The sequence below is a fragment of the Gambusia affinis genome, linkage group LG18 (assembly GCF_019740435.1).
Source record: "Gambusia affinis linkage group LG18, SWU_Gaff_1.0, whole genome shotgun sequence".
In the NCBI taxonomy this organism is placed as follows: Eukaryota; Metazoa; Chordata; class Actinopteri; order Cyprinodontiformes; family Poeciliidae; genus Gambusia; species Gambusia affinis.
Window position 1 is genome coordinate 19,302,192 of NC_057885.1, and position 209,758 is coordinate 19,511,949.

The 209,758-nt window shown below is 40.6% G+C and overlaps 1 protein-coding gene and 2 long non-coding RNA genes across 3 annotated transcripts; 1 reads left to right on the plus strand and 2 right to left on the minus strand.

The window, feature by feature from the left end:
• Positions 1-664: 664 nt before the first annotated feature.
• Positions 665-34,328, minus strand: LOC122820209. Its single transcript, XR_006368742.1, has 3 exons — positions 34,241-34,328; positions 18,366-18,503; positions 665-1,071 (listed from the first exon to the last, which is right to left on the minus strand). It is a non-coding gene; the product is annotated as an uncharacterized LOC122820209 (long non-coding RNA).
• A 52,604-nt stretch (positions 34,329-86,932) lies between these two features.
• On the minus strand, positions 86,933-196,724 carry efnb3b (ephrin-B3b). Its single transcript, XM_044097445.1, has 5 exons — positions 195,219-196,724; positions 146,025-146,314; positions 103,134-103,226; positions 99,676-99,738; positions 86,933-92,669 (listed from the first exon to the last, which is right to left on the minus strand). Exons 1-5 carry the CDS (start codon positions 195,365-195,367, stop codon positions 92,248-92,250), a joined length of 1,017 nt encoding a protein of 338 aa, XP_043953380.1. The 5' UTR covers positions 195,368-196,724; the 3' UTR covers positions 86,933-92,247.
• LOC122820211 lies at positions 146,072-148,653 on the plus strand. Its single transcript, XR_006368743.1, has 3 exons — positions 146,072-146,196; positions 147,570-147,671; positions 148,582-148,653. It is a non-coding gene; the product is annotated as an uncharacterized LOC122820211 (long non-coding RNA).
• Positions 196,725-209,758: the final 13,034 nt, after the last annotated feature.

Below are 209,758 nucleotides of genomic sequence, written 5' to 3' on the forward strand. Positions count from 1 at the left end.
AATCACTTCTGAATGCCTCAAAAAACAATGAACGTCTACGAGTGGCCTGGTCACAGTGCAGATTTAGAGCGGATTGAGAGGCTATGGCGTGACCTTAAACAGTCTGTTTTTGTTAAGAAAACCTTCAGTGTGGCTGAATTACAAAACAATTACAGGGAAAAATGGGCCAAAGTTCCTCCACAGTGATGGAAAACTCTGCAGCGATCATAAACACTCGGCTGCAGAGGTTTCCACCTGTTGCACAACCAGTTTGGAGGTTTAGGGAACAACTCCTCATAGTACCACGCTGGCTTGTATCACTTTTTTTTTTTCCTCTTTAAAAAAATAAATCATTTTTTGACAACAGCATTTGTCTGATATGAAAGATCGAAATATTAAAACAAAACCAGAGATCTTTGGGAAGGCAGGGGAATTTTTAATCCCTCTCTAAATTCTGAATCTCCAGAAATCTTTTTTCATTGTGAGAGAAAAAAAAAATAGTTTCCTGGAAAAGAAAGGTGTTCACTCCTCAGATTGATTTTAATTAGGTTGTAATTTGGATTGATTCATGAACCCTGATGTGGCTTAATGTAGCTTTAACTTCCCCGCAGTTTGCCTGGCTGGCACGATTTATCATCGACGAGATGAAGAGGCAGCAGAGCCACAGGTAAATAACAACCTCCATCTTGTTTTCCTTTTTTCCTTTATTGCCACCTACTCTACCTCTTCTCACTTCCCCTTGTGTTGTCGTGGCAACGCTTTGGCCACCCCATTATGACGATGCCCGTGCCTCTGTCTATGGCGCTGCCGCTGTTGGTTTCTTCTTTTATTCTTTCGGGAAAAAAAGGGAATAAAAAACCCAAAAGGAGGAGGAGGAGAAGGAGAGGTTTGAAGAGCAATCATTTAGTACTTCCTTTGGCTGCTTTTATCCAATCTGTAGAGCTGCTTTCTCTGTTTCCTTTTGTCTTGGAGGTTGGACGCTGCTCGTAAAAAGAGGCAGTGTGAGAGAGCAGCTGTGAAGTTTATTAAGTTCACTGTGCGCACATGTGCACGCTCTTCTTCTGCCTATTGTACATCTCCTCCAGTTTCTCCCTGAAACAGAGAGACAGAAAGAAAGAGAGCCAGACTGTACGTGGAGCTATTAGATGCATTGATGAGGATGCTCGTATCAAAGAGAATCCACAATGAGAACAAACATACAGAGCAGATGAAACATCTCCTTTGTGCTTGGCTCCAGGAGCACAACACGATCTAATGAGGAGCCGCTCGCAAAGGTGTGTGTACACATCCTCGATACGTGTGATCAGGACGTTTCCCGTCTTGTGTTTGCTTTTTGTACGCCACGAGCTCGAATCACGCAGAGTGTCTGCAGACTGACAGGAGTGTGTGTGCGCGTGTGCGTGGGTAATCTGCTAGATAAAGTAGGCAGATAGCAGGAGCAGATAGACAGGGGCGTTGGGGATGAGATTGCAGGAGGGGCTTAAAGCCGAAGCTGTAAATCACTTAACCTGGGGCTAATGGGCTTATTGGGTACAGTACACACACACCCACTCACACGCACGCCCCCACGCGCACACAGAGAAAGATACACACTGATACAAGCACTTGTATGCACGTACGAGTTCATTTCTGGAAAGTTTGAGCTTCCAAGGCCTCAGGAAGTCTGAAATGTCAACTAATAAATGTAAAATGTCATTGAAAACCCCCACCACTATTTTAGGTATTACATAATGAGTATTTGTGGGCAGAAGCGCTGGTTTACTCATGCTTCCCTGCTCGGCTATTTTAGGTTTGATGCCTCACAATTTGTGCCAATGCACGGGTGGGAGTTTTGCAGTATTAATAATCAGCATCAACTTTGATCCGGTGGACAGAAATAAAATCTGGTGAATAAATTAGTCAGTGGAGTTATTTAAAGACAGTATGTGAAGTGGGCTTCTGTTGGGCTCCTATCGGCGGTCGGTATCTTACTAGCAGAAGGCAGCACAAAGAGTCGTCTCAGTTTGGTGAAGAAACTTAAGGTGGCTTTATTAGTTCTGATCGGAAGATGTGAACCCTTGTCATTGCTTTGTAGCAATGATTTAAGCCAGTGGTGATTTTCTAAGGACACTTTAAGACCAGAGGGTGAAATCTTCTGATGGCTACTTCCACAAATATCATGTCACAAAGCTCAAATAAATCCCTGATTGGTTTGCTGAACATAAAAATGAGTCTCTTCATTTCAGTGGCCTTCACAATGAAATAGGAGGCTGTGAGATGTAGAGAAAATTGATTTTATAAATGTGTAGCTGACTGGACACAAATGCAAGCAAGACGTAGGAATTACCATGTTGGTGAGTTTAAAGATCCAGTTAAACAAACTTACAGATAAAGCATGAGAAAAATGAGAAGATCTGACTAGCCAAGCGTTAAACTGCATAAATACTTGAAACACTCATAACTGCATGTTGTAATAGTTCAAACACCAAATATAGCGTGTTATGCATTAGTATGCACAAAGAAAACCCTCTTAGTACTTTTTTATCAACAAAAGACTTACACAGTATAAATAGCATATATTAGAGAAGGATAAAGTACTTCCAGTGACAATATCTACTGTTTACTATATTGTTTTGATCTCTACATGGCACAAAAGGTTTAGATAGAAAATAGCACAAAAACAACAAAGCTTGTGTACAGACTGTGGGTGTTTTTCTCTTCCTTTTTGGTTAAAATATGTTTTATTCAGTGACATTACTCAGTAAGTATCCAGAAATTGTACCCTAGTAATAGTATTGCTGCTCAAGTAACAATAAAAAGTATGGTGCAGTAAAAAAAATTTCTAAAAGTTCATATTTTACAAAGTCTTACTCAAGTAAATGTAAGAAGTTGCCATCTTCCTCTCAGGTCACATTGCACCTCGGTATTTCAGATCTCCAAGTTGCATTTTCCTTTTAATATTTCAGCTATGTGCTACAAAACAAATCAGCGAAAAGGTGACATTTCCATAAATAATTGGGAGTTAAGTTCAACAGAAAAATCCACGAATGGGTGATGTTACGAATGCTGAACCACAAATAGCCTGGAGTCGACTTTAATAGACAATTCTGTGATAAACCAATCTCATGCTAATATGCATCTTTATGGTAGATGCATGAAACCAGTCGTATTAAAGACTCCGGGCTGGACTTTTATCTGTTTATGTAAACTGAAAACCACTGAGCACCTGCTGCTGCATTTAAGATACTGACAGCTGATAGGAACCCCATAGAACTCCACTTCAAGTACACTTTAAAGCTCTCTAAATGATCTGATTGTGGGTCCTTTTAAGATTTTGAGCAGGCTTAATGAGTGCTAAGTAGCCCTGGGCTACTTTTATGGACCCCACTTGGGTTTCATAAATAAACCCATATCAGCAAAACCAGTTAGGCACCTTATGGAAGTTTTACCTGGTCTCTAATGGGCATTTAAATTCAGTTCAAATTGCTCGACACATTCATGCTTCCCTCTTCCACTCAGTTTTCCTACATTAAGCCTGTAAAGGCCTTCAAAATGGGGCCATTATCTAACTTGTGGACAATCCCATATGGAGCCCATTTTATAGCCCATGTGGGCTCCATATGTAAATGCGGACTGGTTGGGAGATCATATCCAACTGGAATGAAGCTATAGAAGGAAAAGTTGAGGTGTGCACAAAAAGGGCAAGCTAGCTCTTGCCTTTCATTTAAACCCTCTCACACAAACATGTCATACATAAAAACATGTCCACCCTGCGTGGCGGACTAGTCTCCTGTTCGGTCGCTCGATACATTTCTCATCATGTCCCTGCACACATTTGGGCCGATCGGCTGCACCTGTTGAGGTGTGATCTGCTCGGTTTACACCTGCCCCCTCCTCCTCTCCCTCCGTCGCTCCATCTCACACTTCTCTCCATATCACTCCATCTGTCCACCTGCCTCTCCAGCCCCGTCTCGCCACATCCGACGGAGACCAAGCTGTTGCCAAGGCTACGGCAGCCATTGTGTACCCGGTTGCCAGGTGACCGGTCGCTGTGGCGATGATGGAGAATTTTGAAGCGCCGTCGCCGCTCTTTCTCCCCTGGACAGATAAATCTCCAACCATGTTTTGTTTCCCTCCGCCTCCCGCTCTGTTGCCGCCGTTCCTTTACCTCCCGACAACACCCGAGGAAGAAAAACATGCCGACCTTTAAGTGGAGCCGAGCAATGACGGAAGGGCAGGATGGATGATGGCTTGTTTGTTTTAATCTCCCAGATCTCTCACTTGCTCTCTCCCTGCTTTTCCCCCCTCTTGCCTCTAACTCAATTTTTCTTTGCCTCCTTCATTCATTTAGTCTGTCCAGTTTTCCAGAGTTTAATTATACCGCCTTTCCATCTCTGGCTGCCTCCTTATTTCTCGTTTCTATTCGCCAAAGCAGACCATCAGTGCCCACAGCAAGGTCTCTCTCCTAATTTCCTTTGTTCATGATAAAAAGCACACACACATATAATTTTTTCACCTTTTTACACCGCCTCTGCTCCCTCTACCCTTCTCTTTCCTCATCACAGGATAATTCAGTCGGGCTTGTACTGATGCTCTTATCCTTTTAATATGCTTACTCTAATGCAATCCTTAATTCCCTGCTTCCCATCACAAAGAAATATGATGGCAGATAAAATTGGTGTGCGGCAAAGTTGGACCTTTTTTTTTCTTTTCAAAGACTGATGAGTATTTTTTCTTTTATCATTTCCATTTCCATTAGACTATCTGGGCTGAAAATGACTTCCGATTTGACATTTTTTCAGGTCCAAATAGATAAAAGTATCCACTTTCTGCTCTCAGAATTTGATTTGCTGCTGGTGGATGACGCTAACCTCGTTCTCCAAGCAGGAATGACGGTGAAGGGAAAGAGAAAAATGTATCAACACCTGTGGAAAGCAATTAAAGTCTGAATCATATCGAGTTTTTAATCAGAGGCCTGGATTAATTTTTAGCGACTTGATGTGCTTATTCAAACCAGTCGGAAAATCAGAAACAGATGAGGGAGCATAAAGAACAATAGCTATATATATATAACAATATCAGGTGGATTTTTTCAATCAATTGGGATATTTACTTGACAGTTTGACAAAGGCTTAAAACCCACCAATTGTATATTTAATGATAAACAGACTGACTTTACAGTTCAATAAATTAGTTTTTCTCACTTTCTGAAAGAAATGTTTAATCCAAACTGTGTTTGGATTAAAGCAACATAAAACTTATTCATACAATAACTTACTTATAAGTTACAGAATTGTGCCACCCCTCCCATCGGCTTTCTGATGCAGCCCTGGGCCGCTGCCCATTTGGCTCATATCAAAAATCATAAAATGCTTCACACTACAAAAGGCCTGAGTACCGGGTGCACATGCAGCAGACAGCTGTCCCTGAGGAGCATATTTTCAGCATGAAACAGCAATTTTATTCCTAAACATCTATGTTTACAGCTCTCTCTCCGGTAACTCGAATTGAGCTGTGTTAAATAACAACCTTGTTTAGCTCAAACCTGTCAGAAAACAAAGAGGCCACTCATGAGCGTTCTCGTTTGAAAGCATAGAACTCTGTCAATAAGGTGTGCAACGCCGCAGTTTATGACAAAATCACTTCATTAATTTCAAGTTATGAGTTAAATATTAATGAGAAATGCTTCATGCTGGGAAATATGAGATTTTTAGTCCTCATTGCTGCAGATTGTGTAGTGAAAGTAACCTTGTCTGTTCACTCAGGCTCTGAATGCAGCTTCATCAACCAGCTGGCTGCGCTTGAGTGTGTGTGTGTGTGTGTGTGTGTATGTGGGTAGAAAGAAGGTGATTGCAGTTTCCTGTGCCTGCATGTTGTGATGAGATGAGTGTATGTGTGTATGTGTGCGGGGGCGCTCGTGTGTGTGTGTGTGACCGGACCTGTCCCCTGATGTGTCCCTGAGCTTAGTCTGACACTCCATTGATTTGTATGGAAATACTGCCTGTTCACGCAGCAGGCCCAGCGCCCTCGCCCTCTTGCTCATCAGCACCCAGCAGCGGGACGCGCCGCATGTTCTTCCACTTGATTGTGTGTGAGATTCGTGTGATTTTATTTTATTTTTTTTTACCAGTTAATGTGTACAGCTAAAAAAAGATGGAGGCAAGACTGTGCAACTGCCACATGAGAACATCAGGTAAAGGCGTGTGCGTGTGTGTGTGTGTGTGTCTGGGGGTGCAGATTTAATGTGTTGGAGTTTTAATATAACTGTGTGAACTCACATCTGTCTCTTGGTATCTGGGCTGATCAATTTCTGAACCTTTAATTCACACACACCAGTGAACTTGTCCTCACAGAACCCATTGGGTGGAACATTAAGCCCAGAGGCTCTATCTGATTTTCTTCTTCACTTTATATCGATTCGTTCTCCCTAAAACCCCCTGAACTTTGACACATTTTGTCTTGACCTGCCATTCATTTTATTTAGCTTGCATGTCATAAAGTGGTATAAAGACCTGCATTGTTAGGAAATGGAGGAATAATTATACCTGGTTAGTTAAAAGTCTGGACTATGACTGGGTTATTATGACATAAATTACGTATCCTTGGATCAACAAAGTGATGAAACTCCAGTCTTGAGGGTTAGTTTTAGTTTTTCTGGATTTAAACACCTGATTCATATTGTTAAATTACTTCCACTGTGAAGAGTCGAGTTCTAGAAAACCCTGTTAATTACCTGTTTTAATGAGACAGGTGTGTAGTGAAGCAGAGAGCCGTTCAAAGGTTGCAGGACATCAGGACATCGCTCCACCCACTTTTTCATCATACCTGACAGGTTTCTCTATTTTCTGAATAAGAGCATCCCCACAGCATGATGCTGCCACCACCACAGTGGCATTTAGAGTTAGTTTTAGTCTTTTTCTCACAATTTAAAGGACAGCTCAGATACATCTGCCAAGGTTCATCATTTTTACATAAAATTTGTTTTGGAAAAAAAAAAATCAATTAATGTGTAAATACTAAATGAGTAAGTAATAAGTAATAAAAAAGCTAAACAAAATTTTGAGCTAAACAAGATTTTGAGCTAGATTTTTTTTTCTTGTTTGTATTTGTTGCTAGGCAGCAGAACAGAAGTAAGGGCAAGACTAAATCTGAAGGCTCAATCATACAAGTTCACAGCCACTGACTTCTGGTCTTCATAGTTGACAAAGACTGTAAGGTTACGTCGACTCGGAGGATGGGGCTCCTGAATTTTGACAAACCTTACGTGAAGTTACTCAGGTATTTATTAATAACCCTTGTATCAATTTCCTTTCAATGCAACATCGTTCACTAGTTGGAGTTGGTATAATAGAGCCCCATTGAAATGCACTCAGTTTTCTGGTTGAAATGTGATTAACTGTGAAAACACCCAAAACAGCGCAAACACCTTTGCATAACACTCATCTCTGGTGTTTTCTTCTACTCTAACACTTCTTTCGTCCTTTCACCGCCTCTTCCAGAATCCTGTCAAAGTCGTGACCCGATTCTGGTCACGTGTTCCTCACTAAATGACATACCAGAGACAGCTTCCAGCCTCTTAAAGGCCAAAGCGAGATGTGTGCGAATCCATCTCTCTCCCCCTTCCTCTCTCCTCTGCCTCTCTCAGCCCTTTTACCGCTCAAACAATATGCTTTTCTCCCCCCCCCCCCCCTTCCAGTCACCCCCTCTGCTTCACTCTGTCTAAAAACAACAAGTAATGGCGCCATTCATTTGGAGAAAAAGACCACACAGAGAAAGCAAAGGTCTCAGTGTTGCACCTTGTTTCTCCTCCTCCATCTTTATTCCGTGTGTTCAAACAGAGACGCTGCGCCGTCGTTTCATTTTGATGCATCGGTTCGGAGGACACAAAGAAAGTTATCATATCTCAGGATGGCCCTTATTCTGCTGCTTTATGGTGTTTACACACCTCTAAAGGTTGGCATAAATATGTATGAGTTGAATTTGTGGAAAAAAAAAAAATAATGCTATCAAATGATGAAAAGTTTTATGAAGACGGGATGATTTAACAGGAAATTGAATTCTGTTTACACTGCTTCCTGGTAATCTCAGGGTGCAAAGAATTTATTTCTTTATTTTAAGATTTGTTTTATGTATTTTGTTATTCATTTCTGCACAGACCATATTTCTCACAAAGTGCCCATTGATGTCATTCTGTGGGCAATAAAATATGTTCATGAGGATTTTTTTTCAAGCTAAATCTCTGTATTTTCCAGCCCATAAGTCACTTTTTTTCATAGTTTGGCTGATTGGAACTTATAGTCAGATGCAACATACATGTGTTTTATTTCCTCTTCATTTTTCACTTTTGGACTGATGACTGAAGTTTTCATCCATCCATCCATCCATTTTCTAACACCCTTTGTCCCTAATGGGGTCGGGAGGGTTGCTGGTTCCAATCTCCATCTACGTTCCGGGTGAGAGGCGGGGTTCACCCTGGACAGGTCGCCAGTCTGTCGCAGGACTGAAGTTTTAACTGATGTTTATTCATACTGATGGATGTAAACCAAGGACACAAAGAAAGCAAGATGTCCAGATCTGGAGAAACGACTCCACAGTTGGGCGCTATAGGTGCTTTCAGAAGAAGCTTGTTAATGGTGTAGTTATGTCGCCACTTCCTGGTGGTTGCCAAGGAGATGAATGTAAATGACATTGCATTCGAACATGGTTGGTGTTATGGCTTCATGCGACGTGAACGGCGTTCCTGACCACCGTAATGTGGAACACTAACATCTGTGTTTCAGAAGCTGCTACCCAACTTCCAATTCAAACTTTCACTTATTGTTGAAAACCAACTGAACACACAAATCCGACTTATACTCCATAGCTACTTACATGTTTTTTTCCACTTCCTTTTTTATTTTAATTGATGTGACTTATTGCAACAGAATATCTTAAATTTGCCATTTTTAGGGGTTAGCATTTTTGCCTCTGCACATCGAAATAGTCAAAACAAAAATGTGAGCAAACTTACAAGCTAAAGAGATGATCAGACACATCCATCCTGCTCTGTAAAAGTGAAAATGAAAGTTGAGCACAATTAAGATGAATAAAGATTCTCCTTCAAAGTTCAGTTAATGTGAGGACTTCTTCATCAGCAAACCAACCTGCCAAATCACACGCAGTTCAGTTAATTAGCTGAATCCATCGTATTTCTTATTAATCTGGGGTTCTAGCCTCCAGCCTTTCTGATGTGGATTTCACTGCTATTGTTCCAAGGCGGCCTGGTTTGCTTATTTAGAGCATTTAGAGACATTAACCCTCTGGCTCAACTGATGCTAATGTTTACCTGATCTCGTTTCTCCAGAGGTTCTGCTCTGTGGAAATATAATTGATGGGAATCAACTCTTTAATACCACCTAATCTTTCCTCCTGCAACGGTTGTTTTGAAGGGAGCTGTAGGGCTGGGGTTGGTTTGAAAGTCGACTACAATGTATGTAATGTTTCTGCAGCTCGTGACCATGAACCATATTTGACTATGTTTGGACATCTAAAATGGCTCCTAACAGGTTATATGTGCATTGAAAACAAAATAATGAGGCTCAAAACTGAAAGGTTTGTTCCTAATTACAATCAAAGCCGAGGTGCTTGCCATGGGTTAGCAATGTCTTCAGCACCCAAAATAATAAGAAAGCTGAATTTAACAACATTTCTCAACTTATTTTGTTTGTCTATATTTCAAAACGAGGCCTCCTGAATCAGAGTCATGTTTTTAAAAATCTGGTATTAGCATTAAATAATATAGTGCAGGTTTAACCAATCTACTCATGTGGTTTTAAGACAGAGGTGATGCCAAAAACTCATTAAAAATGCTCGTCAGAAGCAGATATTATGCCATCAATATAGTCAGCTATAGTGATGGTAGGCATTAAGATTAGTTAAGGCGTTGATCCTCTCAATACCGTCAGCCTACTGTAAAGGTATAGCAAAGTTAAGGTTTCTGACTCCTGATTATCTTTTAATATTTTTAAATAATTAAAAGCAAATCTCCAATAAGGTCTTTATTAGCCACTCTGTGAAGTTCTAAAACATAACAAAATACTTCTACAAATTAAAATAAAAAATCTTTGTTCACATCCAAATGAAGTGAAAGAGGGAAAAAATATGTCTCGATCGAAGCTCACAGAGACTTTAAAACAGAGCTGTGCACTCAATCAGGATGTTAGTTTTACTGGGTGTTTAATTCCACGTGTTAGCATTATTCTGACTGTATCGATCAATATCTATCTATGTTAGATATTTTTACAACTGTAGGAATCATTGTTTCTTTTCTGATTCATATCAAAGTGACTAAATGTAACTAACCAAAGTACACAGTTGTTCATATGTAGCCTGTATTTGCACAAATTTCTAAAAAGTTTGATACAACTACATGTATTAGAAGCACCATCCTCTATTTGTGTATAACTGTGTGATATTTTTACCCTGTATCTATACACATTATTGTAAACTATTCAACTGTTTGGATTTTATAATGGCTCTTTTTAATGGTTATGTCTCTGTGCTTCTCTTTGTCGCTGATGCAGAGCAACCTACACACTGAGGGGCAAATAAAGGACTATTCCTTTCTTCTCTATTCTATATCATGTTATGCAATGCCATAAAGAATGGGGTGGTTTTACTCAAGGTTACCGTGCTGTTAGAATCATGCCGGCCCTTTCAGCAGAAATAAGGCACAAAATGCTTTGCAATAATGTAAAAAGGCTCAGGTCATTTCCTAATGCCAGAGCGAGTTTGTTGCTTTCAGTGAGTCTCTAAAAGCAAAGCTTTGAGGACCTTTTCAGATCTTTTGGAGCCATAATTTGCCCTTCGCCGCTGCAGCAGTTTGATCTGTGTATGAAAGCAGCCCTGCACGTATTAAACAGGAGGCGGTTATCTCACTGCGACCTCTCACCGTGATCCATATTTATGCGTCCTGGCCTAGTGCGGGTTTAAAAAAAAATAAAAAAAATATAAGCTTTGATTGATTAGAATGTGAACGAGGTCATAATTGGCTCCCGCTGCAGCCATCAGCCTGCAAAGCCATCACACCGGCGTAACAGAATTATGTCCTTTAAATCCACCCCTGCTTTCATTGCCGAAACCAAAAACAATGTTTCTGTTTTCATTCGAAACAAAATGCATCACCAGCTGACCATCCTGTGCATCGCAGAGAAATTCAACACATATTTCATTTTCATACAGCACCAGCTCCCAGAATCAGGCGGCGGCTGGGAGGGATGCAGCGTTGAGACAAATATGACCCAATGTGGGGAGCTGTGCGCCACTGTGCATGGAAGTACAGCATAAATCGAAGCGTCATAAATTTGGTTTATGGCTCTGTGTCTCCATATGTTTGTGTAAGTGTGAGTAGACTCGGTTTTTACTACTTCACTGACACCAAAAAAAATTCCCCTAGAGAGGGCAGACAACCCTAAAAAATACGGGCCTCCGGTGAGTTCTTTATCACACAGTTTATTAGAAACACGTCTATTTTTAGGAATGTGGCAGCAGAGAGTCCCCAGCAGTAGGTTTCAACATGTATGTATGTTTTAGTGAGAGACACACATGTGAATGTGAACAGGTTGGACCAGAATCAAGCAGTAAAACCCAAAATGTCTCTTTCACCATGACATCTGTTGGTAATGTCGTAACTTACTAAAGTTTTCAAATTCCTTTTTGGGGGAACAAACAGCTTCATGGAGAGTGAGGAGCACAGAGGGGGAAGGTTATGAAACAATATCCAAATGTTTTAATATCTCACAGCTCTGTTCACTCCATCATCTGACCTGAACTGACGGGCCGAGCGGGGAGAGAAGCCATGGTAACTCTGACGGAGCTGCATAGATCAGCGGCTCGGTGGGAGAATCTGTCAATAGGTCAACTATTAGATTTTGACACTAAAATGAGACCAAGCCTTTAGGGGTTGCCCAATGGCTGCCAGGGGAGATTAAAGGATTTCTAAAACAACTTGATGAGGGAATAACATTATAACGTGATATAAAGCTCAAAAAGAAAAGTCAATTTTGCGTAACACTGTCCCTTTATTGGAAGAGCAGCAGGAGTAGAGTTTAGCAAAAGCAAACACACATGGACGAAGGTGCTCTGGTCAGATGAAACGAAACAACATTTTTGTTCCTGAGTGCAAAACAAAAATTGCACATCACACTGTGAAATGGTGGTGGCAGTAACATCCTGTGGGAACGTGCCTTCCCAGCGGTGGCAAAGAAGCTTGTAATGGGAGGACGAATGAAGCTAAACATGAAGAAGAGAACCACAGGAAGTGGTTGTAGGACGATGGCACAGCATGTTTTTAATGACTTATCGCATAAACAAACTTATTCATTTATGATTTAAATTACATTTCTTATTTAATGGAAATTGCAAAACTGTGTTTTTTTCGACATTGGTGGAATACTGACAACGTTTTGCTCACATTTATAATGGAAACTAGTAAGTGTAAGAAAGTTCAAGGGGTTTGAATACTTTTGCCGCCGTGAAAGCTGCTGATGGAGTCTTTAAGGTGATGTTGAATATTTGATGGACGGTAACACGTTATACCACTTCACTGTCACGGACGACTGATTGCTTATGGCAAACATCACTTTATGCAAACACTCGAGCCTGCGCTCTGTGAAGCACACACAAAGTCGGATGATAACGCGCTCGCAGACACACTTTGCTGTGACATTTGCGTCTCCAAATAATCGACAAAAGGAGGAGGCCGCTCGAGGAGATGTGTTTTCAGGAGGATTTGAAGAAGCAACGCTCGTACTGCACATTAAGCGCGTTCTCCCTCTTATTCAAGCCCCGTTAAGGTCTTTTATGTCATTTTAGATAATTTCTCGCTCGTACAAGCTGCCGCTACACCATATTTCTCCCCTTTTTATCAGCTTTTTTATCACCCCTTCCTCTTTACAAGCTTTTTCTGTGGTGCTTTTGCTAAGTACTCTTTTTTTTTTAGCAGCCTTTTTCTGTTTGATCAACTTGCCCGTTTTTCCAACTTGTTTGAACAGTTGCCTCACACTCTGTGTTTTTTTCTTTTATTGCAAGCCCAAGCCAATCTCAGCATTTATATTCTTGTGTTTTTCATTGCTGACATGAAACAGTCGTGCAGGTGCACGCTACCTCAAATCGTTTCTGACCTTTGGAGTGAGTAATATAATCTTTGTGATGCTTTTATGGGTTTTTAATGCGTTCTTGTCATTATTGCTGCCTGGGGATGAATAATGTTGATTGAATTGTAATGTTTGAAATTGAATATCCTCTTTGTTTGTCTCCTCATCTTCTTCCTAGGCTTTCCAATAAGTCTCCAGAGTCTCATCTCTCCTGTTTTGCCTCCGTTCTTTTTCTGTGCTGTCATTCACCTTGCTACAGGGTTGAGCTCTACAGACTGCAGATTTATACCCGCTCCAGTTCCAAGGCAAACAGAAGCTTACTTTGTATTTTATTACATGCCAAGAAATATGCATGCATTTCATTTTGAGCAAACATTGGTCATCATTTATAATATTTCAATAAGAAACACAGGTGAGAGATTAAGATTTAAGACAAGGAAGCTGTTTGTTTGTGTAGCATCACTCATGCAGAGGCTTTATTTAGTGTTTTGGAGGGGGGGAAAAAAAATATCAAACACAGGGAAAAAAACACCAGCAAAGCATCAAAAACAATAAGACATTGTCATAGAAAACATCAAGGTGACTTGACAACTTCTAAGCAAATAGAAAGCAATCATTTGAATTCCTTTAACATGTTTCTTCTCAATGGAAGCGATGTCAATGTTTTGGAGTGACACAGCCAGAGTCCAGACTTCAATAGTGAATCACTGGAGAGAACTAAAGACACTTAGAGCTCGTCACCAAAGACAAATTAGCAACATACCAGTGGAAACAAGAAAAAAGCTGGTAAGTAATTAAGATAAGGCTCTTACTTCTCTAACAGCAAGAACGATTATTCTACTGGCTACTGAGATGGATCAAAATCAATTCAGATATGGCATTCTTTATTAAAATTTAAATAGTTTTTTTGTCATAATCAATACTCCTGTTACTTTGTTGTTCTTCTCTATCGATAGATGTCTGTCTAATTTCCTTGATTGAATGAAAATTGCTCAAATCACAAAGCCCTGGTGACACCTCACTGGAGGAAAGGTGATGAATATTTTCAACGTGTACTAGAGGGATTTTGATGCACCGCCTGTTTAACAGCAGGTTGTAATGTTTTCCTGCCGGAGCCAAGTTATTTACAGGGTTAATTTTACACACCAGGCAGATCACCAAAGCAGTCTGAGTTTCTAATCTGCATGTGGTGCACTGAAAAACAAATGTTGGCCTAATGTGGCCACATAAATTAAAAAGTTGGTAGAGCAGAATTTGGATCCACATTTCCAATGGCAAAATGGTAAAACAAAGTTAGATTTGACATAAAAACACATTGAAATCCAGGTCAACGAGTCACCCCATCATTCCAGCCAGGGATAATTTTCTTCTAAGAGATAAATCAATATAAGAGTCGTCTTTTTTAGCAGCATTTTTATTTTATTTTCAAATAGGGAAGTTCTTTTTCAAAGAGAAAAACTAAACTAGCAAGTTGTTCTCATTACTTTGTTAGCAACAATTATAAGAACTGGCGAGTCTTTTTCTTGTCTATGGAGTTATCACATTCTCTTGTTTGCATAATGTTCAGATTTAAGTCTTCACTTTGACTAGGCCACTCCAAAACCCTCAATTTCCTTTCCTAGACATTCACAGGAGAAGTTGTGGGTGTGTTTTGAATCATTGTAATAACTATGGCATATTTTCAGGTTTCAAAGCAGCCCCAACCCGTCATACCAGCGCCACCATGCTTGACAGAAATCAAAATCTTTCAGGGCAAATGTGAGAATAGACTGTGTGATGCATTAAGTCAGAAGCGATTTTCAAAACATCTCTATGTTAGTTGGGATTGCTTTTCCCCCACAACCTTCAAAATAATTGAAAACTGATTTTTGCGTAACATTAAAATTTGGTGCAAAGCTAAAACATGCAAGATGAAAATATTTTTTCCACAGCACTATAACTATGCTTTACTGCACAATCATGCATCACGTTGTGGGTTTTACCTCCTTAATATTTAGTCATTGCCTTTATTTTTTTCTGGGTCTTCCCTCCTTGATAAGTAATACGCTGACCTTCTTTCCAGACCCGGATGTGTTGGGGGACTCGCCTCCCCTCTGCTCCCCCTCCTCCCCTTCCTATCACATCTAAAGCAAGAGGAAGAAATGGGGCAGACGCTGCATACATTTATGTCGCTGGCATACACCCATAAATACACACAGGAAGTGACAGACAAGGGAGTCATGGCCACAAGGGATGGGAGGAGATGTGTGCCGATGAATTTCAGAGTGTGTGTATGTGTGTGTATAGCTGACACCAATATGCTGCTCTATTTGTCTGTTCAAGCCAGTAAACATCACCTCATCTGACTTAACACTGTTTTTTTGCCTCAACACCCAGAGCATAATTATGACACGTTGTCCTGCGTGTTGCTTGCTGCCTTCAGCAGCCGCCGCGTGCGTTCCTCATGCCGAGCGTGCGCGTGGACGCCGAGTCACACGGTGTCGAAGAGAACAAAGTGCAAACATAAACACAAACGTCGTGCACATGCAGACGCATGTCGAGCTCGTCTTTTCCATTGTGTTTGCTCACTGGCTTTGTTCCATCCATCACGCCATGACAGCCAGTCACTGCGGATTAGAGCCACGTCAACCTCAACAGAAAAATCTATGGTGAAATATATAAATAAGAATACAATTAAACCAATCGGGTGGAGGGGAAGGCAACAAGTGGTCTGCGGAGGTGATGCGTCCAGCCAGCAGAGGGTGCTGATGAGCTGCTCAGCATTAGCTCTAAAAGGGGGCTTTGGTGGAGTAAGATTTCCTTTGTTGGTTCCCCATCAGTCTCCCCATTCTTTCAGCTACAATGTGTGCACGATTGCAGAGAAATGTGCTTGTTCACTTTTTTTTTTATTTTTACCCGAGCATAATGACCTCATCCTCCCTAACTGTTTTGTTTTATCTCGTCTCGAAACATTCAGTAGCTTAAAACAAAAACACAGTCCCGTTTCTCACCATCGATCATCATGCAGAAGTCAAATGCACAGTTGGACCCTTCGGGCCTCCAGCAGCAATGATTCAGAAGCCCTGCCTGATCATGAATAAAAATGATTCATGTGTTCTGGAGCGGCTGAAAAGCAAAGCCGTTCCGGCCTTGGATCTCAGACGGACTGGGTTTCAAACCCAGAAAAAAAAAGAAGGAAGAAATACAGGAAAGAAATGAGGAAAGTCAGAGATCGAGCATGAGACAGTTAGACAAACCAAGAAATGCACAAATGAGCACAGGAGACTAAGAATAGAGGTAGCGACTGTTGTAGAGGCAACTAGAGTGGCTTGAAAAGACGAGAAGTGGAAGAGCGGAAAAAAAGAGAAAAATTTCACCAGCTGCTCCTGATTCCTCGGTGAAGGAGTTGAGTGGCATTTTTATGAAGAAAAGACACGCAAGCCAGGACGCTGAACTGCACCCACTTCACGTCACCACACACACGCACACACACACGGCTCTTTGAATGTGTGGAAGTGAAGAACTGAGTAGTCACTCCCAAATGCTAATTCAAACCACATCTCCATTGCCTCCATTTGTCTGTGTTCTTGTTTATGGCTCTTGACAAGTCTCCTTTTTAAACCGAATCTCAAACGACCAAATGCGCGTGTTCGTTAAGTAACACCACGCCACAGTGTTACTAATAGTGCTAATTAACAGGGTAAATTCTGCTAATTGAACTCGCTTATGCCCAAGCTCTCTCCTAGTCCTACTCCTCCACTTCTCTTCCATTCTCCCTGGATTCCCCCGGACTTACATTTGCACGCCGATTATATTACTGTTCAACAGACTCATTCGATCTTAGTTCTTTTCATTGTTTCTGTAAATTATTCCTCAATACATCCTAACCGGGTTTATTCACCTATTTTCAACTCGCTCTTTTTAAGGCTTTCTACCTCAGTATCATCCCCAGCTACTGATCCCACACATGCTTGAACACACACCTGCTTCTGTTTGAAGCCTGAAGGAGAGGGGGAGAAAAAAAAGAAGAGCAAGAGCAACAGCAGCATCGGCGGTCGCAGAAGAAGAGGAGGAAGAGGAAGAGGCACTGTTCAGATGAATGAGCAGAGTGTGCTGGGAAGGATTGGAACTGGGAGGGACAGCCATTAGCCACGCCAGCTGTTTCCCTTGCATATTAATACAAAGCGGGTGCGCAAACACACACGCATGCCAGCAAACACGCAGTCACATGCTGTGTAGGCAAAATCTGCCAGGACACAACATACTGACGGCAAATTCATGCAGCAGATTGAGGCCAAATCCCATTTCCTACTGTTACACCTACAACTTGGCTATTCATCCAGCATCACAAGGGGCAGTGCTTAAAATATCCATGTCTGAAATAGGACACAATTTCAAGACGTCAGTGCACTGTAAATTGTCAAAGAACGTTTTAATGTAATGTTGCAAAAAATCTTCAGGATGAAGCAATATTTTTTGTTGCTTGTTAGAGATTACGTATATTAGCGTGTCCCCTTTAGCTAGACTTCATTTTTTGTGTTAGAATGAATTTTTATTCAGACAAATACAATTTTTACTGAGTCAAGGTTATAATGTAAACCGTGTGTTTTAACAAAGTAATACTATGGTTTATACTCCAAAACTTAATTTTATAAGTGAAGGAGTCCCACAAGGTACCAGTTTAAGCCGCATGCTTTTTTGCATTGGTATACGCCTCTCTCCACACTAACGTTTTTTTGCTGCATTTGCAATTTCCATGCAAATGTAAAAATAGCACCTGAGCTTTGGTGACAAATTGCACAAATATTTTTTAAACACAGTTTGTGATATAGTTGTGTGGAAGGTAAATAGACAAAGCAAAAGTCCCTGGAATCCTTGCTGTACTAGCCAGCCTTACATGCTCGACCCATAAAACGCTGCCACAACCTGAACACACGTTGAAAACAAAGCCTCAACGAGTTAATGAACGTCACTGCGTTTTTATCATGTGTTCCCCAAGACAAAAACAGCTAAAACAATACCAAACAGTTTATGTAATAAATACCATTCAAAATACGAAGTACGGTAAGGTCCTCAAGGAGCTAAAAGTGCTAAAAGTTTGCAGCTCAGCTCTTTGCTATGTCCATTGTTAGGCAGAAGGAATTGACCCCTCAATCAAGCAAAGTCTTTCAGTGAGTCTATCTTAAAAATGGTGAAGGATGCTGAAGCACTTATTCTTGAAGTGCTTCTCACAAACAATGAGGACCTTCCATACTGATGTGGGAACATTTCCAAGAAATATAAAATTTAGCTAACCAGTCACTTGGAAGAGGCTGATGCTGGGGGACGGCATTCAGGACACTTTGACTCATCCACTTGTAGCCTCAGCTTCCTTGAACGTTGTTGGCTGGAACTCCATGTCCTTGCTTAGCAGTTCCACAGCAAATACTGACACTGTTGGAAGAAATGTAATAGGGAATAGAGAAAACTGAAAGGATTGAAAATTATACCCAAACAGAATGCACTAAGAGAGACTGAATTGAAATTTTCTGCTCTCCTGGAGACTCCAAATGCACAACAAAATATATATAAGGGCTAAAAAAAGTGGATTTTGCAGTATATGTCACCTTTGACCTCAATCGCAGTAACATGAACATATAGGTGAGTAAAGGAAAACAAACTCTTCACATGGAGATATAAAGATACAACATGTGACTGTCTACAGACATTCACACAGATCATCCCAGCAGCCTCCTGCATGAAAACCAGATGTGTTAGATTTGCAATGCTGAGACACCCCGCTTAGATTCAGAACAGATACAGTGGGGCACACACACACAGCCGAGCAATGAAGACAAGCGTGGAAATCAGACATCTGAGACATCAGACACACATACATATATATATATATATATATATGTATGTAAACAGAAACCTCGAGAACACACAAATGAGACATGCTGAGCAGATACATGCCAAGATGCAGAAGCGCACACACAAACTCACTACTGGAGTCAAAGAGGAGGAAGAAAGGAAACAGTGTGTGGTGTGACGGGAAGAGAGGGAGGATGAGAGACAAAGGAGGAGAAGGAAAGAGGCGCTGATTGAGGCTGTGGCTCCAACGATTCCCCGAGTGAGCACTATGTGCTAAAAAGTGGATAAAGTGCAGAATTGGCTCTCCTGTCCCCCCCCCCTTCCCGCTATTGTGTTTTTTGTTTCACTAGAAAGGACAAACATCGTCACATCACCCGAAAACTTTTCATTAGTGCTCCGAACTATCTGCTGCAGTCTAATGCTGTCTCCAACAGAACATCTGTGGGCACTCATGGATCAGATTGCTTTATACAGCGAGATATTTCTGATTCTCTTTTGTCGTCGCTTTTATTCTTGGGAGTTTAGAAATGACTTTTGTACAGCTGTCTAAAATAAGCCTTACTGCATCCTTCATCACAGCCACAAAGTTGATTTAGCACTGCTCTAACATGATTTGATCAGAAACTAAACAGGACGACCTTGAGGGAAAGAAAAAATTACTATCTAGTTTTAGACCAGATTAGTTCAACAAATCTCTTAGTCTTCAAAATAGCAGGCATTGAAATATTTTTTTTTAATTTATTATTAGCTTACGTAAGACCTAGAAAATTGATTATACTGCAGAAATGCTGACTTGGCAGTTGAAATATAGAGGCACTGCACAATGAGTTTATACCAAAATAAAAGTACAACATTCCTTCATATAAAGGAAAACTTAAATGGCAGAAAACGGTATAGTAAAGGTGCAACTTGCAACATACATCATATAGCCTTGAGACACTCATTTAAGACTTTATGGAAATTCACAAGATGATGCCTCAGTAATGATCTGGAGAAAACAAATTACAGTAGATCACCATCTTTTTGTGGTGCAGAATGTACAAATTCACCTTTGCAGATTCTTCTGTGGTACATAGCTACAAATAATTTGTGTAAAATCTGCCTATTCACAGACCGAAAGAAAATACTGCTCGGGAAGCAGAAATATTGTCATGAAATGCTGTAGTAGAGTGGTGAGGCAGACACAGTGGACCCAGGTTGATGTGAAGGAAATTATGGTTTTAATGATGAAAGTACAAAATCCAAAGTCCAGGCAGCACAGAATGAGCAGAAGGGTAAGAGCTCATAACTGGTAGCAACTGGCAGCGCAATAGACATCTGACGACAGCTTTGACAGTAGACAAGAGGAGGAATTAAATACAGGTGGATTTAAATACACAGGGAGACAATCAGGGCAAACAAGAAACAGGTGTAACTAATCAAGGGGTAGTTGGGACAACACAGACTCCACAGAACACAGAAAACCTAAATAAACACACAGAAACCCAAATCCCTACCAATACTGTATATCAGTATACTCCAACTTGGCATGCAATTGGGTGGCATTTGCTAAGCAGCCAATCCAGGAGCGTCATTCATTTTTCTTGGCACTGACTGGCTGCACCCCCAAGAGTAGTGATGGGGAAGAGTGTATACATTAGACAGATTCCCACTGTGCGTATAAATGTATATTAAGGTATATTTGGTGTCTGAGCTAATAAAAAAGGCAGTTATACATGTTTTCAGAGTGGCTTTAAAGTACTAACGAATTTCAGATGTTTATTGATGTTTTTCTAAGGTTAGTTGGACTAAAAGGTGAACATAAATGAGTGTAGATAATGCAAGACAGATATAAAAGCTACGGAAATGCTTTTGAATCTTTCGAATGAATGCATAAAAATCAAGCATGCAAATCATTCCCATGATTCACAAATCTGATAAATCAACAGCTGAAACCTTGTTTTTGTGCAATAAGGAAATAGAGATGGAAAAAAAATTGCCATTAGACTAGGCATCACATAAATCAAGTCTACAGAGACTGGGCACCCTAATGGCATCAACAACGTACAAGAAAAACACCCAGATAAAAGGCAAAAATTGGTAGACAGATAAATACAGGGGATAACACAATGTCATCCTACCTCAGACAAAAGCAGATAGGTTTATGAAACAAGGGACAAAAAAAAGATGAGATGGAGAAAATCCTTCTAGGAGCACGGTTTCAGAAACTGAAAGTTTGTTCAGTGACAGATGCTTGCAATACACACACATCCTGGAGAATGTAATAAGTGTTGTGACACAAACACTGAAAGACTGAGACAGGGAAAGGGACAATCGTTATGTTGACAACACACACACACAAACTCACCCACACACACATTTCTAGTGTTAGCTTGACTTATGAAATCCTAACTGTGGCTCAACACCGCAATATTGTCTGAAAATGTCAAGGCTTAGATGGGAGCCCCGCTGGGACAAAATGTACTGTCAACACACACGGGGGCTCAATCTGTTCTCAGAGAGACATATGGCTTTCATTTTTCACATTATATACTGAGAGCAATTGTTTTCCACAAACCCTTGATGTGCAACACAACATAAATGATAAACAAAAATAGAAAAAAAAAGTTCATGATTTGTGACCGCAACAAATCTATTTTCATAAATATTTAATGTTAGAAACTGTATTGTACCTTTTCGTTGGAAAAGGGATTAGGTCATTGTTATACTTGTATAAAGAGTTGTTTACGTACAAGATTTGTATAGTTTTTATTAGCAGCCAGAAACTGTTTGCAAGTAGAAAGTTCCAAGAGTTATTCTAGGTTTTTGATTCTCCTTTCTTTTCTTTAACAAGCAAAAGTTATCTTATACACTAGTAGTGTTACTGTTCCATATAGCCTAGGCATAATATCCAGTCCATCTCCAACTAAGCCAAAAATGTCACAAGATCAGGGTTCTATGTTTTGCCAGCAATTACAGGAAGTGATTGAAAAATTGAAGATCAAAATCCATGCAAGGATGGACATGATCAGAATATGTGAAATATCTGAATTACCTCTTCAGTGCAGTCAAGCTCTCCAGGGTCTTGCTAATGACCTGATTATTTGATTTAGGTGCGTTGAAGCAGAGGGGATCTAAAAGCTGCAGTACAATGGCTCTTGAAGCCTGGATTTGGAGATTTCACATTAGGATATTGTTGAGATGATTAGAATAATACCCGACCTGATATTTTTAAGTTGCTAAAGATGTACAGAGTGTTTCACAGTATTGTCAATAAAATTTTGGTGTGGTAAGTTATTCTGTAACTTATGACTTTTGTGACTCTTGTTAGGAGATAGTGAATCAAACTAATGGCTTACACACAGCTCCTGGTTATCCATAAATAGATAACAACATTTAGTTAAAATCCAGATCTCTTGTGGTGCTTCAAAGTGAGTTAAATGTTATATCTGTCAAAAGATGTGCTGCAGCACTGTATCTGCCTTAAAGTCAAGCTAGCAGCTACCTTAAGTAGCTGCTAGCTTGACTCAGCTACTCTGAGTCAAGCTAACAGCTACCTAAAGTAAAGCTATTGGCTTCTCTGACTCTTACTAAGTGATAGCCAGAGTGAATCTAATAGCTCCTGACAGTCAAGCTATCAACTGGTCAGAAGTTAAGCTAACAGCTTGTCACAGCAGGTACAGTTCCAGATGTAATTTCTTCAATTACTTGACAACTTCAACATTTTCATGGATGTTTGTAAGGATTACTTATAAGTCTATACACTATTGTCATGTGTGAACATGCTATAGGTGTCTGTAATAATTTACTGTGAAGACTGTTAATCTGTTGTGTAAAAGTGATCCAGGTAAAGCGTTTGTTAGCTAAATATTAAGGTTTTCTATTCATAGAATTTGCAAACCCAGTTCTTGGTTGGACCTTTTTTAAAATCATTGGATGAAATAAATGGTTAATAATCAGGTTTTTGCTGAACTTTCTGACATGATAGTGAGGTAATTCAGACTGTGCGTTTGAGCAGGAGTTTCAGATCCCTGTACTGAGTGCACACATCTCACACAGAACCACACATAAAAAATCTAAACACTATCCCTTTAAAACTTTTTAGGTGCAAAATATTTAATGATAGGTTCACCAAGGAACTATAAATAAGGAAGTAAATATACAATTTATTTGACTTTGGGTATTTCCCATTGGTTTGTATATTTTCCCTTGGAGAAAAAGTCAACTCTGATGCCGTACTTTAAATTTTGCTTCTATATAATGACTTTGCACTCTTGTAATTAACCCTCCCTGCTATAAGAAACAGTTAAAGGGTACACATAAAAATAGTCCAAGAATCTCTGCAGTTAGCTTCAGGTTATTTTCTTCTCTGTTATGTTTTCCAAGCATCAGTGAGTTGGCTTTAAGACGTTATAATCTGTCCTCGTATGCCCATAAAACCTCACGTTCCAGAGCAATTTCCTGCTGAGATTATGTTCTAGCTGCTGACACAACACGCTGTAGCTGACTGAGACAGAGAAAGCTGTATTCCTGAGAAGTTAATACCTTCACCTGAACATATATAAAAGTTCAAAATCTTATGTATTGTTTTTTTCTCTCCTTACATTCTTGATGTGAGAAACTCATCATCATGGTGTTCTGCTTCCAACTCAACCGACCATGTGAATTTTGTCCTTCATCCAAGAGAAATCCTAATTCTCGTGCTTTAGTTCAAAGACGTCAGGTGTGGAGAAAACAGCATGCTGGATCTGACAGTAGTGATTGCTGATAGCTGAAACTCTGCAGGAGGTCGGGGGGAGTTTCAGGTAACAGGCCTTACAGTCAGCAAACAGACAGCATACAAATCTTGATTCTGCACTTTAATTAGAGTTGCCTATATTTCTCTGCTGTGCTTCACACTAATTAGACAGAAGTGGTCTGTCGCGAGATAAACGTTCCCATGTGGCCCGCTCATTTTGACTTTTATCAAAACAACCCACACAAACACACAATGAGGGAAAAAAAAACAGCAGCTGGTGTGTGGATCCATGAGTGTGAACATGTGTGAGCAGAACAGACAGCTGCGTACAAGTATGAACGCAGGAGTAGATGTTAATTATGACGTGCTGTTTTTATAAAAAGAGAAATAAAATCCACAAGCAGACCTCAATTTCCTGCAGAAGAGGGGATAGTAAAGTGACTTTACAGGTCCTTACAGCAGGGAGGTGTGACACGCCGGGCGCATGACGCCAGGCTCGTAAGTCTCACCGCGGCGCTGCCACAGCCGCCAGCCTCAAACCTGTACCTTCCTGCCCACTCCAGCAGCAGCCACAGGACCGCGCCCTGTGCTGCGCCACTGGTTATAGACAGGGAGGTGAGTGGAAAATGTTTCCCTTCTCTCCCCCAATTGTGACTCTCAGCTCATAAAGCCGTGCGGTGTGGCAAGCGCAACACTGCTCACAGAAATGGAACTGGCACTAAGATTTTATTTGGGCTCAAATTGATGCAAGATGCAAATTCCTCCTTGGTGACAATGCAGATGTGGACTACTGTGGTTCATTAAGAGGGAGTATTAGTTGAGCCCAGAGTGAAGGCACAAAGGATATTAACTTTGGTTTCCTTTTCCATGGGGTTCTAATCCCCCACCTTCACCCCGTCTGCGCCATTCCATGCAATCCCTTCTCTCCTCTCCTGACCTCTCCGTCTGCCAGCTTCACTTCACTCAACCTCTGCCCCGTCAGGTTTACCAAACTGACCGCAGGGTCCTTGGTGTCAAACGCCGTCTGTGAAAACACTGTTGTTCAGATAAGGTGAGGCCATCACTGGGCCAACACTGAAGACAGGATTCATATGTAGCAAACCGCAACAGAACTCTAGCAGGGTGCTAATGTGGACGGAGAAAATGAGATAAGCCCAGTCAAGTGGCAACACTGTGGCTCAACTGATTTAATGTTGGGAAAACACTGCAGGGAGATAAGACGAAGTACCACACATTACCACTGTGCTTATGTCCGAGCCACGGATAACAAGATGCTGCTGGTTGGGAGATAAGACGGAGCTTGTTATTGGGTAAACAGGGCTCAAGTCTGTAAATGTAGAACAGCGTTCAGAGCAATCGGTGCAACTGTGGGTGGGCCACTTAGGAATCGACATCTTCAGGTTGCGGTTTTAAGATAAGTTTTGACAAATCAACCAATGGGAACATACCAAACAGGTATAACATTATGACCACTGATAGGTAAAGAGTGTAACATGGATCATTTCTACCTAATGCCATTTGCTAGTGGGTGGGATATATGAGACAAGATGTTTACATTTTGTGATCAAAGTTTATATTTTTTGAAATAGGAAAACGTAGCAAATATTAAGTAAATTTAAAGTGACTCAAGATGACTGCACATTTCTAAAGCTCCTAAACTGGAATAGTTTAGGAGCTTTAGAAATAGTTTCATCTTCACTGAGCTGATTTGCTCAGTGAAGATGAAAAACCTGTTACTGACCTTATAATGTGTCCAATGAATGTTCTGCACATTTCTGCTCCAAACAAACAAGTGGACATCCATAATGCAGCAGATGTGGCCTCTTCAGGTACAGTAATAGTTGTTGTCTTCTTGTCAAATGGAGTGAATTAAGTGAAAGCTTTACCAGTCACATCCTGGGGTTTTGGATTACTCTGTTTTTGCTGTGTATTAATTTATTCTTTTCTTTTTTTTATGTGCAGCCGTACAGCTGCCGGCGCTGCTGCCCTCCGATAATATCCCGCAGGCGCAGTTCTGAACTTTAACCATAAAAATGAGTTTTATGCATAAAGCAATGTATTTTAAACATTTTTTGTAATTTACTTTTTTTTTATCTAAATATAAACAAATGTTATTGATTCAATGTAAAAACATTAAATTAAATAATTTCTTTGGCAGATCTCCATAATGACAATGGCTATTTTTAGAACTTGCTCCCCGGGCCCCGTGTTGGTGACCCCTGCCATAGATCAATCAGAGCAGTCATGCTGCAAATTTTAGATGTGTCCCTTTTCCTACACATTTAAATTACATATTGAAACTGCCTCACTAGCATGCAGTCAAGCTCTACAAAGCTATGCTAATGAGCTAATAATGCAACCAGGTGGTCTGAAATAGAGAGGAATGCACTTTAGGAACACTGACCTAAACATTGTTCCACACCTTCTACATCCTTTCGTTGAAATCCCATTTCCTCCATTGGGATAATGCACTCTATCAAAACCCAGAAACAGTTTACAAATTTAGAACCATAATAGCAAACACAACAGAATTGAAGTGTTGGCATCAAACTCATCTGTGGAACAGCTGTAGGACAAACGAGTGCTTTCTATGGAAGCCACCCACACAGCTTACTTAATTGTATTTTTTATTTTTTTTTACCAGCGTTCATGAAACAAGACTGCTCTCCTTATAAAAATAAGCCAATGTGTTGGTAATTCATCTGATGTGGCTTTGCAGGAGTTTCTACTGTTCATAAATATCCATGTTTTCTCTTTGCCTAAATGATCTATTGTGATCTCTCCCTTCTTGACAGGTTGATTATGCTGCAGGACTCTGACAAGCTGCAACAAAATGACAGATATGGAGGCTGAGTGGATAAATATGGAGCATCAAGGGTTGATGGGAGGAAATCCATAAGTCATTTCAAGTTTTGCCCAAAATTATTCCTACCCCTGGCAGATTAAGGTGCAATTTAATCTTCCAATTTACCAAAACATGAATCTTCTGACTGAGAGGAAAGTAAACATTTTGGAGCAACCCAGAGAGAATCTTCATTTAAATCTAATAGAGAATTTATAAAGGAAGCTAGAGATTAGAGTGATGGCAAAAAGGCCTGAGATGATTGATTTCTTGATTTTAAGACAGAAACAGGTTGAATGAAAATTATTTGAAATTTAAATTTTCCAACAGGTAGCTTGGAAATGATGTCAGGAAACTTGCTTCCACACTTTGTCCCAATAATCATGGCAAAGGCATATACATCTTGGTGCCTAGGTGGAGGCTAAAAGAAAAATGTAATGTTGCAGCCATTCCTCTGGTATTAAGAAATAAAAATAAGTAGCAGAAGGTGGCCTTAACATGGCAGAATAAAAATTCAGAGCCTTGGCTGACATCAAGGTGGATGTAAAGAAAGTTGCTGCACAATGATGGAGTGTTTCAGCCACAGGTGGAGGGTTGCCAGAGCTGACTCCACATGAAGAATGAGTTGCTGCTGTAATCAAGGAGACAATGTTCTCTGGCATCCTGCAAGCACAAAGGTGTATTTGACATGCTTGGTATTTAAGAAGATATAGACGTTTCAATTAAAATGCTTTTATTGCACTATACCTAGACAATTAATTATATTGTGACAGCAGATTGGACAGAGTTATTTAAGTTGACATTTATTGGCAGAGCAAGTGGAAACTAGGGATTGCAGCGCCAGAGACACCAATCCTGGTTCTGCACCCAGAAGCCACAGCAGCTGACTATGAGGAACAGGAAGTGCTTGGATCACAGTGACAGAAGCATATCAGTCCAGCCAAGTTCTCACCAATCCTTCCTGCAATCACAGGACAGCAACAAAGATCCATGTTGTGCTAGCTTATGGGCACACCACGAATATTTACCTCATTGTTCAGTCAGTAACATGCTAACACAATGCAACATGCCTTCTATGGCGTGTGAAGCAGGGTACCATCATTGCTGCTCAGGCAGCGCCATCGGCCTATGAGCTGCCCCATGGCGCGTTCAACGTACATCCATATGTAGCAAAACGGAACCCTTAATCCTTGATCAACTGAGGATGATTACATCAAAAGGACTGTAATGACACAAATATGCTTCCCATATTTCTAGTGGTGCTATTTCACAAATGAGTTGCACATTTATTGAATAAAATTGTTTTCCATTCACATAAGCAAATTCATTTACAGACGATACCCACATAGTAATACAAGAGTAATTGAAAAGGTTTGATTACCTTTGGAAATCGGCTCCTTGCTGCAACTTATAATTTGGCATTTGGAATGAGATCATCCCAAATGGCTGGCAAGGCATGACGCGAGGATGATTGGGAAATACCAGACCTGTTAACCAGTTCCTTCTGAAAAGCTCCAGTTGCAAGAAACTCCATTATAAGAAGAACTTGAACTGGCAGCGACAACGCGCAGTTCCTCCTACTCTTCCTCCAACGCTGGGGCCAGTTCCATGCAGAGCTCCAAAAGAACTGCCCTGGGCAGTCTAAACCAGCTGATATGCCACTTATCATCATATATCAGCAGGTCAACGTGATCTATGAACACACACTCCCTCTAAATTCTTCCAACAGTGCCAAAACTTTTATTGTTCTGCAAATTTATGCAGCTATTCATGTACATGTGGTTGTCTAAACCTTGTCCACTTTAGAAATCACCAAACCCGACTTGTTTGGAAATCTGCAGATCTATTGATTTGTCCACGCAGACTCACATTAAGTCAGAAGTTTGCGCATAGTAAACATTTTTGTATATGCTGAACCACCTTGTGTGTGAAACATTGCACCACACAGCGTTTTTCGTGCATATGCCTGGTTTATACAAATGTATGGTACCACGACCTCTTTGAAACACCAAAAGTTTTAAGACAAAATTCTAATGACCTCTGACAGACTAATAAAAATCAAGCATAAGTGGTTCTTTTTTTTCTCCATCAGAATAATAATCCAAAACATATGGCCAAATAATGGAGACCTAAATCCTATAGAAAACTTGTGGAAAGAGACAACATAAAGATTGTGCAAAGAGGAATGCCCCTTTGTCTGTATACTCCAAACTTATGAAAGACTGCAGAATAATTGCTGTCCAGTTGACAAAAGGGGATTCAACAAAGTATTGACAGCAGGGGTGCCAATAATTAGGGCTCCCTTGAATTTGCAAAAAAAAATTCTGAAGGTGAGAATTTTTTTTTCTTCCCAGTTGAACAAATGTACTCAAGTGATTTTTTTTCCCCTTTGAGTTTAAGCTACTCTAACAAAAGAGGAATTTGAAAGGCTTTTAGCACATCTATGTATGGAGTAGGTCATTAAATGTGGAGTACGGCATAAATTAATCCTCTTTTTTTCACTTATCCAGCAATTTTAATTCCTTTTAGGTAAGCGTTGCCATATTTTACGCCAAAATCAAAGCTGAAGTAGAAATAAATCTTAAAGCTCTGCATGTATCGACACCATCCACCCCCTCATCCTACCTCCACATGAAGATTTCATTCTAACTAAGTGGCAGTTATCGTATGAATGCTGCTCTAGAATAGGTTATCCTTCAAACTCCCATTACACCAAAAGAAAGAAAAAAAAAAAGAAAGAAATGCAGGAAATGATCTGAGATTCTGGAATGGGCTGAAATGTATTTCTGTATTTATCTACCAAAACTAGCCTCTCTAGTCTCAGCAGCAAGACAGGGATTGTCCTGGTTATGGTCTCTGGTTATTTCATTAATTTAGTCCTGGTGTGTTGTCTCATTTACCTTTAACTCTTTTTAAACTGATTTATTTAATATTGAAGGCACTCTTTATGAGTTAACAAAATTTAGGTTATCTGTCACCATATTAGGCTTCTTTGTGAAAGAAGCCTAATATGGTGACAGATCATGTTATATCTTTCTAACATGATCCTGAATTATTACTCTGTTCCTTTTCTTCTGAAATACCAGCCAAGCTCCTACGTCAACTTCTCTTGAAATTGAAATAAAAATATTCTTCAGAGCTTCCTCTGGGGAAAAGAAATAATATCACTGCAAAGAGGAACAAACAGAACAAATCCTGTGTCGTTTTCTCCAGGTTTACAAGCCCATCATGGCTCCATGCGATCCGCTTTAAAAAGCACAAAAAGAAAAAAAAAAAGATGTCCCACTCTTTCATTCTGAATAAGGAGGCTCCAACAAGTTTCTGTCACTGGGATGAAAAACCAAAGCCCAGACACTCTGTGCTCTCAAATAGAGAGCCCTTTTAAATCCCCTGACAATGAGCGGGACAGATAAGGGGAGACACGCACAAACAGGAGGAGAGAAGGATAGAAAGGTACAAAATTTAGAGGATAACGAACGAGTGCGCCACCGAGAGAGAGGGCCTTAATGATGTCGGTGTGATAAGTCTGAAATGAGGGGGAAATTGAAATGAGTGCCGCAACGATGGTGGTCGGCCAGGAGAGCCAATAGGAGCTGCAGCTTTCATTCGCTTGGCTAGAGGAGATGAGAACGAAATGAGGAAGAGAAGAAGTGTGGGAACTCGTAAACAGACCAAATTACTATTAAAAACCCACACAGGTGGCCAAGAGGGTGAGGAAGTTTGGAAGTCAATTTCCACCACTTTAGAGACAGTAACTGGCTTAAAATTGTGACTTGAAATGATGAGAATCAAAATAGTTTTTATGAGATCTAAAGACTCCTAATTATGAGATCTGATGTCTAAGGCTGCATTCACACAGCAGGCAAACGCCACCCACATCCAGCTTTTTCACCGCAGTCTGAACAGCCCAATAATGAACTTTTCACCCACCAAAAAAATCTGATCCACGCCACTTCTGTATTCAGATGCATATCAGAATGTTTTCAAATCGTCTGCAGTCTGAACGGTCATGCTGCATTTGATCCAACTTTTATGTCACTGATGTGAGACAGGCATCATAAATCTGCACCAGAAAAAGCCAGAAGCGGTAAATCGGGACGTAAACAATGGCTGAAAATGATGATGATGAACTTATGAAGAAATCTGTGTCTCTGGAGCGCATCACATCACAAGCCCACATCCAAAAAAACTTCTCTACAGAAGTAAACGCTCCACAAAAGGCCATTGCTATTCAGTTATGATTTCTTTTTACTAGCGTTCATCTATGCTATGATCTTTTGACAATACTGTCAGCTGCAATTGCTGAATATATTTTAAAATCAATACCATGGATATGTGGGCTGCTTTGGAGACGTTCACACAGAAGTCCCCTGGGTTTGGGTTTAATCATTAACTGCAATTTTTATTTCTAGGAATGTTGTCAGTTGGTTTTGAATCAACCTGTATGGTTGGTCTGAATTGTCTACATAAATTTAACTGTAAATTTAAGACAGTTGTTGATAAATAAATCGAGAAGAATTTAGTTCAAAATTTTAGGTTTTAAAACTGTATTCAAAAACATGAATATGAATTGTTTTTCAATATTAAAAAAAAATATTCATATTTTTATTAGTTTAATTCTAGTCACATGTCATAAATAGACTTTCAAAGTCATCATTTTGAGAAGTATCAAATGTGTTTCTAACAGAAGAACATGATTTTCTCATAATTATTAATTTGGAAGAGCTCAACTTAATCAATCTGAAACTCATGTATGACTTTAAATCTCATTCATCTAAATTTGAAAGTCACCATTTTAATGTTGAAAGTAAAAATTAAGATTAAAAGTTATAATTATGAGATTTGAAGTCAAACTCATCTTACATTTATAATCTCTTATTTATGAGATCCAATAAAAATTTTGACTTATTGTCAAAATTAGGGTTGAAATTCTGATTGAGTTTCAAAGCCATAGTTTTTCATATTCATGATTATTTGAATACATAATTAGGAGATCTATTGTCATAAGTGAGTTTTAGATTATATTAATTAGCTTCAAAGTGATGACTAAAACAGCTAAATTCAAACTTTTGACTTTCAGAATTCTAAATATGAGATTTTAAATCCACCAAACAAGATTTTAATTGATAACAATGAGATCCAAAGTATTTTTCATTAGTTTCAATCATAAATCTACATTTTAGATTCAGAATTTTGACTTTCCAAGTTATAAATTTTACATAAGTGAAAATGATGACTTTGAAACTCATAATTATGTGTCAGGAGAACATAATTAGAATTTAAAACTCAAAATTATGGCATTGTGACTTTGTTAAAGACAAAATTAGGACTATTTATCTGATAATAAGAATATTATAACGTCGAGTCATGACTTACAAAGTAAAACTAATGACATACCAAGTGCCATTTTTAAAGTGGGAAATGGGGCTCTGTATAAAGGAGAGGGAAAAAAGGGGAACGGAAAGAAAAACGGAGACCTTCGGGGCGAGACAAAGGGAGAGCAGAAGCCAAGTTCGAGCCAAAGTCAATTGAACAACTAATGTGAATCGATTTGTTGCCTCTGCTTTTGCTCTTTTGGGAGCGAGTGACATTTTAAAGGCATATTTCACTATTGGGAGGGGGCGGAGCTGTTTGCCTGGCAACCGAGCAAGCTGACAGCCTGCTGACAGCCGGACAGAGCCCGCTGAATAGGAGAAATACTACAAATGCCCTGGATGTGCTCGGGAATCCATTGTGTGTCCGGGAGGGCGAAGCGTGTGCATATGTGCGTCGGGTCACACAAACACAGTGGAAATTTGGAGGAGTGGACATTTAAGGTCTTGGATAAAGTTCTATGCTCTAAATGCTGCAGATGACCTTTTGGCTCCCTGCACATGCACATGTACATTAGAATCAGGATTGGTTTCCAGATGTTTGCTCATTGTGTGTTTGTGCACAGACACGTACACGAGGGCGAGTAGCGGGAATAATTCATGGCAGCAAGCAAGTGAAATGTTGTGGCCGTCAGCGGGCAGCCTGGCGTTCTGCCAGCGCTGGGCCGGCATTAATAATTAAAAACTTTTTTACCGGGGAGGATCTTTGCACCGTCTCCTGCTGGCTGTTCCCCCTAAAGGAGACACTCGGAACAACACGCACTGAAGATGGTTGTGCTATGGAAAGGTCATCACCGAGCAAGACTGGAAAACATCTATAAAAGTTGTCTTTACGACTTTGTTTCCCCATCCTCGTTTGGTTTATTGAGTAATTTAACTCCTTAATTCTGTCTGTGCAACAGATCTAAAGTGTTTAGTCTGCTTTCTCCTCTGCCAATCATTGTTTCTTTTGGTTTTGGATGATAAAAGGAGAGAAAGCGACATCTAAAGTATTTAGACTTACTGTAGGTCTGAAAGCGGGGTGCCAGGATAAATAATTGAATCAGAGAAGTCTTAAAGGACCTCATCTCTCAGCAGCCTTTGGTCCAAATCCAGAGAGTCTAGTAATCTACTTTTCATGGTATATGTAATCCTCGGGAAAGTCTTTCAAGCGGCGTACTGTGCAAAGGAGAGGATCAAAACAAACAAAACCAACATAGCTGCTGAGCTGCGTGGCTGTGCTCCAACCCAAAGGAGTCGTCCTTAAGCCCAAATGGCTGGCCAAGTATCTCCAGCGGGCCAATCCTTGGTTTATTGGAAACACGGATGACTAGCAAGGGAAATCAGGCCTTAATTGCATCTTACCAGATCTCATCCTCACACATAATCGTTATGGCGCATAATGGGTTTGGCATGTTTGGTTTTTGATATGAAGCTAATAAAACTGGGCAAAAAAAACATATTCATCTTAAAGACATAAATAAACAGCTTTTTTTTATTGTTGCCTTGCTTCTCTGGTTTAGCAAGCTTCCAGACATAAATAAGACGATGGAGTCTGACATAATTCTATCTGGAAATAATGTCTGAGCAGTTTTATGTCTTGGTTTTATTGGTTTGTGCTCACACTTCAATCTCTGCTGTTTAGAAAATGTTCTCTAGTTAGCCTTCCTGAAAAATTCATTGAATTATTCATTTATTATAAGCCTAGTGAGCAGGTGCATTTCAGCAAATTGGAATATCATTTAAAAGTTAATTTATTTCAGTAATTCAATTTGAAAAGTATGCTCATATATTATATTAGATTATAACTCTCTGTGATATATTTCAAGTGTTTATTTCTGTCTGATGATTATGGCTTACAGCTAATGAAAATCAAAAGTCAAGTTTCTAAGAAAATTAGAAAAATACAAATATTTTTGAAAGGGATCCACCTTTAGTTGAACATGTTGACCAAAATAAGCATGCTATTGACCTAAACGTTATTGTTTGGGATATGTAAAAACTCATAAATACTTCAAAAATTGTATATATCTTTATTGTATTTTTTACATTTTTTTCACCTCCGCAACACATGTTGGGCCATGACACAGGTAAGCTATGATGGACTGGAGCATTTAAAAACATATATGAAACATATCAAGGTTGTGGAGGCTGACGAAAGCAGTCCACAAAACATGTATTTTGGGGAAACTGCCTCAAGGTTTTTACGTGCCGCTGAAACGAACAAATGTAATCGGCTGTTTTACCAGATTAGCTATAGCTAATACTATTAACAGGAGCTAACGCGAGATAAAAACAAATAGGAAGATAATGAAAGGATGTTTAAACTGGCTGTGAGTGAAGCAACTTTTAAGTCTTTGTAACACACCATTCTAATCTGAGAAATTGTTTTGATAACGATGCTTACCGTAAACAGTTTGAGTTAGAAACCGTAGCTCTTTGCAGCATACAATGTACTTTCAGATTGGTGATGAGAAGTTGGGGCTGCACAGTGGGGCAGTTGGTAGAGCTGTTGCCTTGCAGCAAGAAGGTCCTGGGTTCGATTCCCGGCCCAGGGTCTTTTTGTATGGAAAATGGATGGATGAATGGATAAGAAGCTGAAGTTGGCTTCCGGTTGTAACTCCCATTAAGAGAACTGGCTGTATAATGATTCCATTACATTTTTCACTATCTTGAATATCTTTAATGCTCTCTACAATAAAAACTGAAATACTTAGTTACTTAAAGCTTGTTCTAGATCATTCTGAAGTAATTACACCTAGATGTAGTGTGTCGTTCTGTTTAATCATTCAGAAGCCAACTTCAGATTTTAGTTAGCATTTCCAAGCAGCCGCTACAGTAAACATTAGCTTTGTTGGGTGATTCATTCAGTAGTCACTGAACTTCAATACAAAAAAAGTAATTCTCAATTGTGGCTAAATATTAACCCAGTTTTCTTGGTGTTTTACCAGTGATTTTTGATAGGGGGAATCGAAGTGGATACGTGGATTAAGGCTTTTTCTGCAACAACTACAGTCCAACTCTCACGTTTTACCACAGGATATATTCGTCCATATGTGGTTCCAAACAAAAAATTAGCTGGCAATTCCAGCTAAAAATGGCTGAATTAAACTTTGCCTTGGTGATGAGTTCTACCACATAGGGATTTGTGGTGAGTCTTTTGGCCCTGTAGAGTAAAATACATAGTCCAGGTGAACTAGAAATCTGATGATGATGCTTCAAGTGGTTTTCAACACATCTTTCTGGAAGGAAATCCGGGGTCAGGATTGCTTTTCCTTACTGGTCTTGGAATGTGTTAAGATCCCTTGGGATGTCCTGGAGAGTGTCCTTGGAGAAAACTGCCTTGGTTTCTCTTTTTGACCTGCTGCTTCTCTGACCCGACCTCAGATAAGAGCTTAAAATCAGATCGATGAATCAAATTCCAGCTCTGTTCTTCACCAAGTGGTTGTTTGTATTTTAAATCTGTCTGCCTACATCGTTAATAGATTTTTGAGCTTTTATGTAAATTAAGAGAAACATCAATTAGTCGCTGAAGCTTTAGCCAGTTTGTGAAGCGAAACAATGTCTGGGAAATTCAGTGGTCAATCCACTATAAAAGCATATCAATTTATCAGACTTTATTAATGTACATGAGATTTTTTTGTAAGACATTATGATTTCAAAATGTGGAGTTCAGTTTGCTGCCAGCAGTGCATGCTTTACCACTTGAAGAGACAGAAACATGATTCCCTTAAGATTTTCTTTTAATATGATCCAACTGTTTGTCCAAGGAATACAAATAGTAAATGGAAAAAGAAAGTTTCTATAAATGTCAATGATGTCTGAGAAATAACTAAGTAGACTTCATAATTCTAGAATTTGTAGAAGCAAATCTTTAGAGATCATAGCTTAGTTTCTGTTTGACTTCATGAGCCCTTCTGACATTTGTTGCCCAATTTGCTTATAGAGATGTTTGCAGACAGTTGTGCTTATGCACAGCATTTTAATCAAGGTGAAATCAGGACTTTGACTGGGCCACTGAATAATTTTCATTCTTTTCTCTTTCAGCTGTTCCATTGTAGGTTCACTGTGGTCTCTGGGAACATCGCCATGTTGATGACCAACTTTAGCCAAAATTCAGCTGTTCAGACAGATGACCTCACATTTGATGCTACAATAATTTGGTTTATAGAGGATTTTAAGATTGACTCAATGGATGCAAGACTCCTAAGTGCTGTGGCTGCAAAGAAAGCCCAGATCACCTGACTATCACTTTGCAGAAAGGTTGGTAGGTTTTCTTTTGCTTCGTTTCCTCCAAACATGACACTATACCTTATGGCCAAATACATATATATTTTATTTGGTTTCATGAATTTCAATTTTATTGTTCTAGGTGTTTTGTTGACCAGAACTTTGTTGGGTTTTCCACTGGATAGCCTTTTAACCTTCTATACTTTTGTGTTGTCATGACCCCTTAGCATGCTATCTTAAAGAGTCTGAGTTGGAACTCTCAGGATTTTTGCAATTTCTCAGCCCTGATAAACATTTGAGTAAAGTTTCTGGGACGTGGACTCCTGGGAAGACTGGCAATTGTCATGAATGTTTTCCATCTGTCTTACTATGGACTATGAACTCCAAAATATTTGTATAATAATAGTATTAATCTATTCCAATTGTGCTGACGCAACAAATCATCTTAAAATGTCCCAACTTAGATTAATGTGTGCTTATAAATGCATGATAATTATTGGCTTAAAAACCCTGAGATAGTATAAAATTCATTGACCGCTCATTCTTTCAGCAATCACGTCCAATTATTGGCTCTATGCTTTATGCTATCTGTCTTGCTTTGGCAGGTGGCTAATGCAAACTATGCCAAAAATGACTCAGAGCTTAAGCTGCATGAAACTGATTACTGATTTATTTGTTATATAGCAGCATTTAATACGGCAGGTCATTTCAACAAACCAGTCATAAGTCAGAAAGAATATTAATCCTTTTTAGATCATATGGTAAAATCTCAACTTTGAGTGTTCAAATAATTATATTTTAAGGGAACTGCAATTTTGAGAGTTATTTTTATTTACATTTTATACAACAAAAATACTAACAACACAATTATATTGTGGTACAAACCACCAGGTGTTTCAGATTTAAGTTATTATTAACTTAAAATTGATCAAATTAAAAATGATAAAGTTATCAAAATAAATAGTAAAGCTGGATTGATAACAGTATATAATTGTTTTAGCAAGTTGTACCTTTCATTTGTGTTTAGTCTTGTTGTAACACAATAGTTTTATTCATATTTACTGAATGTAAATAAAATAAAAGTCAAAGGAAAGCTGAGTAGAAGGCAGCTAAAATAAAACAACTCAAAAGTTGGTGTTAGATTTTTAACATCAAACTATGGCATAACCAACGCTCACCTAAGGCAACATTAGTAGTCACTGAACTCCACATCTTTTAGTTCATAATGTGAAGGTTTATATGGTAATTTGTTCAGTAAGGAGGATGAAAAAGACACGAGAAATATTGAGACATGAGAGCAGTGACCTAAGGCCTTAAAAACAGGAACCGTACCCAAGGATTTAAGAGGGTTCTTTTGTGAGCAGAGTCTGTTTGTAATTCACCACAGCGGTAAAGGATAGCTTTCAATAAAAACTTCAACTCAAAACTTTGGCAGGATTCAGCAGAAATGTTTCTACTGCTCCAGCTCTGACCAGCCTCGTTACTCTGATGTGCACAGACATGTATTACCAGCCAACATCTGTATCACCAGAATACTCTGCTTTATATCAGCGAGCCATTGAGTTGTTGTGCAAGTCTCACTTTGTTCCACCGAACCAGTCCATAGCTTACTCAGAAGGTCGTTAATTGTCCAAAAGTCACACTTCATACGCCATTAAATCTGTTGACAGTTTTCTCACTACAGCATGTGTCTTGGCCTTAATTATAACTTCAAGCACTTCATGTGCCAGATTTAGGCTAAATTAAAATACTGGTATATTGTAAAAACATATTGCGGTTAAACATGTATGATGGGCATTTGAACAGTTAACTCAATCAGCAGAGATCAGCCAACATTTTATACTGGCAGAGGAAACAAAAACTAAAAACAGCTCAAGACAACAAAGCATTTGACACATTTCAGTTAGAAAAAGTATTTTATTAACAATTAAACAGTCCTATTTGCAACAATACTTAATCAGATGCTAGTCATTGTTCCTTATATGGTCCTCATTTACCACTTTTAAAGTGATGCTTTCAAATGCTTTTTTGTTGCCATCAAGTACTTTCAAAGTGATTTATCTACTATGGAAAACTACAGAAAGGCAGAGTACAGTTTGTTCCTGCTTTATATTTTTAGTATTTTATGCCTCTAAGGTTTGACGATATTTTTCCCTTCAATTCTCTTGAGATATAAGTTCTTTTATTTGATCTTTACACAGATGTAAAACTGTAGATCAACTTCTTATTTGGCTGCAGATTCTAAAGCTATTTGACTTTTTGTTTAAATCTATTAAGGCAGCAAAGAGCCTCTGTGTCAGTACCAGGAAGGAACACATGATGAAACAGTGAGCAGAAGTTCTGTACTGAGGTTCAGGAAAATATCTCTCAAACATGACCTCAGGGGGTTCAGCAGAAAAAGTCAGAAATAATGTTGGATGTCGCAGTTTTCTTACCAATCAGCCTCATTTGCACAAATATGCTTCTGTGTCTGGAAGATAAAATATAAAAAAAGACTTAGATGGAGAGCAGAAATTTAGCTTAATTTTCACTGTTTTTATGCAGTCAACAGAAGGCCTCATTAAGCTGTTAAAGCTTTATAGTCAGTAACAGTTACGGACGCTACAAACTAAGTGAGGTGGACAGTTTTAAGGTTGAGTCATTAAAATTATTTGATCCTTGCTGGGTTTTCATTTCAGGCTTGGCACGGAACCATCACCGCTGTCACAGAGAAGACATGTTTCCGCTCTCGGCTCAGCAGGTTACAACCCTTCAACTGAGCAGATATGTTTACATTTCTATGTAGCCCGCGTCGATTGTTTTAAAGAGAATGCTTGTGTTTTTCTTTCCCATGCTACCCACACTGTTCTTGGCTATTTTGATCTGAAAATTGCTGAGGACCACCTCTGTTTTTGTTTCGTACATTGACAGTTGAAAGTGTATTGTGCAAATGAAGGAATATCTTCTTTCACCTCACTCAGTATTGTTCAAATCTTCTGCAAGCATCAGAGCCAAATTATCATCAGGGTGAAAGAACTTGCAGGCCACAAAAAGTTGTATTACAGTAATCCCTCGTTTATCGCGGGGGTTACGTTCCGAAAATGACCCGCGATAAGTGAAATCCGCGAAATAGAAAACTTTTTTTTTTTTACAATTAGCAACTATTACATGTACTGTATACAAATACAGTGACTCACGTGTAGGCCGTTTCACTGCTCTTCAGACTGCTGCATCCTGACTGCGCTCTGCAGTGTTCTCTTCTTCGAAATTACAAGATAATTTGGCCAATTTAATGTTAATTTGCCAAGCTGTTTTATGTACGTACACATAACTGCACGAGACGACAAAATGATAGCACAATTCGTAGCATGTTTTGATACAAGAAGCGGGAGTGAGTTTTTAGCGAATCAGAATGCAGAGCACAATGCACCAAAAAAAAAAAAAAAAGCATTATGAAAATCCGCGAAATAGCGAATCCGCGATAAGTGAACCGCGAAGTGGCGAGGGATCACTGTAAATCCAATATATTTAATACAATACTTTCTGTTGTCCAGAAAGATATAAAAGAAAAGAAGTATCCATTAGATTGATGTGCATCCTTCCTGAAATTGTGAACTAGGGCTGCACAAAAACATTTAGAGGGCTGCAAAAGTTCCCCAAGCCACACTTTGACACATTAACCGGCCTACTTTGACACCAGAGCTAAAAGAAATTGTTTAGTCGAGGTGAATTGATTTTAATTATGTACAGTGTATAAATGCAATTTATTATAAATAAGCATCCCAGACAGGTTACTTTCTGTCCAGTTGTGTAGAATCTGAGTTGGTTCATTTTCTTTCAGTTCAGTCCAGTTTATTCCCATGCTATGACATTTGATTAGACATGACAAATTAGCAAAAACTCATCAGTGCAATCAAAACCCTAGATATAATTTAAAAATAAAAACATGGCTCTTGTACTGCTTCATTCTGATCAGATCTTAGACCACTTTGGAGTGAGATGTGTTGACTCAACGGCTCATTTAAGGCTCATTAAACTTACTTGACTCAGTAAATGGAGTGTTCCTACAGGTTTAAATTACAGTGAATCACCAAAAAATAGAGTTCCCTTTACCTTCCATGTTACCTTGTTAGCTGCTCCACTTGACATGCTGTTAAGGTCTTTGAGGTGAAATGTAGGACATGTATAGAGGATCAAGTTGACTGGCAGTAATCGATGCATCAATAAACTATACTAACATTGTACTGACACCAACATCAGGGCTCCATTGACATTCCAGTCAATGTTTCTGGAATGTATCTGTTCAATAAAAGGCTCAGATGTTTGTCAAATGTGGATCTCAGGAAAAGAAAAAGAACTCTTAACAAATATGCAAACATGTCAGTGTTCAGGTGAATGTGATTAGAAAAATAAGTAAAAAAGAAAGCTGAAAATGAATCCCTACCGTTTGCAAACACACACACACATGTAAAACTAAAACCCCACCCACATCCATTACCCGCCGCCCAAGCCTCCCTCCCCCTGTTCTCGTGGGTGTCGGAGTGAGAAATTAAATTTTTCTGATGAGAAACTTTTTTCCTACCCCCACTCCTCTCCTCCCATTTTCTCCTCCCATCAGTTTTTTATTTATTTATTTGCTTATTTATGAACTATTAATATATTCAGTCTGAGAGAAACAGCTGTGCAGTGAAGTGTTCAGGTTGCTGCCGAGCTCACAATAGATGATCATCACGGACAGACTGATATGAGTAGCAGAAAGGCAAGAGAGGTGATGCATATCAATTGGCACTGAAATAACTGTCCATCAGGTCTGTGACAGAGACAATAAACTTCAATTTGGCGTTAATTGTTACTTCCAGTTGTGAGCGCGATCTGAGAACAAGAGCTGTGAGGAGTATTTAGTGTGAGGAATATTAAGTAAATTAACTGCTTCTTCTTCATGGATCTGTTCAATTCTGCTGACGGTTCTGTCACTAACGCCACTCATAGCAGAGGAGTGAAACGGAAACCAGTCTGCCAACATTTGGGGATTTAGAAAACATTGAGAGTTGAGTTTACTGGGGTTTTAAATTCAAGCTTTCAGACTTTGTTGTTATTTTTCAAAGCAGTCTTGTCATGTTTTCTGAAGCTTTTTATGAGGACTTAGAGAGCTTTGCTGCTTATTGTCTATCAAGTCCCTGCATCTACCCAGGAAGGCATCACGGAAAATGAGGAAATGTGAGAACAAATAAAAGACAAAAGAATGAATCAGAACTATTTAAACTGAGATTCTGAAAGTAAAATCTTTAAACAAATATGGGTACAATCCATTGAATACTTGAAAGCTGCAACAACCTTAGGTTTTTCAACAACTTTAGCACAACGCTGTTTGATTCCTTTTGAATCATTGAGGTCTTATAGGGCGGAGATAAGTAGTTTAACAAACAACTGTCCTGAAAATGAGTGAGAAAACAGTCAAAGTCCAAAGAAAATGTAAAGATAATATACTATTAAAACAGTGATCCTCTAATTGTCATCAATTTGTTACTTACCCCTGCTACTCTCTGGTTATGCATTATCTTCAGTTTTTTGTGCAATTAACTTTATGCTCTCTCCGTTTCTTTCTCTTCATTGAAGTAACATCTGGCCTGGTGTAGGGGCAGGAATATCTTAATACATCTCTAACCTCTGTGTGAGAGAATAACTCTGCCTCTAGACAATTTTTTGAAACATTCCACCAAAGTGGGGGGAGCCAAAAGACACTGAGGTTTGTGGGCTGTTTGGAAGGAGTTAAATGGGCTGTAGTCAGGATGAGAAAAGGACTGTTTGCAGTAACTGTCCTGACTGAGAGCCCCTTCTGCATCCTAATCACCGCAGGCCGTCTCACACACTCGGAGACCCATTCCACTCTGTGTCCACATTGTAGACGAATCGTACAGCGAAAGCTGAGAAACGCCATTGACCATTACTCGCCATGGTCTCTGTTCCACCTCCTGATTTGCCTCGGGGTCGTGTGTCTGAGTGATATGCTTTTATACCCAAATGCACGACTGTGGTGTAGACGTCAACCAAGGTGTATTGTTTTAACCAATAGGAAAATTTGACTGCAGTATCCACCTTTCAGCCCACGGAGGGCAGCACTTAGATTGTTTTACACCAAATATTGCAGAATTTAAAAAAAAATTCAATGTGAGCTATATAAACAAACTGAACTGAAGTTGAATTAGAAACACAAGGTTTAATTTTATGCACCTTTAGGTAATAATTGCTGATGAGATCAAGTTGTTTTCGTGCTGTGATGGCGTGGTGGATAGCGTGACCCAAGTTTGGAAGCTGTCGCGGGTTCAATTCCTGGACCTGGCGTCATTTGCTGCATGTCTTCCCCCCTTTCCTGTCAGCCTACTTTATTATAAGGGACACTAGAGCTCACAAAAAGACCCTCTGGAGGGGAAAAAAAAGATTAAGTTGTTTTCAATGATTATACATTTTCACTACTAAACTAACAAGAGTAAAAAAAAAATTTGCATTTTGCATTTAACAGTTACATACTGGCAGTTATTAAAAAAAATACACATATACTGTTAATATACATAGCAGTGCATTTTGCTTTGACTGCTGCCAGATTTTTTGCCTGTTGCAGGAATCTCAGGAACACATGAATAGGTGTCTAAATTCATCACAATGTTCCGTACAATAGAGAGACCTATAAACACATTCAAATATTTTTGTTTTTACATTCTCCGGCCAAGTCTTTCACACCTATAACAACGTCCGTTCCTTCACAGCCTGTAATCACATTTCACTTAAAGATCCCACGCAGTCCCAGCAGGCGACATGTTCATCCAGTCAATCATCTGGTCTGTAACGCAGTCAGTCAGTCTCTTAGGTGGTGCAGTCCATCAGGCTGTCTGCGTGGGCAGCAAGAACCAACACATGAACCAATTGGCCCTTTTTTTCTGAAAGAGAGCAGGGAACAAGAGAGCAGAACCTGATTTAACCCCCGGCAGCTTTATTAGCAGGTTAACTGGCATGAGTAGGCGGGCAATTATTGTGTTTCTGTGTGCGTGGGAGGGAAGAGCTGATGGGCGGAGCTCTGGGAGAGTGACAGCGGCGTGGGCGGCGGGCTGTGTCCCTGAGCGCCCCAAGGGAAGGTGACAATGCTGGTGTAGGCACGTGTTACTGGTGTAAAGTGGAGTGTGGGGGGGTCACTGCAGCTGTCGAGGTGTCTACAAGGTTGTTGGCGAAAACAAAATCTGCTGGTGGGTGGACAGGCTGTTTGTCGAACACTCTGTTTCTATTTGGCTCATACAAGTAAACGAGGCAGGGAGTGGAAATGGCTGTTAGGAATGACTGACCCCTCTGTGACACACTCCAGCCCGAGGTCAGCTTCTGATTTGACGAACCACCATCTTTCACTCGGCTTTTAGAGGCTGTGGACTTGACATAGCTGGGATTGACTTAGTTGAAATAATCTGGAAAATAACACCGTACTAGTTTCTAGATTTCTTAATAGTTATGTCTAAAGACCTTCCATTAGATTTAGTCAAACGTGTTTTTCCTCTACAGACTTTGATTATTTCATCTGACAGACCAACATAAAGCATCACAGTTGTTAAGTGCAAGTAAATTGACAAAGACACATTTTTTAAAGATGAAAATGCTAAAATATGAGGCATGCATTTGCAGTTCATCGGGGTCAACCATTTTTCATTGCAATTCCAGCTGCAAGTCTCCTGTGGTGTGCCTTTACCAGCTTTGCACATCTAAACATCATCTGTTTTGTCCATCCATCTTTGAAGAAAACCTCAAGCTGAATTAGACTAGAATTAGAAAAACATCTGAAAAAGAGTCATCATCACTTTCTGAATTGAATCTGATTTGGGTTTGTTTGGGCTTTACTTGGACCATTTAAACTGAAAAATGTGCTTTGATCAAATCCATTCCATTCCAACTCTGGGTGTGAGTTTACTGTTGCCCTTCTGGTATTTCAACATTGTCTTTTCCTTCCAGAGTCCAGAGCATGGCTGTTAGGTTAACTGTTTCCCCAAGTTGTTCTTAGGTGTGCGTGTGTGGTTGTTTCTACTGTGTGTCTCTGTGTTGCCCTGTGATGAACTGGCAACCTGTCCAGGGCAGAACCCACCACTCATCCAATGATAGCTGGAGATAGGGACCAGATCCCCAATAGCTGGATGGAAAAACATTGTATCTCAACCTAAAATGTAAATTGTTGGTGTTGTCTACTCAGGGCAACTTCTTCCACATGTTTGCTATATCCTCTGTAAGCTAATGGCAAACTGCAAACATGACTTTTTCTGTCCATTATAGGCTCTCCCATACTTTAAACTGAAGCCAAATAGATTATGTGCAATCACATGGTTGCACATACCATGTGGACAATATGCACAATGACTTTCTGTTCAAGCAATGCAGCAAACTTCTGACCAACCACACAGCACTTTGCACAGAGCTTTGTGTGACCCAGGCCAGATGTAGAAAAAGGGAGGTCAAAACTTTACTGCGATGTCATGTGACCACATCAATCAGAGCCAATTCCAGCTTTGGATGGGATGAGAGCCTTAAGGCTTTCTGTTCCTGAAAGAAAAACATAAAGAGCACACTATTAACAGATTTTTGAAGGCAATTTATTGCTTAGGGTTTTATTAAAACAATTTTTGAGATTACTTTAAATGAAAGAAACAAGTAATGACTCAAAACTTTTGCACACCTACATCACAAACTTAGCTTTGAATAGCTGTTATCACTGTATTTTGTTAGAGTAACTTTTAACCCCACATATAACTTGTGAGGCTGTTAAAGCACCAGCCTTCGTTGTATTTATTTAAACATGCGCTGCATAAAAAGCTTGTCCTTTCTGCACATTATAAAGCTGCAGGTGGTTGCACTAATGGTTCTTTTGTTCCAGCCGCTCCAATTACTGGACCACATGGGAAAATTTGGATGATAAAATGCTTCCCTTCCTCGCTAATGTCAGCATGCCCTTCAGCACGGCGGTTAACCTAATATTCAGCAGTACGGGTTTATGGTTGTATGAGTAGTGACATTGTCCAACATGAGAGTATTTGCAGTGATTGACCTACAAGTAAAATATGCTTGTTTCCTTGTGGTCAGTGCCAAAAAGTCTGATTTAGGGGTTATTGATGGTGATACGGCAGCCCTTATTGGAGTTATTGGCAGGGATAATGGGGAACATGAACTAATTGATCCTCGTACACATCACAGATGGACAGGGCAGACAAGCAATACCTCATCCTCACAAAAATAACGCAGAAGCTTAACCCCCCTTTTGCATCTCGGAGACGTTAGCCCAGGCTGGAGCCGTCTGTGGTGTGATGATTGACGGCTTGGTCTAAATGAACTACAGCACTGAGCTTGGAGCATGCTGGAGGTTTTTTTCTTGGCGTGTGGAGAGCTGAACGGTTGGGGGAGCTCCCAACATCAGCTATTGATCTACAGAGTCCCCTTAAGGCAACTAATCAAATGAGGAGGACACTGAGGGGACACATGAGGCACTTGAAAGTTTCTCAAGTTTCACAGGCAGACGCACACACACAATCTGTCAATCTGTTGTTCAGTTTGCCTCTTTGTGTGTGTGTGTGTGTGTGCGTGTGGGCGTGGGCGTGTGTGTGTGTGTGTGTGCGTGCATGTCTCCCAAGAATCCCTCACTCTGTCTGGAGCGATCCATCACCCGCAAAGAGACTGCTGGAGTTCACTTCTGCAGGTCCAGATCCACAGATGGACTTTTCTCTGCCACTGAAGCCCAGAGGGAGTGTTGGTCAGTGGGCACGGCCCCTCAAAGAGGCTGGGAGTCTGGACAGATGCCCTGGAGCTCAAGGGACGATGAAGGGAATAAATTATAAACTAATCCTTTCTAGGCAAGCAGAAATGTTTATTTTAAATTTGTTTTCAATATTAGTTTGTCTGTGTGTGTCCATCTGTCAGATCTGTCTATTCACCCATCCATTGACCTTGAGATCCATCATTCCATTGATCAGTTGATCCATCCCTTCATCAACCCATCCATTTACCAATAGTAGCATTTGCAGCAACTTAAGAGAAACAATCAATGTTTTCCAGAGGAGCACCATTACAATCAGTGAACTAGATTTATGCAAGTTCTGAAAATTAGCCAAGTTTCTAAATATTGCTAATTACGATAATGCATGGCAGTTTAGTCAGGGTGTATGTACAGAAGAATGACTGGATTGGGAGTAAAAGAGCCAAACAAAGAGCCAGAATGAGCCGGAGGGGGAAAAAAAACTGAGGGAGGGAACTATGGACTCTGGGGGTCATGACATTCTCCAGACAATTTCTGCTTTCAAAAGCATCAGTCCCTGATTACTAATGGATGAAAAAATGAGCCACAACATCAGCTAAAAGACAGCTCTAGTAAATTCAAAGTAATGACTCAGTTTCATTTTATTTCTCCAAACTTCTCAGCTAAAGAATAAAAAAATAGAGATTTGCAATAATCTCCAGATAGAATAGCAAATTGCACCCATTTAGAAAAGACTACCCAGTGTGTTGCAAGATGCCAAAGTGCAGGTCTTACAATACGGCCCAATCACTGCTCCCCCATCTGTTGCCCGGGTTAATCAATGACTATACAGTGGTGGCGAATAGGCTGCTGATTCCATATGCCCGGAAAAGAATCGACAATCATTGACTAATCAGAATTTTTTACGGGAGGCACATAGGATGACGACCAGCTGCTGTGCCCAGTGAGCTAAACTGTAATTACATTATATTATTGATCCTCTAAATCGAGGATTAGAGGTTCTTGTTTTTCCACCGAGAGTGAGAACAGTGATAATTTTAACGTCACTGGTTTCAGATAATTACAGTCTTTGGCCTGTGTAGCTACCTTTTAGAAGAAGTGCTTTATGTCCATAAACATCATGTAACAATCACAAACTTTAAATGTATTTTATTGGGATTTTACGTGGACCAAACACAAAGGTGGTTATAACTCTGAAGTTGAAGGAAAGTCATACATGGATCGTCTTCGTATGTACAAAAAAAAATCAATAATGTGAGATTAATTTGTTTTCTGAGCCACTGAGTACATAGAAACGCCTACTGAAATTACGTGTGCAAGTCTTTTGAGTGACACCTGTATTTTTTTTTAAACTAATTTCAAGAAAATTGGTAAGAGATAATCTGTGAACATGCATTTTCAAGTATTTCCGCAGATTTACAATTACGTTTATACCATTCTAATATAGAGATTTTTTTAAACCATTTGACAGTCTTATGATTAGGGTTGCTGTTCTGCTAAATGGTGAAGCTCTTCTTCAGGCTCAAATGTTGTGCAACCTCTAACAGGTTGTCTTCCAGAATTGTCTGAGTCCAGATTTATACTCCTCCAGAGTGATGGATGCGTCAGGAAGAGAGGCAGATCAGGTGACTACAGTACAGGATTGTTGGGGCAGCACTATGATCTGGGCTCTCTGCAAATGGTCAGGGCCAGATTCAGCAACATTATGAAGCCAGCTGACTTCCTGAATACGCAGAATGACCAGGTTCATTGGTCTCATATAGTGAACGAGAGGTTCAAGGAGCACGAGGCTTCATTTTCACGAATGGATCGGCCTCCAAAGAGTCCAGATCCCATTGAGAATCTTTATGATGTGATGGAGAACGCTTCGCTCAATGGATGGAAAATAGTCTTGTGACACCAGAGAAGATTGTCAAACTCTTGACACACTATAATTTATGTTTGTGAAAAAATGTAAAAATCAAGTAGCATTTTCATTCCAGTTTCCAATTACACAACACTTTGTGTTATGTTGAGTAAATCCGTACTTTTATTGGAAGAAAAAAAGATCAACAACTCTTAAAGTTGGTGTCGAACACACGCAAAGTTTACTCTCGGATTTTCGTGCTGCTGCTTCAGGCAGTGGGAGTACGGTTGCAAACTGTCCGCGCTGCACTGCGGAGATATTGATGTCTTAATACAATAAAAAGCAAAATAAACATTATTATCCTGATCGTTATAATTATCTTCAGCCCAGAGGCTCAAACTGAATTATTCATAGAGCGCCTAATTAAATGGGTAGACCAGGCTGTGTGCAGATACGTGCGCTTGGCAGTATGTGAATCTGCCGCCTGTCGTCTTTTGGACAGTAGCATTAAATGAGAGTAAATATTCAATCAGTGCGAGACTCAAAGAGGAAGAGATGATGCTATGACAGAAACAGACGGGGAGAGGGAGAGCGGATTACGCATGCTTCTCCGTTTGCCCTTCACTGTGGGTCCCTGTCAAAGAGAAGAAAGACAGGCAGCTGTTTAGTGTTGCAGAACCACCACTTTTTTTTTACTGCATGGTTCTTACACTTAACAGCTGGCATAATGGGCAACTAGTCACTGCACTTCACAGAGCACCTCATAAGAACCTACAGCAAGATACACACACACACACTATCACACAGAAGACACAAGTGCTTATTACGAAGCAGAGCATAATAAATCTTAACAAAGTCGGCAGCGAAGTCAAGGCTGCTGTAGTTAAGCGATGCCAAGGCTGACAGATATTACTTCTCGCTCACTGTGATCACTGCATCAATGACTGAACTGAATGGTAGCACTCCTTTTGCTTTTTGCCACTGATAAGAGAATAAACTGTGGATAAACTTGCAGTAAAAATACCCACATTCATTGGTAAACAGGAGTCAGTTGCGTTTTGAATCCTGTCATGACAAGCTTGTTGATGTAACTGCTAGCCTAACATAGCTAACGCAGCATGATATCCAGTATTGGAAGAACCAGGAAAGGCCTCTGAATGGGCTTTGAATGTTCTCTCTCTGAATGTGAGGATTCTTTATCCTACTTATAAAATTATGCATTTTAGGTTTTTCTAAATTGCCCCTGTGATGGACCTGCGACCTGACTGTCCGACGGACCTGGTTGTTTCATTGAACTGGAGATAATGTTAACATTTTGTAGCATCTCAGCCAGACCCCTGATTTGAATCTGTGGTTAGAGCTGCATAATACCAGTGGAAATATTATGTCTCTTATCTTTTTATAGATACTCATCTCATTTTCTATCAGATACAAACTACTTGGTTGAATAAAAGTAAATTTCACATCTAAATCTGTCAGGGTTATGAATAATTTTTTATTTAATTTATTTAAATCATATCCCTTTAATCACACCGAAGGGGTAATAATATCTGATTAGATAGCATTTGTATTATCTCATGTTTTTAATCAACTCGGGTAAAAAAATAAAATATTCTAGCTCAATGTCAGGACAGCAGGGATGATAGTTCACAATAACATGTTTTGGATGACACCATCAGTTGTTAGCAACACTGCTAATCCACCTCGTTTGCTTTTGCCACCGCTCTTTAAATCTACGTCTTGTCATACGGTTAGAAAGCCGAGCAGAGAGAGACGTTGGAGTCGAGGATATGAATCTTGTCCATTATGATTGACGGAAGCGATGGTATTTGCTCTATTTTGTAGTCATTTGTGGTTTCAGTTATGATTGTATAATTTACAGAAGGATAAATTAAAGGTTTCATTATTGCTAACAATGTACAAACAAGGATTGAGCCGGAGAAGCACATGTACATTCTTATTCCGGTCACACACACAGTAACATAACTACAACCACCGGGGTCTGTCTGTACCTATTTTCAACATCCGCCTCAGTGTTTCCTTTCTTTCTCCCTTAATGTTGGCAAACTGTCCACTCTGCGTCTGCTCCAGTCATCTATTTACCCCCAACATTTGATGAAGAGCCACATATGTTCTCTGACCAGCGAAGTGCCGACGTGCCAACAGGCGTAGTCTGCATACTGTGGTCATGTAACGGCCTATTTGCTTTATTATGCATTAGTAGCAGGACTGCTTTTTCATTATGTTCTAATGACATTTGGTAGGGTCCACTAATCAGCCTCATGGGACCCCTGCTGACTCACCGAACCTATTACACAGACACAAACACACACTGCTCATTCTGGTATATTTATGTATTGCTTCCCAGACAAATATGGATTTCAATGTGGGCTGCTGGAATAAAAACACATTTTTATGCAAATATATACAAAGCAGAATGAAGTATATTTAATGTGAAATGTAAATATTCTCTAAAGAAAAGTTTAGAGTTCCTATAGAGGCTGTGGTTACATTGGACTTGAATCAAATTTAGCACCTTCTATTTAATAACTTTTCCTTATGAGAAATATGATTCAAATGCCACTAAAGGTTCAACGTAAGCAGAGCGTCTGAGCAGACCTCAGCAGCCAGACAGAAGAATGTAAAACAGCCAGCGATGAACAGAGAGGAAGAGATTACATAAGACTGACTCTTATGTAGCACATAACAACAATGCACATGATTAATTGATCCCTCTGCAGAGTCTGACAAACTCACACAGCATCTGACAGTAAACAGCAGTCCTTCAAGCACGCCAGCTCGCAGATGAAAAGACAAAGCAACGGAGCAAAGAGTGTGTGGAATCAGAATAATAAACTCCTCAGAAGATGATCCCAAGTCTCCTGACTGCCACGGTATATGAAGGCAGCATAACATGGCCCAGATATGCGATAATTCAGATTACGTTGAAAAAGGAAAGGCAGTCCTTGTTGATTTATGCCGTTGATGTGGTGAGAATTGCTTTTATCTGTCATATCCCTTGTATATCTTTCTTATTCTCAGCTTTTTACTCCTATAATACTACCTGCATTCTGCTGTAATGTTTCCTTTCATCCCCAATGATGATGGCTGCCAGTTACATCATTCAGTGACACCTGTAACACTGATCTTCATGCTCAATTTTCCTCTCCGCTTGTTTTTAGATCGCACTGGGAACCTGCATGAGGTTCATTGACTGGAAAGGGATTTTACAAACTCCATCGCCTTGAATAATATTTTACTTCAGTCTTTGAAGAATTATACTAATTTTGGTTTTTAATGCGCTGCATTACAAATTGATTTAAGAAAATGTCAGTACTTTGCACCACTATTTCTCTTGCTGTCTTCAAGTTCACACAGTTTCTTGTTCATTTAATCGAAAGGCAGTTGTGCCGTAATAGGAAATCTATTTTTCAGAAACAATCAAGCCTATTTTCTTAAATTAGACTTTGATACATGGCACAGCGAGCTGTACTGTAGTTAGTTGGTTGGTTGGTAGGAATGTTGCAGGAACAGTGTCCTGAGCTCAAATCCTGACCTGGGGTCTCTCTGCACAGTGTAATCATGAATGCACTAGGCATGTGGGATCTCTACGATGCTAGAAATAGATAGATATGTTTACTCTGAGGGCACCTCTCCTTTCACCCAATGATTGGTGCAGATGAATGTATGGATGGATGTTTCTGGGATGGGCAGGCTGGATCAAAGGTTCTAGAACAAAAGAAAAAAGCCTCACAAATAATTTAAGACAACTAAGAACAAAAAATAAAAGAGAAAACTAAATACAAAGGAATGATTACATGTGGCAAGACTTTTAAAGCAATACTAATAAAATTAAGTGTAGCAAGAGCCATTAAACAATAAAAAGGAACTCAAGCTTAAATAACAATGAAGTGATCAAAGCACAAATACAAATGAAACTCGAAACTAAAACACTGGGTCACGACACATTGTTTTACTTCAGCATAGAAATAGACCAACTATTCTTAGTGTAATATAATAATGTTAGACTAAAACTAAATGCAGTTTTAATTTTGAATTATATTGAAAATAAAGTTATTTAAATGAAAAAAAAAACTACTTTATCATTCTTTTTTGCCATTTTACATGACAAAAAATACCCAGTTCTGAATACAGCTTACTTTATAGAAATACATATATAGGGCAGAAGAACCTGTCTGACTACATGAAATAGGCAGAAAGATCTCAAAAAGCAACACACCTATCAGTGTTGAAAGTGCTACTAAACATTTTCCAGGATTTTAACAAACCAAATGGAGAAAACTTTGGAGAACCTTACAAAGAGCGGCCGACCAAAACCATTCCAAGAGCGCAGTGACGACAAACGTATCCACAGCAACATCTAATTCAATAATAGTAGTGTTTTGATCTGGAGCGGCATCGCTGCTTCAGGATCTGGTCAGCTGCCTGTAATGAATCAAACAATGGATTCTGCTCTCTACTGGACAGTGCTGAAGGAGAATATCAATGATGCGGAACAATGAGCCAAAACTCACCAGCTATTACGCCTCTGAATGGCTAAAATTCAACAAATTACAGCCATTCAGAGTCAAAGTCTGGCTCTAGATCAATTAACGATCACTATAAACAGATCATTTGTACTAAATTAAATCAAGTTTGCAAATTTGAGTGGTTGACATGAAAGATTCAATCGGGCCGGTTTACATGTCTGTATTAAAGTTTTAACATATCCAAGACTTATTTCCGTTTTTAACTTTTACACCATTTCAGAATTCCTTTTCATAATTTCCGTATATTACAAGAAATATCAGGTCAGAAACTTGAGTCAGTGGCTTGTAAAATGGAATAAAAGCACTCAGAATGAAGACAAAAAGAAGAACGTCAAACTAAATTACTAAGGCAAAAACTGTTGGGGGCCTTATAACACAAAAAGCATGAAAAGGCCTTTTATTTTTAGGTCACTGTGGAAGGGCTTTGAAAAATGAGCTGCATTAAGATAAATTTTTCTGACTTATTATCATTATTATCCTGATCAAATTCAAACTTCAGCCTATTATGTGATCCACTCATTCGGAATATGTTTTTTCTTTGTATCATAATGGGTGAGAATGACCAAAGAGTAATTATTTTTACATTTGAATATATTCCATCCTCGTTTCTGCTGCATCCTGCAGCAGCTTTTATCAAAAGAAGAGGCACGTTCATTATTTTAACACTCGCTTTAGCAGTTTACTTTGTGGCTGCTGCACAAATCTTCACAAAAGAGTGGGAGACTGGAAAAAAACAAAAGCCAAAAAAAAAAAAAAACACATGCACAGCCACAGCACATGCAGAGACAGAAGGAAAAGAGAGAATCTGCTTGTATACAAACATCCCCACAAACACCCCCGAGGTAGAACGGTGTGGAGAAATTAGGCTGCCTGAATGCAGAAGCGTTGGATCCACAGAGACCCTGTGATTAGGTTTACAGTTTCAACCTTGGGGCGAAGGAAGGTGTGGAGCGGAGCGGTGAAAGTTTGTGTGGGGCGCCCGAGGCCACCGGCTTTATTGTTCCAGGGCCGGGTGTATTGTTTCGACCTCTGAGTGTTCCCGAACACAGCGATCCGGTGACCCCTATGTGAATGCTCGAGAAAATTGTTTCCATAGTAGAAGCTTTGGTGCGTCGTTCTGTTTTCACTTAGAGAGAAAATGTCATTGTGAGGACAGTTTCAGAAACACCAAGCAGCAAGGACAAGGCATTTATTCAACTTTATTTAACAAGTTTCATTTGTTCTATAGTTATCAAGTTTATTCCTAAAACTCATCGGAAGTGTGATACTGGAATTTGGTCTGCTTTTGACAATGTGTTATGCATTTGTTAATCTAATATTAATATGAATTATACCTATTATTGATTTGTGAAATGGGTAGATGTTTTATAAAATTACTATACCGTGTCAGAATCCTCCTCATCAGGCTCCAAGATGAAAATCTAAAGTTTAATATTACAGTCATGAGTAAGTTTATTGTTTCTGCTTGGAGTGCATTATTATGCTCAGCAGATGAAGTTCCCTCTTTTATATGCCCAGCATAGACCAACATATAGAAGAATTTCAATATTGTTTTTATTTTTCAACATTCAGCTGTTGCCTCCCTCAAGCCATAAGTGAATATTTGTCAGAATATACAAACTTTACCTTTTTCTGTTCTGTTATTTACAACCAGCTGATTCTTTGTATAGTGTGTGATGGTGTTCTTCATTCCAAATTAGGCACAATCAACTGAATTTATCATAACCAGACTCTAAGCAAGTTGAAGAAACGTCTTCAGGATTATGAACTGAAATCAGCATTGAAGGTTTTCTCTTTTTCTTAGAAAAGGGCCAAAGGGCAGTTGCCCAGGGCGGCATCAGAAGGATGCACCGACTAGCACAAGGTAAAAAACATTTTAAATGTCAGTTTTCTATTGCTTTAATCCATGACCAATCAATGGGGAGTTGGTAAAATTGCTTTTTGATGAGAACAGGAGACTATTTTTGCATTCTCTGTGCACTGCATTTTGTTAAACCCTAAAAATGTGATTGTCTCATTGATTACATGTTGCCGTATTTACTTAAAGAAAACTCTCTAAAATTTACTTCTTAACATGCATGTATAATGTAGAAAAAATGGAGGAACGTGAGAACTTTCTGCTGTTTTTATTCAAGTTAATACCTGTTCAGTCAGTGAGGGTTTACTGGTGTAGTTTTAGATTGGATTTTAAACTTCTTTGAAACATTATCCTTACACATTATAAGGAACTTCTGTGTTTCATACTGCAGATTAGAGTCCTTGTTTCACATCTGGAGCATTGTGTGGACATTAAAAGCGCAGCTCTGGGCTGGTTTCAATCGTATCTGCAAGACATCTGGTATAGGTGATTTCATGCCTTATTCACTACCATTTTTTTATGACATGGCCTCTTTTATTTTCATCCTTTGAGCTTAACTCATAGGAAACATTGGATTTCCATTAAGGCCTATGCAGATGACTGATGGTATTTCTCTTTAATGGGGAATACATCTTATAAATGTTGTATGTTATGGAACTTCTGAAGCATTTGCAGAAGGAAAACTGTGAGTATCCCGTTGGTATGACAGGAATGACTTTCATTCTTGCAAAAACAAGCTGGAAATGGTTGTTGGAAGTCGCTACACCCAAACCATGAAACAAGCTGCTGCTAGATATTGTAGAGTCTACGTTTTGTACTTTTGTTGTATATTTATTGTAAAATCTTTTTGTTTTCAGCCACTGTGGGATCCTTGGTGTTACTTATATGCAAGTAACCATAATTCAATTCAATCCAGATTTATTTATATAGCGTCAATTCACAACAAATGTTGTCTAGAGGGACTTTTACAAAAAAAAAAAAAACACACAAAGAACAGTGCATCATTCAGTAAACCACCTAAGCCCCTCTAATTTCATTTTTCTTAAACCAGAGCATTTCCTGATCACTTCACAGATCGTTGGTGGTCTAAGTCATGATTTAAATTTTTCATCTCAGCATGTACATTGAGTAGGATGGTAGGTATGATGAAAAAGAAGCAAATAAATGTACATTATAACAGCTGCAGTAAATTATCAGGGTGAGTTTACGGCTAAAGATGTTTTGCCCAAAAGCATCAGAGGTATTGTAGGTCCAGTGTGATTTTATGATCATAAACTTTAATTTTTTTGCACAGAAATTCACCTTATTTTTCAGTAAATTCATTTCAGAACAAAATATAAACCTGGGCTTTGGATCCAAATAGTAGTCTGGAAAGTCCAGAAAATCTCCTTTATCCACTCCAAAATGCCCCTTTTTTTGCTCACAAAGTCATACAGAGCTAATCTAATATTAGTTCTGCTCAATGGAGGTAGATGACCTTTGAGTCAAGGTACTTTTAAATGTGCCATGGCCTGAACAATTAATCGTGTGTGTGAGGTCTAAGCAGTGGGTTCAGAGAGCCTCATTGGCTACTTAATGGGGGCTGTTTTATCGAATTTGCTCCCCACTCACTTAATTCCTTTTTGTCAAGAAGAAGAATCTCCACATTCGCACTAGATATCATGGAGTCAGAGCACATGTGGGATGTCATGCACAGGTTCTAAAGAGAGGTGAAAAAACAATGGTGTTTGCTCCTGGCTTGCTCACAAACACAGACATGCTGTATGCACCACGAGGGGCGAGAGAAAAGACTCCCCAGCTGGGACCCGGTGACAGGACTCGCCAATGCCCAGGTGGTGCAGGAAACCCTGGAGCTGCGCCCAGACTGGCACTGCAGAGAAGGTGCGCCTGCACGACTTAAAAAAAAAACAAAAAACGTTTAGACCAGCACGTATAGAAACGCATTCATCGGCGGAGATTTGCACACACCTTTCAGAGTTCATGTTCCCACAGACCGACACGCTCGCACAAAAGGCACGCTCGCTCTCACTCCCCACCTTCTCACAATTAACACTGCTCCCATTGCTGCAGGCGCATAGGAAATGAGGTTTTTTGGGGGGGAGTTTTTTGTAACCATGTGAATGTGTGAGGGAGGCAAAGAGAGTTGTAAGAGGGATTAAGAATGAGGTGGGTGGAAGGTTATGGTTGGTGGAAGAAATATAATGTGTGGCATGGAGCTGTGTACTCAGGGCAACGGTGTAATGGCTGCACATAGATATGTGTGCATCCCATCCCTTTTCCCTCTCCGAGTATCATGTTTGGAGGCTGTAGTTCATTCCTGTCTGTCTGATTGTGTTGTTGTGCAGTCATGGCTAATTACCCTGATAGTCTGTTGACAGCACTGAGACAATTAAACAGCCAAATGGAAAACAGGAGGGGGAACTTGTCTGAAATGTCCTCTCCGAGAGTCGAACGAAGGGAACGATTCATCTCCAACATGTGTTTGTAATAGGAAATCATTTGCAGGCGAAAGGGATGGAGTTTGTTTAGCTAATTGTAAGATGCCTGCTCTGATGTTGGCCATGGAGTTTGAAGCAATTAGGAGGTTCTGTTTGTTTTTTGCCATTAAGACATCTCCATGTATACACATTAGGAGGGGAAGGGAGACAATAATGGCAACATAATGGTGAACCTCTGGAAGGTCTACTGCTGGAGACTGCAGCCAAGATTCATCGACTCCAACCTTTTAAACACAACAATAGTCAGAAAATATAATAACAGAATAATTGATTCTGTGGATGTAAAAAAAACAACAAAAAAACAACAGGAGGAGTTTCAACAAACAAATTTGATTATTTGGCTGCGTTCGTGCTGAACATCATAGAAAAAATGTGTAATAAATTGAGAAATATATTGTTTTACTGCATCAGCATCATTTCACACCAACTTGTCCTGCCACACATTTCACAAGGTTAGAACGGACTGAGAATTGGATTGAAATATTTCTATGTGAACATGGCCAGATGTTTGGGTCATTATCGTGCAGACACAGTGACATCCAATTCTACCAGACTTGGATGTTTTCCCCACTCTAGCAAGATTTCTCCAGCTCTCAGAAGAAAAACAACCCCACAAGATCAGTTTCGTTGCCATTTTTAAAACTTGAAAGAGCTGGTAGAGTCATTTATGTGATTTTTTAAATATTTTTTTTTTATACAAAAAGCCACCAGCAAGGTTTTTAGGATCTTTGGGAAACAAGCAGACTCACATCATCACAATGCTCAACAGTGGGCATGAGGTCCCTGTCCACATACTCAGTATTCGTATTCACCCATTCTTACCATCAGTGTACATATCAATCTGTACGTTAAGGCTCAGTGCCTTTCCATTAACATGTGACAAGACAAGAGATGTAATCAAACGTGAAAACTTTTCAGTTGCAGGACAACTACTCTGACATTGTGCCACAGTCACAGCTGCTGCTATCTAAGACTGATAATAATGTCATTTAAACTCAGTGGTCTTAGAACTGGGGCTATGATTCTGGAACTCGATTTCACTTTAGTTACATTTTTGAAAAGCAGACCAGTTTTTGAGTTTGGATGCTAATAATTTGTTTTTGAAATATTGCATTTTTTTAAGGAGACATGTGTTACTGTGACTAATTTACTTCACAACCAAATATTCATTTTCATCAACCTCATTTATATTTTATGCTTACAGCTAATTGGTAAATCCTGCTACGCTAGCATGCCGTCACATACAGAACATTAGCATTTGAAGGTCTTAAATTAGCTTCAATAAAACCAAAACAAGGTCCTATGGGTATAAGCAGAGCACTAGAATTATAATAGAAACACATTTTCCTATATTTCCAAAATTATTTTTAAAAATGCCCAAAATAAACGTTGTTTTTAATAGCTATAGGTCAATGGTGTAACAGACCAACTTCAAACCAAGTCACTGAGCAAGACTCCCAAACCCCAAGTTCCCAAAATGTGATTTGTATTTGACTGCAGAGAAACAAAAGTGCTGCACTTTGTGGAAAGAGTGAATGAGAAACAGATGAAAGTAGATTGTAGATCCTTAACAAGATTTATGTATACTATATATGTATGGATAATAAGCTGTATATCTTTTCTGTAGTATTTTTTTATTTCCAAGATGCTTTCTAAATATAAATAACCCCCCAGGTTACAGAGAATCTCCTGCCTAATCACATTTAGAAGCCTAATATTTCTGAAATAACACAAGAACTAAAATCACATTTCTTACATCTGCAGCTTGCATATATAATCTTTCTAAGCCTGTTCTGCTCTAGAGAATCCTGCATAAATATAAGGCCTGTCCCACAGATGATAGCATCATCCATTATGTACACATGCTACATACAAATGAAATTAGCATAAACATGATTAGGGCATTAAAAGGGTTGGGGGGTTACTGTTATTTGTGGGCGGTGAGGTTAAGCTGGGAAGAAGTAGGCTTTTGCTGATGAATTATGGGATTCTAAACAAGGAAATTTTAAAGTATGATTATAACAGATACACAACACAAAAAAACTGAAGATGGCAGGCAGCAGCTGTAAGCAGTGTGTACTGTCTGCCTAAACATTATTTCACCCTTGAGAGTGAATAAATTGCTAGTATTCACACAAAAGAGCTTATGCTTTCTCATGAAAAACAATCTCTTCACAGCCCACTCCTCCAAGCAGTACACAGAACCCAGACTGATTTAGCGCCAGTGTTTCAGATGAATACAAATATTCTCAAATAACTCAACAGTTTCGAAATGTATTAAACCCTCCCTGTGATGTGCTCTCGGTCGATCCTTCAGGGTTGGAGCTGTGGACGGATTACAGAGCAGGACTTTAGGGGGGTTTGGTAGAGGGTTGGGTTGTGAGATGGTGGATGTAAAGTTGGCAGAGTGGTTCGGTACCTCAAGGCCAGGCTGGAGGGTGGATGCTGGCAGAACCCCCGTCTGACACCACCAGCAGGTCTCCTCTGGATATCCTTCACAACACCATCCTTGTTTCTTCCCTGAAGACAGCTGCTCTTCCGACCCAACGTCCTTTCCTTCTCTTTCTAACCCAGCATTTCTCAAATTATGCATCAGCTCTTTTTGTATTACAACACTCGCCATGCACTCCTGGTGGACAATATTGCAATTACACATACTCTATTACAGTCACATTCATGAAAATCCAACCTTTTCTTAGAATTATCTGTGCCATTATTACTTATCTACCTCCAGTTAATGTTGTGTAAAACCTCGTTGCTAATAAGACGTCTGTAACATTTCAAAAGTTTGAAGTGAAGAAAATCTTTGAGTGTTCCTCTTTGTGTAGCTTTTCTGATCATCCAATATAATTTTTTTTGTTGATTTGACAAGATGTTTAGGATTGCAGTGGGCCCCAGAGGTATGTGAGTGTTTTGTGGCCCCCAGATATTTATTTGAAATGATCTGATATGTAACCTTGCAATGTTCTTTCTGCCTTTGGAAGAGAAATAGGCCCACAGCATAACAGATCCTCCACTGTACCTCAACATGATTGTTTTTCACTTTTCATTGATTGTTTAATTCCAAATCCACCTGGAGCATCAGATGATAAAAATCTTGAGTTTGCACCTCTTTAATATCACTTCTGTCTGCACACCCTCATGATGCTGCTTAAGCCAATTGTGAAAATCCCCCTTTTTTATCCTCCATGTGTTGTGAAAGAGATGCTCACAAGAAGAACAGCAGAAGAAAAGAAATTATGTTACAAAAACTAAAAATAAAACCTATAAGTAAGACTCTCTTCTGTTTATTAGCTTTATGTGTTTTTCTGCTACTATCCCCTGTTGAATATAGGAAGGTTTTCTCTGCAGCAATGTCTACTGTTTAAAATGATTTGTGCAATAAGTGACATGTGCCCTGAGAGAAGGGAGAGACTTCAAAGGGGACATTTTGATGTCAGATTTCTCTCAACTCATCTTTCAAGCTGAGGTATACTCAGCCCTTTAATCCCATCTGACCAAAGTACAGAGCTTAGAAGATAACTTGGTTCTCCATCAGACTGGTTTGTCACAGTTCCAGCTGTTTTAAACTTTTCAGTATTTGCTCTAACTTCTGCTTTGGGCAAGTTCAGGAAAGCTGCAGTTTTTTAAATACCATTTCTTAACTATGAAAAATGCAATTGCATTTCCCTTTATTTATTTTAAAAGAAAATTAAATGTTTTAACTCATATCTACGTAACTTCAAAGAGTCATTCATTGTGGATAGTGATGCTGTGGGTAGGAAGGATCTCCAATAGCAGTCAGTCTTGCAAAGAATCTGTAGAGGCCTCTGACTGAAGACTGTTGATACAATACAGTATAATGACTGTCATGAAAAGTTAACAGCTCCGCATCCAGACAGCAGAGACGATATTCCACAGTAACATGTCCTGGATGACAGCATCAGTTGAAGGCAAGCACTGCTAATCCACCTCATTTGCTTTTGCCTCTTTAAATCTCTGTCTGGCTGTACTGAAAGCATTCATTGTCATTGCACTGAAACAGTACAACAAGATTTGGAGTGCAACTCACTGGTACGAGGTTAGACATTAAAATGAATTGAAAGCTAAATAATTAAAACTCACACCAGATAAAATACATCTACTCAAGATAAAGTGACCAAGTAAATCAATGGTTATTTACTACAGATATGGGAAATGGAAAAAAGCTCAGAGAATCAAGAAGTCCTAGATTTGATGACGCCTGCCAGAATGTGACAATACAGTCAGGAAATATTACCCATGCCAGGATGGGTAATATTCTTGATGATGTTTGAGGCACTTCTTTGCAATATTGTGCAGGAAAGGGAGGGGACACCAATGATCTTTTCTGCTGTCTTGTTTGCAGCCATGCATCCAGCAGACCCCAAAAATACAGTATGCCCTAACACTCTCAACTGTCAAACTATAAATGGAAATCAGCAGTCTTTGACTTAGTTGATTTTTCCTCAGGATTTTTAAAAGGTGGATCGGGAGCAGGTCAGAGAGACATTGGAGCCATTGTGATCGATGGGAAAGAGGGTTTGAATTTCTTCTCTCTGCATCCATGAAGCCTCCGTTTCAACTCCTTTGAGATTTGGAATCGTACTTCAGGTATCATTTGAGCTTCGGGGACGTTAATGAGCTGCTCCCAGTTGTAAACGCAACACCTTGTTGCTATGACTAACCCAAACAAATATGAATAAAGTTAAGTGTGAGTTAGAAATGTTCTTCAGTTACATGAAATGCAGAGGAAATGTTTTCCGGACCGTAATAAATGCTGCACTGGTGATTTTTGTATGAGACAATTATTTTTCCTCCACTGAATAAATTGAATTAAGTTAGAGGTTGGACTGAGGTTCAGTGTGAGATTATGTTACTGTAATAAAAGTTGAAGTTATTTGAATTATTTCTACACATCTTTGCCATGGGCTGCCAATAGGTGTGAAGGGTGTTTATGTATGTATGAATTTTGAAAGCCCAGTTTTCATATCCAGAGCTCAGCGATGTCACTTGTCAATATCCTGTGTGGTTCTGGCTGGCATTTGAAACCACAACAATAATCCACAAATAAACTATAACTGAGCTGTAAAATTATGAAACACAGCCGGCGCATAAAATAAAACTTCACTGCAAAATTTACAGGCTGTTTTCATGCAGCTGTGGTTAGAGAGGAACAGCCAATATATTGGCAGCTTATGACAATATATAATAAAAAATGCAATAATGTCACCACAGATCAAATATGTTCCTAAATATAACCAGATATTGGCAACATGTGTATCTTGTTTGTGGTGGTTTCTGTTTGCCTGCATGCAATGTTTCTATGAAAGCTCAACTAATTTAATTACAACTGTAATAGTTTCTTAAATGGATCTGTAGGCATTCTCTCTTCATTCTCAGTTTCTTAAACTGTTTTGTCTTCATTTCGAAAGCATTGCAAATTTACAGCTACATTATAGTTTCTAGAAAACTGTGTGCAGTTGTTATATACATTTTATTACAACTGTGAATATGCACTGCAGTGGAAAAACATGTTTCAGATCATCAAGCAAATTGCAAGATCAGACAAAGATAACTTACAAAGGTGAATTATTAAATGATCATTTTTTTTATAAGGAAAAAATTACTTTCCACCTAGATTTTTTTTATTCTAATTGATTATTACTTTTATTTCCTTTGGCACCTTATGCTTTGCTTTTTGCTGTCTTTTGGTCTACTTTATGTTGTCACACAGGTTATTAGGTGACTTTTTATTTTCTTTTTTTATCTACAGATGTCACTCGGACAAGAGGAAATCTTTTACAAGGTGTCAAAGTAGATATCATCAGTAGATGAAGGTATGTTTCAGAGTGAAGATATTTTCTTCAAAGTGTCCACATATTTACTCGTCTTGAATAGAGTTCTTTGTTGTCTTTCTAATTCTGAATAGTGGCTTAGAGGAAAGTTTCATGTAATATTTATAAATCAAGGCAACAAAAGTTACAAAATTATATATAGAATAAACTGTTAACACATTTCTCAAGAATGTGTGTGAAGGTAAACCATTTTTTCCCTTTTGGAAATTGAAAACAGAAAGTTGAGAAGTAGAAAAACATTGTCTGTTGAGTTTCTCATGTCTTCCGTGTCCAGACAGCAGACAGTATGTCCTATATACGTCCAGCCCGCTCTAACTGAATGCTTTTTTTTTTTCTGTCTCTGGGAGGTGTGAGTTTCTGTTGTAATGCTAAAGGAAAAAAAAAAAACAGGCATTAGACAGAGGAAGAATAGAAGAGAGAGCTTTAAAAGCCACTAAAAGCTTCTCCAGCTCCACATCTGTGCAGAAGAGAAGTAAAAAATTTACCGTGAAGACACGTTCTTTTCTTTCGCTCTGTTTTCTCCCAGGTTGCTGCTGTGCGCTCCAACCCCTCCTCCCCCGTCTTTATTCACTCATGTATGAGCCCCTGAAAATCCAGCCTCTCCCTCTGCCCCGTCGCCTCCCTCTGCGCCTCTCTGTGGCAGATGGGCACTGTGTGTGACAGCAGGGTCATTGGGTCACATCCACATGGGGTAGGGGTCTCCTTTTGTCTGCTGGTGTGCTGAAGAGTGTAATTTGACCTCTTGCACACAGACACATTTATTTGAGCTGTTGTCTTACTGTTTGCAGAGTATTTGCATTTTGTGTACAGGTAAACATGCTTCTCGTGCGTCCGCTTGTTTACGCGTTCTGATAAAGAAGCGAATTGTCCTGCATGTCTGCGTCTCTGCATCGAGTGTGTTTATGCATTAAAAAATACTTGCACCACAATAAGTCAGGTGGAAAAAGAGGGAAATGGTTTGTAACCTTTAGCATCTCCGTTTAGCCTTTCCCACCCACACATATACACATATATGTGGGCACACACACTTCCCCCCTGCTGTGCCTCTAGTCCCAGACATGACATGCATGACTGTGTCTGTGAGGCGGTCACGCATGTTTCCAGGAGTGTCTGAGCTTGTGTACGTCTGAGAGTGTGGGTGGGTGTGTGTGTGTTGGGGGTCGGCGGTAAGAGAGAAACGATTGCATAGGATGAGAGTATTTATTTGCGTGATGGTGTGTGACGCAGATTCTGCATGTGTGCGTGTGTGTGTGTGTGTATGAAACAGAAGCCTCAGGCCATGCTCATCAGCAGAGAGACGGAGATTTGCATAATGAAATCCTCTCTATCGCACCGCCGCAGAGGACAAAATAAAACAAGACCCTTAACCAACTCTTCAGAATCACAGGTGAACAAAACAAAGAGCAGACCCTCTCTGTTATCCTGCAGTCTTCCATTGTTGGGCTTTTTCAGGGTTAGAAGAACTGGGTGGCTCTGATGTATGAATGTGTATATATATATATATATATATATATATATATATATATATATATATATATATATATATATATATATATATATATATATATATATATATAAAAATTCCCTTCTCACCCACCGCGGGTGGTGATTCTTCTTCCTCTTAGCTCGGGTCCTCTACCAGAGGCCTGGGAGCTTGAGGGTTCTGCGCAGTATCTTGGCTGTGCCTAGGACTGCACATTTCTGGACTGAGATGTCTGATGTTGTTCCTGGGATCTGTTGTAGCCACTGTTCCAGTTTGGGGGTGACTGCCCCGAGGGTCCCGATGACCACAGGCACCACTGTGGTCTTCACCTTCCAGGCCCTCTCCAGTTCCTCTCTTAGGCCCTGGTATTTCTCTAGTTTTTCATGCTCCTTTTTCCTGATGTTGCAGTCACTTGGTATTGCCACATCCACCACAACGGCTTTCCTCTGTTGTTTATCCACCACGACTATGTCTGGTTGGTTCGCCCTCACCATTTTGTCTGTCTGGATCTGGAAGTCCCACAGGACAAATAAAACAGCGTCAAATAAAACCTTAGTTTTAATGAACTGTTGTTCCATGTAGAATCATCCACTCTGAGTTTGACCAGCCTGAGTATTTTGGATTTTAAACTTCAAGTGTCAAATTCAGTCTGAGTTAAAAAAATAGTTTTTTTTACTTTAGCGCCTGATCACTAGGAGTTGTTCAAACTTTGCCAGGTCATATGGCAATGAATATCCTTTGTCAAATCCAGTCACAAATTCCCTGTGGGATTTAAGTCTGGGTTTTGACTAGGCCACTCCAGTCAAATTAATCGCAACAAGATGCACTTGTTGTCTTCAGACCATTTCTATGTAGCTTCGGCTGGATGCTGGATGAACCTCTGTTTTGTTTAAATCATTAGGTCATTATGCACTTATTCAGTGTTTTTATTTAAATCTCATTCTGTTGAAATTTGAGTCTGGGGAAAGTATGGAATAGAAACTGAAAATATTTAAGACCAGAGAGTCTCCTGTTGAGTAACCCAATCATAGCAGTTATCAATTTAGTTGCACGTTACTGAGAAGCCCAGTTTTGCATATCATAGTAGGATCCATGTACCTGTCAGATGAGGTGATAGGTGGCACATTCAGATTTGCATGACTGCCAGACAAGAAATCCACCACCTCTGCTGTTATCTGGCTGAGTAAAACGTGCTGCACATTTCAGCAGCAGAAGAGAGGAGTCAGCAGCAATGAGAGGGGAGGGAGGATGTTAACTGGCCGCTGTAGGAGGCTTGAAGAGCGGACAGAAGGCGACAAAGTGGTGAAATTCAGACAGAACTACAGAGAGGGAGAGATCAGTTGTTCTGGAAGTGCCTCATTTTTCTTTGGAAAGAGACCAGCAGCTGTTGTGCGTAATTAGGTTGTAGGGCAGGCGGATAAGGTGTACAGACCGAGATTTTATTGAAGTATTGGGGAAGAAAAACCTCCTGTAGGTGAGCTTGTGATGTGTGGATATAAGTGCATGTGTGTTTGGGTTGTGCACAGACACCACCTGTTTCATCACAGGAAAAAATAACCTAAGAAAAACATCCTGAGCATGTCGACAAACAAGGGCAGAAGCAGCGGAGGATTTCACAGGTCTTAAGGATGTTTCTCCTCTGTGTGCTTCTAGGACTCATGCTGACAGCAGGTCTGCTCAACGAAGCCTTCCATATGCACTCATTTGGCATTCTCCAGCTTCTAAAGCGGCTCTTCAGCAGCATAATCTCCACATGGGAATGGTTTACTGTGCCGTGTGGGTGATGGAAACAAAGCTTTTTTTCTGACACTGATTAGGTACTTCTGTGTAGCAGCTGTGTTAAGGTGTCTGTCGACTGCGATTGTCTCTGTGATTGCTGATTTTGTGTATCGAGGAAAGGCAATCACAAGGTTTCTGCGCAGGTACACGGAAACCACCGTCAGTACGTCTTCAAAACATACAAGCAAGAATCGTACAACCCACTTATTTATTTGAACAAGCGTGAGTGCAATCATCTGTAGGGAGGGGAAGAAAAGGAGAAAAACAAATGCTGCCTCGACGAGGAAATAGAAAGGAAACTTCTACAGTATCTTCCTACAGCTCAACTAGATGGCAGCTAAAGTTGTATTACAGATTTCAGTGGCTCACCAGGTAATTATATGCACAACAAGCAAGAATGAAACGTCTCAATTTGGAAACCGTGCCAGAAAAAATATGACAATTTCATTAACTTAATAAGAGGAAGTTTCAAAATCGGACAAATTTTAAAGCAAAAAAATAATTTAAATAAAAGAATTTAAAAAAGCTAAACCAAGCAGCTAACTAACTAGGTTTTGAGGGAAATATAGTATTAAAGCATACAAAAAGATCCAACAACATCATTAAAACCGCTGGTATATTTGCTGTCATTTGTCCAAGAGAATTGTTTGTTTATGGTGTTTTTTGGGTCTTCCTTTAAAAATAAAAAAGGTAAGTCAAGTTTATTTGTATAGCACATTTTTGCAGCAAACTATTCAAAGTGCTTTACATGATAAAAACACTTTAAAAATTTATAAAAAGCAGGAGGGCCTCCAAGGTTGAACTTTGGGGAACTCCACATGGGATGATTGTCAACTCAAATTAACAGCTAGTCAGAGGTAACCTCTGCTTTACCAAGCTGAAAATGTTGATAGATTTATTTCCTGCAGGTAATTTTTTGATGCCTTATATTCTCCTAACATAATCCCAGCTATAGAAAAATCAAATTTATCTGGTTAAATGACAGACTTCAGACTTTTTGCTTCAGATAAAGCTGAACAGTGATCTAAATCCAATTGAATGTTCTAATTTTAAGTTGAAAGAAGCCAGAAAGGTGCAGAAAACCTGGCCTTCCTCAGATGACCACCTCAGGCTATAATTAGTAATTGCTGATGAATTCCTTGAACATTGGAAAAGCAGAATGAAGCCAAATCTACATTCGAGTTAAGCTTTGGCCAGTTTTTATAGACATAAAAAAGGTTGATGAGCTAGAAGCTGAAAAGAAGATATAGCACTTCTAATAATAGATTTTAACACCACAGCAACACAGCAACATGTCCTCTTATAGAGGTAAAAGGTAAAAGTACCATGTGCTGAAATATTTTTATTCAAATATGAACCCACACTTGTAGAGATGAACAGTTTATTTCTTCTGCAGTCTTGCACAAGGCATGCCATGTTGGACTGTGAGATTGGTGTGTTGGTGAGAAATCAGACTTGCAAAGTAAAGTAAAGTTGCTTGACAGCAGTTTCTTTACACCAAAAATCTACTTATAATTGACATTTTAAAATGACATTTTAAAAGGCGCTCTATAGACTCATGGGTGACGGGAAAACCTGTGATTTATATTCACTTAAAAGCATATGTAGATATCTTGGTAAGTGTTTTTTTTATATATATAGTTTTTTCCCCCCAGGCCTGGTGCTGGATTATTACTTGATGCCTTCTGAGCATATCTGTTCACTTCAGACTAAGTCTTTCTCCATCAAGTCTTCAGTTTAAGTACACAGAACTGTCTACATGCAGCATTTACAGACAAATTTGCATAATTCTGTGAGCACTTAAGTAACTGTGTAATGTAATGTGTTCATGTTTCTGCATAATGTATTTTATAGCATAACAGCATAATGTTCCATTACTTCTGGGAAGCAGTTCATGTGTGGATTTTCACTTAAAAGTATCTGAATCATGAAATTGTACTTTTATGTGTTTCTCATGCTTCAGTGTAGGAACTGTGTGGAAGCTTGTGTGGCTAAATGACCACGTTTCTGCGTGTTGGTGCACAATATGGTCAGTAGCTCAAAAAGGTTGTGTCATACTTAAACCACAAACCTCAGCTACAGTAAGACCAGTTCAGTAAAAATATTTATAGTCACTGGAACGACGCTGCACAACTGAGACGTGTATAAATCTACTGCAAGTGTAGGTTTCAAAAGCTTCGTTGAGAAGAAGAGAGAATTGGGTTTTCTTCTGCCTGAATGCAGTAATTTTGCTTGCTTTTTATTTTTTTACTCTTTGTATTTTATTCCTTAAAATATTAGAATTTGAGCATAACTGGATTTTTATCTACATCACTTGCATTGAACGGTTGCAGCAAGAAGGTCCTGCGTTTATATTCCTCCTGTGTGGAGTTTGCATGTTCTACTCATGCTAGGCTTTCTCTGGTTACTCCAGCTTCCTCCCACAGTCCAAAAACAAAACTGTTAGGTTAAATGAATAATCTAAAGGTTTAAGTGAGTGTGTGGATCGGAGTTTGTCCTGTGACAGATTGGCGTCATGTCCAGGGCGTATCCCGACCCTCGACCGATGACTGCTGGAGACAGGGACCAGCCCCCTGTGAGGATAAGCAGGTAAAAACAATGTATGGATTACATGATTTTCACAGATTAAACCAAATATTTTCAAACAATTACTAGGCCTAGGTTATGTGTTTTGTATATTATTCCGTATCAGAATCTCAGATGATTCACTAAATTTCCATCCCACCTGACTGAGCAAGAGTGGTTTTGCACAAATCTGCTTCTGGATGTGCAAACATAGTAGCAACATTCCTCAAAAGGCTTGCAGCTGTGATTGCTAATTTCTATTAGTAAATTTAAATCCAAAACCTCCATCTATTTCATTATTATGTTGTTTTAATGCTGGTCTGTCACATAAAAATCCTTTCAAAATACATTTAAATTAGAGACATTTTGATGACCAAATGGGCTGTGGTGCTGCATTCCTCCCAAAATGTCAGGCATTTTATATTTTGAGTGCCACAAAAGTCACACAGAGAAGTAATTTGTTTGTTTGTGTAAGAAAATGGGCCTTTGTAGATGGTTTTTGTTACTGGTTTTAGTCATTTTCACACCTCTCTTTCCCATTAGAGCCACTGGAGTGTTTTTTGACCTCCATCCATCTCGTCCCATCAAACCTAACCCCAAACCAGAAATAAAAAGTCTATCCAGCAGCCAAACTTCTTAACCTGCACCACTTCACAACTCTCTCCTCCCGCTATTACCAACCACTTACCACACCTCACACACCAGTTAGAAAATCAATACGTTTACCATTCCTGAGTGTGTGTCCATGTGTGTGTGAGAGAGAGAGGCCCCAGCTCTTAGCTTGCAAAGCAAAACTCCCCACTCCCTGCTCACCACTCATGAACCCTGTGCCGTCCCGCAGCTTCTCAAGCCCGCATGTTTGAAACAAAGCCTGGGGCGCACCTTTGTCTGCAGCCAGCTGCAGCGTGAATGCATTCACGGTGACACAGTCACACAGATAAACCTAATGAAGGTTTGCTGAATGTGAAGCCCTAACCCTTTCTGATGGCAGTGGTAAAGTGTGGTGCACCCCCCCCCCCCCCCCCCCCGTTCTCCCTTTAGTATGCTGACCACACACACACACACGCACACATGTCCCGATTCTGGGCCTTGTTTTCTGTTTCCTTTAGCAACGGAAGTTCAGCATTTCAGAAAGCTGCTAGACAAAACAAATATCCGTCCGAACTCCTCTGCCTCCCTTAATTCGCTCTTTTACTCTCAAACCTTCTCTCCTGCATGTCTTTCTTTCCCATCACCCTCTTTAGTTCTCTCATCAAATTTCAATCTGAGTCATTTGTCTTTTGCTCTTTTCTTTTCTTCCTTTCTGTTGGCTACCTCTCCCCCCTTCGTATGCCCGCTCAGGGCCCGGTTCGCACACTAACACGGCTCAGTGCCTCCCTGAACACACACCATTCTCCATGCCTTATTGTTCACCCTGACAGCTTTTGTACTTAGGGAGAAAAAGCAACCTCTAGCCTCCTCACTCCTCCCTTCTCCCTCCCTCCATCCATCCCTCCAATCTCACTGACTCCCCCGTCCTCTTCTCCCTGCCTTCACACTTGTACTCCCCCTTACCATCAGCCCTCATGACCAGTGGTCCACACACACACACACACACACACACACGCACGCAGACAGACGCACACATTCCTCGTTCATAAAGGTCAAAGGGTGCAGCTGCCTCAATAAAGAGATTGGGGGTGTAAGAGAGAGAGGAGGCGGGTGACTCATTCACTTTCTTCTCTTTCTGCAGAATAAAAACTTGGAGCATTAAGGGGTCTGGGTTGGATATTTTGAAGGTTTAGTCGAGGTGCTGTTGGGAAGCCTGGGGGTTTACCTCTGTCTCCAACTCTGTTTACTCTCTTTTGGCTGCAGCCAATGTAAACAGGAACAGTTGGTTACCGCTGTTTACCAGAGAGGATCCTTGGCGTTGTTGCCGTCTTTGTGCCGATGATGACCAACAAGCCGGGTCTTCTGTTTGCTAACAAAGAAAGCTCTCCACTGCTGGTCTGATACGGTTTTATTGGCCAGTTGTCTGATACTAACAGGATGAAGATTTCTACCTGACTGCAACAGTTTAAAGTATAAAGTTCTGCTCTTTTATTCTTGAAGATTCTCAGAGAGTTCCCATCTTAGCCTAAAAATCTCTGCCAAGGTGAAGTGATTCAGTCAGCTGATGAGAGTGACTGAGCGAGGAGATGACAGAAATTCCCGTCTTAGTGAGGAGGTTTGGTTGACCGCGTTGCTAGGGGTGGTACTATTTTCTTGGGACTGTGATTGGCTCTTTTTTGTCTTCTACTTCTTGTTTAATTGCGGTTGCCAAACAGCTTAATGAGCATTAACGGAGCATTACAACCACCAACTGATACGTAGTGTAAACTGAATGCCACCAAGATAAAAAAAAACTAACTCTTATCCTGTCACAGAAAGTGCACAACCTGGTAGGTTTTACTTCACGATTCTTTTTGAAAAAAAAATCAATAAGGTTCAGTTTAGTCTGTGATTGTAGGTAAATTAAACAGAAGACGACACAAAAACAGAAAATGTGCCCACAGGAGTCAGTTGATAGATATTAACCAATAACTGAATCTAGACTGGATTAGGAAATTAAATTATTCGCCACACAGCATCAACATGTTTGATTGCACCTTACATACATCATCCTTATTTTGATTCGTCAGGGTTTTTCATCATGCTGGTCATTTTACTTCATCATCTATTTGATAGTTTGAATGTTCATCTGTCTGCAATTCACTTCATTAACTACTGGCATAAAGTTGTATACAAGTGGTTCTTCCTCCATCTTCCCTGCTTAAGAAACTCTTATTCTCAGTAAAGGTCTTCCTCACTACTAACATTTTGTCACATTACAAGCTCTTTTGAGATGCTATGTGAATAACTTTCATCTTATAAAGGAAAAATTCTAAGAAAAATGTTAAGAGTTCCAGAAATTCTAACAATTTTCCTAAATTGATATCACCAGGAGCTACTTTTAGTATTCTTTGAGAATAAGGACCCCGAAGCTTTCAGACACTGACGGTTCTTATCCTGATAAGATGGCAGCTCTCCACCTTCAGCGTGTGAATGTGTGTGTGTGTGTGTGAATGACTGAATGTAGTGTGAAACACTTTAGGGTCCAATGAACTTGATAAAGCACTATAAAAGGGCAGGCCATTTAAAATTCAAAGGCCAAAGTTATACATAAAAACTAAAATATATGCATACAAGGAGACAAAGCTTTAAAAAAAAAAAAAAAACTGGTGGTGGCGGTTAAAATTGTTTAACTTCACAAGACCAAGTCCTATTTACTTTTTTATGATTATGATTGATTAAAGTTTGTAGATTTTCTTTGGTTGCATAAACAGTATTTGTTTTGACAGTAATCATTTGAATGACCAATACGAGGAGCAACAGGAAAGTTCAACAAACTTGAATTACACAACTTGCAAAAGTATTTTGAACCTCTTTGTAAACAACTGTAGATTCCAAGTGTATCAAGTTATTCATAACTGTTCCCACTCTATGTCACATCTAAATGAAGGAAAGGACAGGATGTTCTCAATCAGCTGCAGTAATTACCCAAACTTGAGCTAAATGCCTTACCGCCAGACAATACAAACATCACGAGACGAGCACAAGGAGATAGACCCGTAACGACAGAGTGAGAAAAATTCAGATGGATATTTGATTATTGAACAATGAGCATGTGGTTGATTAGAAACCTGGTGCAGCTGTGAAGGAAGGCAAGATGTGCGTTAAACTGAAGAAATGGGCGAAAATGGATGACAGAACAGAGGAAACAGAAACAGAAGATGAATACCAAAACGAAGCAAAGAAAACCAAAAATCATGACAAATGAAACCATGGAGCGGATTTGAATATCATGGAACCACAATGGAATCATAATGGAGCTACAACAGAACCAAAATGGAACCCCAGAAGAAATACTATTCAATATTAGAACCATAGTGGAACCAGAATGGAGCCATGATGGAAATACAAATGAACTATGATTGAAGAACGATGTAAATTATGATGGATGATGGACGAAAACACAATAAAACCACAAGGAAGCATGTTGATCCTGAGATGAAAACATAATGGAGTCACATTAGAACATCAGTGCAACTGGATGTATGGAAAACATTCTATGTGAGGGAATCAAATGGAAACAGACTGAAATCTTATTGGAAGCACAATGAAACCAAGATGGAAAGATAATGAACGATAATGGAAACTTAATGGAACCACAAAAGCATGATGTACATAAAACGGATACTCATTTAGTGTGTATTGATTTGGGTTGCATGGTGGTACAGTTACATGGCTTTGCAGCCAGATGGTCCTTAGTTCTCCGTATGCATGTGTGAGTTCTCTCTGGGTACTCTGGCATCATCCCACAGTCCAAACACACAACTGGGTTAGGAAAACATCATAAATATATTAGAAATCTTTGGAAATTGGTTTACTTTATAAAAAAGATTTTTGCTTCACGGTGGCGACGTTTGAATAAACTTCATTGGACTTTCATCAGGTCTACTGCGCTCTCTGTTTCCCAGTTTCATCGCCTTTAAGCTTTTTTTGCAGTGAAACTCAGACTTGTTGTGTGGTTTCCTCTCGACAGCAGCAGCACTTTCTTTCACCTCCTTCAAATCCCCTGAATTTGTTTAGTGCACCTTTGATGAAACAAAAACAGGAGAGTGTTCTCTCTCGCTAATACCTCCGTCTGCTGAGTATCATTTAGAATCGTTTTAATTATTCCCAACATCTCGCAGGGATCATTTTTATTCACTTAAAAGTGCTGTATCATTTCTAAAAGGGACAGAGAGTGCCCTGGGTCATCTGAAAAGGATGCATTAACCTCTGTAAAAGTCCGACAAACTGTCACCCAATGATTTATCACTTTAATATCACAACACAGTGGGACGTTATAGAAGGTAAAAGATGTTAGATTTAATATCCTGCAATAACACCTGTCCTCTGGAAGGCCTAAAATCAGAGAACAAGCCAGAGGACTGCGAGATGTGGAGCTTTCACTCCCATCAGCTTCCACCTCCAATAGCTACTGGAGAGGGACCGGTGTGAAATCCTTCCTGATGGGCTGGAAAGTGTCTTTAAGGATGCCAAGGCTCTCCTTCTCAAGTATGTCAGAGGGTGTAGCGCTAACCAGGACGACTTTGGCATGATCACACTTAGACTCGGCTGAGGGAAATTTAAATCAGATTCCCCTTTGAACGGGATTTGCTTTGAACTCTGCCTGGGCATCGTTTATAAAAAAAAAAAAAAAGAAAAAAGGAGGGGTCTCATGACACAATTTGATTGTGGAAATATGTGCAGGTGGTAATCCACCTCTCTTTGGTATATCCTCAACTTTGAACTTGACATTAGAAACTTCCCAGCTTTTTTCATCCCTGCCTTTTTGTTATGAACACACTTCCTCCCGGTGGTGGTGATGCATTAAATGTTTGAAAAAGGTGTGACACGCACAAATTGGCATGATGAAAACCCTGCTGTGTCTTGCGTGTTGCGCTCTCTCCTCTTTGCAAAAACAGAACATGTCTTTCATTGTTAATTAGTGTGGCTGCGCGGCACAAAGAGATCCAGGACATTTCTATCACATTCCAGGGATGCTTGCGCTGAAATAAAGTTGAAGATACATCAGCCAAGAGGCAAAGCAAGGTTAGGAAACCGTGTTTGTTACAAACACGACAGTAAAGAGTTAGAAGCTAGTCTTGCTGTCTAAAAACAATCTTCAGCAGTGTGAGGTTTAGTGGTAGAGGCTTCTAGTCTGCGACACAACCGTCTGGGGTTCAATTCTCGACTCGGAGACTTTTGCTGCATGTCTCCCCCCTTCTCTCTCTGCCATTTTCCTGTTCCAAACACTCTAAATAAAGGCAACTGGTGCAAACTTTAAAAACCTTAAAAATGAATGCATTTGGTTGTAATAGAGCACAGTTGTGAAGAAGAGAAATTATATATTTTTGTTTTCTCAAATAAAAATCTGAAAATTGTGGCATGCATTTGTCTTCAGCCACCTGAAGACAACTGCAAAACCAAGACATGGCCGTCCATCTAAATATATTTTTGTTTTGAGCCAAATCAAGATCATGAAAGCTCTTAAAGAGCCGGTTGAGGGCCAGACACCTCACACATCTGGCATTTACGGAAAAATATCAGGAAAAAGTTCTATGTTTTCCAGACTGACTACAAATGCATGCAAAACTTGTGTTTTATTTGCTGGGAGTCACTTTATGTCGGTCTTAAACATCACTAAAAATCCCACCAAAATACGTTGAAGCTTGTGGTCAGGTGACAAAATGTGGAAAATTTGAAGAAAAACAAACAAGACAAACTCCGGTGATCCAGAAACCCCCAGCCCTCCTCGTCTCCATCGCTAACTGTAAAACCAAATTGCGTGCTTTAGCTGTTAAGATTAATCCTGCGAGTCTGGCACCCGTAGACACCCTAAAGCCTTTTTCGTAACTGCAGCTTTTTCCTGATCTGATTTGAGATTCTGCAATGAAAAAAAAGAAAAAACCTTTTTCCTCCTGCTACCCGGCTGTCGCTGATGGAGGTTTTAACGCCGATAAGAGCCGCTCTTTGTGATTACAGTTGCCATTTAGGGGAGAAATATATAAGCGGCATGAACCAAATAACTAAAATCTTATTTATCCTTCTCATATTGTTATGATTTAGCGTCGTATTTAATTGATTAGCTAATGCTTTCATAAATAAAACTAATAAGGGGCAGCTGAGAACAGTTGCAGCTGCATGTCAGTCAGATTAATGTTGCCTTTACAGGCATTTCTTTTTTTTTATTAGGCTGATTTTTTCATTAGCCTGTTTATGGTAATGAGCTCCTCGTAAAACAAATGTTTATTTTGATCCATTAAATCTTTTGCTGTGCTCATTCTACAGCGATTGTTTCATCATATCATGACTGACAGTGCCTGTGGGCAACACGTCCCTCCATATGAATTTCCTCCTCCTCTTAAGAGAGCGCGACTGGAGTGAAGCTGGAGAACCTCTCACACGTCCCTGCAATAGTCGTGCAACATTTTGAAAGAACCGAACCTTCAACTCTGACACTGATAACTCCGTATTCTCCGTTTAAGGCCCTTCAGGCTCCAGTGTCTTGCTCGAGGAACCTTCAACATTTGAAGGCGCTGGGGAACAAAGAGGCTGAAATCCTTCCCCAAACCACAAGACCACCCCGACCGCCATGAAAGCCTCTCCTTTTGTCGGGCCGAGGGCATTCTTTCGCTTTAACAATGAACTTGAAATTCAAGCACATAAACGAGCCTCCTGATGAACAGGCACATGAAAACAATGGATGGGGTGTTTTGGAAATAAACTTTTTAATCATGACAAACTGGTGCGCACTGGGGGAGATTTGTTTTTGTGGGTTGGGCTGGAATTTTCTCTGAGAGCGCGGTTTATTTAACGTCTGATCGGGTTTGTTTATGAGTCCCGAGTGTCTGTGTGTGTACTTTCTGTTGTCATGATGCAGCTGTTTATTGGTCTTGAGTGAGCCTGTGTGTGTATAGGAGCGTTTTAATGACACCTTAAGGAGAACATTCATATAACAGTGGTAAATCAAAAGGAAAGAAAAGCAGCGATGTGATTTTGATGAGATGAAACCACATCAGATGGTTATTGTTTTGAACTCTAGACTTATCATTCCACTTCAGGACGTTTCACATTTTGTCTCTTATTGGTAATTTTTGGTGATAGACCAACACAAAGTAGTGTGTCAGTGTGAGGTTTAAGGTAATTTAACATATAAACATTTGAAAAATGTGGTGCTTATTTGTAGTTACTCTTCTTAGTAAGCATTTTATAGAACTATGGCATCACATTTGTGCCAAAAAGTCTTGAGCAGCTTATTGAGCTATCACAACAACGCATTTATTAATCGAGTGGATGATGTGACATAGACTTAAAGCACAGAAGAAGACGGAGGAGTAATACGACAAGAGAAAGTAAAGTCTGTTGACTTTTCCTTGGTTTTTTCTTTCATTTCTACTCTTCTTCGTCCTCCTCAGCTCCTTTTTCTTCTTCTTCTGTTAAGCCAAGTGCAGTGCTGGATTTGGTCTCAAAATCTGGCCAATCAGATTAATCAAGAGTTTCTTTTCCTACCTGACCAGTGTGCCCACTGAGCATAGAGAGCGAGAACAGTTTTCTTCAGAGAGAGTCCACATCGAAGGCGTCCAAATTTAAAGACTCCTCCAAATTGTGTCCCACAATTGTGTCCTCGTTTTCTCCAGATTTTAAGATCTAGTTTGTCCTTTACAACCAGCCCCATCCCAAGATTCATTGCAGGCCAAAAGGGAGAGTTTTACTCTTGTAACAACGGCAGACAAAGCAGGAAACATTAATATTCATCTGTGAAAATAGCAGAAAATTAAACATAAGCCAATGTGGTACAAGTAAACTAAAAACTTAAAGCAGTAGTGTTGTTTGCCTTTTATGATACGGAGACTTGTTTTTAATATCATTTTTGTAAGAAAACTATTTATGTAATAGATTAAATGAATTGATTAAAAGGAATTAATAAAAAAGAATTCAAGTTCCATTTTTACCACTTTGTGGTAGTGCTGTCACGGTTGCTGGGCGACAAGACACATGATGCAAGGGTGGGAAAATATTTGAAGGCTAGTCAGTCCAATTTTATAGGTGCTCACTTCTGGTCTTTGTGGTCGGTTGACGTAGGCCGGGTCCTTTGAAGGATGCAGTCTCTGAATTTGGACACACCCATTCATCACTTCTCCACTTCATAATTAAGTTATACTTGTGTGGCCGATAATTGCATGAAACACAACAACAATACAGTCAACTTTGCGCTTGCCAAATGACAGGATGCAGAAAAGTTTATGGGGTATGACTGCTTTTGCAAGACACTGTACATCTCTAATCCTACCGCTGGTAAAAACTTAACGCTGCAGAAAAGATGCAACACAAGAAAAACCTCTTGAATGTGCAACGTAGTGATACGCTTGAGTCAGATGCTCATTGTTCTGAGCTGATGATTCACACCGAAGATGTGGAAATAATTAGCAGTCTCATTTTTTGTTATAACTGAGAAAGTCAGGAAAAATACCAGCCAGACTGGATATTCTGTTCTCACTTAATCCCGGTTTTTGTACGTTGAGCTCGTCATTGGGAAGGCATGCTCAAACACGATGAGCCGAGCGCACTCACAGGCTGGATTAAAGGTTTCTAGATATTGTCCTTTTTTCTTCTTCTTTCACAACAGAAAATTCCTCAGCGACGAGGCAAAACTCATATGGCTGCAGAATGTTAAAGGAATGGTTCTGATTGTTGTAAAAGTGTTTTTACTGATCCTTTTGTCTGATTTTAAAATTAGTTTGGTAGTTCTAAACATTTAAATGCAACATGTAATCAAAAAGGGAAGAAATCTCCAAGGTCACTGTACATGTAAAGGGGTTTAAAATAGCTCTGAAAAGAACATTAAGCCTTGAAAGTAGCAGTGATCCTGAATATTGAAAATATTTAGCGTGAAGTTTTGCAGCTTGATATAAGAGCTGCCATATAAACAGCAATCATTGTATTTCCATGAATGGAAAAGAATGCCGGAGCTCTTAATATTGTGAAACATTGTACAGTATGTGGTGAAGTTGTGCAAGTTATATCAAATCAAAATGCCATTATTTCCTCTGACATCTCGAAGACAGATGAATAAAAAGAAAAACCACAATTGATTTTTTTTTTTTTTTTTTTTGTGATTGAGTTTTCTCCGTACGCCTCCATGCACATCAGAGAAATCCGAAGCTTGACAAGCCTGCCATGCCTGGTTACTGTAAATTATGATTGGACAATTACTGCTCATGCAAGGAGTTTACCAAACTGTCAGTCCGATGCCAGTGCATTCTCCAGCCAAACATTGTGTCTGTCTCAACAGTTTGGGCTGTTTACCAGAACAGATAAGTTAAAAGTGGTCAGATATCTTATTTTAGCTGCTGGGGTTCAGAAGCCTCATTAACTGAACACAACCTGCTTCGTAGTTTTCCTGCAGGGCTCCAGTTGTTCCGATACATATGGTACATCGGTGCAGGTGGAGGTGGAGGTGTGTGAGTGGCGTCAGGGGAGCGTTTTGCGTGACAAAACTTTGGCTGCGGCGACTTGATCCACTCGAGAACATTTACAAGTTAATCATGTGAAATGAACGCTCCTGTATCCTCTGGCTAAACAAACAGAGCAGCTCCAACCTGCTGCCGCGTTCCCTCCAACCACACTCCCACTGCGCAGCAGAACCGGCTCCTAACCGTCCCTCTCGCTCCCCGCTCCGGCTCACTGTCAGCTCCGCTTTAGCAGATCACTGCAGCGCTTGTCATCGGCTCTTTTATTAACAGTTTCTCACTCGGGGTAAAGAAAATGAGGGATTTTGGCGGGGAGAGGAGGAGTGAAAAAGAACCCCCCAAAAAACAGGCGTAAAGAGTGAGGAGCACATTTTCCGTCGCTAAGCTCCAAACTTTTTCACGCTTAAAAAAAAAAAAAAAAAAATCCTGATGTTTGTTGTATGGTTTTCAGATTTCTAAGTGCGAGGAGAACCACTGGGTGCAGTGGTTAAATTGGGTGCTACGGTGGCTGTGAGTTGTGGGTTTGATTCCAGCTTCATTCTGCCAGATGTTGTTCCGCTCTGCAAACCAGTGAATTTATGACTTGTAGTGGCAAAAAAACCCAACTTATTTTAGACTGAGTGGTCAGCGAGTCAAAAACACCTCATGTAGGTACTACAAGTTTGCTCCTGGTTCAATATATAAAATAATAATAATCATGATGCCTTTCAAAATTCAGTTCTGGATGTTTTTCCACATTTTTCTTTGTGTTCAAAATGCACTCAATACTTAATGTGATGTTTTTTTTAAAATAAAAATAAAACTTTATTTTGTATTTCATATCCATCCATCCATCATTCCACCTATCATCCACCCACCAGTTCTAACCTTTATCATAAAATTATTGCTTTAACAGCTAATATTGTTTTGCGTCTCCATGACAACTAAGGGGTTAATAGTTTTCACGTTGCGGTAAAACCAAAGACAAAATGTCCTAATTTGTGTTTTTTTTTTTTTCTTCTCTCGGTCTCAAACAGTTTCTCCTACACAGAGCTGGGAATAGCAGAGAAAGGAATCTGGAGACTCACAGACATAGCTGCCAGCATCAATCTTGTGAAATCGTGGATTTTCGTCTGATAATTCCTGATCCACTGAGGTTTAATTACTCTCCCTCGGAGCTGTCTGTGCTCCTCCGCACAGATAAAGCTTTCTGCATACAATCAAGCAGCTTGACCTTTTAACCCTTCACTCTTCTTCCTCCGGTTGTGACGTGACATTTCAGGTATGTCAGGTGCAGGCCGTCCCTGAACCCTGCCAGGCCTCCCTCCTCAGGGTGTGAAGGCGGTGGGCAGTACGGTAATCACAGCTACGTTCGCCTGATTCAGCAGCTCATTCCTGGGGATTCTGCTTTGATTTCCAGCATCTCTCTCTCTCTCCCCCCAGTTCTTCCTCTCATCCTTGACCTTTGCTCGTACCCCCCTCGGATAAACGCGCCTTACTCGTCGGTGAGTCAAGTAGGCCTCTGCTTTGGTTTCAAGTTGTGCTTCGCCAGCAAAGCTTTTCAAAATCTAATTTAGGGGATTATCTCTATTGATTTAAGTTAAAACCGATTCTTTTCCCCATCCCTCCTTCAGCTGCCGTGATAAAGACGGCACGTGCTCTTCCCCGGCTCTGCCGTTTCACTTGGCGACACACGGGAAGCGTGTTCGCCTTTGCGCGTCCAACTTTTTCTCTCTGCTTCCATTTTTTTTCCTCGTCTATCTGCATCTGTCTGTGTGTGTTCTAGCGGCACACGTGCACGACTATCATCCTCTGTGGCATTAATATTCATCTGTATGAGCAGTGAGCAGAACAGATTAGCAGGAGTAATGATGAGCATGTAATGATAAGGGGACCGCGGCAGTCCCGACAGTCTGAACAGGCCTCCTTTAAACCCAACTGGAAAGAAGCAAGCGGACTCATTAATGCTTAACAGCCATTAGATGAGCATTAGTTCCTCTTTGAAGGGAATATTGCTGCTGGTTTCCATGAATCTGCAGCTGTGGTGAGCCGCTCACAGTACATTATCACCACTGGTTTGCTATTAGAGTTAGCGATCTGTTGTCAGTTTCCATCTTCTTTATTGTTAGACTTGTCTTAATAGAGCTAATCAACCGCTACAGCTGCTGGCATGTTTTTCGGGATTTGATATCACATGACAAAAACAGAGCGAATGCTGAGCTGCTCTGCGATGAGGCGCCAGACACCACAGGATATTAGCTGCTTCTTCTCCCTCTCTGAATATCATTTATTAAAGTGGAAAAGAGTTATTGGCTCCCCTAAGTGGATTCACTCCCAGTATACTCCAGCTTGCTCACACCTCCTCCACATGACGCGTTCACACTCGGTCAAAAATCCACTGAGTGGTTTTTTTTGGGGGGTGTTGGGGGTTTGGGATCGTAGGGATTGCAGTTAAAAGAAAGTGAATTCTATTTAAATTCAAAGATATCTAAGGTGTAGCCTGGCTTCTTCTTTTATTAATAGGAGCCAACGCTGTTAGAGGTTTGATTTTAATGACGTTAGGACTTGCGGGGAAGACCAAGTAGTGCCTCGAACAAGTTTTAAACTCCTTTATTTAAGGCATTTCATTGGCATTTTATGTAGTAGTTCATAAAAATGAGGAGGAAGAAAAAATAAATATTCACCTTACCTGAACTTATCTGTACTTTCACCGTTAAACATCACCCTGAGTTTGTATGCTTTTTTTGTTTATTTGATTTTTACCAAATATTGAAGTGATCACAGATTATTAGAGAGTTCTTCCACTGAACAGCTCTTAAGCCAATGTTAGTAGTTTCATCTCCTTAGATGTTTTCTTTGTGTGTAGTCAATGGTTTGATCCTTTTTGAACAGACTAACGGCTGTAGGATGTGTTTTTTTAACATGCTTGTTTAAGAAATGAGAAGCTACTCATTGCATCAGTTAACTTGTTGTCCACGCAGTAACACTAGGAGAATAGGAAGCTCAGACCTATTGGACTAGTTGAATTCAGATGTTGAATTTTTTGCCACCTAATACATAAATTATATCGTAGCATCTAACCCATATAAAACATATACGGCTGTGTTGCAGTCAACTTTTAAAAATGCTTGGCAAATTAGACTCAGAGTAAAGAAAGTCCAAATAAAAGAGCAAAAAAAAAAAAAGACTCCCACGGTTCTAACCAGGCGATCATTGCCCCCTCCTCTTTGACCTCTTTACAGGACTTTTGTTCCTTGTTTATGAAGAAGAGTTGAAGAATGACGCTTCCTGTCTGGAATTTACTGTTGGTGCAGAACAGTTGGCAGCAGTCTGCAGCTAAAGGTTGAAAAGCGACGGAGCTCGTCTTCAGGGCTTCCTGAACGTCCGAGCAAAACTGGAATGGTATGCAGTGGACCTCCGCCTGTCCACAGTTCTGCATCCGCACAATTTTCTATAAAATTTAAATCCAAATCATTTAGGGAAAATGTGTTTATTTACAGTTTTTTTGCAGTTAAAATATTAGGAAGAAAAATGCAGCTGAAACGTTATTTAATAATTGGCTGGCATATGCAAAGCAGCTAATCTAGAAGCGCCATTCACTTTCCTTGGTGCTGATTGGCTGAAATCCTGGAGTGGAAATGGGGAGTACACTGTGTGCTAGCTTGCTACTTGTAGATCAAAACAAAGCATATTAATGTTCTAGTACGGCCCAGTCAAAGTCCAGGCCCTAATCTGATTAAGAGTCTGCCTCACACACTTCCAGTCTGACTGAGCTTCAGCTGGTTTGGAAAGAATTATTTCTGTTTCCAGTCTAGACTGGAAGTGCAACATGAAGCGAGAGATTATAGGTGTAGTTGGAACAAACGGAGAGTAGAATACAAATGGACGCTACACTTTAGATTTTTATTTGGGCATTTTTGCGTCTACTTCAGTTATGTTCTCTGTTGTGTTGGTCAATCACATAAAATTTAAATGCTGAAAAAGTGGCTGTAGCGAGACAAAAGGTCATGGTGTATTGATGCTTTTGCTCCATGATGCATCTTATTCAACCCGAATAATCAGTCTGAAAACTAAATAAGAATGTGGAAAAAGTGTTAAAGGCCTCGGATGATCTGATTAATCAGATGTGTTCAAACTGAATTTGGTTGTAAATATGCTCAATATTTTTGCATAACCAGCATGAAATTCAATTTCACATAAAAGCAGCAATCCTCACCTTTTCCAGATGGAGATTATAATTCTCTTTAAGGTTATTGCTCCACCTGTTGTAACACTTTCACACTGAACACTGTGAACCTCTACAAAAGGTCTGTAAATGTTGATGTTTTGTGATTTCAAACAAAACAGGGGATACTAAATATTGGAACACATTTGTTTTACTACCTGCTGCATTATGTGAATATTTGCAGATCTTTGGATAACAATACGTCTGGAAATGATCCAACTGCAAAGGCAACAAAATTATACCACCTGAATTTACTGCTGGTATTTATGCAGATGGGATTATCAATGCAAAACACCAGACAGGTGAGGCATCCTCTTCTTCTTCTGTTGTAGAATTTGAGGTTTTAAAAAAAGTTGATAAATATGCATATTTATTTTATGTCTAAAATGCGAATATGTTGGAAATATTTAGCAAGTAAACAATTTCTGGATTACCCCCGGCGCTTGTTTAGTCACTGTCATGCTGAAATGGTTTTAATTTTAAAATGTCTGTTCTGAAAGAAAAAAAACGGTATTTGATATGAGAAATCACTTGAGATAAGAAGACTGCTGAGCCAGTTTTAATTAGAATCCAGTTCACAGTTCTTAGTCAACAGAGAAAAATAGGCTTTTTGCTTTACAAGCTGTTTGTGATTGTGGTTTATAAGATTAGAGCTGAATTCTTCCTCCCGGACTGAATGTACAAATGGAAGGAAAGCAGATGAAAATGGGAAAACTTCTCCACAGGGAAGGTGTTTGGTAGATTAGCAGCCTCAGCAGGTTGCTGGTGGAAAGATCCTCAGTGTTTTCCAACATTCATTGTGTTCGGCCCTCAGAGCAGCTTTCCTTTTTCCACCAGCACTAAATCTGGCCTGGAGCTGGAGCCAGTTTCTAACTGGTTTATGAGTAAAGGGTTTGGTTTCACACAGTCATTCTAGACGTCATCAAGTCTTGGCTTGTACAGTAGATCTTGTGGTTCTGTTTCATATTTTCACAAATGACTGTATTTGTGTCATTGTACCCATAAACAGATTGTTTTTACATCATTGCTCTGATTTATAAATGAAGTTTGAAACAACAGTCAGCATTTCTGATGTTGTTTCTCAGACCTAATAGCATTTCTGATCTTTGGTCTTTGATCAGAGATGAAATTTCAGACATCATTTCAAGAAAAATGTATAAATACCCACTAGTGATATAAAAATTCCCAAATGGAGCCAATAGGCATCATTATCTGGATCTGGAAACGTCTCAGTGATGTTGCTTTAGTTTTTGAACATAGGGTTATTGATTAACTGTTTATTTAAAATTTCTGGAATGTCTGAACTTTAAATGCAACACATTTAAAAATGTGCATCCGCCAAGAGCCTTTATATAATAAGATTATGATGAATTACAGTTTTGTTGCTCTTTTCTTTCCATATAAGGACTTTTGCTCAACAACGCTCACGTGCTCATCGGTAGTTTGCTTGTTGATTTGGGGTTTAGTGCCTTGCCCAAGGAAACAATGACATGAGGTGGGGAAAAAGCATTAGGTTTCTGACTCATCCACTGAACAGCCATCCCCGTGGCAAATCCTAACAAAAACTGTTTGGTTGTTATATATCCTGTCTTTATATATTCTGTGCAGTTGAGCTGAAGAACAAACAAATTCACAAAGTGCGGAAATGTAAAATATAGCAAAGGTGCAATTACCTGGTTGAAACTTGCGCTCACACCCTTCAGGTGTATTTTGTTGTAGCACCATTTAATTTCTATTCAATCTTGTTTTCTGGTTGGAGTCAGAATCTCACGTCTTGATAATACTTACCCACGCTACCTTTGAAAGGACGTCCAAATCGGTCCAATCGTGAGGACGTCTCCCCCTCTTTGGGCGTCGCCGCAGATTTTCTATCAAATTTCGTTCTGGAGTCTTTTTATAAAGTTGCTTGCTCTTGATGTCTTCTTGGTGGGAGAAAATGATACGCCTCCTCATCACTTTGTTTGCAAAGACAAATGGAAGATTTATGTAGAGAAAGTTTGAATTTTGAATTGTTCGGTTCATTTTAAAACACCATTGTTCTATTTGTTGCAACAGCATGTTGCACTGTTGACATGATTGTTGGTTTTTGTTCAGGACTTAACTTTTGCCGAGGAACAAAAGTTTCTAGTTTGGTGGGATTTTAGTCAGGCTTGGGTGTTTTCTTGGTTATTTGACTCCCCAACTTCTTAGTAGAGACACATTCATAATACAGGAGACTGTTGTCACATATAGAACATCACTGGTTTCTATAAGAAGTGCCTGCAGCTCCTTCAGAGATGCTCTTTGCAGCCTCCTTGAATTGTTTCCATCTTGTTTTCTCATCAGTTTTGAAGAAACATCCACTCTTTGTAATGCACATGTTGTCTCTACCTGTTGATGACTACAGAGAATGCTATTGATTTGCAAGTTAGGACTTTTAACTAAAGAATGCATTTGAGTGTCAACAAGTTCCTACAAGGATGGCTGAAATTATTTAATTTTCATCAGATTTATTATAACTGGTGGAAACCCAGGAAGACTGAGACCTGGACTTGAATCAAAGTTGCCTGAACAGATTTAGTTTCAAAGGTTTCTCTAAAGTACCAAAACCTTAGAAAAATGCTTTTGGAACTAGTGACTTTGATTCTCAACAGGTCTGTGTGTGTAGACCTAGTTTTTTGCTAAGTGCTTTTGGTCATTTTGAACATTTTTAGCACACTTAGCTTCTCCTAAATTTTTGTTTCTAAATAAATTCTAAAGCGAAAATTTACTTGGCCGCTTTTCAAACTTTCAGCTGAACAAAGTTCAGCATCTGTGTTGTAGTTTTGGTTATCGACTACTAAGATTCCTTCAAGGATTTAGACGTCTGCATTCATGTTCTTGTTATGAAGTGGGTGGAAATTGTTTATGCTGCAGTTCTGTTTCCTCTCCTCATATTCTCTCGCTTTTTCCCCTAATACTTTTATTTTTATACAAGACAAAAATAAAACAGACAGCAGAGACAAAGATATAAATATGAATACAAAATCTAAGGGCATTATAGAACATGTAAATTATTGATGTCCAAATTGAATTGGTTCTCAAGAGTGTTTTGAAGCAGATATAGTTCGAATTGAAGTTAGCACTTTAGCATTAGCTTCTACTGTGTACCATGTTAGTGCTTGGGCCTTAGTGAAACTCATGTTTATGATGAGTGCTTTAAGGATAGCACAGTTAACTCTTTAGCTAGTAATGCCCACTATTGGTTCTCATTTCTTTCTACCAGGGTTTGATGTGCTGTTTTCTAGATTTTTCAGCCTGCTTCATGTTGTCAGACAGGTTTTAATCCAGTGATTTCTTGATTCTACAAGTCCAGCAGTAGTTGGGCCAGAGTGTGGTGGTGGTAAAATCTATCTCAAATATACACATTAACAGATAATCTCAGTTTTTATCCTTGAAATTCTGTTTTTGTTTTTCCTAAGCTATAAGCAGACCAAAACAAACAGTCCACTTGAAGATCTCAACATGGCACTCGAAACATTTCGGTTGCCTGTGGGTCTCCTTGAGCCCGCCGCCCACAGCAGCTGATGAAAGTCGTTTTTAGCTCTGGCCCAGGAGGAAGTTTTGTATTAGTTTGATTTTCCCAGTGGCATTGCCGGGCTTTAGGAATGGAAACAGAAAACAACTGGTTTAGGAGTGGAACCAGTTTAGCAGAAAAAAAAAAAAAAAAAAAAAAGAGTGATTGGTTGTCATGGCGGAGGCAACGACGAGCATCCTCTGGGACCAACGGCAACGGTGGGGTATTCCAGAAGATTGTGTCGACACATGTGGTTGTGTTTGTGTGGGTGGGACCACCGTATGAGAGTGTGTGTGACAGCTAGTAATCTACTCTCATGCATCATAGATCAAAGGGTCAAGGCAGCTGCCTGGTCATTTTACCCTCGGCCACCCTGATGGCACGGCATGCTTCCAAAGGCACCCCATAAAACACCCACCAACATATAGATCTACAACCGGATGGAGCGCATTTTGGAATGGACGCCAACAGTTGCCATGGAAATGTGCCACAAAGCTGAAGGGGGAAACGGAGGAAGAAAAGGGGTGTCGCGACGGCGCTCTGACAATATGTCGCCAGGCAACGCTCAACACTAACGAAGGTGGGTTTGATAACTTGTTGATAACACTGGTGGGAGAGTTTGAAGGTGTGTGTATGTGGGTGCGTGTGCGTGTGTGTGTGTGTGTGTGTGTGTGTCTGACATGGACTTGTTATTAGCAGAGGCAGTGAAAGAGCCCCTGCTGAGACCAACCCAAAGGAGAGATAAGGGCAGAGACCTGCTATTAGAGGCAGGGGTAGTTGGGCCTCAGCAACCTTCTCTCTGCATCTACAGGCAGAACAATAGAGCTGGCTTCATAATGAAACACACAAAAGAACCCAAAGTGTGGTGCTTAAACATTTTTGTTTGTTTTTTTATTCAATCGTTTTTTTTCTCTTTTTTTTCCAAACCAGGAATGTACTAATTTTTCCTCTCGTTAGAGGTGTGTTGGAAGGGGAAAGGGCGGGTGGAGGAGTAAAGAAAGGGAGCTGGGGAAGGGGATGTGGTGATGAGTAGGGAAGGAGAGGAAGGAAGAGAGGAGAGGACAAACAGAGGAAGAAAAAAAAAAACAACCCTTTTCACACAAAGGTGTCCCCAAAATACAAAGTCGCAACACGTCACATAGGAGCGCCGCGTCGACCGGCGGCCTCCGCTCGCCGGCTATTGGCACAAAGAAGCTCACGCACGTTTTATGCACATACACACAGTTTTTACCAACGGGGATGTGAGGCAGCGGTTTTCTTTTTGTCTCTCTCTCTCTGTCTCCTCTGTACCACAGAAACAGCACTTTCTTTCTCTTTTTCCAAAAAAAAATGTGGGCTGGGTCTGAGGTTTTTCTTCTTTTCTTTTCTTCTTTTCTTAGAAAACTTGAGAAACAGTGAGAGCTAGAGACACAACTTTGAAATATAACATCTACATGAAGATAAAGGAAAAGAAGAAGTGAGTCCAAAAGTTACAGCTCTGCTCAAACGTTTGCATACAGTTGTCATCGGGGTTCAAGTTAAGCAAATTGCTCACTTTTAATGATGTAGTTGAACCTTCCTTTTTCAACTTGGAATGATTATTCAACATATGTTTCCCTTAAACAAGGAATGGGTGCCAAAATTTGGATTTGTTGTGGTTGTTCAGGCTTTAATATATACATTAAAATCCACTCAGATTTGGTTAAATTTCCCTTAGCAAATTCCACCTCAATCACAGCCTTTTGTAAGAGCCAGAAAGCCTCTTAGATAATCTTTGCTGGATTTTTGAGTTCCTTTTATATGGTTAATTTAAAAGGTGTGTCCTCCAGCCACATAGTGCCATTTTATAACATAATCAAGTGACTATTTTACATTCAGTTTTTATAACGTTGTCAGATATGAAATTGGGTTGTTAAAACCAACACCTCTAAGTTCAACTTAAAATTACAGCTGTTCATGAGGGACACACCAAAGTCTTCATTGAGAAATATAATTTGTCACAAAGGACAAAGATTGACAAGTGGATGATGTGAAGGTGAAGATTTCAAACCAGTGTATGTAAATGACCTTTGTGTCAGTTGTTTGAAGTTGCATGTCGTATCATCATTCCAGCCCAAAGAGGAATGGTTCAAACCGAAATCACTGATGATCACATGAAAACCGATGAAAGATGAATGTAAACTTTTGATTAGACTGCAGCTGACATTCTGCCGAGAGGAAAAAAGGAGGAAAATGGACCAGAAAGTGAACTTTTTGTTTCATTTGAGTTCAGACATTTTAACCATTCCCCCTTTCTTAGTCAAATTTTGGACTTTCAGAGAATAACAGACACTTCATTTGGCTTGGAGGATTTTTTTAAGTACTTAAATAAACATTATACATTAAAAAAGGAAACACAAATTATTGGTAATTGTACAAAAAAAAAGGAGAATTTGAGGTGCTTTTCCCTCCTCTCTCTGTCTTTTGTTTTTCCAAAATCAATTTTAATACAGTCAAAATACAATCCAAACTCCTCCGTGGTATAAAAAAAAAAAAAAAAAAGAAACATCGTCATGTGTGGAACAAAGTCATTTTAGACGAATGCGACACTTAAGTATGAAAGATTATATGATACTGATACAAAAACACGGCTGAGAAATGTGGAAAGGTTCAGATTTTTAACACTGGCTTCACACAGGAAACATGGCAATAACACTGGAGTCTTCGTGTGTCTGCACAAAGTTGAAAATAAAAAAGAAAAAGCATAAGCTCTCCGCGGTTTTACACATAAGCCAAAAAACATGTCTGAGCAACACAAAAACAGCTTTATTAGTATGCACAAGGTGAACATAAAGCACCTCCCCACACAGCGACGGGCTGCTGCTCTCTGAGGTTGAGGTGCAGGGCACTGGTGTGTGTTTATGTATGTGTGTGTGTGTATGTGAAGGAGGGAGGAAAACACAGCACAATCAATCTTTTTTTTTTTTTTTAAATCCCTTCCCCGTCCGTCAGGTGATTCACGGGAACACAGATCAGACGAAAGCAACATTTTTTATGTTGAGTGTGGGTGAGCGTGTTTGCAGGATGTTGCTCGGCAGTCGTTAAAAAACAGTGTGAGATCTGAAAGAGAGCGTGTGTGTGTGTGCGCGTTTCAACACAAAATTTTGGCGGGAGAAAGAGAGGAACGCATCCGAAACGTGCCGGAGTCACAGTGGATGTGTGCGTGGATGTTTTGCGTGCGCGTAGAGTTCAGCTCCTCCGAAAATCCGTTTGTTTGCGGGATTTTTCTTTTTTTTTTGGCTGACAGTCCAGCACCTCAGAGGTTTCTCCTCTTCGCCAGCCACTTTTTCATGTGCTCTCCGTCCGTCCGTCCATCCTTCCTTCCATCCACTGGATCCTTCATCTACTACTCCTGCTGCTCCTATTTTTTCCTGTTTGCTTCACAGTCTCGTCTTCCCTCATCTCCCTCCCGCTCGTTTTTTTTCTTTTCCGTAAAGTTCTGCATTCAAACGCTGCTTTATTCCTCCTCCCGAGACGGCGCTCTTTCTCTCTTCTTTGTTCTTCTTTTTTCATTTTGTCCTCTCTCTCTCTCTCTTTACCTTTCCCCTTCCCCATCCTCCATCGTCAACACCCCTACCACCACCCCAGCTTCTTTTATGTCTGCCTTTTAAAATGAAAGAAAAAAATAACAGAAAAACTTTCATTGATGGTTCTACCTCAACACTTCCACAAAAATGAGGTCTAGACCTCAAAACTACAGCATAGTACGATGAGCTATAAAAATATACACAGAGTTGACCTCGGGCGGGAGGAGGAGGGAGAGAATGAAAACAGAGAAACAACTTCCAAAAACAAGGGATTTAGTTAATGTACAGCGTCCTGCAAACCTTTCCATACCGCTTGAACTTTTTCACGTTTTGTCACAACACAACCCCAAACTTCAACACATTTTATTGGGATTTCAGTTGACCAGTACAAAGTACTGCATGATTGGGAACCCAATCACCTTCAAAGTCAAGCTGCGTAGTTTTCTCTTTAACTCTTTTACAGAATCGACAAGACAACTATTAGCCACGCACTCCTCAATTTGTTTGATCGATACTGATCGATAGCATAATTATTTTGGCTATTAAGCCAATAAGGCATTAACTTGCCAGTAGTGTATTGTAGTTTTTGAGCATCAATATAATGTTTTGCCAATAAGGTTATTATTGCCAAACACTGCTGCCTGCAAATAGTTAAAATTTCTGAAACCTCCTTCTGAAGATGCTTATAGCTGCCTATTTTAATAATTTTATGTGTGTGAGCTTCTTTGTGCACCAAATACACAGTAATGTGTGAATACTGAACCACAAGCGGACAGTAGTCTCCTCTATACAGTTTACGTAGATTTAAGAATTGTAAACTGTAATACCTGCAGCTGGAACATGCAATGATACGTAGATATGTAGGTGTGCCTTTCTTGAAAATGCTGTTTTTTTTGTGCAATTGTCTGGATTTGCAGGTTTTGTGCAGCTTGATAGTCGGAAATAGAAGGAGGCAATGGCACAGTCATATTTATAGTTTGCCTAAATATGTGAATACAATTGAATTAAATTGGTGCTTTTGGTAGATAGATCACATAATGGAACATGCTTAAATTTAGAAAGAGAAAATTGGTTATGTGACTAACGTTAGTGACAAAAGATTTATATCAATGATCTACAAAACTTTACTGCACTATTGATCCTTATTAAACTACTGGTTTCTTCGTCTGGTTTCTATGGAGGCGTGAAAACATAAGATGTCCCATTTTCACGCTGGGATGGGGATGCATTTTGTGGGAAGATGGATGCTGATGAACACAGAGCAATACTGGAAGAAAGTCTGTTTGGGGCTTAAAACAGGTTGTTCTGCATTTTATTTAATATGAGTAATTGAGGCTGAATACAGACAAATGCCAGAATCTTCATATTGCTACCTTTTTCTTCCTCTTCTCAATTATGCAGCCCTTTGTGTTTGTCTATTGTCATAAAAACATTGAAGTCTTTGGTTGTAACGTGACAAAATGTGAAAACATTTGGAAGGTATGAATACTTTTGCAAGGCACTGTAAAATATAAAGGCAAAAGGGCAGGAAATAAGCAAAAAATAAAAAGCAAATGAAAACATTTAGAAACAGAAGTGTAGTTTAACAGAGTGGGTAAAAATAATAAACCAATAAAAAACATCTAGAAATTATTTACTGGATATTCATATATATAATCTATAAGTGTTGATAGCCATAAAAAATCTCACTTTTTTGATATTCGCTCACTATTTTGTGTTTTGGTATTTAAGACAAGTCTAAAGAACACACACACTCACCCACACAGAAAAGCACACACACACTCACATGTATGCAAACTTGCTGAAGCACATTAACTGCACTCTAATGTGGAGCAGCAGCAGCATCGCCATAATTATTACCCAACTGTTTTGCACGCTCGCGCACAGTCACACAAACACACGCTTTATTAAAATATACACGATTCTGAGAGTCACCGATTGGTAAGACCTCGTCCGGGGATCCGGTGTCGGCTCAGGGTGTGAGTCCGAGGCCCACCCCCCAAGCCTGTTTTCTCGATTGAAACAAACACGAACAAACTAGGAGGCTATTGTCGAGTTAGCGGCAAGGGGCTCGTCTCTGATTGGATGATAGAGATCTAAAATGGGGGTGGGGTGGTGGGCAAGGCGGGTGTGGCTCTCTGAGAATCAGAGTTTGTTGGTGCCAAGTGGGTCCAGGAGAGTAGTCCTCTTTTCAAAGTCCTTTCAGTCTTTTTCTTTCTTTTAAAACATCCCAACACCATGTTCACACTCTTAAAAAAAGTGTGTGGCACGTTAAAGGGTGGGGGTCTCATTTAGCTCTGAGATAACAAGACGAGGGAATTCAGAGCCTCTTACCCAATCATGAGGGCCTTGTTAGGAAGGGTTATGTGCGGTTACAACATAACCCCTTACTCACACTTAATGGCCCAGTTGTGTGAAATAGGGTTATGGAAGGAAGGGGGGTTTATTCAGCTAGAAACACAACAGTGGCCAGGGCAAGTAGGGTGGGGGTTTCCAAAGGACAATACTGGTACTACTGGGGCGATCCAGTTTGGAGCTCTGATGGCAGATTCTGTAGTGGCTTCATTTGGGAGATGTTGGGTGTGATTGGCTGGTCGTGGTTGAAGGAAGGCGAGCGTGTCCAGACGGCTGTCTCATACTTTGTAGTAAATGTTGGCCGGGCTCTGAGGCGGCATCTCCTGGACGATGTAGACGGGGTGGCCGTAGTCCCCGCTCACCTTCTCGTAGTGCGGGCAGTAGGCCGAGTCCGACGTCCGCAGGGGGATGATGATGTCGCTGGGCTCTGAGCCGTTGTTGTTGGAGCTGGTGATGCCGCCGCCCCCACCGCGCTTGGGGCTGGTGAGGGACGAGAGCGACAGAGGAGGGTGGTGCGTGTCGGAGTGCTTGGCGTGCCTCCGGCGGTAGCACACGACGCAGATCACGGCAGTGACCAGCAGGAGGAAGGCGGAGCCTCCTGCGACACCAGCGATGAAGGCGATGTTGGTTGACTCGAGGGGTCCGTTTTCACCGTTGCCTCCTTCTCCAAAGGGCCCTCGAGGCTGGGTGGAGTTTCCACCTGAAATAAGGAAGACAACGTCATTTATTTGAGATTTTCAGCCCCCAGAGTTCAGCTGTATGAGACTACAATAGCAGCAACACCTCTTTCATCAAGCTGCTCACAACGCAAAGAAAAGAGAATATTTCAGAGGCAGATAAGGAATGGATTTATACCACTCATATGCTCACAGAGCTCCTCTAAGAATTTTTCCAAATGTTCTTTTATGGTTTTCTATTTCGACTAAAACAAATCAACGTGTATACTTCTACTAGACAACTAAAAATATACCCTAGCCTGGCTAAAGAAAGATTAAATAAAGAAGAATCATTTGTATTTTGTGGCTACAACCATTCTGTTACTAACAGAGTAATGTTGGGAGTGTAACAAGTTGAAATTAGCTGAATAGCTAAGCTAACTGCTAAAGCACTTTCCTTTACAGCAGCAGTTTCTAAAAAATGTAATCTTAAAAGAGAGTGTTGGGAAGCAGTGCATTCATTTCGGCTTAATATTTTTCCAACTTGATCTTTCTTGTAAGCAAGGAAAATGTGTTGCAGTATCCAGCAGTGTGCAGAAACAGGGAAGATGAGGGCTAGCATGGAGCACTGATGATACAACCCAAGAAAACTGGCAATATCAGCGAGGAACCCTGGATAGTTTGCCAGTATGCCAAAAGGTAGCTTGTAGGGTCACAGGTGAACTGTCACTAGGTAAGAGGCGGGGTACATCCAGAACACTTCTCCAGCCAGACATGGCACCAACAACCACACACACAATGACATCTAAATGTTTTTGAGAGGCCAATTAACTCAACATGTATGTGCTGGGACTGTTGGAGGAAGCCGAAGTACCCAGAGAGAACCCACACATGCACAGAAGAGTAAATGAAAACTCCACGCAGAAAGGCCTGCGATTCAAACTCAAACTTTCTTGCTGCAAAGCAATAATGCCAACAACTGCAACGCCATGCAAGCCACATTTCTGAATTCATGGCATAATTGCAAAATTCTTGAAGTGAAATTTAAAATTAATACAAGGAGATCAAAGCTTAATTGGTCACAGATGACATATGGATGAATTTCTAGTTCTAGTTTTTGTTGCACTGTCCAAAGACTCAGTAAACACCCTATCTGCCCAGCCCTTTGAAAACTTTCTGAAGGCACCACTGAAACCCAAAGAAGCTTCTACATTAAACCCACCAAAACAATAACACTGCATGCTTTCACAACTCCTACTTTCATGATGCTTTGGAGAAAACATGCAGTTCTTTATCACCCTGCACCACAATACCATGAGTAATGGTGATGGTTTAGCTCAATAAGCGGAGACTGCGTCGGCTCCAACCCAGCGGAATGCAGCAAGTATGCAGCAGATCTCACAGAAGCTTATTTGCGGTCTCTTTATTGATGTGATGAAGTGGACAGCAGCGCATATAAAACAGCGAGGAATGTCCGCAGTGAGCGAGAGGCGCTCCACACAGTATATGCTTTTGTGGAGAGGCAGGCTCAGCCGCAGTGTATATCAAGGTAAGAAACTGTATTTCCCTAACCCTAAAGATGGTATTTACTTAGTATTACAGGCGGCCACATGAAGAAAGCCTCCTGGGTCTGCTCCCACCGACGGACCACACACTGGCCCACTCGCCTCTCTTCCTGAACGTCTTACTCTTTATATGTCCTCACTCTGTTTTTCTGTTTTGTGAGTCTTCGTTTGCCTGAAAGTTGAGATTTTTACAGCCTCCGAGTTGGCGGCTGTCCCTGCAGGTGGTCGGGTCAGAACTCAGCAGGTGAATGATGTTCTTAGGGTGGGTTTGTGCTGTTTCTATATGTGTGTGTGTGCGTACAGAGCCAGGGAGCGTGTGAGCAGGAGTTTCGAACTGGTTAAGGCTGCGATAGAGTCGCTTGGATTGGTCCATCATTATTCTTGGCACACATCCCTTTCTGCCTCGCTCCTGCGTCTCCCTCTGTTTCCTTCTCCCCTCCCTTCTCGCTCCGTGGTCCTCGCTGTCTTTGGGTTATTGTAGCCGTAATGACCTACCTTGCTCTGAGCTCAGTGCCTGGCAACAAAGACACACTGGTACACTCAGATACTGACACGCACATACACACAATCATATGTGCGGATACACGCCGGCTCGCCTCACCAACCCCCTTCCCTCCGATCTCGGCTCCCCGTCGCGCTGGACCGACCGGGAGCAAAACCCTAATGCCGGACGTCGATTATGCTCCCTACTCCCGCTCTCTTCCTCCCTCCATTAACCCAACATCCCTCACTATCCGTCTCCATTATGGCCGCCGCTTTTCACCAAGACTCTTTATTATATCCTCTTCTCTTTTACCATTCTTCTCTCCCTCCCCCCTCCATTTTCCAACTCCCCTTCCTGTTTTTATCACCAGAGTTTAGACTCTGAGGCTTTATTCTCCATTTACTTCCATTAACCATTTTATATCAATAATGAATTCACCTTAGAGACAAACACGCAACAAGCAAGGAATAAAAAAAATAAGCAGCAGCACCAGCTGTCCGTACTCTTCCACTTCATATTTACAACCACGCCAAATTATTGGGATTGTTTCAAGAGTTTCTGAAGATTTCCTCAGAATATTTACATTTTAAGACTTTTATTAATTCAATAAAAAACCGTTATGATTTTCAATGCTGCCTCTAGCAGAGGAGTTGAAGTATCTTTGGTGCAGGACGGAGCCAGAGACTGGTGGACGGGCTGAGGCCTGGTTTTCAGGAATAGGGCCGCTGCAGTGGCTCAGAAAGATCTGAGCTATAAAATAAATCTCTCCATTTATCATTTGGTCTACAACAAGAGTGTCCAACTCCTGTCCAGGAAATCTACTGTCCTGCATCCCTTCTCTAACACACCAAAATCAAATGATTCCCTCAATACCAGGCCTCTGCAGAGCTGAAAGACATGGACTCATTGGATTCAGATGTGTTGGAGAAAAGAAGTTGTAGGATAGTAGCTCTTCAGAACTCTGATCTACAATCTGACCCTCAGCCAGGATTAATGAGATATGGACCATGACAGAGCACAATGCCGGAAACACCTTTGTCAACTCAGAAGTGTTTTTAAAGGTGTTCTTCTCAACTCTGTCATTTCATATGAGAATCTTTATACCTAGACTACTTTACTTCAACGCTTTAAAAACGTATCTCAATGCCACATTTTAGCCAGCTATTAAAATGATAGGGTATAAGATACTAACAACGCTTACATTTGAACTGCTTAAACCAGTGGATCGTCATGCTTTATGTTTTAGCTGTTTCTATGCCTAACACCTGATTCAGATTTCCTCCCAAGCATGTCATTAAACACTGCAGCTTTGTTAATCATGTAAGTCTGGTGTCTGGTAGCAGGAAAACACCTAAAACCTGCAGAACAGTAGAATCTGAGAACCAGGACGGTGAACTATTGGTCAAAACGTTCAATTATCTAAAGAAGTTAGAATTATAATTTGAGACCTGGGTGTATTTAAGACATCTTAAGAACTAAGATGTCTATGTCATAACTGCTGCAACAAGGTGAACGTTTAAGAGTGTCTGTGTTATAGCATGTAGCTAAAAGAATTACAGCTCGGCCTTATTAATGAGTCTCCGGGTCACGTTTTCACTGGTTGCACTGGTGCAACTGCTATAAAAACATTGCACTTAAACTTTTCCCAGCTATTTCTACTTCCACAAAAGCACATTTTTAAAGGTCACATTTTTATCATTTCCCTGACAGAATGACAGCTATGCGGATTAAATGTTCACACACAGACTAGCAAGTCTGTGCTGGTTATTATTATAAAAGAATGATAGGAAATGTAGAGAAAAAGTATTGCAGTACGAGTTGAAGTGATAGTCCTTTGTGCTGCACTCTTGGCTTTAATGTGGAACTACACATAAAACCTAAAACAACCATTTATAACATGATCTATTTTTTTTTTTTTTTTTTTTACTGAAAAACAACAATTACAGCTCCTGCTGCTAAAATAATTGAAGCTATCGGCCATTACAGTCATAATAATGTTTAATAACAGTTTCCAAGAGCCTATTGTGTAGATTATTAAACATTTTATCACTGTGCCTTTTATAGAGTAACACCACAAGTATTACAATGTAATATTATTTGGTTAATTAGAAAGGCAATCTGCTCAACAAACAGTTGGCTCCTTAATAGGCAACTTTGGTTGTAAACTTCCATAGTTTCCACAGCAAAAGTTTATATTTGGAAATAATTTCGACAGTCTAATTGCTTTTTCTTGTAAAAATGCTAGGTAGTATCCTTTTTTTAGGCAGCTGTCCACAGTAATAGGTGGGGACGTGGTGTGGTGTTACGTCATACAAGTAGATTCTCCAGCCATTTTTTTGCTATAACTCGAAAACCTTGGAATATTTTGATGCTTGAACTCAGGATAGTAGAACATGGACAGACTGTGGTGACACTATTAAAAGAAATTGAGAAATAAATAGATATATGGTTTGCTTATGTCTCAGTCAATGACCGTTGGAGTTGGGTACCAGCTTCCCCGCAACCCTCCAAACACAAGCAGCCATAAACAGATCCCACTATTAAAACCCTAAGCAGAACATGTGAGCTCTTGTGGCACACCATGTTCAACCAAAGAAAAACACATGCAGCATTTAAGTTCAGCCTGTTTAAATTTTGCAGATTTGGTGCATATGTGTGCTTAGATATGGGATTTCTGATCAGTTTTTTTTATAGGAGGCAGCCTGGTTTAGTGGTAATCAAAGAGTGTGCACTGTAGCATCAGGTGCACATAAAAGCTTTGTTGGAGGATTATTTAATTAAAGCTGATTGTGACAAAGCTATAACAATAACTCTAAAAAAAACAAAAAAAAAAAAAAAACAGTTTGAATATTAAATCATATTAAAACAGTCCAAAGCTTTGTGGTTAACGTCCATGACTCCATCTGCATAATGAAAGGCGTTGCAGCTCTTCCTCATACACAAGAGACAACAATCATCAGGAGCGCCTGATTCTCTGATATGAAGCAAACCCACGGATGTTCACTCTCAGTGGACTGTAAAGAGTGGGTTAGTGCTGAGTGAATAATTATCAGAGTGTTCTGATCCGGATGAGTGGAGGTTGGTATAAATTAGATGACACAGAAAGTAAATTCCTAAAATAAAAAGCTCCCAGCCCCACCCCCCACAACCCTCTGTCTATTTCGATATTGCACTGGGATTCGATGGCTGGAAATGATTTTAATCTGACAATCAAAAATGATAAGGAGCTAAAAATATACATATTTTAAAAAAAATAATATGTGTGGTTAAGAGTAAATCAAATCCTCATTTAAACATCCAAAAGGTGTGAGGTCTGTTGTTAAATGTGTGTGAGTCAGTGACGTGCAGTGAGGTTCATAGTTGGTGAAGAACTGACTTAATCATAATCAGATTTACAAATATATTCCCCCTGCATGTTATTGTTTACATAAGAAAATTTCGCGCATGCGGAGAACGCTGGAGGGCAATAAGACAATTCTCCTACATGGCCATAGCCTCGCTGCCGCCGTAGAATCAAACTTGGTCATGTAGATATTATTTTTCGTGCTGTGCTTCACAGTAAAGGGAAAAAACGTTAAAGTACCGTACAACTCTAAACCACGTCTTTCTCACTCTGTACCAGCGCAGCTACGCGCAGACTCGTTGCCATAGCAACTGACAACGCCGCAAAGAAAACACTTAAATATTTCCCACACAAAGAGCAGAACATTCAGTCTGTTGCAGCAGTATGGTTTTAGGCTTTGTGATTATTAATAATTGATTGCTGTGGTAAGAGGAGAAAACCATAAATATATCACTGCACTAGACTTTACTGAATAGATAAAGTCCATTAAAACCCTAAACACAACTCTTACTCTGCAGTTGTGGAGTCACAATATCTGGGATCATGAGCGCCCCCTGCCATGAGGCAAGAGAACTGCCTGCCTCACCTCTAATCTGTTCTCCGCCGTTTCTGATCGCTCCTCAGCACACGAAACATGTTGCACACAAAGTTGGTGACAAAAAGCAAAGCATCCCTTATGGAGAATCAGTTTATATCTTAAGTGTTTGTTTTTTAGTTATGTTATTGCCGACATGCAGACAGGAGCAGCATGTTCTCATAGAACGGCAGCCAGTGCAGTTAGCGAGAGGTTGATCAATCCCAGGTGAGGCTCAGCTTCCTGCAGCCTCTCCGGCTTCGCGTCCGAGCATTTGAATGGGAAAATGCGAAAATTCAGCGATTTTGAAGAAAAAAATAATCAAAATTTGTTAAGCTAAACAAAAAAATAAATACTTTGTAGCAGGGTGAAAATAGCAATCTAAATTATTGTATCATTATATATATTTTTTTTCCATGATCGCACGTCACTGGAGTGAGTGTGTGATTAAATCATTCATGCGGGCAGAGATACATACTATTGTTGCTTCTTTCACTCATCATATATAGGATTTAGTCAATTTACACATTCTCTACGGAAAAGAAATTTACAGTCAGAAAAAAGAAAAAGAAAAATGGGAGCGGACGCAGCTGAGTGTGAATCATGTCTTTTCCCCTTCAGTGAATGACTTTGACTTAGAGCGAGAATCTGCTTGTTGTTTCCCCTCTCCTCCACTCTGCCCCATCACTCCCTCCATGCATCTCTTCCTCTCATCTTTCCATCTTTTATGTCTCCCGACAGAACTACAGAATCCAGGCCACAATGACTCCTTGCCCTTTTCTTTCTTTCTCCTCCTGCTACTTTCTGCCCTCCCTCTATTTTTCTTGTCCTTCTCCCAGGGTAGCTATTAACCATCCCTCTCTCTCGCCTGCAGCACTTAGCTAGAAGGAGGAGAGGGATAGAAATATGGAATTAAACAGAGATCTGCAGATGTCACCACTGCACATTCTCCATCTGTCACCTTCCTCCCTTTTTTCTTTCCTCCCTCCCTCCCTCTCCCCTCTGTTGCTTTTCTTTATATCTTTTCTCCTTCCATCTGTCCATTTTGCGGACGGGTCTGCTAGTGGGATTATCTTCTGCTTACCTGGGATTCTGCTGGTCGTGCGTCCCGCTGGCTGGTCCTTCTTCGGGGGCAGTCCGTACTGGCCTGCATAAAGACAAATGAAGGGGTGGATAAGAGGTGGAATATTCTTTAAAAAAATGTTAATTTTCTTTCCAAAAATTCCAAACTTTTCCAAACTGAAATTTTAAAAGTTATAAGCTTGTTTCAGACCATGACTCTAGGCTTATATTTATAAAGTAAATCATTTATTTGATTCTTCTTTCTGTCTTTTTAGACACATGGGTTAGTGCATGGATGGATGGATGGATGGATGGATGGATGGATGGAAGGATGGATGGATGGATGGATGGATGGATGGATGGATGGATGGATGGATGGATGGATGGATGGATGGATGGATGGATGGATGGATGGATGGATGGTGGATGGGTCTACTGATGGATGGATGGACAAACGGACAGATGGGTCTGGAGATACAAACATTCTTCTGTCTCTCTTTATTTCTCTAATCCTTTCCATGCTGCATCCAGACTCTGTTCTCATCTATCAGAACCGACACCGGGCCCCTTCCAGCGTAGAAAACAATCTCTGCAGAGCTTTAATAAACACCTCCCTCCCTTCACCTCTTCTTATAACCGAGCACATATTGACAGAGCTCCGTGTGTTTGTTCAAATGGGAAACCAGAAAGAGGCCACTGGGTTGTTTTTGGAGCGAGTGATTTTTCACAAGACCATAACGGCTTGTAATCTGTAGTCTCTAAATCAGGCCATCTGTCTAGCAAGCCCTCTGTGATGCTGATGGCATTAAAGAGCATTTACATGTCAAACACACACACACACACACACACGCACACACGCACACGCCCTCATGTTGTGTTAAGGGCTTCTTATCAAAAGCTGAATTAGATGGTAAAGAAAATACGCATTTTTGTTCCCTTTCTTAGCCATTTGGCCAACAGTAAGATGGGTGTTATTCTACACTTCATGCAATGTTTTATGTAAAAAAAAGTTGGTTACAGGTTATTGTGGCAACAAGAGAGGCTGAAATCCTGATAATGATGCAGGACAAAAGCAGAGTGTATTCATCTGGCATTCAGACTTTCTTGAAGTGGTCGTACTCAACAGTTGTCAAGGGTTCCTGAAAATCTTCCATGGGTTTGGTAGCTTTGAACCGTGAGGCAGCAACGTGTCAGCTGGCATGGTGAAGCATATTTATCAGTCCAAATGTGTGATACTGAGTAACGTGTTAGCAGGTATGAAAGAATAAAACAGACACTTTCAGCAGCTAAACTGATTTATAATCTATATTTTTTAGATACATAATATTGTGGCACCATGCTGGCCACCTGAAAACTAACTGCCTATCGAAGCCCCTTGAACTTTTCCATATTTTATCATGTTAATGCAACTTGGTCCAGTATTTTGTTATGATTTAATGTTGCCCCTCAGTTGCCCCTCACCTATTAGTGGTTCAGTATTTACAGATTTTTCTATGGAACATGACTTCCAATTATTTGTGGGATTTTTGTAGTAGAGAAAATATATAGTACTTCTTTTTAAAAATTGCAGTTTGGGAGGCTGAAATACCCAGGTGCAATGTTACATGACAACCTACTGGCTGACAGCAGCCAACCCAGGAGTACCATTAACATTTCTTGGTGCTGATTGGCTAAACCAATGGGGATAAGGAATTAGCTTCTGTGGTAGAGCTAAGACAGTTTGCACTGTTCTTATTAATACATATGAATGTATATTTTGTGTTTTGATGTATTAAAATAGGTAGTTATATGCGTTTATAGAGGAGCTGTTGTCTCTGATTATTGTCGTAAGATTCCTTGCATATCCACAAAACACAAAAGAAATAGGCAAAAAGTCACCAAAGTCCAAAGAAGTTAAAAAAGGAGATTAAAAAAAGCTTTGGGAATGGTTAGGCAAGACTACTTTAAAGGTCTGGCTGCTTGGAGGTAAATTATAAAGAAACAAGGGGTGAGTTAAGGTTTCTGTGTGCATGTTCTGTGCACAGTGGTCCAAGTATATGTACTGACATTTAGAAAAGTGTAGGCCTATTGGCCAGCGGCTCCCTTTTGACAGTAAACCAAGCAGAAGTTGGAGGCGGTGATCAATAGGAACTGCTGTGTGGTCAGCAGGGGCAAGTGGAGGATGTGGGAGTGGGGGGTGGGGGGGTGCAGGAGAAAGTGCGTGCATGTATGTGGCAGATCCAGAGAGAGAGAGAGAAAAAATGAGAGCAGACAGGTCGATGTATGTGTGTGGATTCCGCGCTTCGCATCAGAGATCAACGCGAGGCGGCGTGCGGCTTATTTAGACGACAAACAACACAGACGTGACCTTTCAGCCACATGACAGATAAGATGGAGAGACAGAGGGTGGAAAAAGTGACAACAAAAAGAGGTGTGAGGAGAGGCGGACGCCAGGCAAAGCGAAACGGGGGGAGGGGAAAAAAAGGGGATCAGAGAGGGAAGAGAGCAACTTAGATGAAGAAGAAAAGGAGAGGATGAAGAAAAAGTGAGAGAAGGTTGCTTTTTCCATTGCCTATGTGAGCCAGGGGAAATAAAGTGTGTGGTATTTCTATTGAGCTGAGCTGACTGTGCTGATATTACAGGCTGATAGAGCCATAACAGCGCCACTTGGCTCTTTGCTGAAGAGAACCTCCAATACACTGGGTCCGATAACACAGCACAGATCAAAGAAATAGAAATAGGCAGCTTGTATTTGTGTACTGGTGAGTGTGTGTATGGGGGGTCATGTGAAGGACAGGTGCCTATTATGTGCCGGAACGTGCGGGTCAGTGAAAATGCTTAAATTGGCAGTTTTTTTTCCACTCCCCCACCTACTTTTCCTTTCTTTATGTGCTGCTTTCTTGAAAACCCAGCACGCGAGGGATCATTACCCGCGAATATTTTCCAAACAAATTAGAGGTGTGCACTGCCACGAGTCATTAAAAATCACTGACTGCGCGCTTTAACACCAAATGGAATCATTTTGTTATCGCGCTCTCGGCTGCGGGGGGAGACGTGTGTGTTCGGACGCCTGCCTGGACACCTCTGCGTCTGTGCGCGAGCGGGTCCAGAATGAGTCAGTAGCAGTTAAAAGGCAGAGTGAGAAGGGAGTCAACTGGGCTCATTAGAGCTGACTGATCCTACACTTCTGCGCTGTTCTCACCACTTAACGAGGCCTAATATGCTCGGCGAGGGCACACATGTAGCACGGGGAGAAAGAAAGACGGGTCGGCGCGCGCCGGGTTGTGCGTGCGGGTCGGCGACACCGCAAGATTAGAGGAATGTTTTAAAAAGTAGGAGAGATGAGGTGCACTAATGAACGCTGCTCTGATCTGTGACACTGTGTGCTGATCACGCTAAGTTGTTAAGTGATTTCATTATGTGCAATGGACAAAAATAAATAAATAAATAAATGAGCATTCAACCAGTTCATCAGATGTGATTCATGTGAGGAAGACTTACTCTGTCCCACTTTCAGGACCACCTTCATGCCTTTCGTAGCGCACACGCCTCCTCTCATGCTGTCCAGGCCTTGACGCGTCCCATCCGACGTGGCTGCAGCGAGAGAAACAAAAAGTTGAACAATTAGCATGGAGGGGAAAAAAAAAAACCCAAAAAACACACATGCACACACACAAGCCTGTTTTTCATTTAAACCCGCACTGTGGATCCACAGAAGAAGTAAACAACAGATTCCTTCTCATAGAGTCAGCACCACCGGAGTGACATTTGCACAGGAAGTGATTTAAAACTCCACCAGACACTCTGAAAATGCCAAACTACAAGGCAGCAGCACTTTAATAAGTCCTCATTTACCAGGCTGCTGGAATTAATTTGCACCCCATCCTCCCCCCTCCACACTGTATGGACTCGTCCGCTTGCAATCAACTACAATTGCTGCCTGGGCTGCAGGAATGGCTGGAGCAGGGCTGAGGAGGAGGTTTTTAATCCAGAGAAGCAAAGACCGGCTGACAGAGGGAGACAAAATGGAACCCCTAAGATGTAAATCACTGCTTGATTTGAGAGAAAAACCAGGCTTGATTTATTTGACTTTAGACTCTGATGGATGAGTGAAAGCAGCAATAGGTAACACTCTTTTACCTCCACTGCTCATGCTTTAATTAAGAGAATTGAAGGCTAATATTTTAAATTAAAGTTATTGTAGTTTCTAAAAGACTCATTTTGTAGTGAATCTTTTGGAACAAATTAAAATAAGACTCCCTGTTCTCTTTGGTTGTAGCTCATAGATAATGCGACAGTCCACATTATCGTCAGCATAAAAAACAGAGAATCATGTTTAATACTCCATGAAGAGCAGTCCAAGAACCGATCCCTGGACGACACCTTTGGGCCTCAAGCCTCAAAAAAATCATGACATCCTTTTATGGTTTCTGTAGTTATATACAATATTTATACTCAGAAAAATAACACTAAAATGTCTCTCCACCAATTTGTAATTTATATTGAAAAGACAACATAGATATAGAAGTGTAGTTGCAATCAAATTAGTTAAAGAATGATAATCTACCCGGCGGCCATGTTGGAAAACTTTGTTTTCTGTTGGGGCTTTTTGTTCCTTTTCCATTAAGTTTGTAACATAGTTACAGCTTGGTCAGAAGATGGATGGGTGGCATACATTTGTATCAGTGGACTTAGAATCTTAATCACAACATTTTGTGGTAGCATTGTGATAACAATGAAGATAACAATAAAAAAAACAACTCTTTGTTATTTCTTTTTTAAGGAGCAGTATGGCTGTAACACCAAAAACACAAACACAGCTCTTGAAAAACATTCATATAAAAAACAGGACACCACTTAACCAAAGTAGTGTAATTTAAATCACTAAACTGCACACATTTAACAGCATTTAATCATATTTTCTCATTCATTCATATTAATTGATGCTCACATGAAATGAACAGTGGAATAGTAAAAAATAACATTGTCCGATAGTGCAGTCAGTTTTGGCATTTTTTAACTGGAATTTATCGAGACATCGATAAATCAAAATTCCTACTGTGACAACAATTTTTTTACGATAAACAATACGACAAATACCTCCTCTCTTAGTTCAAATCAGTGGTTGGATGGATGGATTTTAATATTTAATGCTGGTGTTTCAACACACCTGAGTCAAATAATAATGAACAGGATTCTGGAGAAATTAACTGCATACTGAGGAGGTAGTTCAGCCATTTCCTTCAGGTGTGTTAGGACACAGATAAAACAGACATAACACATATAAGAAGTGCATATAAAACTTGCAGGACAACAGCCTGCGAGGCCTGCGGTTGAAGACCCCTCATTTAGTTTTACATACGTCAGTGGGTCCATAAAGGCTCAGCGACCTTCTGGAGGGGAAAAGAGGAGCCTCAGGATGGGAGGAAAGGAAGAAATGCTATTCTGAAGGACAAGTGTTTGATGATGCAGAGAAAGTGAGAGAATGCAAAAAGAGAGAAGAGTGAGAAGTAAGGAGACGAGAGGCACTTATCCCGATAATCACACCTCTTTCAGTTGACGCAGCTCCGCTTGCTTGTGCAGCTGGTTTCAATACTTGAGAAGCATCTTCTTGCTGTGCCCGGTTTTGGTTTCAATCACCAGTCCAAATACCGGGCAGAAACTTCTATAATTGTCTTTAAGGTCTGTGCTGACAGACAGTCTAATGCGAAGCCTCAGCGGCTCATAAACCGTACGGTAATCATACCCTTTCTCCCTCCAGTGTGGGTGCACGCGCCACCCTTATATCCTTGTTTTCTCTCTTAAATATAAATTAGCCTCTCTGAAGCCGAGGAGAAGGAGAGAAATGGCAAATGGAAGACGGCATTCGGGAGTGAGAGGAACGAAGGTGTGAAAAAGAGGCAGCTTTACTTCTGACACCTTTCTTCTCAATCCTTACAGGATGCAACGTGTGAAAACGAGCGCAGGAGAGAAGCGGGCGGAGGTCAAAGCAAACATCAGTCTGGTGGAAAAGCCAAAATAAAAAAAGAAACAGAGAAAATATATAGAATAATTTGTCTTGAAAAGTTTGCACATTCTCCAACTCTTAGCACTGTTTGTTGAAGCACAAAATCTGTGAAAGACCTGTGAAATGTCTTTCTTTACTACAAGGACACACTTCTTAATGCAAATGAAGTTCAGCTGAATAAAAAGAAGCAGAGAATGAAGGTTGTTAATCAGGAATGCTGCTGAGAATTAGACATTTTTACCTTCGCTCAGACGTCAGGTTTCTGTAGCAGCAGTAAAATCTAAAGATGATATAAAAAAAATACTGAAAAACTTAATGGGGAAACGATGCAGACTCATTCTGTGGAGGTTTTATTATCTAGTTTTCTGCTACTCTGAACCTTTTCACTGTCTAGTTCATTCGCAAGTTATTTACCAAAATGATCACTCGTTAATTTTTAGTACCTCTTTTTTAAATTATTGGTTTTGTGCACAGAGACGCGAGAGAAGTGAGGCCCTCTGCTTTCACACGGATTTCTGTGGGGATGTTTATTTTCAAGCTAACCAACTTGTTTGTGCTCCAATAAAATATAATTTATCCATCCCAGCATTTAATAGCCAAGGTACAGCCAGCAGTCCATCACAGCGCCAACAAACAATTCTTCACATTCACGACTGAGGGCAATTTCATGTCTCTAATTGGCCTGACATCCAATGTTTATGTGTTTTCGAGCAAGAGGAAACCCATTCAGCACATTCAGAAACGAAGCACATCAGAAGAAATAAATCTGAAGAATGGAGTTTGAATGGTTGACCCAAACTGTGCTTCTAATCAGATCCACCTTGAACCAACAATAAGCTGCCAAAGTCGAGGAACATTCAGTTTATTAGGAGACAGTTTCGAAAATCAATTTGTGGCGTGAAGAAATTTTAGAAACTATCCGTTTGATTTCGTCTGTTTTCAACAAAACAGAAAGAGACAAATCAACCTCAAGGTGAGCATTTGGGCTCAGGTCCAACTGTGCAGCTTTGATAATAAACTCAGCAGCGGGAAATTGTAAAAAAAAAAAAAAAGAAAAAAAAGAGTATTTAGTTGTGAGAAGTGAAGTGAAGAAAGAAATTTAAGAAGCTAATTGTTTTGTTGTAATTTTTTTATTATTCTATTTTGGAAAAAAAAATAAAAATCCCCAGCCCAGTTATGAGCTATTGTCTGGATGTCTGCAGGGCAAAATGTTAAAATCTGCAGCCAGGAGAACATTCAGTTTATTAAGAAGCATTTTTTAAAAACTGAAGACATGTTTGAAACTATTTGTCTGTTCTCACCCCCTCAACCTTAAAAAAAAAAAAACAGGCAAAAGGAAAGAACTGTGTTCATCACCAGAGATAGACGAGTCCTGACATTAAGAACAAATATCAAACATAGAAATTAACTTAAGCAATTTGACTGCAACCACAAATACTTGAATTGCCAAACATGTAATACTACAATAGATGCTAACATGCAAAAGTTGTAGGAAACTTTGTTCTTCAAAAGCCACCAATGCAGAAAAGATGAAGTCATTCAGGGTCACCAAGCAAGATAAAGTATGTTTGTTTGTTTCTTTTTTCTTTTCACTGTGGGAGGAAGGTACGGACCAACGGATCCACACTGCAGCGCAGACAAAATAAAGATGCATGACAGATTTTTAAAATATTGCCATTAACAAAGTAACAGCTCACTGTAAAACAAACATGTTTTATTTCTTTGTAATATTCTGATGTTTACATAATGACTGATGAAATGGGCGTTTTACTTAGACTATACACTGTCTCACTGTAAGAAAGTTAAATTTGAGGAACCAGATTTTGTGAAGGAAAAAATGTATTGTTTTGATTTTATTTACTTTTTTAGGTAGAGTGATCTATGAGGTATCTAGGAAAAAGATATAAAATAAGAATAAACTTTCAACGTAATAACTAAGGAAGCAAAAACTAAAATAAAACTATTAACACTAAGAATAAAATACAATGATAGAAATTTAAAGCAGTAAAGAAAAGTGCTGTAAAACTATAAATCAGCTACTTCAGAAACAGTAAAATGGAGGCTAATATGGATGAAAGTGATCTTGAAAATCACACAATCAACCAGCAAAGCCTCCATGAAGCTCAGACAAACAGCAGGTGCTTTAAAATACAGAAGGAGGATATGGATAGCACATAAAGAGTATATGGAAAAATACTGCTTATGCATTTAATTCAACGTCATCAGCGTAAAATGTCATTTTTGGAAACAAAGTACATTTTTAGCACTTCCCATGTTTTCCCTTCTTTTCATTTTCAAAACACCGAACTCAGCCTCCTCTTTGGACAACAGACCGAATCTGGAAACGTTCAATAAGGAGCCGTCGTGAGAGTGATTACAGGATCTCACCCTCTGGTTTAACCCAAGCACAGAAGTGCCACCGGGAGAAATAACAGGAGCCACAAAAAAAAAAAAAAAGGAGAAATAAGAGCGCTGAAGATTTCTGAGAGTAATAACCACTGACACATGAAGGAGGACAACAAGGTGACGGGAGACGAGGGAGGTGTGGGAGACAAGGGAGAAGAAAGGAGGAGGTGGAGGAGGTCGTGCAGCGAAGTGAGGCACAGAGACTGATTGCCTGCGACAAGCTGTTGGTGATATGATGGACACAGGAGACGATGTGGGACCACGGGGGGACGGAGAGCCGGGGGAGGAGGAGGAGGACAGAGAAAAAGTTGGAAAGTTAAAAAAAGAAAGGAAGGCAAGAGTTTAAATGACATGATAGAAAGTAGGGAGGTGAAATACTTTAATGTGTCCATTATGGAAAAGTGGGGTGGTAATGGATACAAAGGAGTGGGACGGAGACCAGAGAGGCAAATTGGACCAAAAGAGCCTCCACAAATTTTGCAAATGTAAGCTATTTTTTGTCTTTCAAACATCCTAATCAGGTTGAAAATATCACAAAGGTCATTTCTTTTGTTAAAAGGGTGACACATCCTCTCAGAGCCATTAGAGGTGTCACCATTTCCGCAAATCTCAGTTTCGCGGGGACAAAGCGAACATAGAGATCCCAGCTGCTTTGCCCTTGGATCAAGAGAGCGCTCCTCCCAAAAATCTGAGCTGATGAGCACAAATGTTTCAAATTTTCCCCCACTCGAGGGGGTGAAGATATCGCCGAATCAAGGCAGAAATAATCACTGCACATCTGTGAAATCCTGATGAGAGGCATGGATGGGAAGGAGGTGGAGGGGTTGCTTCCAATCTTTCCCACCTTATTCTGGGAGGACGGGATAAAAAAACAAAATGGAGTGGGGAAGGAGTGAATACAGCAAGCTGGGATTAGATAAGGAGGAGGAAGAAAAAAGCGAGGGAGAGGCAGGAAGGGAGAGCAGGGATGAGTAATTGAGACAATGATCAGCAGTGATGGGGGAGATGAGAAGCACCGGAGGACGGGGGAGAGGAAGGGCGTCGCTCCGCCGCCCTCGCCCGACAAGAAGACAGGCGGGAGAGCCGGGGAAAGTGGAAAAACTTAATTAATGAAATAATACTGCAGTCAACCCCAATCAGACGCGAGCACACGAGGAATCAGCAGCCAGGCAGGCAGAGGAGTGGCTGTGTGTACACTTCATCCACGGCGGAGGGGAATCTCTCTCATACTCTGTTGTTGTTACCAAGGTCAGTGTGGGCCAAGCTTCCTCCACGCCTCCACTGTCACAGCACCAGTTTGCCAAATCTTATAAGGAAAAAAAAAAACAAAAGAAGAAAACGGACATTTGATGTCCATTTTTCACTCATTCAGGGACGTAAATCCCAAATCTGACTTGTTCGCAGTCTTTTGATGATCTGCACTTGCTGCTGAGACAGTTGACAATTTACGTCGTTTGATTTAAGACGCGAGGGCTGCACAGTGGCACAGTTTGTAGTCTTGTTGCCTTGCAACAAGAAGGTCCTGGGTTCGATTCCCGGCCCGGGGTCTTTCTGCACATAGTTTGCATGTTCTCCCTGTGCATGCTTGGGTTCTCTCCGGGTTCTCCGGCTTCCTCCAAAAACTGTCAGGTTAATTGGTCTCTCTAAATTCTCCCTAGGTGTGAGTGTTTGTCCTGTCGGGTTCTGCGTTGCCCTGTGACAGACCTGTCCAGGATGAACCCCGCCTCTCGCCTGGAACGTTAGCTGGAGATGAAAACCAGCAGCACTTTGACCCCACCAGAGACAGGGTTGTTAGAAAATGGATGGATTTAAGACATGCTTCTGTACCGAATGTCTGGCAACGCTGGCTGTTCGGCTGACCTCCTCTCTGTCTGCACTGTATATTCTGAGTTGAGTTACAATCAGACAAAACATTTCTTTCCATATGATTTATAGATTTGCTGATGTTATCATTTCTGTCATGTACTTCTGAAGTTACTTGAAGTGCTCTTTTAATTGCTTGGATATTCTCCCACTTTGTAACCCTTACTGTGATTGATATTCAAAAAAAAATTATTTAAAAGCAAAATTAACGTGGATTTAAACACAAATTTCAAAGAACCTTTGATGTAATACACTGGTCACGCCGTTGTGCTGCAACATTGTGTTTCAATGATGTGTAAAGATACTGATAATGTAGCATTCATAATCTGATCACCATTCCACAGCGTGAGCATTCCAGCGTACAGACCTTTGACGCACGCTGCAGTGTCTGATTAGTGTAACATGACCTTATAGTGGTAACTGAAGTAATCCCTTGAGTGTTTAATGTTGTTAAAATAAGGATTTTTTTTTTTGCTCTGACAAGAACTTTTAAGCCTGTTAGTTGTAATCATGTTCATAAACCTTTAGGATGAAAAGCGAAACATCTTCAAGGAACAAGAGAAAACATCCAGTTGCCTTCTATAGAGTAAGCAATCTACAACTCATGTTATTGATTGATAAAATTCTTAAATATTCAATTCCTCCCAGTGAATATTTCCTGAATAAATTATTTTATCCTCGCCTAGCTAAATCACTGAAAACTCACTTCTCTTCCCCCAACTCTAAACGCATCAACAGATAACAGATCATTTTCTGCATTTTGATTTGACTTCAGGAAGAATCAGATCAAGGTTAGGGGCTTCGATGCATACATGGGGATAATTTTTTGATTCCTACATTTTACTTATGGATTCATAACATCAAACTCTTTCAAGGGACCCAAATATGTTGGTCTAGCGTGTTTCTTGTAGCAACAGGATTCAGCTTTGGGGTATTCTCTCACTTTGTAATCTTTACTGTGATTGATATTCTTAAAAAGAATATATTTAAAAGCAAAATTAACTCGGATATTCTCTCACTTTGTCTTCTGGGAAAAAACTGGAACGTCAAAGAAAATCAAAACATCAGTCTCACCTAGAAAAAAAAAAAAAACAGAAAACAGGTGCATCTCAAAGACTTTCGAACAGCATCTTTATTTTAATTCTTTTATTAAGAACCTGGGGGAAAAAAGAAGGAATAAAGGAATATCTGATAGCTGAATGCTGCAATAAAGTAATGACTGTTTAATCTGAATGATTGTTGCTTCATGCCACAATCCTTCCTGGCAAAGTGAAACATGAGGCTTTAAATGAAGGTAATGTGCCTCCCTTTACAGTGTCAGCTCTGGTTTTAGAACTGCTTACTGCACTGGAAATGTGTCCCTGCTAAATTAATGCCATCAGCGTCACTTTTTATATTTTTATTTTTCCTAATTGAAGGCACAAAGGAGGAGCTTTATATGATAGAGTTTAATTGCCAAATGTGTTCCCAAACAGACTGCCGTTCCTCCCTTTCACTTTCCACACATGCTTTGAGTTTAAAGGTTTCAGGGTGTTTTTTTCTTCTTTTTTTTAATTCTAATGGCAGCAAGATTAAAGCGAGCAAAATTGACCCGCATCAAATAGGCAGATTGCACAACAAACAGAATGAATAAATAGCCAAGCTGGAGCCAGGACACTCGTTTTGCTGCTCTGTGCCGCGTTCTGCCAGGAAGTGTGAGCACTGTGAGTCTCTGATTGGAAGAAATCTGCGTCACACATTTGTCAGGTTAGCAGAGGAACTAACAGGAAGAGATCAAATGTAAAAGCAGCTTTTTTATGAGCTGGGGGGCCACATGACTGTATCTTGAGGTCAGTTAGGCTGGCGTGTGTTTGTGCAAATCAACATAAAACCAAATGTATAGCTTTGTCTTTAAAATGCTGATCTTTTTTGGGTTCCAGCTGTTTAGCTCTTGTGACAATTTTTCCTAAACAACAACAACAACATTATGCCTCGCCACGTGGGTGGGCTGGAAAATTGGTGGGGACGGGTTTAATTTTTTGTGTGTGTGTGTGTCTGCAGTAGGTTCTCAAAGGTGGGCTTTGCAGAATCCTTGTCGTTAAAGGCTAGATGATGAAGAGCATAAAAAAACCTGATCTCCTCTCCCCTGAGGTGACGCTTAAGGACACAATCTCGCTCTCTGCTTCTCACTCTGTCCCCTTCTTACTCTATTAAAAAAAGAAAAGAAAAAAAAAACGAGCACGGATCTTGCCGTCGAAATTTCCTGTAACTAAAACCGTCTTCATAAATCTCCTATGACACTTTTATAACCTGGCTATGACGCACTAACGAAGCCATCGCAAGCCATTACCTCGCCACGGTGGCAAAAGACATTAAGTTGTGTGCTGGAACAAAACAGGCATTATTTTAGCTCCCCCTTATAAACCAACACACAGACTCACAAGCCCAGTATATTGTTGTTTTTTTTACTTGCATTCCACCTTCAATTATGCACCAAACACACCATTACTTCCAATATAGCATGACGTTTTTAAGTTTTTTTGTTCTTTTTGCTGCGAGCAGGGCAAGCTTTCCTCTCCTATTGTTGTAGACAAAGGCTCCCTGTCTGGCTGTGTTGTGGTGGTTTTGGTACACACAGATCGGACCAGCTACAAACAAGTACGTTCCTAAAACAAAGACGTCTGAGTGATTGGCGCCTCTGTTGCACGGTGAGGTAACGGTATGCGAGAGGTCTGAGAGCAGAATACGTTTATTATGTGCATGACCTAAGAGATTTGTGCAGATAAAAAACTTGAACCGCAGAAATATTTGCTCAGTAACAGCCAAGCAGCCTGATATAGCACCCAGAGATATTTTGGTGGAGTTTAAGAAAATACATTTCTGGGTCAGAAGTTTATATAAACTCGTCATGGACATCAAAGCCAGTTTAATTTGTAGCTTTTAAGGGTTTATTTGAGCTGCACTATTTCCAGAGTATTAAGATATTGACCATAAAACTTTTAGAAGTCTGAGTTTACTCTTTTTTTTTTTTGCTTGTTTGTTTTCAAATATGTACAGGATCAATATGACTTGACTGGTTAAATTAGTAAAATGCTCCTTGAACACAAATATTTTGAAGCCACCCAGAATCGTCTGGCACAACGCGGGCTGGATATTTGACTACTCCTGCTTACAGTGGTTGTTTAGTGGCACAGACATGCTTGTAACCAAATACTTAAAATAAAACTAAGCTCTGAGATTTAGGAAGACCATATTAGAAAGAAAATGGATGCCTTATGTCAGCCCACTGATGCTGGGACGACAGTCCTGTTAGAAAATCTGACTTAATATTTACACAACGTTCCTCCTTTTAAAATTTTCAGCAAAACAAAATAAATAATGTTTCCAACTATATGATCTGTAAAACAAAAATGGAGTGGGGAGCACTTTGGGAAATATCTTTTCTACTTAAAGAAAATACAGTCCAACATCATGATGCTGCCAACTCCGTGCCCAAACATTTGTTTCAGAATTTCTTAGGTTTGAAGCTTTGGGTACATTCACACCAGCCTTGTCTAGTCCATTTTAATCAAACTAAGTTCATTTGTCTAGAAAGTTCAGATGTGAATGTGGAATGAAATTTTGATTTGAACCAAAACAGACCAGCTCTGATCCGGGATTAAACCTCACAGAGTCTTGGTTTGGTTTAAGTGAACTCTTGAGCGGTTTGGATGCAAATGGGGACTGGAGACCGGTCCAAAAGCAGGAAGAGAACTATAGTGCAAGGCATTCTGGGTAAATACAACCTAAACAGATGTGCAAGGTTAGCGCTAGCGGGAGAAATGGTGAAAGTGATCCACACCAGCTGAAAATGTAACAAATGTTGCAATTTTGTTCTCCAATCGAACAGAGTCTACCGGACTATCAAGCGTGAAAACACCCTTGATCTCATCCAAATATTTAAAGTTTTGGGGGGTTTTTTTCTCCAGAGGAATGTATCCATGTGGAACTTGAAGATGTCCATTTGGAGCATGGGTCTCATTTTTTAATAATTGTTGACATAGTGTTGGTTTTACTGGCGGTCCAGCAGTTTCCCAGAGTGTATAATCTTCCTAATCTTTAATGAGCTTCTTGGACCTTCTCCATTGTTCCAGAGTATTTTTAAATCCAATGAGTTCTGTCAAACAAACCCTTTGTAAACTAAAACTACCAGCTGGAGCGTCGATTAAAACTTTCTTGAACTTCTTTCAAAAAATTTCAGTTGATTTTGGTATGTACTAAACATAAACATCAGGATTGGAAACTTTAAAATCATTTTTGTGATCTTTACACCATGGACAAAGATCTGTTAAGGCTGAATAAGTCGCTAAAATTAAACACAACATACTGACTGTAAAGGTAAAAACACAAAACAATAGAAATTAAAATATATTTTCTTGTCCTGATGGAATCAGTGGAGCAACAACAATTTGATGGACGTGATATATTGTAGCTCATCATTTCCAGTTCAGTCCTTTGGTTTTAAAGCTGCGTCTCTCAACCTCCTGCACATGAACGGAGCGCCAGAGGCGACGGGACCTGACAGGGCCAATGTTGAAGTCACAGGGTAAACTCACATGATCTGTCACATGCTGACCCAGGAGACGGACACACAACGATTCAGAGAAGAAAAAAGAAAAAAAAAACCTCACGCAACGCGCTGTATTTTTTTTTCTTTTCCTCCGATGGAGACGTAGTTCCCTCGAACCGTGGGTGGCGGGCCCTATATTCAGCCCCTTATACATGCTCATATGACCCCCTGCTCCACACACACACAGCTGGGGTAATGATCTCAATGTCTTTGCTTGCGTGCGGATGATCTTTCCCTCTCGATGACATTTTAATTCTCAGCCGTTATTCTCCTTCCGTCCATCCTGTTCTATTAGAATCATCCACCCACTGTCCACCTTTCCAAACCCACCCCCTGCTGTCTGCCCACTCCCTCCTTCTGCGTCTCCTGCGAGCCCGAGGAGCGGCCGACTCCCAATCACATCGTATCAATCTCCGGAAAACTTCTGCCTTCCCCTTCAAAGTAACAAACATGAATCACTGGCCTCCATATCAGTCAGTTAGGGCTACAGAAGTAAACTAAGGATTCAAAACTGCAAAACCTCCTGGGTCCTAAAGTCAATTTAATTATATGGGAAAGAAAGTGTTGAATATTCTCTGGATACAAGGACCACAAAAAGGCTTTAACTAGGCCCACGTTTTCCGTAATTGCTCTTAAATTGCATTTAGTTACATTTGAATGGTGGATGTTCATTCTTTGCTTCTTTCATCAACATTTTCAAATTATTTCGTGGCTTTGGTTTTCAGAAGGCAGCTATTTGCCTTCTTTTTATTGGCGACGTGTCAATCTGGCTCAGGAATGTGGGTGTTATTATACTGAGTCAAAACTATTAACTCTCCGGACGCAGGGCTGCAAACACCCCAGTTTGGAAGGAGTTTGTCCCGGGATACTCAGCTTTACTGCATCTTATATTTTTTAGGCAATTCAAGTAAAAACAAACCTGTTAAAACCAAAAAAATGCATTTTTTTTTTTACTGAGGTTTTGCTTTAAAAGAGGCACTTAAAGACCTTTTAGCAACCACTTTGAGGCTACTTTTACTCTGCAGGGAGGCGTTTAAATGAAAACACCTGACAAAGATATGTTATCCTGCTTAAGTTCTTAACATGGTAACACAAATAGCCTAGTTAACATGGTAATTGTTCTCTTTTATTTCAGTCACAGTGGTCTTGAAAAGGTCTGACTGAAACCTGCAGACACCCTGACAGAGGAAGCTGCAGGGTGCAGGTCCGTGTTTTTAGATTCAAGCTTCCAGAGTTCTCTGTCCTTTTCTTCTGAATGTATTTTTGGGATTGTTTCACATTACTGAGGCTTTTGGGTTTGGAAGCTAAAGAAAACTACAAACTATGAAGAAGAGGAAGGAAGGGAGGACAGAAAAGATGGATGGATGGAAAAATGGGTAAACAGATGGATGTGTAGTCATGCGGATGGATGGATGGATGGATAGATGATGACTTGATTAATAGACAGATGTAGTGATGGATGGAGGAATGGGCGGATGGGTGGGTTCAAATTGTCCTGAAATACAAACGTTTTATTTCAAATGTTATTTTCTTTTTCCATACTTACCCAGACCTGGAAAAACACTTAAATCAAATGGCATATTTTATACTGGAAAAAATTAAAAATAAAAAAAATCCAAGCTGGGATTTAATCCTGGGACCTTCTTGCTACAAAGCAACAGTGTTACCAACTGCGCCACTGTGATGTTCCAGGTTTTTATCTTTGTTTAGAGGTCTGTGTGGGAAACACTCCAGATCATCACATCTGACACACTTACACACATGGTGCTGGAAATGATAGCCTGGTTGCTTGTGACTTAGTTGCGACTAGCAAAGCATGTTGTTATGCTGCAGTATGCATAAGTGCACAGAACCCTGCATCTGCCATGCCCATAATCCATCTGGGAGTTATCCTGCTGCATATGTGGCTAACCTGTTCCATTGCGGGCAGAGGTCAGACATGTTTACGACTGTCATAGTGTATTTGTAGGAGCAACAAATCCACTGGTTCATAATCGGGTTTACAGCAGCACTGTGGCCTTATGTATCATGATGAATGTATGCGGGCCCCAACATTTACAAACAATCTTTGCGCTGCATCTTTAAATCCATTTACTGCCTTCAAAAGATAAATATGCATGCATGTGCATTTATATACACGGACTAAACAGGAAGACGGAGTGAAGAAGGTGATCAGCAGGCATGAGCACAGAGGCTGATTTACTTCAGCCTATTCTTGGCTTAATGAAATGACGAGAAAACAAATCGTGGCCACATCAATGCAATAAGTCTGACTGGCCGTTTTGGGAATTTAATGCATGCCAGCTTAATGTGGCTGCCAGAGCAAAGACGTGCATAATGGAGCAAAAAGAAAAGACCAGCAGGGACAAAGGCAGCAGAGAAAAAGAAAAAATAAAAGTGCTAATGCAAAAGAAAAGAGGGAGCCGGCTGTTAAAAGGAGGCCCTGTGACTGGGTGGATAAGCCTTGTGTAACGTTGGTAAAGTGCCGGCCATGTAGGACAGTCATGACCAATGTTCCTTACAACTGGGTCAATGCTCCCGTCCCGGGGCAGCGAGGGCGTTGTGTGTGTGTGTGTGTGAGTGTGTGTCTATGAGTGTATGTGCAGTGGCTATCTGTTAACATTCCCCCCAAAACCTACTAGAAACTCTCAGTCAAGTGCACTTCTGTGTGGACCTGCATGCATGCTGAATGAATACTTCAATGACTACTTATCAATACTTAATGAATACTTATCAGTGAATCCCAGAGTGACTTCTAGAGAAGTGATTTAAAAACATTTTTTTAAAGGCATAGAAGTCGTTATAGACACGGCGCGCTCCCGCCGTCGCCGCCAAGGGGAAGAGTAGCCAGAGTTGAGCTGGCGGAACCCGTGGAGTGGGCCAACGAGTTCACGGTCGAGGCTGAGCGTCTCAGTGGGATGTTTTCCGGCGCTGGCGGAGGTGATGCTAGATTTGCAGCAGTCACACAGAATAAGAAGGAAGTCTTGAAGCGCTCACATGGAATCTATCTGTCCGCAGACCTTCGCAGTGCATGTCTACATGCATCTTCATCTGCTGGTGTCTGCTGGCGGCACCTATTCGTCTTTGGCTCCGGCGCACGCGCGTGCAAGCGAGTTAGCCGTTCTCCATTATATCAGGAACAACACTTAAGGCCTGGAGAAATGGGTCAGCGCCGGCGTCATAGCTTCCTTCTCACTGTCTCTCCCTGCTCTTTGCTGGAGTTATTTTATTTTCACCGCCTCTTTTATTCCCAGGTCGGTCCCAGAATAAAAACGAAACACCTCTGGTTGTCTGCTCTCCTGCGGCCACCTGGATGTGGGTTAAACTCGGAAAGTCCATCACTGCTCCTGTCTTCCCGATATGCTGGGTTTTTTGTAACCCTACCATCTAAGCTGGTAGGTTTACGAGGGAGTGGGGCAGGAAGAGGACGGAGCGATACGACCTTGACATGTCACCGTTGGTTACAGCACAGGCAGAGGAAGAGACATACAGTGCTTTCACAGCACTCACTACTGGGAAAGTTACTCATCTATTTACTGAACATGGATGTTTTGTGTGACACCTGATGTACCTACAGGCAACATGAGCTGCATTGCCATTGACTATATAATTACGTAAATTGGAATTATTAAAATATATTTGCTTAATGGAAATACATCAATTTCCATTAATTTCCTTCTTTGGCTGTATTTAAACTGGCGTATTTTACGAAACTGCAACAGAAAAACTTTTTTCACATCACACAAGTCATGTTATCAACAACCTGCTGGCGTAAAAGACAAAGAAAACAACAGGAAGAGGTGGCAGAATCTTGGCACGCAATGTTTTTAAATGACTTGTTCACCTGTGATTTTGTTTGAGTTTCTTGTTTAACGGAAATATCACAATTGCAAAATAGCGTTTTCCCGACATTAGTGGAATAGAAACAAAGTTTTGCGCACATTGGCAATGGAAACACAGCTACAAGCTACCGTACACCACTGACGTGTTTATAACATAAAGTTCTTCTTGTGTGGTACAACTAATTCTACAACCCATCAACTTTATGGGCAAAAATGTGGAAAAGTCAACATTCTTGCTCATAAAATGAAAGTTTAGAGATACTTTTATGCCAAGTTCAGGATCAAGCAAGCCTCAAAGCTCAATAGAGCCATTCAGGGTTTTTATTATTACTTTTACATAGGCATTGTATGATTAGAGTTATTAGTGATAACCAAAGTAACATTTCCCCTGGTTATTATTAATGTTTGAAATTATCTGCACAAATATAAACTCAAAATAAGGCTTGATTTTCCAACAGGTGCTGCATCATTGACGTAAGACGACGTTGTGTATTTATCAGTTTCTACCAAACCTTTCAGGTCACTGCATTTTTTTTACTTTAAAACTAAGTACATCACCACTAAATTGAAGTACAATGGATTTCTGTTAAAATACAAGGTTTTTGTGAAGCAAAGACTAATGTATTGTTCAATTAAACAGAAAAATAAACTTATTAGGTGAAGAAATGTGCACAAAAAAGAAAAAACGAGCATCAACCTGTTGCTAAATACACACACCCTTAAACTGATACTTTGTTAAAGTACCTTTTGATTTAATTACAACTTCATACCTCGTTGAATTTGATTAATTGGAAATAATAAGCTGTCGTAGTGGGATTATCTTAAGATTGTTTATTTAGTTTAAGCAACAGTTTGTAAAGAGTCTGTAAAATGATACAACTGTATAAAAGTATCAATCAGGAGAAGAGTACAAACAATTCCAGAGCATAAAGCCATAGTGTGAGGAGAATCATCAGTACTTAGAGAAATTATGGGACTAAATCAAAATCAAATCAAACTTTATTTGTATAGGACATTTCAGCAGCAAGGCATTTCAATGTGCTTTACATCAAATCAAACACAAAAATACAACTAGTAACATAATGGAAGCTGGAAGTTTCTTCAAAAGGAGTGAAAAGCAAAGGAAACTGATCGGAGAAGCTTACAGCAAAATTCAGTCCACCGTCCACAGTGATCTCTTATCTTCTCTATATGGACGGACTACAAAACTAGAGTCTTTTGTTTCAAAGAACACATCTAGTTCTGGCTGAAATCTTTTACAACCCTGTTGGAGAATCAATTACAGCCTGACGAAACCAAATCAAGTTAATTTAATGTATTTTTAACTCAACTTTACAAATATGTGGTAATATTGATAACTGTCACTAATATGCACACAAATGTGATATAAAATGTGCAAACTGTTAACATCCCTGTTTTCACTCACACTCAAATGTGCTGGTAGATCTGTCCAACACAAACAACAGCAAATCACAGTCCTAAATAATGGAGTAGTGCGGCATCCATCTTCAATTAATACCTTCATTAGTCACCCTACTATGTTTTTTGGGCCACTCTGTCGTCCTCCAAACACTTCCACTAACTCTCCCTCCAAACGCCACATTCACAAATTCAGGGAAAGAAGGGAAACTTACACACCTGTGTGAGCACAAGATCGCTACATAAAAACTCCACGGTCTCACATTATTCTGATTTACTGGCTCAATTTAGGTGTGAATTCAGTGCAGCGAGGAGGAAAACAAGAGACATGCCTCCTGTCACCCCATCATCCTTTCATCACACCGTAAGAGAAGAAGGAAAAAAAAAACACAATAAGGCGTCTGCTGCAGCAATCACTTTATTCTCCAGAAGCTCCTCTCCTTTCAATTACAACCCTAATGTTTCCCACTCTTAGTGGGGGCTTCCTCACAAGCACAACCTGACTGTGACATTGTTTGTCATTGGAGGATTTTGTCGCTGGCGCCTCGCCGCGAAACATGTTTAATACACGAAGGAGGCGACCCTCGCGGCACGCGAGTTCTCTGCAAAACCAGCTGACGACGACAAACACAAACCATGGGACTCTGTGTGCATCTGAAGCCAAAACTTCTCTATAAGACACAGAGATTTTCTTATTGCGACTGACTTTGACTCAACTTTGCAGCCGATGTTGACTTTCACAAGGAGACTGGTGTGAAACCGATTAAGCAATGCTGGGAATGCAACTTGACTCGATGGTTGCTGAAGACCAGAAAAGGCCATTTAGGGTTCAGCAACTGGCAGACATTCGGTGACACTGTTTTGTGTCATGCGTTTTAAAATCAAAACAAAGCGCAACAGTTAGCATTCCTTTGGAGCAGCTTAGCTAACAACGGAGCAGAAATCCTATTTACAGTTCGGGGGAACATAGCAAACAATCCAATAAAGGAGTGCTGATCTAAATAGAACTGTTTTTGGCTGCATGCAAAACATTATGTGGAGCAGTGGCAGCAGTATCATGCTTAGCGGACAGCTGGTCAGAGCTAAAACCAGGACAATCCTGGTAAAAGTCGTGGGGTAGATGTTCAATTTCCAACAGGAAAACGACTATAAACATACAATGGTTTAGAGCAAAGCATTATAATTTATTAGGATGGACCAGTCAATGTCCAGACGTTAATTCCAACAAAGAATCTGTGCCAAAACTTGAAAATTTGCTGTTCACAGATTGCTCAAGGTCACATCTGACTGAATTGGAGAGATTTTGCAATGAAATTTGGGCAAAAATATCAGATCCCTGTTGAGCAAAACTGATAAGCATTTACCCAACACTTTCTTGACTCAGGGGGAAGGAACAGACTTTCATGCCACAATTTTCAGATTTTTTAAATCCTGTATTATGTTTTCCTTACAAGGAGAATCTTTTTTTTTTTCAGTCTGATAAAATGTTTAGTTGTAACATAACAAAGTCTTAATTAGTTTAAGGGGTGTAAAGACTTTTGCAATGAGCATAACATCTGAAGCAGCCTTTCGAATTTCCTAAACCCAACATTGTCAGAGATTCTTAGGACTTCTCAGGTAACAGAAATATGAAAAAGAGGGCACCGGGAGAAGGACAAGAGTTACATGGTTGAAGGACAATCGTCTGGCGAAACAGGAATCTGGAAACGATGCGGAAAAGGAGGGAAGTGGGTCAGTGGTCTGAAGGGAGGAACGTGACAGCGATCTGTAGCACGTAGCGGAGAAAGAAAGTGAGCCGGGGCGGGCGGGAAGATGGCGGCTTAAACAAGGGACAGGTTTCTAAATTAAGAGAAAGGAAAGCAGAAGCGAGCGTGTGGAGGAAAGAGGAAGAGCAAGACTGGGAAAAAAAAAACAAGAAGAGAGAGAAAAATCCAAGAGAGGCGAAGGCTGTAAGCAGTTCGGGCCTCATAAATGTCACTCCTTTCCGGGTGATATTAATGGCAAATGTCAAAGACGGAACTCACGGGAGGTTAATGTTTCTAAATACACACAAAGCTTTGTATGATTTCCCAAAGACTTCTGGAAGCAGGCAGTGAGGAAGTGGGCCTGCAGAGGAGCTCTACATCTTAAAGACTGTAATTACACACACCCATCAGTCTAATTAAAGCTTTTAATGAACATTGAGAGAGCTAAGACAGGACAAAAACCTGCCAGCCGCTGGAACACCAGCGTGTTTGTTTGCGCGTGTGATAAATGATGCGCTCAAGGAAGAACGGGCAGCACAATCAAACACTTTAATGAGGCTAAAAGCAGCTTTGAGGTCCACCATCTAATAAACATGTGTACCGTAGAGGGTCGCCCGTTCCCCGTTGCAGCAGACTTACATGAAAACACGCAGAAAACTAATTATTGCCCCGTCACTTTGCGCGGTGATAAAGTGTTCCAGTTCTGCCCACTGCAGAGGCGTGACCCGACCCGCGCTGAAGACTTTGGAGACGATTGGATTCGCCATTAAGGGAAAAGTTTATTTAAGATTTAGCTTAAATGCTCCACAACAGAGGTTTTATCTGCATAATTCATCATTAAGGTCAGCTGCTGAGACTCTTGGCTGCCTTCTCCTGGCGGCTGGGCTGGTAGTGAGAAAATGGGCCGAAAAAATTTTTTGGGTCTGGATCTGAGAGGAGATATGAAGTCAAATGTTTACTTGTGGGTGGGCAAATGCTGGACTGGCTGAAAGCTTTGCACAGTTTTTCGAGAAAGTTTAGAGTATTTCTGGATATGCAGCAGCTCCAATTCAACAAACTGATGCAAGTGGAGACGCACTGATCAGTTGTTTTACCGGCTCAGACAAATAACTGGTTTTCTCTGAGGTTTAACCAGCTGATAACATTTTATGAGCAAAATCTACAAAGTCTATGCAGAGATTTTAACTGTTCTTACTTGACTATCTTAAATTGTGTGGCTCATTATGACTCATCAGTTTATTTGAAAATAAAACCCTCAAAGACGGTACTGAATCTTCCTGGTTAAGATGTGCAAAATATAGTTATTATATATTATTTATTGAAAAAGTAATAGAATGCATTTTCCTACATTAAAGACTCCAAAGAGTCTGAGAGGTTTTATATTTATTTGCTTACAAAAATGTGCAAAATTTGCAAATAGTATCAAAGACAGAGTTTACAAACTAGAAATCTGTGTCTCAATTCTGATGAAATCAGAAATAAAGTACATAAAATATTTATAAATCTCGTAGAAAACGAGACACAGATTAAAGTTTGGAAAATTAAACTTTTTCCAGAATCATTTTCTTCTCTCCCACCACACACATGATTAAATCAAATTCTTTACCAGACTTTTCAAGACCCTCAACTCCGTTGTCATTAGTCGGAGATAAAATGCGACATTTGTGAAGCACGGCTGTTGCAGGAGGATTTTAGACGGGTATTAGATGGTGCACAGCGGATGCATGCAGGGGAAACGAGGTTAGATGAGGATAAAATAACAGGTTTCTGAGCCAGAACACGGGTTCTGTGGTTCATGATTGATGCATTAATCCCCGGCCATCGGGTCAACTGTGGCATCAGCGTGTTAAGCCACTTTCTTTTTTTTTTTCATTGTAGCAATCTCGATCAAAGCTTTTTCTGTAGCACAGCATTGTTGTAGTTGTATAACAGAGGAGTTACAACTTTTTGTGTGATTTTAGCGACATACTTGAGTCTTTGCTGCAGATTCTGATTGCTTTAGTTTTATTGTTGTCTGAGTCAGAGGCTGCAGTTTGTTTCAGGACATTAATGTGTGAAGGATCTGAAATAGACTCAATAAATCAGAATACCATTTAAAAGTTTATTCAAATTAATTTAACAAAATGTCAAAGTTATACAGCTTAATTTTTATGTTCATTTTGATGATTGTGAGTTAAAGATGATGAGAACTTCAAATTCTGTTTCTCGAAAAATGTTAATAACTTATGTATTCTTCCATGCATTGTTCTTGCAGGGTTTCAGGGAGCCAGTGCCTGTTTCCAGGGGTCAAAGGGCAAGAAGTTGGGTTGAATACAACATAAAATCAAAAAAGATATATTTTTGGGAGGGAAGGGTAACTTAGGGATAACCCCAGAAATAATTCCTGGGTCAACATTTCTACTTTTAAAATCCTGCTGTATTAGTTTTACGTAACCATTCAATTTTCATAAACCTTTAAAACTCTATCCCTGCTTGTAATCACTTTAAATAACACAGAGATTTTACTTTTGAATTTAAAAACAAAATAAACTTTTTCATGTCCTTCTGACTCACTGAGAAGCACTTTTAAGTGAATAAAGCAGCAGGGGGAACAAAGAGAAACGTCTCTTCTCATCCTCCCTTGAGGTTTCTTCTTTTGTTGAACGCCATTCTGTCAACCAGCTGTTATGTCATCCATCCACACACACACACACACGCACACGCACACCCACACAATTTTAAATGTTTAAATGTACCAGCCAAGACCGAGCTGCCGAGCACGGAGGTCCTTCTAATGGATCGCCACAGATTCAACACAACATGCCACTGTGTATATGTGACGTGTTTTCCTTAAATGTCCTTGATCCAACACAGTAATACCAGCAAACTGCATGTGTGTGTCCGTGCGTGTGGCCGCGCGTGTGTGTGGTGCTCTTTGTAATGTAATACAGGTTCTGAAATGTTTCACTAATCTTTACCAGCCCAGTCTCTCTTTCTCACCCTCCTCACCTACATCCCTGCTCCCCTCCGCAATATTATTCTTGCTTCCAAAAGAGGAAAGCAGGAGAAACACACACACACAAATATATACACAAAACATGGGAGCCAGCCAGCCGAAATAATACATCTTGACATCTGTGCCTGCATACCGCTCGAGGGAGAGATCAGGAAGAGAGTAAGTGGAAAGAAGAGAGGCTGAGTATGAAGGGGAAGATGATGGACAGGGGAAAGCATTGGGGGCAGTTATATACCGTTGGTGCATGTGTTGGAAATATACACTTCTTGTGTTGGCATGCGTGTGTGTGTGTGTGTGTGTGTGTGGAGATTGATGATAGTGGTGTTTGTTTAGCTCTCCTGTGATTAAAGCAACCTGCCTAAAACTACGTGCTCCGCTGTTTGCCGGTCTGTCTCTGCCTCGGTCGGGTGTGTGCAGACATGTGGGCGTGTTTGCACTCCGTACATCCCGCTCTACCTTTAGCATAAGCGTGTTTACAGTTGTGCCTCTTAATCTCATTTGCACCTCAGAAGCATATCTCGAGGTAAATGCATGGGAATAACATCTGCGTTTCAGTCTGTCTGTATCTCCTGTCTTAAATATGCGTGTGCGTGGGCGTGTGTGTGTGTGGGTGTGTGTGCGTGTGTGTTTGGGTGTTTAATCTCCCTCCAGTCCCGTTTGCTTAAGTTAAATCATCCACTGATGTCTGGTTTAACGCGGGACTGGAAAAACCTGCTCTCATTAGTGTTTGTTTGCATTCCCGCCTGTTTGATGTGAAGTTTATTTCGCCTGACTGCTGAAAGATAACTGCCTCTTTGTGTCACCTCGAGTTCAGCAAACTTTATCGGCCCGATAAGATCATTCTCACGGCGCGAAAAAAAACTAGAGCCGAGTCTGACGAGGTGGATGAAAAACGAGAGGCTTGGATAAACCGGTGTAGCCAGTATAACAAATACAAAACGGTGGAGCATTATTACATGCCACAACTGTGTTTAAAAGATAATAACTGATTATAAACTGTGGCCTAACTCCTTAAAGCCTGAAACAAGAGAAAATCATCAAGAAATCCTGTGCTTTACTTTCCACAGAGGTGGACTTTACAGGCATTAATCAGACAGGAAACGAGAGGGAAGGAGTGAAGGCATGCAGCAACAATCCTGAGGTCTGGAATCGAACCCGAACAGCTTCCATTATACAGGGCGCTCCAATCAGACTCTATACTTAAAACATGCAACTATTTTAATCAAAATAATGATATTAATACATTGCAATATTGTTAAATTCTAAATTATTCTTAAATATTCACCTTTACTAGTTCTTATTATCATTGCTGCTAGTTATGTATTCTGGTATTTAACAATAAAGATGTCAGAAAGTGAAAAAAAAGAGTTTTGTCTGCCTATTCAGTGGGTATTAACTTCAATTATATACATCCTGTGGTTTCATTTTGGTCCTTAAAACAGAAACAAATATTTTTTAAAACAACTGAAGTATCTTAACTGGCAGGAAGGATGAACTTTGATCTTTTTTAAGTCTCATTGTTCAAAGTTTCTGCTGGTTTTCATATTTTAACAGCTGCTTTGATGGCAGGTATGAGGAAGTTTAGCCATTTCCTTGAAGCCGTTTACTGATTTCTATCGATCGCACGTCTCCATTCCTCAAACGGCACGTTTTCTGGTGTTACGCATTTTTACAACTAGTCTAAAAGATATGGGCCCTCTGTGTCACATCATATTTATACACTACAGAAACAGAAAGCTGTGAATAGCAAGTTAGAAAATCATATTAAAATTTAAATTACAAAAATTGTTCAGGTGACTTTGCAAAAAGTTACCATGGGATGTTTTTTTTTTTACCCCCTTTTTGTTCCTCAACTCAAAGGCTGAACGTTTCATAATTCTTCAGAGTGAGATTAGGATGCTGTAAACAAATAATTAACTGGAATTAATAATTAAAACTGCACAATTTTTTTTATGAGTTTATTATCAACTGTTCAGCTTGAAGTTTCACTAGTAGGACTGTTTAGTAATCCTGATAAAGAATCAGACATTTAGATTATTTTAGATTATTTGGTAACATTATTGAGAAGGAGGAGGTCAAAAAGCCATTATATCATAATTTATGAAGTTCAACACATATTTAGTATACTTCAATGTTATAGTTTCTTGTTTTCTCCATTTATTTAGTTTCTACTAAATAAATGGCTAAATAAAAAGTTACTCGAAATTTAAAAAAAACCAAAGCAGAAATTAGACACTTGGAGAATTATGCTATAATTATATCCTTTATATGCTTTTCCTCCACTGAATAAATGTACCCTAAAGGTTATACTTTATTTCTACATTTTTCTGTGTAAAAAAAAAAAAAAAAACATCTAAATTGGTCAGAATGCTTTTCACTCATTGTTACCAGAAGGGCGCTGAAACATGAAAACCTTTAGAAAACTCTCCATTAACTGATTTTACTCCGGGTTGTGAACTCTGCCCGGCTGAAAGCCGTCGAGTTTCCTGTTTACCGGCAGCAAAAAGAGCAGATGTGTTCTTACCTTCTCATGCTCCTTTTGACAGTCGTCGAGGAACGAAAAGAGAAGGGGAAAGAGCAACGTAAAGAGCAAGGAGTGCAGACGTGGTAAAGCAAAGAAGAGCAAAGACATTTTCCCACCGTAAAAGTCAAACTTTTAATAGGGTCAAATGAGCAATTTTGTTGTAAAAAGCCATCTTCGTCAGGGACGGCGGAAATGTGTTGCTTTGTAGTTCCTGTAGGATCACTAGCCAACTAGTTTTACCTCTAAGGACTTCCAGAAGCTCTTTAAAGCCTTCCTTCTTATTTTGTTGCCAAAAAAACTAGCAGATGGCTGATATCTCCACTCACAAACTGACTGGGAAAATCTCACAAAACAAGATGTGCAGTGAAAAAAAACCACCCCTGAATAAGTTAGATGTACCGTTTACTCTCAGTGAGCAAACGTGAGTGTCCCTGTGTGTTTTCTCTGAGGTGTACTTGCTAAAAAATACCGTCTCCACAGGAGAACGCGGCAAAGAGCGAAAAAAAAATCCCTAAAAACCGGCCGAATTATCATGTCGCAGTGCACAGAAACACTTAAATAATCTGTGACTAAGGCGTCCCTGGGTGTCACCCTGGCGACCCCCTTTTTAAAAATGTCTTTCTTGGAGGCGTCGCCAAAACTTCTTCGATTACTTTTATTGGTAATCCCTTTAAACCCCGCTCGCTCCAAATACTGTAAATCTGTCCCGCTGCTCTAATCTTGGATTCATCACACGTTTCCTAATCACACTCCAGAAATAACAAACCTGGAACTGCTTAAGTCTCTTCCTTCTCTGAAAAAAAAAAAAAAAAAAAAGAGAAAACACACAAGACAAGCCAAATGCAATCAAAAGGTTTTACGGTGCAAGCATGAATCACGGAGGACTCATGAAACGGCGCTGTTTGTCTTGTTACACCGAAATAAAATAAAAATATGAACACTCCGGTTTTAATTAAATCTCCTTGTGATTTAGCATGGAGGTGCTGTAATGTAGAGAAGCTCTCCAGCCAAGGTCAGGAGTGTAAAAGCAGTTCTTAAATCTTCAAAAAGGACAAACCTGGATAAAAAAAAAAAAAAAAAAACAAAAAAAAAACTGAAAAAAGGTTAAGCCAATAAAAAAAGGGAGAGCGAGAACTCTCCATTAAACTTTCGTTTTCCTCCCAGACGGTTGGCCTCCGGAGCAGAACTGTTGCTACAGATGAGGTAAGAAGCCATTTGCCACAACGGGGCCCTCTTCTTTCACAGCGCCACCAAGAGAGCAGCGGAGCGAGTGAGCGAGGCTCCGAGGTGCCCATGAATTAGTTCACTGTTTGCGCTCATTATGCCGAAATGACTGCCTCACTTTTTTCTCTGTCTTTATTTATAACCTTTTCTTCATTTTCGACTTCTCTGGCACACACACACACACATAGAAAGTGCCAACAAAGAGTCCGCTCATAATGAGGGCATGGCGGTGTCTGAGTGTGTGTTATTCTTTGTGTGGCTGGTGTGTGTGAGCAGAGAGGGGAAGGATTATGGCAGCTCCAACGCTGTGAATAGGGGCCAGGCTGGGCCTCGGCCCCGGCTGAATTAATTACTCTAATTAGCTTCTTAATTGCATATATTAAACCAGTGGTTAGTGGGGCTGGAGCCGTGGTTGGGATCTGGATTTAAAGCTGGAGCTGGGGGGCCGCAGGAGGTGGCAGATACAGGCGGACAAAAGGCCATTACACACAAACATAAATCCATGCTCACATACACACACGCCATCTTCAGATGGTTTGAAGTGGAATAAGAAGACCAGAAGCCCTGATGAGGGTGTTCAATTATCCGAACCGCCTCCCTCATCAATATATAATCAGCACATGCTGCAGCAGCAGATGTGTGGTACCAATATGGACGACGGGCCCCTCTCCCCCTCCACACGAACTCCGGAGGGAGAGGAGAGGATTAATATTAAAGCTTCACGGACGACTTGAAGTCATCTTCATCTGAAACCCGGCACTGCATCAGTCGCTACGAGTTCTACTTCCTGCATCATTCAGGAAGCCCAGAGTCTGGTCCAATGAAACATCACAGACCTACATGGACCCAAACAACATCCAGACCAAGAGCTCCACTAACCCGCCAAAGCTTTGAGCTTTAGAAACTACTTTACAAAAATCACTAGGCATCAGTTTTGGTGAGGTTTTTCTGTATGATAGAGCCAGAGTGACCAGGATATTTTTCCAGGTATTTAAAGCACATAGTACTCAATGTTGCCCCTCCCCAACTTGTTGCCACACTCTCCCAGTCAGCTGGCTGAAAGCATGACATCATAAAACTTTGGCATTTCTACTTTAGGTTCTCAAGCTGTCCAGTGGTTACTGAGGAATGACCAATAGAGGGAGTGTGAATAAAATTAAAAGGTGTGAGAGCGGGGCAAAGAACGTTTTACAAAACTGCAGAAATAGCCTTGTTGTATTTGTGAAACGTACCTAAAGTATCTCCCTACAATGGCGATTAGTCGAGAACAAGCAAACAGCGAGGCCCGCTAATGAATCACTCTTCAATAAACAAGTGGAGCACACACACACTCACACACACAGAGCGCACACACACACACATGAGCGAAGAGCGATAATGACGTTCTTTGTGGCGTTTTTGGGGTAATTAGAGCTGCCTAAATGGTGGGTGAAAAGGATTTGCAGCTGATTGTTTGTCCTTGTGTCTTTGAGCCATGGGCCCTCTTGCTCTGCTGAGTGTCAACACTGTCTCCCATACTGTCTCCTTGCAGCAAGCGAGGGGAAAAAAAAGGAACTTTTCTTTTTCTTCCCATCCAACAACCGAGCCTTCCCCCTGCCTCGGTCGTTTCTTCTTGGGCTTCTTTTTCTTGCGTGTTCAAATTATTCGAGCTTGTCAGTTTCCCCTACGGTTTACACTCTCGGCTCACTATTCTTTCTCTTGCCGGTACTCTTCCTTCCCCATCTTCTGCTGCAGAACAGCTGCTGGCTTCAATTGTGTGGCAAGAACACCATAATCTGTCTCACACATGCCAAAGATCATGCCTGCTTCTGGGTTAAAAATAAAAAATTAAAAACTCAAAAACAGCAGAACTGTGTACCCTTTCTCCTCTTAAAGGAACAGTTCCGATTTGAGACATAAATAGAGATCTTAGCTTAGCTGCAGTTTGCCAAATTATGCACAACTTTAGTTTTAAATGAAGAAGATATTAGGGAATAATTTTCTGATGATCTTTTTCATCTTTTTTTTACTTGAGGTTTCTTGCAGCTTTAGCTCAGGATGAACTGCCCAGGGGATGATGGACATTTCACTTCTATTCTCTATTTGGATGTTCTGTACCAGCTTTGACAGCCACTAATTTAAAGTAATTTTCCATAATCCGCTCGTAGTTTCCTGTAAGGAAATGCGGTTCTATGATTCCAGTAAATAATATATACTTGTGGGAGGTTGCTTACTTGGAGCTATTTTGGTTTGATGGGCATAATCTGTCATTTCATCACAGTCAACTAAAGCACACGTGGCTCGGACCCACAATCAATTGAAAGAGTGTAGGCTAATATAAAATCCATCCATCTTCTTCCGCTTATCCGGGGTCGGGTCACAGGGGTAGCAGCTTCAGAAGGGAGGCCCTGACTTCCCTCTCCCCAGCCACTTCTTCCAGCTCCTCCGGAGGAATCCCAAGGCGTTCCCAGGCCAGCCGAGAGACATAGTCCCTCCAGCGTGACCTGGGTCTTCCCCGGGGCCTCCTCCCGGTGGGACGTACCCAGAACACCTCACCAAGGAGGCGTCCAGGAGGCATCCTGACCAGATGCCCGAGCCACCTCAACTGGCCCCTCTCGACGTGAAGGAGCAGCGGCTCTACTCCGAGTCCCTCCCGGATGACTGAGCTTCTCACCCTATCTCTAAGGGAGAGCCCAGACCACATCATCCGCAAAAAGCAGAGATGCAATCCTAAGGCCACCAAAACGGATCCCCTCAACACCCTGGCTGCGCCTAGAAATTCTGTACATAAAAGTAATGAACAGAATCGGTGACAAAGGGCAGCCCTGATGGAGTCCAACTCTCACCGGAAATGAGCCCGACTTATTGCCGCAATGGTTAAACCTCACAAACTAAACAACAGTTTCGTTGCTGGCTATGCCCAAAGTGTAAAAACCTTCTGCTGTATACTTTCAGAAAGGTAATGTGCCATGTCAAAAAGTTCAAATCAAATTTCGCGCTATGTTACTTACTATGTTTAATTTTCCCAATGGGCTGGGATGGTTTGGGTAGCTTTTCCTCTTAATTGAAATCATCATTACTTTAATAATTTACTCAGGTTTATGTTATTTTATGTAAAAAAAAATTGAGGATCTGAAAAATGTAACTATGAAAAAAGGAGTAAAAACAGAAGAAATAGGCTCAAATACACTTTCCTAGTGAGTGCTGCTGCTTTGACTACAAAGAGTCAAATGAAAAAAGGAGTTCTTCGTTGGTAGCACCCTGGGATCCAAATCTTTAAATAATTTTAATTTCAGAGAGAGCAATGCTAACTTCTGTTCCCAGTCTTTACGGTCGGCTAACTTCCCTTTACTCGAGGCATTTTTCCCCCCTCCATCTTACAAAGGCAGCATATGTATTTCCCAAAATGGCGAACAGATGGGTTACCAAGAAAACTTTCATCATTAAGTTCATCAGCGTGTGAAAGCAAACACACACCTCATGTCTGCGTGTATGTGTGCAGGATCCAAACATCTGTCTGTGTGAACATGCTCATTATGTTGATCAGGGGTCATGTTTGCATGAACCTTGAGCACTAAATCAAGGCTATATTAGCAGGGTAATGTGCTCCACTGATGGCAGAGGTCAGCCTAAAGGTGCGCTTGGTTTAAAGACCCCCTCTGCCTGATTATCGGCGCTCAGGCCGTCCTGAAGATGCGGGCGGCCGCAGGACAATGGCGACATTGTTTTTGTGGAGCCGTGACAGCCGAGCGAGAGCGGTTTGCGTAACCGTGCCAGTGTGGACGCATAGACAGTGCAGGAAGGTTAAATGAATCATACATTGTTAACCAGGCCCAATCCAATTAGGGAGGTATTCTTCTTGTCTGACCTTTAGCAGGAGAGAAGTATTCACACTCACTCATGCAATCAACCCCAACCCTGCTGCCACCCCAGCCAACTCTCACAAACAACATCGGCACAAACACGCCGCCGCGCAAACATGACAGTCACGCAAGCAGCACACAAACACCTACAAAACGCATCCGCACACACACGCACACACAGCAAATCTCACACACAGTAGCGGCGCTCTGATTGCTGACCTAAATCGGCCAGGCGATCTGTCACTTTCTCTTACTCACACTCAGCACACATCTTTTTTTTCGTCTTTTTCCTCCCCTTTCTTTTCTTTTTTTCCTGCACAAATATCTCTCTCTCTCTCTCCCTCTTCCTGCGTCACTTCAAATCAGCTCATACTCCCTTCTCTATTATTTTTACCAGAAAAAGCCTCTGCCTTATTTGCAGCACTAATAAAGGCGATATGGATACAGGCATATAGTGCTGCACGCCTACTGTTGTCTCGTACACACAATCCCATGCTTACAATGACGATACATGCAGGCAGCCTGAAGGAGGAACAAGGCATAAACACTTGAGTTGACTACTATTATTTTAAATTAAGCCATCCTTTCCGCTATCCTTTTCCTCTTATCCACAGAGAGATGCAGATAAATTTTATCTCTAGGGGAGAAAATTAGCTGGATCCTGTGTGCAGAAACCCCTGCTGGCCCTCCTCTATTCCATTTTCCACTTATGCACTTTATTTGAGGCTATTTTCACACATGAGAGTTTGACTGAGGCAGTTTGCCCCAAGTATTCGATGTGTTTGGTGGAGTGTGAAAAATGTGTTGCGGGCTCGAAAAAAAGCAATCCTCCGGTCCACCTTTTAGAAGAGCTGCTGCTGCAGGGCCCCGGCCAGAAGCAAACTGCAGGCGCGTCCCCCGGGGGCCGCAAACACAAACACGCTTGAAGTTGAAAAATGTATCGCAGTTTAGCACAATTTGATCCAGGGTGGTCTGAATGAGGGACTTCCTTTCATGAGTTAAAGAGTCGGGTTTCTCGCACCTTCACCAATGTCAAATTCAAGCTCGTTTCTATGGAGAACTTCTAGTGGGGAGCTTTTTCAGCAACAATAAACTTTACTGTAAGTAGAGTAAAAGTACTCAAAGTGTCTTTTCACTCCTTATCACATACAACAAAATGTTCTTTGACAGGGGAGCAAAAGTTTAAAATGATTCCTGTACTAGTCCTTGAGGAACTGTACTAACCTAAATAATAAAACACATAAAAATAGAAGTTCACAAAAATATTTAAAAAGTGTGACAAGCAAAGATTCAAGTTGTCTGAATGAAAGACAAAAATGTTCTAATATATTGTTAATGATGTGAGCAGGAACAGAGTTTAAAACAAAGAGAGGAAATCCAAATCATCATAAGTTACATTTAATCTTAAAGTAATAAAACTGTTGCATCACAATGTATTACTGTATCTGAATACACCAAAACACATCCTGATATTTCCATTTGCATCTTATTGTTCAAATTTAATTTCTTTGAACTGTTTTATGTTTTATTGTATCATATTGCAACTCGATGTCTCTTATTGTATTGAACTGTTTCATACTGTATTTCAACTGTCTATGAATGCAAAAATTATGAATCGTATAGAATTAGATATAGTTGTATGCAATAGTATCCTATAGTACTATACTGTTACATTTTATTGTATCATAATGTAGTTTATTGCATTTCATTATATCTTAATGTAATTTGTTTCATTTTATATCAATCAATGTAATATTGCATCTTTTTGTATCTTATTGTATCATTTTGTGTCAGTATGCATTTCATCTTTCCTTACCGTATCATACTTCATATTTGTATTGTGTATTTTACTATTTTAAGTATCATATTGTGTCGTATTTTATTGTACTGAACTGTATTGTCACATTATATAGTTTTCTGTTGTACGTCATATTTTTAGTTGCATCTAATAGTTTCCTGTTCATTCAGAATGCATAATAACATGTTGAGTTATGCGGAAGCATTCTTTTTTTACATCTAAAATTAGCCATAAAACCAGATGGCATCTATGTTTTCAAAGTGGGTATTTTGCACTGTTTCCTGAAATAGATCTGCTGACACACTGTGAAGGCAGTAGATCAAAATGTTTAAAAAATAAATAAATTCTAGAAATACAAATCTAGATGTTACTATATCAGATCAAACCACATGGCATCATGTTATCTCAATACTCAAAACATTTTATACCTGTTAATTTTTTTTATCAATTTTAAGTGTAAACATTCTGACAGAAACACTGTATAGTAACTATATTAACTATTTTAATGCAAAACAGCGACTTTGACATTAATCTGGTGTTCATTTTATCAGAATATCCCTAATTGTATTTAAGTTCCTGAAGAAATTTGTTGTGATTTTTTTTTTTTCTTTAACTGGACAAGTTGGCTTGAACAAATTCCAGAATAATACCACTTTAATTTCACATGACCACTACAAAACTTCAGGTTTTTACCCCGTCAGATGCCACCGGACAGGTGAGGAAAAGAAACAGACATGCTCGTGTTTCCTTCCTCCTCCCCTTTCACCCCTTCCAGCAGCTTCTCCTCCGTTCTCCCTTGTGTCGTTGCTCGCTTTAGAGCCTGGCAGGAGGCTTAAATCAGAGGGCTTAAACATGATCAAATATTCAGCAGATATAGATTTCCAAGAGTGCCTCGATCCGCCGCCTCTTCCACTCAGCTGCTTTTCATCCTCTCCATCCCTTCTTTGACTCGTCCACTGTTGCTCCTCTCACTTCAGTCACAAACAAACTTGTGTGAATGTATACACACACACACATGCTCGTATGCACATGGGGAATCAGAACGCAGCTCATATGGTCTGCAGTCCAGTGTTTCTCCTCTCTCCCCTTATTTCGATGTTGTTGCCCATAATTTCTCTCTTCATCCATCTCCGTTCTTTTTCTCTCCTCCCACCTGAACGCGTGTCATTTATTCCAGCTTAGACCTGATAAATAAACCAGTGAGTTCCTCTGCATTATTGAGCACGGTGACATTGCTGGCCGCCTGCCCCGCCATGTCCAGCAATTAGACCGCACCCACACACTCGAATTCAGGGCTCCACCCTCTGCAAGTAGAATAGCAGAGTGATTTCATCACGTCACAACCACAAACTTCAAGCTATTTTGTTGGGACATTATACAATAGACAAACACAAAATAACAAAAAAACTGTGAAGTTTAAGGAGAATTACATCAAAAAAAGTGTCATGTGTTTTTGCAATAAAAATGGCTAATTAGTGAGCAGAGTCCACCTATGTATGTAGTCTAACCTATTTATTATTTAATCTAAGAGAACAAGGAACGACAGGGAGGTCACCCAGAAAGTTTTAGAGAAACTTAATGTACAATTAGGTGATAAATTACATAAAAATATTTGGGATTTACATGCAAAACGCTGCAGGGACTGAAATGATCAAACTGAACACTCAATGTTCCCAGGGAAACAAGATGGTGGCAGCATTATGCTACGCTTTTCCCTTCTTAAACTCTGATACCGCTGTATAAATTCCACCAAAAGTCAACAAGACAACTTTAGTGGCTGGAACAAAGCCATTACTGAACGGGTATCAATAATGATTAACCCATATTATCCTGACACTCATCTTTCTTGACCTTTATCTCTGTTTGTGAGCCACTAAAGATAACAGAGTTAGTTCATCCAATTGACCAAATATTATTCAGATGCTTGAACTTTAAGTGTCCTATTAAGTATTAAGTCTGAGCCTCTGGAACTGAAATACTGTTGGCACTGATACTGCGACTTGATATATTGCAGAAATTTCAATTGTACAAGTGACAAGCTAAGGATGTGGCAGAAGGGGATTTAGTGAAATGAGGCACAGCTTTCCTCAAAAAGCAATTCAAGGCAAAAATATAATGTTTCATTAATGCACCTGTAAAACAAGGAGTAGGACAAGCTGGTCTGAGTTGATGGGAAGACGGATAGAGCTCTGAATCACTTATTTCAGTTAACCCAGTTAAATAAACCACAGAATACCTCTGCATTATTGAGCAGCAGCACAATCCGGCAGGTAACATACCAGGAGCAAATACAGGCATGAGAACAGCAACATCACAAAGAGTAATATCCCAAACACACTTTTCCCACTAAAAGTCACAGACTTCCACTACACTGCGCTCACATGCACGAGATCTCACATTTTTAGCTCCTCTGCTCTTCTATAATTCATTTTAGCGAGGTAAGGTTGTTTATCCCCGCCGATGTTCGTCTGCATAGACCCCAGGGGGCCGTGCTCCATAAACACACCACCGGGAGCCGTTCGTGCAACACAGAAAAGCACCTTCACAAGCGCAGCCGTACAGGTTGCACCTGCTGATGGCAAAGTCGCGCAGCACACACTCACACCCCAAGAAAATACCTGCCTCTGCTCTAAATATGCACACAAACACACACACAAGCCCACAAGCCGCCATCTGTCACAGTGTGCAACAACAACAGCACTGCAGTCCCACAACGACTGACCCGTTCTGACCAAAACTTGGTGTGCACATGAGCATATGTGAGCCGCGTGAGCTATTTTTGGGGTGGATTTTGCGTGTTTACGACCGTGTTTGTGCGAGTGTGTGAGTGCATACACTGATGAGAGAGGATCTGTGCATGGAGATGTGAGCACGCATATGTTAGCGCCATAGAAGATTACCGACATCTGTGGGCGTGTGTATGTGTGTGTGTGAGAAAGAGAGAGACATCAGTCACATTTGAGGTCATATGTAAGTTGACTGTGAGGCTGCAATCATTCACTGTGTGCGCGCTCCGCTCCCCTGACAGCAGCGGCAGTGATTGAAAGTGGCCACGTTGTTTCAGTGTCACCCTGCAGATGAGATGCAGCAGAGGCAGTGCATCAACAGCAACGCGCATGTCTGAATAACCCGCCTCTGTGTGTTGTCATCCCCTATTTTCCTTTTCTTTTAGCCTCTCTACACATGCGAGCCCAAAAAACGTCTGTCTGCATCTTTCCAGTCCTTCGCCTCAAAGCAAATGGTTCTAGTTAGACTGCCAGCAGCTCATGTGATGGTGCAGCCAGTTTTTGTCATGGTCTGTGGTTTTGTTATGCTCTCTTCTTCTTTGTTCTAGTTTCGGCCTCCCATGCCTTCGTTTTGCTTTCAAACAGTTTCTCCGTTGTTCATTGTGTCGCATTTTCGCCATCATTTGTCTTTCACCGCGGTTTCAGTTTGCCTATTACCACACCTGTTCTTCATTTGGTTTGGGGCTCTGTGAATACACACCGATCAGGAGTTGTTCCACGCTTTGAAGAGTCCGCAACTTGGATGTTTGCAAAATATATTTAGGAACTGTCGAACTAAGGCCACGAATGCCATTTTTTTGTCCCAGCTGACTGGTAGACACAAAACCAAGTTGAGCAACTTGTTTTGTTTTGAGTTTTTTTTTTTTTGCTGTCCTGTTAAAGGCTGCTTAGATAGATGCAGATATAAGATGAGTAAATATTGAGAAAATGTTCATATGTGGCAAATGAACACCCATGTAGATGCTGTGATGCAGGTTTGTCCAGAAGAACATGAAGGGAGCAGGATCAGCGGGGATGTTAACTCTGGTCCGAATCTTCTGACCTGTTTGGTTTTAAAACAAATTATTCTGTTGTGATTCAGTTGCTGCTGCTTACTTCTACTTCCCCACTGAGGACATTTGCAGATTTTGTCTCTTTGTCTCTAAAGTAGCCATCTGTCATGGGTCACTTCCACTGTCAGTGGTTTAAACTAATCTACTTTAATCTTCTCATGGTTTGATATAGTATTTACCAGAACTGAATATAGTTACTCCACTCCAGCAAATAAAATCTCAAAAAGGAAAGAGATTGCTGAAGTTACTTTGGTCTGATCAGGGATCAGAACCTTCCTCTTGTTATGAGAGCCAGCTGGCCTAGATTGGGATTAGAACCACCTGGGACTAAACAGGCCGTTGCATATAGCTGCTTCTTATCTTGCAGTATATGTCGGATGATTTAAAATGTAGGTCCAGATGTGAAGAAATATGGTGGACTTTTTTAAATATTAAGTCTTTGAAGTTTATATACGAAGCCGTCGTGTCACGTTTGAAGCCGCAGTTTCCTTACATGGCCTGTATATCGGCATAAAGGGTGTAAAGCAGGGGCCTCAAACTCCAGTCCTGGAGGGCCGCTGTCCTGCGACGTTTAGATGTGCCTCTGCTGCACCACAGCTGAATGGAATCTGGAGAACTGATCTACACCAGGAGGAGGTGATTAAGCCATTTCATTCCAGGGTTTTGTACCTGTGGCACATCTAAAACCTGCAGGACATCGACGATCAAGGACTGGAGTTTTAGACCCCTGGTGTAAAGTTTAGTTTGTTGAACTTGCTTTCAATGTGACATCATTCCCTGTTTCTGTTCATTTTCTATATGTAGCGATTATATCTTGGGCTTAAAGTTAATAGTCTGAGTGTCCTCAAGTGGACACACAATTGTCAGGTCCTATAATCAGAACTTAAAGAAGATCCCAAATTTTGGGGCTTTTCTGATTTATCTTAATAAAATGTTGGGGGGGGGTTATTATTATTCTAATAAGCATGAACAATATTTCTCCTAAATTCCATTTTATTTAGAGAAACTGACACCCAGATAAAATAACAAAAGTTAGCCTGGATATTCCACTTCTGAATGTTATTTTGTGGTTAATATCGACTTTATCGCCACACTCTTGCATTGCATAGCATCTTTTTTACTAATAACACCAACATGTGGTTGCATAAAAAACATCTACATAAAAAATATCTAGATAAATGTAACCTTTTACCGACATACCACCTGCATAGTTTAGCATAACATTAGGGTTGAATGTTTAAGTGCTCTCTCATCTCACCTGTTCACATTTTTTGTGTCACAATGACCCACAATGCCTTGCTGTAGACAAATGTCACACAAAAGCTTCACTCAGTCCCTGAATATAACTTTCTGATGCCTGTTTTCTTCCAGAAATCATTACAAAAAGTGTCGCTAGCGTTTCGTAGATGTTGCTGACTTTCTTTGAGAAAGTGTAAAGTAAATTAACCAACCTTAAACAATTATACGATACATGTGCATTCATGCAGGATACTGTGTCTTCCACTAGCCCAGCTGTTCTACAAAGCATTCTTTAAATGCAGTGAAAGGCATGATTTGTGGTTTTTGTTGATGTGTGAGTGTGATGCAGGATCTGAATGGTGAAAGACACATGGGTGGAGACGCTGAAAGAGAGAGAGAGCGAGAGAGGGAGGGAGAAAAATCAGACAGTGAGAGACGGGGAGTGAGAGAGTGACACAAAAATAGGCTTACATAAACTCTGACCTCCTGTTAGAAATGAAAACATCAATCAATAAGTATGACAAATCAATTTCCCTCGCTCTTTCTCTCCTCTCCCCAGGATACGGAAGAAAAGAATTACATTTAATGAGATTCAAGTAATCTGATTACAAAACAGAGGCATCTGTGATGAATTAGAGGCTCTTAAAGCTGAGGAGAGTTTAGATTTACTGGTAAATCGCCAAGTTCTCTTAAAAGAGGATCAATTACATTACTTGCTGATAATTTTAGAGTAGAAATCAGAACATGCAGCGTTTCATTACGACTTTATGTGTTTATTATGGTGACAAATTGCACAGGAAACTGTTCAGCCGGTGGGCTTTAACCAAGTTACAGGTACCCTGTAATGGGTTTGACTTTGAAATTAACTTCCACCGACCCGCTTCCTCCACCGTTCAAACATTTTTCATGTGTGCCCACTCTGCAGTGTGCAAATGAAATTACAGTACGTTATATTTCTTAATTAAAATAAGATAACCCCGAGGCTTCTGCATACATCGGTGCCTTTACGTGCACGCACAAACATGCTCGCTCCCAACTAAACCCATCCACTAAACGCAGTCCACGGCGTGTTCTGTGTAATTTCCACTGACATGGCCGGTTAGCAGATACGCGGCTGTAAATTCACAGCTGGATAAACTGTAATTAATTATCTCACGAGAGACTGAATACAATTCTTCATTAGTGACACGCAATCACAGGCAGGCCGCAGTCTGAAGATGTACTCAGTTATCTCCTTACCTCGCCGATCCCCTCCATTTGTAAAATTTGGAGCGTATTTGAAAGTGATGGAGCGTGTGCGACCTTGTGTCGCGGCCAAAGATCGACCGGACTAGAGGCTGTCAATCGATCGGTCTGGGCTGCGTGAGTGCAGATAAAGGCGTTTGTGTCTCGAGAAAACCTGATTGTCAGGTGAGAGTCCAGAACAGAGAGACGAACACAAGAGATTGGGAAGGTCTGGATTTGTACGTTATTGCTTTTATCCACCATCTGTGGGTTGAAGATAACATTTATATTCTGAGCAAAAAATAAAGTCAGCGCCTGTAGAGCTTAAGATCTTTGACGGTGGTGTGTGAACCTGTTACACCAACCAGCTGCCTGTTACTGGTTTGACACGTAAGAAAGGGTGAAAGGTTAAAGATTTTACAGTTTTGAAAATCTGAAAACATTCCTGCCACTATGTTTGAAAGAAGGCTTCTGCCTTGTTTATAGGAATGGCTAACTCAGCTGCTTAAAGCAGAAAATGACACGGCGGCTTTTGCTGAGCACTGCCGGTCAGCTTGCCGTATCAACCCACATCTTTCCTTTGATTAGAATAGAGACAAATCCAGTTTGGAAGTATTTTCAGACACAGAAAACTGAAAGACTTCCTGCCACCAATCTACAGATGGCTAAGTGTACAGATAGTCCGACTAATTGAGCATAAGATTGTAGGTTTGTTTTGAACTATTAAAAGGATAATCGGCTAAAATGTATTAACTACTACTACTGAGTGTTTACTCCTCTTTGTTTTAACCTACGTTTACAACAATAAATACAAACGGAAGATAATATTCAAAGCACAGTGTAACAAATAATTGCTGTTTTTGAAATGTTTCGTACATTTTTGCTTCAGGATGCATTTAAACCAGCCCTGCATAGACAGCATTATTCCAACTCGTTTATTTCCCTATAAAGTCTGGTTCATTTGAGGAGGGGTGGATGTATAATCGAACTCAGATCTGGACCAAAAAAAAAGCAAACTCTGGTCCACCTACAAGCCTAGGTTTTGCCTCAGTTTGAATGCATATGTGAATGCCAAGCAGACTGGAGACCGCTAAAAAACTCAAGGCATTCTGGGTAAATACAACCAAAACAAACCTAAATATCTAGAAATGGTCTATAGTTTTTAAAGAGAAACCCTAAAACTGCTGAAATCTGATGTTACTCCAATTTTATTTACATTTGCAAAGAAGGAAGTTGCACTCGGTTTTTGTGTCGTTTTCTTTAGTTGCTCTCGATGCGGCGCCCCTACAGGTGAGGAGGGGAACAGACTTTTCAAAGTGTTTGGTTCGTTTGACACAGTGCAGCGTGAAAGTGACTCACGCCAGCTGAAAATCTAACAAATGTTGCAATTTTGGTCCCCAGTCAAACTGAGTCCATCTGACTACCAGCTGTGAAAACACCTTAAATGTTTGTGTAAAGTGGTATTTCTAATCAAGGTCATCCAGGTCCACTCCTACTTCAAACACAAAATAAGAAAAACTAGTGATCACAACAGGCAGTGATAAAAGCAGTTTTTCCCTTAAATGTCTCTGACTGATCGGCAGGTCAATGGAAAAGCAAGATTTTTGTTCTGTTCATTAAATGGTTTGAAAAAAAACCTCCACTAATATTCATAATGCAACATCAAACAGCGAACTCTTTGACGCAGCGAAAGGTTAGTGATGTCTCCTTTGATGCATAAAAGGGAACAATCTTGTAAATCCTTCATTTTCTGATGGATTTAACTCAGACCTTCATCAAAGAACCTGCAGCACATTTCTAACAGGGCTGTTAAATCTAAATGATGCTTGAAAATTGATACTAACAATTTTCACAAATCTTTTTATGTATGTGTTAAAGTAAATGCTTTAAAGAAAACAAAAGACTGTTAATGTTGAGACCAGCCTTACCAGTTCATATCTAGGAAATATCTTTCCATGTTGGAACCACTTGTATGAAGGTTTCTTTTAAAAAGAAAATATATATATTCTCTACATTTACGTGATTGTAAATCAACCAGAATCACTGCAGATGTTTTATTTATGATTAAGACAAACGTATCACAGACAAATTAAAATCTTACTCTGGAAAATGGGTAAAACACAAAGTGCTTGTCTTTTAATAATCAGGCTTTTTGCAATCTCTTTAATTGCAGACCTTTCTGGTGACTTTTACCCAAATGCAAATTTTGGTGCTCTTACGTCTGCTTCAAATAAAAATTAAACTTGTCTAAATCTTGTTTTTTGTCCTGGGAAAAGTCTGTACTTTTTCTGTTCATCACATAATAATTTTCAAAATTAATAAGGAAAACATGTCAAACTCGTTTGTAACCTACAGAATAATTTTCACACCCCTTTTCTGTAAACAGTTTGGCTACTTTATTTAGATTTATTACATTATTATTTATGTAGTTTTATTACATTAAATTATTGAAGGCTCAGTTTATTGATTTCAGGGGAAGTAAAGGTTTTTTTTCCATTTTTATTTATTCTTTTTGGCTCAAGTACTTTTGACTCGACGATTGTGGCCCATTTGACAAACGGTTTGGCCACCACTAGATTAAACTCTGCAGTTTGCTCAGGGGACAGCTTTCTCTGCAGAATCAACACTTCAGCGAGGATCCTTGTACAGTTTTCAGTTCCCAGATTGTGGAAGGTACTTTTTTAACATGAATACCCCTAAAAAAGAGCATGGATGTTTACTCTTTCATTATTCCTCGCCAGCTGCTGCTCCGTTCACGCTTTTTACCCCCCATTTAAACTGACTCCTCTTTCATAGCTTCCATATTGGAATAAACTGCAGTGTCAGATTCCTCACATGGTTTGTAAACCAGGTTGTTGCTTAAGAGAAGATATTTCTAAGCTCTCAAGCAAACTCAAATATGAGGATACGACTTTCAGATCACTGCCTCAACATTATGTAATATTGCATAAGTCCTGATTGTAAACTGCATATTTAAAGATGAAGATGGATTTTACACCCAGCGATTTTAAGGTAGTGGTTAAATTTGGTTGTCTGAGTTTATGGTTTATGTTCCCTTTAAGTGTCAGTTTCTCTTAGGATGATTTTATGGCTACTAAAGATCCAGGTGTCACTTTTTAATTTACCATCCAGGCTTATTACTACTAACATTTCCTGCAGTGTTTCAACATTTATTCCATTACTAAACTCATACATAAATCAGTTGAGATTTCTAGACCCCAAAATAGCGTCTAAAATGTTCCTCTGTGAATTCGGACATGTCTGTCGACGTCCGTTATGGAAAAACGGCAATAGAAGTTTGATACAAACCATGTAGTGGAAGCTGGTTGATGGGAAGACGGATGGATGGAGCTATAAGTACAGAAGTAAAAACTGCCAGAGGCTGCAAAAGACTTGAGAATGGCAGTGGAGGATGTTAGGATGGCCTAGTCAAAGCCAATTAAGGATCCATGGTAGGCTAGTTTCTTCTCCAGGGGGCTGAATATAAATGCAGATTTTCATTTGTAAAATAAACGTTTAATTTTTCTTCCTCTCCAGATTAAGCTCCATGTTGTTTTGATCTATAAAGGAAAAACCTTTAAAAAAAAACCACATTGAAATTTACAAAATGTAATCAAATTCAAATGGTATAAATACTTCTGTAAGGCATTGAATATTTTTTGTTCCCATTGCTCTTGTAGTAATTTGTTCACTGATGTTTTCAAGCTAAAAGTGATTGGTACATTATTTTCCTTTCAGTAACAATAGAAACAGGACAGGAGATGAAGGGAGATTTCCCATAAAGTCATTCACACCCAATCTGACAACTGAATTAGAGCAAATATTTAAATGTAAATGGGACCTGTTTGCTTTTTCTGTGCAACTGAGACGACTTTTGTTGTGAATGAACTGAATAAAGCTAAACAGAGCCATTAGTATGCTGCAGCTGAGGCAGGGTGGAGGGGAAACATGCCCAGTGCATCACCTCTCCTCACAAAACGTGCCGGCTATGAGAACTGATACTGAAAACCAAGAGCAAGAAAAGAAATGCCGAACAAATATAGAACACAAAGAGGCAAGAGGGACTTGACTGACTTTGGAAAATTCCTTATTCTCTTTGTTTATTTCCATCTCTTTCTCTCTCTCTCTCTCTCTCCCTGCATGTCCCACCTTCCCGTTCCTTCATTTCCATTTTTTTCTCCCTCCTCTCCAGCAACAGCAGACGGAAAGCACTGAAAAGAGCATGTGCACACCTGAGTGAAAAGAGCTCGCAGGTGCGTGGGCGGAGAGCTGTGGGAATCAAACAGGGTCTCTCTCTTTGTCTATCCTGCTCAATCTCTCGCTCCTGGGGTGTTTTTACAGGGCCTGTGTTTGTATTGGAAACTTGTGGGCGGTGGGAGTGCTTCTCGTATGCAAGCATGTGCGCTTTGTGTTTCTCGGCTGCGAGTGCAACCCCCGCTTGACTCTGGGCATGTGTTTAGAAACAACCCCCAGGTTTCGTATGACGCGACCTTTCTTCCCAGATTGTCTCGTCCGATGCCGAGACGCTCGGCCGGACTCGATTCGATGACCTCATCGGGCGCAGCGTAACTCCAAACAAACCTTTATGAGTAAACCAAAACAAATTTCAGCCTCTCTGTTTATGGTCGCTGCGAAGCTGGCAGCGGCGACAAACGCCAAGTCGCGACCAGGACAAAGCATAAAGGATCGACTGGTGTTTGCAAAATCCCACACAAAAGAAGATACAGTGACTTAAAAAGTTTTTGTTCCCCTGCAATTTCTCCCTCTGCTACATTAGAACCATCAACTTTGAGATATGTCACTGAGATTTTATGCAAAAAAAGTACAACCAGAAGCATTCAGATGTCAACATGAAGGCTGCTAGCATTTAGCAGGAGTAACATTGTTAGAAGAGAGCTCAGAGATTATGTTTAGTTTTGGTTTTTGGATGGATTTAGTTACCTCTTTTTCAACTTTACACAAACAGTGGTCATTGTGTGCAAACTGTAATCAGTCAAAATGACATAAGGCCTCAAAATTTTTCTATTCATTTTTTAAAAAACCGATCGAAAACAGAAAATATTCAGTTAATTCGGTCAGATGAGAAAACTGTTACTTTTGTGTCTGCATTCAGACCACAGCATGGCTTTTGAAAGAGAGGGGAGAGAAACAAGAAGCTGCTCAGTCCTGGATGAAGTACCTGCATCAACAGACCCTAAACATGCTTGAACGGCTTTGTCAAAGTACAAAACTTAATCCAACTAACAATCTGTGACAAGACCTGGAAATTAATGTTCTGAGAACGGACTAAGCTGGGAATGACACAACCCAACAGACTTCCAGTCAGTAAATGGAGCAAATGATGGTCTCACAAAGTCTGAACTCACCGGAGCTAAAGGTAGAAACATTTTTCATTAAAGTTATGAGCTACTTTGGGGGTAGAACATAACTTTCCAATAAAATACAAAAAAGGCTTGTGGTTGTAGCGCAGAAAAATGTGAACAAGGTCAAGAAAGATCATTACTTTCTTTTGACAGAGCAAGAAGTCAAAAGAATAAGGTGGGAAAAAGTTTCTATGGGGAAATTTTACTGCTGGAATCATTACGGTCATCTGGTAATTCTTTTATAAGGAGCGTCCTGTAGTTTTGTGCCGGCCTGCAGACCAGATTAAACACAGATCTCTGACATAATTACCATAAACACACCCGCCCAATCTGCGTCTTCATCATGAGGGAATAAACAAACACACTCAGGCACAATCAGAAATCAACCATGCAATCATAACAACCCACTACTCCCCTCCAACCAAGCACCACCCACACCCTGCAGGATGGCTCAACCCAGAACCGCTCCGCTTACCGATGATGTAGTAGTCGTGCAGGCTCTTAAACTCGTGGCCCCAGAGGTTCGGCGAGAACTCCTGGAACTTGATGGTGAAGCGGCGCTCCCGCGTTGGCTCGTCGCACGTCAGCACGATGTTGGGCGCGCCCATCACCTCGCAGCGGTCCGCCTGCTCCCGCGACGACACGAGGTAGAGCTTGTAGAACTCGTACTCCGGCGTGGAGCGGGCCGTGTCCAGGGGGGGGCAGATGAGGTCCAGCCGGTCCCCGATCTGAGGGTAGAGAACGTAGCCCTTGTCGTCCCTGAACCTGGAGGAGGAGGAGGAGCAGGGAGACACGGAGAGGGGAGTTAGCAGGCGGGGGCGGTTAATTAAAGTCTTTATACAGCACCTGTCTTTGCCGCTGAATGAGCAACAGATGGGTCTTTTAGCTCTCTTAGTTCTACTATGTTTTAATTTTTCTCACTTCTTAGAAAACAGGTGTCTATAGGACGGAGGAGCTGTGCAGAAAATAAGATAAACACTGAAAATAATCACCATAGGAAACAAAAGAGGTGAAGGCATTTTCTCACTTTCATGTATGATGTATTATATATATATATATATATATATATATATATATATATATATATATATATATATATATATATATATATATATATATATATATATATATATATATATATATATATATATATATATATATATTTAAACACTGGGAGTTATGAAACCATTAAGATCCAACAAAAATGTACAATCTATTGGATAAATCCTGACTTTAAAGTCAGGATTCTTTTTTTTTTTATTTGTTGCCCTCATACTTTTCTGTATAATTGGCAAATTTTATAAATTTATCCAATAGATTGTACATTTTTGTTGGATGTTTGAAACAACTTTGGTTTTTATTCTAAATATACCACATATCAGTTTAGGGGCATGAAGATTAATTAGAGCAATAGTAGAGCATCCATGATCAGATACAGATTTTGTTTAAAATCTTTAAATATTTTAAAAGATGGAAAATTATGTATTTTCTCCACTAGTTATTCCTACTGTTTGTTTGTGAGAAGAACTGCAACCAGTGCGCCAAAATAAACACTTTCGGACCTCACCACCAGTCTGGTGCAGTTCTCCTTATCGTCTGGACTCTGTGTTGAAAGCAGTGCTGACCAGTGTCTGCATTACAGCGAAAGCCATAATGCTCCACCTGTGAAAGTAAATCTGTTGGGCTTCACCTCGGCACGCAAACAATTCAGAGTGCTTCACTGGCAGACGGGATACGCCAAAAAAGAAACACTACCCTTATGCCCATAGCTATGCAAATATCACACATGTAGGTTGTCTTTATTCATATATTTTACTTTTAAGGTCTCAAAAAGTATAGAGACACTTTACAATAAAGACTTCCCTTCTCCAAATATGAATGTATGCATAAAGTAAAGATCAAAACAACAGTTCAAAGCATTTTATGAAAAGTTTTTTTTTCCTTTTTGAAGAACGTCTTCTCGCTGAGCTCATTTTAATTTTTTTCCCCCGCCATTTGTTTCTGCGGTGTTTATATTTAGAAGTGAGAATTGAGGCATGTCCATGGAGGTAGAAACACAGGCAGACAACCATCTGAGCAGAGCTGCCGAACAAAGAACAACGCTGTCAGAGCCAGATCTCAGGTATGTACAGTTAATTAGTTTGGAAATAAGCAGTCTTAGTGTCAGTGTGTCATCCACTTCAGGATGAAGTGTGTGGCGATCCAACACCTGTCATCCAAATCCACAAAGTGATTCTAATTCAATCATCTGGACTGGAAAACGTTCTCCCACCAGTTGTTATTCATTTTAAATTAAATTAATTTCAACCTAATGAATCAGAAGCTCAGTTTTGAGGGAATATTTCACTACAAGAAACTGCTGGTTTCTTGTTTGATTTTTCCTCACTTTTTACAAAACGGGTGTCTATAGAACGGAGGAGCTGTGCAGAAAATAGGATAAACACTGAAAGTAATCACCATAGGAAACAAAAGAGGTCAAGGCATTTTCTCACTTTCATCCATGATGTATTACATCTTTTTTTATATATATTTTTAAACATTGGGAGTCATGAAACCATTAAAATTCCAGAGTTAACGAGAACTTAAGAAAAGCAAAAGTCAAGAAAGACTTTTCTTGGTTGGAGCGTGTGCAGCTCTAACCTGAGCTGAAAGAAAAAGGCCAAGTACTCAAGCAATGAGTCAGGCTGTGTCATCCCGACTCACAGCACAAGGCCATCTCGTCCTGATAAGGCCAAATACCGAGTTATGAACAGAGCTCCCGAGGCCGACAGTAACTCTAATTCAGCGAGTTAGCAGACGTAGCAGACAGCAGAGGAACAGAAAGTAGCACAGGCGCACGTGTTGTGACACTTTCTCAGTTTAACTGAATGTTACAACTGAAGGGAACAGACAAAACAGTTTGCAGCAGGAAAGATTCAAATGGGAGGGGGAAGACTTTCCACTCACAAAATCTTAAGTGACACGGTGATGTGGAAGTGGGAGGAAGTGATCGAATGTTAACTATCCTATTTTACTTTGTTTTACCCCTGCAGGAGATGCTGCTTCTGTTTTCAACAAATCCACATGAACACTTGGGAATCACAGAAACATGGAAAAAAATAAAAAATTAAATCCCCGCTTAATTATTCTCTCTGTTCTGCTGTCAGACAACCATTTGAGTATTAAAAGTAAACAATGCAAGATCACAAAGCGCACAAAGACAATGAAGGGATGTTGCATAACTGCGCTGTCAGAAACAGCAAATTGCGCCGGTGTCACATAAAGCGGGAAGTGACAGTTTTATTTGTTGAATCGAAGGAGAAAAAAAAGAGAGCACGCTCACCTTTCAGCCTGACCTGTCACAATTATTTAGTAATTTCAGGATTGCAGTCATTTAGTCTTGCTAAAGCCATTTAACATAATCCGAAGCATTGTTTCCATTCACCCGTAAAACAACAAGTGGAGGCAGATAACAGAAATGATTCATTTATGCCACCACTTCCCATCCCCCTTTATGTAGTAGCTTTATGGAGCCATCTGTTTATTTCAAAGACTTTAGCACTGTGTGTGAGAAGGAGAATATTGTAAACAGCAACATATAATAGTTTCCTTTAATTGTAATTTTCTGAATCTGGATGAAGGTTAAAAGTACAGTCACTGGGAGGATTTTTGTCAGATGTGTAACAAAAACTGGTAAAACAAGCTAATAAAACTGGGTTAAAGCCTACAAACTTTTTTTTTTCTGGAAGAAAACTTTCCTAACTTTCTTTGGAAGCCAAAAATAATCATAGAAGTTCACGATTAAGAACATTACGAGGCACTGAAAATGAGACAATTTGATTTTTGGTAATAGAATTAGATAGAAAAGCAAGAACTTTTTCACAGGCAGTGCCTCTCTCATTAGTTTCAGCTGTACAGACTGCAGGCATAACTCACTAATTTAATTTTTGCTCCTAGATAAACTGGTCTGCTGCTGTTTTTAAGAACCGCAGCTGCAAAACGGGGGGAAAAAAAGCAAGAGAGAAAAGATGTACTCGGTTTTTAGTCCTTATAACATCCACTCTTGATAAACCTGACTATTTTCTCCTATTTCATTAATGTAATAAGTGCTGGAAGATAACAATTATTAAGAGAAAGATTTTATGTGTGTTTACAATAAACCAAAAGCATAAGCATTTTACCTGTGTTAAGTATTTGTTTAACCGTTTCAAGTTATATCACTACCTCAAAATTCACCAGCATGTTTGCATGTTTTTCTAATATTATGCAGCACAAATTAGGGGGAATCAACTGGCCGAAACGAATGGGGAAAATGTTTAATACATATTCAGTTTCATGAGAATTAAGTTTTTTTCTTTCTTTTTTTTGTTACTTAATTAATTTACCAAAATGCAAATAAAATGATATGCAAATATTTAGGTCAGAGGTCTGCAAGTTTTGCAATTCAAGGAGGAATCTTTGACCTGAGTCCAGCTAAGTAAAACTAGTTTAGAGTTACATGACCTTTTGAAAAAGGATAAATTGGGAAAAAGGAACAGATTAAAATAATTTTGTTTCTATTTTTAGGTTTAAAAAAAGAGAGAGAAACAAACTGTTTACAAAAAGAAAATACAATGGGACCCCTGCATTGTTTCTGTTCAGAGTTGATGGATTGTCTTACATATTTAGAGAAAATTTGCAGATTTTTTCAGATATGTAAAATATTCTAAAGAAAAAGCAGTTTAGGAAGTTGAAATACACAGCAGTGCTGCTTGAGACGCCATTAGCTGTCATTTGCCTAGCAGCCAATCCAGAAGCGCCGTCATTTTCCTCGCTTTCAATCAGCTGCACACCAAAATGGACAACTTTTTTCTGAGTGAACATGTTCCTTTAGACTTTAAGCAAATTCCACCACTTTTCTGATTTGCAGCTGGAACACCATGAAATAGCAGAGAGCATCATTCCAAGATCCGAGGCAAACAGAAACCCCCTTTAATCTTCTGCTGCGCCCCTGTACTCCCATACACATCCATCAAGGTTGCAGTTACCTCCTTGTGCTAAGAGTCAACAGGCCTGCTGCTCCAAAATGGGATGCAGCCGTTATCAGCAGGTGTGTTTGGCTCGAGGCGGACGCTCAGAGCGCGGCACGAGCGGCCGAGGAGCGTCGGCTCGGACGGGGCCCCCCCGAGGCCTGCTGGGAAAACCACTGTTCCACTTCTCATTACGCAGGTCACCGGGGTTATCAGGCCATACTTGGACTGGAGAGGCGAGGCGCTCAGCTTCACTCAACACTTATAAACACAGACATATCTCTCCTTCCTGTCGGCTTCAGACTGGCATTCGCACCATTTATAGAGTCTGAAATGTAAACATGGTGGTAGATCCTGAAGCTTCTGCAGCCATAAAAAAAAATCAGTTTAACTGGTAGGCTACACACACACACACACACACACACACACACACACACACACACACACACATATACCCCTTGTGCTGAACACAAAAGGTTTGTCCAGGCTTATCCACCCACATTCACACACAGGTTTGGTTTTCTCCAAACATAAACAATGAAATCAACTGGCACCCACTCTTATGAAAACAAGCACCTTTTTGCTTCCTGCATGACACATTGTGTAAGCTTTATCTGATGGTATCCTGAGTCACAGCCGAGCTGCGCCGCAGAATGGCAGAGCAAACACTCACTCACATGCTCACAGGGCAAGTGTTGAGAGGTAAAGAAGCTGCTGGGCAGCTTTCAGATGGAAGACGGAAGAAAAACAAGCAGGAATCAGTGGAAATGTGGTGGTGGGGAGAAAAAAAAAGTGGATTCTGAAGAGATTCATGGCGCAAAACTCAATTTCATGATCCATGTTCAAAGTGTTGGATTTACTGCGTTAACCCAGGTTAACCTAGCTGACGTGTGTTTGTGTGTGAGAGTAGGTGATAGCACCTGAGTGCACAGCAAACAGGGTGAGGTTTGGAGACCTTGTCCCAATCTAATCAAGCGGTGCAGAAAAAGGAAGACAGCGTGGATTTATCCCAGAATTCACACTTTCTGGTTCCCGGATTGCAGCTCAGCATCCGGTAGCACCAATAAAGTTTGTGTGGATGCTCTAAATCCACTTTTAAGTTCAATGGGGAAAAAAATGGAGGTTAGTTTGTGAGCCTCAGAAATGGCTGTAAAATTCACAAACTGTAAAAAGAAAAAGTACAACGAGGATGAATCTGAGACTAAAAATAATAATAATAATAGAAAATAAAAAAAACGTGAAGTGAGGTCAGCCTATAAACTGCTTTATAGAGTTCCTCCATGACCAGATCTAAATAAATCATCCAATTCAGAAGCAGCCCAGAGCAACACTACATTTTCCCTCTTCTCTTTTCTTTTCGGGCACATTTCTCTCTCTGATTCTTTCACTACTCGTTTTTTTTCTTCATTATTCCCCTCACTCTCTCTCATCTCTGCCTCTGTCCACTCTGCCTCGCTCCATGTCTCCCCTTCCCTTTTTCTCAGCCTTCAACAATAGAGCCATTCATGTGGCCACACTTTGAAACATGGCATGGGAGGCTGGAGGGGGCCAGAGGTGACACGGAGAGGTGGGGTGAGCGATGGGTGGGGAAGGGGATGGAGAGGATGGGCTTTCAAACCTTTTCTCTTCTCCGCTCTTTCATGAGGGCAGAAACATCATTTTCTCAACCCGAGCATCGCCCCGCCGCGACCCTCGAGCGGAGCCGAGAACACTCAAGTGTCACCCCCTCCCCCACCACCACCACCCGCTCGACCTTTTACACCTCCTGCTTGCCATCCCTCATCTATCATTCTGCGCTTTCAGCTTTAAAACTTCTTAAATTTTGCACAACCTGCTTCATTTCTAATAAAATTCACCCCCATTTTGTGGTTCACCAGCTGCGCCTGCTTTCGTGTGTCTTCCTGAGTGCACACCGCTTCCTAAAAACCCGCATTTAGTCACTTTGCAACAAAGTCACAGCACAAAAGTGGAGCATGACTGTGAAGTGGAAGGGAAGTAATTTTGCGAATACGAATCTGGAAAGTTTGGCTGCCATATTCAGCCCTATTTACTCAGAGAGAAAGCTATAAACTGACTTTGGATGAAAGTTTTCATCTATAAAACCCGAGGTGTGGCAGAAAATTAACACTTTTTTATGTAGCAGCAATACTTACATTTACCCAGAATGCACCATTCACACAGCTAAACATGGTGTTGGCAACATCCCTTCTTCCGCGGAGCGGTCAGTGGAAGTTGGATGAAACTAATGCTGCATTCCAGCCGTGCTGTGAACTGGGAAGTTCCAACTTCCCAGTCGGAAAACTCAACTGGAACAACCTCTGAAGTCGGATTTCCCACTGGGAAACTGGGAGCAACTCCGAGTTACGACTTGTGTTTCAATATGGCCACTCCTGACATCAACAGTAATAAGCTGTGGTGGTAACAGTTATTTTAATACGCACAAGAAAAAGTGAGTTTAAAATCAATGCTACATGTAGTGACTGCAACTCCAAGCTCAACTTATTGAAAGTGTCGTTTGCTTATGGAAAATAAAGCTTAAAATTATGCTTGTCGGATCTATTGCTACAATGTTTATGGCCGTCACTACGTTAAAATTCCAACTTCTTAACTGGTACGCTGTTACTTCAGGTCTGATGTCAAATCTAGTTCGGGGTTCCCACTTTCCAGTTAACTGGAATGCAGCATAAATAAAAGACAGAAACCAGTTACAGGCTGTAAAACACTCGAGCCAGGAGAACAACAGTCCTCATGATACAGTCTGAACTACAATCAAGTTGTTTAGATAAAAGTATACCGATGTTCTCAAAATGGCCCAGTCAAAATCCAGACTTAAAATTTGTTGAGATTTTTTGTCAAGACATGCTCCATCCAGTCTGACTGAGCCTGAGTAATTCTACAAGCAAAAATGAGTAAAGCTGTAAGAGAGATACCCCAGATTGCAGAACATTTAATCTTCTTTTTTCATGTAATTTCACAAATATGTATCACTTTCTTACATAAACCCCCATAAAAATAGATCAAAGTTAGCCCTGCACTCCTCTACTTCTGTGCATTTGTGCGTTGCCTCCCCTGCTTGGCTTTGCATATCAGGCAGCTCAAACATTTCCCAGATTCCAAAGCAGCAACCTGAGCCACGTTCGGCACCAAAGCCGGGCACACAGGTGCAGCCAGATGGAGAGGGGCGGGAAGGCAGCAAAACGTGTCTGAGTGTGTGGGACGGGAGCAGGTGAGCTAGAGCGCCGAGAAAAACCCGCGGGAACGAACACAGGGCCACGATGGCGAAGAGAGAGAAAAGTGATAAAGCATCAAAGGGCAAAGACCAAGACGAGTGTTTGAATCTTGTGAACTTCAGCTTCCTGGTCTGTCTGTTGGGGTTTGATGTGGAGCTTGAGAGCAGCCAGGGAGTGACAGCCGCGTCTTCGTCTATAAGAGAGCTAGGCAAACAATGACAGCGTTGCCGGGTGGGTTGGGGGGGATTTATGGCGGGGCCTCCGGTGCATAAAGCTGTCTGCTCTAATCTCATGGTATACGCAGCATAATCACACACCGAGGGTCCCAAATGACCTCGCCTTGCCTCCTCCTCATTTGTATTATATGGACACACGCTGTCAAACGCACGGAAGGAAGAAGGGGAGTTATGGTGTCCATGCTCAGAGGAGCAGCAAACCGATTGGCCACGGCAGGACTCCTGCTGAGCCACAACACCTGCACGTCTTCGAAGTGGCTGCCGCTCAAGGAAAATGCTCAGGGTCTCATTTTCTAGAGAGGCGCTCCCGACGATCTACGTCCATTTTCATCACTTTGATTTCCTGAACCCTAAAGGGGATCTATTGCGCGAAATTTACTTTTTGAATGTTTTTACACTTTCATTTGGATCTCAACTGCCTCTAAAAACAGCTAAAGTGCTTAAAAGAAACCACCGAGACATTTTTGGCAATAAATTAACGTTTTTTGGTGTCTGGAGAAAGAGCCGTTTCACTAACATCTCGAGTGTTGAGTTACTCTGTGCACTTCAGCAAGTTTGGTCAGCTGGTTTTACTGCTGTATGTGGTGTACAATGGCTGCTGGAAAAGAAAAGTGTTTTATTCTTGACAAACTACTTTCTGCACTCTTTTTGGTTGTGCAGGAGGCTCTACTTCTGCTTTTCAAAGCTGTATGGCTGTATAATTGCTCATCTGTTTGCAGCCATTTTCTTGTGCGAGTGTAGATGTTGAATTGGGAGACTTGGCCAGCTCCTTACTCGGATGTAAAGTGACAAGACACCCTAAAAGAAAATGTAACATGTTCTTTATAGACCATGAACCCATTCTAACCTATTCGAGAATAATAGATCACATTTAAATGTTGGACTCTTTTTTCTCAAATTATCTTTAATGACACTCCAATTGACCAAGAGAAGAAGTGACGGGTTTTCGAGTATGAACACAATGATTGAGACAATCTGCAGAAGTAAAGTTATTCACTTCTCCTCACAGGCAGCTTTAACTTTTCTTGAAGAAAAATATTGTTTCAAGCCTCAGCACTGGATTAAATCAACTTCTTTAAAAAAAAATTATTTCTGGGCACCCACACAGAGATAGGACTATCCGTTTCCAGCCTCCTGTTGGAGCAATCAGGAGTCCTGGAAGAAACACCAACAATATTTAACGTGAAACATCTGCTTGGGTGTATAAGAAATCACGAACTGAACCAATTTGTCTCTTGAGAGCGTACTCTGTAAAAGGGGAAAAAAACAAATCTGCGTTTCCCAGCGCTCCTGACCGGTTATGTTCTACACGGCTCAGCTAGGTTTACGATAAAAGATTCAGGAGCTTTTATATTTTACTCATGTTGTTGCTCTTTCATCCTGACCTCATCTTTGATCAGCGCAGACGCCGTCTGAAACCCCCGTTCTGCCGGCTGAACCCAAGGACCCCGGCATCAAAAAATCATACAACCGCGAGGAGGTGCATGGAAATATCTTCCACATGCGTGCCGGAAATCAGCTTCAACACAATCTGTTGTCTGCTTTTTAATTGTGTTATTATCCATCCATCAGGCACATCCTGCGTTTGTTTTCGAAGGTCCCCTCTCGTCGGACAGGTCCTTTTGATCCAAGACTCTGATTCTTCTGCCTCCATAAGTGCACAGGGCCCGTCAGATGGTTTTAAAATATCCATAATCATTATTACTGTCTTCATTAAAGAACCATATACCCTGGAGTGGCGCTGCAGAAAGTGGTCTTTGACTGTGTGTATGCAGCTGCAGAGAGATGGAAGCCCATTTGTATGAGATGGAGGGAGACAGAGAATGGTTAGGAAAGAGACACAGAGGAGGGAACAGAGAGCTATAATGTAAATTGATGAGAGTCTCTCTCCAAAAGCAGTGGCCCAGATACCTCCCAACATTTTTATTATGGATGAGAATGGATGTGAATGGAGAGCGGGGAAGGATGGAAAGCTTTCCGTCCAGGAACTTTTGTTTTTAATGACGTTTGTTCAGTTGGCGGGTGGACGTAAAGAGAAAGATTTACTTCGTTGCAATACAAACTGGCTGAGGTTACTTGATCAAAGCTCTCTCAGATGGCCTCCAAAAAGACTCCAAAAACTGTGTCAGGATGAAATCCGAATGAGGCCACTAAGAAACACAATATGGTGAGTTTTCCCTATAAATCAGCATTTTGGGGCTTGGATTTGAAGCCATGAATGCAGCTTTAATCAGGACTTTATAGAAAAGAAGGAAACATTTCAAATTGTTTCCGGGGGGTGCGGTAGATAGTTTTAAACATTCTGATAACGTTCCTGCCAGTTTATATAAAAAGTCACAAGGAAAATACAAGGTTTGATAATTATTTAAAAACTGAAGGATTCATACTTGGTCTGGAGAAAAAAATGGAATTAGAGTTCATAATTTGTAAGTTCTGGATAAACACAGAAAAGAAAAAAGTCTGGAAAAACGTTCATTTATCAGGCCTTCCATCCATTCATTTAGCCAACCATCCTTCCATGGATCTATGCACCCATCTGTCTGTCCGTCCATCTGTTAATCCTTCATCCTGTAATCTGTTCATTGTTTTTTTGTTCTGTCCTTCACACACCTTTTCTAACAGAGGGAATAAAGGTTCTGGGTGCTGTATGTTGCTAAAATCCATTCTTGTATTCGAATCTAGATGGGTGAGATTTCACCCATTGCTAAAATCGATTCTTGTATTCGAAGCTTCTGCAATCACCATCTAAAATCTCTGGGTGACGTGAGAATTATCCACCTGGTGTCTTAATCTTTAATGAATACTTCACTGACCTTGACTTTCTGCATTCCGTACTTTAAGTCTAAAAAAAAGTTTCTCAACAGTGAGAAAAAATAAAAACTACATCTTCAAATACTGTATTTCCAATGACAGTATTTCTGTGGCCTATTAAGAATAGGACACTGATCTAAAGTAAGGCGAAAACCACCTGGTGCAGCAAGAAAAAGACAAATACACCCGTCTCCACTGACCTTGTTATTGTGAGTCTTCAAAAATCTCAGAAGAAATGCTTGACAGAACCCAATAACAGTAGGACGTCTAGAGGATAAATAGACACATACGTCTCTACGGAGTTGGCAAAGCCCAAAATAAAGCTCAAATAAGGGTGAAAATCTTCCAATGCAAAAGCTATAATTGTATGTAAAATCATTTCTAAAGTCCAAACATGGCCGATTACAGAGAAACAGAAGACGTAGCAGTGTCATTCAGGACAAAATCCATCCACCAAGACAATTTACAAGCAAGATTTACAGCCTCGTGCAGCAAAACAAAGGGATGGGGGGGGTAAAATTGATGTTTCGGGGGGGAAATGGAAACAGGCAGGTGAAAGAACAACAGATAAGCCTGCTATGAGGAGCGGCTTGAACAAGGAGACGGGAGCACGAGGTTGATGTAAAGTCAGTGAGCATCAAAAAAGCCCCCAGGAATGTAGGTGGTGAGAAACGACAACGGCTGTAATGGTTTCCATATGGCGCGGGAGAACGAGGGATGAGGGGAAGAGAGGAAGAGAGGAAGGTAAAGCTAGAACGATAAGGCTTACAGCAGCAGGGAGACGGGAGGAGGCGGTCAGCAGGAGGGGGGATGCAAAGCCCTGTTTGAATAGTTAGTTGGCATCATGGGACTTTGAAGGTAACTGTGTCCTTGTCATTGCACACACACGCACGCACACGCACGCACACACACAAGCTCATCCTGCTGTCCAAAGGCGGTCCAGAACGCTGCAGCGTCCATGTCACATCCAGTACATATCACACTCTGGATAACCGCAGAGACACGGGATGGAGGCACGCTGGATGCTTTGGCATTTGAAAAGAGCACGTCCACACACACACACACACACACACACACCCATGCCCGCATACAAATTGCAACACACACTGCGTTTGTCTGCGGCATGAAAAACACACCCCTCATCAGTTGTGTTGCTCTGCTCCCGCTGCGTTCACTACCTTCCAGACAATACGATGCAATGCGGCGGATGAGCGTATCGCATTAAGCTGAAACTTGTAGCTGCATCATAAAGAGAAACTAGAGCTAACTGGAAAAAAGAAAAACTGTGGAGAGATACTTCTTTTCCTCTTTGAACAAAGCTGAACAACACAGCCATATTCAGGTCAGACAGAAACTTTTCTCAAGCAAACATCCCCCCCACTTTCTTTTCTTGCTCATCTCTTTCTCATTTGCATCCTTGTTCCTGTTTTTTTTTTTTTTTTTATGTTTCTGCTCCTGCATCACCGGCTCAGAACTTTTTCTTCGGCGGTTCTTTTGACTCCTACAAATGTTCGCTCTAGAAAGTAATCTATATACAGCCTGTTGTGTCTCAGTGAACCTCTGCCTTGCTCTTTTTCTAACATCTCCATAGCTTTATACCTTTTTTCATTACTCTACCTTTTTTTTTCCAACAATGCATTGGTTCAGTTGCTTGAAGCATTCCTCCTAAAATATCTCTGTAAGAAGGAAGCAAACTGAATCCTAAGAACAAGACTTAATAGATAATTATCAATCAGTTAAAGAAATTATTTTAATATGTTTACATTACTGATCTGTTTAACCCTAGGCCCTAAGGTTCTTATAAGTTTTAATTGATTTTCTGATATCCAGGAAAATAAATACAATTGAAAAGTAGTTTGTCTGGGTATGTCAGGATTTTAGTTATATTGCTTTGGCTTTTTATCATAGCGGCTGTTAATGCCCAGTTTAAAAGGAAACATTTCTTGTCGCTTAAACATATTTCACACAGACTTTTGGAATTGAAAATAAGTCCAGCTGACAAGCTAATGCTAGCTAGTGCTAATGCTAACTTGCCAGCTTTTCTTGCGTCTCTGGCACTGCTGCTCAGCGACAGCCACAAACGTTGGTTGAACGGGACAAAATTGTTGCAAAAATTGACTTTTTTGTATGACTTTTCTTTGGCTCTATTTTTCAGAATTTAAGATTTTGCAAAGGCAGTAGATTATGATGAACCAAGTCTGATCTCACATGAGGCTGACTATATGGAACCTGGTTACTTTTAGGGAGGCGACCATCTGGATTCTATCGGAGGAGAAAAGTTAAAACATGTAAGCTAATAGCAAACCACAAATCTCTCTCTTTTTTTTATTTTAATACACTTTTGCATCATATGTAATACCTCACGCATATCTGATAAAATGAATTCAGTTTCAGCCCAATGAAAAAATAATCCTATCCAAACCCTGACCCTAAGAAAACCTTTGATTCTCAGCTTTGTCGTAATAAATCTTGAGGTCGTAACGAGTTAGTTTAAGGAGTTGGCGCCTTTTCTCGACTCATAAAGAAAGGTATAGTTTTCATCCTTAAGTATTTTTCTAACAGTGTCAGCTAAGGTTGGCAGCATTACACAGGTGTCTAAAAACGAACTCAATGACTGACCAGGAACCAAAAAAACCACAGAGACGTTTTCTGTCCAAAGCCATGTTTTGATTTGTTTCTAAGTGGGGAAATCTAACCATCCCTCTGGGTGATCATATAAACCTAAATCATATTCCTGACTTCCTATCTCACATATACAGCATTCCCAATCTTTCTTTTTTTTACTTAATCTTGACTGTTAAATCTGCTCTAGTGCCTCTTTAGTCTCCCCCACCCTGCCCATTTTCAGCGTGCACTCTGGATGATTTGCAGCAAGCTGAATTGGTCCCATTAAGGTTGTCTTGCAGAGGTGTGAGGTGACAGAGCAACTGCAGACCCTGACAGCTCTGTGTGTGTTCCCGTGTGTGCACAAGTATGTAAGCATGAGAGAGAGGAAGAGAAAGAGAAGACCCCTGCTGCTTACAAACAGACATCATGCGAAACGACTCGACGGCGGCTGAAGGAGACCCTCCAGACCCACACAAGCTGCGTTTTCATGACAAATGTGAGCAAAACGTTGTTGACATTGTGCTAATGCAAAAAAACACAATTTATTAAATAAGAAACGCAATTAAAATCACACATGAAAACGTTTTTTCATGTGGTAGGGCATTAAAAAACACACAGTGCCATCATCCTCCAACCATTTCCTGTCGTCTTCTTTGTCATTTCTTCCAGTAGTAACATTTGATTATTGATCACATAACTTGTATTATGTGAAAAAATTACAAAAATTTTAAATACAGACGAAAAACCAGTTGGCCTCTAGCACAAAAACTTTTGATCAAAAACACGTTTGTTTGGGGTTTTTTCTCGAAATTGCCTTGTCTTCATTAAGCAAGTTTATTTTTGTAATTCCAGTTTACTTTTCCGTTGAACGTAGCTCAACAGAAACGCAGCCACATTCATGCCAGAGACCGTCTGCAGCTCCCACTACGCTTCTCAGTAAGTTTAACTTTACAGCTTACCATGACATAGATCATAAAAATACACATACATGCATGGATAGTAGCAGCTGGTGCTTCCCCCTGATGTGAGAAAGGCCCTTCAGCCTTTAACTCATTCACTCCAACCACCTCACTAATTTAATTAGGTCACCCAGGGCTCCGGAGGAATAGAGGTTAAAATGCACGCAGCGGCTCTCGGTCCTGTTCTCCGAGCTTTACTCACACAGAGAAAGAGAAACATCTACTATTCATCCCACTGGGAGAGCAGGAGTGAGGTGAGACGCTGACCCGCCCCAGTGTGGGTCACCTACATTTTCAGTGCTCCCTGCATCAACAGTGTGTGTGTGTATGCGTGTGTGCGCTTCGGAGGGCATCCACATGCATTCATGCATGTAGGAGCTCTCTCGAGGGGTCTGCCCTCCCCATGCGCGACCTGAGAGGGGTGTGTGCATGCATGTGTGGAGGTTCAACTTTGCTCCACAGAGGCCACAGGGTGCAAGGAGTCTGAAACTTTAGCTAAAGGCGACTCAGCTTAAGCTCAGTCAGGCCACGGTGTCAGGAGTACAATGTAATCCATAGGGGCCCCTGGGGGCCACCAAGAATGCAGGGTTCCTGAGATTTTTCTTTTCTCTGTTACCGAGAAAGCAGGAGTATGAAATTAATCTTTGAACACCTATTTGTGAAGAAGCACATTTTTCAGCTACTGCATACCCTAAATATGTCATGTTCTGGTGTTTGAAAACCTAAAGGAAGAGCAAATACTCTCTTTAGTGGTTATACACCAGTAAAAACACTGAACAATGTCTCGGGTTATCCCTACTTTCCTTTTAGTTGGCTTTCCAAGCAGCCAGTTATCTTTAAGTCTTTGAAAGGTTTGTTCAGAGTTGTGCAAAGTAATCGTCAAGAGTTTGAAGGGTTTGTGAAAACAACACTCTTCAATGTGGAAGTTGTTACCACAGGAATAAGAGTGAAAACAAGCAGGTTTTTGGCCAAAGCCATAAGAAATATTTTCAAAATCTTCACAAATTCAAATAAGACCAAAACTAAGCTAAAACTACAACATGGTTGTGGCCGCATCATGCTGTGGGATTGATTTTCTTCAGCAGGGCTAATGGAAAAATGGATGCAGCTAAAAACAGACCAACATTTGTCAAAAATCTGTTAGTGGCAGCAAAAGGGTTTGAGATTATGGTGGAGGTTCAACTTCCAGATGGACAAAAACTTTAAACAGAGTTAGAGTCAGCCTAGTACAGAAAACTGCTGTCAAACAATAGAAAACAAACTGTTTCCATGACTTTTCCAAGACGCACTAAATAACGATTCATAGAGCATCTTTGATATAATGTGATTCTCTTTACACCACATGTTTAAGATGACAAACATGTGGTGTTTGTCATCATGTTTGTCATCAAACATGAACTTTGAGACTTTGGCAGAAAGACTGCAAATAAGTGTAAGGAAAAAGAAACACTGGTGATCAAAGACAAAATCTGGCTGCTTAGGTACAAAGTGTGGAGAAATTAAGGTTGGTTAAGGACTCTTCTCAGTGCAGAACATAAATGTAAACATAATCTGGCTTTAAAACATTAGAGAAAAAAAAAAAAGTTTGTGGGAAGAGATTTAGATGCGAAACCCGTCCAAGGATATGTTTGGGTCTTGTGTATCTGCAGCAGCGCTTAATCCACCATTGGAAATGGGAACCTGGCTTCCATTCGGTTTCCCCCACAGGCTCCCAGCAGTGCTACGCAACTCCTCCGACTGCTCTGCAACGCATCTTGAAGCTATTTGAGGTTCAAACCCTCTTCTGCTGCTTCTCTCTTCTTCCCCCCATCTCTCTCTCTCTCTCTCTCTCTCTCTCGCTTCGACTCCGTGCCACTCGAACGTGTCCTCTTACTCTCGTCTGAGGGAAGATTTAGGGCTTTGGGGTTAACAAAGTGCTGGGGAGACATTCCCAGTGCAACTCCTGGGGGTTACAGAGCACCCTGCACCACTTCCCCCGCACCGTCGAAATAAAGTGAAGCAGTCTCTGACATGACAGAGAGCGAGGCCAGCAATTGCACACCTTCCACATCATCATGGCTGCACACAAACCCCTCAGGGTCATCAAAAAAAAACAAAAAAAAACTCGCTCCTGTCAGGATATTGAGGAGCGTCATGCCAATATTCCAGAGCTGATAGCTTTGCCAGATTGTGTGTGTGTGTGTGTGTGTGTCAAGCTCTGTGTGGGCGTGTGCTTGAGCACGCCCGTGTGCACCTCGCCACTTCTCCTCCTCTTTATTTTCTAAAGAGAGGCTTTTTCAAAAGTCGCCCGGGTATATTGAAGAGAGAGAGAGTGAGCGAGGGAGGGGGGTGCTGTCTAATTCATGCAGGTGAAGTGTTTTAAAGTTGCATTCCCCGTTTACCTGCGGGGACTGCGTTCCCTCTTCTTTCTCCACTTTTATCCCGACTTCTATCCGTTTTGTCCTTCACTTTGTCCCTCCACACCTGCCTCCCCTTCGCTGCTCTCACTCCTTCTCCTGTTTTTCATCTCGTATTTCCACTCATCCCTTCTGCTTTCATTTTTTATTTTTTTACCCTCATCTGTCCCTCATCCTCGCTCTCTCCATCTCTGCCTCTCTCGTAGCGTTTGAAGCCGAGTGTTTGTCTCCGGGGCTGGATGATTGACAGCTGAGAGAGAGCCAGGCAGCTCTCTGGTGACAGATAAGGACTTTGGCTCTATTACTCACTGGGTCCAACACACACACACGCATTCACGCAAACATTTCCACACACGTAGACTCTCTCACACACTCCGGGTCCCTTGCTGCTCCCACAGTTCGGCGGGGAGCAGCAGAACCTATTTGCATTAGGAAGCAGAGTGTAAAATAAATAAAGAATTGGATGAATCGAGGAATAAATAGACAGGAGACGCTGCTGAGGGATGAGTGGGACTGATGTGTGTGTGTGTGCTCTCTGTTTTTTTTTTTTCTCCTAACCTCCTGAGTGGGGAGAGCAGCAGTGCAGCAAGAGAAACACCCTGTTGAACACACACATACACACACAGAGTCAATAGAAATCAAAGGATTCAACAAAGCCAGAGTCATTATGGTAATCAAAAATGAAAGAGTTTAAAAATACTTTTTTTCTTCTTTTCGTTTTTTTTTATTTTTTTATTCCAACCTTCATTTCAGGGAACTCCAGAGAGACCGCAGGCTGCTGATGAACAGAAACTACTGATAGGGAAAGGAAGGAATGTAAAGATAGTTCTGCTTTTTCTATTAAAATCTCTTTGCAAACCGCAGCGTCTCAAGTTTGCAAAGGAGCTGCGACTGGATGCAGCTGGTTTTATTCTGAACGCATTCGAAATGCATTTATAAACCTTCTGTTTCATATTGTGACGAGTAAAACCACAAACTTTTATGTATTTGTCAGGATTTTATGTGAAGGAGAAACTGAAGATAATTGTAAAGTTGAAAAAATAATACAGTGTTCTGCGCTCGCTCTGGTTGCTGGACAGATAGATAACTCTTCCCCATGATGAAGCATGGATAGTTGTAATTACTGAGCCTTACTGAACACACCACTGGTCAGAGTAAAACTCCAAAAGAAAAATGCTCCATATCAAGATGTTGAAATGACATGTGAAGCTAAAGCATGTTGGCACTAGCTTCAATATGCTAACAGCTCAGACACACAGGGTGTTTTGTTTCTCTGTTGGTCTCTGAGCATAAAACGTAACAATTTTATAACTCTAACCCAAATTCTATTATTTTTTTTTTGTCAATGTGCAAACTCTGTCCAACTTTTTTGAGACCATTTGAGCAGCTAACTCCACATCGTTTCACCACCAAAAATGAAGACGTCTGTGCCACCAAAGCATGTCACGTCACAATCCCACCACTCCGGCTTCTGACCACACATCCAGACTTCCCTGCACAAGTTTCAGTCAGTTTTCCACAAAAACCCATCGCTATCAATTCTGCTTTCTCTTTCTTAGCTTAATGTTACAGAAACAAATAGGTAGACTCAATTCAGAGGATTTTATTTAAAGGTATCAGGTTAAAGGGGGTTGAATACAAATTTCCACCACACTTGTCATATTTTTCTCTTTGCTTTGGGCTGGTCTTCCAAACCTAAGGGTTTTTTTTTTTTTTCAAAGTACAAAAGGTACAAAAATGTCAAGGTTCCTGGTAGGGAAATAAAAAGTAAAAAAAAAAAAAACTGAAGATAAGGATAACCTCTTGTTGACAGGTTGATTGACAGGTGAAGATGGTGCATAAACAGGTGCAGCATCCAAGATGCAGACAGAGGAGGGGGGAAAAAGAAACCAATTTAGGAAAAGAGAGAAAAGTAGGAATTAGAAAACAACACCCAAGTAAGTCTGCGTGGGGAAAAAACAGGTAAAAAATGTTCACCGAAATGAAGGGAGCAGAGACTGATGAGGAGGCAGATGAAAGACTGTGAGGCACACACTGAGCTACAGGTGTGAGCGGTGGGAAGGAGAGACACGAGTGAGAGGGTAATTAGGCCGACCTCCAGCTGAGGACGGTGGCAGGTGAAAAGGACAAACGGAGCAAAGGAAAGAGAAATGAACGGGGAGGAAGGGGAGGAAAGATGGATGGGTGGTGCAGCAGATGAAGGGTGGGAGGCAATGACGCTGCGACATTGTCGAGGAAAGGCATAACTAAAGAGATGGCAGCTCAGCGTGAGGGGAGAGGGGCGAGGAGGGCCGCCCGGAGGACACAAGTTTGAAAAAGTAAGAGGAGAAAGGAGGAGAGGGAGGTGACAGAGATAGACGCAGAGCGTGAAAATGGCCTTTGTCATCTCTTCTTGAGCACAGCGCCTCAAGACAAAGGGAGCCGCTTTTCGCCGGCATCTCCTAGATGACAATAGCTGTTTGTCTCACCATCAGAGAGAAGAAAGGAGGGAACACACTGTTCTTCATGTCTTTCCCTTCTTATCGCTGTCCTCATTCCTCTCTTCTAACCTCCTCATCCATCTAAAAACACCCTTTAAACATCTCCGTGCCTCAGCCCTGTCAGCTCTGAGTGGGTGCAGGGAAGCACCGCCTCCCCCAACTCCCTTATTATATGAGGTTGGAGGTCAAGGGTCACGCTTGAGTGCTGATGGTGCATCCAGCCAGACAAAGCAGATTAACACAGAGAGAGAGCGAGAGAGAGAGAGTAGTGGTATGTCGGACCTCCCTTTCTTCTCCCCCACAGCTTGATTCGGGGTCTAACGTCTCATTGGGTGAGTTGCTATCATATGTTGCCGTTTGCGCCAATCAGAGGTCAATTCCCCCCCGATTGTGCTTGTGGTCAGCGGTCAAACCAACTCTCGCCAAGGCCACTGCTTGGTTAGTATTCAAAGTCCACAAATTGCAGATTAACAGGGAGCAGGGTGTGTGTTCGCTCGCTGACTTTGATCCTTATCACAGCGTAAAAATGTTTACAGTTTTCAAAATGATGTTTTCTGTGTGCTAAACACACATTTATTCAATAATCCACGTTTAAAGTCACAATGAACCATTTAACCATTGTGTTCATTTACACAATGGTTAAATATGTAAATAAACACATTTGTGTAAATGTGTTTATTTACACAAATGAACACATTACATTCATTTTTATGTCTTTTTATTGACACTTTTTATTGACACTTCATCCATTACTGTTAATAATTAGGTATATCTCTGATATACCTAATTATTAAACTATCGGTTTAATGTGATTAAAAGTTCTACAAAAGGAAAAAAAAACTGTTTATAAGAACATTTACTATGTTTCATATTCAAGGCAGCCATTTTGGAATTAGACTTAGGCTACGTTCGCACAGCAGATCTTGATGCAAAATTCCAATATTTTGCTGAAATCAGATTTTTTTGTGTGTGGCGCTCATACAATAAATAAATAAAGCCACAATCAGACTTCTGTGTGAACATTTTACAACATTTTACCAAGGCAACCTGCATGCACAGAAGAAGAATATTGACATCACGCAGCAGTGCATGGTCTACGGATTTAATAACGGATGAAGTTGATCAATTTTAAAGTTTAATTAGCAATGGGAGAGTATTGTCATAAAATCATAACAATCTTTTGCTGTGAAAAAGTTAGATATATGTAGCAAATGGGCAAAAAAAAAAGCGGATTTGTGTCGCATTCGCCTGCTGTCTGAACGCAGCTTTAATAAGAATTCAAACTTCGTTGGTCTTTCCTCGTCTCTCCAGTTTGGGAGTCGGTTTAAGCTTCAAGCGGAGGAGAGCGAGTATCTTTAAGATGTGAAAGATGAACCAAAACAAAGAGAAAAGCAGATGAAGTGAGTTCAGGTCAGGACCAGGAATGAGGCGAGGAGATCCGTCATCTGGGAGGAGCTCCTGCTCCTGTTCATATGAAATAGTTCAGTTTGTTGAGATATTCTTGAGATTCTCTCTCTGGCAGAAGACCACAGCGTACACAGGAAACCTGCTGGAGGGACTATAATTCCCTTCTGATCTGGGAACATTTTCAGATGAGGCGAGTGTCACTGAGGAAATCATTCTCTGTGGTTGAGATGAATTTTCTGTTGTTGTTATTTTTTGTAATTGAAGAGCAAACATTAAAAATAAACCAAAATAACAGCCCTAGCCCATTAGACTGTGATAAATTCAGAATTAACAACACTTTGAAATTTAAAAGAAAGTATTTCTAAGAATTGTTCATCAAGCCTTTTCATTGCTTCATCATAATTTCTGCTCAATAATTAAACGTTTAGTGGTTTTCACAAGGGAGGGAAAATCACACAACGGTTGTATTACTGGATTAACATTTCATAATTTAACTACTACAGATTTACTTTTTTTTTCCCCAAAAAGTGCTGTATGTATAAAAATAATAGCAGAAAAGGCTGTTTTTTTGTTTTGTTTTCACAATATTCCTTTTGTAGTGGCCTGGCATAAGATGAATTTAAATACTTTGTTGCTTCTGTATGTATAAGAACCATAAAGCTTTTTGCTGCTAGACAAACTCGTTTACCTTCAAAACTTGATTCTGTAGCAATTTGTACTGGTAATTGTTTAATTCTGGACCCTGGCATTGCTTTGTGTTCATACCTTGTTATCCAAGCAATATTTTAATAATTTTAATCCAGCCATGTAATCTGATTCCTTCATGCTTGGAGAAATCTGCTCTCAATCTACGATTGTTGGTATTTGGAGAGGGGATTGATAGTTTTGTTTTGTAAGTAATACATTTCTGTAACTGCAGAAACAGATTTGTTGAACGCAGTTCTCTTTCCACTTGATTTAAAGGTGAATTTAATTATATTAAAACCGATCTTTCATGAAAATACAGCTGGGTTTGCTTTGGACCGCATCCGACTTCAGGACTATCGTAACGCCATAAACTGAACTGACTGTACTTGCAGATGTGCAAATACCTCTTTCTGGCTTTTCTAAGATGGTTTCTATTATTTGTTCCTCCTTTATTGTTTCAGAATGATGACGAATAAAGAAGACTTTGTTTACAGCCAACATTTGGAGAGGGGAAAAAAAGGGTTTCTAACTACATTAGGGAGCCACAAAATGCCACACCAGTGGAAACCAAATCAAACTGTTTCCAATAACAAAATTTCCATGAGGTTTGTCGATAGACTGCTGCTCCGACGAGCCAAGAAAAATGACTTGACTCGGAGAATTAATTGAAACAAGCTAATTAATATCGGAAACAGCTTGAAATGCCCTTGCTGAGCCGGTGGATTTCTACAAAACACAGCACCGACCGAGAGAGATATGTTTACGAAACACTCAGCCCAGGGAAGAATGCAAAACAACAGCAGATCAATCCCAACGTCCTTTATTTGAGCCGTGGATCTGAGTGTGAGGTCCTGCCTCTGATCTGGCGTCAGTGGGCAGCTCTGCCAGTGTGTTTAGAAGTGTTAAATGCCCCCCTGACCCGCTGCAGTCTGTTATTAGACCCTCCAGACTGCCAGCACCGCTAGCTCACGCTGGCACCGGTGCCCACGCCTGGCAACAGCCACAAATCACTCAAGAACTCAACCGCACACGTGCGAAACACTTCCACGCACGCACACAGACCCGGCGGGCGATCATCGGAGGGTGACTAGCCGGTGATCTTCCTCCTCCTTCCGCCTTATCAGCGAGCCGCGTTCCGCCTTAGCCGCGCATACGGTACAGTCATTAATCATGATTCTCATTAATTATCTATGCGCCTGGCTGGCTAATTAACACATCAGCTCAAGCAGAACTAATGCTGCATGCTAGTTCACCTCCCACTCACACCCAGTTTTACCCAACCCACACACACACTCACACACACTCACGCCCTCACACCCTGAAACTTTACTTCCCGTCAGCTGTGAGGGTGAGACTGACTTGTGAGTAGAAACATTTCTGGCACCAGACGGAAATGGGCCAGCCCGGAGCAGCGGACCCCAGCGACGCCCCGACCCGGCCAGGTTTCTCACTCCGTACATGCTTGATGTCTTCAGTTGGGATTTGCATCGTCCTCGAGCTGCGTTTACTGGTGTTGTCGTGTTGTTTTAGCGCCTTGCTAACGTCCATTTCCCCCGGTTTATTTGACAAGCCCCTACAGGCAGAGACGAGCTGCGTTCATCAGCAGCCAAGCGCAGATTTCAGCCTGTAAAAAAACTAAACTAAAAGGCCCAAGGTGTCTTCAAACAGACAAGGGTTATTTTGCATGAACAGTGTTTTGTTTTTTAAATGACTCTGCTGTTGAGCAATGTTCTTTGAAGAGGATATTTAGCCTTACAACACTCATTTACATGCTTCCAATAGCTGTTTTTTTTTTTACTCCCCCCACCCCAAAAAAAAAAAGAAAAAAACACAGAAAATGCTAATGAAGCAGATTTCCATTAGCTGGTTTGGAGCAAACAAACAAGGCTGCACTGTGGCATCTAGAAGGCGGTGTTACAGACTGGGTTTAGAGGTCAGAACAAACTAAACAAACCGGCTTGGCTCCAGTGAAAGGGGATCTGGACCAATGGTTCGTCTCCAGAAGCAGAACAGTATCACTGGATCATCTTCAAGGCACTCAGGGAAGAGCCAATGACTTTAGAAATATTTAATTAACTGGTTTAATTGATTTATGTTGAAATATTAAGAAATTATTTTGTAATCCTTTTGGTTTTATAATAATTTCTGCGTTAATGTTTCCTGGAAATCTTCTTTCGAGATTCAAATTTGTCCTTTTTCCACATTTGAAAAATGTCCTGAAATTTTGAGTGCAAAACATTCAAGTAGGTGGGGGGGGTGAAGGTTATTTAGCCATAAGTTCACAATTTTAATGTTCAGCTGTGACTCTGTGGCGCTTTAAAGGGCTGTTTCACAGTTTAGATCAGCTCTGTTCGTAGCTAGCATCTGTGCTAATAGTTTCCATGTTAGGAAATGGAAACAAATAAAAGACCTGGTTGCACTGGTGAGACTGATCCTGCCTCCTTGGACCAAAGAAATTCTTTGAGACTTTTATATGTTTATCCAGAGCTACACACAACCCACACACACAACACAGGATGTTGTCTCAGGGCCGTGGTCTACAACCTGCGGCTTCGGAGTCAACTGTGCTTCTTTATCCTCTTCTTCGCCTGAGACTGTCACAAAAATCCTCATTGAATCAAAAATCTATATATTTTCAAACCAAATGGTGGTTTCTCTGCTGTTCATTCCACATAATGATGCTAATACAAAAGGAGCAGCATGAAGGCCGGGCTGCTGATGTTTACTCAGCCATGTAAAACACATTATTAACAGAGTTATGAACTGATGTGACCACTTCCACGGTTTTAGCAGCAGCTCACCCTTCATCAGAATGTTTTTGAAGCTAAATCTTTCATTATGAATATCATAATTAGTATTAATTGCTGGTGGAACAGTGGTGTGATCTAAAATACAAGGAGAAAACACAATTTCTAAACAGAAATGAGTCAAACTGGTGAGCAAATATTAAAAAAAATTAATAATTAACACACAGTAGAGTTTCTCATGTGTTTTGGCAATTACTTGATTTTTAGTGAACAGACTGGAGAATAATAAGTCACGGCCATAACAACAGAACAAGAATGTGTTTCTTACAATATATCATTTTGTAAGAAAACATGGACCAAACATTTTTTTTTACAAATGGAAAAAGTCCACTGCAGTGGCTCTCCACCCAGGGAGCAAATCAGTCATGGGGTGGCAAGAACACAACAAAAACTGGCAGAAGGGATATCAACTGTACTCCAACATGAAGCATTTTTATGACAACATTTTATATCAGGCACACAATTAAAGGGCTATTTCACTGTTTTTGAAGAAATCTTGTTTTACTCTACATTCAATCATCTGTACTTCAGAGTCTAATATAATCAAACCTTTCGAAAGTACTAAAAAACACTACCTTCACAAATATTTTTTGAGGCACAAGTTGAGACATATAAAGAAATTAATCCACTTGTGATAATTGGGGGCAGGTGGGTTTTTAGCTAGCAGTTAGTCCTTCCAAGTTCCAGTTAATTTATTTAAAAAAAAGATCTACAAAAGAGTATTTTTTTGTTTTTTTATGTTTCTTCATACAGTTTATGCTCTTTTTCAGCACAAAAAAATTAATCTAAAATAATTCTGTCTCAACAAAATTACTTTGACTGATATGTTTAAATCAGAGAAACCTGTACTGATATGTTAGGGAATACTTGTATCTCTGCACATTTTAGGCAGCCACATGTAGAAAACATTTGTGGATATGTAAATCATTTTTCAAGCATCAAACATAATCTACACAACATTTTCACATTTCAACTGTAGAGCAAAGCATTCTTCCGATGTCTATCATCCTTTTACAAAGTCTAGCAACATTGTAAAATCAGCAGACTGAAGAACATGTGATGGAGTGAGCAGAAGCAACAGGAAGTTCACGGTTTAAGTAACCTCACACTGATTAGCATCTAATCTTAATTCATCTTAATTTCTGAGTACGTTTGATTTTATTTCGAGCATTAAGCACAAGTGGGAGCAGATCAGATAAAAAGAAGGGATACGTAATGCTGGGAAATGTGGCCCCGGCATGTGGTTTTATATGCGGCTCCGGCCCCCGCACTATTTACCCCCCTTTAATCTCCCATGAGGCTTTGGGCTGGAGTGGGATATGTGCCTGGGGGTAAAATGGAGGGTAATTCACACTGAGACATAGAATTATAATGTTTCCATGCATGAAGGCTCTGAATAATTTACAGCTTTGAATGGCTTAACATTACTCATCCTGCACACCCACACACACACACACACACGCAGGCAGGTCTACAGTTGGTCGGGGTGCAGATTTTGTCATCGCCCTCGCCTCACCAGCCTCTCACTGGTGCATCACTAAACACAGTCCCCTCATCTCACTCTTCCTGACAGGCGGTGCAGCATGTAATTATGTCCCCTCTGAAACCAGAGCGGTAATCTTGGACACTTATTGGACTCTCTTTTTGCCCCCCCCCCCCGCCTTCGACCTCTCTGGCGCACAACCCGCTCTTTTGGCTGAGCTCTGATTTCTTTATCTTCTCTTCTTCATATCTCTGTCCCTTTTCTATGGGCCAGGAGTCTGAATGAGAGGAAGGACGAGCAAGAAAAAGAGGCGCCCTGACATTAACGAGATTGCTCGTTAAGAAAAGGGAGACAGGGGGAGAAGGAGAGGAGAGGGAAAGAAAGGAGGAGGTGGGTAAGGTGGAAAATGGAGTGGCTGTAATTGGGAGGTTTTTGAAAAGGAGAAAAAGAAAGAACAGAATTAGGTTTCCATCCAGGGTCTGTCTGAAGGTGTGTGTGTGTGTGTGCATGAAGGAACAGGAGGGACTAAATATAAGGTGAGAAAATGACTTTCTGGATTTCTCAAGTGGTGCTAAAGGTCAGACACATCTATCAATCAGGTTTGTACAAAGAACCCGAGTCTGCTGCCCCCTACGCCTCACTCCCGCTGCCGACATCTTTTCTGCCGAGACAAAGAAACACTTTACAGAACCGGGCTCCTGTAGAATATTTCTGCAGCGCTGTCAGCAGGCCCATTACTGAAATGCATTCCTTTGGCATTTCGCGTCTTGTATAGTAGAGAGGCCTGAAAGCTGCATCAAACCGCACGACTTCTGCAGAGACATTAGTTTAAAGGAACATAGAGCAGAGACAGGCTTGCTCTGTACGGAGGAACAAATACATGTTGGCTTTAATAGATAAAAGTTAAGCTGCAAAACTGACTTCATCCAAACTCTTTTGGGGACATTGGGAGGAGTCTGAGGGGTGGAACCCTCTGCTTCTTCAAATTAAGATTCTCCTGGGCGACATTTTGGTTTCTTTCTTTTCTGTCATGATCAATGTCAGCATCTCAGAGACTAAAACCTGCAGCAGGTGAATCAAAGCCAATGAGAATCTGTCCAAATCTATTGCTGGATTACAAGTTACTAATGCATGAGATGTGAAATCTATGAGCCTACCAAATACGGCATTCTAGCAGCTTTTGCATTTGAAACATTACACACACTGATGCTATCATGGCAACTGTGGTTCAATTATCTTATTAGAATACTCGTGGTTACATTTAGATGCTAAGAAATAGCTAATAAAGAATTGTGTTTTCTCTTAAAAAGATATAATAAAACTGCTGTGAGGTTTTGCTAAACGCATGCTGCCATCCAACTTCTTGTGTTGTGGCTGATCTTCTAAAATAAGCAAATAACGAAAGAAAAAAAAAACCTACTTAGGCTGAAGCCAGCCTGACGCATTCAATCAAATGCAATCCAGTCTATTCTAGTCAAATTCAGTCCAGACCAATCTAATCTAATCCAGTCTAACCTAAACTGGTTCATTCCAATTAATCCAACCCCAAACCAGTCAATTTCAATCCAATATAATCCAATCTGTATTTCAATCCAGTCTCCATCTAATCCATTTAATTTAATTTACTTCAGTTCAGCTCAGTTGAGTTTATTCACATTGTGTCAACTGATGACAAAAAAAGACATTTGGGGGAAATTTACGAGACAAAAGATCCAGTTAACATCCATCCAAACAGAATCTAATTTGGTCTAAATTTAATTCAAACTAAACCAAAGAAATCCTAAAGAGACCAATAACTCATTCATATCCAACTATTTTAAACAAAACATTATAAAACAAAACATGAAATGTAATTAAAAGCTTTTTCGATCAGAGGAAGTCCGGTCAATTGCGCCAAGCTTTCGTTTTTGCAGCAATGCCTCATTCTGAATAAGAAGTTGGTGAAAGTTTGCATATTTTAGCCTCCTGATGTATTTAAGTCTATTTAAGTCAAACGACCTGGTGGCGACCAATGAAGTTGAATCGGTTTCCTAACACAGTTTTGGCCTAAAGTCTTCATCGGTAACTCTTCCCTTTGTGGCGTTTTGTAGATTGTTGCGCCTCTACCTGCAAATAAATTAGCAAGAAACTGATTTTCTCAACAAGCGAGCCAGTGTGTGGTTTTGTATTCCCCAATATGCAGAATATGTGCCAAAACCTGAGTCTCTGCGTGTGTCTGCGCGCGTTTGCGTGTGTGTGTTTGTGTCTAAGTCAGAGTAATCCTTCGCTACAGGATGCTCTCCCTTTTTCCTGTGCCAGATGAGGAGATATCCTGCCAACTTCAATGGGCAAGCGGGGCTGCCAACTGCAAACATACACTCTCAACCACACACCCAAATCATACGCTGGCATGTCACACACGCACACAGGGACACAAAGAGCTGCTGCTGTGTGTGTGTGTGTGTGTGTGCGTGTGTGTGTGTGTGCTGAAGGTTTATTCTTGTCCGTAGGTCTGGAAGAAATGTTGGGAGGATTAGGGAGGGAGCCCACAAAGAGGTAGATGGAGATAGGTGGAGGAAGAAGGAGGAGAAAAAGATTGGAGTTGGACTGAAAATTGGATGCAGAGGCCTGCTGCTGCCGTGAAAGAGTTAAACCCACGGTTCATACAGCAGGATGGATTATCTCTACCTTTGTCCCCCCTCCTCTTCTATACTCCAATCTCAATCTCTCCATTGTGCGCTCCTATAGAGCTCTATGGAAGCAGCGGTGGGGGGATTCAACAAAATTCCCTCTTTTTCTCCTGCTAAATTAATAATATGAAGCTCTCTATCCCTCTCAGCCTCCTTTATCCTTCTGCCCTCCCGCATCTCCGCTTTATCTCAAACTATTCCTTTATTTTATTATTCCCTCGGTGCGTTTGAGTTGCACACCGGTGAGCGTTGCAGACGCCGGTTTAGTCAAGAAGTTTTCTCCTTCTTCTTCTTCTGCCGCTCGCTGGTGGCGGTGGTGACAGACCGAGAATGAGATAGAGTGAGAAATGGTGGGAGAACAAGGGGCGGAGGGGAGAAAGCAACGTGCGCAGACGAAGGTGTGAGATGAGACCAAATAGATCAGAGTCGCAGTTTCTAATAAGAGCCATGACACGTTCTCATCTATCACCGTTCCCACCGTTTTCTCCTGCTCGTTTCTCCCCTTGTGCTGGAAAACAGGAGAGAAGAAACGCACCGACTCAGAGTTTCGGCTTTGCATGCACAAGACGTTAGACGGAACTAATCACGCAGAGAATTAATAATTGAATTTAAGAGTGTTTATCAATAATACAAAATATAAAAGCTGCCTCGTGCGCACAAATTATCCACCGGCCTCGGCGCGGAAAGCTTTATGGATTTTGGAGCAATTAAAGGAAATCTAAGCCTCCATCCTTTCATTTTTAAGCTGCTATACGTTTTCTGTCAGAAGTTTACTCAGAGTTGGCATGGATGTCATATTTTGATCATGTGTATTTTTCCATAGTGGAATTAGATGCATGAATTGAATTATAAATGATTGGATAAAGGTGCTTTACTAACACTGCACCTCAACTACAGGAGGTTTGTAACTCACTTCACTGCAACATCGAAGTGAGTTTTATATCACCATGAACTGGCAAGATCCCAACCAGCAGACAATCAGCTGATTCAAGATTTCACCTAATCATGGCTGCCATTTCTAAATCAGTCAATAGAGTAGATCCATTTATTTTCCATAGCGCCGATTGGCTGCACCTCCAAGAGTGGAAATAAGACTGTAGATGTTAGAATCTGTGGTAGCTCTAAGACGGTTTCTGCTCTGTGTGCTGATGCATATTAAGGTGCATTTGGTGATTGAACAATTTAAATAAGCAGTTAATGGTGAGGCTTTGAGAAAAGCATGGTGGTGGATGCATCATGTTGTAGGGTTATTTTCTTACAGTGTGTTGTTAAAATGAAATAATAATAGAAAAAAGACGAGGACTACCACCAAAATGTTTAGATTCAATTTAACTCTGAGATGTCAAATAAGGAATTCCAGGCCAGATATTAGAAGGTGTTTGTATATTTGAGCCCATGGATGTACGTAAACTTTTTACCAGAACTGTGGGTGAGAACAGTCGTACTGCAGGTTGTTTTTAATAATAATAATAATAAACTTTAATATTAACTTCTCCCTTATATAATCTAGCCTGTTCAGCTGCGTCTACTTGAAAAGTTTCCCTACAAATACATGTTGAGCTTCCTCCCTTCACTCATTCTTTCAGATCAGCCTTAAATGATATGTTTTCTGATTTCTCTTCACCGATATCAGAGCGGCTTTGTGCTGCCGCTGAGGCAGATCGACCCACCGCGGCTCGGCATTCGGCATTAACCTACAGCGAGCCAGCATGAGGAAACAGGCAGGGTGCTGCTACTTTGGATTTATACAAGGTCACAGTTAGAACTTCTTCAGGCTGAAATCAGGCCAAGAGCCGCTTTGATTGGTGTTCTGTTTATTAATACTTGGCTTGGATCCGAAACAAGTTTGAGGGCCAGTTTAGAGTTTAAAGGTTTAGACGATTCGTGCATCACAAAGGAAATAGTTTTATCTTCTGAATGCCGACGTTCATGAGGTAATCTACGGAGATAACGCCTTTTGAAGTCATGAGTGTTACACCAGGAATGTATGATTTTTATCTGGTCAGAGTGGAGATCGGTTCAAACAGGTTGATAATCCTATTTTTTTTTTTTATTATTCTGTTACATACCTCACTGTTGCACAAATGTCTGGTAATTCTTTTAGCTATTTGCTTTAAGGATTTTCACATAATCTTTTCAAGTTGTCTTCAGATACCTTTTAACTTATTTTCAGACCGTTACGTGTCCATAATCACAGCAAGTACTTTTGGTCTAGTTTCCACAGCAAACATCTCAGTACATAAGAAATAAGACAAAACTATCTTAAAAGTTATTTTCAGCTAGATTAAGGAGCCTGTTTCATGTAAATAATTTCTTAAGAGTGATTTTAAAAAGTACTAGTTCCACTGGTAGATTAGTTATAAAAGACTTTTTTTTACATAAAACATCAACAGACCCAGTTGATGTCCTGCTGATCACCCAGTTCAGCAGCTAAAACCTAATCGCTTAGGGGTCAATTTAATTTCAGCAGGGGCAGAGACTGAATTTGTTTAATTTTGTCAGTTAAATTTAACAAAAATACCAAACATCACTCAGTTCCAGAAACAGAAAACAAGGTGATTCCCGAAAGACTGTCAGATGAAAACCTGGCACAAAGTAAGTAACTAAACTCTGGCGCATTTCTGAGCTCCTGCACAAACTTTCTGTCTTTTAGGTACCATTCAACAAGTCAAACTGCAATTATCATCACAAGTGAATAGATCTGATGCTATTATTACAAAGGTTTGTTTGAATGCGTTGGATGTAGTTTATGTTCAAACCTGGGATAAATCTTAGTGACCAAGAAGGTAGTGGAGACATTTGAATGACAGAAAAGAGTAATTATTGTTAATATTCAATCAAAACATAAAAAATTTGTGTTTTCCCAATAACTTGCAGTGTTTTTCTTCTGTCTTTCTCTTTCCTCAGCTGTAAAACCACATTGGTGAGTAAGACGCCGTGGTCTGGCACAAGCACTAAAGTGAAATGAGTAGAGAAAGCAGCCAAAGTCCAGAGAAAATTTTGGAAACACTTTTAGAAAACCCAAATAAATACTGGGGAAGATAATCTTAAAAGAAAAATAAAGTCACAAAATGTATTGAATGTTTGATTAGCGCCGCAACTCACTAGCAGATAACTGTTTTGCAGTCTGAGTAGCAAATTAAAGAGTGTTTTTGCACTGCCATGATGTGATGTGGAAACATGCAACCAGATTAAAAATGAACAGTATTGACTAATAAGTCATTATCCTTTGTGCCAGTCTTCTGGATCAGCTCCTCGGCCTCCTTTCCTGCACTTCCTCTCCTTTCTTTGTCTCCCCCGCTTTGTTTCGGCATCTCTCTGCCAGAGGATGTCTTTAATCAGGGCATCAATCAGAGAACAACACATGTAAGAGAATGAAGTTAAATCCAATACAAGATGCACAAGATAACACAGCTGTTAAAAGCGTCAGCTGCCTGCTTGATAACAACCCTGTCACCCACATTAAGTCTCTCCCTCTTGCTCCCTGCGTTTTTTATTCTCTCTCCTCACACGTCTTTGCTCTTCGCCGCTGTCTAATCTCGCTCGCTTAATGGTGAAATGAATGGTTGTTAAATCTTTCCATCTCTTCATCAGTTTTTTGTTAAATTGAAGGCGCTTTGCATCATAGTCTCCTTGGGGGTGATTATTGTTAACAAGAAGTCTGAATCTGGCCATTTCAATTGGATGAATTGAAATGAGATTTAAGATTACGGCACAATGAATCAGAAGCTCCAAAAAATGTCAAAACTCCAGTATTAGAAATGCAAAGACAGGGAGTCTTTAAGTTTTTTTTTCTCCCCTCAGAGATACAATCTTAAAATTTAAGAGGCTTGAATTAAAACAAGTCGCCTTTAATTAAACACCGCCGTGACACTGTACAAGCTTTGACCTTTCAATCTCCTTTTCACAGCTAGGACAAACAAACCGTCGCCTCTCCTATACCGCCTATTCTTGGATTAAAGCGACGGGATTGAGGCAGATTAACCAGTTAGTAGTCCCTCAGCAAACTGGACCGATTTGGTATGGAAAAACCGAAAAGCGGGAGGCACTGGGAGATCGAGCAACCGGAATAGAAAGTCAATTTTAAAGAACACAAGCAGACAGACAGCAGGTGATAAAACAGGACTAAAAGGTGGGGCTACCGGTTAAAGGGACCCAAGACTGAAAGCTCGATCGAGCGCTGACAGAGGCTTAAACCAAACAGACATTTAACAGACACATCGATGGAGAGATAGTCAGTGTGGAGGAGCTGTGAATTAATCGAGGGTGACTGCGGGAGGAGAGGCTTCTGTCACCACCTGCAGGAGCCCGGGGAGCCAGTGCTCGGCTTTTAAACAGTACGGCTAAAGACAGCGCGATAAGATAGGACCGCGAGCTATTCATCACATTTATAGGAAAGGTGACATTTAGCCAGGCGACAGGTTGACATGTCTGCTCTGTAACGTGCAAAGGCCACGGAAAGGATAAAAAGCTTGTGCAAGTGTGAATGATGTATGATTGAGGTTATATTTTCGCATCGGTGTAGATGTTGAGTATTTTACATAGCTTTAACCTGAGTCTCATTTGTTGCTTTCTTTACACTATTGGTACAGAGGCAGGTCAGAATAAACCAAAACAATGAGGCAAAACTTCTGGCCCAGTTTTCATTCTTGAACTGGACATCAGTCTGATAAAAATTAATCACTTCCAAAGAATGAAATAGGAAATGGCAATATGAATTTATTTGCTCACTTGTCTCGAATTGGTTTACATGTTTTAACCCAGCATACTGGGTCATTTATTTTACTCAAGAAATGAACTGAAATAACTTTACTTTACTGTGAAAGTAATATTTGGAAAACCTTTTATTTTTTTTTATTCTGATTTTAAACTAACTGGAGTAAAAAAAAAAGAAAACACCCAATAATCTATCAAAGCAACTGAAGTTGAAGTACATTTAAAAAATAGAGCCTCCTGACACTTCCAGTATCTCCATTTCATTGATTAGCTAGCATTAGCTTCCACTAGCTACTTAGCAAGTGAAAACAAATGACTCAGGTAAATAAACATGAACTGATAAGATGTGTGAACTTAAGTTATTAACAAAGCACATTTTGGTAAATATCTTTACTGTCTGTGTTGATAATGAGATGTTTATATTATTATACAGCATCATATTCATTTCTCATTTAATGTTGTAGAAGATATTCAGATCCAGGTACCCAGTGTTTAGTTAAAACTATCTAATTTCTGTCCCAACAGCATAAATCCTACATTCTGATTTAAGAAATAGGCCAGGAGTTGTTTTTTCATAGTTTTTGTGCATAGAGAACAACTTTGCACGCTTGTACATAACAGCTAATACTAGCTAGCTGGGTCTAGAACTAGCTGGTGCTTGCTAGTTCCTAATGGGTGAACGAGTTGTTGTGAGATTTTGCCCTGTAGATCCTGTCTTTTTAGGTCAGAATGACACTTTGTTCAAACTATAAAAATAATGAACGCAATCATTTAGCAGAAATATGTTGTGCCATCGTTGTCACTTTATCACAATTTGGAGACTCCACCAAACCCTGTTGGGTCACGTTAACCCAGAAATGGATTGGTACAGATTTCAACCAGGAGCGGGTGGGCAGAGTAACCTAAATTGAGTCATTTATCCCTGCAATTTTTATTGTGTAGTTATGTTCAAGCACATTTATGATGATTTACATCTGAAAATATGCAAATTATTTTGATTGTTTGTGCTTGAAAGTGGCGTTGCAAGCCTACATTCTACAGCCACATCCATGTGACAGCTGTCACCTGCTAAACAAACACCTGTCACTTGTCAAGGTGAGAAATAATGGCCAGGTGGGAGGAAGAGATAAAGAAAGAGCAGGTAAGGCTTTAGAAAGCGCGGACACAGAGGGGACGAATGGAAAGCCCGAGATAAACCGAGGAAGAAAAATCAACGCCAGACACAGTTCCTCGAGAGAGAGAGAGGACAGTGGACGAGGGCGGACAAGTTTAAAGGCAGAAAACAGGGGCAGGACATGAGCTGTGGTAATGGGAGAGGGAGGGGGAAAAAAAGATGGGTGAGGAAGAGGAGGGAGCGTCCGCAGGGTTCATAATCCCCTTACAGACAGCTTTGTTGAGTGATTGATGGCCGAGTGCGCCACGTTAGAGCCAGGGCACATGGGGACGGGGCCAGTGGGGGGGGGCCACCATGACTGGAAGGATTATCTCTCCCGCAGTTTACACCCCCCACCCACCACCACCACCCAATCATCACCACCTCATCACCTCCCTCTCAACAGGGTCAAGTGGTACAACAGAGCAGTTTTTTTGTTGTTTCCACTCTCCCTTTAAAAAAAGAAAAACAGAAAAAAGCTGTCTTTGTCCTGCATGATTGTGTTGTTTCAATGCGGCGATGCTGAGGGGGGTAGGTAAGCAGCAGGGGAGGGGTGTACACAATCCTACGCAGGGCATGTACACAAGCGCACGCGCCCACGCATGACGCATGCCTGACATCCACACAGCAGCTCACAAGCAGGCACATTAAGCTCCATCTATTCACCACAAGGCTGCGCAGGCACTTAAACAAGTCCTTGAGTGTATTCTTTTGTTCTATAAGTAAAGTCGTAATGGGGTCACACACAAAAAAGAAGATTAAATTTAAGTTAAAACATAAAGAGAAAGCTAAAGTGTTGATTAAAAGGAGATAGCATTAAAACACAGCTGAATTGCAGCACTTACAGACGATAGCAGCCATTGCTTTTCTTTTTTTTTTTTTTTTTTTTTTTGGCTGCTATAAAGCAGCTGCATTAAAGCTTCGACAAATCAGATAATGTGCCAGAACACACCTCAGAGACTGGACGCGCTGCAGCGTTCAGCTGTGTACACAAACTGAGAGCGCGCACACATGCAACGGCCACCCAGCCACTCGGCCTCCAGATGGGCCGGGCCTAACTGGGACCAGTGGCTTTACAGAAGCATGCAAAGCGGGCACAGCAAACACAAACACACCAGAGCAGCGCCTGAGACAGACGAAGGGTTATTTTCGGTGCCGAGCAGCGGAGATAAGCATCTCAAACATATGAGGATGCAAACACAAAGTGTGGCTCCAGTGTACACAGCCCTGATAAGATGGCTTTTGTGATGTAAATAAATGATGCCCACAGGTAATTACAATACTTTTTCCAGCAATAATATATTTATGCTGCACCATTCAACTGAAAATCAACACCTTTAGGTGAAAAATCCACATGAACAAGTCAGAAACATTACACATCATTATTTATCTATGGTGGATTGCAAAACCTTTCTGTTTATTTAGACATATGCGGATACAATAAAAGTGAAGTCCTGCTTCATAAAGAGTCTCTAGCAGACGCATGGTGGGCTTAAAGACAAACTGAATGTTAATCAAGCTGTTCATATTTTGTTCTGCCTTGACAAATAGCTCAAAAGGTTCCTTTAAGAAAAATAATCCCACAGCACGATACTGCGACTGATTTGCTTATTTTTTGCAGTTCACTTGTAAAAGCACGTCCAAACAAATGTAAATATTTATTACCGTTTAAATTTTGATGTCACACAAATCTGCTCTTAACAGCCACAGATGCTCAACACAAAACTTTAGTCCCAAGTATAAACTTTTTTTGTTTTTTTACATCAACACTTCTCTGCATTATCTTTCTTTGTGTGGTGGGGAAAGAATAACAGGAAGAAAAGAGTGAGCTCCATCTGTTTTCTCCTCCCTCCTGCGGTTAGGAACCTGCAATATAGCTGCATCATAAAACAGAGTAAAAGTGATGCAGAGGAGGAAAACTTTCAGGAAGGGAGGTCAGTTAGAGAAGAGGCTTCCTGGTTTGCAGAATATTCTAAAGAAAGGGTGGAAATGCTGCGCTTGTGTGTGCGCCGACAGTCACTCCCAAATTACTTTGACACCGCAGTGATAGGCAATCACGATCATTCATTCCGCCTTCTCTCCTGAGGTCCCATTTACTGCTGGACAGTGATGAGCAAATGAGGAGAAACAGAGACTCCAGATCAAGAACCACCCACAAAGAAGAAGCGTAACAAAAGAAGCTGCTGGGTGGAGAAAAAGGAAACAGAAGAGGAGGAGGAGATGAGAGCAATTTATTAAAAAAAAAAAAAAAAGAGAGAGAGAGAAGGAATAAATGTTACTGTCTGCCAACCAGCTGTAACATGATAATGGCTTGGATATGTGGAGAAGGAAACTTGCACTGGTGAGTGAGTCAGGCAACAAGAGAGAGAGAGAGAGAGAAAGAGAGAGAGAGAGAGCGGCAAACGAAAAGACAAAGGAATTGAAAGGGAGATTAGCGCAGAGAAGTGGACTGGGTTTTGCAGACGACGAGAGGAATAAGAGTGCGTGTGGGAGAGTGTGAAGCCAGAGAGTCGAGTGTGTGTGAGGGCTTTCAGTGGAAGCTCGAGGAAGGGAACTCCTTTGTTCATGGGGAGCAACAGAGAGAGAGGGAGAGAGCGGAGATGGAGGAGAGGAAGAAGGGATTGAGGGGTATGCTGCTGATGAAAAGAGAGAGAAGGAGAAGGAGAAGGAGGAGGAGTGTATCTCAGAGGAAATTCAAACCCTCCACTTGGACTTTCTCCAGCACTGGAAGCAATAACATTTTTCATCTGTGCATGCATGAGAATGTGTGTGTGAATATTCAGGGCCCTCCACTGTGTGCACGCATTGCCTGTGAGTGTAAGTCAGCTCATATATGAATGCTGGTGTGTGTTAACATTCGCTGGGAGACTTGAGGACAAAAGGCGAAAGAGAGACAGAGTGGAGGAGACCAGAACCGCTTGAAAGCTGCTCTGTCATTTCAAGAATTGCATGTTCTACCCAGAGCCGGGGTATCAGATGATGGGACGTGGAAACATCAACAGCAATCCATTTCACCGTGGCTCTTAGTACAAGATGGTTCATATTAGAGTTACTTGTTCCCAACAACAAAGCACAAAAGTGGAGGCCTTACACTGGAAAACGCTGCCATTTGGAGGTATTTGGGTAGTTTACTTTAGTAGGGTTCTTAAATCATTCTTTCAGCTGGAGACTCTCATATATAGCTGGAAAATGTCTGCTGTTCAGGCAGTGGGAAGTTGTTTTAGCTTGACAACCATTTTGTTTTAGTTGTTTTAGTGTGACAACTGCGCATTCTTGAGATTATCCATAGCGAGTCTGGAGCCCACGACTGAACATAACTTTCTCAGTCTAAGAAAACAACAAGGCTCTCAGGACTGTTTAACTTTAAGGAAAACAAAGGAATGTTTCCTTTTTTTTTCCAACGCACAAACCCAAAAGCTGAATAAACAATCCAATATACAAAGGGATTCAGTTGATATCTTATTTAACCAGAAAAGAAGTTGATCAATTTTCTCTGCTTCTCACTTGACTGCTTTACTTAGCCTTTAGCCAGACCAACAAACCACGACTAAAAAAAGAAAAATACCTTAAATCTCATTTAACCAGTCTTGATTTGGCTTATATCACTTTATGTGATCTATTTTAGCAGATACTAGATACTGTTTTGCTTCTTTCTGGAATCCAAGACAGCACTTTTATAATAAAAAAACCCTCATTCAAATGTTTACGTGTTGTAAAATGCTCGAGTTGAAGGTACTGATTTCAGTATCTTGTATTTCAACTGCGACTAAACTAACTTTTCAGCTAACCTTGTTTAGCTATAGCATTTGTTTGTAATTTCTTATCTTTGATTCAGTAATTTACCATTAAATTACTGAAATTAAACAAGCCAATATTTGAAAGCCAGTGCATTGATATGTTTAAACCAGCAACATTTGCAAATTCATACTGATGTTATCAGTAAATTATTACATTTGGAAATGATTATAGTCTGGAGCAATCCTGCATTAATCATAGAAAATCCCAAATAGTAGCAAACTAAACCTTTCTTGCTGTTTGCTATCTTTGTTGTTTGGAATCTGGGCCAGGGTTAGCCAAGTTTCATTTGGTCAAGTTTCTACATCTGATGCTAATCTAAAGTTATAAGATACTTGGAGCAGTCAGACATAAAACCATCAATGTCAATGCATTGAAACCATAACTGTGAGCAAAGCTTAATTTAAAATCAGGATATTGACTAAAAGAGTCACATTTCTAAAGTATCTTTTGGACTCAGAGAGGGCAATGACTGGCATTATCTTGCACAACCACAATGAGGATCACCATTGTTCCTAACATTTTAAAATATTAATATAAAATATAACTTTGAAAAATGCCTTTAGTTATTTTCAGATAAACATGTGGCATGGTGAAGCTGACCCAAAACTCAGTGTAGAATTTCTTCAAGCTTAAGAGATATAAACAACTCTCAATGGTGGCTAAAAGTCCTTAAAACGAAGGGTGGAATCTCAATCTTAAACTTTCAGCACAAACTTGCATTTTTATGTCAGAACCACTTAAATTAGGCCCTACACAGAAACCAGTAAACGAGGCATGAATTTTCCCCCTTAAAGCATGCCAAGGTCAGCCTCTCCAAAGACTATAACAACGATGGGCTAATACCGAAGCCAGATGCTTTACGCTCACTCTACGGTCTTTTAACTCCTAATTAGAACTGTGCATACATGTGCACAATCAAGCAGCTAAGGAAAAGAAAGTGTGAAGCCTGGAAAAATAATCAGACTGCTAAGGGAATGGCATGGAGAATATTGCAAAAGATCTGAGGTAGAGACCTAAGCTTTTGCATATAGGGGCTAATAAATGTGTTCCTTTATTAGAAAGCCAAGTTTCAATAGGACTGGTTGTTATTAACGTAGCGAACACCAGACCAAGACAGCATTTCCCACCAAAGCATGAGGATCATCTCTGACCTATTGTGAGTCAACGGTAAAGATTATGTTAAAGCTAAGATGCTTGGGAGTCCTGGGAGTAATAGGTCTCTCACAAGAGACCAGACAGCTACTATACAGCCAAAGGACCCCATGAACACACACACACACACACACACACACACACACGCATGCAGACATGTAATCTGAGTAGTGTTTTGTAGCCAAGCAGTGAGAAGTTGTTCTGCTTTGTTAACACACTGCTGGCAGGCAGGGTGATTCATGTATGCTTACTTTTTGTGGCTCTTTGTGTTTCTGCAAATCTCAGGATAACAGCTTCTCATGCCAAAAATATAAATTCAAATCAGGTTATTTAAAGCAGGGCCCACCTGTAACCACTTCATCACATCCAAATTCAACTATCTGCTTGTGTTTGTTTGAATTTGTGTTTTTTCCATCCCTGGAATGACTTTGTAAGACTGCGATCCATTCGAGCTCTGAAAAACGAGAAAATATTCTCGTAAACTCGTAGAGTCAGAACAGAGAATACCAAAGCGCTTTAAGACTCTACAACAATCTAACCAAGGCGGGCTAGAACATTGGAACGGCTTTCTCGTTTTGGCCTTTCTGTAATCCTTGCAATGCATCTGTCTGTAAACTGAAGAAAAACAGGATGGAATGCAAATTACAAGCCTTCATCCTGAACTGAAGTGAACTCCGAAAATTGATTATAGAGTGGAAGAGCAGCTTTCCTGTGAAAGGGATTGATTTGGCTTTAGGCTAATGAAGTCTATCAACACATTGTTCCGCTAGGAGGCAACTGCCATCATTTCGGCCTCTCTAAGTTAAACAAACTTAGAGTGGCCGAATCCTGACTGTTCTAAAAGCCCAGTATGTGTTTGCAGTGTATCATCATATCATATGAATTCAATAAAATATAGATCGGGGGGGAAAGGCTAACCACTCAATTGCTCTTTGATAAGTTAATCAAAGAGCTCTTTCTGCCCTAAATGTCAATAAAGTCCTTAAAGGCTTACTAGATTTCATGCTGGGCCTTACAGGGGCTAAATATTATATGAGGAATGAGGGGTAAGCTCGTATTTTTTTTTTTTTTTTTGAGCAGGAAGCAGCTAGTCATGATGGTGACCTACTGATCATCAGTCACTCTCCCTGTCTGAACCGTGTCCCCTCAGTCAGTCGCTTTGTCAAACCCGGATGGGCTCCCAAACCATCAATCTCTCTCCTCAGTCAACCCTCTCTTGCACGTCAGTCCTGCTTTCTTGTGCCTGTCAGCTGTCTTGCTATCTTCTATCGTTGCCTCATCCTTTCCTGACAACCCCCCGCTCCTTCCATTTTTGCCCTTCTGCTCATATTGGTCTAAGATGTTTGCCAAAACTTCAACTGTGACACGGCACAGCTGTCCACAAGTAAACCGACTCATTTGTCTCTCTTGTGTAGACACGCACACATGCTCCCTCCTTAACATTCAGCTAGGAGAACCATTTTGGGCCCGTGTCCAATCGCCGCTCTGCGTTGACGTCCATTGGCAGACGGAGAGAAGGGACTGATGGAGTTCTGCTGCTGATGAAGGTGACGGGATGTAAAGACCGACAATAGGGATGAGTTCTGGCAGGAACAATGAACCAACTGCTAGATAAGAGCACAAAACATTAGTGTCTTGCTTTGCATTTTACAATTTACACATAACTGGATGCCAGGCCATGCAAATCAGGATTCAAGAGCTGTGTTGCCTGAGGGGATAACAGGTGCACAACCACTTTTAAAAGTATTCTTTTAATGAGCCAATTCAGAGATTACAATGGTGCACGATGTTATTACCATAGGAGTGCCTCAACTTGTTGTCAACATATTTTTCAATAATTTACTAGTAGGTGTTGAATGCGTGGAGGTTACTGCATAAAGTAGTGTGCAAAACATTTCAACCGCACAATCTGTCAGTCTTCTGTACCCACTTCATCCAGAGTGGTTGTGGGATAGGAGACTGGTGCCTCTCTTTAGACTGATCTGATGTCTAGATGTGGAAGACCAGCTTCTTTTTCGGACAATGCTTCTCACACTTGAGTCCAGACACCTTAAGGAGGCAGATCATTTCAGTCTATTGTATCAGGAGGCTCTTCCTTTTGGCCAAGTTTCAAATCTTAAAACCAAATATGAAGGTTGGAATGGATACAAACCTAACAATCAAGAGCCTGACTTTTCACCGCAACCAAAACTCTGAGATACTTGGACTCTTCTGCTTCAGCCTCCAGGTGGAAACCATGGGCTGAGACTTGCAGAATCCATGCACAAAAAAGCAAAAACTAGAGGTTTTATGTCTCTCTTGGCATAAAACCCAAGAGAGGCATCGTCCTTCACTTGATCATCTAGTAGATCCCAAGCTTTCAATAAATGGCTCTTTAGAATCACTTTATTGTCACTTTCTGTGCATCAAAATGAGATGTCTGGGTTTTAAAAAAAATAGATCCAACTCAAGCAGACAGAACAAATTGTTCCAGCACCTAAAGATCCAGATTAGTTTTTTGCTGAGTTTGCTGTCATGAGCATAAAACGGAGCGACACAAGACCTTTCACACGTCTGTTGTTAGACACTTCTGGAAATGAGCTGAATGCAGGTTGAGCTGATCTTCCTACGCAATCAAAACAAGACTCCAGCACTTAATAACAGCGTAAACTACCAGATAAGAAGATTTGCGTGTGTCGCACTCGAAACATCTTGCAGCTTGTAAAATCTTAACACCAGGGTTAGTGTTTCTGGTGCAAACACGCACCTGGCGGCACATGAGAATCCAGAAGCACTAATTAACAATAAACGTCCTTCCGCCGAGATGCTGTTTATCTGGAGTGATGCCAGAGTCACTGCTGCAACATGAGCCAGAAGATATGCAAAGGAACAAACTGAGCTGAGGTTCAAATAAGGAGGGAGTACGTGGATGGAGGTAGAGGTTAAAGCGATTATGAGAGGAGGAGGAAATGAACAATGTGACGGAAGCTGGTTGGCCCCCTGTCCTGTACATATAGTCGGATTCTTTGTGCCCCCCGGAGGAGACAAGGATTGACCTGGCCCAGTCCGAACGCTGCCAGGAGGATTGGATGATCCTGCTTAGGCAGAGCGTGCTGTGAAGCAAGCTAATGAGAGGCCTGTGTGTACGAGGGGCTCCAAGTTCAGACACACAGGGCAATCTGCCCAGTGATGCTGGGACACATGTGACCCCGTCAGACCTATGGCCTGGATTACTGTTACCACCGCCGCCCTGTGAAGATATGCGCGTTTCTGAGCCACGTTTCCAGAGGTGGAGGGGAGAAAGAGGAAGAAAACAAGTTGCTTTTTCCTGTACAGGGTTCAACATTTTGATCGAGCTCAGCCAGCCGTGCACTTTTAATCTGCTTCATCCTAAACATCAGCACTTTTAACAATTACAAAAATCCCAAAGTCATTTCTGAAGCTTACGGCGGGTGAGGGAGGGAGGGGAGTAAATTAGTTCTTGAGCTAACCCCAGCATATTTACAAGAGCGCTTTATAGCTGTTATGATGTTGATGAATGTGCGCCGCCTCGGCCAAATAAACTTATAATCGAGCGATAAAATAATGAATGAATTCCTCCTGGAACAACAATCCGTGACGGGTGCCAATAACTTCACCTCTCCTCTGTGTGTGCGTGTGTGTGTGTTCACATCTGCCGTACCTTGTTTAGCATCTTTCCCAAGTGCATTTAGTGCACACTTGTGCCTGCAACTAAAAAGACCACACACTTTCTACATGTGTCCAACAGAGACTGCAGAGGAGTTTGAGCCTCTCGGAGAGATCAGTGTATTTTATGGGGCTTTTATGTGAAAGACAAACACAAAGTGATGCATAATTAGGAAGTCCAAGATCTAGAATATGTGTGGAGTGCTTTTTTTTTCTAGTCCTTAATCTGACAACCCAAATTAAAATTTTGTGCAACTTCCTGACTTTTCTCAGAAGATTAAAGTCAGAAAAATGAGAAGAAAAGAATAATCTGACCTTACTTTTCTGTTTGGCAACAAGAATCAATTGGAAAATTATTTTTTAGATCCTCAAGACTGCATTTGTTGTGAATTGGCACTATAAATAAATGAACTCAACTGAACTGAATTCTAAAAATAGGAGCATATGGTGTGTTGGGTGGCCCAGTCGAAGCCCAGACCTAAATCCAATTAAGAATCAGTGGTGAGATCTGAAAAGCGATGTTCACAGATCATTTCCCTTCAGTTTTAATGAGCTTTAACTGTTTTGCAAAGAAGAACGCAAAATTTTACACCCACCACTTTTTATTAGTCTCTCACATAAAAGCCAAATAAAACACATTAAAGTTTGCAGCTTTAATGCAACAAAATGTCCCCCTCATGGCGTACGAAACTAGAACACATCCATGTCTTTCACATGTATTTTCACCCGACAAGACGCATACCTGTCCATCCCGCCTGCCCCGCAACACCCAAAGAAAAGAAGAAACAAGGGGAAAAAAGGGATTTCAGCCTCTGACTGGACTTGGCTGCTCTCCTTTTCCTCCTTCTTCCCCTGGCCTTTCTATCCTGCCACATCAGCTGAAACTTCTTTTCACAGCTCCTGTTGCTCTCAGCTCGTAAACTCATGCACACTCCTCTTTTTCACCAAAAGGAGGGGGAAAAAGGCAGGGGGTGTCGGAGTCTGGGTTAACAGGCAGCTTGTGCAATGTGGTTCTTATTATTTTAGCCCATTTCTTTCTCCGACTCTCGCACTTAAAGAAAATTTAAAAAAAACAACCAGCAAGTAGATGTCTAATTAAATCCCCTAAGGAGATTAGCTGCAGGCACTCCTGCTTAGCTACAGTGGGGATAAATACATAATTCAGAGATGGGTGGATTCCATGCGGGTGAGAACGGGCGTGGAGTTTCGGGTGTTAGAAAGCCGCACCGCAGACATGACATCCTGTTTGACCCGCTAACACGTCCTCCACTGGCAGCATTCTCTCCCAAAATGCCCTCACCACCGAGATACTTCCTGCTTCCTTTTATCTCATTATATTTCTCTTTTTAGTTAGAACACTTAGCCTAGTTAAAGCTGGCCTTTTATACGGCGCCAATTAGTTGCTGATTAATGAATTATTAAGAAGCAAGTGAGTGGATGGGGGGGGGAGATTAAAATTTAATGTGGATCTTAAGGGGAATAGTTGTATTACAAGCCACCGCAAGCACCGAGCGAGGAGACGCCCACCCTCAGCAAGCGTTTACAATAATCCACAGCCGTTTACTAAAGTATGGAAAGAGAGAGAAGAAAAAAAAACGAAAGAGAAAGCAGATGCTGAAATTAAACTGGCAAAAAGGCCAAAGAAACGTCAGAACTCCAGATGCCGTGATCAGAGAAAGCAAAAATCCTCTTAGATTTTCTTCGTATTCTCCGTGCGCCGCTCTGGGTTTGTGGGGGGGTCACCTTCCACCCCGGCGACCACTCCATCATTACACCACCACTACACCCTGCCCAAACTCCCGAGCTGTAATGTAAGATTCGATCTTTCATTAGGGCGACCGTGTAAGACCAATAATGGGAGATGCTGAGATAAGGATAATGTATGTCCGAGCTCCGGGTGTTGGAGAGCTGGGGGTCTTCCCAAGGTGATCGTTCCGGTTCAGTTCCCTCTTCCTCCAGCAGAAACTGTATTGGCACTTGAGACTTAACTGCTATTGATTTACTTAGGGTTAGGACTATCTCTGCCTCCTCTCTGCTCCCTCTTCTGTTTTCCCTTTTCTCTGTTTATGGTTCTCCCTGAACACCTCTGTCTCTTTCCCTTTCAGTCAGGCTGCAGTAATTTCAGTGGGGGTCAATAAAAGGGTGGATGCAGCACTCTATGACCCTAATCTAAAGTTTACAGCTGACGCTATCGACCTGTCGGATGATGTCGTGGGCTAAAGCTGATGTCACGGCATCCACTGCATGGCCAACCGTTCCCTCCATTATCATGGATGTCCAAGAACATCTTTCTTTTTTATGGCTATTTCCAATCATTGTCTCATCTATTTTAAAAAGATGATGGCATTTAGACATTTCTAGCAGATTTTCATTTAAGCTAAACAAAGACAGTTTTTAGAAATCAACAGATGCTTTCACGTCGTTTGCTTTCCACTTTTCCAAAACATTTTCTTGCTTTTATGTCTTTTCAACTAAGTTTTAGTGCAAGGCATTGCGTGGTTGTGAGGTAATCTCAATTTTATATAGTTGGGTAGTAAACCTGAAATACTGAGATGTCAAGCAGTTTTTGAATGTATTTCTACAATAGGCTACGTTTATCTAAAATGCTGCTAAAACTTCATATTTCCCCTGTATAATCTGTTGCCAATAATGTGGTAATAATATATTAAGCGAGTATAGGTTCCTTTGTACGAGTAGGTGAAATCCAAAAGGTGCAAATAAATACATAACATTATAATGATTTAGATTTTCCTTTGTCTTGTATACAGCAACTGCATCACCAAAGGAGATGTTTTTGCAAAAGTTCACTAAAAATTCAAAAACTGCTTCAAACTAAATCAGGCAATATAAGTTGCCTGGTTTAGAAAAAAATCTGCTTTTCTCTCGATGTCTTATGATCTCATTACTGCTGTGTAGAAGTATCATTATTTTTCAATAGTGACTCCTACAGTTGAGGACTAGAGTTACTCAAAGAGTAGAGTGCAATGACATCATATCTCCTTCAAGATGTGACAAATGCACCAGAATATTCCTACTGCGGCTCATTTTTGACTATTTTTTTTGTCTGTAAAACCTATCAAAATATCTAAGTAAAAATAGAAATAAACATATAGGCAGTGGTTAAGTGTAAAGGTATTAGATGGAAGTAGGTTGAGAAGAAATGGCAACGTGACCTGGAGCTGTTTTCATTCCTAACATGAGGATTTATTTATCATACATTGCAGTGTGAGGGTATTGCAGCCACAGATGGCTCTCTTTCCTGCGTCACCTCTCTCGTCCCCAACACATTTTTTGTTTGCATCATTGACTGCTGCAGCGCCGTAATTAGTAGCTGGATGTGACACATGTTTCCAATTTGCTACGTCTGGTCATTGCACCCGAAGGGAGGGAATGACAGAGCGAAGAAAGGACAGAGACAGACGGAAACCGACAGAAGGAACATAGAGATGGGGAAGCATGGAGAGAACACAGGAGGTGGTGTGAGGTGGTGAAAAAAAAAACTAAAGATGGAAGATAAGGTGGAGGCAGGCTGCAGGTGGATGGTCCGCACATCAAAGCTGCATATTGAGAAAAGGTCTGGAGGTTAACAATGTGACAGTTCATTTGCTTTGCGAAGGCAACGTGTGACCCAAAAGGGAACTCGCTCCGCCACCTGATTGATACAGGCTACTGCTCCTGCTTGCTCTTTGCCTCATTTCAGGGCTAAAAAAAAACACGGATGTGTGTGTGGGCTCCGGGAGCTTATTGCTGGAAGATGCACACTATTTAAACAAGCAGCGGCTCTCAACATATTTCAGCCCTGAGCAAAAAGCTATTTCGCCCCAGGGTTAGCCGAAACTAAAGTACAGCTCTTGTCAAGTAGGCAGCAAGGAAGAAACAAGCACATGAAAGTATGTAAAAGCACCAAGAAAATAAACTCACAGAATGACTAAGCTGATTAACTATGAATAGTAAGCTCCATGAATAAGCCCCATAGTATACAATAGGCTTTATACTTTGAATATATGAGTGAGTAAATCTCCAGGAATGACTGCGGAGTCTGGCGTCTAATTGCCAGCCGGGTCCGTCCGCTGAGCCCTGACATCCACCCAACGCTAAACTCCATTTGGAGACAATGGCGTGGAATCACCTGTAAGGCCTCAAAAAGCCAAAGCTCTTTGCTTCCTCAGTGGAAATTACCCTCCCGTGTCCAGCTCTTACACTCCCCTGTTGGGCGAATCCACCCACTGCTGACAAAAAGCCCTCATTAAGGGCTCTGTGCCTCACTCCACAGCGGGGGCCCACGCACGGCCGCCTCAGTGAGGAGAGGAGGTGGTGGAGCTCAGGGCAGGCCGTGGCCTACAGCATGTGATAACCTGTTAGTCGCCCTGAAACTAAAAAAAAAAAAAAACAGAAAGCGCCTCTGGCATGGGTGTGAGCTGAGGATGGTTTTGGGGGGTTGCCATCGCTGTCTTTCCACAATGAGGTGTGTAATGTAGGCACATTCACCAGGAACACGAGCTATTCAAGACCAGCGTTCCATGCTGGCAGTTTTTCATCAAGCTGGAAAATATCTGTACTCTAATTTATTCCCAATTTCACCTCCACACAAGCAGCCGCCACCCCAGCCTCCTCCTCTCCTCCTCCACCTCCTTCCAGGCTCTGCCACCACTCAGACAAATTGGCAGAGCTGCGAGGTAGAGTGGTGTCGGCTGTTAAGGCTGGACAGAGGAGAGGTGTTTAAAATGGCATTTCCTTAGTCTATAATGCCTAACACCTCCACCAGAGGACATGGAGGGGGGACACAAATGAGGGATGCAAACACGAGTGGCCAAGTGGGCAACGTATGGTGATTTAGAGCCGCACCGGCGATCAACCTGAGCTCTAATCAAGGTCAGCCACCAGCAGCAATTACAGCGTTATACAAGAGTCTTTATAGCTGCAGTTCCCAGGGATTTTTCCAACACTGGTGCCACCAACTAAGAGGGAGAGAACCCAACCCTCCAAATGTCAAGCACTTTTATGTGCATATGTGTTTTGGGATACATTTTTTCACTCCTCTCCCCTTTTTGTGGTGAATGTTGTTGCTTATTTTTGCTTTAATTGCCATAAAGGTCATGAAGATATAATTTTTTGTCATTAAGGCATTCTTCAGGTTTAAAATCCAGAAAGGGTCAGAGTGACCAGAGTCTCCTTCAGGCACATAGAGCAAAAAAAATAAAATTAAATCCAACCCTCCCCCACCTGTTGCTACAGGTCAGATGATTGAAACTAAAACTTTTCCTTGCTCAAAAACAGACAAATTTGGCTGCTCAGAAAAGTTTACGCCAGTAAAAATTACGGTAACACTTAATGCAAAACTACTAAACTTACTACAAGCAGAGTGTCTGTAAAGCAGCAGACTGCAGGCTAGCCGTCAGAGCAGATAGCTTGTCTAATTAACAAGCTAATCTCAAATTGTTCTCGTTTCTCTCTATAATCATGTACTTGTCTTGGAAGTTACACCCAGTTTAATTGGATTTTAGCTGTAAATAATTACACCAGTGTGATTTACTAGTAGCAGTGCAATCCAATAATAATATTTCTCTCCGTCTGACAGACTCAAACACTTTGTAAGTGTAATAGAACTTGCATGGTCCTGTGTGTGACACTGGTTATATATAAACCATTCAAAGTGCTCAAAAACTACTTACACCTGCAACTTTCGCTACACGTCATGTTCATGACAGTCATACTGAGTATTGAACTCGGAGGGGATCAATATTTCCAGTCAGAATTACAACTTGAAGGATAGTTATTAGCATGTTTTCATCCGAGAATTTGGAAAATATGCCTTCAGATTACAGAGAACACATCATAAGGAGCATAATGGTAAAAATGTGTTAAGTATTAAATAGTCTGCAAAAAGAAAAAAAGAAAAACATCCAAATACCTACTTACTTTAATGGGAGTTTGATCTATTTTTTTTTCCTTTTGCTTTACCCTTTTAAAAGTTAGAAGAGTGGAAGAAATAAATAGTTTATGAATATCTGATCATTTTCTGTTTGAAATTAAATTGTTTTGTTGTGCCACCCAACGACTGTCAGTGTCCACCCCGTTGACAACTTCCTAGAGCCGCCTCTGTTTTCCAGGAGAAAGAACCTGCATCAGATTCCCAGTGATGGCTGCGAAGAGCGGACTGGTGTTTGAAGCTTATAACAAAATACGAACCGCTTTTAAAGGTTTATTTGATAACGAGATGACTGTTCAGGTTAACACGGGTCTGTGCTTGAGGAAGGCCTGCTCTCTAACTTTATCGTGCATGTCATGTTGCATTACTAAGCTCCTCGGGAGTTTGTTAAATCCGCCTCGCAGCCAGAGTTCCATAAATTCAAGCATGCTTTTTGAAGGAATTAACTTTTTTATAATTAAAACTTTGAGCTCAGACCGGCTGCGGCAGTCTTACCTTTCGTTCATGGAATTCCAGTAGATGGGCTCCATGTTGCTGGCGGTGGTTCCCAGTAAATCCAGTAGGAATACCAGCAGGACCCACAATCCATTCCCGCTCCTTCGACACGCCATCTCAACCCTGACACCCAGCATGTGCGGCCCCATCGAAAAGAAAGCAACAATAATCGCCGGAGGGGCTCGCAGAGCTGCTTTTTATTATTATTATTATTATTATTTGTCTTCCTTTTTTGCAGCTAGACGCTTTAAAACAATGGATGAACCGATCAGGATTAAAGGCATAAAGAGTTAAAGTGGGATTAAAAAGCCAGCCACGCAAAACCACATGGATCCGAAATGCTGAATGCTGGAGGAGAAACTTGTTCAATCCGTGCGTCCTGATCTCCAAATCGACAGGTTCTTCTGCGCACTATTTCAGAACCATTCCCATGACTTCCCCATTAATTTCTCACCAGAAACAGTTTCTTTAAAAAAAACACTAGGGCTCAAGCAGGGCTCCTCTGAATTGGATATTTTAATAGATTATCGCCTCCAGAAAGCAGATTCTGAAGCCTTTTCTGTGCGCCCTAATTGTCTGTTTTCCTCGCTGAACAACGTTCCCTTGTTCTCTTTGGCTCTCTCTGTCTGATTTCTCTCCCATTACCTTGTTCTCTCACGTCCGAGCATATCTGGCTCAGCTGAATTTAAATATGGTCACTTTGTTTAGGAGACGAAGACAAAAGAGTAAAAAAAAAAACAGCTGGGATTGTGTTTAAAATGAGAAAGATGCCACTTGTATCCACAGCTCCATCCTCATACAAAAAAGACGTGTTGATGCTCTGGGAGTCAAGTACAATCCTTTCTCTCTTTTTTGCCAGAAAATGCAGAGGCAGTAAATCCACAAAATATGTTCGTTTCTAGAGAACAAAAAACAAAGAAAACCAAGATCCAGCTCGAAAATTAATCCGAGAGCAAATTCAGAGGACGAAAAACTGACACGAACAAGCCAAAGAGCTAGAAAAGCGAGTCCCTCCTAATGATGCCACACACAGGCCGGCGTGAAACTTGTGAAGTGGTGAAGAAAATAAAGATGCGACTCAGTGGGCATCGGTCCCGCCTGGAAACGGACGTCTTTCCGACGGAGCGCAGAAACGAAACGGCCCGAAGAGCGCGCTCCGTGCAGTTATCTCATCCGTCTGTGCGCCTCAAAATCCCACCGGTTTGACTCGCCCTAATGCTCGCAGCGCACTGACAGAGCGACTGGCTTGTTTGAGAGGAGGCGGAGGATGAGGAGGGGAAAAGGGGACGTGGATGAATGGAAAAAAATCCCCATCCTCCGACTGGCAAGGCAGGGCGCACGGACGGAGCGCAATTCTTCCAGGCTCTCCGTGGAGAGGGGAGGAGAGCGGACCTCCTATTCTCCTCCTCCTTTTTAGTTTGAGGAGAGGGGGGGGGGAGCAGTCTCGGACCTCTGGACTCCCAGGCGCTGTATTCTGCCTTCTTTCAGACACTAAAGAACTCCCCCCTGTAGTACGCACACGCACACGCAGACACACACATCGCTTTTAGAGGCTCACCAATCTGCTGAGCAACCTGACTGAAGAGTAAGAGCGCCCTCAGTGCACTTGCAGGGCATCACATGGAGGGTTTCCACTGGGAAAGATGAACCCAGACTCAGTTTCAGAAGGACACCATGCCAGCTTGACATCCTATATGAGCTCTAAATGAGTTTCAGAGAACAGGATCCCAAGTGGACCAGTTACTGGAGAGTATTTTTTATTGGGTTTCAATTAATTTCAAGAGAAAAAAAATTGCATCATGATGGAAAAATCTAGGTGTAGCCCGGTATAAACAGAGAGAACCTGCATGTTTCAGGATGCGGAGGAGCCGCTCCATCCTGCAGCAGCAGCAGCAGCAAGGTGATGAGCTGGGTGACAGGATCTGCCGAGGACCACACACACTCACACACACACACGCACACGCACACACACCCCTGTTTACTCTGAGCCCCCCTGTCTCACCGCTAATACAATTTCACACACTAACACACAGGAGACACGGGAGGACTCTCAAAGCTGTGGCTGCACTGCCCCCATGTGGTTGTTAGTGTCCATGAACAGAGATGTTTCATTTGATGCTCGCTTCACACATCTGAACGATTTCAGCATTTTTGTTTAAATTTGTGGAATAAAATGTGAAATATTTGGAAGCTGCAGTTCACTGACTTGCTTTATTTTAGATTTCTGGCATAAAATCACTCTTATATGAGGGCTGATAATTTGCCCTTAATTTCTTATTTATTTTCACGATTTCACTAGTAATAGAGTAGTAGTAGCGTTGTGTGGCTCTGGGTAATGGTAGGAACATTACTGCTTGTTAAATCTTTACCTATTATGTTTGTTAGCTGAGCTAATCAGTAAAAACTTTTTAATAAAAATACCTAATTTTATATGATCATATCTTAATTTTTAAAAAATATTTATCCTAAATTCATGCACCACTGAACCCTCCATGCAGCATCAGAGAATGTAGTAATTTGAGGGCTTGTCTGGGATTTGAACCCAGAACATCTCGTACCCGAAGACTTTACCAACCACTACTTTGAAGCAAATCCCATGATTTTATGTGCCAAATCCTTGAAATAAAACTATCCATGCCTCATTTGGTTTTATTTTTACCAGTTTGTCACAGCAAAGGCACACAACTCAGTGTAATTTATTGGGATTTTAAGCAACAAAGCAACATAAAGTAGAGCATAATTGTAAAATGTGAGGAAAACAACACGTGGCTTTCAACTTTTTTTCTTATTTTTTGATTAACAGACTATGTTCTCACTCTTTTTAGGGTATGATTTTGGTTTCTGTTTCACAATGGTTTTGGCTGATCAGATTAATTGTACACTGATTTTTGGACTGCATTTTAAACAGTTTATTTTCACACTATTTTTTCCTGCACACATCTTCATCTCCAGTTTGCGATTGTAACAATTTGGGAACTCATCCTGGTTTTGGAACCAACCAGTTTTTAAAGGAAGAAATTTAACTATTTGGGGGCTTATCTGGGATTTGGGACATTCACCTAGCTTAAAAGCATCTAATATTATAATCCCAGATTTTTCTTTGATTTAACACTTTTACAAAAAAATCACATATTTCCTGCCTTTATGCCTCTTTATCGCCAGGATATCAAGGTATGTAACATTTTTGGGGGTTGGTCCGGGATTTGATACTTCGACGCCTCACACCCTAAAACAAAAATCATATCCATAAACTAATGCAATCTGACCTTCCCTTTGCTTAACACTGCTCGCTGCAAAACATAAGGCTTTACCAGATTGATCAAAGAAAAATTGATAGATATTCTCTATTACTTAATCTCCAAGACAAAACATCAAGAAATTTATTAGAGTTAGAAACCAGGATTTTGTGCTCCCACAAATGAAAATCACTTGACATTAAACTTTTTCACATTTTGTGATGCTACAATCACTATCTTCAGTGCACATTAATCTGATTTTATGTGACAGAAAAGCTAGACTGACACATCATTCACACAACTTCATTACCATGACAACATCAGGAAACGTAACAATTTGGGGGATCATCTAAGATTTAGCAAGTGGGAGCTGACCTTTGCCAACCACCACTTGAAAGCAAAACAGCCGATTTCATGCAATGAAATCTTGACTGTATAATTAAATTTTAACAATCTATAATTTCTTATAACATTTAGTTGCAATGACATTATAAAAAGTGATTGAAAAGTTCTTGAATTTGATTCTTAGAAGGCTGATACCCACTCCTGCAGGTTCTCCATTTGTCAGGTGATCCACGGGATCCCTGAGTTACAGCTCAGCACAACACAACTCCAGCTACCCACAGAGCGAGGGGAAACAAGCAGAGGAAAAGCCTCTTCATATTTGTCACTTAAAATGATTCCCGTTTACATTAGCTGAATAGAGGGAAGCGCTCGTCTCACCATCAACACCTCCTGCTGCTCCTGCACAGCCCGGGAGACGAAAGTACAGAATTACTGGAGAGTTGTGAATAAAAGAAAGAAACAACTGGAGCTGTCGTGCTCAAGAGTATAGCTGCAAATGAGTGATCACCAAGCAGAGTCTGCAGGCTGGAGGATTACTGCAGACAATAGAACAGAATGTAATAGATTGCTTAGAGAAACAAGAAGCAAACACGGCGAGGAAGTTTCAGAAAGCAGAGAAACGCGGGGAGAGAAAATAGAGCAGACGTGTTGCTGTTTGTGTTCAGCTGCCCTCTGGAAAACCTTGGCAGGGCTGCTGACAGAGCTAAATGTAGCAGAGGAAGATAGACCGGTTTAGAGACAACAACAGCAGTTCAGAGGTGGAGCTGGCATGAAAAACAAACCTCCCGCTCAGTCTGGGAATCTGACTGTGTGGGAAAACCGGCTGACCCCGTGCGTCTTGCCTCCTTGCTGGTTGTACCTGAACAGGTTGACATGTGAGAGGAAGATGTTGCTCACACACTGCTGGTATGCTGGCCGGTTTATTAGTGCTCATTTATTCAGGCCGACCTCATTCACTGCACTGACCTTCAACTCTTTTTCATAACCGCATCCCTGCTCTCTTTCTCTCCCCCGTCCCTGGTGACTCTGGCTGCAGTCTGCTCCAGCTGCCAGGCTTCACCACACACACATAAACCCGTTTACACGACCAGCATGTGTAGCTTAAAACCAATTACAGTAAGTGCATGGCTGATATGAAGCAGGCATTGTAAGAATTAAGGTTAAAGGCGTGCACACAAACACATCCAGACCGACACAAAGCCCAGAGACAGGAAAGAATGCACCCTGGTGGGAATGAAATTCACACCGAGGGTGGTTGGTGCAGGTTTCTGCGTGCGGATGTGGGTCGTTGTCAAGGCATGACAGCCCCCGCTCCCCTCGCAGCTGATAGATCTCAGCTGCAAGTCTTTATCCTTCAGCATCTGTCGATCCTTGTGAGCTTCCTCCTTTTCCCTCGCTCTCAAACACACACACATGCACACACACTGTAACTGCAGCATTAAAACACCCCTCTGCTGCCTGAACACACACACCTCCTGGTGCTTTCCTGTGACACAGAGCAGCAGGGGCAGCGGGGGGATTAAATAAGGCCGGGGAGGGGGTCTGTGCAACATGTGATGTGCAGATCACACAGACGAAACACGCTGAGTGGATCACAGATTCTGTCAGTAAACTTTCTTTTTTTTTTTTTTTTTTTAACCTTGCTCACACATTTTTGTTTGTTTGCATACTTAATGTGTCATTTTAGATATTCATATTTTCTGAGACCACTACCTGTTTTTGAAAGGTGCTTTCTTCAAAAAAGCTGCTGTTTCAGTTCATTTATCTCAATAATTGAGAGTAAGATCAAAGTTTAATTGTTTCTCAAAATCAAGTAGGAATATCTGTCTGGTCATTTACTGTAATCGGTGAATGACTGGACAAGACAAAATAATTCATTGCCAAAGAGGCTGGGTTTAAATTGAGGGCTTTTTCCAAGCAAACTAAAGAAAAATTGAGTGGAAGAAAGAAAAAAATGTAATAGCAACAGATGGGATTTCATTGGTTGTAAGCCACAATTATCAAAATTCACTAAACAAATGCTTGCAATATGTCACTTTTTAATTTAAATTGCTGAAACAAATGAACTTTCTGATCATTTTCAGATTCATAGAGCTGTGTCTGTCAAACAGATTTTGATGAATAGTTCAAGTCTGTAATCGGTATATGTTCATTCATACTTGGTATTATCAGGTGCACATATTTAATTGCTTATTCACACAAAAAGCGAAACAGCTAATCACATGTCTAACTGTTGATCTGCTGGGATTTCATGCAGAAATTTTTCTCCTGTTCATAGAAAATAGTCCAAAAAAAGAGAATATATCCAGTGAGAGACAAATATGTGGAGGAAAATTAGATTTCTGTGTTTCCAATCAGGAACAATCTAACAATATGAATGACTTCAGTTCTGAAGGATCTACATCAGGCGCCACTGATGTTTGTAATGACTGTACGATTTACCAATGCAAAGATATAACAACATTCATCTTCAGATCAATTTTCTGTCAAAAACATGCAATAAACAGCCTTAAATTTAAAAGTATAGAATTTCTGATTGTTGAATGGATCAGGCTTTAGAGGGTTAACTTCTCTCGATGTACAATACTTGTTTAGTGACTCACAACATTAAAGACTAAACTAAGCGTTGCAGGGATGCTGGACAGACAGAATGGCCAGATAAAGTCTCTCTGCTCTGGGTGTGAGTGAAGGCTGATGGGAAGTGACAGCTCTTAAATCTCAGCCTGACATCCCTCAGCGACAGGCTGGAGCTCCTGGATGGCTGGCCAGGAATAAAAGCGCCCGATCTCATTGGACACCTGAGACCGCCCCTGAACATGCATGCATGTTATCGCAGGGCCTGAAGTCTGTGCTGCAGCCAGGTGATAACAAATTTCACATCTCTCTGATGCCTGATCAGTTCTAACCACACGGGCTGCAGTCACAACGTAAAGCTGAAAGGCTCTGACAGCATAAAAATGGGGTTTGTTTTGGGAATTTGTGCACTTTGCTAAAAGTTGATAGAGGCTACTACAATGCAACAACAAACCTGTCATCTCCAGGGAATTTAGCTGCAACCTTCTGTGAAGTGGACATAATCCAGAAGCTGCTTTTCTCATTTGAGAATGGCTTGTTCTATCAAAAAGGTGTTGGATGTCTGTTGAGAAAAAAGCACAGATAATAGAGTGAAAAAGCCTGAGACCAGAGGTGTCCAAAGTAAGGTCCGGGGGCCGCTTGTGGCTCTCGAAGTGATTTTGTGCGGTCCTTGTCAATAACAATAACAAAAATTGCACAAACTTGGTTTTCCAGATCAAAGTTGGAGCTTTAAAAAGCTTATAAAAGAAAATAATCTTACAAATACAATTTCAGTGTATTTTAAAATCTAGAGACAGACGAGCTGAAATCTTGTAAAAGTGGAAGGTACAATGCAAAGTGCTCATTTCTTACCTTTTTCACTAACCATCTTTTTCACCAGAATTCAACTTCAGAAACAAAATTTTGGTTCACCTACTTCCTAAATGTGGCTAAATAAAACAAGATGATTTTTGAAGAACAAGCGACCATTATCCTGTTTTTCTTGCTTTCATTATACATGCAAAGACAGTTAAAAACAATCTGTATTCAGGGCTTTTTGCAGATTTATGTTTCCGATGTGCAAGGATTTGCAGCTCCTCTTTCTACAAAAATCAAACTTAATTATAAAATTTTATTTTTTTTTTTTTAGAATATTGGGTTTATTATGCTCATTATTGAAAGGGAAACATTTTGCAAATAAAAATTAAAATGCTGCATTTTCAATTAAAATGTTTTAAAAAAATCTACATTTTGTGGCCCTAAATTACTTTCATCTTGGCCCATGTGGTGAAAGGTTTGGACACCGCTGTTCTGAATCATCATTAATTCCTCTGCATCTTGCTACCAAGCAGCTGGACTTCCCTGTAATCTGTTAAACGCTCTTGATCAACACTTCTCTGTGCTGCATATTAATGCATATTAAGACACATTTGGTGTTTTAACTATTAAAATAGGCATTAGAGTTGTTAGAAGGCCTACCACAAATACCAGGGGTCCACTGTATATTAAGCATAAATATGGTATGATGTACTTCTGTGTTCAATTTGTCTTGAAATTGGAATGTTGTCATACCTGAAATAGTGACACGTTGGAAAACCAGTGGGACAACTATCAGCACTAATATCAAATAAATAATAGCATATTTCTCTATTTTATATAGAAACTCTTGGAAGTGCCATGAGACTGTTTATTCCTGCACCTTTTATTCCCTTTTACATGTGCGGCGGCCATCTTGAACGTTGATTTCCAGGGCAGGGGGCGTTTCTGTTGTAATTCCAACTAGGAAATCCAACCCCTAGGTAGAAATCAAACCTACAAACCTAAAATCATCTGAATCTCATCTAAAGGCACTCCATCTTCTCTTTCACATTTATCTGTTAAAGGTGGTTGCACAGATGCAACAGCAATGTTACGTTTTGAAAAGATTAGTTAGGTATTTAAAGTATTGAATGGTATACTTTTGTTTTGTTATTCTCATCAGGAAATTTCAGCGTGTCTACAATAATGTTAGTGGCAGATTTACTTGTTCATGGTATTCCATAGCTTGCATAAAGACCAACTTCTCCCATTTCATGCTCCATATAACAAACCTTTAGCCGCAAAGATCCATACAAAGTAAGTGATACAATCTGAGGCCAGGTCGGTCTGTTTTATCTGAGACATATGAGCTGTTTTAAGGTTATTGCATCTCAGGTTGTATTTTCTGGGATTCGACTGTGTTTGTTTTAGTGTGAGGTAACGTTGCTCAAGCATGACACAGTAGTTTCCTGAGATTTTATATTACTCTTCCAAAAACATTGGTGAGCCACACGGTCCCTTCATCCCGGCACACCGCTCCTTGTCATAGTTTTAATGTCTTTCATGCAAAACATCAACTTTGTATGCATTTGCACAATTAACATCTGATTAAGATGATTTGTAGGGGTTTATTTGATCACTTTGATACAGCTGCAGATGAGTTTTCTAACTTTAAACGACTTTTATTTCCTGTCTGGATTCATTATAAGTTTGGTCTGGTTTGGTCATTTCATGATACTCTATAAAAATATGACGGGAAGTGCAGGCCACCTTCAGAGATAAGTGAAAGTTTGCCTCTAGGGCTCCCTTTCAGTGAGGTAAAATTAAGTCATATCCGTTCTGCACATAGTTAACTTTCACTCCCAGAGCTGGAGTTATGTGGAGGTGGATGCCTGTTTTGACTTGTTGGACGAATGCTCGGAGTCGCACTCCCTTTTTCACAGCTATGAGTCATGGCAAAAGAACAAGTCTACTTGGTTATTATTTGTTTTAGCAACATTGGAGTCTTAATCAAGTTTGGAAAAGATGACAAATCTTCATTATTAATTCACCTGTCATATGATGCTATCTGGATAAAAAAAAAGTCTCTACACTGTTACTTAAGAGCAGAATAAACAGACAATTTTTTTCAGGGTGTAACCTACTAATAACTAATAACAGTGACAGACTTGTAAACATAAAACTATATACACATTGCTATTGAGCTAATAAAAAAAAACTATAAAAAATTTAGCAGAGATGCCACCAAAATGTGTGGTCAGAGCATTGACATAGAGGACTGGCATAGAAATAATGTTCTAGCTGTTATTTTAACAGCTAGAACTGAATCTTAACTGTTATTAATTAATAGCTCTACACTTGTTTTGTTTTAAAACAAGCAATTCATTGTTATTGATTCAAAAGCCATGTGATATTTTGCGGTCTTTTTATTGCTTTTTTGTTATTAAAAAGAATAAAATAAAATCAGTGAACTTCCTTCTTGTCATTTATGTTTATGTACAAGTTTGATTTTGGACTGTTGCACAGATATCTGCTACAGGAAGCTAGAAAAATAGCAGTTGAAAACTACATTAAGCCTTTACTGACATGTAGCAACAATGTTCACAGATAATCACTGTAGTGACTGAGTACATACTTCTCAGTCGGTTTAATTTTGGCAATCTATAGCCACCATGGAAAATGTTCTCAAGTTTTATGAAAAGCCAGTCTTGTATTTTACTAATAGCAAATTTACAAGTAAAATTCAGCAAAATTTTACAAAACCAAGGAAAAGTTTCCCATATCCATCCCCAAATTCAGCTTTAGAAGCCACTTTTGAGGATCCTAAAGATCCTTTTGAGACTTCAGTTGTAAGAAAATACGCTACATATTTTCTCACTTAAAATTTGCTCTCCCTCCTTTTCTCAGGTTGTCAGCAGGACACTTCCTAATCTCCCACTCCATCTGTCTCCTCAGCACCTTCGCAGAGCTCATCTGGCCTAACCCACTGCTCAACCTGTCTCCCCCTTCAGCCCTCTTCACGGCTGACTCCTAAAAAAAAAAACCCTGGCCACAGCAGAGACGGAAACGAGAGAAGGCCAGTGGTTTTCAGAAAGGATCCATGCTGGGATGAGACTTGTCCATGCAGCCCAAGGGCAGGAAAAGGGATGAATTCAGACCTTATACTGCTCTACCTTTCCCCAGTGTGCAATTACACACGCAATTACTCTCCCTGGGCGCCGAACATCCTCTAAAACCGTCAAGATCACATCCAATCTGCCGAGGCCGGCTGGGAGACTGGCTTCTTAATGTACTTGAAAAGGCTCTCTCTGAGGATAACTGGCTGCAGAGATCGCCAGAGGGAAAGTGTGTAGAGCAGGAAGAGGATATTGAGGGAGGATGAGAAGATAAGAAGAGGATGAGGTGAAGGCAAGGGGACACAGAGGCACACACACTCAAGTTGATACTCTGTATGCATGAGGGCTTGTTTATGCGTGAGGGAAATATCAATGCGGAGCCACTCGTCTGTACTTGTCTGCAGCCGAAGAGTTCGATGATGTGACACATCTCCAGTCTGCATTAATCTCCCCGAGCTATTTCAGACGGATATCCATGAGTGCGCCTTCACATCTGGATTGAATAGAGGGAGATCAGACTCCGGGGTGAAATGAAAACCTCAGCTGCTGTGCTTTTTCCTGGCTTCAGAGCATGTGCGGGAGTGCAGGTGCCAATTATTTTCACATCTAATGTAAACCAGAGAACAAGGACGCGTCAATCACAGCTGCAGCCTTTTGGAATGGAAATGGGGATGAATTCATAGGAACGCAGATATTTTTTTGGCGGCCGATGAAATAGGTTGGTAGGGACTTATAAAAATAATATCCCCGCAGATTCGGGCCCCTAAAAAGGAAAACCTCAAGCCATTTGAACTTCGGATTGGTCCATCTGTAATGAGCAGAAATGGTGGCGAAGGGGAGGTGAAAATGATATTCTGTTACAGACTGTGAACAATGAGGTGTTTCAGGTTTGGAGTTGGGCTCATAAAGGCATTTATTATTTTTAGATTAAGCTCTTCTCTCAACAATCCCCAACAGGAGAAGTGATTGATCATCCGTATGTTGGCAGCTGTAAAATGGAGTAATACAACAAGTCCGGACACACAAAGCTGTCGTCATAATTAGAAAAGCAATTTATCAAAAACAAATTGACAAAGCATTAGGGTACTGACTTCTTTCACAAAAGTTCTCATAGTCTTAGACATAAATTGGCAACATTTGCAGCTACAAGACCTAAACTCGGGTTAATTTGCAGAGAAAAGTCAGGAAGCCATGGCACAGTAACTTATAGCAAGAGTCATTTTTACTCAAGCAGGGATTAAAGGTTAAGATTCCTGCTACAAGAAGTTTAAAAAGCAGGAGAAAGAACTATCTGGTATCCATGCCAACTGATATTTAGTACTTGATAATCCTTTCTTCATTTCCTTGCACAATTATTATGCACATTGCTGCCTATTAACTTCACTAACTAACTGCTAGTTAATCATTGGTTACGTAACAAAACATGAACAATGTGTCATTAAGTATTGATTTTAAAAAATTAATTGATATCATATGTAAGAGGACACTAGTTAATAATGAGTCTATACATATGCAACAAGTATGAGTAATGCAGCATTAAATACTGCTTAATTGGGATATGATTACATTTTATCTTGATGAACAAAAATAATTATAGTTTTTAACAGTGAGATATGGTGATCAATAGTCAATAGAAGTAATAGTCAAACATAAAATTGTTGCACACTTGCTCCATATTTGACATCCTGGAACATCATATTCCAGGATGTCTTAAAGTCATATTCATCAATTTAATAAGAAAACCTTATTAAAGTCATATTCCAGGAGAAAAACATTAATAATTCATCACTGGTTATGGTTAATTAGCAGCTGCGATAAAGGTTACTTACAGAATATGTCATAAATTATTGACTATAAATAATTTAGTTAGTAATGCACCGATATGAGCACCGCATATCATTTCTTTACTAACACGGTTAATTTGTAGGTATTAGTAGATAGCCTACTAATACCTACTAATATGGATATTAGTAGGTTAATTACTACATATTTTCTATTAGTTCACATGTAGCAAAGCAGATTTTGTAGTCCTCGTTATAAATAGGCTACATTTTCAGCCTTTTAGCTGTAGATGCCCTAAATGTAACACAATAGGACTGAAAAAACTCAATTGATGAATGCAGACTATGACCCAATTAGCTTATCTAATTAAAAATAATAAGAGGTTATACTCCCCCAAAACTCAACATTGTGATGAGCCAAGTCTATAACTTCTGCCTCACATTTTTCTGCTGGGTGTAAAATCCATCACAAGGTGAAGGCATAAAGATGACAGAGGAAGTGAGACTTTGTTTCATGCATGCAGACATTTATAACCAACATTACTTAAACATGACACAACTCCGCAGCTTTATTGCGTTCTCCCTCTGTATTTTACCGTGCCTGTTAGTGGGTATGCTAGTTTCTTTCTCCATATATTCAGCCTCGCTTCAGCTACACAGAGGGATTAACATGTCAGCCCCGTTCAGACTTTGCAGATGTCGATAAGAATTGCTCATAGCTCTCCCCGGCGAGCGGGCTCTGTCCTCTGGCTGCAGTTTAGCAATTGAGACATCCTTCAAAACGTCTTGTTGAGACAGATTTTTCAGGTCAGAGGCAGGGGGACTGAGGAGAGGGGAGAAACAAATTAGATAAGTGAGGTAAGCCCCTGGAGATTGTGTCGGATTGCCTATAGATCTTTTTCACAGCAGATATTTTCACAAGTGAAAGCAGGAAATCCAGGGAAGATTAATAGGGCTCCATTCCACCACAGGAAAGATTTTGGAGCTCTGCACACTGCTTCATTGTCAAACCAGGACGTTAATGCAAAAATTGGGCTACGTGAAATAATGAATAACTTCTTATTACACCCTTAAAATGAAGTTTATGATGACTTAAAGGAGGGCTGCACTTTCACTGTTGCCTTGTAGCCAGAAGGTCTTGGGTTCACATCCCAGCCTGGGGTCTTTCTGTTCTTCCCATGCAAGAGTTGGTTCTCTCTGGGTACTCCAGCTTTGACTAGGCCATTTTAACACATGAATAAGCTTTGATCTAAACAAGTGGTTGACTACACTTACAATCCACCTCACAAATGTTCAAACAAACACAACTTAAAATTCCCAATAAACAGGAAAGTTGTCATTTTTATAGAATCACCATTTCAGATCTACTTTTAGGTCTTAAAAATAAAGAAAAACAAAATCTCTAGAGAGGCTAGATGTATTTTCTACTGTTGGTCAGAGGGGGGGGGAGAAACCGTCCATCATAAGTTGGGTTCATCAGTTCATAACTAGTTTATGTACAGGACTACTTATTAAATTTGTGGAAGAACTTTTCTTTTGTGGTCAGGACACCAGCAAGGTTTCCAGCCCCGGGGCCCAAATCCTTCTAAAAACGGCCCTGCTTCAACGGCACAGCTTTTGTCTATTACACAATAAACCAATAGTGTCTATTACACAATAAACCAATAAACCATTCAGTTTGTGCATTCAGCCCACAAACTGAATGCAAAACGATGTAAACATGCAGTGAGTAGCTCTGCCTCTGCATGTCATAACGCCCTGAATCATCCAGATTTCTCCGGTGATGCGTTGACTCTGAATCCTCCACAGCTCAAAGTACTGATGCGCCTCTGAACGCCTCACTCTTCCTGGATGCTTGAGCCGCAGACTGAGCAGCGCGCCGAACAAAGTGGCAGCCCGGGATGTGCTGCACATTATCTGTTAACTCTGAGGAAAAGTGGATGTAACAACCCGGCTCGTCTGGCGTGTCAGAGCCGGGTCGGAGTGAAGCCTCACGTTAAGCGCCTGCCAAAGCCATTCAAAGTCTGGCAGAGCTAAAGGCGCCTCCTCTTTGACATTTTGAGAAATGCCATGTTTGACAAGCTCTAAAAGCTACACGAAGTCGCGTTTTGTGTTCTAAAGAGCATTCCCCCTCCCCCTCCCCTCAAAGGCAGGCGCGAGCAGCGACGAACCGGAGAGCATTGTGAACATTTTCAGGCCTCAGAGCAGTCTTCATGTCCTCCCTGTTAATTCAGCTGCAGCAGAGAGACGAAGAGTAGGAGGAGGAGGTCATGCTCCCGAGTGTTTGCTTGAGTGCTTCACTGTGGGATCAGGAGATTCAACAGGCGGCCAGACATTTAAATAATTGTTTTCAAATGTCTTCCTTAATATCAAGATCCCATTACTCTCTATTCTGCGGCGTCCCCCGGCGGAGGGAGCTGCGGCTGCTCGGCTTGTGTGAGCAGCCGTCCTAATGGAAGACGCTTCATGCGCGGCCATGGAAATGGCAGCACAGGAACACAGAAAACACTTGACGTGGATTGGCTCATTAGCCGCACAAGTGGGAAGAATGGACCGCAGGCACCTTGGGAGGAAGACGGCAGACTCCGCAAACTTCGGCTGGAGAGATGAATTTTCCAAACGCGGATTCAGATTTTAATTATAGACGAGCATACTTCGGGGTTTTCTTGAGTATTTTATTCTCACTTTCATGGATGAGCTTCAGAGAGTCG

What these genes read in the sequence shown, in the direction of transcription:
- efnb3b (XM_044097445.1), bottom strand. Translation starts at nt 195,367, where the DNA reads ATGGGGCCGCACATGCTGGGTGTCAGGGTTGAGATGGCGTGTCGAAGG. An exon ending in GCACGACTACTACATCATCG is followed by an intron (nt 103,227 to 146,024) that starts GTAAGCGGAGCG and finishes CTCTCGCTGCAG; the next exon opens with CCACGTCGGATGGGACGCGT. An exon ending in GGTCCTGAAAGTGGGACAGA is followed by an intron (nt 99,739 to 103,133) that starts GTAAGTCTTCCT and finishes GTCTTTATGCAG; the next exon opens with GCCAGTACGGACTGCCCCCG.